Raw genomic sequence first — 288358 nt, 5'->3', positions numbered from 1 at the left:
CGTGAGACGCCTCATGATGCATCGCATAACCGTGACTTATCGTCTCTGCAGCGCAAACCAAACCCAAAACGTAAGCGCGCCAGAACACGCTTAAAGATATATATATATTTTTTTAACCTTAATTAGACAAAATCCACACGTGCACATATCACAAACGTTCAAAAAACACAATATGTCGGACTCCCGTTATGCTGCCGGTTAGCTGCCCGGTTAACGTACCAGGAAGCACCTTTACCGCGAAAAATCGCAATTTTTTTTTTTTCACCCCCTAGGGAACTTTAATAGCCCCCTCATCAATCCTAGGGGTTCAGGAGGGGTCTGCCTTACCCCTTTCATTCATTTACACCTTTTTTTTTCCACCTCTTGTCTCTCGATCCCACAGAGAGACAAGATAGCTTCCCGGTTAGCTGCCCGATTAGCTGCCCAGTTCGCGTACCAAGACGCGTCTCTACGGCGAAAAAATCGGATTTTTTTTGGGGGTTTTTTTTGGCCCCGCGTGGCTTTATAATATCCCCCTCATCAATCCTAGGGGGTCAGAAGGGGTCTACCTTGCCCTCTTTCCTTCATTTCCCCCTTTGTTTTGGCCTCCTCTTGTCTCTCGATCCTACCGAGAGACAAGATGGCGGCCGCTCCGGACTGTTTACAATATTGACAGCCAATCAGCTACTCCTCAGACTCCCGTTACACTGCCGGTTAGCTTCCCGGTTAGCTGCCCGGTTAGCTGCCCGGTTCGCGTACCAAGACGCGTCTCTACGGCGAAAAAAATCGGATTTTTTTTTTTTTTTTTTGGGTTACACTGCCGGTTAGCTTCCCGGTTAGCTGCCTGGTTCGCGTACCAAGACGCGTCTCTACGGCGAAAAAATCGGATTTTTTTTTTTTTTTTTTGGGCCCGGCGTGGCTCTATAATATCCCCCTCATCAATCCTAGGGGGTCAGAAGGGGTCTACCTTGCCCTCTTTCCTTCATTTCCCCCTTTGTTTTGGCCTCCTCTTGTCTCTCGATCCTACCGAGAGACAAGATGGCGGCCGCTCCGGACTGTTTACAATATTGACAGCCAATCAGCTACTCCTCAGACTCCCGTTACACTGCCGGTTAGCTTCCCGGTTAGCTGCCCGGTTAGCTGCCCGGTTCGCGTACCAAGACGCGTCTCTACGGCGAAAAAATCGGATTTTTTTTTTTTTTTTTTGGGTTACACTGCCGGTTAGCTTCCCGGTTAGCTGCCCGGTTAGCTGCCCGGTTCGCGTACCAAGACGCGTCTCTACAGCGAAAAAAATCGGAATTTTTTTTTTTTTTGGGTTACACTGCCGGTTAGCTTCCCGATTAGCTGCCCGGTTAGCTGCCCGGTTCGCGTACCAAGACGCATCTCTACGGCGAAAAAAATCGGAATTTTTTTTTTTTTTTTTTTTTGGGTTACACTGCCGGTTAGCTTCCCGGTTAGCTGCCCGGTTAGCTGCCCGGTTCGCGAACCAAGACGCGTCTCTACGGCGAAAAAATCGGAATTTTTTTTTTTTTTTTTTTTGGCCCGGCGTGGCTCTATAATATCCCCCTCATCAATCCTAGGGGGTCAGAAGGGGTCTACCTTGCCCCCTTTTCTTCATTTCCCCCTTTGTTTTGGCCTCCTCTTGTCTCTCGATCCTACCGAGAGACAAGATGGCGGCCGCTCCGGACTGTTTAGAATGTTGACAGACACCGGAGAGCCAATCAGCTTCGCTTCGCAAAGTTCCGATACGCGAAAAGTTCGCGAACCGGAGCGCTGTTACAGATATATATCTTGTTTTAAACGTTAATTTCTCAAAATCCACTGAAGCACATATATTGAGACCTAGCAAAGGCACATCGGGCTAACAGTCCCTACAATTTTGCCAAGTTTCGTGGAAATCCATTCAGCCGTTCGCGCTAAAAGTGAGGCCAACCGCCCTATGGAAATTAACATGGGAAAAACGTGTTTTGGGACCCCCCTTTTTTCTCGGCCCCCCCTTGACGACCCCCCCCCAAATTTCCAGGAGCTGCTCAGAAACAAAATGTGCCATTTTCCTGAAAATTTCAGCCAATTCCGTCCACAAACGCCAAAGTTATTAGGCATAGAATTTTCAAAAGTTCCATAGAGAAAAAATCCTAACTATATATACCTACTGGCTATCGCCAGTAGGTAATATATATATATATATATATATATTCAATGAAAAAACCATAGGTTATAATCCATATATAGTTAGGAATTTGCATTTACAAAACCTTGAAAATTCAATGAAAAAACCATAGGTTATAGTCCATATATAGTTAGGGATTTGCATTTACAAAACCTTATTTTACTCGCATAAAACCATTGAAATTCCATATGTAGTTAGATGCGCTAACTATATATCGCGCACCCGCAATCCACTGCTGATGATGTCACATATTACATCATTCATGACATGATCAGTGACATCACTGATGACATCACTGATGACATCTCAAATGACATCACTGATGACATCACTGATGTCAACATCCAGTGACTGTATGTTTCTGTAGAGTTAAAATATGTTTTACATATTGAAGAATGAGTGGATGTATAAGTGTCTGGATGAAGGATTTAGTAGGTGCATGACTGACTGTATGAAAGAGTGATTAAATGTGTCTCACTGAGTGCATGGGTTAGTGACTAAACTGTCTTAATTTGTGCATCAGTATGTTTGTTGTTGTGTAAGCTGCTGCATGTGTTGATCAGTAGCTATAAGAGTGGCTATATGGGTTATTTATTGGTTGCCCAAGTATTTGAATGGGAGGCTGAGTGTGTGTGTGGGTGGCTGGGAGGTGTGTGACTCTGTGCATAGATGTGTAAGCAGTTGATTCACTAGGAGTATGAGTTCAAGAGTGCATGTGGAAACAGCTATATGGGCGGTTGACTGTGCATGGGTGTGTTGGTGAGTGAATGGATTTCTCAGTGCTACATGTGCAAGTAAGTACGTATGTAAAACACAATATATGTGAGAGTTGACATATATAAATAATTGTGGATAAGAGCCAGTGAATGTGTGAGTGGCTGTATCGATCACTGTGAGCTTGTATCAGCGATTATATAAGAGAGTAAATATGTGTTAGTATATGTTTGAATAAGTAAGATGTGTATAACTGTATAGTTGAGGAAATGGAGGTGTGATTGATTCTTTGCATGACTGACTAGGTGTGTGAGTAACTCCATGGATGAGTGACAGTCTGTGAGTGTCTGTTTATACTGATTGTATGTAAGGTTATATTAGAGTCTGAAGAGGTTCATTGTATTATCACATGAGTGATGTGATCAGTGATGTCAAATGAGATGTCATCAGTGATGTCATTTGAGTTGTCATCAGTGATGTCATCAGTGATGTCATTTGAGATGTCATCAGTGATGTCATCAGTGATGTCACTGATCATGTCATGAATGATGTAATATGTGACATCATCAGCAGTGGATTGCGGGTGCGCGATATATAGTTAGCGCATCTAACTATATATGGAATTTCAATGGTTTTATGCGAGTAAAATAAGGTTTTGTAAATGCAAATCCCTAACTATATATGGACTATAACCTATGGTTTTTTCATTGAATTTTCAAGGTTTTGTAAATGCAAATTCCTAACTATATATGGATTATAACCTATGGTTTTTTCATTGAATTTCAATGGTTTTTTAAAAGCTAATATCTGTAGCTGTAAAATATATTCTTCTTTAAATCTTGAAATATATTTTTCATGTTCTTTACACAATTTTTTAAAAACATTTTTTTTTGTTTCGCTGCCAGTCCGCGAACCGGTCAGCTTCTGGGTAGCTCAATTTAAAGCCGCGGCTTAGTACGCGAACCGGTAACCGTTCCTTTAGCGTAACTGTTACGTTCGCATGACGTTTTGCGTTATCGCGTAATACGTCATTGGACGCGCCAAGTTAGCGGACCCGGAAGTGGACCGGAAAACGAAGCAAAGCGCGAAACGTAAACACAGCAGGTCATGTGACTCGATAATAACACTTTTCATTGGTTCATTTCACTTTTGGTTTTCTAATGATGTAATAATTGGTCATGTGATAAAAAATTAACACTTTTCATTGGTTTAGAATTTTTCCTTCTCCCAAATGATGAAAACCCCTCCTTCTTTCCTCACTCTGACTTTCATCTTGGTGAGAGAAAGACCCTTTTTGATTCATCAGCAATGGCTTCAATGGTTGCTTCAGCCAGTGTGCCACCACCACCTCCTCCACCTCCTCATGGGAAGAAAGGACCACCTGCTTCAGTAATTATGGAAGAGGTGGAAAATCAAGAAGAGGAAGAAGAGGAAGAACATTCTGAGTTTTTGCCAGAAGAGCCCAGGAGATATAACAGGAAAGAAAATTACATCTGGCAATTTTTTAAATTTCCAGCTGACCAAAAAAAAGTCAATGCAAGATACGTCTTTTGCCGTATTTGCGGCGAACGTCTTTCAAGGGGCACTGACAAAAAGTACAGCTATGGGAATTATACAATGCACAGGCACATGAGTCGGTGGCACCCTAACAATTACAGCAATGCCCAGCTTCGCGACCAACAACAAAATCCCCCAGAAATGGCAAGAAGATCTGTTTTTCAGGAGGTATCGGGACCGGAGGCGAGGGAGGTGATCCCGAACATCCAAATCAACATGGGTGAAGTAAAGCAAGTCTGTGTGTGGTGCAACCAGACACTTTGCTACCGCGAAAGTAGCATTACCCTTATAATGAGAGCCATCAACAATCATGTGTGCCCAAAACGCCCCAAAAAATAAATTCATCTTTTTTTTGTTGCTCCTGTTGAGCCCTCTTCGATGAATCATTTTTGTTTCCCCCCTCCCCCCCAAAAAGTAAAAAAAAATACAAAATGTTCAGAAAAAAACAAAAAAATATAAAAAATGTTCAGAAAAGTAATAAAAAAAATTTAAAACAACAAAAAGAAAAAAAAAGTTCTTTTCAGAACTACCTCCCCATTATTAAAAAAAATTGGTAGAATTCTTTGAACTCTGCCAAGCTCTATTTCTATTAGTTCGCTCCCAGTTCGCACTCCGGTACGCGAACTTTGAGCGCACCAAAAAAATTTTGTTTAAAAAAACGAACAGTAAGTATAAGGAAAGGAAACAGACAGTTATGTTACAAAAAAGACAGCTATAGGGAGTAAAGAAAAGATACTGTGACCCGCAATTCACTTCTGATCATGTCATATATTACATTATTTTTGACATGGTCAGTGACATCATCAGCAGTGGATTGCGAGTAACAGTTTTTTTTGTTTACGTCCTATAGCTGTCTTTTTTGTAACATAACTGTCTTTTTCCTATCCTTAAACTTACTGTTCCTTTTTTTAACGACATAATAGATGTGAAGACCTACCATTGCAGTAAAACATGCCCACTTATTACATCATTCATAACATAGTCAGTGACATCATCAGCAGTGGAATGCAGGTTAAAAAAGTAGAAAACATTTACCTTATAATTCTTGTTAATTTTTAAAGAAAATTTTTCATACATTCAATCTGTAAAAGAGAGAACAAACATTTCCAAAAATATTAAAACATGTATTTAAAAATTAGAAAAAAGAAGGGAAAAGGTTCAAGAAGAAACACTTTTTAAACAACTTTGACACTTATAGAAACCTCTACTTCTCTACGACCCCTACACAATCCTAAATATATTTATTTTCAACAAACAGTATCTTCATGCTGATGAAATGAGGCCTATTTTGAAATATGATGCTTCTTTTGCATTGCTTATGTCTCACAATAGTGATGCAATAACAGCGCAAAAGAGATGTAAAACCATCATAAAATTGTGTCTAACATTTAAAATGATTGTTTTAGGATGCAAATAAGATGTGTGCTTTCAAGAGCTTTCTTTGAGGTGAGGCCTCTTTTCTTTTTTTTTTAAAAAAACAGTACCCAGAAGTACAGCACTGTAAGCATTAAAATTGACACTTACAGAAGACTCAGCTTCTCCATATCTACCTCACATTTCTAAATGTATATCATAAGTACAAAAAGCATAACATTAATTATACATGTTAAATGGTTTATTTTTGCTGTTCTCAGAATGTATCAAATTTCACTTAAATCAGTGACTTGAAGATATTCATCATGTAACAGCGGGGAAAAAATACACAATCAAAATGACTGTGTTTAAAAAACCCATACAACCTAAGAAATCTGATTTCAAAACTCCTTAAAATTAACTTACTTTCAATGACGTCGAAGGATCTCCTATAAACAGCATCCACTCTGTTGTGCTATAAATATTTTCAGCCCGCCACTTTCTGAAAGAAAACCTCCATCGATACGTAAAATATGTTACATAGAAAAAAAGACTTCTCTCATTCTATCACATGTTTCCACTAGGCCAAATCATGTTGCCGCGATTCGCAAGTCTTGTAATTCTTCCAATCAAATCCCGACATTTTCTATTTTCGCAACTTTCAAAAATAAAATATTTGAGATTATTTTCACAATCCTGGACTACTAATATCTTACTCTTCTTTGTCACTCATGTTCTCCTTTTCCTATGACACTGATACTGCTTACTATGAAGCAGACTTACTTGCATCAGGTTTATATAGTTGGATTTTTAATCTAGACAGCATTGCAGACTTACATTCCCTCTACTTAAAATTTTGGTTTTAAAAACACCAGGTAAGAATTTTTAAGGTCAAACGGCAATTTTTTTTTGAAAGTTACAACGGAATCATTACAGAATGACCAGCCGTTTCCAGACTTTAAGTAAGCTGTATAATGTCCTGATGTTGTTGATGGACCATCGTGATAGATAATTGCTACAGTTACAAAAGTCCTCCCTGATATTGACAGCTGAGAAGCCACAAAATTTTTTATTAAAGTTGACAATTTTGATCCATCAGGCCTACATCGTTGGATCATTAAAATGACATACTGGCCATATCTACGTATAAATAATGTTGACATCATATCACATTTACATTGGCTACACTCCATGTTGTGATCCGCTGCATTTACTAGCTTATTAAAGGACACTGATTTACTGTCTGGCAAAGTTAAATATATAAATCTTTCTGAGTCTACACTAGTAGTACTTGATACCATACAGTTCTCGCAGAAATTAACATGGGGAAAACACGTTTTGGGACCCCCATTTTTTCTCGGCCCCTGCTTGACAAATCCCCCCGAAACTTTTAGGGAAGGATCGGAGCAGAGCGAAGCCATTTTAAGGAAAATTACACGCAGATTCCTCAATCGGCGCCAAAGTTATTCCAAATAGAATGTTGGGGATTGCCTATGGTAACTAGGTCCTAACTATATATACCTACTGGCGACCGCCAGTAGGTAATATATATATATATATATATATATATATATATATATATATATATATATATATATATATATATATATATATATAACGACACAATCCCTCGAAAGAAGAACTCAGAGGCCAAAGGGGATTTCAGGGCAAACAGCACGCTTTATTCCGATCGTCTCAGTGGCGGCGTATGCATTTCGGCAATCCAGCCTTTCTCAGCGCCCAACACTGTAGCATGTCCTTTACCTATTGGCTCCATCCTGTGTAAAATACCTGCTGGCACCTAGTGCTCCTCCCCCTAATGCTGTCGGCACACCTATGGTAGTTCATAGTCCATTGTAGAACAGCATGTCCCAGAAAGCACTGTGTCGGCCAAACTGGGAAGGTGGCGTGGGAGAGTGAGGCGAAACAGTGGGTCCATGCTAGCAAATCAGGTAAGTGGTGAGGGGACCCTCAGATCACAAGAAAGTCCACGGCTGCTACCCTTTGTCCCCTCATACTGCTACAGCCAATTTTCACAGAATTTGGTGTAATTCCGTTCAGCAGTTCGGGCTGTAGCTGCGGCTAAAGGTCCAATGGGAAATTGCATGGGGAAAATGCGTTTTGGGACCCCCCTTTTCTCTCGTCCCCCGCTTGATGAATCACTGTGAAACTTTCAAGATAGGAGCAGACCGGAGCTGGCCAAACGTTTTGAACATTTCACGAAGATTCATCAAGCGGCGCCAAAGTTATTCTAAATAGAATGTTGCGGATTTCCTATGGATAATAGGTGCTAACTATAACTACCTACTACCCAGTAGGTAATGTATATATATATATATATATATATATATATATATATATATCCTTTCCCAATTTGTCTAAAAACGAAAGCGCACTCCAACAGAAGAATGATGACACAGCTTTATTGAATGCAGGAGTATGACTGCATTCATTTTCGAATTTCAGATTTTGCCTAATGCATTTCGAGCCTCCTGGTCTTGCATTTTATTTCCCTCCATTGGGATCCCAGTTGACTTCCTTTAGCGCCGTGCACTCTGGTCATTGAAGTGCTGACAATAATGAAACCTTCCAGTAGGTCGATCCGTTTGTCAGAATTATTATTACATCAATGTTTAAGCCCTCCAGTGGGCCTCCAAAAACGCCTGCACAGTCCATTAATTTATATATATATATATATATATATATATATATATATATATATATATATATATATATATATATATATATTCACAGAAAAAACCATAGGTTATAGACCATATATAGTTAGGAATTTGCATTTACAAAACCTTGAAAATTCACTGAAAAAACCATAGGTTATAGACCATATATAGTTAGGGATTAGCATTTAAAAAACCTTATTTTATTTGCACAAAACCTTTGAAATTCCATATATAGTTAGTTGCACTAACTATATATCGCGGACCCGCAATCCACTGCTAATGATGTCACATATTACATCATTCATGACATGGTCAGTGACATCACTGATGACATCACTGATGACATCTCAAATGACATCACTGATGACATCACTGATGACATCTCAAATGACATCACTGATGACATCACTGACATCTCATTTGACATTACTGATTACATCACTGATGATATCATTTATGTGATAATACATCTTCAGACTCTAATATAACCTTAGATACACTCAGTGTAAACAGGCACTCACAGACTGTCACACATCCATGGAGTTACTCACACACCTAGTCAGTCATGCAAAGAATCAATCACATCTCCATTTCCTTAACTATACAGTTATACACACCTTACTTATTCAAACATATACTAACACATATTTACTCTCTTATACAATCCTTGATACAAGTTCACAATGATTCATACAGCCACTCTCACATTCACTGGCTCTTATGTTCAGTTATTTATATATGTCAACTCTCACATGGAGTGTGTTTTACATATGTACTTACTTTGACATGTAGAACTGAGATATCCATTCACTCACCAATATACTCATGCACACAGTCAACTGTCCATACAGCTGTTTCTACATGCACTTTTGAACCCATACACCTAGGGAATCAACTGCTCACACATCTATGCACAGAGTTATACACCTCCCAGCCACCCACACACATACTCAGTCTCCCATACAAATACTTGGGTAACCATTCAATAACCCATATAGTTACTGATATAGCTACTAATTTAAACATGCAGCAGTTTACAGAAGAACATAAATAATGATTGCCAAATTAAGACACTTTAATCACTAACCCATGCACTCAGTGAGACACATTTAATCATTCTCTCATACAGTCAGTCATGCACCTACTAAATCCTTCATCCAGACCCTTATACATCCACTCATTCTTCAATATGTAAGACATATTTTAACTTTACAGAAACATACAGTCACTGGGTGTTGTCATCAGTGATGTCATCAGTGATGTCATTTGAGATGTCATCAGTGATGTCATCAGTGATGTCACTGACCATGTCATGAATGATGTAATATGTGACATCATTAGCAGTGGATTGCGGGTCCGCGATATATAGTTAGTGCAACTAACTATATATGGAATTTCAAAGGTTTTGTGCAAATAAAATAAGGTTTTTTAAATGCTAATCCCTAACTATATATGGTCTATAACCTATGGTTTTTTCAGTGAATTTTCAAGGTTTTGTAAATGCAAATTCCTAACTATATATGGTCTATAACCTATGGTTTTTTCTGTGAATTTCATTGTTTTTTTAAAAGCTAATATCTATAGCTGTAAAATATATTCTTTATTAAGTGACGTATCACGTAGCCCGTGAGACGCCTCATGATGCATCGCATAACCGTGACTTATCGTCTCTGCAGCGCAAACCAAACCCAAAACGTAAGCGCGCCAGAACACGCTTAAAGATATATATATTTTTTTTTAACCTTAATTAGACAAAATCCACACGTGCACATATCACAAACGTTCAAAAAACACAATATGTCGGACTCCCGTTATGCTGCCGGTTAGCTGCCCGGTTAACGTACCAGGAAGCACCTTTACCGCGAAAAATCACAATTTTTTTTTTTCACCCCCCAGGGAACTTTAATAGCCCCCTCATCAATCCTAGGGGTTCAGGAGGGGTCTGCCTTACCCCTTTCATTCATTTACACCTTTTTTTTTCCACCTCTTGTCTCTCGATCCCACAGAGAGACAAGATAGCTTCCCGGTTAGCTGCCCGATTAGCTGCCCAGTTCGCGTACCAAGACGCGTCTCTACGGCGAAAAAATCGGATTTTTTTGGGGTTTTTTTTTGGCCCCGCGTGGCTTTATAATATCCCCCTCATCAATCCTAGGGGGTCAGAAGGGGTCTACCTTGCCCTCTTTCCTTCATTTCCCCCTTTGTTTTGGCCTCCTCTTGTCTCTCGATCCTACCGAGAGACAAGATGGCGGCCGCTCCGGACTGTTTACAATATTGACAGCCAATCAGCTACTCCTCAGACTCCCGTTACACTGCCGGTTAGCTTCCCGGTTAGCTGCCCGGTTAGCTGCCCGGTTCGCGTACCAAGACGCGTCTCTACGGCGAAAAAAATCGGATTTTTTTTTTTTTGGGTTACACTGCCGGTTAGCTTCCCGGTTAGCTGCCCGGTTAGCTGCCTGGTTCGCGTACCAAGACGCGTCTCTACGGCGAAAAAATCGGATTTTTTTTTTTTTTTTTTGGGCCCGGCGTGGCTCTATAATATCCCCCTCATCAATCCTAGGGGGTCAGAAGGGGTCTACCTTGCCCTCTTTCCTTCATTTCCCCCTTTGTTTTGGCCTCCTCTTGTCTCTCGATCCTACCGAGAGACAAGATGGCGGCCGCTCCGGACTGTTTACAATATTGACAGCCAATCAGCTACTCCTCAGACTCCCGTTACACTGCCGGTTAGCTTCCCGGTTAGCTGCCCGGTTAGCTGCCCGGTTCGCGTACCAAGACGCGTCTCTACGGCGAAAAAATCGGATTTTTTTTTTTTTTTTTTTGGGTTACACTGCCGGTTAGCTTCCCGGTTAGCTGCCCGGTTAGCTGCCCGGTTCGCGTACCAAGACGCGTCTCTACAGCGAAAAAAATCGGAATTTTTTTTTTTTTGGGTTACACTGCCGGTTAGCTTCCCGATTAGCTGCCCGGTTAGCTGCCCGGTTCGCGTACCAAGACGCGTCTCTACGGCGAAAAAAATCGGAATTTTTTCTTTTTTTTTTTTTTTGGGTTACACTGCCGGTTAGCTTCCCGGTTAGCTGCCCGGTTAGCTGCCCGGTTCGCGAACCAAGACGCGTCTCTACGGCGAAAAAATCGGAATTTTTTTTTTTTTTTTTTTTTGGCCCGGCGTGGCTCTATAATATCCCCCTCATCAATCCTAGGGGGTCAGAAGGGGTCTACCTTGCCCCCTTTTCTTCATTTCCCCCTTTGTTTTGGCCTCCTCTTGTCTCTCGATCCTACCGAGAGACAAGATGGCGGCCGCTCCGGACTGTTTAGAATGTTGACAGACACCGGAGAGCCAATCAGCTTCGCTTCGCAAAGTTCCGATACGCGAAAAGTTCGCGAACCGGAGCGCTGTTACAGATATATATCTTGTTTTAAACGTTAATTTCTCAAAATCCACTGAAGCACATATATTGAGACCTAGCAAAGGTACATCGGGCTAACAGTCCCTACAATTTTGCCAAGTTTCGTGGAAATCCATTCAGCCGTTCGCGCTAAAAGTGAGGCCAACCGCCCTATGGAAATTAACATGGGAAAAACGTGTTTTGGGACCCCCCTTTTTTCTCGGCCCCCCCTTGACGAACCCCCCCCAAATTTCCAGGAGCTGCTCAGAAACAAAATGTGCCATTTTCCTGAAAATTTCAGCCAATTCCGTCCACAAACGCCAAAGTTATTAGGCATAGAATTTTCAAAAGTTCCATAGAGAAAAAATCCTAACTATATATACCTACTGGCTATCGCCAGTAGGTAATATATATATATATATATATATATATTCAATGAAAAAACCATAGGTTATAATCCATATATAGTTAGGAATTTGCATTTACAAAACCTTGAAAATTCAATGAAAAAACCATAGGTTATAGTCCATATATAGTTAGGGATTTGCATTTACAAAACCTTATTTTACTCGCATAAAACCATTGAAATTCCATATGTAGTTAGATGCGCTAACTATATATCGCGCACCCGCAATCCACTGCTGATGATGTCACATATTACATCATTCATGACATGATCAGTGACATCACTGATGACATCACTGATGACATCTCAAATGACATCACTGATGACATCACTGATGTCAACATCCAGTGACTGTATGTTTCTGTAGAGTTAAAATATGTTTTACATATTGAAGAATGAGTGGATGTATAAGTGTCTGGATGAAGGATTTAGTAGGTGCATGACTGACTGTATGAAAGAGTGATTAAATGTGTCTCACTGAGTGCATGGGTTAGTGACTAAACTGTCTTAATTTGTGCATCAGTATGTTTGTTGTTGTGTAAGCTGCTGCATGTGTTGATCAGTAGCTATAAGAGTGGCTATATGGGTTATTTATTGGTTGCCCAAGTATTTGAATGGGAGGCTGAGTGTGTGTGTGGGTGGCTGGGAGGTGTGTGACTCTGTGCATAGATGTGTAAGCAGTTGATTCACTAGGAGTATGAGTTCAAGAGTGCATGTGGAAACAGCTATATGGGCGGTTGACTGTGCATGGGTGTGTTGGTGAGTGAATGGATTTCTCAGTGCTACATGTGCAAGTAAGTACGTATGTAAAACACAATATATGTGAGAGTTGACATATATAAATAATTGTGGATAAGAGCCAGTGAATGTGTGAGTGGCTGTATCGATCACTGTGAGCTTGTATCAGCGATTATATAAGAGAGTAAATATGTGTTAGTATATGTTTGAATAAGTAAGATGTGTATAACTGTATAGTTGAGGAAATGGAGGTGTGATTGATTCTTTGCATGACTGACTAGGTGTGTGAGTAACTCCATGGATGAGTGACAGTCTGTGAGTGTCTGTTTATACTGATTGTATGTAAGGTTATATTAGAGTCTGAAGAGGTTCATTGTATTATCACATGAGTGATGTGATCAGTGATGTCAAATGAGATGTCATCAGTGATGTCATTTGAGTTGTCATCAGTGATGTCATCAGTGATGTCATTTGAGATGTCATCAGTGATGTCATCAGTGATGTCACTGATCATGTCATGAATGATGTAATATGTGACATCATCAGCAGTGGATTGCGGGTGCGCGATATATAGTTAGCGCATCTAACTATATATGGAATTTCAATGGTTTTATGCGAGTAAAATAAGGTTTTGTAAATGCAAATCCCTAACTATATATGGACTATAACCTATGGTTTTTTCATTGAATTTTCAAGGTTTTGTAAATGCAAATTCCTAACTATATATGGATTATAACCTATGGTTTTTTCATTGAATTTCAATGGTTTTTTAAAAGCTAATATCTGTAGCTGTAAAATATATTCTTCTTTAAATCTTGAAATATATTTTTCATGTTCTTTACACAATTTTTTAAAAACATTTTTTTTTGTTTCGCTGCCAGTCCGCGAACCGGTCAGCTTCTGGGTAGCTCAATTTAAAGCCGCGGCTTAGTACGCGAACCGGTAACCGTTCCTTTAGCGTAACTGTTACGTTCGCATGACGTTTTGCGTTATCGCGTAATACGTCATTGGACGCGCCAAGTTAGCGGACCCGGAAGTGGACCGGAAAACGAAGCAAAGCGCGAAACGTAAACACAGCAGGTCATGTGACTCGATAATAACACTTTTCATTGGTTCATTTCACTTTTGGTTTTCTAATGATGTAATAATTGGTCATGTGATAAAAAATTAACACTTTTCATTGGTTTAGAATTTTTCCTTCTCCCAAATGATGAAAACCCCTCCTTCTTTCCTCACTCTGACTTTCATCTTGGTGAGAGAAAGACCCTTTTTGATTCATCAGCAATGGCTTCAATGGTTGCTTCAGCCAGTGTGCCACCACCACCTCCTCCACCTCCTCATGGGAAGAAAGGACCACCTGCTTCAGTAATTATGGAAGAGGTGGAAAATCAAGAAGAGGAAGAAGAGGAAGAACATTCTGAGTTTTTGCCAGAAGAGCCCAGGAGATATAACAGGAAAGAAAATTACATCTGGCAATTTTTTAAATTTCCAGCTGACCAAAAAAAAGTCAATGCAAGATACGTCTTTTGCCGTATTTGCGGCGAACGTCTTTCAAGGGGCACTGACAAAAAGTACAGCTATGGGAATTATACAATGCACAGGCACATGAGTCGGTGGCACCCTAACAATTACAGCAATGCCCAGCTTCGCGACCAACAACAAAATCCCCCAGAAATGGCAAGAAGATCTGTTTTTCAGGAGGTATCGGGACCGGAGGCGAGGGAGGTGATCCCGAACATCCAAATCAACATGGGTGAAGTAAAGCAAGTCTGTGTGTGGTGCAACCAGACACTTTGCTACCGCGAAAGTAGCATTACCCTTATAATGAGAGCCATCAACAATCATGTGTGCCCAAAACGCCCCAAAAAATAAATTCATCTTTTTTTTGTTGCTCCTGTTGAGCCCTCTTCGATGAATCATTTTTGTTTCCCCCCTCCCCCCCAAAAAGTAAAAAAAAATACAAAATGTTCAGAAAAAAACAAAAAAATATAAAAAATGTTCAGAAAAGTAATAAAAAAAATTTAAAACAACAAAAAGAAAAAAAAAGTTCTTTTCAGAACTACCTCCCCATTATTAAAAAAAATTGGTAGAATTCTTTGAACTCTGCCAAGCTCTATTTCTATTAGTTCGCTCCCAGTTCGCACTCCGGTACGCGAACTTTGAGCGCACCAAAAAAATTTTGTTTAAAAAAACGAACAGTAAGTATAAGGAAAGGAAACAGACAGTTATGTTACAAAAAAGACAGCTATAGGGAGTAAAGAAAAGATACTGTGACCCGCAATTCACTTCTGATCATGTCATATATTACATTATTTTTGACATGGTCAGTGACATCATCAGCAGTGGATTGCGAGTAACAGTTTTTTTTGTTTACGTCCTATAGCTGTCTTTTTTGTAACATAACTGTCTTTTTCCTATCCTTAAACTTACTGTTCCTTTTTTTAACGACATAATAGATGTGAAGACCTACCATTGCAGTAAAACATGCCCACTTATTACATCATTCATAACATAGTCAGTGACATCATCAGCAGTGGAATGCAGGTTAAAAAAGTAGAAAACATTTACCTTATAATTCTTGTTAATTTTTAAAGAAAATTTTTCATACATTCAATCTGTAAAAGAGAGAACAAACATTTCCAAAAATATTAAAACATGTATTTAAAAATTAGAAAAAAGAAGGGAAAAGGTTCAAGAAGAAACACTTTTTAAACAACTTTGACACTTATAGAAACCTCTACTTCTCTACGACCCCTACACAATCCTAAATATATTTATTTTCAACAAACAGTATCTTCATGCTGATGAAATGAGGCCTATTTTGAAATATGATGCTTCTTTTGCATTGCTTATGTCTCACAATAGTGATGCAATAACAACGCAAAAGAGATGTAAAACCATCATAAAATTGTGTCTAACATTTAAAATGATTGTTTTAGGATGCAAATAAGATGTGTGCTTTCAAGAGCTTTCTTTGAGGTGAGGCCTCTTTTCTTTTTTTTAAAAAAAAACAGTACCCAGAAGTACAGCACTGTAAGCATTAAAATTGACACTTACAGAAGACTCAGCTTCTCCATATCTACCTCACATTTCTAAATGTATATCATAAGTACAAAAAGCATAACATTAATTATACATGTTAAATGGTTTATTTTTGCTGTTCTCAGAATGTATCAAATTTCACTTAAATCAGTGACTTGAAGATATTCATCATGTAACAGCGGGGAAAAAATACACAATCAAAATGACTGTGTTTAAAAAACCCATACAACCTAAGAAATCTGATTTCAAAACTCCTTAAAATTAACTTACTTTCAATGACGTCGAAGGATCTCCTATAAACAGCATCCACTCTGTTGTGCTATAAATATTTTCAGCCCGCCACTTTCTGAAAGAAAACCTCCATCGATACGTAAAATATGTTACATAGAAAAAAAGACTTCTCTCATTCTATCACATGTTTCCACTAGGCCAAATCATGTTGCCGCGATTCGCAAGTCTTGTAATTCTTCCAATCAAATCCCGACATTTTCTATTTTCGCAACTTTCAAAAATAAAATATTTGAGATTATTTTCACAATCCTGGACTACTAATATCTTACTCTTCTTTGTCACTCATGTTCTCCTTTTCCTATGACACTGATACTGCTTACTATGAAGCAGACTTACTTGCATCAGGTTTATATAGTTGGATTTTTAATCTAGACAGCATTGCAGACTTACATTCCCTCTACTTAAAATTTTGGTTTTAAAAACACCAGGTAAGAATTTTTAAGGTCAAACGGCAATTTTTTTTTGAAAGTTACAACGGAATCATTACAGAATGACCAGCCGTTTCCAGACTTTAAGTAAGCTGTATAATGTCCTGATGTTGTTGATGGACCATCGTGATAGATAATTGCTACAGTTACAAAAGTCCTCCCTGATATTGACAGCTGAGAAGCCACAAAATTTTTTATTAAAGTTGACAATTTTGATCCATCAGGCCTACATCGTTGGATCATTAAAATGACATACTGGCCATAGCTACGTATAAATAATGTTGACATCATATCACATTTACATTGGCTACACTCCATGTTGTGATCTGCTGCATTTACTAGCTTATTAAAGGACACTGATTTACTGTCTGGCAAAGTTAAATATATAAATCTTTCTGAGTCTACACTAGTAGTACTTGATACCATACAGTTCTCGCAGAAATTAACATGGGGAAAACACGTTTTGGGACCCCCATTTTTTCTCGGCCCCTGCTTGACAAATCCCCCCGAAACTTTTAGGGAAGGATCGGAGCAGAGCGAAGCCATTTTAAGGAAAATTACACGCAGATTCCTCAATCGGCGCCAAAGTTATTCCAAATAGAATGTTGGGGATTGCCTATGGTAACTAGGTCCTAACTATATATACCTACTGGCGACCGCCAGTAGGTAATATATATATATATATATATATATATATATATATATATATATATATATATAACGACACAATCCCTCGAAAGAAGAACTCAGAGGCCAAAGGGGATTTCAGGGCAAACAGCACGCTTTATTCCGATCGTCTCAGTGGCGGCGTATGCATTTCGGCAATCCAGCCTTTCTCAGCGCCCAACACTGTAGCATGTCCTTTACCTATTGGCTCCATCCTGTGTAAAATACCTGCTGGCACCTAGTGCTCCTCCCCCTAATGCTGTCGGCACACCTATGGTAGTTCATAGTCCATTGTAGAACAGCATGTCCCAGAAAGCACTGTGTCGGCCAAACTGGGAAGGTGGCGTGGGAGAGTGAGGCGAAACAGTGGGTCCATGCTAGCAAATCAGGTAAGTGGTGAGGGGACCCTCAGATCACAAGAAAGTCCACGGCTGCTACCCTTTGTCCCCTCATACTGCTACAGCCAATTTTCACAGAATTTGGTGTAATTCCGTTCAGCAGTTCGGGCTGTAGCTGCGGCTAAAGGTCCAATGGGAAATTGCATGGGGAAAATGCGTTTTGGGACCCCCCTTTTCTCTCGTCCCCCGCTTGATGAATCACTGTGAAACTTTCAAGATAGGAGCAGACCGGAGCTGGCCAAACGTTTTGAACATTTCACGAAGATTCATCAAGCGGCGCCAAAGTTATTCTAAATAGAATGTTGCGGATTTCCTATGGATAATAGGTGCTAACTATAACTACCTACTACCCAGTAGGTAATGTATATATATATATATATATATATATATATATATATATATATATCCTTTCCCAATTTGTCTAAAAACGAAAGCGCACTCCAACAGAAGAATGATGACACAGCTTTATTGAATGCAGGAGTATGACTGCATTCATTTTCGAATTTCAGATTTTGCCTAATGCATTTCGAGCCTCCTGGTCTTGCATTTTATTTCCCTCCATTGGGATCCCAGTTGACTTCCTTTAGCGCCGTGCACTCTGGTCATTGAAGTGCTGACAATAATGAAACCTTCCAGTAGGTCGATCCGTTTGTCAGAATTATTATTACATCAATGTTTAAGCCCTCCAGTGGGCCTCCAAAAACGCCTGCACAGTCCATTAATTTTATATATATATATATATATATATATATATATATATATATATATATATATATATATATATATATATTCACAGAAAAAACCATAGGTTATAGACCATATATAGTTAGGAATTTGCATTTACAAAACCTTGAAAATTCGCTGAAAAAACCATAGGTTATAGACCATATATAGTTAGGGATTAGCATTTAAAAAACCTTATTTTATTTGCACAAAACCTTTGAAATTCCATATATAGTTAGTTGCACTAACTATATATCGCGGACCCGCAATCCACTGCTAATGATGTCACATATTACATCATTCATGACATGGTCAGTGACATCACTGATGACATCACTGATGACATCTCAAATGACATCACTGATGACATCACTGATGACATCTCAAATGACATCACTGATGACATCACTGACATCTCATTTGACATTACTGATTACATCACTGATGATATCATTTATGTGATAATACATCTTCAGACTCTAATATAACCTTAGATACACTCAGTGTAAACAGGCACTCACAGACTGTCACACATCCATGGAGTTACTCACACACCTAGTCAGTCATGCAAAGAATCAATCACATCTCCATTTCCTTAACTATACAGTTATACACACCTTACTTATTCAAACATATACTAACACATATTTACTCTCTTATACAATCCTTGATACAAGTTCACAATGATTCATACAGCCACTCTCACATTCACTGGCTCTTATGTTCAGTTATTTATATATGTCAACTCTCACATGGAGTGTGTTTTACATATGTACTTACTTTGACATGTAGAACTGAGATATCCATTCACTCACCAATATACTCATGCACACAGTCAACTGTCCATACAGCTGTTTCTACATGCACTTTTGAACCCATACACCTAGGGAATCAACTGCTCACACATCTATGCACAGAGTTATACACCTCCCAGCCACCCACACACATACTCAGTCTCCCATACAAATACTTGGGTAACCATTCAATAACCCATATAGTTACTGATATAGCTACTAATTTAAACATGCAGCAGTTTACAGAAGAACATAAATAATGATTGCCAAATTAAGACACTTTAATCACTAACCCATGCACTCAGTGAGACACATTTAATCATTCTCTCATACAGTCAGTCATGCACCTACTAAATCCTTCATCCAGACCCTTATACATCCACTCATTCTTCAATATGTAAGACATATTTTAACTTTACAGAAACATACAGTCACTGGGTGTTGTCATCAGTGATGTCATCAGTGATGTCATTTGAGATGTCATCAGTGATGTCATCAGTGATGTCACTGACCATGTCATGAATGATGTAATATGTGACATCATTAGCAGTGGATTGCGGGTCCGCGATATATAGTTAGTGCAACTAACTATATATGGAATTTCAAAGGTTTTGTGCAAATAAAATAAGGTTTTTTAAATGCTAATCCCTAACTATATATGGTCTATAACCTATGGTTTTTTCAGTGAATTTTCAAGGTTTTGTAAATGCAAATTCCTAACTATATATGGTCTATAACCTATGGTTTTTTCTGTGAATTTCATTGTTTTTTTAAAAGCTAATATCTATAGCTGTAAAATATATTCTTTATTAAGTGACGTATCACGTAGCCCGTGAGACGCCTCATGATGCATCGCATAACCGTGACTTATCGTCTCTGCAGCGCAAACCAAACCCAAAACGTAAGCGCGCCAGAACACGCTTAAAGATATATATATATTTTTTTAACCTTAATTAGACAAAATCCACACGTGCACATATCACAAACGTTCAAAAAACACAATATGTCGGACTCCCGTTATGCTGCCGGTTAGCTGCCCGGTTAACGTACCAGGAAGCACCTTTACCGCGAAAAATCGCAATTTTTTTTTTTCACCCCCCAGGGAACTTTAATAGCCCCCTCATCAATCCTAGGGGTTCAGGAGGGGTCTGCCTTACCCCTTTCATTCATTTACACCTTTTTTTTTCCACCTCTTGTCTCTCGATCCCACAGAGAGACAAGATAGCTTCCCGGTTAGCTGCCCGATTAGCTGCCCAGTTCGCGTACCAAGACGCGTCTCTACGGCGAAAAAATCGGATTTTTTTTTGGTTTTTTTTTGGCCCCGCGTGGCTTTATAATATCCCCCTCATCAATCCTAGGGGGTCAGAAGGGGTCTACCTTGCCCTCTTTCCTTCATTTCCCCCTTTGTTTTGGCCTCCTCTTGTCTCTCGATCCTACCGAGAGACAAGATGGCGGCCGCTCCGGACTGTTTACAATATTGACAGCCAATCAGCTACTCCTCAGACTCCCGTTACACTGCCGGTTAGCTTCCCGGTTAGCTGCCCGGTTAGCTGCCCGGTTCGCGTACCAAGACGCGTCTCTACGGCGAAAAAAATCGGATTTTTTTGGTTTTTTTTTTGGGTTACACTGCCGGTTAGCTTCCCGGTTAGCTGCCCGGTTAGCTGCCTGGTTCGCGTACCAAGACGCGTCTCTACGGCGAAAAAATCGGATTTTTTTTTTTTTTTTTTGGGCCCGGCGTGGCTCTATAATATCCCCCTCATCAATCCTAGGGGGTCAGAAGGGGTCTACCTTGCCCTCTTTCCTTCATTTCCCCCTTTGTTTTGGCCTCCTCTTGTCTCTCGATCCTACCGAGAGACAAGATGGCGGCCGCTCCGGACTGTTTACAATATTGACAGCCAATCAGCTACTCCTCAGACTCCCGTTACACTGCCGGTTAGCTTCCCGGTTAGCTGCCCGGTTCGCGTACCAAGACGCGTCTCTACGGCGAAAAAATCGGATTTTTTTTTTTTTTTTTTTGGGTTACACTGCCGGTTAGCTTCCCGGTTAGCTGCCCGGTTAGCTGCCCGGTTCGCGTACCAAGACGCGTCTCTACAGCGAAAAAAATCGGAATTTTTTTTTTTTTTGGGTTACACTGCCGGTTAGCTTCCCGGTTAGCTGCCCGGTTAGCTGCCCGGTTCGCGAACCAAGACGCGTCTCTACGGCGAAAAAATCGGATTTTCTTTTTTTTTTTTTTTTTTGGCCCGGCGTGGCTCTATAATATCCCCCTCATCAATCCTAGGGGGTCAGAAGGGGTCTACCTTGCCCCCTTTTCTTCATTTCCCCCTTTGTTTTGGCCTCCTCTTGTCTCTCGATCCTACCGAGAGACAAGATGGCGGCCGCTCCGGACTGTTTAGAATGTTGACAGACACCGGAGAGCCAATCAGCTTCGCTTCGCAAAGTTCCGATACGCGAAAAGTTCGCGAACCGGAGCGCTGTTACAGATATATATCTTGTTTTAAACGTTAATTTCTCAAAATCCACTGAAGCACATATATTGAGACCTAGCAAAGGCACATCGGGCTAACAGTCCCTACAATTTTGCCAAGTTTCGTGGAAATCCATTCAGCCGTTCGCGCTAAAAGTGAGGCCAACCGCCCTATGGAAATTAACATGGGAAAAACGTGTTTTGGGACCCCCCTTTTTTCTCGGCCCCCCCTTGACGAACCCCCCCCAAATTTCCAGGAGCTGCTCAGAAACAAAATGTGCCATTTTCCTGAAAATTTCAGCCAATTCCGTCCACAAACGCCAAAGTTATTAGGCATAGAATTTTCAAAAGTTCCATAGAGAAAAAATCCTAACTATATATACCTACTGGCTATCGCCAGTAGGTAATATATATATATATATATATATATTCAATGAAAAAACCATAGGTTATAATCCATATATAGTTAGGAATTTGCATTTACAAAACCTTGAAAATTCAATGAAAAAACCATAGGTTATAGTCCATATATAGTTAGGGATTTGCATTTACAAAACCTTATTTTACTCGCATAAAACCATTGAAATTCCATATGTAGTTAGATGCGCTAACTATATATCGCGCACCCGCAATCCACTGCTGATGATGTCACATATTACATCATTCATGACATGATCAGTGACATCACTGATGACATCACTGATGACATCTCAAATGACATCACTGATGACATCACTGATGTCAACATCCAGTGACTGTATGTTTCTGTAGAGTTAAAATATGTTTTACATATTGAAGAATGAGTGGATGTATAAGTGTCTGGATGAAGGATTTAGTAGGTGCATGACTGACTGTATGAAAGAGTGATTAAATGTGTCTCACTGAGTGCATGGGTTAGTGACTAAACTGTCTTAATTTGTGCATCAGTATGTTTGTTGTTGTGTAAGCTGCTGCATGTGTTGATCAGTAGCTATAAGAGTGGCTATATGGGTTATTTATTGGTTGCCCAAGTATTTGAATGGGAGGCTGAGTGTGTGTGTGGGTGGCTGGGAGGTGTGTGACTCTGTGCATAGATGTGTAAGCAGTTGATTCACTAGGAGTATGAGTTCAAGAGTGCATGTGGAAACAGCTATATGGGCGGTTGACTGTGCATGGGTGTGTTGGTGAGTGAATGGATTTCTCAGTGCTACATGTGCAAGTAAGTACGTATGTAAAACACAATATATGTGAGAGTTGACATATATAAATAATTGTGGATAAGAGCCAGTGAATGTGTGAGTGGCTGTATCGATCACTGTGAGCTTGTATCAGCGATTATATAAGAGAGTAAATATGTGTTAGTATATGTTTGAATAAGTAAGATGTGTATAACTGTATAGTTGAGGAAATGGAGGTGTGATTGATTCTTTGCATGACTGACTAGGTGTGTGAGTAACTCCATGGATGAGTGACAGTCTGTGAGTGTCTGTTTATACTGATTGTATGTAAGGTTATATTAGAGTCTGAAGAGGTTCATTGTATTATCACATGAGTGATGTGATCAGTGATGTCAAATGAGATGTCATCAGTGATGTCATTTGAGTTGTCATCAGTGATGTCATCAGTGATGTCATTTGAGATGTCATCAGTGATGTCATCAGTGATGTCACTGATCATGTCATGAATGATGTAATATGTGACATCATCAGCAGTGGATTGCGGGTGCGCGATATATAGTTAGCGCATCTAACTATATATGGAATTTCAATGGTTTTATGCGAGTAAAATAAGGTTTTGTAAATGCAAATCCCTAACTATATATGGACTATAACCTATGGTTTTTTCATTGAATTTTCAAGGTTTTGTAAATGCAAATTCCTAACTATATATGGATTATAACCTATGGTTTTTTCATTGAATTTCAATGGTTTTTTAAAAGCTAATATCTGTAGCTGTAAAATATATTCTTCTTTAAATCTTGAAATATATTTTTCATGTTCTTTACACAATTTTTTAAAAACATTTTTTTTTGTTTCGCTGCCAGTCCGCGAACCGGTCAGCTTCTGGGTAGCTCAATTTAAAGCCGCGGCTTAGTACGCGAACCGGTAACCGTTCCTTTAGCGTAACTGTTACGTTCGCATGACGTTTTGCGTTATCGCGTAATACGTCATTGGACGCGCCAAGTTAGCGGACCCGGAAGTGGACCGGAAAACGAAGCAAAGCGCGAAACGTAAACACAGCAGGTCATGTGACTCGATAATAACACTTTTCATTGGTTCATTTCACTTTTGGTTTTCTAATGATGTAATAATTGGTCATGTGATAAAAAATTAACACTTTTCATTGGTTTAGAATTTTTCCTTCTCCCAAATGATGAAAACCCCTCCTTCTTTCCTCACTCTGACTTTCATCTTGGTGAGAGAAAGACCCTTTTTGATTCATCAGCAATGGCTTCAATGGTTGCTTCAGCCAGTGTGCCACCACCACCTCCTCCACCTCCTCATGGGAAGAAAGGACCACCTGCTTCAGTAATTATGGAAGAGGTGGAAAATCAAGAAGAGGAAGAAGAGGAAGAACATTCTGAGTTTTTGCCAGAAGAGCCCAGGAGATATAACAGGAAAGAAAATTACATCTGGCAATTTTTTAAATTTCCAGCTGACCAAAAAAAAGTCTTTTGCCGTATTTGCGGCGAACGTCTTTCAAGGGGCACTGACAAAAAGTACAGCTATGGGAATTATACAATGCACAGGCACATGAGTCGGTGGCACCCTAACAATTACAGCAATGCCCAGCTTCGCGACCAACAACAAAATCCCCCAGAAATGGCAAGAAGATCTGTTTTTCAGGAGGTATCGGGACCGGAGGCGAGGGAGGTGATCCCGAACATCCAAATCAACATGGGTGAAGTAAAGCAAGTCTGTGTGTGGTGCAACCAGACACTTTGCTACCGCGAAAGTAGCATTACCCTTATAATGAGAGCCATCAACAATCATGTGTGCCCAAAACGCCCCAAAAAATAAATTCATCTTTTTTTTGTTGCTCCTGTTGAGCCCTCTTCGATGAATCATTTTTGTTTCCCCCCTCCCCCCCAAAAAGTAAAAAAAAATACAAAATGTTCAGAAAAAAACAAAAAAATATAAAAAATGTTCAGAAAAGTAATAAAAAAAATTTAAAACAACAAAAAGAAAAAAAAAGTTCTTTTCAGAACTACCTCCCCATTATTAAAAAAAATTGGTAGAATTCTTTGAACTCTGCCAAGCTCTATTTCTATTAGTTCGCTCCCAGTTCGCACTCCGGTACGCGAACTTTGAGCGCACCAAAAAAATGTTGTTTAAAAAAACGAACAGTAAGTATAAGGAAAGGAAACAGACAGTTATGTTACAAAAAAGACAGCTATAGGGAGTAAAGAAAAGATACTGTGACCCGCAATTCACTTCTGATCATGTCATATATTACATTATTTTTGACATGGTCAGTGACATCATCAGCAGTGGATTGCGAGTAACAGTTTTTTTTGTTTACGTCCTATAGCTGTCTTTTTTGTAACATAACTGTCTTTTTCCTATCCTTAAACTTACTGTTCCTTTTTTTAACGACATAATAGATGTGAAGACCTACCATTGCAGTAAAACATGCCCACTTATTACATCATTCATAACATAGTCAGTGACATCATCAGCAGTGGAATGCAGGTTAAAAAAGTAGAAAACATTTACCTTATAATTCTTGTTAATTTTTAAAGAAAATTTTTCATACATTCAATCTGTAAAAGAGAGAACAAACATTTCCAAAAATATTAAAACATGTATTTAAAAATTAGAAAAAAGAAGGGAAAAGGTTCAAGAAGAAACACTTTTTAAACAACTTTGACACTTATAGAAACCTCTACTTCTCTACGACCCCTACACAATCCTAAATATATTTATTTTCAACAAACAGTATCTTCATGCTGATGAAATGAGGCCTATTTTGAAATATGATGCTTCTTTTGCATTGCTTATGTCTCACAATAGTGATGCAATAACAGCGCAAAAGAGATGTAAAACCATCATAAAATTGTGTCTAACATTTAAAATGATTGTTTTAGGATGCAAATAAGATGTGTGCTTTCAAGAGCTTTCTTTGAGGTGAGGCCTCTTTTCTTTTTTTTTAAAAAAAACAGTACCCAGAAGTACAGCACTGTAAGCATTAAAATTGACACTTACAGAAGACTCAGCTTCTCCATATCTACCTCACATTTCTAAATGTATATCATAAGTACAAAAAGCATAACATTAATTATACATGTTAAATGGTTTATTTTTGCTGTTCTCAGAATGTATCAAATTTCACTTAAATCAGTGACTTGAAGATATTCATCATGTAACAGCGGGGAAAAAATACACAATCAAAATGACTGTGTTTAAAAAACCCATACAACCTAAGAAATCTGATTTCAAAACTCCTTAAAATTAACTTACTTTCAATGACGTCGAAGGATCTCCTATAAACAGCATCCACTGTGTTGTGCTATAAATATTTTCAGCCCGCCACTTTCTGAAAGAAAACCTCCATCGATACGTAAAATATGTTACATAGAAAAAAAGACTTCTCTCATTCTATCACATGTTTCCACTAGGCCAAATCATGTTGCCGCGATTCGCAAGTCTTGTAATTCTTCCAATCAAATCCCGACATTTTCTATTTTCGCAACTTTCAAAAATAAAATATTTGAGATTATTTTCACAATCCTGGACTACTAATATCTTACTCTTCTTTGTCACTCATGTTCTCCTTTTCCTATGACACTGATACTGCTTACTATGAAGCAGACTTACTTGCATCAGGTTTATATAGTTGGATTTTTAATCTAGACAGCATTGCAGACTTACATTCCCTCTACTTAAAATGTTGGTTTTAAAAACACCAGGTAAGAATTTTTAAGGTCAAACGGCAATTTTTTTTTTAAAGTTACAACGGAATCATTACAGAATGACCAGCCGTTTCCAGACTTTAAGTAAGCTGTATAATGTCCTGATGTTGTTGATGGACCATCGTGATAGATAATTGCTACAGTTACAAAAGTCCTCCCTGATATTGACAGCTGAGAAGCCACAAAATTTTTTATTAAAGTTGACAATTTTGATCCATCAGGCCTACATCGTTGGATCATTAAAATGACATACTGGCCATATCTACGTATAAATAATGTTGACATCATATCACATTTACATTGGCTACACTCCATGTTGTGATCCGCTGCATTTACTAGCTTATTAAAGGACACTGATTTACTGTCTGGCAAAGTTAAATATATAAATCTTTCTGAGTCTACACTAGTAGTACTTGATACCATACAGTTCTCGCAGTCATGCTGCCATTGATAAGAAAGCCCAAACAGGTGATCTACATCTACACCCTCATCTTGCAATACATCAAGCATATACATTAAAAACTCCTGACAATCTTGCTGATTATTTTCAGAGAAGTCTGTTTGACCTGAACATTCATCTAACAGATAACGAACTTCAGACACACTTTCTACTTTTGTTCGATCAGTGCTACATTTCTCTAACACAGAATTCAACAAGCAGCATAAACTTTGTTCCGAATTGAACACAATCTGTTCTTTTAAACTCTCTAGTGAAAAGAGAACATTAACCACTACATTTGCATAGCAGTTGACACCAGAACTGTTTTCAAATTGAAAACCGACAACATCTTCAACAGAATCCACTTTCTTTCTGCTAACAATTTTCGGTTCATTGACTTTTAGTCTTTTTGCAGCAACCTCCCTACTATTACTGATATTTCTACGTTTCTGGCCTACCACACGTTTCTCAAACAAAGGATATTGAGGCAAATGTGGCGCATACTCTCTTCTTAACCTATTGTATTCCTTAACACAATCTAGATCCGCACAAATGTTTGTGACATCACAGTCAATCAAGTACAATCCCGATAAAGTTATAACTCGTGACAATGCCACATATGCCATACCCTCCTTGAACACAGAACTGCCAATATTCACCAATGCACAGTCTACACTTAAACCTTGCGATTTATGGATTGTCACCGCATATGCCAAGCAAACAGGAAACTGTTTACGGCGAACATATAAGTCTTTAACAAGCAAAAACCTAGCAGAACAACGACCAATTTGCTGTACTTCCTCAATGCCATCAAATTTAATTCTTAAAAATTCTATTCCATCTCTATTTTTGTATTTCTCAAAATCAACAACATTACCCATTGATCCATTTACCAGACCTCTTTCTACATGTAAATTCCTTCTCAAAATGATTCGGCAATTTGAACACACATTCAAAGTCTTTTCAAAACCCGCTGTTTTAGATATAGTCTTCTCTAATGAATCCAATTTTGATTTCAAATTGTCTGACAAAATAATTGTTGATCCCATATGCTCTAATTTGGCGATAGCTTCAAGTTTCACAATCTCTTGCTTTTCTAAATTCAACATTTTGTTGTTGAACATGGCACATTCTGCAAGAGTTGGCATGAGACATATCCCGGATTTCTTCTCAGTAATTTTCTGAAAAATATTCTCAGGCACAATCTCTTGTTTGGGATATAAATTTGACAGTAATCGTGCATTTAAAGCTTCTTTCCCATGCTTGGTCACTTTTCCAATTCTAATATCTTGTAGAATATTCTTGTAATCTTCATCCTTTGCCTGACGCATATTTTCATGCAGTTCAGCATAATTGAAGTTTAACCATATATTGACGTTGCCAATGCTCCCTAGGCACTTCCTGGTATCTTCATGCGTGAGTATTTTGAACACAGGTTGACCTTTTACTGGTGTCAGCTGCAGAAGATCTCCGAAAACAATGATGTGTTTGCCACCAAATAACACATCATATTCAGTTTTAAGTACTTCTTGCATTCTCAAATGCACAAAGGCAAGCATGACATTGGAAACCATGCTTACTTCGTCAATGATAAGTAGTTTCATTTTCCTCAAGACTCTTGAAACTTCACAGCAAGCATCTCCAGATAACTTGTTGTATTGTAATTTGTTGTCATGCTCCACCGGCAGCATCAGTAGACGATGCAAAGTAATACCTTTAATGTTATGTGCTGCCAGTCCAGTAGGAGCGGTGACAACACAAGACAGCGATGACTCAGTCCTTTCCTGCAAATAACAAGAAATTGCTTTAATGAGGAAACTCTTTCCAGTTCCCGCTTCTCCACTCACGTACAGTCGGACAGGCTTCAACGACGTACATGAGCACTCTTTCTTCTCATGACTTAATCCGTGCTCAATTTCCTTGGTAACTTCATCATATATTTTCCTCTGCTCAACGTTGAGTTGTTTTTCCAAGTCTTCTAAGTTAACTGAATCCTCCTGAGCATGTGCCATGGCTCTTTCCACTTCATTCATAGCAGTGGCAGCTTCATTTTCAATAATAGGTCCTCCAAGTGGATCTTGACTCAATGAAACAGAACTCTGACTGTCCTGAGAACTGTCTCTGGCAATCTCGGCTGCAATCGTTGCTTCCTGCTCAATTTCCAAAGTTAGCATTTCTTGATATTTAGGAAAAGCAGGACATTCTATGGACTCCTTGGCTGCATTAAAAGAGTCTTCGTAACAGAGGAAATCTCCAAGCAGTTCCTCTTCTGCACGCCAAGGCTTGAAAAGTTGCAAAAGTGCTAAATAGAAAAACTCCTTTTTTTCTGGAGATTCACCACTCAATTTTCGATGGTTTACTAATTGGCATTTTCTTTGCTTGACCAGCCATCCCTCACTTCCAATTACAGCATACACTCCTTTCTCAATATCTTCTTTGATGTTCCTCTTGAATATATAATTTTGGAGAACCTCATATAGACAAACATTCTCAAGGTGACTGCTTCGATTTGGATAATATGTATCCAACATGTTGGTCTTCAAAATGTCGGTACTGTTTGGCTCCTTTTCCGCCAAATACTCAATTTCCCGGACAGGTTTTAGAACTCGATTTCGCGTTGCAGCAAGACCAAGACTCGCCCAAACGATACTCCTAGATTTGGCATAGAGACTTGCTGAAGACAATCGATCTGAACATTCGTAAGCTCCAATTTCTCGATGCGACAACATCTTCAGACTGAAACTGTACAACTTCTTGCTGAGGCTCTTTTCATGGGAAATGTCCTCCCACATATCCTTCAGTTCTGTCTTTTCTTTTTTGGTGATGTAAGATGTCACATACCGAGCCACAGCCATGCAGTTGTCACCCACAAACTGTATATCCATGTTAGCATTCCACATGGACAAAATCACTGGGTTGTAGTCGTTGATGTACTTGGACTCTTCGTTCCTTTTCAAATTGTATGTATTTTTTGGTGATTTCCTCGTCACATTATGTCGTAGTGAAGACATCAAACTGTTCACTTTTCCTTTAGAAATCACCGGCCGTGGAAAGTTGAAACGACATTTGGTGTAGAACTTGTCCTTGTTTCTGAATTTACGACGACAGTACTTTCCACAACGATGGCTTTGGAAACGTAGAACTTGTTCTCTTAGGCTTATCTTCTCCGTTGCATTTGGAACAGCACACGTAGAATACTGTTCTATGAAATTCATCACTAAGTGATCGGGATCTGTTCCAAATTTAGGTGCATCCTTGATCCACAACAACATATGTATATGAGGAGCACCTCTTGCTTGGTACTCCTTTCTCCAGAAGAAATCCAACACCTCTCCAAGAGGTGGATTCTTCTTATTTGTGATGAAAGACATCATAGCTTCAAATTTATGATTGAAGTACCTGCATACATTCACAGGATCCAAAGAACACAGTTCTCCAGGTGTCTTGAATTCAATGTTTTCAATATTTCCATTTGCTTCTCGTAGAAATTCAAGTAAGTCTTCCCAGCCATACTCGGCACAGCTCAGAGTGAGGAACCATGTCGGAGTTCCTAAGTTCCTCAGCATACATTTTAAATCACCATGACGACGATACCAGTACTCATTAGTACCACGCTGACACGCCATGAGATTAATTAAGTGAGAATCCAAAATACTATCTTGGACATTGACTTTATGCATAAAGTCTCTTGCCGAGATATTTCGCATCTGTATACCACTTTTTAAGATGTGGTTCACTGCATATGACAGTCCAGACAGATCGCTTTCAAACAGGAGATGAAACAAATAGGGAATGCATTGACGAAACCTAGGATCTTCTCCATACAATCGTAAAGTCCGGTATTCAGACGCAGGAATTTGATGAGATCGCTCATCATATCTTCCTCCTCGACCTGTGGGAAATAGCTGTGGGAAACACCGAGCTTCCAAACTTTCCTCCCAAACACTAATGGGACTCCCTTTGGCTTGTTTCATTTGAAACAACTCAATAGCATTCCCCATGACTTCCTTGGAATGCAAAGGATGAACACTATAATGTTCATATATTTCTTCACTTTCAGAGGCCTCTACTTTCTCAATTTGGCCAGCACACAAATCGCTATCCTCTTCATCACTTACTTCCTCTTCTGCAACATACACATTCTTATAATACTTATTATTTTTCTTCAAATACACTGTTGCCTTTTTGACTTTCCTAACATCCACTAAATCTTGCCATATTTTCTTATTCTTTGTCGGAACCCCATTAACCAAGATAACCAGAGGTTCCTCTTCCACTTCTTCTACTCCAATTGTGTTAATGTTTTTATTCAAATCTAAAGGCAAATAAACAACTCTTCCCTTTAATCCTCTCTGTAAATCTGCTGGAGGCAACTTCCCTGTCTTTGGCTCCATTCTTACAATAGCCTGAAAGGGATGGATACTTTGAATCAAAATAGATTCATAAGTATTTAAATCCTTCAATTCAGAAGGAATCTCAACCAATTCAAGATTATTATGAACTGCCCTAGCAGGCATCTGGTTTTGGTTTAATTTATTACAACAATAAGTACACACACGTTGATCCGATCCCAAATCAAAATAATTTTCTACCATCAAGTATGTGGCAAAATCCTTCCATTCACTATTATTTTCCCTTTCACTTTTTGCATATAAATCCACTACCTTAGTCTGATTCTTATAATAAGTGCGTCGACAACAAACACAAGTGAAATTAGGCCTCTCACTTGATTTCATCTGAAACGTGGCAATTTCCTTCTGAAAATTATCTGTACTGTAAACCTGTACATTATCTTCCACATTACTCTCTACTTCAGGGTCAATTTGAACATTCTCATCTTTACTACTAAAGTAACAAAACTCAATTTCTTCACAAATATTCTTCACATCTATTTCAGAACCATGCAAAAGAGCAGCACATAATTGTTTAAGCATAATTGCTGGACTCTTTGCATAATACAACATTCTCACTAATTTTCTCACTTTATTATGATGCACTGCTAGCATCCTGAAATGATGAAAAACACTCTGGCATACTCTCCTGGAAAGACAAGCCAGTGAATGACCACGCAAACCTGTTATTTGTCTCACTCTGCAAGGATCTAAATCTTGCAACAACTTCATTTTCTGCTTCAAACTTTTCTTATTAAATGTCCGTATAAAATCACAAAGCAAATTGATGGAAACCTGTCGCACACTGCAAATAGAACTACACTTCCAAATGTACACAGGAGCCTTAGGACGTCTTCCTAAAACCTCATCACTTAGCGCCTCTTCTGTCTCTGTTGTCACAAGTTTTTCTTTTTCAACTGGACAACCATCCTTCACTTCATAAGCTCGACCACTGATGTCAACTGCATGCACCAAATCATTATCCTGAAAATAACTCTCCTCATTAAAAAATGCCTCAGAACTTGAACTATGCATCCATTCTCCGGAAAAAACTTCACAGAAGTTGCTACGATTTACTACTCTCTTCCATCTACTGTTTTTCTTAAAATCAGAAATTACCTTGCTTAGTTTCCTAATTCTATTGATTACCAAAATAAACAACTTTCGCTTAATTTCAAAAGCATGATCAATAATTTTCTCGACATTTTTCTTCTTCTTATAAAATGCCGCTTTCTGTTTGCATTTCTTAATATTTTTTATTAAATTAACTATTATCCTATTACGGAACATTCGTTGTCGAATGTCCCTAAACTGTTCTTTCCTTCTACTATCATACACAGAGTTATCTCTTCCTCTACCAGTAACATTTTTCATGGGTCTTTCCTTTCCATTTAAATTACTCTTCTTTTTCTGAACTGAAACATTTTGGCGATAAATAATTTTTTACTACAAATATTTTTTAAGAAAGATTTTGTGCTCTTACCCGGAGCTTTCTTGGTGTTTTGATAAGTATTTAGGGAAGAGGACTGCTGCAATAAAACATCACCGTGCTGTCTTTGACGTTTTCGAGCCTTTCTAATTCTATTTTTTGTAGGCATTTTCCAAACTATGAAAGAATCTGCAGTTGAATCTGTTGAAAAATATAATAAAAAATGTTAATAACCACTATTACCAAACAGTAAATGAATAACAGTCATCAAAAACGTAATGCCCTACTTATTATTTAACATAGCAAATCAAGGCATATGACTGTGTATGATGTTATTTTTCTTTTTTAAATGGAAAGCGTTCTTCATGGTGCAAGTTTCTTGTAAATACGCTCCCACCTGCGAAACGGAACTTTGCAATGCGAAGCTGCTTGGGTCCCCGGTGTCTGTCAACATTCTGAACAGTCCGGAGCGGCCGCCATCTTATCTCTCGGTAGGATCGAGAGAGAAGAAGAGGTGAAAAACGAAGGGGAAATTTAATGAAAGGGGGCAAAGTATACCCCTGTTGACCCCCTAGGAATGTTGTTGGAATTTTTAAAGGGTCCCCTGGGGAAAATAAAAAATATATATTTTTCACGATAGAACCGCTTCCCAAACACCGAACTGGGCCGCAAACTGCACGAGAATACGCCATTTTGTGCTTCGTTTTAATTAAATTACTAGGAATAAGGAGGTGCGGGAGACGTATCCTAATCCCTTATATTTTCTGAGAGTGGCTGAGGAGTCTCATATATGTTGATTCATTTATAACAATGTGGTATTTTATCAAGCCTGTGCGCTAAAATTATCGCCGATAAAGCGGCGATAATGGGCTTGATAATATGCTCTGTGGAATTCCAATCGAAGCCCATTTTAGATGTCTTCACATCTAGCATGTGCTTCGATTGGAAATCCATAGAGCATATTATCAAGCCCATTATCGCCGCTTTATCGGTCGTTTTCGGCCGATAAAGCGGCGATAATTGAAGCGCACAGGCTTGATAAAATACCACATTGTTATAAATGAATCCTTATTGAGACACAATGTCTGCGCCAACTTGCCTTTTTTACAATGCCACAATTTTGTCGTGCACGGCAGCCATTTTACATGCCAGGCTGGTCTCAGCCTATCACCTAGCCCTGCGAATGTAGGGAAATATTATCAAACCTGAACACTAAAATTATCGTCGCATTATCGGCCGAAAACGGCTGATAAAGCGGCGATAATGGGCTTCATAATATGCTCTGTGGAAATCCAATCGAAGCCCATGTTGGATAACATGGCTAAAAACTACTCAGCACCATTGTTTGGACATTATTAACATGGCTATGTAACTCCCATAATCAAAATTTAAATTTGCCAAGCACACTTGTGTTACTGCATGCCAGAATGCTACACCGAATATGCAATTACAATTTCGCAAAGTAACAAAATCTATTTCTATATCACTACAGACAAAGCCACAATTTAAAAACACAGCTTTCTTCATCATTTTCTCCTTAGCGATAAAAAGCGGTAGCAATGCATGAATATCACACTGAAAAATCAGCGATATTCATGCATTATCCTGCAAATGCTCTTAGCCATGTTATCCACCTCCCATTGGATAACATGGCTAAGAACTGCTCGCAAATGTGAAAAAAAACGGCCGCAATGCATGAATAACGCTGAAAAGTCAACAATATTCATGCATTATTCAGCAAATGCTCTTAGCCATGTTATCCACCTCCCATTGGATAACATGACTAAGAACTGCTCAGAGCCCCATGAGGAACGCTTTCCATTTAAAAGAGAAAAAATAACATCATAGAAAAGAATCGTTTTTAAACACAGCATATAAATCAATTGTATACCTGCATTCAAGAGGAAATGACTGAAAATGTCCTTGAGACACACGAAAGCGTTTTCTGGAATGCCCTAGCACCATTTTTCCGACATTATTAACATGGCTATGTAACTCCCATAATCAAAATCTAAATTTGCCAAGCGCAGGTGAGAGCGTATTTACAAGACACTTGCCCCATGAGGAATGCTTTCCATTTAAAAATGAAAAAATAACATCAAAGACACTCAAATGCCTTATAAATATGACCCAAAACAACCTATGAAGCTCTAACAGTACATATCCAGAAATGTAATTGATTTCAAAATGGTTTTTAAAAACAACAGATCTGTTTCAGCTTACATAAGAGACCATGGAATGCGCTTCATATACAACAATACCTTGAGTTACTACATGCCAGAATCCTACACCGAATATGCAAATACAATTTCTCAAAATAACAAAATCTATTTCTATATCACTACAGACAAAGCCACAGTTTTAAAACACAGCTTTCTTCATCATTTTCTCCTTAAATCATTCTATTCTATATCTAAAATAAATAAATCTTTTCTCACCTTAGCAAATACTTTTTGGATTTTAAAAACAGTCTCAGAAATACACCAAATTGTCTTCAGCAGAAGAAAAAGGATGCACTCCAGAGGCTGCAGCTATTGAAAGCACAGAAATACAGATATTCATTTCACATATCTCTCATATTAGCCAATCATAACTCTTCCCTCACTTTTTTCAAATCAAAACCCTTCCCCCCTCTGCCCTCTCTGCCTTTTTTCCATAGCAACAACCTCCTGGAAGACCTCTCATGTTTGCAAATTCACACAACAATGTTTCAATTGAACTCTGAACTCTCAGTGCACCTGCGTATCCAGTGCAATCTTTCATTAAAAGTTTCTTCCTTGACCATTGAAATTACATGTTTCAAGAACACATCCATGCACCCTAACTTTCTGTTTTCAGACATGGAAATGCACCAATCACTGCTAATGAATCATTAGCATTGGAAATCCACAGTTTTTTTTCTTTACAAACTCCTACTGTTTCAACTGCCCTTTCATTACCACACTTCATCTGACTGCAGCACAACCTTCTCCCACCATGTTTAACGTCTGGATTGTTGGACATAGTTACATCCACTGGGCTCAAAGGTATGCTGACAACAGAAATTTACACAACCTCAATTTACAAGATGTGGAAATTAAATGGTTGGGCCAAAGAGGATTAAAATGTCACCAATTGATACCATTGGTGAAAACCTTTATGCATTTGCCAAAACCTGACCTGTTAATAGTGCATTGTGGAGGTAATGATTTGGGCACTTTAACAGGAGTAGGTCTGGAAATGCTTTTAAAGGACACCTTTGAGCAATTAATGGCACTTTTTCCTCAAACTGCCTTGGTATATTCCAATATATGCCAAAGACAGAAATGGAGGTGGTCCAACCAATTTGGTCCACAAATTGAGAAAGCGAGGAAGCATGTAAACAAATCTGTTTCAGCTTTCATGAGAGACCATGGAATGGGCTCCCTGTACAATAATAACTTGCGTTACTACATGCAAGATATCTACAGAGGAGATGGAGTTCACTTCTCAGATGAGGGCAACAGAATTTTCATTCTGAATTTAAGACTGTGCATTGGTACCTACTTATAAGTACCTAAATGGACCATAAACCCAAAAGCTCTTCTCAGAGCTACCCTTCATCTGATCACTCACAATTAATACTTTTCTCTAACTTATTTCTGTAATTTTCAACAAACTACGCTCAAAGAGCGCTACCCGGTACGCGAACTGGAAGCTAACCGCCCAAAATTATTTTAAAAATGTTTTTTCTCCGCACATATGGTCCTCTTCAGCCACCCTCAGAAAACCTGGGGGATCAAAATACTTGTACCGTGTCCCCTTCTACCCTTTCTGAACATTATTTAACCTCCATTTTATATGTTAATTCGACCGAAACACAAAATGGTGGACTCCCGTTACGCTTCTAGTTCGCGGACTAAACTGCTTCCCGGGAAGCGGCCCAAAGAAAAGGTGGGAAAGTAATTCACAGAAAAAGGACTGGAGACACTCTCACCAAATATAGATTAGCTCATACTACATAACAATCCCTTTCATTTTCACAAATTTGATTGAAATTCCATTTAGCCATTAAGCCTGTAGACCTCTCTAAATACCTTGAGGTAAATTACTTCACAAAACACATCTGAAGTGTTGGAATTGACAACCAATAAAAATGTTACTTTCATTTTCTACTTTTATTACCTGATATTTGATTGGTTATATACCTGAATATATATAAAGGAAGAGAAGAAAACACAGCCATTTTGACTGCTACTTCTTGTTGTACATCACATTTCAATACTTACCTAAGACTTCAACTTGTTTCTGAAGGTAAGTTGTTATTTTTAAAAATGAAGTATATTGTGCACTATAACTTGATATGGTAGACTTTTTCTGATACATATACACTATCCCTCTGTAGTAGTTATGGATTTAGATAGACTTCTCTGTTATAGTTAGGAATGGAGTTAGGCTTCTCTTCGTTAAATTACATACACTTTTTTATAGTCATATTTCCACTCTGATACTATACACTGCCAAAAGAAAAATTCACTGATAAAAACTGCCTATCTAAAATTAATCCCAACAGTGCCCAATCTCTTCTAATATATATTTTTTTATTCAAAATTTCAGGCAAAATGGAAGGCGAACAACAAGTTACATTTTCAATTGAACTGAAGGAGAGCAGCCAAGACAAAATTGATGACTTTATGGATGACAGTAGAGACCACGAACTTCTACAATGTGTTGAAGCAGTGGACAACCTGCTTCAAAATGAAAAAAAATTACACCCTATAATAAATTATGACATTTCTGACAATGAAATGTTAGAACATTTAATAAAGTATGAAACACAATCATAATAAAAAAAAAATTAAAAATAAAGAAAACAAAAAAAAATCAACAAAAACAACAAATAATTAACATACAGTATTAGAAAAGTCTATCATTCTTTTATCCTTATAGCTTTTATCCTTATAGTACGCTGCCCAGAGCGCTTCCCGGTTCGCGTACTAGGAGCTCACCACGCATAAATAATTTTTTTTTTTTTTTTTTTTTTGCCCTGCAGAAACCTTTTACAACCTCCACATAAAACCTAGGGGGTCAGGGAGGATCTACTATGCCCCCTTATCGAAATTTCCCCCTTTGTTTTGGCCTCCTCTTATCTCTCGATCCTACCGAGAGACAAGATGGCGGCCGCACCGGACTGTTTAGAATGTTGACAGACACCGGAGAGCCAATCAGCTTCGCTTCGCATAGTTCCGATAAGCGAAAAGTACGCGAACCGGATCGCTGCCCGGAGCGCTGTTACAGATATATATCTTGATTTAAATGTTAATTTCTCAAAATCCACTGAAGCACATATATTGAGACCTAGCAAAGGCACATCGGGCTAACAGTCCCTACAATTTTGCCAAGTTTCGTGCAAATCCATTCAGCCGTTCGAGCTAAAAGTGAGTCCAACCGCCCTATGGAAAACTCAATGTTAAAAACGCGTTTTGGGACCCCCCTTTTTTCTCAGCCCCCCCTTGATGAAACCCCCCCCAAATTTCCAGGAGCTGCTCAGAAACAAAATGTGCCATTTTCCTGAAAATTTCAGCCGATTCCGTCCACAAACGCCAAAGACATAGAATTTTCAGAAATCCCATAGGGAAAAAATCCTAACTATATATACCTACTGGCGACCGCCAGTAGGTAATATATATATATATATATATATATATTCCAGAAATCACCTGACATACAGAGCGCCTCAGCCTTTCGGGTCGGACCCATCCAGATGCTTCAGACATCTCTCAATATTCCAGAAAAACAACACACACTCTTTAGTGACATGAGACAGACCACACCAATAGTGCTTCTCAATCCTTTAATCAAAGGCACCAAAGCATAACGCGTTTCAACTCAATGCGAGTCTTCCTCATATGCAAAATGTTCGTAATGCGGATTTGTCAGCTTTTTGAACATAGCTTGAAACATTGAAAAAGGACTAATGCCCATACAATTCTTTAAAGAGGCACTAAGTAATATGTTTTTAGAGTTCTGGATAAATGTACTAAGCAGTGATGCTAAGTAATTAACTCACATATTTATTCAGAAAAATCCTTCGAAAATACAATGTTTTCATTGTTCAATTATAGCTATCACTGCATACTTTAATTTTATCGGTGGTCATCCGGACCACACCAACCATGATGCTCTACTTCTGCCGCTTTAGAAACACTTAGTCATTCAATGTTGGTTAATAAGATTTGGATTTATTTCCACTGTGTGAATGTATTCACTGAAACAACTAACGGTTTCTGGAACGGTCACCACTAGAAAGTTATAGTTAGGTCAGCTGTTCCATTGGAAAAATGTTTTTCGATTTACTAATAACTTTGGCCCTGTTTTTGACTAGTTTGTGCATGGAAAGTTTGGGGGTCCCAAAATGTAAATCCCCATGCATTTTCCATATACTTCTTTATACAAGGCTAGAGAAATACGTGTTTAGCTATGCAACAGTTGATGTTGTTGCACCAAGGATATCGTGTTGGATAGCTAAACACTTATAAGGTCCCAAAGGCGAGACCTATTGGCTGTGCCAATGCTTGTTTCAAGAGTGGTTCAGCTACTTATGTCATTTGAACCTTGCTTCATATCCCTAGAATAGTGCTTTCACTTTTCAGATTAGTTTAAAATCGACACAGATTACAACTCTCATAGGAGTGGGGCCAAGAAATGGGGCATAACTTTTCAGAGCTTGGGTCGTGTTGCTGATTCTTCGCGGTCACCCTTAGCCCTACCTTTGGTTCATTCTTTTTTCCAAATTAGTTTGCTTCCATCATTTAAGGCGAGTGTAATTGTAGATTCAAAATGGCTGGGTCTATGGTATACTTTCAGGCACCCTTGTAGGATAAATTCTAAAGGGACTCATGGTTATTCTGAAAATCTGGTATGGATACTGCCCTCCTTGGCCTGCATTAGATAGACAGCCTTGATCAAAGCAATGATCTGGTTCTTTGACTTGCTAGCTAGATGGAAAAATTATTATCTGCCCTTTACATGCAGTAGCTATGGTTAGGGCCACTGGATTTATGCGATTTTGCGACTGCAGTGTTTTCCAAATAATTATGGATTTTCCACATTTGCCACGTAATCCATCTTCTACATAATCTGCAGATTTTGAAAAAAATAAAATGTTGTTTGCAGCTCAAAAAGGAACAAAAAACATGGTGAAAAGCATTACCTCGCAGTGGAGGCCTTAAGCAAAGGTTGAAAGGTCACTTTTCTGCGGCTTATTGTTACTTTCGAGTTACACTGGTACTAATGAGGCAAAACCTTTGCCCAGAAAGAATTAACATGTGTATAAACAATAAAATTATCAAATGTGCCGCATAATTTGCCTTTTCTTGCTGCATAAATTGGTCCCCTCACCCAATTCCAATGGCCCTGACTAAGGAATGATCATCGGAATATGTAAAAATGTAATTGTGTACACATGCCACTGTATCCCTCCTGTTCGCTTCGTGTAGCTGCACTGTCCAGTTTTAGGCGTAAGTAACACTGTGCCTGATTGCAAGATTAAGACTATTGCTATTCTTTATCCTGGCATTAGTCTTGAACCTCAAACCTGATCTCCTGAGAGCCTTCGTTCGATTAGCTTTATTCGATTTCAATGTAAAATCATAAAAGCAACAGCGACACATATATATACATCAACACATCAAAGACATTTCATTTCGCAAGAAATTAACAAACATTTAAAAGGTGATTAAATCAATAAAATAATTTATAATTCAGCTAATCACTGGACAACAAAAGAAATGAACAAAATTAAAAATAGGGGGAAATGGGGCCATTCAGTACAGGACCACTTCTAGCCGTCCGGAAGTTACTCTGAGTTACTTAACGGTGCGGCGGGACATATAAATATCTAGGGTAAAAATCGCTTAAACTCCAAGTAGATATTGGACCATCATCTATTTGCGGCTGCCAAGATTTGAGGTATGGGACGACATATTTGTTGCTGAATTTTACAAGAACCAAATCGCCCACAGTATTTTTTACAAGGGGTCCTATCCAGCCTACCCTTCTGACGCTTAAAATAGTGCCATCTATATTGGCGGGCAATGGTCTATTCTTAGTTAACCAGAACGCTACCTTGTTCCTTAGATCCTGCTGACTTTCATGTTTCCCCTTTGGGAGTTCTGGTATACCTGCGAGGACAGACACAATGGGAGCTGCCTCTGGTGGCAAATGAAGGTGATTAGTTTTACGTGGGATGGTGTTATGACTAGCCGCTATTCTATTTTGGGATGGCAATTCTTTATTTTGCCCAACCCTGAGGTAAGAACACTGTGGTGTCGTGGCTGCTTTCGAGTTTTTTACAGTGTTCACGGGTGGGGCAGCTATTTGTTTAGAGATAGGTGTGTTTTGTATAATAGAGACAGGTGATTCTATGGGGGGTGGGCACTGTAGTGGTACTGGTCCTCCCAAGGTTTTTGTAGATAGCGAGTTAGCCTTTATTGCTTATTCAAGTCCCGTTAGTCTATCCCCTAGGCTAGTTATTTTTTCGAGCAATGGGGATATAATAGATTTCATGATATTTTCAAGCGCGGATAATAGGGAATCCTGTACAAGTACATTCGAGTTTTTAGTACTAGGGGTATTGTGTACTGGTTGCTGTCGGCCTAATTTTTGTTTCTTAACCTGACTGCATGTTTGGTTAACTTTATCTCTCTTCCTTTTGGCCGAGGGCACCTGGGTAGAGACGATGGGTAGGAAGTTTGATGTTGGGTGAATTGTGTCCTGTAAACTCTGGGTCGGTTGGGAAGAACGACTGGGACCAGGACTAGTCATAGTCATAGCTATTGGGGAGATTGGAACGGGAGTTAGCACATTTTCTATATTCACAGGGACATACGAGGCTTTACACATTAGATTGAGTTCTTCCAATAATGATATAGGTGGAGCTATATCAGCAGTCTGTGAGGGAGAACCCTTAATAAGAGAACTGTCCATGGCAGGAGATCATTCAAGTCTTTCCAAATCGCTAGCAATGGGCGTTAGAGCACTCTTGAAATAATAGTCCATTCTTCCCCTGAGCAAGTCACCCTCCAAGGAGTGTTTTCTACAGACCCCCTTACAAGACATAGTGTAACAGCTTGTAACAATCAGAACAGAAACAATGTCGGGAGTCAAGCTACAGTGACCCTTGGCAAGAACCTGTAGAATAACACAAATATAATCAGTTGGTAAGGTACCTTAAGTCAGTGTTCCTCATAGTACGTAATCAGTCAATTCACATGCAAGGGGGGATGACCCGACCCGGCCTCCTCTGGCCTATGATGGCCTTAGATGGTCCCGCCCTTGTCCCGGGCTTCTCCCGGCGCTACCCGCGACGCGGAGGGCAGTCCTTCTTTTAAAGCACCTTCGGGCGCTCCCTGGTTACTGGAGGCGGCGTCCTGCCGCTAAGGATGTTGGGGGATGTAGTCCCCTATCCCGGCTGCCGCGCATGCGGTGTCCTGGCAGCTGCGGCGATGGCGGGGATGAAGGAGCGCGAATGTCTGGGTCGCGAGTCTGTAGGTAAGGGACAGCAGCTTTGGCCCCACAGGAAATGCGCTAGAGCCCCCCGCTCCCCCGAGGGCAGTCCATCTTTTAAAGCGCCTTCGGGCGCTCCCTGGTTGCTGGAGGCGGGGTCCTGCCGCTAAGGATGTTGGGGGATGTAGTCCCCTATCCCGGCTGCCGCGCTGGGGTGTCCTGGCAGCTGTGGCGATGGCGGGGATGAAGGAGCGCGAATGTCTGGGGCGCGAGTCTGTAGGTAAGGGACAGCAGCTTTGGCCCCACAGGAAATGCGCTAGAGCCCCCCGCTCCCCCGAGGGCAGTCCTTCTTTTAAAGCGCCTTCGGGCGCTCCCTGGTTGCTGGAGGCGGCGTCCTGCCGCTAAGGATGTTGGGGGATATAGTCCCCTATCCCGGCTGCCGCGCTGCGGTGTCCTGGCAGCTGCAGCAATGGCGGGGATGAATGAGCACGAATGTCTGGGGCGCGAGTCTGTAGGTAAGGGACAGCAGCTTTGGCCCCACAGGAAATGCGCTAGAGCCCCCCTGAGAGCCTTAATTATAGTGCTGGAACAATCATTTGTCTGCTGTGGGTCGCCTTGGTGCTTGGAGATGATGGGCTTTGATGTTTATTTCGAGAGCAATTGAGCCAGTCCTATCCGTTACAGTCTGATTGCAAAACACACCGAAATGCACAGTACCGACGAACGCAGGTTTATGTAAAGTGGCGAGGAATTTCCTGGGTGGCTGGTTATGCTGCAGTTCTTGAAAGACGCTGCGCCAGGGCTTAATTGGTGCTGGTGGTTGTAAGTGTTGGGCACCGGCTCTTAGTTTCTGGGCGCGTGATATCTATTTTACCTTCAGCCTGTTTCTTAGAGAAAGATAGAAAGGGCACCAAATGAAAGACAAAGGAGGAAGAAAGGGAAAAAAAGGAACATGCAAGGTGGGACAAACAGACTGAAAGCCGTGACTTGAAGAAACGGTTCACAACCTCTCTTTCCTTCTTTCATTTAGTTGCTTCCCTGTGAAATGGATCCAAAAAAGACAAGCACTGGTGCCTCGCACTGGCAGCAGGCGGAGGGAAGAGAGGAGGGGACCTGCACCTGTTTACCTTGTGGAAGTGAGCAGGAACCATTTGGTTTCAAGGCTCGCTCCCGCAAAGGAGTCGCCAAACGTGCACGTGTTGCCATTGAAAGCAATGCAACGCGTGCACGTTTTTGGGGCCAAAACATAATCGATCACTAAAGGTCTCCTATGCAGCACATGCGTGAAACTGCCAAATTAAATTACAACAAATTTGTCAGGAAACTAGACCTTGGTCCATAAATTGTGCTTTTTGTGATTTAATGTGGACTGCTGTTTTTGCCCGTGCTGCCTTTTGGTGCTGGAGACAGGGACTTCCAGTCCCAGAAAGCTGTGCCCAGGAGGAGGGGCCGCGACCCAAATTTCTGCCCACGAGAACTCCCGAGGTGAGGGATGCATTGCTTGGCAGTGGACTATTATTTTTGTCCATGCTGTCTTTTGCTGCTGGAGATAGGGACTTTCAGTCCAAGAAAGGTGTGCCCAGGAGGAGGGGCCACAACCCGCATTTCTGCCTGCCAGGACTCCTGTGGCACAGGCTGTGCCTGGGTGAATCCTGGGGCCAAAGGGTGGGCCCATCCGTGCCTGTTAGAGCCTGGAGGAGGCTAGGTCCTCCTTTTTGCCCTGCACCTTGAGTGTCTTTCATCCCCCTTCATACCCCTGTTCAGCTCCAAGCAGAGAGAGGAATCTCAGATGCACTTAGAACACTGCTTGTTGTCATTTCTACTTTAGGAACAAGGTAAGTCTGCCGGGGCATTATTACAGCAATACTGTGGACTCTGCATCATGCTGGGTCTAGGGTGTATAAGGGTCTGTGATTTTCCACCCTTTATGTTGCAAGCCGCAGTGCCAGAGTACATAGATCGAAATTGCTTGTTGCTTCAACTTGCTTTGAGTGAAAGTAACTAAGTCACGTTCACTTTATCTTATGGGCCTTCTCTGTGTTATCATGCTGTTTTGCTCCTACAAGACACTTCCTCTACCCAGGCTTAATGGGGAAACGCTAGACGATGCCTTAGTGCATGTGGCACCAGCAATTTCAACTATGAACTGTTTTTTGCAGAGAACAGTGGGGATTCTTGGAAAGGAAATTGAGCTAGTGGCTAGCCGGCCCTCACGTTCCTCGGTTAACCAGATACATCTTCGCTCTCCTCACCCAGCAGGTGGCCAGAACCTCACTTTGTGTACTCCAAAAACGGTGGAGTTAGGGGATTGTTCTGTACCACTGTCTGGTCAGGACCCAGACCATGGCAGACAGGTTGAAAGAAAGATGGTGGGGGGCCAAGTAATGCCCTTCCAACACTTATGTCTGCCTTCGGGCGTGGAGCTATTAGCTCTGCGGCAGAAGTCCAACTGGATGCCGAGACTAGTGGGGGGCCTGGATCAGCGGCCAAGCGCAAGAATGCCACGTTAGGAGCCAAAGCCAAATGACCCAGGGCAGATATTTCATCTCCTAGTAATCGGGCTGCATCACACTCCTCGAAGGACGAACTAACAGCCATACTGGAAGCATGCTTGGGATCCCTCTTGGATCGACTGTATACCAAATTGGATCCCACCAAGCAACATATGGTCGCAATCGAGTGAGAACTGTCCCATTTGGCTGGATATCACAAGAAGACCAGTAATATAGTCAACTCCAACCAAATGACTTTAGCATCTAGTGGGGAAAATCAGGCCAAAGGCAGTCTGTTGTGGTACCTGCAAATGGGGAGATTCATACCTCTAATAGTCACTCAGCGAGTATTCTTCCCCCCTCAGCCCCATGCCTTGGCTTGCCCCTCCCCCACCTCAAAAGGAGGTTGTACAGGACGGGGCTCCAGCAACGGCATTTGTTGGAACAATGGAAAGTCGAGGCAGCAACTATTCCATTAGGAGAGAGCCATGAGGAGGAAGGACTCCTATCTTGGAATCTGGGGTCTTGGGCACCCAGTCCCAGGACCCAACTATCATTACCTTGCCTCCAGAAGCAACACTGTATGTTGTGGCTTTGGACAATGTGCCCGCCTTAAAGCCCGGCTCTACCAAAGATTTTTATCAGTCAAAAACAAAGTGTTGCATTGGCTGAACATTAATACAACTCTGGTATATAGAGTGGAAAGGAACATTATCATGGTTCGGAGGTTGGCCTGAATTGGAGGGTCTAAAAATAGCAATGGTGGGGATTGTGTAATAATTAACTTTACCCGGCCACATCTGGCAGAGGGAATTCTTCATGAGGCCAGCATCTGCTCCTCCACTTCCATGGGCCCAGTCACCTCCATCACAATTCTTCCCCCATGCTTTATTTTATAAACCTTTGTCCCTGATTCCACCCCCCAGCACGGGGAACTGTAGGAGACCTTCCTAAATGGCTTCTAACGACTGGTATCAGGCCCCCCCCACCAGTCCTTGTTTCCAATACTTTTGGACCTTAATATCTGTGAATGACTGGAAGGGCAAGTGTTGAAGAACCCTATGGCCCTTTTGCCGCAGTGGGACCCGACGCATCTGTTGTCCTTGGGCCATGCAGCGACAAACTCCGGGGACATTAACTCTTGCTGTCTTATTTCTTGAAACATAGACAGATTGGCAGGTAAGATGATAATATCTTAGTGGTGATGTTTTGTTTCAAAGGTATTATGTTGTCTATTTGCAGGAGACACGGACTAGTGCCAACTCCTTCCTTTTGCAAGGGTATAAGTCCTTCATTGTGCTAGCTATTCCCTCGAGAGTTCGCCGCCCAAGGGGGGGGGACTCGCGGTTTAGGTTTCTCTTAAGCTAAAAGGGGGTATTGTTGAATTTAATTAAGAAAATTCTTGTCTGCAGGCCTTGCTATTTTTTCAAGGGTCTTGTAGGTTATTGTTCTTGAACTTTTATAACGCTATCTCATCCCTCTCTGAGGTTTGTAATATATTGCAGTTGGGCGCCTACATGACTAGTTTTAACACTTCGTCTCACTATATCCCTAATATTGTCCTAGTGGGGGACTTTAATGTCCACCTTTGTGGGGACCCAAGAATGCATTGTATAGGGGGTCTTTCCTCATGCCCCCGCATATTTGCATGCATTTTGAACATAGCACTCAGGTTAAAAATGTAAATATATTGGTATGTGATTTTGACCTCCAATCAGCAATGGGTAAACTGGACCCAGTCCAGAGAGATCTTGCTCTACTTTTAAAGGTCATGGTAGTGACTATTTTATTAATTTCATTCTAGTCTCTGCACCTCTTTTCCATCTGTTCTCAGATTTTTCCATCCAAGCAAATATTTTTAGTGATCATAATGCCTTATGTCTTAAAGCTAGTTGGCCCTTATTGAGCTTTTAGCAGGGGAACAAGGGTGGATGTGTGTTACAGCCGACTGATTGGGGTAGAAGGCTCAAACGGGTGCAGATTATTCCCATCATGATACTTTCATAGTCAACGTTCAGAAAGAGATCCAGATCTGTCTGGCTACATCAGGGCAGCCTGATGGGGCTATTGTTAAAGCTTTCAAATCTATATCTTGCTCTATTACTGATCTAATAATGGTTCCCTCCCTGATGGTTTGACACTGTTTGCTCTTGTGCAGCTAGAAGGCTTAAGGAAGCATTGCATGCCGTTCCTAGCGATAGAGTCCTCGTTCAAACCCGAAGAATGTATTACAAATTTGCCCTAGAAAGCACAAGGTAACTTTGAAGGAGGATGCTTGGAGCAAGCTCATAGAAGCTAGCACTATGAGAAGTAGCTCCAAGTTCTGGAGGATCGGTAATAGCCCAATTTTGGGAGTAGAAACAAGAAACGCCTTAGACACGCATATCACAGAGCATGACTGGGTCAGCCACGTGGAGAGTATGTTAAGGGGTGTACTAAATCAGAGCGTGTCTGGTGGGAGGGACACTGAAAATCTAGTCCTAACAGCCTCGTTGGGAGAAATGAGACAGGGAATAGCTGGTATGACTTGTAACAAGGCCTCTTGACAAGATGGAATTCCCCTTAACCTTTATATACCCAACATGGAATTCTGGGCCCTGATGCTTACTGCTGCTATTAATGCAGCTGCTAGGTCTGGCCCCCCAGCTTCATGGGCTACCTCCATCTATGTCAAAGTTTTATAAAAAGGGAAACAGAGAGTCCATTGCTATACTGCAATGACTGAATCTTTTTATGATTATGAATAAGTATACAGTTGCTCATTCTGTCACCATACTTATGGCATTAATGGATCTCTCTTCTGCATTTGATTGTGTGAATAGATCCAGGTTGTAGCAGATCTTGCTTTCCCTGGGGGTGGATAGAGACATAGTGCTCTTTCTTCAAGATCTCCATGGAGAAACTAAGGCAGCAGTACGATATGCGGGTGATCAGAAGGTTTCAAGCCAGTTCAGTATTCGTAGTGGGGTCCTCCAGGGATGCATTTTGGCCCCTTTCTTCTTTAATGTATACATTAATGACTTGGAGAGGAGTCTCTTGGAGAGCAAGGTGGATTTTCTCCAGGCGGGACGGCAAGGTCTCCCAGTTCTGCTGTACGCAGATGATGCTGTTCTGATGGCCGGGATTGAATGGGGTCTGCAAATGCTCTTAAACTTATTTGGTCAATATATGGGGGAGAGGGACCTGAAGGTTAATAACTCTAAATCTTTCATCATGCAGGTAGGAGCCCATTCAAGAATGGCCTTACGCCTACAAGATATGGTCCATCCCAAGGGCGAGTGCTTTCTCTTAACTGGGGGTGTTGATAGTTGATAAAATGAAATGTGGGCCTCAACTTACTCAGAAAAAAAATACATAATCAGGGAGTCCACAGCCCTTTTTAACTTTGCTGCTAGATTGAGAAAAAAGCCGGTGGGAGTGTTATTCAAGCTTTATATGTCTAATTGTATTTCAGAGGCACTATTTGGCAGCAAAATCTGGGGGTAGACCATTCTAGATGACCTTCTAATTGAGGAAAACAAGTTTGGGCAACAGCTTCTTTCCGTCCCTCAGGGTGCCCCCTTTTTCACTGTACATGAGGAGCTTAGTATGACATATATCACCAACCTGATAACCTATCACCGTCTGACTCTTTGGTTGAAACTTGAGCTGCCAAGAAGATAACTTTAAATAAGGCGATCTTAAAGGATTATTCAAGTTTGGGGTGAGGAGATAATTTCACCAACCCAGATCAGATAAATAAGAGGGATTTCAATCTTGTAAAGGCAGCCTTTTTTGTGCAACAGACTACAGCAATTGAAGAGAACCCAGTGTACAGCGCTTTATTATGCTAAAAACCACTTTGACAGTTGAGCCGTACTTACTCGGATTCATAAATACATATGATAGATTTTTACTGACGAGGTTTCGGTTTGACCTTTTCCATCTTCTCCTTGCACATCCTAGTGGACAGAGTAAAGGTCAAAGTCTGCAGTCCTATGGCTATGATGGTCAATCTCCTATGGACATGGTCCATTTTATGATGTTTGTAGTTTTTATGTTACCCCGATAAAGTCCTTTTTAGGTCTTGCGCTAGCGTTACAGTGCGCAGCACTGCTCTTGTAGCACGAGACATTTAGTAGGTAAAAATGGGGTTTCAGATGCTGACCTAGGAATGGCAAACGCACGAGTGTGTTCTTTTCCTTTAGGGTCAAGCAATTGGGCTTTGCATGCGTGTTTTTTAGCAAGAGAGCACGCAATAGGCCAAAGGTCGGTGCATTGATCCACTCACAGCCTATTGGTGTCTAGTACGTGCACCGGCTGTCATGTGCTTTCAATTATCATGCCTAGACACAGGTGCGATAATTGAAAGCACTTGTCTCGCTGTGGCGCGCACGTGCGCACTACTCGTGGGCTTCTTTGTTTTTTTTTGCTATGCAAGGCATTAGTTTGTCATGCCGCATCTACTTTAGCGACAGTATCACAATTTTTTTAACCCCTTCGCTGCTGATGACGAGCTCAGCTCGTCATCAGCCACGGTGGTCGTGTGCGGATGACGAACTGAGCTCGTCATGTAACGCGGCTTTTGGAAAAAAGCCGCACAGCGCAAAAATAACCGCTGCGCGCATGTAGTGAAGGAACTTCTTACAGTACAGGGCAGTGCCACTGGCGGGCTTCTTTGTTTTTTTTGTTATACGAGGCATTAGTTTGTCATGCCACATCTACTTTAGCGAGCGCTTCACAACTTTTTTAAGGAACTTCTTACAGTACAGGGTGGCGCTTTTGCTACTAAGTCACGGCGGCGTCCATTATTGTTGTGTGAGTATCATTTCTCATGCCCCATACAATAGACAGCGCCGATTTCGCTTTCTAGGCAACATTGTTTATTTTTGTTACGCGAGGCATTAGTTTGTCATGCGGCAACTTCCCCCAGACACCTGTGTGTGAAGAGTACAGTCCTGTAGTTACAACCTCCCCCAGACTCCTGTGTGTGAAGAGTACAGTCCTGTAGTTACAACCTCCCCCAGACTCCTGTGTGTGAAGAGTACAGTCCTGTAGTTACAAGCTCCCCCAGGCTCCTGTGTGTAAGGATTAAAGTCCTGTAGTTACAAACTCCCCCAGGATCCTGTGTGTGAAGAGTACAGTCCTGTAGTTATAACCTCCCCCAGACTCCTGTGTGTGAAGAGTACAGTCAAGTTTCAAGTTTTCAAGTGTATTTGTTTATGGTAACGGAACTCAAGTCAAATTAAAATATCATCCGCGTACATTAGGCACACTATTGGGGTTCCCCCTAGAACTGGAGCAATACCATTACTAGATGATAATAAAGCCTGAGGGAGGTCAGCTATATATAAAGAGAACAACAGAGGAGCCAATAAGCAGCCCTGTTTAAGAGTACAGTCCTGTAGTTACAATCTCCCCCCAGGCTCCTGTGTGTGAGGAATACAGTCTTGTCAGTCAGTCAGTCAGTCAAGTAATCTTTATTTCGGTCATAGACCATAAAAGATACATAGTAGCCATTCATAACATTGCTAAAAAAACACAAGCAAATACCAATAAATATACATAAAAATATAAATACATAAAAACTGTACAGCATTGGGAATACATGAATTAACAATTCATAATAGGTTTCTACATGCTAAAAACATTTTCTACAAAACGCGTCTTCTCCTGCATCAATAGCATCAATAGAGCGTGAGACGGTGAATACAACAGGGGTGGAAGTATTACTCTTAAATATTCTTAGGGCCTCTTTATGATATCTAAATCCCTAATTTTTGCAAAGTTGGATAAGCCAATGTTGCCGTATATTTTTATATGTAGGACAGAAAAAAAACATGGGACTCAGACTCTTCTTTGGCCCCACACGCTGGACATTCAACTAATTTGTTCGGGGACAATTTGTGGGAGAAGATCCTCAGCGGGAGTGTACCATATCTAAATTGTAAATAGTATTTCCTCGCTGAAGTACAGTCCTGTAGTTACAAGCTCCGCCCGGGGCTCCTGTGTATGAGGAGTACAGTCCTGCAGGTGCAACCTCCCCCCAGGCTCCTGTGTGTGAGGAATACAGTCCTGTAGTTACAAGCTCCGCCCGAGGCTCCTGTGTATGAGGAGTACAGTCCTGCAGGTGCAACCTCCCCCCAGGCTCCTGTGTGTGAGGAATACAGTCCTGTAGTTACAACTTCCCCCCAGTCTCCTGTGTGTGAGGGATACAGTCATGTAGTTACAAACTCACCCGAGATTCCTGTGTGTAAAGAGTACAGTCCTGTAGTTACAACCTCCCCCCAGGCTCCTGTGTGTATGGATTAAAGCCCTGTAGTTACAACCTCCCCAGAGGCTCCTGTGTGTGAGGAATACAGTCCCGTATTTGCAAGCTCCCCCCCAGGCTCCTGTGTGTGAGGAATACAGCCCTGTAGTTACAACCTCCCCCGAGGCTCCTGTGTGTAAGGATTAAAGTCCTGTAGTTCATGATGGCGGATTGACACCGCCAGGAGTGGAAGCGCTGATGTCGGGTCCAGGTTCAAAGCGGTAACCGGCTTGCGTGCTACAACATAGCAGAACAGAACACGGAAGAATCTTACCTGAAGGCTATTGAAGGTTACAGCAATATTGTGAGCAGCGGGGTATGTGGAGATTACGGCAAATCCGGAGCCGTTTTCAAAAACTTTTTTCTTTTACTGCTGCCAAGAAACTTGCCGAAGCAAACCAGATACTACAGCAGCGGCAGCAATTCACAGGAAGGTCTTGGCGAGGCTTGCTCAACCCGGCAACGTGGATCAGGCTGGGATCGACTTCACCCTTAGCGGCGATCCGCTGTTCATGCCTGCGTTCCCCCACAGCACCGGCAGCAGCCCAGCTGGAGAGAGCGAGCGGCAGGATGGCGCCGAAACCACCCACACGGACAACGCGCAACACCACAGCGAGCGCGAGCGGGAGAGGAGGAGCAGCAGCAGCGGTCTCGCTGTCGATTACAGCTATCAACGAGATCCTGGCAATCAAGAAAAACACCATGGACACGGCGCTGAGTTTTGCGCAAGGTACCGGGCAGGAGATACAGAACGGAGCAGGTAGTGGCACAGCAGCAGCAGAAGCCGCAGCAGCAGAAGCGGATGGAAACGGAGAAAGAATACAAGGTAATACAACGGAGAAGGGTCAGAAGGGAGGTAATACTGCAGATGGGGTGGTAAGAGAGCAGAACAATTTAAAAGACCCCGTGAAGTCTTTTCAAAATACTACTAACACAGCTACTGGTGATGAAGCCCCTGCAGCACAGGGTAATACTGGGATTCTGACCTCAGCCACTACGATAACGGAAAATGCTGTTGATTTAGATCCCAACGTTAGTACCACCATTACCTCAACAGAAAATACTAGCAGCACTCCTACCCTTCATAGCGACCCTGCAACAAACCAGGCTTCAAACTGCATTAAAAACTCCACAGCAATTACTAATTCTACTAGTGTATCACTCGATAAAAGCTGTGCTGGGGAGGCTAGTGAAACGGAAGGAACTGTGAATGATGTCAACGCTGAAATAAGTGGGACAGATGAGGAATACGTGGATGTCCATGAATAGGGGAGCAACACACCCTTATGTATGACTAAGGAAAAAAACAAAACGGTGTCCAAAAAGCCCAAAGGGAAAAGTAAGAATAAGGTGGCTAAAATGGCGGGCAAATCAAAGGCAAATGCCCTAAAGGCTATCGCTGAAAATAGCCCTATCAGACAGTGGGTGCAGGCTAAAGGAGGCGTAAAAACCATGGCTTTACGTCTGTCTGGCAACAGTCCCAATGATGTAATCACTGTCCCCACGGATAAAACAAAAGGGGGTACTCCATCTAGTCCTATTCTTACAGAAAAAACAAAGCAAGCTAACACTGGAGCTGGTATTGAAGCTAACACCAAGGATCTGTCACAGCCTGAGTCCTCTGTACCTACCTCAAAGCCTATTGAAGATAATATCACCTCATCTTCAGCTCCCGGGTTAATTGATAGCAATGATATCAGCAATAGCGTTAGCCTAAGTGATGATATGTGCGAAACACCGATGGCCACTACTCCTGAGGTTGCTAGGACCCTGCTAGGTGAACCTATTCTAGCTGTGTGTATGGGCGACAACACTTTAACCTCATCTACCGGGGCTACTGAATGGATACCGCAGGGCGAAGTGACTGCTTCTTTTCAGACAATCCTACACCTCTTAAACGAACAAAAACAAGAGGCTAAAATTCACTACCAGCAGATGAGAGATGATAACAGTAGAACTCAAACTTCTTTACAGGAGATGGCGTGCAAACTGGGAGCGATGTCACAGGACATTGAAGAACTGCAGCAGAGAGTGGCCACTACGGAAGAGAGATCAGAAAATTCTGAAGCAGAGCTGAATAGACATGATTCACAAATAACTCAGATGCAGGCCAAACTTGAGGATTTGGAAAATAGGAATAGGAGGCAGAATCTCCGTGTCTTTGGTATTGCGGAAGGAGCAGAGGGGGCAGACCCGAGGGCATACATCACCCACCTGTTTCAGAAAGCTTTTCCTGACCTATCTGATTGGGACTGGGATTCTCAGATTCAACGGGCACATCGTTTACCCCTATTCCAGAGAGATAAGAGCGGGAAATTTCCAAGACCTATTTTGATTTATATTGGCAATTTTCTGCTTCGACAGGCCATCTCTCTGAAAGCACGGCCTAATACTCCAGTCACTATTGAGTCAGTAACTTTTTTTGTGAGATCGGATTTAAGCAAACTATCATTAGAGAAAAGGTGGAAGCTTAAACAGTTTATAGATCCGATTAAAGAACTTGGTTTTCAAGCTTATTTGCAAGAGCCTGCTAAACTTAAAGTGATTAAAAATGGCCGCTCATACTTTTTCTTTGATACAGCTGAGGTTGAAAAAGCAATTACCTCCTGGAAGATTGGGAAATGATGGTTTGATTGAACATAAGAATATCTAGAAGTAAATAATGTTGTAAAGTCTCCTCCTTCTTTTTTTTTCTTTAGCTTCTCATTATACATACTAATGTTAGGCAGGAATTTAAATGCGTATACGACATTGAAAGAATCTAAAGAGAGGGATTGAGAATACATGTTGGACTGCATGGAACTGTTTTGCACAGATTAATTTTACCTGGACCCGATTAGCGTTTTTTCCACCCACTTACTGCCAAGCGAACGGCAGTCAACAAGAAGGGGGGATCCACAGGTAAACACGGGGTGGGGGGAGGCAATATCAGAGTGTGGGGTGGGGTAAGGGTAACTTTGGTTGGGGGTAAAAACTGCATCAAAGGTCACAAAAATGAAAAAAAAAGAAAAACTAAAATGCTTCACAAGACACTGAGCGTGATTACTTTTTTTTGGTTACATAGGTTACATAGGAAAGGAAATATATAATTTAGGATGCATTTAATAAAGTGTTTAACGTGGAATGTTTCAGGATTAAATAATAAAATTAAGCGCCGGCTTGTCTACGAGGAACTTAGGATGTATAGTCCACAAATAATAGTCCTAACTGAGACACATATCGCCTATAAAGACAGAAATCTTCTTAAACAATTAGGGTTTGATCTAATAGTAAGCACGGAATTCAATGCTTCTATTAGGGGAGTAGCGATTTTAAAGCATAGAGGGCTGAAATGTGAAGTAGTTAAGACTTTAACCGATAAAGCGGGGAGATGGGCGATAGCGCAGATAAAGTTAGAAAGTTTTAAACTTACAATATGTGGAGTTTACGCGTCTAATCAGGACGAACCTTTAGTCTTTGACCAAATTAACATGGAATTACTGGGATGGAGGGGTGAGATAATTGTGCTAGGAGATTTTAACTGTATAATGAATTATAAATTGGATAGTACAAGAAAAAATGCTTTTCAAAGGATGAGGAAAACTAGGGCTGCAATTTTGGAGTTGGCAGCAATTCATCTTTTGAAAGATGTATGGAGATCTTTATATCATGATACAGGTGGATATACTTTTTATTCAGCGGCTCATAAGATGTGTTCACGCATCGACATGATCTGGGCATCAGGTTCGATTTTTGAGAAATGTAAATGTTCAATGGACATATATCCTAGGGTGACATCTGATCACAATCCGATCTCCATAACATTTACATTTATAACTGAGGAAAATTCTATTCGTTCATTCTCCTTCCCACGCTACTTATTTTCTGACACCATGTTTATAAATCAACTTAGGGATCATATAAAAGAATTTATTGACATTAACAGACATTCAAGTTTACCATGGATAGTCTGGGATGCATGTAAAGCTAGTGTACGGGGATTCACCCAACAATACATATGGCGGCAGAACAAAGAACTTCGGACCATTAATGAGCATAGGTTAAATGAAATAAGGGATATCGAACTCCAGATATCTGAGGCCATTTGTAATAATGCTTCAAACCTAGAAGTTTTGAACCTCAAATTAATCGAGCTTAAAGCAGCAATTAAAAACCTCCTGAGAGATAAAAGTATTAATAAACTTAGAAAGTATCATATGGAACAGTATGAAAGTGGAGATAAAAGTGGGAAATTGCTGGCTTACAAAGTTGCGGAAGATCGCTCCATTAATATGGTTAAAGAAATTAAAGGGGACAATAATCATTTATTTTCTGATCCAAAATCAATTCTACAACAGTTTGCTTCATTCTATCAAACTCTCTATACACCGGAGGATGTTATTTTAGACGATTGTATTAAGAATTACATTGGTGTTAATAAAGTTAAGAACTTAGATTTAGACCAATCGGCTCAATTAGAGGCCGAGATCACGTCCTTAGAAGTGAGGGGTGCAATTAAATCTTTGGCAATGGGTAAAGCGGTCGGGGAAGATCTTATCCCTTTGGAAATGTACAAATATTGTATTGACGAACTTTTACCACTATTGGTTGACGTGATCAGCGCTATTGGTAATGGGCAACAAGCACCTAGATCATGGAATTTGACCCAAATTATTTTCTTTCTAAAAAAAGGAAAAGCACCACAAGAGAGGGGATCTTATAGGCCTATATCCCTTATTAATAGCGATGCTAAAATCTTCGCTAAAATACTGGCTACTAGATTAGCTCCATTTATGTCCCAACTTGTCTCTCCCCAACAACATGGATTCATTCCTAAACGCGACACCACAGCACACATTAATATGGCTATATCAGCTTTTGATGCGGCACGGATTAAACACACCCCACTCGGTATGATTTTACTAGACGCTGAAAAAGCATTTGACCGGGTGGGGTGGGGTTTTTTGTGGGCCATACTACAAGCTTTTGGGATTAAAGGAAAATACTTACGGTGGATACAATCTTTATATGATAACTCTATGGGTAAGGTTTCATATATGGGGAAATGCTCCTCTTTGTTTTCCATTAAAAGAGGGACAAGGCAAGGGTGCCCTTTGTCACCATTACTTTTTGCTCTTGCAATAGAACCCTTTTTAATTGCGCTACAACAACAAACTTCAATTTGCCCTTTTTTTAATGGATTAGAGAAACTAGATATCACTGTATATGCTGACGATATAGCTGTCTTCACTCCAGATGTTGCAAAGACTATGAAAGGTATATTAAAAGAAGCTGGCACCTATGGCTCGGTCTCTGGCTACAAACTAAATATTACCAAAACCCAAGTTGTTATGAACTATCAAGCTAATCCCCCAGTCCCTGGAATTAGCAATACAGCCACCTACTTAGGTGTCAAAATTTGTGCAGATATTGACTCCATAATAGGATTGAATTATGAACCCTTATTAAAAGAAACAGCTATGCAACTCAAGAAATGGCATAAACTTCCCATCAACATCATTGGTCGAATAAACTTAATAAAAATGAAAATCTTGCCTAAATTCCTATATCTATTTCGCACTATCCCTCTGCGGGTTAATAATGCCTTTTTTTCTAGATTAGAAGGTATGATTGGCAGCTTTGTATGGGGGTACAAAAAAGCCCGGCGTGCTCTGTCATTACTTAAACTTCCCTTTTGTCAAGGAGGATTGCTATTTCCGGACTTCAAATTATACTATTGGTCATCATTTTTGTCTCGGATCCGCAGCTTAGCTGTTTTGGATAATTGCACATACTTTCACAAGTTTTTATTAGGACTAGATGCCAACATGTTTGTGTATAGGATGAACGACCCCAATTATTTTAAAAGGGTAAAATTTAAGACCATAAAGGATACTATGAGCATTTGGCGATCTATTATGGCTAAATGCAATACCTCTCTTCTTCATAGTCAAACACCTGTTTGGGGCAACCCCGGCTTTCCTATTATTTTTCATGATACAGCTTGTCAAGTGTTTTTAAGCTCTGGTATTAGACTTCTGGGGGACTTATTTGACAACCGTGGTTTTATGGCTTTTGATAAAATGAAACTCTGCTTCAACTTACCAGAGATAGCTAGGTTTAAGTACTATCAGATCAGAGATTACCTTGTGAATAAAATAGAACTTACTATAATCCTAGAATCTGAGATATGGGACTGCATTTATAGGGATGTTGATAAATCCATCATAAGCGTGGGTTATAAACTCTTTTCTGATCTCAAGACTAGTGATGTTACCACTCTAACTGAGAAATGGAATAGGAAACTAGCCATTAATATCTCCTCAGACTTGATTGCTAAAACACTTACAAGTCTAAATACAACAGTGATATCTTCCAGCTTAAAACTGCAGATGTTTAAAACAATATGTCAACTATATTACACGCCTGATAGAATACTTAAATGGTCAACGAATAATACTTATTCAGATAAAACGAAGTGCCCTAAATGCGATTTGAGTGGGGCTGACATTGTTCACATGTTTTTTAACTGCCCTTGCCTCAAGGAATATTGGGAAGGAATAACTAAGGTCATTACCGAGAGGCTGGAGCAACCTTTCTTATTTTCAAATATAGATGTTTGTGTAGGCATTAGTGGGGGGGAAAGGTTTAAAGACTTGTTGAATGTTTTAATTACTTGCGGAAGGTTAATTGTTGCTAGAGCTTGGATTGAAAAAAACCCACCAACAGCTCTAGAATGGTGGAGGTTAGTAAATGAAATCTATAGTATGGAATCGGCTGTTGCAGATGCAAGAGGAGGGCAGGCCAGGCGAAAAATTGATAGAATATGGGGCCTATTTATGTCGTAATAAGTTCCTTTCAAAACATAAAATTGCCGATTTTCAATTGTAAGCCTTGCATTGTACTAGTATTACTACTGTTATTTCTTACGCTAATTTAAGGGTAATTATGGAACATTGCCATCTTCTAATTTCTGCTTTTTGTTTTGTTTAAGTCATGGAAAAATGAATTGTTTATTATTGTATATGTGATTCTTTGATGCAAATAAAAAACATTTAAAAAAAAAAAAAAAAAAAAAGTTTGTCATGCGGCATCTACTTTAGCGAACTGCGTCACAGCGTCCTCCCATGCGACGCTTTCGCTTTACTAAGCCTCGGAGTCCATTCTTGTTTTGCGCATTTCTAGTTTCTCATGCCGCAATCAGTTTAGCACACTGCTGCGCTGCATTTTGCCATATAGGAGTTGGCGCCATGGCTTTAGTTATATGCGGCGTCCATTATTATTATGCGAGTTTTAGGTTCTGCGTTTTCCCATATGGAGGTTGGCGCTTTTGCTTTATTAAGCCGAGGCATCCATTATTGTTATGCGAATTTTAGCTTATGCATTTTCCTATATAGGAGTTTGCACTTTTGCTTTACTAAGCCACGGCATCCATTCATCTTATACAAGTTTCTAGGTTCTCACGGCGCATTCCCTTTAACATACTGCGGCGTTGCATTTTCCCATATGGGAGTTTTTCAAGCGCTCATGTAATATCAAACCATAGAGTCTCCTTGGCGCATTTAGTTTTAGGAACCTCTGCATTTCGTTTTTGGATATGTGCTTTGGAATTCACATGTTGCTTTCAGTTTCACACATCTTAGAATTTTATTCTTTGATGTGTGCCTTCTTTGGTTTTTGTGGCATTTGCATTTTTACCGCATCTCCCCAAATAGCTTTTTAGTAGGTAGCTGTTATATCTTATGCCGCTTTCACTTACCGGGCCTTGGCGCTTCGGTTTGGGTTTTGAGGTTCTAAATCTTTACAGCGTTTTCGTTTGAGCAACACCAAGCATTGTAGCAAGTCGACTCATGTTATGGGCCTGGTTGGTGTTCTCCTGTGTGTGGCTTCATCCGTTTGCACAGCGCCTCCATGTTAACACAGCACTACCTATTAATGTGCTAATGCCCGCGCACACCTATTCCTTGGGTTGCCATGGCAATTTCTACACGCTTGGCGTCTAAGTGCAGCCCGGAAATAAAGTAAAGAGGTGGATGAAAAACAGCACGGACAGTCAGTATATACCAAGCACAACAATGCCAATAATACCACAGCGAGTGTCACCCAGGAGGTGTTATGGGAAATATACTCATACTTGACATCTTGCCAAAGCCTGGTAATAAAGTACAAGTGAGACAAAGAAAGCGCGCACAGTCATGAAATACTGAGCATGCAGTGCCTACTATGAACAGAGCGAGGGTCCCCCACAAGGCTTTTACAGAAACATTGGAATGAATGCAAAAGTTGTGATAGTACACAACGCGTGCAGTGATATGTGGTTTAAGGTTTAAGGTTTGTTTATTGTACAGTTAATTAAAACTCACAATTATGAAACGTACAAATTTTTTCAAAAGTCAGTATCTTCGTTAAAACAAGTAAGGTGCGGTGGTTCAAAATGTAAAAAGTCTCAGCTTTAGTTGCCTAAGAGTCTGTGGAGTTTTTGTGGGCTTAATGCTTAATGCATGATATGTGGTCCACCTAATGGTGACAAGCTAAAATCAGTGCATGTTCGCTCTGTTTATGAGCTTCCCTATTAAATACAATTTTTAAATTACTCTCACGACGCGTAATCACCAACTGGATAAACACATACTAAGCTCTTTTAAACCCGTTTTACATATACAACTTTGTAAACGCGGTTACATTTGCATGGCACCAACGCAACTTTAGCTACAGGTCTGCCTGTTATTTGTTAAACACCTTGGGATGTCCTACAAGCAGGGGTTTGTTTGTTTATCAGCCTATGGACGCAGGGAATAGTTCATATTTACAATAAAGTACGGCATGCGGCTTATACATTAATTGATGTAATATAGGGAAGTGTGTGTTTTTTTGGTGTTTCATATCTAGACTGCATGTATGTGTCAATCCTGGTAGAGCCACTAAATAAAGTGCCGGTCGCACGTTGCTAAATGCTAGAAATACATTGGGGGGGGGAGCAGCTCGCATCCATGGTGGATTCTAACACGGAAGTGCTTACAAAGAAGACAGCTACGGCCACATAGGGAGTGTTTATGAAGCAGTACGCAATTTATAATGTTTACAAAAGTTGTAATCCACCTTTAACGCATCCTCAGGACGTTTGTAATATGAAAGTCATCATTTGTTAAGCGTTTGCCTAACTAGATACTTCCCACGGGGCCGTCACATGCCCTCCAGAACTTTATTTACTATCTGACCAGCAAGTCTTTGAATCTTATATATAACACCATCTATTTTTCCTCGTAAATTAACCACTAAAAAGAAAGTGGTCTGGTTTGTTTGTAGACCACATGTTGCGACATTTTTCATGGCTGTGTTTTTCTGTTTATTGACTTTGGTAGCAATGGCGGCAGGCTGCACTTAGCTATGAGGATGTACTGCTAAAGTGCGGTACGCCACCATTTCTACAAAAGTCAATAAATAAAAAAATAAAGGCAGGCGGAAGTCACATTTCTTTTCCATTTGCAAAGCCAATAGCTCTACGTGTATCTAATGCGAGACCTATTGCTTGGCAAATGATTGTTTAGCTCATTGTTTCAGTGCACTCCTGTCAAGCCTTTTCCTTACTAAGGGGGTAATTAGGATGTCGGGCGGATTGCCTCCGCCAGGCTGGCGATGGCCACCGCCAGCCTAGCGGAGGCAATCCGCCCGACATCCGTCCCTGAGTTTCCCCCGCCATGTTACAATGGCGGGGGGGAACGCAGTGGAGCAAGACACCGCCCGCCATTTTTCCGCCCCGGTCGCCTTGCGTCCGGGGCAGAAAATGAATAATATGGTGGCGGTGTCTATCAGACACCGCCAGCCATATTATGAAAGCCATTTTGGCAAGCCTTTCCGTGGTGGCAATGCTGCCACGGAAAGGCAGGCGGTCTTCACTCTGGGGGCCCCCTGCGGGCCCTCAGAGTGAAGGTGGATAGAGGCATTCACCCGGGGGGTACCTGTGGTAACCCCCTACCTTTGCATAAACAAAGTGGCAGGCACCGTTCGCGGTGCCTGCCGTTTTGTTTATGTTAATGCTGCAAAGCAATTTTTGTATTGTGGCGGGCGGAGCAGAGAGCTCCGCCCACCACAATACTAAAAATACAGGATGTGCCTGCCCTTGTGGCGGGCACATCCAAATGCCCCCACGGGACCCCCGCCCCTATGGAGGCGGTCCCGTTTACCGATGGGATGGTGAGGCCCTAAGTTCGTTGTTTCATTGCTCACCTGTAGAGCCCTTTCCTTACTAAGCTAGTTGTTTCAGTGCTCACCTGTAGAGCCTTTCCCTTCCTTAGCTAGTACACACCTGTAGAGCCCTTTCCTTCCTAAGTTAGTTGACACGACTCTCATCTGCAGAACCCTCTCCTTCCTAAGCTCATTGTTTCAGTGCTCATCTGTGGAGCTCTCTACTTCCTAAACTTGTTGCTGTGGGACTTATCTGTAGGCTACTCCTCTCCTAATGCCGCCCTCGACTGCAGAGCCCTATTTTTCCTAAGCTCGTTTCTTTGGGGCTTATCTGTTTAAGTCCCTCCTAAATTCTTTGTTGCTGGGTCTGATTGAAGCACCTTGTTTCTCTTTAGCTCTTTTTTATTTTATTTACTAGTTTCTGCCTGCACTTCCCAAATTTTATTTTCGTTCTGCTCGATTTTGAAACTTTGTGCTCGCCCTTTAGAGCAGAGCCAATTAATTAGACTTCATTCCTTTTGAATCTTTGACTTCCCTTGAGATTTTATGCTGTAACTAATCCGAATCTTATAGTCAAGGTGACTCTAGTTTAAGAGATGTTGACTGTTTATTTCACTTACAACACCAGAAGGCATGCCAGATGGGCATCATTATTAATTTTGTGCTGATATTTTCTCAGTTTGAATTTAACGTTTAGTTTAGGAATGTGTACTTGCTGCAGAAAAAAACATTTGCAATGCAATAGGTCTCACATTTACGTGACTTTAAGCTATTAGCATTGTAAATGACAATGTCTTTTATTTATGTTTTAAAAACAAAAATAAAAAGGCATTGTTATTTGCAATGTCAATAGCTCAAACTCGCGTAAATGTAAGTACCTATCGCATTGCAAATGCTTGTTTTATTTTTGCACTGGCACAGATGTTAAAACACTGGTAATTCTGTAAAAAAACACAGCCAGGTGGCAACCTAAGCTCGTGTCTGAGGTAACCTGCAGTTGGGCAGTGTGTGATGGGGGAGTAGGCACCGGGGTTTTCCTCCTAATGATGTGGCAGGTGCAGTGGCTCCAGGACTGTGAGAGTCCTTCTGCACCTCAATTATGGCGGTTTCTGTGTGGGGGTTCTGAGAGTGTGATGCATGCAGTTATATATTGTAGAATGGTGCATTCCTTATGCTATTCAGATAGTGGCAGTGCATGCCTCATTGGATGAGCAGCCAAAAGGGAAAAATATATGTCTGCCCATTATCTGAGACTTAATGTGGAATTACAATGCCTACTAGAATATGTTTGTCTGCTCTCTGCCAGATCCTGTGGTGCAGTAAATAACCGTGTTACCTCCTTTAAGATATTGTTCTGGGATAAATGTATTCTTCCCAGTACAGAAGGGTTACAAAGGTGAGGATTTTATATACTGATATCTCGTTACAGTACATTGCACTGTCCCAGGTTATAGTTAGGTCCACTGGAACTATGTCATTTTGTGGCTGTGGTGTTTAAAGAGGGGAGAAAGATCACCTTGTAGGCAGGTGCAATGAGTGACTACACCTGTCTACAGGGGAATGGTCCACTTCCCCCCTCCAGAGGGCAAACTTAAGGAGGCTCACTAACACTGTGCCACCTTTTTGTGGCATACTGTCAACGCACATCCTACGAGCCAGTTTGCGTCTGCACCCGCATACATAATATGGGGTGGCATAGAGGCAAAGTGATTCCCTTATTTGCATAGGGCACCCCCATTCAAAAGGGGGGATGCCCTCTGAAGATAGCGCCGACTCTCCATGTACGCAGCACTTTCAGTATTATCAAAGTGGTTGCAAAGGCACCTGCTGCCCCCTCTGTAAATACACGGTGCCCCGGGTACGCCCAAAGCGAGCGCACATGCCCTGAATCACTCTGCCTAATACAGCCTCAGAAGGTTACCTCTTTGACTGCAGATACCTGTTTTACTGTTGTCAGGCATGAAAACAGGTCTCTGTTGTCAAGAGCATTACTTTCTTTTTTGCAAATATGCTGCTGTTTTTTAATCTTTGTAATCAGTGAAAGTACATCGCAAAAAGAATGGCATAGAAATAAAATGGTATGTGTTCAAAGAATTAAGAGCTATGCAAACTGCAAGGAGTAAATAGCCAGACTTCCTAGCAGTGGTGGTCGGTATTTATAGAAGGGAGGTTGTGGGGGCCACATACACACACATATGCACTCACTCACACCCATACATTCACACATACCCATTCACAATACTCACTCACTAAAATATGCATACATTCATACTACACACACACCAAACAAGGCAGCAGTTCCTCACTATTCACAGAGTGGGAGGGGGTCAGTGAGACTGCTAACCCCACCCCAATCTGTGATGAGGTGTCTTGATCTCTGGATGCAGTGTGTCAGAGGCTTGGACCAGCCAGGCCAAGTTTCACATTTTCTGTGGAGTCGGGGAGGGTGCCATTAATCCAAGTAACATGTTCTTAGTAAGTTGACGGGACTTCTAAGTCCACATATGGTAAACATTCTTCAGGTATCTCATCTTCAATGAAAGTGTGAAATAACTTTGTGTGCGCACCTGAAGGCAGGAATCTGACCCAAGAATAGAATACCTCCGCTCTGAATGCCTCGTGTGTATAAATTATGAAGGTTAAATTCCACCTGTTGCTGGGAGGTTGAATTCCACTAATTTCAAAGTAACTGCATGTCTGCAATTTTCTATAATATTAAGAGCATATTCAAGCTCTTCTTCCACCGCATTCGCAATGCCATCTTGGACAGACATTGTGGAAGGAAGTTGTAAGGAACAGAGATAAAGTTTTGCATAATGTGGAGGACTATCAGCCTGATTCATCATGCAGAATAGCACTCGCAAAGGGCCAGATTCTCAGAATCTGGCCCTTTGCGAGTGCGATTTTTGCATTTGGGATTCATCATCCCAAATGCAAAAATCGGTAATAGCGATTTCGCTATTTTGCGATGAATGACATTTAAGGAATCTCTATTTGAGATTCCTTAAATGCAATTCATCATCCATTTTAAAATTGCGAATTCGCAATTTCGGCCCGCTATTTACCGCGAGGTGAAACCTCGTGGTAAATAGCGAAAACTTAGAAAAATGCTTTTAAAAGCATTTTTCTAAGTTGCATGTTGCACACACACATGTCCTTTGGACATGTGTGTGCGCAACACCTGTTTCAATTTGCATTTAAGGGGTGCTACAGGGTGTCCTTTGGACACCCCTGGCACCCTTTAAATCGCTATCTTATTTGCGATTAGCTAATTGCTAATCGCAAATAAGGAATACTCCCCATTCATTCCTATGGGCCTTTTGGCCCATAGGAATGAATGGGGAGTTATTCCTTATTTGTGATTAGAAATTTGCTAATCGCAAATAAGGATTGTGTAGGAATCGCAATTCTTTTTGCGATTCCTACATGAATCCCGTTTTGCGAGTCTGTAATAGCGATTCCTTATGAATCGCTATTATAGACTCGCAAAACGGGTCTATGATGAATCAGGCTGTATAATCCTTCAAGCTTGTATAACCTTCAGACAATACTCTAGACATCTCTAGTTAAATGGGTGTAGGGGTCTCTCAGAAAGCACCACTGAACTACTCAGATTTAACCGTTAAATAAGAACCAAACCACTGTTGGCATCGCCATGTTGTGTAGTTCCTAAAAATACATGGGGCCTGCACGTTTAGACAACATAAACTAAGGGACTTGGGTCTAGACTGACTTTTATACAGAGTATGTTAATCCTGTTATGTACGTCTTGTGCAGGGAACTTTTCTAAGAATCTTCATGCATAATAAATGAGGCTAGTTTCAAGGAAACTGATACACATTTATTCAGCACATAACTGGAAAAAGGTCAGAGCTAGAACCGTCATGCATAACAAGGTAGTACAAATGTAGGTGAAAGGTCATCTAGCTACTTAGGCCTAGATTGTGGTACATAACACCATCAGTGAACAAACTTGAGAAGCACCTATGAAAAACAGCAAATTTTCATCCATTTAACATTTATAAAGGAAAATGTTTAACACCTCCAGTGACAACAGCTATGTGACACAAAATATGCTTATTATCGATTGAATAATCCAATTATAACATGTAATTTCATATTTGGAAAATAACTTCCAGTTGAATAAACATCCTGGCCAGCCTTTGAGTACAGTTATGCTATGCACAGCACTGCTGTCTCCTGCATGGACCATCCACAACAAAGGAATAAAGAAGTGTGAGGTTTCTATACATGGCTGCCATCAGGCAAACCGAAGCATGTGATCAGGGAAAGACAAAATGTTGGCCTTCACCAAAGGGCCCCCTTTTACTTTGCTCTATTGAGTCTGCAGTCCCTTTCTTCACCCTGCCATCTACCAAAAAGCAGTGCTTCAGAAAAGCTAAAGGAAGCATCTTGCTCAGCAAAAGGCCTAATGGAATTTCTTAGGAGATTTGGTTCCTTTTCACTCACTTCACTGTCTAGCTATCCTCCCTCTAACTTTAGGAATATCAGCAAACCACTTCCACTTTCTGAGAAAACAACCTTACCTCCATCTTGTACAGCATGGCAGGCTTGGGGTGTCCAAAATGGATACTGCATGCCTGAATTAGTCTGTGTCATTTGCATACACCATGCATATTTGTTGTATCTTGATTTCAATGTGTTCATGCTCTGCCATTGAGTTCCTCCCAGAATGATGTAGAATGTTGGGGTCAGAGACTACAGTTGGAGAAGGGCTGAGCAGTGTGCTGGCTGCTCCTGTGGGGCTAGTCCTGGACTGAACATCTGGACTTTAATGGTGACAAGTTGACTCAAGAACCTGGGTCTGCTACCTCTCAAGATCAAGTTCGAGTAGCTGGTAACCTACTGTGAGAGAAGCAACATCTGCATCTACAGCTGCATATCATCAACTAACTGGCACACCTTAGCCCCACCAGTGACCTCTACATCGGTTGCCCTCTACACATCAGTGCCAGCTACTGTCTCAACTGCAGCTCAAGTCTCTGCATGGTGTCCCTACAGCGTCCGTTTCAACTGCAGCTCAAGTTTGGGCGTGCTGGTTCCTGTCACATGTGACTACATCTCCTGGAACTGTGTGTTCAATTAATGTAAGCAATATCAGCTTTGCAACTGTCCACATATATGTTCTGCACCTTCAGTGAGTGGATGCCTGATTTTCTGTTCAACTACCCTGGATTTTACTACTGGATTTGCCTCCTTAGTGAATGTAACTAGGTTAATAAGGGCATGCTTGGTTAGCCCTTGGAGGTGACAGGATAGGTTTAGTACCTCACTCATGTAAAGGAAGAGGGACAGGCCCTCTAATTGTCGAAGGGCAATTCATCAATGGCTAATGAATGCGACAAATGATACAACAATGTATTTCTGAGAGAGGCAGATCTCAGTACCCTTTCCAGTATTGCATCATAGGGGCTCTGTGAGAGTTCTAATGGTGTCCCTGCCGGACATGTTTTTGGAAAAAGCAGCAAAAAAGAAGGGCGCTTTTGTTGGACTGTAATTACTTAAATTGTGCTAAGGACTACAGTTTGCAATAGGTGTCTGTCTAAAGTAGATTTGTCGGGAATTTCTTGTTGTTGTGAAAGAGCAAAACAATAAAGACCATGACACCTGTCTTAACATCGAATTGGTGTGCCTCTTAAAAACACTATAGAGTGCCTAATAAATGCCCTTTGCTTGCTACAACTCTATAGCAAGAGCCATTCAATAATAACTATTCTCCTGAGGGACCAGGCCATCTGATGTTTAATTTTTAATAGCATTTATTTTCTTAAAGTAATTTATCTGTATGTATGGTTTGAGAAGTGACAGTTATCTTATTATGGCACTATGCTTTTGTTGAGCAAAGCCATAGTAAAGAGGAATGTACATTTTTAAGTGACATATTTTTCACAATGGTTCATGTTCCGAGTTTATCCTCAGTGTAGAAAGGGTAAAGTGAGACCAATGACAAATATGTCATTCGTTTCGCAACATAATATATGTATATCATGCCACCAATGCTCAATGAGTGCTTTTCATTCATGGTCCAAAGGTGCTGCTATATGTTGTCTGGAGAGCAGCCCACTTCCCAAAGCCATGAACAGTGCACTTTATTGTTCGCCTACCTAATATAATTCCAAATCACTGCTGTGTGGGAAGAACTGTGTGTGTCTATTGGGGATGACTTACGGTTACTGTTGACTTACAATGCGTCTAAAATGGAAGTGAAGGTCTTTTCACTTAATGTAGGGCATTGTTACCTGCAGACGTCTGGTTAAATACTGACCAATGGATAAGGGTGATGCTATATAGTCTGTTGGCCAGGCTGAATGAGATTACCCTGGGAGTGTCGAAGTGGATTTCTTCTACCTCGCCCAGGTATGCTTTACAAAGGAAGACCAGCAGTCGGAGGTAACTGAAACATAAAAAGATTTATTGCGCTCGAGCGGGTACACCACCTCACAGCTCCATGTGGCTATGAGGGAAGTGGACAACTTACAAAGTCATAGACAGCCTTATATACTTTTGTGCTCCATAAGCGTAGGTGGGGATGGATATGATAAATCAGCAGCTGTCAAGGATGATTAATGATCTCCAAACAATCACGTACTGGTCAGGGCCAGTGACTCTGGAAATATGTATACTTGGCTTGCTGAACACAAATATAAAGGTTACTCACTAAACCCCACCAGTCATCAATAATCTTGTGATAAACAGAAATAAAGCAGAACTATGCATAACTTGTGCCAAGTATAAACATGGGCGAGCTTGTGGTTACAGAGTCAGGCGCCCACTTAATTAGTCATCCGGATACAGAGCAAAGGTTACATCTCTTTGTGTCAACAATGATCCATTACCATCAGCAGTCTTTTGTTAGCTGTAATACATTTGGAATTAGTTGGATAGGAAAGCTGAGCAAATGAGTCATTGACCTTTAAGCAACATACCCTGCTCTACTTGTGCGTCATAAAGTGAAGTACAAACATATGCTCTGGGTTCGACTGGTGTATTAACATTTCCTTGTGCACATGAAGCGGCCACACCATATGTGCTGAGGTGGCAAGCAAAAGAGACTAATACAAAATGGTGTCTGGGAAACACAAAATGGAGGCGCTTTCGTCCATTACAAAAAACTGTATTTCCACAATCGGCCCTTTGGACGCAAAGTCCAACATTTTGTTGAGGCCCTACGGTACATGTTCATAGGTATGGCGGGTGTTACTATAGTGGGCCTCACTGCGCTCATTGACGTAATCAACCAAACTGTCGTCAGGTGGGTTATTATCCGAGATATCAATATCCATCAATTGTTGGGTTACAACATCCCTCATTATAAGAGCATTAGTCACAGTCACTGGGGGCATTGGGGGTGGTTTTAGCAATCGCCCCAAACACTGGCAACACATGGGCAGACAATTAATGAGAACACAGCACCCAATTACCACAAGGAAGATAGCCACTAGGAACATCCCTATCTTCCAGCCCCAAGCAGACAAGGCATTCCAAATGGAACCTACAGGATCCCAGGGGCCAACATCACTATGTGCCTGGGCACCTATATCATATAGCCTTTTGACAGCCTGTCTAACCGATGTTGATGAGTCAGGAATATACGTGCAGCAAGAGGACCCGATCACTCTACAGACTCCACCCCGTTTTGCTAACATCATGTCTAACACAATCCTGTTTTGAAGAGAAACTAATCTGAGAGCCTTAAGATCAACTGTGATGTTCTCAATTATGCCTGCTGTCTCTTCTATAGTAGCTTCTAATAGACGGGACAACCTGCGTATGTTTCTGGAATTTATGGCAGGGCCATACCAAGGAACAAAGGCCTTCAGTACATCACCAGCTATCTCAGCCGCTGTATCTCCTTGATCAACACTCCTCCTACCCCTCAGAGTTCTGGAAGCTTTATTCACTTCTGCAGTACTTTTTACAGACATTGCTGGTGTTACAAGACCTAGGTGACAACAGCCACCCCAATTCACCGGCAGCCATATATAGGCCCTGGAGCCACAAATGAAATAAACTGAGTCACCGATATAGAGTGGAACAGTTATTTCCTGGGAAGACACTTCAAATGTCATATTGCAATTGGTACTATTCCCCATGTTGGCGGTACCGTTGCTCCTAATACATATACTCCCAAGCACACTTCGCTGCCTCATTTTCAAAAAGGGTATCTCTCTGGTGTCCCTATGGAGCGGGGGTGTGCTATCATTTTTTTCCAAAAACAGTGGGGTGAATATGTTAGAAAATGGGAACGTTGCATTTGGAAAAATAACTTCAGAGCAATTCCCTGACTGGAGAATGTCTTTATCATAATGGGTATACAAGGAGGCAGTTGATGTTCTAGTGGTAGAACGGGAATTTACTAAACTGCTGAAGACCCCTATTAGCTCAACTTTCAGCATCGCAATGTGTAATGCATAACAAGACGCTTCAAATGGCAGGGGTACTTGAAGAAGGGGTACACCTTCGTCTACGTAGGCTGGGAATTGCATACAGATCCAACAATTATTTTTATCAATCACTTGATGGTTCTGATGAAGTAAGGTAAGGAAAGAATTATGACGCATCTCCTCTCTGTGGTCCATATCCTCGGGTGGTACTGTAACTGAGGGAACAAAGTCGGAGGGAAGCTCTGATGGGAGCGGGGCTGTTTTTGCAATAGGATGGTAGAGCTCTAGGAGATATAATAATCCAATGACCAAAGACATTATGCAAAATAACATACAAAATATGCATAGTTTGGAGTACCAGCGCCCCTTTTTGTTCACATTAAGAGTGGAATATGTATCCTCCATTTCTAGTAAAGGAAGATGTCTAGTAGTTCTTCCAAACAGAAATACCATTAGTTTTCAGAATTTTGAATTATACAATCTCACAAGTGCGGCAGTTCAACAGTGTTCGTTATAGGCCTCACTGTTACAGACCTTGCAATTGGTAGAATTAACACGAATTCGACCTCACACCCTCTCCTCCTCTGGGTCTCTGGGCTTCGGAGGTATTCCTTTACTCTCTTTTCAGATCAGAGTCGGCAGTGTCCTTATTTTACTAACCTCACTGCACAAGTTAGTCCTTTAAAGTTGGCACTGTTCAGTGCGTGGCAGTTGGTGCTTGCTCCGTCCTAAGCACTCTTCATCTTCCTTGGGCGTAGATTGTATCCTGATGCAGCCTGTTGGTCATCAATGCGTGCAGGAATGCAGTCACCAGTCCTTCGGTCAGAACGGTCCTCTTCCGGGGGCAGTTTTGGCCAGAACGGTGGTGCTCTCTTCACATTTGATAGATGAATCCAATTTTTGTGTCGGTCACATCGAACCGCCGTCTGTGTGACTAATAAAACTTGCGCCGGCCCTTTCCACCTGGGCTGCTTCCTCACAAAGTTTTTGGTCAGGACCCAGTCCCCGGGTTTGATGTTGTCTACTTCTCCTTCCAGAGGCGGGGACCATGTGTCTCTGACCTGTTGGCGAATGGTAGATAGGGCAGAAGTTAGTTCTTTATAATAATCCAACAAAGCAGAATGCGTCAATTCTTGCAACTTTGGTGGAGAGGCAAACCCATAGACATTTGCTGGTTTCCCCATGACCAGCTCATATAGAGAAAGTCTGTTTTTGGATGTAACAGTTGTCCTCATGGAGAACAAGGCTAAGGGCAATGCATCTACCCAGCTGAGAGTGCTTGATGCACATATTTTTTGCAGTTTATTTTTCAATGTAGCGTTACAGCGTTCCACAAGCCCTGCTGCTTTTGGGTGATAAACTGAATGAAAACTTTGCTTTATCCCCAACCCTTGGCAGACTAGGTCCATTATTTTATTCGAAAAATGTACCCCGTTGTCACTCCAGAGACTTCTGGCCAAGCCATAGTGGGAGAAGTACTCTCTCAACAACATTTTAGCTGTGCTCAATGCGGTGTTGTCTTTTAAAGCGAATGCCTCCACCCAGTTACTGAAACTACATATAACGACCAAAACATATCTTTTGCCATTGGCAGGGGGCATTTCTATGTAATCTATCTGTAGGCATTCAAAGGGGTATTCTGGCAATCTGAAATGACCAGGTGGCACTTGTATTCCCTTTCCCACATTGTGGAGAGCACAGGTCATACAGTTCTTGGATAATTTTACAGCTGTCTTCCTAATGTTTTTGTTGACCCATATCTTTTCAATGGTATTTGTCATTCCATCAGCCCCCAAGTGTGCGGGACCGTGAACCATGTGAAGCATGGGTAGGAGAAAACTGTCGGGCAGGACCCACTTTTTCAAATGTCCCAGTGTGTGCATCCAAGCCCCAAAGTGCGTGTCAAAATAATATCCTTCCTTAACCCACTGCTTCCTCTCATCTTCACTTGCAAATTCTTGAATGTCCTTTATCTCTTTGTAGGGATCAATGTTTGTCTCCTCCTCGTCAGTTTTTGACACTACATATGTTAAGGTGTACTCATTCAACGCAGTGTGTTTTGCTGTTTCATCGGCAAAGGCGTTTCCCTGACCTACATGGTCTGTGATTTTCTTGTGTGCGCTACACTTCATGATGGCCAACTTAGTTGGTAATGCAAGGGCGTTCAGTAGTCTTGTGATCAAGGTGCCGTGTTGTATTTTCGCACCTCCAGATGTGATGTACCCCCTTTCGTCCCATAATCGGCCGAAGTTATGTGCCAGCCCCCATGCATACTGACTATCGGTGTAAATGTTTACGGCTAAGTTTTCTGAAAGCTCACATGCTCTAGTTAGGGCAATCAACTCAGCTGCCTGAGCAGACATCTGTTCTATTTTACATATTTCAACAACTGTTTTATTAGTTGTGATTGCATAGGCTGCAGAGGTAGTTCCATCTGGTCTCTTTAGACAAGAGCCATCCACAAATAGTGTTCCATCGACTTTTTGCATTGGTATGTCTGTCAGGTCTACTCGACCTTTCGTTTCAATTTCAGTGACAATCACGCAATCATGTTGTACTTCATCCTGCTCCTAAGGGAGAGGCATCAGAGTAGCTGGGTTTATGGTGTTACACCTCTGCAAGGTCACATTAGTGGCCATTAGTATTAGCTCATACTGAGTCAACCTAGCATTAGTTAAGTGCTGAGTTTTGGTTTTATTTAGCAGTATGTCTACTGAATGAGGTACGTAAACCATAACTGGATGTCCAAGTATAATAGAGTCTGCCTGTCTTACTGCAGCAGCCGCTGCAGCAATATTTTTGAGGCAGTTCGGTAGGCCTCTTGCTACCGGATCCAATGTTGAGGAAAAATAGGCACATGGTCTATTCTTCTCTCCATTTTTCTGGGTTAGTACAGCCATTGCGCATCCCTCTCTCTCATGTACGAACAGTGCAAAGTTCTTAGTGTAATCTGGTGTGCCCAAAGCAGGTGCATTGCATAAAGCCGTTTTCAAAGCCACAAAGCTATCTTGATGTTCTTTATCCCAAGGAACAGGATCTTCCACATCTTTGTGAGTTAAGGACAGTAATGGTTTGGCCAGATAAGAAAAATTTGGTACCCATTGCCTACAAAAGAAGACCATTCCAAGAAATGCAGGCACATCTTTTTGGGTTCTAGGTCTGGGAATGTTCTGCACTGTTTGTGTTCTTTCAGATGATAATCTCCTCCCGCCTTTCGACAGGAGATGACCTAAGTAAGTTACCTCCTGTCGACAATATTGTAACTTAGCTGGCGAAACCTTGTGTCCATGCACAGCAAGAAATGCTAGAACATCATGCGTAGCCTGCTTACAAATGTCCTCTGTCTCAGCTGTGATCAGTAAGTCGTCTACATATTGCAGTAATACTGTACCTGGTGGCAAAGCACAGTCATCTAATTGTCTCTTTAATGCCTGGCTATAGATGCTAGGGCTTTCAGTATACCCCTGGGGAACACAACAGAATTTATATGATCGCCCTTGGAAACTAAAACTGAACAAATACTGGCTGTCTGGGTGTATGGGGATACTGAAGAAGGCATTCTTCAGATCTATTACAGTAAACCACTGGGCTGAAGGTGGTACAGATGAAAACATTGCTGTATTGTCAGGTACAACTGGGTATTGTGGTTCCACTATTTTGTTTATGGCTCTCAAATCAACAATCATCCTATATTTGACCTGTCCCGCTCCATCATCACGTTTAACCACAGGTAAAATTGGACTGTTACATGGACTGCTTGTAACTTCTTGTATTATTTTACGTTGTAATAAGTCTGATATAACTGATCTAATACCCTCCTCACCTTCTTTTGAGATTTTGTACTGGGGAATGCGAGGTAATTTGACATTTGGCTTGACTGTAATATGCACTGGCTCAATATCCATTTCACCTACATCGTTTGGTCCATGTGCCCATAATATTGGATCAATATCCTGCAGTTCGGGTGGTATGTAACTTTTGTCTGAAACCATGTATTGTCTGGACACTCCTTGTTTCTTACAAGATAGATAGACACCATCCGGCGTGCAGTATATAGTGGCAGTATATGTGGGAAGAACTGTGTGTGTCTATTGGGGATGACTTACGGTTACTGTTGACTTACAATGTGTCTAAAATGGAAGTGAAGGTCTTTTCACTTAATGCAGGGCATTGCTACCTGCAGACGTCTGGTTAAATACTGACCAATGGATAAGGGTGATGCTATGTAGTCTGTTGGCCAGGCTGAATGAGATTACCCTGGGAGTGTCTAAATGTTCCCTGTGCACTTAAGAGTTATTTGTCCTTTTTTGCGTTAGGACCCATGACACCACTGCTACACCACTGTGCATACGAGTACTGTGGAAAGGTTTCTTCAAGGGTCACCTGCATTACTCCTAGCTCCACAAGGAATGCCTTAATCTGAGATGTTGCAGATTTCATCAGTATGGCTGCAGGGCACACCTTCATAAGCCTATTCCATTAAGCCTACAAGAGGCAAGAAAAATTAGAAACAATGTTTTACTCAAATGATGAAATGTGTGAATTCGATCTTGAAAACTGCAGTGCACTTACCTTTCCATGAAAGCTGCTGGGAGCTCAACCACAGGGATAGATTTGCCCCCACTTAAAATGCTGTACATAATGGCATAGTGACTTAAACCCTTCTATGCTCATGATGGAATGGTTCCGTCATGAGCATAAGTGGAAGTGTGCTCATGATGGAACCATTCTGTCCTGAGCACACATAAAAAAACACTCTGCTGTAAAGAGCAGAGGGATTCCCCATTTTTTAAAACGAAACTGAAACTAAGTTTCAGTTTCACAGTTTCGGTGCTTGTTGGGCATCTTGGCCCTCCGAGCACCGAAAAACATGGGAGAGGAATCGTTAGAAAAGGGGAGAAACACCCCTTTACAATGATCCCTTTCCTGGTGGATCCCTACTTGGGGCTCGCCCAAGGAGGGTCTTGAAGGATCTACACAAATGACCTCTTGCTGAATTCAGAATTTTGTCTAGTTTGTAGAAATCTATAGCTTTCAACGATCCATCATTGCTTTCATACCCATTATTACCATTAACTGGAAGGAGGTTGAAAGCACAAAAAATAGCATAAATCGGCTATGCCCCAGAAAAATGTCAAAACTGTGTAAAAAATTATTTTGGGTTTCTGACAAAAGACTGCTTGTCCCTGAAAGCTGGGAAGATTGTGAGTTCAGCACCACAACCCTTTTGTAAATACTATTTGCAGGGAAAAAAACAGACACTTTTATCTGTAGCCCTTTTAAAAAAAATAATAATAATTTAGCAGTATTTTGGCTAATTTGTGGGTCCCCTCCAGGTGAATCAACAAACCTTGGGTACCTGTAAAATCCCCATGATGTTGGAAGAAAAGGAAGCACATTTGGTGTGGATACCTTATGTGGTCAAAAAGTTACAGGGGCCTAGACACGAACTACCCCAAACAGCCAAAAAAAGGCTTAGCACGGGGGGGGGGAAGCCTGGCAGCAAAGTAGTTAAAAAATGCTGAAATGTCTGGTATGTGTCACAAACATGATTCTAAAATTATTGGGAAATCTTGACAGTACCCAAAATAAATATGTTCTATTATAGAGACTATAGGATGTGCAAAAACACATAATACCAAACAAGCACTGAAAAAAACAATAGGTCTGGCATTTGGCTTGCAGCCTTTTTCCTTTGTCAATGTATGTTTTGTTTTGGCATTAGTTTTTAGCAGATTTATTTTTTAGGAGCTTCTGGGCCCTCACCAATTTAAAAAATCCAAAAGCTAAATATTTGTTTTTCCTCACAAAGTACACATTGCCAAAGTAGTCCCTGATACTTAAGTGAACCACTGTGTGTGGGAGTGCGCTCATTGTGAAAGGAAAGAATTCCATCACTCACAGTGAAGTTAGCCAGTGGATGAAGTGGATTAACTCACTGACCCATGCTGTCTTCTGAATATGGGGAGGCTATTAGCCCTACAAGTATATTACATGCTGGCAGTGAAATCAAAAGTTCTTGGCTGAGTAGAGAGCGCAGTCCTCGAACTAGAAAGGGACCTGGAGGAGGAGGTGACACAAGAGAGGCTTCACACCCTTAAAATTAAAAGGGATGAGTACAAAGCGATAGCAACAGACAGAGCTGAATCCATGGGGAGGGAGATGGTGGGCAGAGTGTATGACCTCGGGGACAAGGCAGGGAAACTCATAGCATGGCTGGACAGGAAGGAGTTCGCCTCCAGGCTGGTTCCAGAATTAATGGACAAAGATGTCCAATCCATCACTGACCCTCAGCCCATTGCCAATATATTTGCTGCCCACTATAGTGACATCGTCCGCACATAAACATCTTAAACAGAGGAGGATTCCCAGTCCCTTCTTCGAGACATTACCCTTCCTATCCTACAAGCTGAAGACTGGGAACTCCTGGACAGCGACCTCACCAATGACGAAATAGCGACAGCGATCAGAAGTCCCCAGTCTGGCAAGGCACTGGGCCCCAATGGCCTCCTCATTGAACTGTATAAAATGGCACCAGACAAATTAGCCCCACACCTGCGATCTATGTTCGCAGAGAGCAAGAAGCAGGGGACACTCCTGCGAGATCAGAGAGTAGCCACGCTAGTTACCATCCATTAATAGGGTAAACCTAGGGCAGACTGTGCCTCATATAGGCCAATCTCTCTTCTGAATACCAAACCTAAAATCCTTGCTAAGCTCCTGGCTAACTGCCTCGTCAAAGTGATCAGCGGCCTGGTGCGTCCAGACCAGTCGGGGTTCATGCCACAGAGTAACACTGCACTAAACCTTCATAGAGTACACGGAGTGATAGGTCGACTGGGCATGATACAAGAACCGGTGATTATAGTCTCGCTAGACGCATCAATGGCATTCAATACCATAGAGTGGCCCTACCTCTTTGCTGTACTAGCAAAGATGGGATTTGGGACTGAGTTTTTCCACTGGATCACACTCCTCTACACAAAGCCCTTGGCCCAGGTCGTAGCGAACAACCACAAATCTGACGTATTTGCGCTGTGTCGAGGAACCTGCCAGGGCTGTCCGCTTTCCCCCTCCTCTTTGCCCTGGCCCTGGAACCCCTGGCGGCATGGGTCCGTCGTGATCCGGTCATATGTGGACTCTGATGGGCTGACTCATAGGAAGATCGTATCCCACTATATGCAGATGACATCCTGCTGTTCTTAGCTTCTCCTAAAGCATCACTGATAGCGGTGTTTGACATCCTTGGGAACGTTGGTAGGGTCTCTGGGTACTCCATCAACTGGGGTAAATAACTCATTTATGTCCTCCACGGGGACCCACCCACCGTACCTAAGGGCTGTCCTATTCAAATCACCATGGCGGGCTTTAAATACTTGGGGATCTATGTGAGGTCCAATCCCCAGCTTCGCTATGACTGCAACTTGCATCCACCACTGCAAATACTGAAGCAAGATATCACTGCATGGAGGGCACTTCCTCTCTCCCTGCTGAACAGGGCAGCACTATTCAAGATGATATCCCTGCCCCGCTTCCTTTATGTGCTACAGAACTACCCCAACCCAGTGCCTATCTGGTACTTCAGAAACATTGAGGGCTTACAGAGAGACTTGCTGTGGGGTGGGAAACCCCAAATAGCGCTCAACAAGCTCACCATCAACTGGTACGATGGTGGGATCAGCCTTCCGGACCTCAAGAGATATTATTGGGTGGCACACCTCACAGCTGTTAATCACTGCAATTATCGCCGGATAGACGACCCGGGTTATGCCATGGACTGATGGCTCCTTCTGGGTGGAAATTATAACAGAGCCCTGTATTCTAAGCCAAAGGGGTTCTCCCTCACTGGACCGACCAACCACTTTGTCCAGGTCTGGCACAGAGCAACAACAACCTGGGGTGGGAACGACGACTGACTGTAGCAACACCACTCTGGGACTCAGAGAGACTAGGAGACGTATGGCAGTCAAAGGGTTTTGATAAATGGGACCTTATTGAGATCTCAACCATTGGAGGCCTATGGGTAAAGGGTGACATTGCTTTCTGCAACAGAAGTATGAACTCACCACCACAGAATACTTCTGTTACTTTCAAGTCTGACATGCGCTGAAGTCCCAACTAACTAAAGGCTCCTCCGCTCCAGAATCCACGCCGCTCGAGGACAGACTGCTGACAGATATATACCAGAGAAAGCAATCTCCCTCACATTCAAAAAGCTGATAAACAACACGGCGGACCATCTCCAGGGTACTAGGGTAAAGTGGGAAGGGGATGGCCTTGAAATGGATGGCGAGGAATGGCAGAAGGCACTGTCCTCCCCGAGAGAAGTGGCCATTCGGGCCAGACTACGGCTTGTCCAACTCAAAATCTTACACAGGGTTTACATTACTGGACCTTGCATGATTCGATTGGGAAGGGCAAAAGGGGGTGAATGTCGGAGACATGTTGTCATGAGGGAACGTTTATGCATAACCTATGGGAATGTGACCACATTCAGAGATACACGCATTCTAGGCGAAGAGTTGGGTCTGGCCAGCTGCCTTAAAGCGAAAAGGTGCTTACTTAATGTGTGGGAACCCACTGACCTGAACAGGATGGGTAGGACCTGGGTAACACTGGGCCTCATGGTAGCTAAAAGAAATATAGCTCAGCTCTGGGGAGCCACAACCCCACCAACCATAACAGAATGGAAGAAACATATGGACTGGTGTATGTTCCTGGAGAAAACTGTATACACAGCGAGGGGATGCCCTAGGAAGTTGTCCTAAATCTGGAGGGCATGGAACACATGCCAAAGGGAGATTTGTAGTCCCCCACGCAGCCCCATCTCTGACGATTTGTCCTCACCATAAAGAATGTATCCCCTGATATATCATTGCTCAATCTCTATAGTCACAGTGCCTGTAAAAATGTCGTTTAATGACTTCCTCCTGCTTGTGATCTATCTACCTGATTCATGGAACTTATGCCGATTCATGTTGTTTAATAACAAGAATTATATATAAAAAAAGTTCTTGGCTGACGCTATGGCAAAAACACCTTTTTGTTAGGAGCTGCCTGTGCCCTACTAATTAAGCCCACGATTCTTTTAGTCACGCTCGCAGATTGGCATACCCATATCTCGTGGGAGAGACGTCACTCCGAGATCTCTGGTATCGCCTTGTATCCCTGCTCACACCCTTCTAATTACTCTTGCCTTAGAGGAGGAACATTACCAATGCCTTTGAAGTCGTGAGCCTGCTCGGATGATACTTCCACGTAATCAGCCTGATAATCCAGCCACTGAGCAACAACCCTAGTGAAAGAGGGCATAAAAGAAATGTTTTGGACTTTCAGGCAAGGTTCATGTTACCTTCACGGCTGTGACCTCAATCGAAAATAACCCTCCATTAGGCGGGGAAGGGAGGAGAAGTTTTAGCGTGCCTCGACTTCCACGATCCAAGCTGTATTTTTAGGGGTGGCATTTAGTCTTGGCCAGAGTACACACCGATGTAAAATGTGTGGCATTTCCTACTCCTGCTCGACAGTGAGGCCTAATGCACAGTCACCCCAGTCCGTATTTGTGCAGCTCATCTGCAAATAGGATGCCCACTGAAGCCCGGGTAATTGCATACAGGCCGCTCTGCAGGTGCACATCAATTCACAACTATTCTTCTGAAGTCTGTGGGGAGGCTCTTCGAGTGGGTTCCTACTTAGCACCTGTTAAACCAATCAACTCAGGCAGCCCTTGAACTGGCTGCCCTCTCAGCTGCAAATTAGTTACTGCTGTTCTCGGACTTCAAAACAAAACTGGCTGCTCTGCACAATGCCCAGAACAGACAATGCGAGTCAGACTTCCCGGAGGAAAAGGCCCACCTGTCATCTCCTTCCTGTGACATAGGGAAGGCGCCAACACTGCTTTTATGAAATGCTTCACCTACATTCTGTGTTTAATGTGTTCTCTGCGAAGTGTCCTGTGGACTTCGGTTACCTTTAAAAATACGAATTCGGGTTAATTATGACGAATGAAGTGCGAGTGTGCTTACATTTTAGGACTATTTCTTGGTGGAAATAGCAAGTCAAATTCATTGTCTAATTTACCCGTTTTATTTATTCGATTCTGTAGTTATCAGTTAATTTGGTTCACATTTATAGCATGATCCATTTGAACTTCATACGTCCATACATTTAACGAATAATTAGTTTGCTTTTCTTAATTTCATTAAGACTTGGGCTAATACAAAGGATAGCTCAACCTGTGACACTCTATCAGGTTCTGAAAGATTGACTGTGACCTGGCGATTAAAATAAGGGTATCGGCAACTGTATACCGACGTTTAGAATTAAAATAATTTGAGATCAGAGACCTTCACATGTGAAACCATATTAAAGATATCACCTATTGGCTGGACCAGGGCATCGTTGACTAAACAAGCACTGCAAAGGCAATAGGTCTCGTCAATGTGAGAGCCATTAGCTTTGGCCAAGTCTTTCATCAATGTTTTACACCAACGTGTCTGCTGCTAAGCAGAGCTAAAAGTTAGTGTTGTAGAGGTGAGTGACATGTACTAGAATGGAGTGTGGGAGTGGATTGGCTTAGAGTGGCATATATTGTTGCTGAGTGGGGTAGTGTCTCGTAGAGTAGAGGGATGTAGAGTGGCATAGAATTTTATGGTGTAGAGTGGAGTGGTGTTGATTGAAGTACAGTGTCATGGAGTGGCATAAAGTGGAGTATTGTAGAGTAAAGTAGCACATAGCAAAATAGCGTGGAGTATAGTGTCACAGAAAGGAGTGGGGTGGAGTGGAGAGTTGTAGAGTGGAGTGGAAGAATAGAGTGTTGTAGAGTGCAGTTAAGTGGTGCATTATAAAGTTAATTTGTGTAGAGTGGAGTAGAGTGTCATAAAGTGTTGTAGAGTGGAGTGGCATAGAGTGGAGTAGGGTGTCCTGGAGTCGAGTGTCATAGAGTGGAGTCAAGTGGCACAAAATAGTGTATCGTGGAGTAGAGTGGCATGGTGTGGGGTGGAGTAGTGTGGAGTGGAGTGGCGTAGATTTGCGCACAGTGCTGAAGAATAGAGTAGCGTAAAGTGGAGAAGAGTGTCATAGAGTGGAGTGTCGTAGAGTGGAGTAGAGTGGCATGTCATAAAGTGGAATGGCAAAAAGTAAAGTGGTGTGGAGTGTCGTAGAGTGGAGTGGAGTGAATAGTACTAGTACATTCTTGTTTCATGCACAATGTTAACAGTGCTGTGAGCATTAACCCATTAGACGTATGCCCAAGCATGTTCAGTTATCAGTGGTGTAAATATCACTGCAAATAAAAGGATAAAAGGGCTTTGGCATAAATGCAACCCCCCCCATCCACTAGTGCCCGCCAGCTCTGCCCATGCAAGTAATCATTTTCTAAGTGAGAGAGCTAGTGAATTCTGCCGAAGGGACATGTAGGCAGGAAGGGAGCTGAAAGTGAACAAAGCAGGGAGGTCCTGGCAGACAGATATGGGCGAAGGATGGACAGAGTAGACGTGGGGGTGAAAGAGAAAAAGGTTTGGGTGTCATTGAGTTTAGTGGCATAGTAGCGCATAGTAGAGTAGAGAGTAAAGGAGTGGCGTAGAGAAGAGTGGCACTGAGTGGAAAGGAGTGGCAAAGAACAGTGTAGGAGGGAGTGGTGTGGTGTAGAGTGGTGTGGTAAAGAGTGGAGTGGTGTAGATTGACAAAGAGTGGTGTACCGTAGAGTACAGTGGCATGGAGTAGAGTGAAGTGGAGCAGAGTAGAGCGGAGTAGCGTAGAGAGGTGTAAAGTGGAGTGGCATAGAGTGGTGTAGAGTGGAGTGTCATAGAGTGGAGTGTCATTGAGTAGGGTGTTGTATAGTGGATAGTCATAGAGTGTCATAGATTGTAGTGACATACAGTGGAGAGATGTGGATTTGAGTGTCATGGAGTGTCTTAGAGTGCAGTGGCACAGAGTGTAGTGAAGTGTAGTAGAGTGTTGTAGAGTGGAGTGCCATAGCGTGAAGTGGCATAGAGTGGAGTGGCATGGAGTTGAGTAAAGTGGCAAGGAGTGGTTTAGATTGGAGTATAGTGTTGTAGGGTGGAGTGGCGTGGAGTAGAATGGAGTTGATGGAGCAAGTATTCGCCCGTAATGCGACTTGCTTGTATTCAGTCCTCTCGACATAACGTTAATATACCAATCAACATGGTTTGTCCTATTAATATTGCATTACAAGACATCTAAGTGAAGCTTGCATATGTGCTTTTACTAACGATAATCCGCTTGCATTAATATGGCCGCTGCTACGCGGGATTTCTTACTGCGCGTGCATTTGTCACACTCACTTGACATGACATACTCTCTGCTTTTGGAGGGAATCTTTTGCTTCTGCGCACAAGAAATAAGATGGCTGCTCTGTGTTACAGCATGCATGAAGCTTGCACTGCTGCTTTTGCCAAGCTGTTCGTTCTGCTTAACTCTTACGCAATAGTTAAATATACAGTAATGGGAAAAGAGTAGAGATAAGTGGTATACAGTGCATTCATTTATTCTGTGTTCTAAAACTGTTTTTTTTCTACTTTTCATGTATCATAATCTTCGGGCCTGGGAGGTGCTATTACTCCATCTTGAAAACCCATACTGCGCATGTCAAACTCCAGTAGGAGCTTAAGTCATTTGTCAATGAACCACAGCCAAGCTTACAGTACACTAGAAGATGTGCCTGGGAGCGCAAACTTTCAACCCCAGGAGAGGAAGCTGGACTGTACAATACTGAACGGTATTGTTATTGACTGATACATTCATTGCCGAGTGGAATAAAAGTGCATGGGAAAATAAAGTTTTGGGCTGGAACGTTAATTTTATTATCATCAAGAAAAGTGTAATTTTGGAATGGTGTGATGACTTTCCCTCTCTTCTTGTCCAATCAAAATTAGGCATCCTTACTCTTGCAACATTGGAGAGTGGTACACTGACCTGGAAAATAATATAACTAGGGTAGACTTAGTTAATTTGTCCGACTTGTCCGAATAGCTGACCTGTCACTGACCCAACGCACTCAATGGGTGATCGGGAGCAGAGGTGCTGGCGAAGCCCAGTCAGAAGGTTTGAACCCAGATCGGGGTTTGAGAGCTGAAGTGCTGGTGAAGCACTTTGTCGGAGAAATCGATAACTCTTACCGGGTTCTGGCTGTTAGCTGCAGAGAGGGAGTAAGTGAGGCGTTGCAACTTTAACTGCGGGTGCTGGTCTTAGCCCTTGGTGGTCCTGTCCTGATCCAATTTGGCTTTACTTGTCCTGATTCTGATCTGCACCTGCTTGCCTTTATGGTGCCTGCACTTTTGGGGTTCTGTTCTTTAAATGACCCGTGGCCAGGGTTAGTTCTTCACACCATTCTAGGTAAATATTCAATGTGGGTATGTCATTGTATTGTTTCCTTCTCTCTTCCCACCCTAATGTCAAATGCGTAAAGACTGCTTTATAAAAACTTTGCATATTTTCATTCTAATTGTTATTTTCCTAATTGAGAATTTTCTATTGTTCAATGCTTGGATTAAGACTTATAAGAAATTTAGATAAAGAGTTTAAACCTTTCCTGAGTTGTGGTTATTTTATGAGTGCAAATGTTATTATTCTACCTATTATTCTAACCTCCTTTGATCCGTTAGGACTTTAGATACAGATGACGAGGATTGGTAAGTCAATGGTATAGGGCCTAAATGAAATTTTTAAATCACTGATTAGAGTAAGTGCACAGGTTACCTGATTAAATCTCATCATATGTTGTTTATAGGCCCAGGTGAGTATGGTAATCTGAGTGGGGTGACCTGCGCGCTCTATCAGGTGACATAGAGTGGAGTGGCAGAGAGTGGAGTAGAATGGCACAAAGTGTAGTGGCATAGGGTGGAGAGGTGTAGCACAGAATAGTGTAGAGTGGAGTGGTGTGGTGTAGAGTGGTGTGGTAAAGAGTGGAGTGGTGTAGAGTGACAAAGAGTGGTGTACCGTAGAGTACAGTGGCATGGAGTAGAGTGGAGTGGAGCAGAGTAGAGCGGAGTAGCGTAGAGAGGTGTAAAGTGGAGTGGCATAAATTGGTGTAGAGTGGAGGGTCATTGAGTAGGGTGTTGTATAGTGGATAGTCATAGAGTGTCATAGATTGTAGTGACATACAGTGGAGAGATGTGGATTCAAGTGTCATGGAGTGTCTTAGAGTGCAGTGGCACAGAGTGTAGTGAAGGGTAGTAGAGTGTTGTAGAGTGGAGTGCCATAGAGTGAAGTGGCATAGAGTGGAGTGGCATGGAGTTGAGTAAAGTGGCAAGGAGTGGTTTAGATTGGAGTATAGTGTTGTAGGGTGGAGTGGCGTGGAGTAGAATGGAGTTGATGGAGCAAGTATTCGCCTGTAATGCGACTTGCTTGTATTCAGTCCTCTCGACATAACGTTAATATACTATTCAACATGGTTTGTCCTATTAATATTGCATTACATGACATCTAATTGAAGCTTGCATATGTGCATTTACTAACGATAATCCGCTTGCATTAATATGACCGCTGCTACGCGGGATTTCTTACTGCGCGTGCGTCTGTCACACTCACGTGACCTGACATACTCTCTGCTTTTGGAGGGAATCTTTTGCTTCTGTGCACAAGAGATAAGATGGTTGCTCTGTGTTACAGCATGCATGAAGCTTGCACTGCTGCTTTTGCCAAGCTGTTCGTTCTGCTTAACTCTAACGCAATAGTTAAATATAAAGTAATGGGAATAGAGTAGAGATAAGTGGTATACAGTGCATTCATTTATTCTGTGTTCTAAAACTGTTTTTTTTCTACTTTTCATGTATCATAATCTTTGGGCCTGGGAGGTGCTATTACTCCATCTTGAAAACCCATACTGCGCATGTCAAACTCCAGTAGGAGCTTAAGTCATTTGTCATTGAACCACAGCCAAGCTTACAGTACACTAGAAGATGTGCCTGGGAGCGTGAACTTTCAACCCCAGGAGAGGAAGCTGGACTGTACAATACTGAACGCTATTGTTACTGATTGATACATTCATTGCCGAGTGGAATAAAAGTGCATGGGAATGCAATGACAACAATTTTATTTGAATATGGTTTTGGAACTCCGTGGAGATCCACATATTACAATAATACAAAATAAACACAATAAAATAACGCCTCATGTTGTCAACCTATTTAACAGTGATTTGCCATTCGTCTAATACAATTCTAAGAAACATTTAAAAAAGTTAAAAATTCTATTACAGAAAATTTCATTCGGGGGACAGATGATTGCATTAATCAAAGATTTAGCAGTTAAAATACCAAATTGGATACATACGGGCTTTACCCACTGCCGACGCTGCGCCATTAGAGCTGGGCAAACTATCAAGACGTGTAGGGAGTCTTGGACTGAACTGTTACAAAAATTACATATATTGGTAGTGCCGTACCATTTAGCTAGCAGCTTATTCAATGGAAGTATATCATGCCTAAGGAGTAGCCAGAAGCGGCGCAAGCCATGGGGCATATTCCAAGTGACGTAAGGTTGTATTTGTTTTACCATACAAGAATCAACAGCTTGGTTTGTCCCCCTTTTTTGTAAGGTCAGGGTACGGTCCCTTTCATAGCTCAACTTCCAGGTGGCATGCTTTAATGTGAGCTTTAGTTGTTGAGTAGAAAGGGCTAGGAGGGAAACTTCCTCCAGATTCAAGAGTTTGAGGGCCTTCCTATAATTCCTTATAAGCAAAGAGTACTCTTTTAATGGGCCCATCAACTCTTTTTTAATTAGGGATCTTAATGATGCCGGCTTTCCCTTGATCAGACATATTACCCAGCGAATGACTCCTGCCAGAGCCTGTGCCCAGCTGCTTCTTAGCCCGAGTTCCAGACGAAGAGCTGCAGTGCTACAGCTATTATTAGCTGATATTAAGCTTCTCAAGAGGGATCCCTCAACTGTATCTAAGAAGCCCCATTCAGCTAATTCAATAAACTCTATACCATAAAGCAAAGTTGGGGGGATTTTTGCCCGGAATGCCTCCAATAGGTAATCAAAGTGCCTTTTACCAGTCGACTTATATAGTGCTCTTAAGCCATTTCCCTGTGTTTTTGCCTTGTGGGTGCTATTTTCAATATGGGATTTATTGCTTAGATTACTGTTCACAACCTTGCCCAAGAATACGTAGGATGATACTCTTTCTAATTTCTTTCCTCCCAATTCCCAGCTGATGTTTTCTAATCTTAGTTTTTTCATCCCCTCCATGCACATTACCTTACTTTTAGAGATGTTTATTTTCAGGTAATGCTCTTCGGAAAATGCATGTAATAATTGGAGACGATTGTTAAGTCCCTTTGGGGTGAGGTCTAACATCAATATGTCATCCGCATACATTAGGCAAGAGATGTATGAGTCTCCTAAGCGAGGGGCAATACCGTCACCTGCAGATATTATACGGGGAAGATCACTTACATATAGGGAAAATAACAGAGGGGCAAGGAGACAACCCTGTTTGAGGCCATTTGCAGATGGTATGAGCTGGGATAGGCCTCTTTCCCCCCCCAATAATACTCTGCACCATGTGTTGTCGTGTAGGTCTTGAACCAATCCTAAAAGACCATGCGGCATGCCAAGATCGTGTAGCTTTCTCCACAGTAGCTGTCGGTCGACCTTATCGAAAGCCGTGGAGAAATCTATGAATGCCACATAGACTCTCCCCTTTCTGGCTCCGATATATTTATCTGTTATCACCTGGAGGGCTGCCAAGTTATCCAGGGTACCGTGGTTTTTCCTAAAGCCTGTCTGCTCAAGTGGAAGAACAGCCGAGTGCTCAACCCAGATATTTATCCGCTTGAGCAGACACCTTGTGAAGACTTTGCCGACTGCATCCAGTAATGCAATCTGGCGGTAATTCTGGGGGGATAGACGATCACCTTTTTTAAACAACGGTACCAGGATGCTTCCCTTCCAGGAGGGTAACACCTTACCTCTTGATAGACAAATGTTAAAAACTGGACAGAGAAGCTTGCACCATTTAGCCCTGTTCTGTTTCAATACATTGATGGGCACCTCATCCGGGCCCATTGCCCCGGAAAAACGCATTTCACTAATTGCCAAATCTATGTCCTTTTCTGTGAATGGTTCTAATGGTACCCTCGTATCTATTTGCCATGTTTGAGAATTCGCTTCGTTGTTACTAGCGTAGAGGTTGATGACAAACTCCCTCCATATTTGTTCCTCAATGGCAATGGGGGCAGGACTTGTTCTCATTCCGCACCCTTCACCTACGAGGGACCAGAATTGCCTCATTTCCCCGTGGATAGCTGCTTCTCTTAGTTTTACCCATAAGGAATCCTCCTTTTCTTTGCGTAATCTTGTCAATAACCTTCTCCTTTTCCTTTTTAACTTAGTTATTTTTTGTGCTGTATCCAGTAATCTGTTCAGATATTGGGCCCTAACTAGTTTGTTTATTTCTATATTTAAAGATCTCAAAGGGCTGGGGGAAATCCTAATAGTTTTTTTCTTATTGAGTGTTTTTGTCTCTGCTACCACTGAATTCATAAAAACACAGAAGTTTTCGATTTCAAAACCATTCCAGGACGGAAGATCGGAGATTGCTGCGTCCAGCATTACCTCCAAATTTCGATGCGCCTTCGCGTTCCAAAAACACCTTCCTGTTTTGGAATGGAAATTTGTTTGGTCATTGTTCAGTGACCATTGATCACAACTTGGGGGCTTTATATTTAACCAAACTGAGAGAATTTTATGATCACTTAGTGGGGTATTAATTACCTTAAGATCCTTCAGCAGCACGAATGAGTGAAACCCCGTTATTACGTAGTCTAAAATCGATTTCCCTCTATATGATTTGTGTGTGAAATTAGCCGGGGAATCTGATGGGAGTCTCCTATTAACTATGAGCCCGTCTATTTCTACCAACTCCTTTAGAATTATTTTACCCCGTTTATTTGTTTTTATGCTTTCAGGGAATATTGCCCGGGGAATACAAAGTGTTTCCTCTCTTGATTTATCACTGAATAAGTTTAAGCTTAGATTGGAAATCTTACTATTTAGATCCCCAACTAGAATTATGTCTGACATCGGATCTTTCTCCCTGATAGCCTGGACATGCAAGAAAACCTTTTTAAGTATTGCATTAAAGCCTGTTTCTGGAGGAATATAAGCATTAATCAGGACCAGACGGTTGGTAGTTTTAGAATTATCAAGCCCAAGTATAGTTACTGCTTGGAACAGATTACTGGGGTCCAGATAATGTTCATAGTTCCAATTTATTTTATTTGATAAAAGGCAGGCTATCCCCCCACTCGCATGACCTTTTTTGTTCAAGATAGCCCTGCCTTCTAAGACATAGTAGTCCTTCCCTAGTTGGATTTTATCAGGGCACCATGTCTCTTGGAGACATATTATGTTTTGCTCCAGAGATAAAAGAAAAGCCAGTTTCTCTGGACTATTTTTTATGCCCGCTGCATTCCAAGAGATTATGGAAAGTTTTGTGCTAAAGATCCTGATTATTTAAGTGATTGTTTGAGGTTTTTTCTGCCAAGACTCGGGGGAGCCAATTCCATTGGGCACTTTCGATTCCTGAGATTGGTTGGTAAGATAGCGGAGGAGGGGCAAGATAGGACACCATACGGGAGTCCTTAGACTTACATATTTTTAGCTCTGTTAGTTCCCCAGGTTTATTTATACGCCCTGTGGCTGCATGCAACAGGGAGAATGGGGGTTTCTGGGAGGGTTTGGAAGAAACTTTATTTTGACCTGAATAACCCAAAACCGGAATGACGTCTATCCCTCTGCTCTGCAAATCTTCTGAACGTTGTAGAATAAGGTTGGCTACTAACTTAGAGTAGAACCTCACCCTAGTTGTCATCCCCACTTCTGATTGTAATATTTGTACTCTATCTAAGTCAGCCGATTGTATCAATTTCAAGTTGGCCGATTCTTGAAAATATTTGAGTAAGAGGGATCTGTTCAAAATACATTCGGTATCGAACAGGGGAGAGAATTCCACCCATAGAGTATCTATACCTTTTTCTTTAGGCTCAGCCGGTGTAATTCCTTTTGCTACTATTCCCGAGAAAGATGGCGCCAAGGGATTGAGTATTGCGCCTGCTTTGCTCGAGGGTTTATGATCTTGACCCAGAAATGTGGGAGTATTAGACCCTATTACGTCCCTAGCAACGAAAGCTTGTTGGGAGGTTATATTTGAGTCTACTTTTAATAAGAGGGGGGGAGCGGGATTCAGGGATATTGCGGGCATAATCACAGGTAGGGGTGCGAAGTTTCCCATGTTATTCTTGGGTTCAGTATTATTCTCCTTTTCAGCTACCGCCTGAATGTGGGGAACCCCATTATTTGAGGATAAATTAAGGTGTTTTCTAAAGAGGATTTTCCTCCGCCTATTTTTTTCTATCCGTCTCAGCAATTTTCTTTTGTTTTTTCCCTTCTTCTTTAAATCCTGTAACTTCCCTTTGTTGCCGTTTTCTTCTGAAGCCTCACCCACTTCTATATCTCCCTCACCCAATTGCTTCTTAAAGATTGGAAAACGGTCAGTCCCTAGTTTTGGGGGGGGATTTTCAGAGGGTTTTACTTCTATATCGTTGACACTTAAATTTCCTTCTTCAGGTACTTCAATCACAGTTTTATTACTTTTGGACTGCTGATCTTTTATATCTACCCCATTTAGTGCTGGAGGAGAAGAGTACTGCACTTGGACAATATCCTTCTCTTTTTGAGTGGCCAATAAGACCTTTAGAATCTTGGTCACTGTGTCCAAGACACAATCCGATCCCCCCACACATTTTTCCAAAAGATGTAGGATGGATGACAATAAATGTTCTAATGAAAGTAGGGAGTCAGAGATAGGATTGTCTTTTCCCTGACATTGTAGTGCCTCCATCCCAGTCAAATTTAGATTAGGACTAATGGAAAAATTTGAATGCGAGGATTTGGAAGGGGTACTACTGTACAACTTCAAGCCAGTGTGGGTCGATGTTAGCGGAGTTTTTAGATCCATCTCTGCTTTGACCGAGTCGTTTTCTATATATCTTTGACATAGGTCATTATCCAACAACAATGGAGACAGACCATTGTTAAAGGAAACTTTTGTCAAAGAAGTGTTTAAAGTATGGTTGGTGATCACTGGCGGATTTTCCCCTATATGCATATTATCCTCTTCTATACCATCCCTAGTTTTTATAATTACTTCTAGTTCTAATTCAGTGTTATTTTTCGCTGTGGAGAATACGGGAGGAGAGAAAACACTCTCGACAGTCAGGGGAACTACTTTTGATTCTGTTATACTGGTAACCGCAATTTCCTTTCTGTTTTCAAACAATTCTCTTGGTGAGTTGGACAATGTATCCGTGGGAGTAACACCAGATTCTATAAGGACCACTGATTTGTTATCCTCCATTGCAGCTTTAGTCTTGCCCTTTTCCCACAAGTTAAAAATCTGACAAGTACTCTTCAGATTGGAGGCCTGACCAAGCTTGTTTCGGAGGGGGTTCGATCTGGTTTTAGAATTTGATCTTCCTACCAATATTCTCCCAGACCTCAATTTCTTTGTCATCATCCCGCTCCGGTAATATCAGAAAGGGGGCTGGGGAGATATAAGTTGAATTAGTTTACCAGATTATAAGCCTCAAATGATCAATGTAGCTATCTATCATTAGTGAAGGAAATGGATGGTTTGAATCTAAGGCGCACAAAAGAAAAGTACAGATCCTAAATAGCCGAAATAGTTTATGGGGCTAATAAGGGGGTAACTGTTAGGGACAGGGCCTAGCCTAGCCTTCTCGGGCCTCAGAGGGCCCGCCCTTGTCCCGGGCTTCTCCCGGGCGCTACCCGCGTGGTACCGCGCAGCGGTCTGCTACACTCTATATATAAGTTACAAGGTGATAGGGGCGTGGCCTCCAGGGAGAGCGTCACCAGGTGGAGTAGGTGATTGAGGCTGCTGGGACTCTTGGGAGTTTGAGTCCAGCAGTGCCTACGCTCGCAGCCCTGATTAGCCTACAGCCCGGGAAAGGTGATAGCAGTGTCCAGCTGTGAAGCGGGACCCGCGGAGCGGGTCCGGCGAAGAGTAGCGCCTTTCAGAGCGCTTCCAACGGACAGTGCCGCGCTTCCACAGTCCACCGGCACCAAACACAGTCACAGGTCAGCAGGTCTAAAGGATGAGAAATCCGCTGGTTAGGGCAGATCCGGGGCCTTTTCTCCACACAGCAGCAGGGGGCGTGGCCTCCAGGGAGAGCGTCACCAGGTGGAGTAGGTGATTGAGGCTGCTGGGACTCTTGGGAGTTTGAGTCCAGCAGTGCCTACGCTCGCAGCCCTGATTAGCCTACAGCCCGGGAAAGGTGATAGCAGTGTCCAGCTGTGAAGCGGGACCCGCGGAGCGGGTCCGGCGAAGAGTAGCGCCTTTCAGAGCGCTTCCAACGGACAGTGCCGCGCTTCCACAGTCCACCGGCACCAAACACAGTCACAGGTCAGCAGGTCTAAAGGATGAGAAATCCGCTGGTTAGGGCAGATCCGGGGCCTTTTCTCCACACAGCAGCAGGGGGCGTGGCCTCCAGGGAGAGCGTCACCAGGTGGAGTAGGTGATTGAGGCTGCTGGGACTCTTGGGAGTTTGAGTCCAGCAGTGCCTACGCTCGCAGCCCTGATTAGCCTACAGCCCGGGAAAGGTGATAGCAGTGTCCAGCTGTGAAGCGGGACCCGCGGAGCGGGTCCGGCGAAGAGTAGCGCCTTTCAGAGCGCTTCCAACGGACAGTGCCGCGCTTCCACAGTCCACCGGCACCAAACACAGTCACAGGTCAGCAGGTCTAAAGGATGAGAAATCCGCTGGTTAGGGCAGATCCGGGGCCTTTTCTCCACACAGCAGCAGGGGGCGTGGCCTCCAGGGAGAGCGTCACCAGGTGGAGTAGGTGATTGAGGCTGCTGGGACTCTTGGGAGTTTGAGTCCAGCAGTGCCTACGCTCGCAGCCCTGATTAGCCTACAGCCCGGGAAAGGTGATAGCAGTGTCCAGCTGTGAAGCGGGACCCGCGGAGCGGGTCCGGCGAAGAGTAGCGCCTTTCAGAGCGCTTCCAACGGACAGTGCCGCGCTTCCACAGTCCACCGGCACCAAACACAGTCACAGGTCAGCAGGTCTAAAGGATGAGAAATCTTGGAAATGCATGTGAGGTATCTGTTAATGGGCGGTGTGCGGGGGCCCTCTCACTCGTCTGACCCTCAACTGGTCCTGTTTGCAGTACTAATGTTGCTATGTACTTGCGCGAGACGACCAAGAAGCAACTTTGAGCATCCGCGAGATAAGAACTTTAGTGCAGCCTTTTCAGGATTACAGTCGGCAGCATGAGTCAAGGTGCATGGGAAAATAAAGTTATGGGCTGGAACGTTAATTTTATTATCATCAAGAAAAGTTTAATTTTGGAATGGTGTGATGACCTCCCCTCTCTTCTTGTCCAATCAAAATTAGGGATCCTTACTCTTGCAACATTGGAGAGTGGTACACTGACCTGGAAAATAATATAACTAGGGTAGACTTAGTTAATTTGTCTGACTTGTCCGAATAGCTGACCTGTCACTGACCCAACGCACTCAATGGGTGATCGGGAGCAGAGGTGCTGGCGAAGCCCAGTCAGAAGGTTCGAACCCAGATCGGGGTTTGAGAGCTGAAGTGCTGGTGAAGCACTTTGTCGGAGAAATCGATAACTCTTACCGGGTTCTGGCTGTTAGCTGCAGAGAGGGAGTAAGTGAGGCGTTGCAACTTTAACTGCGGGTGCTGGTCTTAGCCCTTGGTGGTCCTGTCCTGATCCAATTTGGCTTTACTTGTCCTGATTCTGATCTGCACCTGCTTGCCTTTATGGTGCCTGCACTTTTGGGGTTCTGTCCTTTAAACTGACCCGTGGCCAGGGTTAGTTCTTCACACCATTCTAGGTAAATATTCAATGTGGGTATGTCATTGTATTGTTTCCTTCTCTCTTCCCACCCTAATGTCAAATGTGTAAAGACTGCTTTATAAAAACTTTGCATATTTTCATTCTAATTGTTATTTTCCTAATTGAGAATTTTCTATTGTTCAATGCTTGGATTAAGACTTATAAGAAATTTAGATAAAGAGTTTAAACCTTTCCTGAGTTGTGGTTATTTTATGAGTGCAAATGTTATTATTCTACCTATTATTCTAACCTCCTTTGATCCGTTAGTACTTTAGGTACAGATGACGAGGATTGGTAAGTCAATGGTATAGGGCCTAAATGAAATTTTTAAATCACTGATTAGAGTAAGTGCACAGGTTACCTGATTAAATCTCATCATATGTTGTTTATAGGCCCAGGTGAGTATGGTAATCTGAGTGGGGTGACCTGCGCGCTCTATCAGGTGACATAGAGTGGAGTGGCAGAGAGTGGAGTAGAATGACACAAAGGGCCCCATTAGGATGGCGGGCGGATTGCCCCCGCCAGGCTGGCGGTAGCCACTGCCAGCCTGGCGGGGGAAATCCGCCCGCCATCCTTCCCTGTATTCCCCCCGCCATATTAGAATGGCGGGGGGGATCACGGCGGTGCAAAACACCGCCCGCCACTTTTCCGCCCGACCGCCTTGCGGCCGGGGCGGAAAACGAGTTACATGCAGGCGGTGTCTGTCAGACACCGCCCGCAGTATTACTATAGGCATTTCACAATGCCTTTCCGTGGCGGCAATGCTGCCACGGAAAGGCATGCGGTGTTCACTCTGGGGGCCTCCTGATGGCCCCCAGAGTGAGGTACAGGTGGGGGTGCACATGGGGGGGTACCTATGGTACCCCCCTTCATTTGCATATACAAAGCGGTGCCTGCCGCTTTGTATATGCAAATGCTGAAAAGCATTTCTAGCATTGTGGTGGGCGGTGCTGAGCGCTCCGCCCGCCACAATGCTAGAAATGCAGGATGTGCCCGCCACAGTGGCGGGCACATCCTAATGCCACCCCCGGGACCCCCGCCCTTATGGCGGGCGGTCCCATTCCCCGCTAGGATGATGGGCGGACAAAGTCCGCCCGTCATCCTAATAGGCCCCAAAGTGTAGTGGCATAGGGCGGAGAGGTGTAGCACAGAATAGTGTAGAGGGGAATGGCGTGCTGTAGAGTGGAGTGGTATAGAGAGGAGTAGAGTAGAGTGGAGTAGAGTAGTGTAGAGTAGAGTGGAGTGGCAATCAGACATAATATCGAAAAAAAAATATCGACAAGACATAATATCGAATTTTATATATTGAAGGTCGATAATATAGGAAAAAAAAATATGGAATACAAAAATATCGTAAATAGTAAGTATGATAAAATATCGAAAGCAAGAATATCGTTAGAAAAAATATCGACTATACAAAATATCGTTTTATAGTGGGGAAAAGAAAGTAAAAGTAGTAAAAAATAGTAATGATATTAGAAAAAAATAATAATAATAAATGTATAAATACTAAAAAACATTAAAATAAAAATAATAAAATAAATTATAAATAAACATATCTAGTTTTAGGAGCGGGTTATTGGGTTTATAGGGGATAAGGGTGGGGAGTGTTTTAAAATATATTTTAAAAATAAAAATAAAAATAAATAAAATATTAAATAATTTAATGTTATTTATTTATGAAAAAAAAATTTAATAAAACATATCTAGTTTTAGGAGCGGGTTATTGGGTTAATAGGGGATAAGGGTGGGGAGTGTCTTAAAAAATAAGTAAAAAATTATTTTAATAAAAAATGAAATTTTATTTTACATATTTTAATATTTAAAATATTAATAAAAAAACATATCTAGTTTTAGGAGTGGGTTATTGGGTTAATAGGGGATAAGGGTGGGGAGTGTTTCAAAATATATTTTAAAAATAAAAATAAAAATAAATAAAATATTAAATAATTTTATTTCATTTATTTATAAAAAAAATTTAATAAAACATATCTAGTTTTAGGAGCGGGTTATTGGGTTAATAGGGGATAAGGGTGGGGAGTGTCTTAAAAAATATGTTTAAAAATGTAAAAAAAATTATAAAATATTAAATTATTATAAATAATTTTTTTTACTAAATTTTTTCAAAATACATATCTAGTTGTAGGAGCGGGTTATTGGGTTAATAGGGGATAATGTAGGGGAGTTTTTAAAATTTTTATTTTACAAATAATAAAAAATGTAATTAAATTTTTTATAATGTTTTTTTATTAATAAAAATGTATTAAAAATACATATCTAGTTGTAGGAGCAGGTTATTGGGTTAATAGGGGATAAGGGTGGGGAGTGTAATAAAATATATAAAAAATGATAAAATAATATAAATTAATAATTTATGTTTTCATATTTATTACTAAAAATATTATTAATAACACTAATCTACTTTTAGGAGTGTGTAATTGGGTTAATAGGGGATAAGGGTGGGGATTGTTTTAAAAAATACCATTAAAAATGTTACAACAAATAAATATTAAATATGATTATTATGTTCGTTAATAACAATAATATGAATTAAATATATCTAGTTTTAGAAGTGGGTTATTAGAGTTAATAGGGGATATGGGTGGTGAGTGTTTTAAAATATATGTAGAAAAATTATAAAAAATGTATTACAATTTATAATATTTTTACAATTTTTAATTACTACATTATAAATTCATATTATGTTATGATGAAAACAAAGTTTGTATATCATTAAATTATTTTTATTAAAATGTAATAATATTATATACAAATCATTAGGAGAGGGTAATAGTGCTTATAGGGGATAAGGGTGGTAGTGTCATATACAACAATAACTATAAATGTTTAACATAAATTATAGTAACTATTATATAATTAGTGTCCAGCACCAAATTCAATTTAATGTAGACTGGAGTAGGAATAGTAATTAATATTTAATTAGTGTCCAGCACCTACTTCAATTTTATGTAGACTGGAGTTGGAATAGTAAATGTTAATTAATTAGTGTCCAGCACCTATTTCAATTTTATATAGATTGGAGTTGGAATAGTAATTAATATTTAATTAGTGTCCAGCACCTACTTCCATTTTATGTCGACTGGAGTTGGAATAGTAATTATTAATTAATTAGTGTCCAGCACCTACTTCAATTTTATGTAGACTGGAGTAGGAATAGTAATTATTAATTAATTAGTGTCCAGCACCTACTTCAATTTTATGTAGACTGGAGTTGGAATAGTAATTATTATTTAATTAGTGTCCAGCACCTACTTCAATTTTATGTAGACTGGAGTTGGAATAGTAATTAATATTTAATTAGTGTCCAGCACCTACTTCAATTTTATGTAGACTGGAGTTGGAATAGTAATTATTTCTTAATTAGTGTCCAGCACCTACTTCAATTTTATGTAGATTGGAGTTGGAATACTAATTATTAATTAATTAGTGTCCAGCACCTACTTTAATTTTATGTAGACTGGAGTTGGAATAGTAATTGTTAATTAATTAGTGTCCAGCACCTATTTCAATTTTATGTAGACAGGAGTTGGAATAGTAATTAATATTTAATTAGTGTCCAGCACCTACTTCAATTTTTTGTACACTGGAGTAGGAATAGTAATTATTAATTAATTAGTGTCCAGCACCTACTTCAATTTTATGTAGACTGGAGTTGGAATAGTAATTATTATTTAATTAGTGTCCAGCACCTACTTCAATTTTATGTAGACTGGAGTTGGAATAGTAATTATTATTTCATTAGTGTCCAGTACCTACTTCAATTTTATGTAGACTGGAGTTGGAATTGTAATTATTAATTAATTAGTGTCCAGCACCTACTTCAATTTTATGTAGACTGGAGTTGGAATAGTAATTATTAATTAATTAGTGCCCAGCACCTATTTCAATTTTATGTAGACTGGAGTTGGAATAGTAAATGTTAATTAATTAGTGTCCAGCACCTATTTCAATTTTATGTAGACTGGAGTTGGAATAGTAATTAATATTTAATTAGTGTCCAGCAGCTACTTCAATTTTATGTAGACTGGAGTTAGAATAGTAATTATTAATTAATTAGTGTCCAGCACCTACTTCAATTTTATGTAGACGGGAGTTGGAATAGTAATTATTAATTAATTAGTGTCCAGCACCTACTTCAATTTTATGTAGACTGGAGTTGGAATAGTAATTATTAATTAATTAGTGTCCAGCACCTACTTTTATTTAATGTAGACTGGAGTGGGAATAGTACGTAATATTTTGTTACTTGTTTAGCATCTATTTCTATATTACGTAGAGTGGAGTTGGAATAATTATTTTTTCTTAAATTAGTGTCCAGCATTGATGTATGTGTAATATAGATTGGAGTAGGAATAGTAAGTTAAATGTAATTAAAATCATGTAGCTGATTAGATTTTTCAAATAATAATATTGTTAGATTATAGTAATAACAAAATAGAAAATCTCCAACATGTTTGTTAAATAATATTTATTATGTTTATTTTTTTTAGCAGACATAACAATTTAAATTACAATAAATTCACTTTTATGAAACATTTATTTTTCTCATAATAATTTCCAAACACAATGACAATCAAATTTACTGAAGAAGAAGATAATTTTTAATGGTTATAATTAATATGTAATATTATTTTGTATAGTATTACATATTATATAGTAAATTATAAAAAAATATTAATAATATTAATTATATTAATAATAGCGTTTTTAACCAATAATTTTTTACAATACAGTGTATTACAAAAAGGGATATTTTTGTACACATAATTTGTACATTTAAACATTGTGTGACATTCTTTTAACATTTCTATACATTGTTTTAATAAATATAATTGTTTTCATAATATTTATTTATAATGTTTTTATACATATTTGTCAATACATTCAAAGTAGTAAAAAAGTAAAAATATTTTTAGCAAATTTTACCCATTTGTTACTGATTTCAGGTAATTGTCAAAATTATTGATATTATATTTCTAACTTTGGACTATTTTATTGCGTTTGGGTTCTTTATTTTGTAACCGGGTTAGGTCGTTTTGGTTCATTTGGATGAAGAGCAGCTCGCGGTTGGGAGACATTTCACGTCGCTTCAGGTAAGGTTTATTTTATATGTTTTATGTGTATTTTAATGATCTTTTGAGAGTAGTGTGCTTCTATTAAGTGTTCTTATATGTGAGGGAGTTGTGTTTTACATTTTGAAAACAATTATTTCCGTGTGGTAGATACACGTAGTTTTACTTTGTTATAGGATTGTTTCAGAGTAACTTTATGTAGGTTTAAACTTTATGTACTACCAAAATTATGTTTTTACTATTGTTAGTACTTATTTATGTGTTGGTTAATCTGGGTGGGAATGTCTGTTTTCTATATTTTTGTTATAGGTGTTTGCTAAAACGGAAGTTCCGGTTTTTTTTTTAAAAGGAAGTGTTTGTTGGTTTTATTCACCACTGCTTTGCAAACACTTCTTTTAACTTTTCGGTTTTCCTGGAGCGTTTCTTAAACTTTTTACAATGTTTCGGGTTTTTTATGGCTATTCGATGGCTCTTCACACCGTGGATTTGGGATTTTGGAAACAGTTGTATTTTTGCATTTTGTTTTGGGTTACATTTGCACTACCTGGATTACTTTGGTGGAGAAGGACGTCATTGGATTTACAACATGATTGGTAAGTTATTTATGTTTTATCTTTTGTGGGTGGGTAATGTGATTATTAATATGGCATTGTTTATTAGTTATTATTTTTTATTAATGTGTGCATATATGTGATTAATATCTCTATATATTGCATACATTAAATATTTTAAAAGATCAAGTTTGAAATGTTATGCATATTTAGGTGATAGTTGTAGGGATTGCTTTGGTGTTGTTAATTATTCAGAGTAGGGTTTTGACAATGATGTTTAAGTATTCAATGCCTTTTGTACTAGGGTATAATTTTACTTGCTCTTCTAGGTATTTGTGCATTTGCTTATTTTTTTTTAGATGTTTTAGGGACTAGTTCAGTTATGGATTGGTCCATTCTGAATTCCTGGTAGCTTTTTTCTTTCTGTAGGCACTTAATAAAATTTTCTAGAGTTGGTTTTGTTCTGCCAGTTGATTGTACAAAGGCATTGTGCCAACCTTCTACTGCGTTGTTAGTTTTAGATTCTTCATTTAAGGTGCTTCTGTAAACGTTCCACCAGGGTATTAGGAATTTGGGGTTTCTTCTATGGCCAGATCTGTGGAGTCTGCCTACCCAGGTGTCTTCAAAGTAGTCCAGAAATGGACTCAACTTTGATTCATTTTGTTTGTAGAAGGGGCTGTCTATAAGAATGTTGTAGTGTTCTGCTACGTCTGTTTCTGGAACATAAGCCAGTGCTATGAGTTTTTTAATTTGGTATGCAAAAGATGAGTTAGTAGCATATTCTACAGTTAAGTTATTGTTTTGTAGATGTCTCCATAAACACTGGTTTAAATGATAGTAGCAACCTTGAATGCAGGTATGGGGGTGGATTTTTAGGATGGTTGAAAGCATTGCTTGCTCAAAATCTAGAATTATTTTTTCAGTAGAATAATCATTAGTTTTTTGTTTAATTATATTTAATAATTCCATATATGTGGAATTATTTTTTTTGGTAATAGTGCATATAGTAGTGGTATGTTGCAGTTTTGGTAGAGGCCATGTACTGTGTATAATTGGAAAAATGGTTTGGGACAGATGTTAAAAGTCCCATCCATCATCCAATATTGGCTTTGCTGAAGTTTTACTAGATTCATATTTGTCCCAAAAATAATAAGTCTTTTGTCATTGTTTTCATTGTCGTAAACTATAAATGCTTGTTTGTTTAAAGTTATAATTTGGTTGGCATTTAAATTGATATCATCATAAGTTCTGGGAGGTGGTTTGGTAGTAGTAGTAGCTTTTTTAGTTTGTGCTATAGTTCTTTTTAGGGAAAGAATATTTGGCATTTGGGTTGTGGCAGTTTTAGGGATTTTAGGAATTGCTTCTTTTAATATGACGTTGGTTTGTTTTTGGGAACCTGTACTTGCCTCTTTTATATTTTCCAATGCTGTTCTAACTTCAATTTCAGTAACATTTGGTGGATGATTGTGTTCCCTAGTATACAGTACAGTAGCTTCTCTAGTTGTTGCTCTTCCATAACACTTGTTAGAATAATATTTACAACATTTCCAATTAACTTTCATGCCATATTGCTTTTCTTGTGTATAAGTGTAACCCATGTAGCACAGTAATAGCTTTCCTTTCTGGCTGGTAACAAATTCTGCTCCTTCTGTCATTTTGTTGTTTACATATCTAGAAAATATATACATAATAGTTAATGTCAATGAAAATGTGTTTATAATTCTTAGTAAGTGAATATTATTAATGTATATACTTACGTGTTTTATAAATCAGTGCAATCTTTTGATCTGCTTTATTCTTTTGTTGGGTATACTGTTTTCTGATGTTGTTAGAGCTGTTAGGAAAAACATAAAAAGAGTATATTATTACCCAATTTTGTGTATATTTACAATGCTACAGCTAATTTCGACTACAAAAGTGGATACTAATAAGTGTAGGTTTTTCGTTTACATTGTCAAGATACTTACTTATTTTTTTTTTAGGTAGGATTTTCCAGTATAGTTGTATGTTCTTTTTGTGGAGAGTAGTTTGTAGTGTTATCTAAAAAAAAAGGTACATATGTGTTAGAACATTCACCATGTGTGTAGGTTTTCAACAGATTAGCAGTTAATTATATTCTTTAATATACTTACTTAGTGAGTTGTATTTGTGGTATTCCGATTTTGGAGATCTGAATATTTTCAATATATTTATCGGTAGTGTTAGCTGTGTTTAAAAAATAGATAATAGCAACTAATTAGAACAAGTGCTAATGTTTGTCTGTTTTTACCACATTGATTTTAGTTTACACATACTTACTTAGCAATATGTAATGTAGAAATAGGAATTATGTTCTTGGTTCATTTGTAGTGTAGTTTGCAGTAATAGAATCTGGAGAAAAAAATCATGTATCTGGGATAAATGTCATAGTTTGTGTGTGTTGAGAATAATTTACAAGTAAATTTAAGCTGACAATTTACTTACTTAGTTATTATAATCTGTACTCTTATGATCTTGTTCACAGTGGTTTTGTGTAGAATATTCTCTAGCTGTAGTATCTATAAAAACATTTGTATATAGAAATTATTAGCATGTTCAGTAGTAGTAATAGAAAAAGAGCACTGGGTATTTAGCAGGTAAGTAATGTAGTAGCAGCTATTTATGTAGTTTTTAATGTATTTACTTACTTGGAAGATGTCATTATATGTTGATAGTCTTGATGTTCTTGTTGGTGTGCTGCAATTCATCCAGAGATGTATCTCCTTCCGTGACTTTTAGCAAGTGGTTTGTGTTTTGGGTTTAATTGTTTATATAGAGGAGTGTCATTAGTAATTAGTTTGCTATTGGTTGTTTTAAAAAATCAGTGTTGTGATTGGTTAGTTAGTATTTTTGAATTTCAGTTGTGAGTATTTTTTAATAGAAGGGAAAAAAATAAAAATATATAATTATAAAAATAGCAGAGAATAGTTTCCTATGTGTAGGTAATATAATAGAAAATATAGATTCGTTTAGAATAATTAATTAAATAAATAACAATGTTAAATTAAGTAGTGTGTTTTTATTTTGGTAAAAAATTATAATATGTTAAATAAATGTGCAAAGATATGTATCTAAACTGTCGATATATCTGAAAATACGATATTTTTGTTCACGATATTTTTGATGTCGATATTTTATTCATTGTGTATGTATTTTTTAGAAATCGATATTTATGTATACCGATATCAAAGTAGTCGATATAAAATAAAACGATGTTTGTGTATGTCGATATTAAGAATTCGATATATTTGTAAATCTTTAGTTAAGTATAGGAAGTCGATAATAGTGTTGTCGATATTTTTGTTCCGATATTAGTGTACTACGATATTCTGTATTTCGATAATTTGTCAGACATTCGAGTGGAGTAGCGTAGAGTGGAGCAGAGTGATGTGAGGTGGAGTGGACTAAAGTGGCATATAGTGGATAACATAGAGTGGGGTAGAGCATTGAAGAGTGGAGTTGCATAGAGTGGAGTGGCATAGATTGTCATACAGTTGAGTGGCATGGAGTTGAGCTGAGTGGCATAGAGAGGAGTTGAGTGAAGTGGATTACAGTGGAATAGATTAGAGTAGAATGGAGTGTTGCAGAGTAGAGTAGAGTTCTGTAGAGTAGAGTAGAGTGGGGTGGACTGGAATAGTGTTGTAGAGTGGAGGAGCCTGCAGTGACATAGAAAAGAGAGGTGTAGAGTGTTGTAGAGTGGTGTGGCATTCCATTGAGTGGTGAGGAGTTGCTTAAAGTGGAGTAGCACAGAGTGGAGCAGTGCCTCGTAGAGTCGAGTGATGTAGAAATGCATAGAGTGTCATGGCATAGAGTGTCGTAGAGTGGAGTGGTGTACATTTGAGTAGTGTGGCGTGGAGTAGTATGGAGTAACGTAGCGCAGAGAAAAATAGCATGGGGTAGAATGGAGGTGCATAGAGTGGAGTGGTGTAGAGGGGAATCGATTGTTGCCGAGTGGGATAGTTTCTGGTAAAGTGGAGTGAAATATAGTGGCATAGAGTGTCATGGCATAGGGTAGCTTAAAGTGTAGTAGAGTGTTATAAAGTGGAGTGCCATGGAGTGAAGTGGCATAGAGTGGAGTGGTGTAGAGTTGAGTAAAGTGGCAAGGAGTGGCATACATTCGAGTGCAGTTTTGTAGCATGAGTGCTGTGGAGTAGAATGGAGTGACTAGACTGAAGTGGCGAAGAGTTTAGTAGAATGGAACAGAGTGTAGTGGCATAGAGTGGAGAGGAGTGGCATAGTATAGTGTAGAGTGGAGTAGAGTGGAGTGGAGTGGTATAGAGAAAAGTAGAGTGGAGTTTAGTAAGGTGGAGTAGCATAGAGTGGTGCAGAGTGTTGTAAAGTGGAGTGGCATGAAGTGGCATAGAGTGGATGGCATAGAGTGGAATAGAGCATTGAAGAGTGGATTAGCATAGAGTGAAGTGGTGGAGATTGTCATACAGTTGAGTGGAGTGAAGTAGAGTCGAGTGGCATAGAGTGGAGTAGAGTGGAGTGACTTAGAGTGGAATAGAGTAGAGCAGTCTGGGGTGTTGTAGAGTAGAGTGGGATGAACTGGAAAAGTGTTGTAGAATGGAGGAGCCTGAAGTGACATAGAAAAGAGAGGTTTAGAGCGTTGTAGAGTGGTGTTGCATTGCATAGAGTGGTGAGGAGTGGCTTTTTTATATTGCTTTTCATTTGCATTTTAATAACATGAGCAACAAGAAAAATAACCGACATTGCAGTGCTGTACTGTAATAATTAGATCAGACATATCAATATTCCTGGTAGTCCAACCCTTCATGCGGGCTTCAATGTAGTTCCTGTAATAGGAAGCGTCAATTAACATACGTTTTTGCAATTGAACATCTCGGCTTGCATTGCGGGGCCAAATTTGCACAGTATAATCTAATGGGTATCTCATCGGGGACGCACAGCATGGAATCAATACATTAATCGTCTTCCGCTCTAGAATTTAACAAAGCTACAAATGGTTCCCAAATGTCCTTAGGTCGGGATTTGCTCGGCTGGAGTTCCCAGTAGATAGACAGCAGTACCCTACAATAAGTGACCTATGTGATCCAGTTTTTAGTCAACGGATGTCTGGCTGCCCCCAGTGTAAGGCTATCTGTCATTTTGCCATCAATAGGAGCATTGCAGGTAGTTTGCCTGATTTAGGGGGTACCGTCTCTAGCACCCCAAGCAGTGACGTAAGTGGTGTGCAGGGGAGGGCCAACCCAGTAATGTCTTTTATGTGTTTGTAGATTGCAAGCCAGAAGTTTGCTATGGGCCTGCAGCTCTAAGCTAAATGTAGAAAGGTTGCGTGTGGGGTACCACATTTCCAGCAACAGTCATCTTCATGGAGCCCCATTTTGTGCAAGTGTATGGGAGTCCGATAAAGGCGATTAAGGTATTTGAAGTGTGTAAGCCGGAGGCTGTAGTTAGGCGATAGGCGCTCCAACTGTTGACAACTCAACCTCCATTGTTCATCTGTGGGTGTGAGGAGTGGCTTACAGTGGAGTAGTGCAGAGTGAGGTAGTGTCTCGTAGAGTGGAGTGATGTAGAATGGCATAGAGTGTCATAACGTACAGTGTCATAACGTAGAGTGTTGTAGAGTGGAGTGTGTAGTTTGGAGTAGAGTTTCAAGGAGTGGAGTGGCTCAGAGTGGAGTAGCATGGAGTAAAGTAGCATAGAGCAAAATAGCATGAAGTAGAATGCCATAGAATGGAGTGGTGTAGAGGTGAATAGATTGTTGCACTGTGGGATAGTGTCTGTTAGAGTGGAGTGACATATAGTGGCATAGAGTGTCATGGAGTAGAGTGGAGTTGTGTAGATTGGAGTAGAGTGACATGGAGTGGACTGGCGAAGAGTGGAGTCACATGGAGCAAAGTAGCGCAGAGCAAAATAGTATGGAGTAGAGTGTCATAGAGTGGAGTGGCATAAAGTGGAGAGTTGTAGAGTGAAGTGGCGATCAGTGGAGTGTTGTAGAGTAGAAAAGAGTGTCGTAGAGTGCAGTAAAGTGGCGTGGAGTGGCATAAAGTTGAATATCGTGTCATAGCATGGAGTGGCAAAGGGTGGAGTGTCACAGAGTATTGTATAGTGAAGTAGTGTACAGTAGAGGAGGTGTCATAAAGTGTTGTAGAGTGGAGTAAGGTGCCTCTGAATAGTGTAGCGTGGAGTCGAGTGTCATGGTGTAGAGTGGAGTGGAGTGGTCTAGAGTGGAGCAGCATAGCGTGGAGTGGCACAGAGTAAAGTGGTGTGGTGTGTCGCAGAGTGGAGTGGCATGAATAGTACTAGTACATTTATTTTTCATGCACAATGTAATACGTGCTGTGAACAATATCCCAGTAGATGTAGGCCCAAGCACGTTCTGTTATCAGTGGTGTAAATAGCACTGTAAATAAAAGGATATATGGGCGTTGCCATAAATTCCCCCCCATCCACTAGTGTAGGCCTGCTCTTAACTCTGCTCATGCAGTTAATCATTTTCTGAGACAGGACTAGGGAATGTTGCTGAAGGGATATGTAGGCTGGAAGGAAGTAGAAAGTGAACAAAGAAGGCAGGACCTGGGAGACAGATATGGGTGAGAGATTGACAAAGTACAGGTGGGAGTGGAGATGAGAGAACAAAAAGGTTCGGTGTCATTGAGTCTAGTAGCGTAGTTGTGCATATTGGAGTAGAGTGTCGTGGACTGGCATAGAGCGGAGTGGTGTAGAGTAGAGTGGCACAGAGTGGAGTGACATAGAGTGAAGTGGCATAAAGTGGAGAGTTGTAGAGTGAAGTGGGGTTCAGTGGAGTGTTGCAGAGTAGAATAGTGTGTCGTAAAGTACAGTAAAGTGGTGTGGAGTGGCATGAAGTTGAATAGTATGTCATAGCGTGGAGTGGCATAGGGTAGAGTGGCATAGAGTATTGTAGAGTGAAGTAGTGTAGAGTGGAGTAGAGTGTCATAAAGTGTTGTAGAGTGGAGTGGCATAGAGTGGAGTGGGGTGGCACAGAATAGTGTAGCATGGAGTAGAGCGGCATATAGTAGTGTGGAGTCGTGTAGAGTGGGACAGCGTGGCATGGAATGGCATAGATTGGAGCAGAGTTCTGAAGAACAGAGCAGCGTAAAGTGGAGTACAGTGTCATAGAGTGGAGTGTCATAGAGTGGCGTGCCATAGAGTGGAGTGGCACAGAGTAAAGTGGTGTGGTGTGTCGTAGATTGGAGTGGTGTGAATAGTACTAGTACATTTCTTTTTCATGCACAATGTAATATGTGCTGTGAAAAATATCCCAGTAGATCTGAAAGCTGCTTTTGATCGGGTGGATCGACCACTCCTATGGGCCAAATTAAGACGTTGGGGTATACAAGAAAAAATGTTAGGAGCAATTGAATCACTATATACAGAAACGGTGCTTCAATTAAGGTAGGGGATGGGACCAAATTATCAAGGAAAATACCAAGCGATAGTGGTCTTAAGCAAGGGTGTGTGTTAGCTCCACATCTGTTTAATTTATTTATGGCAGATTTGACTTCCCAACTGGATCTAGTTAACGTACATGCGCATAGGTTAGGCCCCCTGACAAAATCCCATCTAGCATACGGTGATGACATTGTGTTGTTGAGTCATACAGAGATCGGACTCCAAAGACTGATCAAAGAAACAGCGGCATATACAAAACTTAACAAATTAGAAATAAACATTGCTAAAACAAAATCCATGCTTTTTGGGAATAATCCCTGTGCTTCCTTAAAGATCAAGCTGGATAATCTAACCATAGAAGAAATCAGTACCTACAAGTACTTAGGTTTCAATTTTGATAAAAACTTTAATTTTCATGCCCATCAGCAGTATATGGGTAGGAAGAACAATGCTTTAATACACACATTCAGCTTGCTTGCAAAAAAACTAGACGGTCCCTCCTACCAACCACTGCTCTCTGTAATTAAAGCAAAATTGCTTCCTTCTCTAACTTATGCAAGTATGGCGGTGCATGGTAGGGATTCCAAAATGCTAGGTAGATTACAAATCAAAACATATAAACAGGTATTTCATTTGCCCTGTAATGCCTCCCCAGCCCAAATTCGTCTGGAATTTGGCCTGACACAGCAAACCATAGCAAGAAGGTACCAGTTTATTAAAACCATGCACAAAATACGAAATAATCAATCTAGCCCTCTAGTCAATGCGTTATGGGAAGCCTTGATCAACGATGACAATTCAAGTTACAATAAATATTTGCTTTCATCTTTATAATTAATCAACGCGGGTGATTTATGGGACTTGAACTTGTCGCATTCCACGTTTTGTCCGGTCATGAATAAAAGCGGCAAAAATTCACTCGTTAATCGGTGATAAAAGTATATTTTCCCAAAGAGCCCATGCATGGATGACAATTCAAACGTATGTCGCATCGCAACCCGCAACTTACCTTCAGTTAACTTATCCGGTGCATCTTAAGAAAAAACTATTGGCCTGCGCCTCAGTGATCTACTGTCTCTGTCAGACAAACCACTTTGGCGATATAATGGATCAAAAAAGTGCAGACTATGTGATGCCCCAGACGAGGACTTTGTGCATTTGGTCTGTATATGTCCCAAACTGAACAATGCGCGTTGTGTACTTTTAAAGCACTTATTTGATGAGCGAGGGATTCGTACGTGTAGAACAGCCATCATGAGAAGCCTGGATTCCACAGACCCTCAGCTAAATTGTAAACTTTTGAAGTTTTTAAAATCTCATGATAGAGCAGTAAAACAAGATTGTAAGTACTACTCAACATCAAAATACCCCTCAACAGTTGCAAGTCTATATACCATTGACATGATGATAAAATAATAGCAGACTGAGGATAACCTGAACCACACGGATAATCTGGTGAAAACTCCCAGCAATTATGAACTGAATGTATTTTTATAACATTCTATTTTAACAAATTCATGATATTATTTTGTGTTGCATCAATATTTATCAATGTTTTAATGAAAATGGATTATAATTTTTTAACATGTATCTAATTTGTATTGTGATGGTTTTTATTAACTAATAACAATAAACAATAAACTTCAAACAGTATCCCAATAGACGTTTGCCCAAGCATGTTCTGTTATCAGTGGTGTAAATATCACTGCAAATAAAAGGATAAAAGAGCTTTGCCATTAATGCTCACCTATCCACTGTCGCAGGCCCGCTCTTAACTCTTTTCGAAGAGACAGGGTTAGTGAATGGTGCCGAAGGGACATGTAGGCAGGAAGGGAGCGGAAAGTGAACAAAGCTGGCAGGGTCTGGGACAAGAAAATGGGTGAGTGATGGACAGAGTATACGTGGGGTGGAGATACGAGAGAAAAAGGGTTTGGTGTCATTGAGTCTAGTGGCGTAGTGGCGCATAGTGGAGTAGAGTGTTGTAACATGGTGTTGAGTAGAGTGGCACAGAGTGCAGTGACATAGAGTAGAGTGGCATAAAGTGGAGAGGAGTGGCATAGAACAGTATAAAGAGGAGTATTATGGTGTGGTGTAGAGTGGAGTGGTAAAGAACAGAGTGGCAGTGAGTGGCATAGAGTGGTGTATAGTGGAGTGTCATAGAGTGGAGTAGAGAGGAGTAGCGTGGAGTGGTGTAATGTGAAGTGGCATAGAGTATCATAGAGTGGATGGTGTAATGTGGTGTAGAGCATTGTAGAGTGAAGTGGCGTAGAAAGAAGTGGTGAAGAGTTGAGTAAACTGTCATAGAGTGGAGTGGCGTAAGTTGTCATAGAATTTAGTGGCTTGGAGTAGAGCCATGTGGCATAGAGTGGTGTTGCATAGAGTGGAGTGGGGTTGAGTGGAGTGGTGTAAAGTGGCATAAAGTGGAGTGGCATAGAGTGTAGTAGCATGGAGTGTTGTAAAGTGAAGTAGATTGTCGCACAATGGCATGGAGTGGAATAGAGTGTCATAGAGTGGAGGAGCCTGGAGTGGCATATCAAAGAGTGGTTTAGAGTGGTGTATGGTGAACTGGCATAGAGTTGCGTTGCGTAGAGGGGCTTAGAGTGGAGTAGCATATAGTGGAGTAGTGTCTTGTAGAGTGGAATGGCATAGAGTCTCATGGCTTAGAGTGATGTGGAAGGGACTGGTGTAGATTGGAGTACAGTGTCATGTAGTGGAATGGCATAGAGTGGAGTAGCTTGGAGTGAAGTAGCTTAGAGCCAAGTAGCATGTTGTAGTGTGTCATAGAGTCGAGTGGCATACAGTAGAGTGGCGAGAAGTGAAGTGGCATAGAGTTCAGGGTTGTAGAGTGGAATGGCACTACATTGGAATGTTCTAGTGTCGTAGAGTGTAGTCAAGTCATGGGGAGTGGCATAAAGTTGAGTCGAGTGCTGTATCGTGAAGTGGAGTAGGATAGAGTGAAGTAGAGGGCCATAGAGTTTTGTAGACTGGAGTGGAGTGGCATAGAGTCGAGTAGTATGTCATAAGTAGAGTGCTACAGAGTGGAATATAGGATGTGAAGTAATGATGCATGGAGTAAAGTAGTGTGAAGTAAAGTAGCATGAAGTAGAGTGTCACAGAGTGGAATTTGTTTTGAAAAAATGTTATTGCCATTTTCACGTGGTATAAAGACATTTAACATTTGTCATATCAGCTTTCATATACAATGTCCCTAAACTTCTAAGACATTCCTATTTCTATATCACAACATTTACTGTGTGCTCCCATTATGAAACATATAAATCACATGCTGTTCGTGCCATCCTAATAACACGAAAACATTCTCCCCACCCTTCCTCTTGCCATGCCAATTTGCAGTAATAAGAGAAACATATCCTACTTTCTTTAGTTATGTGGAATTCACCTTGCATTCTCTGTTTACAGATCATCTGTCCATTCCCTCCATGTCTGTCTCTTCCAGTCCTTCCCCGATCAGTTCCTCATCTGTTTTTTTTTTGTATCTGCTATCATGAGAGTCCAGGCCTGAGCATCCTCTTCTATCTCATCATCCCTTCTGACCCTTCTCATTCAAACTAGTTCTGCAGTTGCCCATTCGTTCAGGTTTTTTACCCACCCCTCGATTGTGGGGGGATCCGGGCTAAGCCATCTTATCACTATTCTTCTCTTTGCTAACACTAGCCCTAATAGGACAAACTTTCTGATGAGCTTTTTTAGCTCTAGGTATAGGGACCAGTTCCAGTATGACAACTTTTATAGTGGTTGGTATTTTCCATCATGTGGGAGTTTGTATACAGTATATCACCTTCCCCCAATTTTGCGTCAATGTTGGACAGTCCCATATTATATGAATCAAATGCGCATCTTGTTGTCTACATCTAAGGCATTGGTTTAGGTGGTGCGGATATATTCTGTGTAGTACCCACATGGTTATATATGTCTGTTGTATAACTTTATATTGTATAAGTTTAAACCTCGCATTGGAGCATACCTGTTTAACTCTCTGGTGTATTTTATCCCATTCTTTATCTGTTACAGGTTCATCTATCGTTCCGTCCCATCTTGCCTGGACTGGAAGGAGTTTGTGAGGAATATCATCTTTCAGTGTTTTGTATATATGTGAGACCAATATACGGCCTCCAGCAAAGCTAATTATCACCTGTAAGACCAATGTGGTGGGCGGTTCCTGCGGGAAGGCAGGCGATTTTTCCCAGGCCACTGCAGATATTTTCACATATTGCACATATTGTCCTTTTCCTAATTCAAGTATGTTCTTGGCTTCTTCCCTCATTATATTTTGTTCATTACTGTACGGATCTCCCATTATTTTTCAGCCTCCTTCCACCCAAATGTTAATGGACATTGCTTCTGCTATCTTTCTGAAGAGTTTCACTATCCATAACGGCACATCAGGGGCATAGGGTACTCGTCGAACTACTTCCTGTACTGGTGTTTCCGAAACTGCCACTACATGATGTATGATAAATGGGTAGGATTCGGGCACTCCGGCACCCATCATAAGGAGCTCAGGTAAGGTAGCCCTGCGATATGTGCCTGTCAACAGTTGTTTCTCCCAGTTATTTTGTGCATCCATCCAGTGCACTGCATGCTGGAGCTGGTTGGCCATATAATATAAATCCAGGCGTGGAACCTCCATTCCTCCCTCCTCCCATTTTTGTTGTAGAGTATTGAGTTTTACTCGTTTCCTCTTGTTCACCCACAGCAGTTCTAATTGTGCAACATATTGATGTGGGCTTCTGTACAGGGAGTTCTGAAGGGTATATGAGCACTGTGGTAATATGACCATTTTTATTAGTGCAATTTTATCCATCAGGGAAGGCGATCCATTCGTTCATGTGAGGTGGAGAAGAGTGTATGATTTCCTCTAGCTTCTTCAGCCATTTTTCTTGTGTTTTTATATCCTTTTCTAATTGTGTCTCACACCACATGTGGTCCTCATACATCCCTCAATGACCACCTTCATGGCGTCCCTCTCCGTTGAGCTATTGGCTGTCGAGTCCCAATTTTCCTCCAAGTAGTGATTTAAGTCCTCTGATACCGTCGCTGTGAAGGGTGGATCCGTGAGCGCCACACCTCTGAGCAGCCAGAGAAGGATGGCAGGTCGGCCCTCTACCCACCTGAATATTAGTAATAATGGCTTGTGATCAGATAGGTATCAGCGAGCGGCGGAAGGCTCAAATACCTTTCTGGCACGGAGGCGGCAGGCCGGGGATGATCGATGCGGCTCCCTCGTTGCTCTTCGGCTTCGGCGAGGCTCCCAGTATCTTCTGGCAATGATGACTCGCGTAGACCAATCCGGTCGCGGCTCCTCCGGCGAGCCCCCTTGATGATGCGGCGATCTTCTCCGTGCGGAGCAATCAGCATGCAGCTTCCCAGCCAAGCCTACCACAGCCCGCCAATAACAGTGCGGCGCTCGGGCGAGCCCTGGGTGACGCAGGAACTTCTGCGGGGGGGATTAGCCAATCTGAGCGCGGCGCCTCACGACCAGCCTTCTGAGGCAGCCAATCAGAGCGCGGCCCCTTCTGTGTTCTCTCCGCGGTCTGGAAGCAGAGAACTGAACCTCAAGGTCGATTTCAGGGCCCCGGCCCGCAGCGGTGTTTATACGAACAGGCTAAATCAACGTGCCCCGCACAGGGCAGGCTCACAATCCCTAGGCCACCACAAAACACGTGCCGATGAGCACGTCGATCTTTCAACATGGCAGGCAGTCGGGTCAGAGAGCAGCCAGCGCGCTACACAGGGCAAACGGCAGAAACTCTGTCAAGCAGTCCACGATCTCTGCAGCACACAGCAGCCCACGATCTTTTGTAGCACGCAGCAGTATCAGGAGACACAGCAGAGTCTTTCAGTCTTTGGCAACCTTTCTGTCCCTGGGTTGCAAAACAGGTGGACAGCTCTTCTCAGCCCCTTGGAGATTCAGAGACACAGCACACAGCAAAGTCTTTGTAGGTCAAGCAGGCAGGGTCACAGCACACAGCAAAGTCCCTCTTCTCCTCAGCTTCAGTTCAACAGCAGAACAGGTCAGCCCTTAGAGCACACAGCAAGGCAGTCTTCCTTCAGTTCTTTCAGCGGTCCTTCTTCTGGCAGAGGTTCCTCTTGATTGTATAATCTGAAAATCTGTTGTCAGGGGTCCTTATTTACCCCTAAAAGTCTTTGAAGTCTTTGTGCAAGTGGGCCCTGAGCCTGGTCTAAACCAGTTCTGGGTGTTGCTGGAGCCCTTGGGCTTCCTGGCTTGATACTTCCTTTCAGTGTGAGGGGCAGAGGTGACAGCCGCCCAGCAGGAGGTGGAGCCAGCATTGTGGCAGGCAGGCACAGCCCTAGTCACTCCCAGGTGATATCTCCTCCCACCACTCTAGTTGCCGATGCAGTCATTCAACTATGGGCTGACTCAGACAACCTCCTGGGGGCTCCCCAGCCCCTGTCACCCTCAAACCTGACAGTCAATCCACAAGCAGGTCGAGGCACACAGAAAGGTTAGACAAGAGAACAGCCACTTTCTAAAAGTACTGTTCTCAAACACAGTAGTTAAAAACAACCTTTCCTAAAAGATGTGTTATTAAATTCTGAGTTCAGGGATGTCAATCACTTATGTCCCATCTTGTTCCTGTTGGAAGATAGGCTGGTATCCATTGGGACCAGCCTCCCCCATGTTAGCCTATGGAGCAAGATAACCTTGCAGCAGTGAACACACAAAATGGCCTCTGTTCACTACGAGAGCATGTTGCCTGCACTAGCACATGCTCTACCTTTCACATAAACTGTACCCTGCCCAGGGGGGTACCATAGGCCTTCCATAGGGGTGACTGATGTGCACAGAAAGGGAAGGGTTAGGCCGGCCAGTGGGGACACTGGCTAGGAGGACATGGCAGTCCACTGACTGCATGCAGGCCTGCGGTGGCAGGCCTGAGTCACCATTTTAGGGCTACTCATGTGGGTGGCGCAATCAGCGCTGCAGGCCCACTAGTAGCATCTGTCATCACCAGCCCTGGCACACACAGTGCACTTTACTAGGGACTTCATGGTGATACAAATATTCCAATCAGGTATATCCAATCAATATGATATTTTACACAGGGAGCACTTACACTCTGGCACTGGTTAGCAGTGGCAGAGTGTCCAAAGCATCTAAACCAGCAAAACGAAATCCAGCACAGCATCAAAAATACAGGTAGCAGAGGCAAAACGATATGGGAAAAGCCCACGCCAAGGATGTCAGGTCTAACACGTGTCCCCTCCAGCTGAAAGTGGGGAGAACTACCCACCCTCTTGGGAGTTCTCTTCACTAAGGCGGAAGAATGTGGACAGACCATCAGCATTGGCATGTTCTGTACCAGGGCGGTGTTCCACCGTGAAGTCCATTCCCTGTTGGGAGATGGACCACCTCAACAGTTTTGGGTTCTCACCCCTCATCTGCATTAACCATCTGAGGGGCCTGTGGTCGGTCTGAACACGGAAGTGAGTCCCAAACAGGTAGGGCCTCAGCTTCTTCAGAGCCCAGACCACAGCAAAAGCTTCCCTTTCAATAGCACTCCACCTCTGTTCCCTGGGGAGTAGCCTCCTACTAATGAAAGCTACCGGTTGGTCCCCGCCCTCATCATCCATCTGTGAGAGTACTGCTCCCACACCTTGCTCTGAAGCGTCTGTCTGCACTATGAACTCACTGGAAAAGTCAGGTGCCTTAAGCACCGGTGCTGTGCACATGGCAGTTTTTAGGGAATCAACGCAGTTTGACAGGCCTCTGTCCAATTCACTTTCCTGGGCTGATTTCTATAGGTTAGTTCTGACAGAGGGGCAACAATGGTGCCATATCCTTTGACGAACCGTCTGTAATACCCAGTAAAGCCTAGAAAGGTTCTCACCTCTGTCTGGGTCTTGGGGGGGTTCCCAAGCCAGAATGGTATCAATCTTTGCCTGTAGGGGCGCCACCTGGCCGCTCCCCACCTGGTGTCCCAAGTACACTACTGATCCCTGCCCTATCTGGCACTTGCTGGCCTTGATAGTGAGGCCTGCCCTTTGCAGAGCCTTCAACACTTCACAGAGGTGTTGCAAGTGTCCCTCCCAAGTGGAGCTGAACACAGCAATGTCATCCAGGTATGCGGCGCTGAATTGCTCCAGCCCGGTCAGTACCTGGTTGACCAGTCTCTGGAAGGTGGCAGGGGCATTTTTCAACCCAAAGGGCATGACACGAAACTGGAAGTGCCCCTCTGGTGTTGAAAATGCTGACCTCTCCTTCGCCCCATCAGTTAAGGCAATCTACCAGTACCCTGAGGTCAAATCAAAGGTGCTGATATACCTGGCAGTTCCCAACCGATCCACAAGCTCATCAGCGCTGGGGATGGGGTGTGCGTCAGTCTTGGTGACCGCATTGAGCCCACGGTAGTCCACGCAAAACCGGAGTTCTGGTGGGCACCGGGCGTAGCAGATTTCTTAGGCACTAAGACCACTGGGCTAGCCCAGGGACTGCTGGAGGACTCAATTACCCCTAGAGCCAACATCTTGGAAACCTCTTCCTTGATGCTGGCCCTGACCTTGTCAGCCACTCTGTATAATTTCTGTTTTACAGGTAAACTATCTCCAGTGTCCACATCATGGACGCACCAATTGGTGACACCTGGGGTCAGGGAGAACAGGGAGGCAAACTGACCCAACACCTGGCGACAGTCTCTCTGTTGTTCTGGGGTCAGGGTGGGTGAGAGGACCACACCATCCACTGACCCGTCTTGCTCCTTGGCTGCCAGGAGGTCAGGGAGAGGATCACTGTCCTCTTCCCCTCCATCATCTGTAGCCATGCGCATTGTCACTTCAGACCTCTCAAAGTGGGGCTTGAGGCGGTTCACATGCAAGACTCTCAGGGGCTGCCTAGGAGTCTTCATGTTGATCAGGTAGGTCACCTCACTTTTGCGCTCTACCACCTCATATTGCCCGGCCCACTTGTCACGGAGCGCACAAGGCTTCACCGGTGCCATCACCCACACTTTCTGCCCAGGTTGAAATTCAACCAGAGTGGTATTCTGGTCGTACCATCTTTTCATTTCTTCCTGGCTAGCCTCCAGGTTCTCTTGAGCGAGCTTCCTGAAGCGTTGTGTCTGGTTGCGGATGGCCAGCACATAGCTGAACACATCCTGGGGGTTTTTCCACAGGATTTCTCCCACCCCTCCTTCACCAGTGTGAGAGGTCCTCTAACAGGGTGGCCATACAGCAGTTCAAAGGGACTAAACCCTAAGGACTTCTGGGGCACCTCCCTGTAGGCAAACAACAGGCATGGTAACAAGACGTCCCACTTCCATCTCATGGGCTCTGCAAGGCCCATAATCATATCTTCCAGGGTGCAGTTGAACCTTTCAACCAACCCGTTTCCTTGAGGGTGGTAAGGAGTGATGAACTTATAAGTTACCCCACACTCCTCCCACAGAGACTTCATGTACCTAGAGATGAAGTTGGTACCCCGGTCAGAGACCACCTCTCTGGGGAACCCCACATGGGAAAAGATCCCCATCAATGCACGGCCCACCACGGGGCTGTGATTGTCCTGAGAGGGACTGCTTCCGGGTACCGGGTGGCGTGGTCCACCAAGACCAGGATAAACCTGTTACCTAAGGCTGTCTTGGGGTCCAGGGGCCCTACGATGTCGATGCCCACCCGCTCAAAAGGGGTGCTCACCACAGGAAAGGGTTGGAGGGGTACCACGCACTTCCCTCCGCTCTTGCCACTGGCCTGACATGTTTGGCAAGACTTACAAAAGGCACCGACGTGCTTCTTCATCTGGGGCCAGTAAAAGTGGGTGACAAGCCTGTGGTAGGTCTTGTCTTGCCCCAGGTGTCCTGCGAGAGGCACGTCATGAGCCAGACCCAGTAGGAAGTTCCTGAAGCGTTCAGGTACCACCAGCACACGTGCTGCACCGGGCTCAGCGAACTTAGGCTCACTATAAAGTAATTCATCCTCCCAGTAAATCAAATGTTCCTTGGACCCTAGGCCTGCTGTCTGGTCTGCATCCTGTTGCCGCACACCAATGAGAGAAGGGCACTCCTTCTGAGCCTGGCAGAACTCCTCCCTGGAGGGACCACCCTCTTGCTACCAATGGGTCAGCTCAGGCAATTCCTCCAGTTCGGCCACCTGTTCCCCTGTAGGTTCCAGGGCATCCCCCTCCGGTTCTGCTTCCTCCTGGACCGTGGGAACGGTGGGGGCTAGTTTCCCACGCCCTCTGCCCCTTCCTCTCTTGGCAGGTCCCTGGGCCATTGTTCCAGGCTCCAGTTCTGCTGATTTACCCTTACTGGCTATCATAGCACGTGTGGACACACAGAACCACGCTGGCAGACCCAACATTTCCAAATGAGTTCTATGCTCTACATCCTTCCATGGAGAACTCTCCAGGTCGTTACCTAACAAACAATCTACAGGCAAGGCATCACTGACACAGACCTCCAAGAGACCAGAGACTCCCCCCCATTCAAAGGGAACACGCGCCATCTTGCAGAGGCGCACTGAGCTATCAGCTGCAACTACTGGTCGGAGTACATTGGGAATGACTTGCTCTTTAGACACCCACTGACACCTGACAGATGTCACACTGGCCCCTGTGTCTCTCAGAGCCTCTATCTTCCTCCCATTGACAGTCACCTTCTGCCCGTATTTTTTAGTGTTAGCGGGCAGTAAGGTATCCTGGACCATCTCTTGGTCTCCTAAAGAGACAAGGGTCATTACTGCTAATCCCTCTTCCCCACTGGAAATCAAATCCTCACCCAAAGCTACACTAGTTAACCCCGGGGCTGAAACAGCAGCGGGTGCTGGGGGTTTGTTGGGGCACTTAGGGGCAATGTGACCCACTTCCCTACAGGCATAGCAAGTAGGCTGAGATCTGTTGTCCTGTCTGCCCTTATGGGGCCAGGACTTCTTAGGCTTGGGAGGTTGGGACTCTTTCTCCTGGGAACTATTTTGGGGCCCTTTAGAGAACTCCTTTTGATTACCCTTGTCCCCCCCACTCTTCTGCTGGGGACCCTGTCCACCCTTGGCTGGGGTACTTACCACCCCCTTGTGGACCCTGGTGCTAGTCGAGCGGTCCGCCTCCTTAGCAAGCTCACTGAGATCAGTTAACTTGCTGTCTAAAAGATGCTGGCGCAGTTCTGGAACACATAGACTACTCAAGTGCTCCCAACTAATCAAGTGACACTACTCCACATAATCAGTTACTTTGCTGCCCTTTATCCAACCTTCCAGTGCACGCGTGTACATACTCACACACTCCACCCAGGTACTAGAATCAAGTTTCTTGAAGTTCCTAAACTTCTGGCTGTACTGTTCTGGAGTAAGCCCATACCGGAGGCATAAAGCCTTCTTCATAGCGGGGTAGGTTAAGGTACCTGCTGCTTCTAAGGGTGCCAAGACATCCTCCCAGAGGCCTCAAAATGCTTCCACAAACCTGCCCCCCAACTCTTCTCAGGCATTTCATTCATCTTCAAGGCAAGCTCATAGGATCTAAATCATGCATAGATATCCTCACCCCTCTGATAATTCTGCACCAAAACTTTGGGTATGTATACCTTACCCACCTGCACTGGCTGTGCGCTGCCACTATTAGAACTGGACTCCCCTTGTTTAGCTTTAAGGTCCAGCTCCCTCAGACTCAACTCATGAGCCAACTGGAGTCTCTTCTCCTCCAAAGGGAGAGCATTCCTAAACTCCTCCGCCTTCTTCTCACTGTCAAGGCGTAACTTTCTCTTTTCTGCCTGAGCCTTGAGTTTAAAAAGCTCCATCTCATGGGCCCTAATCCTCTGATTTTCCTCCAGCTCCTCTGGAGAAAGACCCCTACTGGAATGGTTGCTGCCAGCCCTAGAAGCTGGCATATTCACTGGTAAATCACTGGATCTAAAAGCATTCTACTGTGTATCTTCCTCTCCAGTAACATCTTCTGCTTCAACATGTTTGGCCTCCCACCAGGCCCTTAGAGCTTTCTGTAGCTCTTCCTTCTTTGCACTGCCCTTCACTGGGCATCCAAGCTGCTTGCAGAACTGCTTCAGGTGCTGCTTTTTGTATGTGAGCAACTCCTTAACGTCAAATTGCAATTCCACGTCTTGGCCTACTCCATTCTGAGACATGATGCTTCCTACGCTTTCCAAAAATAGGTTTCACCAGAAAAAAAAATAGGTGCAATCTGTGGCTGCTAAACTAGACTAGTGGTGTACAAAAAAAAAATCACTGCAGGTCAAGTGCAAATACTAGTTTTAATTCGCACCGCTGACCACCAATGTTAGATCTGGGGGTCTCTAGTTGGCAGATGTAAGTACCTGAGACCAAATAGGGACCCTTGCCTCTAGTCAGGGCACAGGGACACACTCTGTAGATAACCCCTGCTCACCCTCTAGGTAGCTTGGCACGAGCAGACAGGCTTATCCCCAAGGCAATGTGGTTAATAGTTGCACTCAACACATACAATGATTCCACAGTACTCCACAAAGGTAGACCACACAGGGAAGTATATGTAAAAATATAACTTTATCTAGTTTCAGCAGTAAAAAGCAGTTACAGGATGATTGCACAATATCTTCAGTTTCTCTTGGTATTATCTTGTTACTAGGAAGGTTTCACTCTATAAAAATCAGTCTCAGTAATCAGCAAATATGGCTGTAAGATGTTGTTGCTTGTAACACGATCATATGGCAGTGCCTAGCGCTATTTTACTGAAGCGGTCCTTTCCAGCTGCACTCTCTGATCACATGGACTCCCATTGGCCTCTGCCAAACCCGTTAGCTCCCCGCCCGCTCCTGATACTACAGCGAGCGGCAGAAGGCTCAAATACCTTTCTGGCACGTAAACAGACAGGTTAGGTAACAGGGAAAAGGGGCGCACAGCTAAGAGTATGGCTAAAAAGTAAAGTTCCAATATGTCTCAAGCAATTGCTACTAGGCTGGAAAGGGAGGTTACCTAACTCCCTTAATTATCCTGAACTAAGTCCAAGATATAAACTGTATAAGTATTCCTGCCGAGCAATCTAACATCAGTTGCGGTATTTATTAACATCAAATACGATATTTCTCAAAACTCATATAGCAAGTGTAAGAGCAAGAGTCCAAAATCTCATCCAATAGATAGTCAGACACCCGGGTCTTGTAATGCGATGGTCCGTATTTTTATTCCAAATCTCAAAGTTCAATCCAGATTCATAGATTCAATGTTCAAATCAAGGTTCAATCCAAAGTCATAGGTTCAATGTTCAAATCAAATCCAAACTTCCAAGTTCAAAAAACAATCACTGCAGCCAACACGTGTTTCGTTGGGCATTAATCTCATGCCACACAACTTCCTCAGGGCTGCAAGCCAAAATAATAAAACAAGAGTGAAATATACTAGCAGCAATAAGACTAAAGTTAGTACTATTAATAAAGTCACCACCTAAGTGAGAGGAAAACATAGTACCCTCAATCAAGTGACAAATTATAAATAAAAACAATTTTGTGAAAGTCCCGGTGTCAAATATACAAGAACAACAAAACATTCCGAAATATCGCCAAATTCAAATAGTAATGGTGTATTACCTAAATCACAATAGGGTTTCCATCAGTATCAAATTCCTTCCAGGGGATGTATAACAAGAAAATTAACAGTATCTGGAATGATATAAGGAGGCTCTTAGCTCTGTCACCACAAGCCATCATGTGAAAGTTCTCTCTATTCTAAAAACACTACATTTGCTAGCCTACCAATACTACTAGGTCTAACTAAAGCATGCTTAAATTTATGCTATTCTTTCATATATTGAAAGAGCGTCAATTACAAAAGGCGCGAGCCGTCATCGCGACACATCATAATGCTCTTACACATCCGTCTTTTAATAAAAAGATATCCAGACATAACAGTGGATCATTATTATTGTATTCTCTAGGTCAGACTCTATTACCTTTCCACTTCTTTGCTCCCCGCGTTTTAAAAAAAAATTACAACATCGATTGATGTGTTGCTTGCAGAGTCTATAATAGAGAGCCACATGGTTAAACTCTTACTTGCTTAAAAGTGTATTAGCAAGTATCATTCAATGCTAAATTTCCCTTACCTATATCTCAGCACATTAGTATCATACGATTCACTTCCGTTTTCGTTAATGCCGATTTCTACTCCATATCTTCATTACAGGGTCTAAGATAGAAGAACCAAAGATTCAAGGTTCTTCTGTTAAATTATATACCATAATTTCTGTATATCAAAACGTAAAACCCCCTTACCTGTATCCCGCTTCTAAGGTTCCATGTATCTCGTGTCTGGCTCTCTCGAAAATCGGCGTGTACTATGGCCGCCATTTTACTTAAGTACTGTGTCTCTCAGTAAAGTACTTAAACTACTGGTGCTGCGGCATGTAATTTCGCCGCCATCTTTGAATGGCTAGTTAATATATAAAAGAGGGGAGGCGAAGGATATTATTATTAAAGAGTCTGTTCTCTGACACGAAATCACAGTCGTGTTAGCGATTGTACGCTTCAAATCTGTCATTCGTAATGGTAATAATGAAGTAATCCATATAAATGAAGACGGACGTCTTCTCTCGAATATCGGCGTGTACTATGGTCGCCATTTTACTTAAGTACTGTGTCTTTCAGTAAAGTACTTAAACTACTGGTGCTGCGGCAAAAAAAAATTTTTCGCCGCCATCTTAGAATAGCTAGTTAATGTATAAAAAGAGGAGGCGAAGGATATTATTATTTAGCGATTGTACGCTTCAAACATATAATTCATAATGGTAAAAAAAGGGGATCCAAATAAATAAAGACAGACGTGTGTAAATTATATTTCGCGAATAATCCACACGTGATAGGTTTATCTTATCATCAAAAAAAAAAAAAACGGGCATGTGTAAGCTCCAACATATCTATGCAGGGAAAAGCGCCAACTATTAGTGGACTTACTGGAACGTATCCAAATTCATATATGCTTGTCAAGTCTACTAAACAGACGGTCATTGTTTCTAATTATTGAAGCTATTTCATTAACATGCGGTGACAATGCATCGAGCGTCCCGTATCGCTCCTGTGTACTTAACCACTTCACATAATGATAGAGAGAGTTGTGGCATTGGCATTCGAATTACCCAAGTATCATCTTGAAGATTATCCAACAAGTATAACACAATAATCACATTTTAAAAGGAAAAGCCAAATCACATACAGTTAACTACATCATTAACATGTAAATTTGCGGTGTAACTAATCTCCCAGAAAATACTGTAATTCTGTATCAATATTGAGCCCATCTTCTACAGCCCGAAGAACCATGATCCATCGTGCCTCTCTTCATCTCAATTTCAGTAATCTATCTCCTCCATGTCTATCCCGAACCACTTGTTCAATGCCATGGTAAGAAAATTTATGATTCTCAGAATCATGTCTGTTTTGAATAGCATGTGAGGCTATGGGGTACCTTGTGTCACCATTCTTAAGTGCCCGATAGTGTTCCACCATCCGGTCCTTAAGTCTTCTAACTGTGCTCCCAACATAAATCTTTCCACATAGGCAGGCACTAACATAAATTACAAAGGTGGTTTCACAGTTAATAAAAGAATCAATGTAAAAAGTGCCTGTATCATTGTATTCAAATTTCAAAACCTTTCTTTTTGCCCACCAACATGAACTGCAATTTCCACAGTGGTGGAAGCCTTTGGGGCGGGTTCGCAACCAGTCACTTTGACCCAGATAAGAAGTTGGTTTTGGGTAACTTGGGCTTACAATATTGGCAATAGACAATCCCTTCCTGAAAGTAATACTCGGTCTTTCCGCTAAGAAAGATTTCAAATCTTTGTCAGAATATAACATATGCCAGTATTTCTTCATAATACTGTAAAGTTTGTTACTACCAGTACCAAAGTTCGTAATCATTCTGATCTTCTGATTGTTACCCCTTGTATCATTCTTATTCTTAGGCCTAAGTGTAACATCTCGCTTAAGTTTCTGTACTCTGTTAACAGCCTTGTTAACAGTTGTGTTTTCATAGCCTCTGTTCTTAAATCTCATCATCATATCCTTAATATTTGCATCAAAGTCAGTGTCTTTAGAGCAGTTTCTTCTAGCTCTGATCATTTCCCCATAGGGGATAGAATTGATTTGGCTTTTGGGATGGCAACTGTCAGCTCGTAGTAGTGCATTACAGCTAGTCTCTTTCCGAAACATACGGCTGTATAACTTGTTTCCCTCAACAAATAATTCAATATCAAGAAAAGTCAATTTTTCTTTATCATAATGTGTTGTAAATGACATATTCAGATCATTGGTATTAAGAAAATTAAAAAAAGACTCCAATTCTTCTGTAGTACCTCTCCAAAATAGCAAGCAGTCGTCAATGAATCTACCCCAATAATATATGTGGTCTATCCATTGGCTGCCCCTGGGACCCCAAATCCACTCCGCCTCCAGTCTCCCCATAAAGAGGTTCGCGAAGGACGGAGCAAATTTGGATCCCATCGCAGTCCCAGTCCTTTGTTTATACCAGGTAGATTCAAAAAGAAAGTAATTGTTCTCCAAGACCATTCTTGTCATCTCCAGTAACATAGATGTGTGGTCCAAATATTCAGCTGATCTGTTGTTCAGAAAACTCTCTATAGCTGAGATACCTTTTTCATGATCAATATTTGAATATAATGATACTACATCTAAGGTAGCCAAAATCATATCATTGTCCCACACTACATCATTCATTATATTGAGGACATGTTTAGTGTCCTCAATGTTTGAGGGTAGGTTTTGTACAAACGGTCTCAGATATGAGTCCACAAATTGAGACAACCTTTCTGTAGGCCCTCCAATGCCCGAAATTATCGGTCTACCCGGTGGTCTATCTCTATCCTTATGTACTTTAGGTAAACAGTACATGCAGGCCTTAGGTGATTGGATTTTAACACCTTGGCTGCTAAGGGGTTTTCCCGCTGGGTGCTGCAGATCATTTTTTCCCATTGTTCATGACAAGGTCAACTCGTCATAAGCACAGGGCAGGTAAAACCCATGACGAGTTGACCTTGTCATTAGCAGGGAAGTGGTTAAGAAACAGAAACTCGTCATAGTCCAATAGACACTTGTCATACCACTCTTTTAGTCTCGTGTTGATTTTACCTTTAACCATCTCTAAGGGATTAACAGTTACCTTCTCATAATATTTGCTATTTCCCAGTTGAGATAAAACCTCATTATTATAATCAGTACGATTCATAACAACGATGTTGCCACCCTTATCAGCACTGCGTATTATTAGATCTGGGTGGTCGGTCAATTGTCGGTGTGCCTCCTTTTCTTCTATTCTTAAATTGTCTGGAAAGGTTTTTCTGGCACGGAGGCGGCAGGCCGGGGATGATCGATGCGGCTCCCTCGTTGCTCTTCGGCTTCGGCGAGGCTCCCGGCATCTTCTGGCAATGGTGACTCGCGTAGACCAATCCGTTCGCGGCTCCTCCGGCGAGCCCCCTTGATGATGCGGCAATCTTCTCTGTGCGGAGCAATCAGCATGCAGCTTCCCAGCCGAGCCTACCACAGCCCGCCAATAACAGCGCGGCGCTCGGGCGAGCCCTCGGTGACGCGGGAACTTCTGCGGGGGGGATTAGCCAATCCGAGCGCGGCGCCTCAGGACCAGCCTTCTGCAGCAGCCAATCAGAGCGCGGCCCCTTCTGTGTTCTCTCCGCGGTCTGGAAGCAGAGAACTGAACCTCGAGGTTGATTTCAGGGCCCCGGCCTGCGGCGGTGTTTATACGAACAGGCTAAATCAACGCGCCCCGCACTGGGGAGGCTCACAATCCCTCGGCCACCACAAAGCACATACCGATGAGCACGTCGATCTTTCAACACGGCAGGCAGAGATAAGCGCAGCACTCTCAATCGGGTCAGGGAGCAGCTACACGGGGCAAACGGCAGAAACTCTGTCAAGCAGCCCACGATCTCTGCAGCACACAGCAGCCCATGATCTTTTGCAGCACACAGCAGTCTCAGGAGACACAGCAGAGTATTTCAGTCTTTGGCAACCTTTCTGTCCCTGGGTTGCAAAACAGGTGGCCAGCTCTTCTCAGGCCCTTGGAGATTCAGAGACACAGCACACAGCAAAGTCTTTGTAGGTCAAGCAGGCAGGGTCACAGCACACAGCAAAGTCCCTCTTCTCCTCAGCTTCAGTTCAACAGCAGAACAGGTCAACCCTTAGAGCACACAGCAAGGCAGTCTTCCTTCAGTTCTTTCAGCGGTCCTTCTTCTGGCAGAGGTTCCTCTTGATTGTAGAATCTGAAAATCTGTTGTCAGGGGTCCTTGTCTTATACCCCTAAAAGTCTTTGTGCAAGTGGGCCCTGAGCCCGGTCTAAACCAGTTCTGGGTGTTGCTGGAGCCCTTGGGCTTCCTGGCTTCTTCCTTCCTTTCAGTGTGAGGGGCAGAGGTGACAGCCGCCCAGCAGGAGGTGGAGCCAGCATTGTGGCAGGCAGGCACAGCCCTATTCACTCCCAGGTGCTATCTCCTCCCACCACTCTAGTTGCCGATGCAGTCATAAAACCACGGGCTGACTCAGACAACCTCCTGGGGGCTCCCCAGCCCCTTTCACCCTCAAACCAGACAGTCAATCCACAAGCAGGTCCAGGCACACAGAAAGGTTAGACAAGAGAACAGCCACTTTCTAAAAGTACTGTTCTCAAACACAGAAGCTAAAAACAACCTTTCCTAAAAGATGTGTTATTAAATTCTGAGTTCAGGGATATCAATCACTTATGTCCCATCTTGTTCCTGTGGGAAGATAGGCTGGTATCCATTGGGACCAGCCTCCCCCATGTTAGCCTATGGAGCAAGATAACCTTGCAGCAGTGAACACACAAAATGGCTGTTGTTCACTACCAGAGCATGTTGCCTGCACTAGCACATGCTCTACCTTTCACATACACTACACCCTGCCCAGGGGGGTACCTTAGGCCTTCCATAAGGGTGACTGATGTGCACAGAAAGGGAAGGGTTAGGCCCGGCCAGTGGGGACACTGGCCAGGAGGACATGGCAGTCCACTGACTGCATGCAGGCCTGCGGTGGCAGGCCTGAGTCACCATTTTAGGGCTACTCATGTGGGTGGCGCAATCAGCGCTGCAGGCCCACTAGTAGCATCCGTCATCACCAGCCCTGGCACACACAGTGCACTTTACTAGGGACTTCATGGTGATACAAATATTCCAATCAGGTATATCCAATCAATATGATATTTTAGACAGGGAGCACTTACACTCTGGCACTGGTTAGCAGTGGCAGAGTGTCCAAAGCATCTAAACCAGCAAAACGAAATCCAGCACAGCATCAAAAATACAGGTAGCAGAGGCAAAAAGATAGGGGAAAAACCCACGCCAAAGATGTCAGGTCTAACAGGTGTGTTTAGAACATCCCTTCCAAATACCAAATTGCTGTACTGTGTATTAATGTTTTGCAACCGAATTCCGGCAGCAAAATCAATAATACTTTACCACCAATTCTAAAGTGGTGGAAACCCAGTCACAAATGGGAAGGGGTCCCCAGGGGACCCCTTCTCATTTGAGAATGTTTAAAAACATATTTTTTAAGAGCAGGCAATATGAATTCTAAAAAACACAACAAAAAAAACGTATGTGTAATTTTTTTTTTTTAAATGCATCACATTTTCCTTTTAGGAAAACGGGCTGCATTTAAAAATAAATGCTTTAATAAAAAGCAATCACAGACATGGTGATCTGCAGGACCCAACAGGCCACCATCCCTGTGATGGCAGCGATTCCTAATGGGTTGCGAATTGTGACCTATCTCCTGAGTTAGGTCAATTTGTAACCTACTAGGATTAGCTATTTAGAAAAAAAATAAAATCATATATGCAGAATACTGATTAAATTGGTATTCCTGGTCTCAAGTTGGTATACTAAGATTCATACATGGGAGCAGTCAAAGTGCATCAGACAGAACATAGTACGAATGATGGGTGGCGTCAGTTGAATTTAAAAATACTCCAACATTACCATATAAATTACAATTTAGAATTTGTTATACTTATGAATTGAATAAAATATGTAATTATTTGCATACTTGTTTGATGGAACCCTGTTTACATATTTGTGTTTATTTTTTTGTAGTTCAAAGCATTCAAATTGTTTAGGTCGTGGTCCCCAGCTCCCAGTAATGACCACTTGGGGGTACCTAGATTCCAATAGTGATTCAGTAGGGGTCCCTGTGTTCCAGTAATGATTAATTGAGAGTCCACGGAAATCAAAAAGTTAAGAGCTGCCATTAACTGGTACTACATGCCGCTGTTGAGTCAGCAGCACAAGTATCTAATCCTATAGGCTTGGAGGTAACGAACAGTTGTAGATGGTGTTCCATCACCTCCGTGACTATGATCCTGTTCCCCTGCGGACTGAACTTTGTCTTCCTCTTCTTCTTGTCCTTGCTCTTCCCTGTCCCCTAGGTCCCGGGCTGATCGTCCGGGGTGATTGTGGGGTTGCGCTCGTCATCTGCGCCTGCTCCGGCTGCCTCCATGGTGCTTGGGTGTTGGTCAGTTTGTGTTTGGGTGTTTTTCTACTTTTTTGGTGATTTTTCCCACCTGCCAGGTGTGTGTTTCAGGCCTGGCGCTGCTTATCGCTGGTTTCCTCATCGCACTTGGGCCCATCGCAGGTTTTTTGGTGTGGTGGTTTGTGTTTTTGTCTCCATGAAGGTGGTTGTATCGCAGACATTGTTCACGGTTTCGGCTATCGCATGCTGCCGCCGTGTTGTGAATTCCACGTTGACACTGGGTTATTTTCGCACGATGGGCTGCGATGTTGAAAGTTGCATTACACTACTCTTGCGGTAGTTATCACACGTTCTTGTGAATATACCCCTATATTGATTCCTGACCTTTGTTTAACTCATTGGTCTGTCGCACTTTAAGGTAGCAGGTATTTTGACATTATAAATGAAGAGTCTGGGTCAGAGAAATAGCAACAAACCAGGATACTGGTGACAATTCAGGGAAATGTGTGGTTCATGGTTCATGCCGTGATAAGAGTAGGGGATTCAAAGATTATCGAAAAACTGCTCCATGAAGTTATACTTTGTTAAATAGTATTTGGTCTGCTTTCTTTCCGATATAACTAATCAAGTCTTGGATGATTTAACTGCACCCTTCATACAGATAATCTGTAGCTGATTGAAACTCAATCACAAATGTCTCCAAATGAAAGACTCGCTCATAGAAAGCTATTCTCGGCTCATGGCAAGCAGACCCCGTTTCCCACTCCAGGCAACGTCCTCCATGTGGTAAGTTATGAAAAAGGAATGAGTCACACTGGTATTGTACACAGAAGTAGAAGCAAGTAAACAGTTTACAGCAAGAGGATATTGCGAGGGCTACTTCAAAGAAGGTTGCATTGCATCAGCAGAAAAATATGTCATCACTGCACAGCACAGAACTGATATTATGATAACCATATGCTAGTGACTTTTGAACTGCTTGCTAGATAATTAAGCTAATGTGTAGGTATTTGTTTATTTTAGTGTTGCAGACATAGACCTGACTTCAAGATCGGACAGTGGTTTGGACTGCTGGTGAAATGTCATCAGACATAGCGCCATTAGTGCCAAATGACGGGTCACATATGGAGTGATGAAATCTGTTAAGTACCTCTGGTTGCTCCGAGTGACAGTGCTCCCAGCGCGTTTGTATTGAATACCCACGGGTCTTATAAGCATGACCCCAATCACATACCACGATCTCCATTATTCCAAGTTCACGTCTTTCCTTGTCACTGTAATTGAGCAATTTCTGCAGAATATCCAGGACAAAAACACGATTTACAGCAGAATTGGAGAAAAGAGGTTAGTCAATAAAAATCAATATGTTCAAGAATATTTTGTAGAAAGTGTAGAATTGAAATGGCGTGAAAATTAGATAAATGAGTAGGGCCAAGTCAGGTTCCACACATTCACTATTGCCAAAGGTGGAGAATGAATTGTGCGACAGCTTAACCTTGTACGGGTAGGGCAATGTTCAAACCTGTTGAAATAAAGAAAATATCCTTTCTGTGTGGAAGGCTGGATAAGAAATTGTCCAGGGATCTAAGAATAATGGGCCAGATGTATTATTTACTGGCCTCAAATGCTAGTTATAATTGGTGACAATTATGTTTTCGATCACGAAACAATTTTAAGGTCCGATCTATGTATTACTAGTTCAGTTCTTAAAATTCCAAGGCCCACATGCATCGAAGCAAAAACCGGTCGCTAAAGTGCAGATTCTCAGATTCCCTTTTGCGACCGGTATTTTTGCATTTGGGATGCATCATCCCAAATGCAAAAATCACACTTTAAGTAATCGCTAAATTGCGATTACTTAAATTGTGATTGCATTTAAGGAATCTCAAATTGAGATTCCTTAAATGCAGTGCCTTAAAGTAAAAAATTAGCGATTTCCCTAATAGGGGGAGCAAATTACCATGAAGTTGAACTTCATGGTAATTTGCAAAAACTATGAAAAATGCACTAAAGTGCATTTTTCGAAGTTCCATTTTACACACACACATGCCCTTGGGGCATGTGTGTGTGCAAGATGTACTCATGTGCAGATTTCAAGGGTGCAACAGGGTGTCCTTTTGACACCCTGGCACCCTTGAAATTGCATTCTGAATTTGCGACTCTCTAATTGAGAATCGCAAATTGAGAATGTTTTCCCATTCATTCCAAAGGGCCTCTAGGCCCATAGGAATGAATGGGGAGGTATTCCTTAATTGCGACTCGCAATTTGCAACTCACAATTAAGGAATGTTTAGAAATCGCAATTTCTGCATGCATAGCCTTTTGCTATTCCGTATTAGCGAATCCTTATTTTTCGCTAATAAGGAATCGCAAAAGGCATTGTTGATGTATGTGCCAGTATGTCATCGTGGGTCGCGATCCGACCTACCTCATGGATATTAATGAGGTAGGTCACAAATAGTGTCTCACTACAATTGGAGGCCATTACAAGGATGGTGACCCAGTGAGGTCCCCAGACCACCGTGTCTGTGATTGCCTTTCAATAAAAAAAACAGTTTTTTAAAAATGGGGCCTGTTTTATTATTTTGAAATGGTACAGTGGACCACTATCTACTCCCAAGTAAACATTTTTAACATTCACAAATTGTAAAGGCTCCTCATGGGACCCCTTTATTTTGCTGCTGGGTGCCACCTCAACTTGGAGCTAGGTAACCTTTCAATGGTTATGACCACTATTTCAGTCCTGAGACATTCCTACATATCCATAGGAATTATTATTCGGAGTGGATGCCTACAACATCCCCCTTCCAAATAGCAATTCCTTATCCATTTCTTAACCCATTATGTGAACTGCCGATGCCTAAAATGTGCTTAGGATTTTGCTTAAAGAAGTTTTTTGGTTCCAAACACTGAATCGGAGCATTTTCATTCAAAAGACTGCTTTGTACATCTGGTGCCAGATGCAGAGAGCCCTTTTCTAAAAAACGTATGATATGACCTATCTCCCCGAGGAAACAGACACCCCTGCTACTGGATCGGGAGAAGAGAATGAATTGCGACAACAAGAAATAACTGCCAACCTGAGTAATGAGATTGGGAGGTTTCAGCCCTCCACCCCTCCTCAAAGTAGATTAAAGCAATACTTCCAGTATTCCAACGAAATTTTGAAATGCTTTGTGGCAGTAACATACTTATTGTCTAAAATGAGATTCCCTAAAATTAGTCTGTGTTCATGTGTTTGGTGAAGCACATGCCACAGAAGAAAAAGGGACATTGATGAGTCTTTAACACTCCAACGTCGCCATGCTTATTGCTGTCTCAGTGGTGTCCTATGACTGTGGCTGTCCTTGTCTCCAACTGCCAAATAGTGACTTGGTACGGCATCCCCCTGCTCAGACACAAACTTTGTCACTAGAGTCTGTAGTTCCAATGTAGTATACCAAAGCCTGCTAGTGATTTCACATCCAGAGTTTAGTGGGGAAGTGGGAAGTTTTAAATACTGGCTACAACCTGGCCTCATCCTCTTTCGCGGTTGGGGACCCGGCCTTACAATCTGTCACATGTCTTTCATTCAAATCAGATGGCTGTCAGGATAATTTAGGTCACAAACTGGACCCACGTTTAGCTGGGGCTAGGTTGAAGTATTTATACCTCAAAGCCAGTGTCTTCAGTTAGAAGATTTTATGGTATGAGCATAGATCAGTTAACAGCTTTTAGTCCTCTTAGTCTTGGACATTGATTGACAGGTCGATAAAGTGAATTACAGTAACAAATATGTTGGACTTTATTTGCAAACAAGTAGAGCTGCATCCCTGCAGTTGGTATTTGGTGATGGCACCATGCGCTACCTAGGTATTTGTGATTGTGTGATAGAGTTTTGGTTTGACTGATTAATCTTGGCAGCTACAGGCTGGCCCTTTTGTGACCCTCGTTCCTCCTCTTATTGTCCCTCCCGGGATGGGTGACTTGGCACTGGACTGGTGGATATGAGCCAGCTATGTATGCCTACTTACTTTTATCTCCCAGGCTTTGTGCCATGGGTTGATGTCCTAGGTGGTTGGAATTTGCTGTTACACTCTACCCACTCTTTCTGATAACAGCCTGTAGGTCCTCTCGTTGATGATGTGCTGTACTGATCCTTGCTCTCTTTTCTCACCCATGTTCCCCAAAGGACAACATGTTTGAGGTCACAGGCTGACCCGGGCTACCGAAACATTGCACAGAGTGGAAGTTATCCCCTGGAGAACGTTCATTCTTAGAAAGTTCTTATAGAAGGGCTGGGACTTCTGGCTTCTTTTTAAGATGCAAGGAACAATCTGAGGGATAGAATGCCTGAATTAACATCAGACGCTGGCCATCACTTGGGGGCTCATCACAGTACATCGTGATTTTGTACCCACTATGCCAACTCAGATTTGACCCAGCCATATGCTAAATAGTCTAGATCCTACTCCATTAGGAAGAAGTCATGCCCAAACTACCTAACCAGGTCCTCTCTGATCCAGAACATAAGCAACCCAATACAGTTTTCGCCCTATTGGCTACTGTTAGTTAGTGCAGATTTGTTCCAGTGGCACAGTGAGCACAGGATACAGGTCAGGGCATACCCGCCCTACTTAGGGGGATAAACAGCAATGAACAACAAAGTGATGGAACAGATCAATGAAATAATCTCAGCCACTGGCAATCGTTCGGACTGCATCACAGGCCATAATCTTTTGTCCAACTTGCCACCTCATATTAGACCCACTCATAAACAGATCATTCTCTGTCCTGTTCCAATAGAAACAGTGCAGCTAGAACTGCCAAGCCAGGTCCCCTCTGAATGACCACACAAGCACCCCAAATCAGTTTTTGCCTATTTGGCCTTTTCAGTCAAGCGCAGTTTGTCTTCAGTAGCGCAGTGAGCACAGAACCCATATCTGGCCATACGTGTCGCACTTGACATGTTAACTGCAATGAACATCAAGTTAAAGGATGGAATTCTTGAATTAATCTGAGCCCTTGATGATCAGTTGGGGCTGCATCCCAGTAATTTTTTTTTAATTATTGATGGGTAGAACCATTGCTTTGTGAGCACTAGGGGTACCCTTCTTCTTGCCCGGTGGGCTTTGCTCAGGGCATATATACAATTGAGGTCACTAAAAATTAGATGTTGTGCCTTGTGGACAGGAAATCACTTACCTGACACCAATTTAAGTAGACAATGGGGTCGTGCCTGTGACTCTCTTGCCACAAAGATAAGGGCTACTCCACTTACCGCTTCAGAATTGGGGCAGCAACCTTAGGATTCAAAGCTGGCCTCCCTTCTCAGAAGCTTTAAATGTTGGGTCAGTGGGACTCCGATGTACAATGGGTTTTGGCTTTTTAGAAGCATCCACTCAGTATTGTTGAACCATTGGCTGACTTTGCAGGATGAGTTCTCCTTTGAACTGCATCTATGAATGTGGAATGGGTCTCCATTTAAACTGTGACTATTGAATGTGCAACGGCTATCTTTGGGAAGAAAGATCACTTTTAAACTGTCATTTTCAAAGTATATTGACATTAAATCCTTTGTGTATGATGACATAGTTCAGATTGCTTGATGATCAGAGAATTCTGTGAGGTATAGTGTGCTGTGATATATGTTGGGCAGCATAGTTTGTTCTGTTCAGTAGTCAAAATATCTTGCTATATTAACCAAGTTTGCTGAGCCTGCTGTTGTACTTTATTTCTTGCTATGGGCAAGACAGTCGGTCTTCGACTATTCCTTTGTTGCAAGGGCAGCTGAAAAGGTAAAGTCGAGGGACTGGAACCATGGTTTTTCAATCACTGATAAAACCTGGCTGCAGTTTCAGACATGTGCGGGACAAACCTCATTAATAGACTATCGGCCACATGCATCATTGTTGCCATTTGCGATTTCTTAATTGCAAAAATTAAGGAATCGCAATTAAGAAATCGCAAAAGGCTATGCATCAAGAAATCGCAATTTTTTTTGCGATTTCTAAAAATTCCTTAATTGTGATTCACAATTTGCGAATCGCAATTAGGGAATCCCTTCCCATTGATTCCTATGGGCCAAGAGGCCATAGCAATCAATGGGAAGTCATTCTCAATTCGCGATTAGCAATTTGCGAATCGCAAATTGAGCATGCAATTTCAAGGGTGCAGGGGGGGTCCAAAGGACCCCCCCCTGCACCCCTGAAATATAACTTTAAGTGCATTTTTCACACACACATGCGCCAAGGGCATGTGTGTGTAAAATGAAACTTTCAAAAATGCACTTTTGTGCATTTTTGAAAGTTTTCGCAAATTACCATGAAGGTCAACTTCATGGTAATTTACCTCTCCCTATTTGCGAATTCGCAAATGTAAAATGTTCATGCATTGCATTTAAGAAATCTCAAATTGCGATTTCTTAAATGCAATCGCAATTTTAGAAATCGCAACATGATTGCGATTTCTAAAATTGCGAAAAACATGATGCATCCCAATTTTGTCAATTGCATTCGCAAACGGACGAAAATTGTGATTCGCACTGTTTACGAATGCAATTCACAATGATGCATGTGCCCGTATGCCAGAGGCTGAATAATGAGCGCAGGCAGATTCACATTCTAATTATCCACATGGGGCTAATGACTTAGCTGTTGTAGCTTAATGTCACTTTTCCATGCTAAGAAGGATATAATTGTTGACATTGGTAGATTCATGGGGTCTTGTGGGTTAACACGAACAGAAATCATTCCATGCAGATGTTAGCATGGGCCAGGTCAGAGGCTGGCATTGAGCTTTCTGGGAGAAAGGTGAACAATGTCATGTAGATGTTCACTGCTCAAAGGGGCTTTGGATTCGTAAGGCACAGCCTGGTCATTGCACACAGAAAGGGATATTTCCCTGAAAGTTTGGTATCCCTATCAGCTCTGATATATGCCTTTTGCATCTGCAGGAGACCCTAGAAGCTGCTGGATGTCGGTAGTAGTTGAACATAAAGTAATTCCAATATGTGGGGAACTAAGCTGCTGATTACTGCATCTAAGACTTGTTGGATTTATAGGGCAATCCAGAGGACTGTGGTGCAGAACGCAACCACAGGAACAAACACAAAGGCGGTGTTTCATACCAATGCCCTGGGAAGGACCCTGGAAAGTAAGCAATGACACCCTAACACTCCCACAGGCAGTTCTAAACCTAGGCAGCTGGGGACTTGCCTGATTCCTGGAATATGGGGTCCAAAAGTGGGTTCACACTAGGGGTAAAGTGAACCCACAAAACTTTATAACACCAAACGCAGTCCAGTCCTAGTGGTTCTTGACATTTCAGATGGCCAACCAGAACAGGTCTTAATATCACTGGCCAAAAGTCAGTTGTTACTTTGAGGTAGATTGCAAGATGGTACTTTACATTGCGTTTTTTAACAACATGACATTACAACAAATTGTTATGTACCACTATGTACTCTAACACTACAATGTGCATCATTATATTGCCTGTTTTTTTTTACCATCCGTATATTAACCCCTTCGCAGGTCGGCCTTTTCCCACCTGTGCTAAACCTTATGCTATTTGGGGTAGTTCATGCTTAGGCCCCTGTAACTTTTTGACCACATAAGGTACCACACTAAATGTGTATCCTTTTCTTTCTTGGAACATCATGGTGATTCTAAAGGTACCCAGGGTTTGTGTATCCCTTTCAGGGAACTAATAAATTAGCCCAAAATATAGCTACATTTTGTTTCTATTTGGAAAAAATGGGAAACAAGTGCTGCAAATTAAAGCGTCTGTGTTTTTTCCCTGCAAATGGTTTCAACAAAGGGTTTGTGGGGCTGAAATCACAGTTATCCCAGCTTTCAGGTACTGACAGACTTTTGTCAGAAAAAATAATTTTTTTACACAGTTTTGGCCTTTTACTGGGTCATGTCCTATTTTTGCAATTTTCTGTGCTTTCAATTCTCTTCCAGTTAATGGTAGAAATGGGTATGACAGCAATAATGAATACTAGAATGCCATATATTTTCGGAAAATAGACAGAATTTGTAATTCAGCAAGGGTTCATTTGTGTCTATTCTTCAAGGATTCCCTTTAGAAACTAACAGTTGAATAAAGGAAACATTGAAAATGAGTTGAAAAAAATAGATAACTTTTTCACCTTTAACTTCTTCTAAATTATGACAGATGGTTGAAAGCCATATGCTGTTACATCCACTGGACCCTTCTGGTTGTGGGGATGTACAGGATTTGTAGGTTTACCAAGAAACAGACAAACCCAGAGTCAACCACTGAGCAGCGTCTTGCAATGGTTTTATATTATGTACCGGATAAATAGCTATTAATTTGGGAAAATATATACAGTGAAAAATTGGGATGCAAGACACCTATGTATTTCTGAAATTGGAACAGAATATAGAGTTTAGAAACAGTAGCTACTTGCACATTTCCAAAATTGTGAGTACCCATACTAGCATGAGAATTATTGGCCATTTTTCAAAGTGACTTCCTTTTTTTACACATTGTCTTTTGTTTGGAAGGCAGAAAGGTATCAAAAGTCAATAGGTAATATTGACTTGGTAAAATTTGCAATACAATTCTGTGTTACCCTAAGTCTCCCGATAAAAATGGTACCTCACTTGTGTGGGTAGGCCTAGTGCCTGTGACAGGAAACGGCTCAAAACGCAACGTGGACACACTTTATTTTTACAGTGAAAACCGACCCTTTTCTTGCAAAGTGCCCAGCTGTAGATTTTGAACTCTAGCTCTGCCGGCACCTTGGAAAACCTAGCAAACCTATACATTTCCAAACACTAGACACCCAGGGAAATCCAGGATGGGGTCACTTGACTGGTTTTCACCAGGTTTTGTTGCCCAGAATCTCTTGCAAACCTCAAACTTTATTTTTAAAAAAACAAATTTTCCTCAGATTTCTGTGGTGAAAAGTTCTGGAATCTGCGTGGATCCACAAAATTCCACCCATTCCGCATTTCCCAAAGTCTTCAGAGAAAAATGATACCTTACTTGTGTGGGTAGGCCTAGTGCCCGCGACAGGAAAAGGCCCAAAACGCAACATGCCCACACCACATTTTCACAGTGAAAACTGACCCTTTTTTTCACAATGTGCCTAGCTGTAGCTATTGAACCCTAGCTCTGCCGGCACCTAGGTAAACCTAGCAAACCTATATATTTCTGAAGACTAGACACCCAGGGAAATCCAGGATGGGGTGACTTGTCTGGCTCTCACCAGGTTCTGTTACCCAGAATCCCTTGCAAACCTAAAACTTTGTCAAAAAATCCACATTATCCTCACATTCCTGTGGTGGAAAGTTCTGGAATCTATGTGGATATACACATTTCCAACCCCCCAGATTCCCCAAAGTCTTCAGAGAAAAATGGTACCTCACTTCTTTGGGTAGGCCTAGTGTCCGCGAAAGGAAATGGCCCAAAACGCAACATGGACACACCACATTTTCAAGGGGAAAACTGAATATATTTTTTGCAAAGTGCCTTCCTGTAGATTTTGAACCCTAGCTCTTCCGGCACCTAGGGAAATCTAGCAAACCTATACATTTTTTTAAACTAGGCACCCAGGGGGAATCCAAGCTGGGGTAACCTGTCTGGCTCTCATCAGCTTCTGTTACCCAGAATCCTTGCAAACTTCAAACTTTTTCAAAAAAACAAAATTTCCTCACATTTCTGTGGTGGAAAATACTGGACTCTGCATAGATCCACACATTTCCTACCACCCAGTGTCCCCCCAGTTCTCCCGATAATAATGGTACCTCACTCACGTGGGTGCCCCAAGTACCCGCAACAGGCAAGGGCCCAAAACATGTTGAGGAGACATCAAAATGACCAATCACAAAACAACCTGGTTTTGTAAGGGCAGTCACCTGGGTAATTGGACCCGGGCTCGGCAGCCAACTTGGAAAACTACCAAACCCACACATTTCTGAAATCTAGACAACTGGGAGAGTCCAGCAAGGTATGGCTTGTGTGGATTTCCCAATGTTATCCTACCCAGAATCCCCAGCAAACCTCAAATTTAGCTGAAAGCCCCACATTTTTCACATATTTTGTGTGGAATCACCGTGCCGGCACACATCTCCTACTTCACAGTATTCTCCGTAGTCTCCCAAGTAAAATGATACCTCACTTTTGTGGGTGACCAATGTAAAAATGGCAAAAAACGCATTTAAAAAAAAATATCGCACTTAGAAATCTCAGTGTTATAACCTTAATCCCTATTTTTTTCACTCTTCCCAGTCATAGGCCCTTCCCCCACCCACACAAGTGAGGTATCATTTTACTCGGGAGACTGCGGGGAACGCCGTGGGGTAGGACATCTATCCCCGGACAGTGATTCCACCCAAAAATATGTGGAAAATGTGTTTTTTCAGCTAAATTTGAGGTTTGCAAGAACATGAATTATTTATCTGTCTGCTGCGCAGCAGAGTGATTAGTCTGGGGAATTTTCTTGTAAGAACATCAATGCAAAATCACTCAGCCTCAGCTGCTGAAGCAACGATGAGGGAACATTTTGAATAGATTAAGGCACTCGCCAGCACTTCTAATGAAACCTCTGGTGTAGTATTATGGGAAGTCTATTAGAACATTCCAATGGATATGTCTGTCTAAATGCCTGTCATCCACAATTTAAAAAGAATTATTAGTAGAAAAAGACAGAGGAGGAAAAGTCTTTCTTCCAACCCAAATCTCTTTTGGAAACGGAAATCTCAGAAGAACTAATCTAAACTTTAAACTATGAACTCTTTCTAATCTATGAGAATAACAGCCCTCGTGAGCACATACTAATCTTTGGTACTTACCATAATATTGTAGTACCAGAAAATAGTGAACGTTGGCTGACTTATTATAAATTTAAAACCATACCCCATCGATTCTCCCAAATGTGCACTATACGTGCTAAGATATACAATACTAGCATGCCGCTGATCTGCAGTTTACTACCAGACAATAAATTCTCAACATATACCAAAATTCTTATCAATAGTAAAAATGAAAAAAAAAAAAACACATCGGAAATGAATTATTGACTTCAATTAGAAATGATTTCTGTTAATAAAAAATTGCACCTGGTACCAAAATTTGGGACTTTTTCCATTTTACGAAGGCAATCGTGCAATCAGAAATCCAAAATCAGAAAAAAAAACATGGCCGGAGACTACATGACTGACAGTAAAATACAAATCCAAAAAAAAAAGTGCCTGTATGAACTTTTATTCCTCCTGGGTAGGTAGATGACTATGACACTGCAATAATATAATTAGAATATATTGCACACAATGAAGAAAAAATTGCTTCATTGCTAAAATTATTTTGAGGAGAGATAGACTAGCAAACTTAATAGGTCTGTTTGCAGGAAATTATCACCATTTTGAATTAAATGGTTGAATTGCTACTCAATGTATTTAGAGGGAGAAACAAAAACGAACAAGGACATAGCGGGCTAGAATAACTCTTTCCCTTTATCTATTGTTAAGGCACACCCCTATTTCCACAATTTCCTTGAAATGTTGAAAAAGGAGCAAAGTTTCCAGGAAATGTGCCAAGCACCATCTTTTAACGGAAATCCTCAACCCATAGTTAGTTTTAAAAAAAACGAATTCTGTCTCCTTTATAAGGTTAAACAACTTAAAATGTTTAAGGGAACAGACTACCTGCAAACGTATTCCATACATCTTTCGCTGTTAAAATCAAAGTGCATTTTCCTAACAAATATATCTCTATATTTAATTTTTTATTTACATTTTTGACTACATTCGGTCGTACAACCATTAAAGAGCACAATAATAAATACTGTAAAAATGTGATAGCCATATTAAAACGCCATTAATATCAACAGTAATAAAGTAAGTTTGTCATGAACAATGTTCCCCTAAGAGCCCGTGTGCACAAGGTAGCTTGCTTCTTCACATTTCAGATCTACGCAATCAGAGTGCATCAGAAGTTGACTGGTGCAATGTTATTTGATTTCTTTCAGTTAGTTTACAGCATATATGTCTGTTATAGAATTATCTAAAAAATCTCCCATTGTATACAATCATGGAAACTAAAAAAAAATCCATGGATAAAATTTGTCAGTATAAAATCATCAAACCCTATAATAATAGTCGTCATTCTTTTCTACCAGATGATAGAATAGTAGTAATCAAATTATCTAGCTATAAATGCAGCTCATAACCATAAAGTGCTGTGTGTCTCAGAGCATCAACAGTTCAGTGTAGGAGTTACTAAGTTGGCAGTCATTTAAGTCCTGGCTATACTTCCAATTCAGCTATGGCTTAACCCTCAAAAACAACCTATGACATGAACTTCGGGCACCTGAACCAGACACTCAAGAGAAATCTGCTTATGGCAAATCCAATAAGTGCTGTGGTGTCAGATTTTAGTATTCTCAATACCACCCTATAATGTCTGATTACCAGTCTACAACAGATGGGGCGAATCCATTCTTTGCGATGAAAGTGATATTCTTTGCAGAAAAAAAGATGTGTTCCACTGTCTCCAGTGTGTTAAACAACCAACTCTAAATCTCACATAGAGACTTTTTGCCACAGGAGGTGAGATCTGGTAGTAAAAAAGCTTGAACTTGGGAAGGGGTTTGATACTTTAAAATTCAGTAGTCAGGTGCTCCACTGATTGATTAGTAACATAGCGTTTTAAGAATGCCCAGTACTCGGCTTTCATATTGGCTATATCATTTTAACAAATCCATTTCGGACATTTCCACAAGGGAATCAGCCTCAGCGATTTAAACCAGAATTTAACATGGTGAAGCCAAGGAATCCATTTGGCACACTTAAGTCTAAGACTTCTTTCACAATAATCACCTGCCTCCGGAGTGGACCAGATGCATAGCCAATGGATCAGTGGTTTAATTGCTGTCACGCCGCCAATTCTCTTCAGCCCTAGGTAAAAAAAAAATAGAGTCAGCGGAGTACTGGCTGTGACTGGTATCTGAGACCTAGCAAATGTATTTTCGCTCACCACTAGCTTATGCAAGTCACCATGATCCCATATCTATGTGCCATATAGCGTAGCATTTTGGGCTTTCATCCAGTAAATCTCCAGAGCAGGAGTAATTGAGAGAGACCAAGTATGTTTTTGGAATCACAATATAGATTTGGATTTATAACATAGAGTTTCATGGCTTTTCTCTATTTGGGGATCCCAACTCAGAGTTTCCGTTAACCTCACTCCCAGATAATCAAATGTAGTCACCCTCTCAAGAGGTTTCCCAATTATTTTTACTTATCTACATTTTCTCTTGGCCTTACAAAATACCATATATTTTATTTTCTCCTTATTTAATTTTAGGCCCCTGGTCTCACAGAATACCAAAAATGTATCGATTAACCTCTGGAGTCCCATTGGATCCTGGATAAAGGGTAATTGTCATCAACGAACAGCAGGATCTGTATTTTTTCTCTATTTAACATTGGAGAATTGATGGCACAGTCCTGCAGTTTGTTGACCACCCTATTTACGTAGAGGGAGAAGAATGCGGGTGCAAGGACACAGCCTTGGCCTACCCCTCACCGGATAGGGATATTTGTAGTTAATTTGCCAGCTTTCCCCCATAGGACCTCCGTGCAGTTATCCTCATGCATCCATTCCTTTCAAGTAGATTCACAAGATGTACTCGGGCTCACATTCCTTTTAAAACTAGCAAAAGCATTTCCCGTGGTGCCAGGTCAAAGGCAGCATGGAGGTCAACGAAAATGACATACAATTTTTGCTTTTTTTAATTGCACGTATTTCCAGATATGTACAATAAGCGTGAAAACTTGGTTGCATGTATTAGTTTTGGTGTGGAAGCCTGCTTGATAATGTGACAAGATCTCATTGTCAACCATCCAGATTAATAATTTATCGAAAACCTGTCTGGCGATTTATTTTTGCATGTTGTCTAATAGGCTGATTGGTCTATAGTTTGATGGAGTGGAGGCGTCACCTTTATTAATTTTCCCCCGTCTGCAACTGCATTAGACACAAAATTTAGGTAAGGGGCCCAGACTAGCAGTCCCGACTTGTACAAGTCACCCAGTATCCTATCAGGCCCAGGGGCTTTCGCTGATTTCATCCTCTCAATAGCCCTAAGACTATCATCCAGGCTAAAAAGAGGTCCTTCACTACTGACCCCTCTCCTTGTTTAATTGGGTTCACATTCGAGCAGGTTACGAATATTAAGAGGGAATCAATCCTCCACAGGGAGGATTGATTCCCTCTTAATATATAATAATGTTAAGTGATCGACCCACTTCTTAGGTTGGATAAAGTAATCCGGCGTGCTAACCCCTAATAAACTCCCATGTGATACAATAAGGCAGAATGTTTGTTTTTCATTACACCTTTCAGCGGTCAATAAATCCTGTCAGTTCTTATCAGCCCAATCATGCTCAGGAAACAGCTGTATGATTGTCCTCTTGAATTACAGATTTTAAAGTGAATTTTGCCTGTTTGCAAATGTGATTAAATCATGCACATTTCTTTCCCTCCCTGGGTTTATTCCCAGCCGATTGAGGTAGAAACACACCTTCCAGCGCCCTGAAAACCCCAAATGGGCGGGCATTATTTGGTCAGGTTAATGGGCGGCATCAAGGCTAGAGAGATGGTGTACAACCAGTTTGTATATTTTTACTTGACATCTGCTATCATTCTGGGTTCTGGGCCACAAAATACTTCTGAAAACATTAGATATTAAGGATTCTCGCTGCACTTTGCTGCTGCCTGATAAGGGGAGTATCAACCATGGAGAAAAGAAGGGGATTGTGGTCACTGTCAGACCTAGCTGTAATTATCATATCATTCCCCAGGGCTACAATCTAACATCCACCAAAATATAGTCAATGATACTTGAGCTTCTCTTGAACGTGATCGTTTTTTTCAAATCTAAGCGGGTCCTACCGTTGCATGCCCTTAGACTCCTCCCCGCTACTAGCAAAATGAGCTGGAATATTACCTTGGTATTATGTAAGTCTCCTGCTTTATTCATTAAATTTTGGATTTCCCACAATTCATCCTCATCCTTGGTTAGGGAATCAAGTAACATGGAAGGCTCAAACGTGGTACTGTAATCCCCAGCTACCAGCACCCTAGTCTGTGATTGGCAAGTACCTACTAGTTCGTCTATCATATATAACGTTGGTTAGTCATTCCCTGAAGGTACAGACCTGACATAAACATTAAAGATGGAAATAACTAGCCTTGTCGGGAAAGTAGCCTGGATCCCCATTAGATCCGGTGAGTTGGTTTGCAGCTGTTTGTGAGTGCAAGCAATAGAGTTTTTTACAAACATTGCTAAACCACCGCTTGCCCTCCTTGTGCTCCTTAAGGCTAGTGCCTCAATGCTATATGTGGTATATCTACTAATACATACCCTCTCGGTAGCCCAGGTCTCCAGTAGATCCCTGCAATATTCCATGATATAATTGATGAGCTAGAATTTAGAGGTGAATATTTCTCCTCAGTGCTAGTATGGACCTCACATTCAAAATTATATAGAGGAAAACAGTTGGGATCAGAGGTACATACTCCCCTGTTAGCATTGATTAATGGCCCCATGGAATGCAAATATCCAATATCGGAATAAGTATCTTGATTATTATCATTCAACATAGACTGGGAAATAACAGCATCCTCACCATTATCAGAATGGCAATTAATCCCCACACAGTTACCTGGGTCAGGTGCAACAGCTCAGTCTATTATTGTTTTGTGTACTGGTTGTATATTAGTGGACCCTGGACTAGACCAATCAATTTGACCCTCAGATGTCTCAAGAATCTTAGGTGAAATTATTCTAGTACATGCCTCAAGTCAGTCCACATCTTTCAGAGGAGGTACCAGTCTTTCGTCCCTGTGAACCCCAAGGTGCAGGTCGTGTCCTTGACTTCCTTATTTAAACTGTACAATTGAGTTGTTAGGTGGGCAGCTTCTGGCATCTACTGCAACCAAATTTTCCCCAATCCTCCCATCCCACAAAAACAGTTCAGTAACATCGTAAAGTGGGTTTGCCATAAGACATCTCCGTGCACCAAAGATATCTTCTAGAATCACAGAGCAACATCTTCTGATGTGCCTAATCCAGTGCATTACCTTGTTAATAAGTGAATCTTCCGATTCATACTTCCCATGAGAGGAGTAGGGTTTCGGAACATTTACCATAAAGATTCTATTCCCAGCAGTGTCATGCATCGGTGGATTCTTTCTGTTTTGATTTAAACAAGACCGACGGCTCCACCCCCCTGCACCACCAACAGGTCTCCATGGACCTCTATCATAAGAATGAGGTAGTGGTCCTATATAGCCTTGGTGAATGGGATTCGATTTAAACATGCACCCAGCAGAAATTGAAGGGCTAGTGCCTCTCATTGAAGATTTATGACCTAAATACACAGTATTGGGAGGAGGGTGGTGATTATGAACCTGCAGACATGCAAGTCATTGGGAACGATACAGTTGGTGGTGTTACTAGCATCTGCCCAGTGGCGTGTGTAGGAGTTACCCCTGGATTAGCATTTTTGGGTGACTGAAGTTGTTTAACTGTTGTCATTAACTCGGTAACAATAGCTTTTAGGTCACCCACTTTCGCCTTAAGAATAAGATCAACTATTAGAGGAATACAATCAATTGCTGAAGTGACAGAAGAGTTGGACTTGTAACATAAGAAATAAAAGCAACTGTTGGGTTAGTAGACAGACAGCTGGTGCAAGAATTCTGCAAAGATAGATTATAAGTAAGTGAAGGTAGAAACCACATTTTACATGGAAAAACAACTTTACCATGCAATACATTTGTCAAAGAATTAGGATTTAAGACAAGATTCCTAATTGCATCCACATTTGGTGGTACACCCTCTGGACAATTTTTCGATATCATAAACATAGTTGGAATACGTGGTTGACACCGATGCATGTCCACCAATGTGGGAGATTCCCTCATAAATTCTACTACAGGGGGCTCAATAGTAGCAGGATTCAACAACTGGTTACATTCCCTCAATAGGTCATCAATCTGATCTGTAACCCATTTACCCCGCCCTTTTTTTGCGCGTTTCTTTAGGCCTTTCGTCATTTTTCCAGGGCCATTTGCACCACCCTCTGCCTTCTTTTTGCCCCTTGGAGCTTATCGGAAGCCCCAGCCTTCATAGGGTATTCTAGTATGTCACAGATTAGCCAATGTTGGAGGAACAAAAGGTAAACAAATCTAAAGAAGCCTGTAATGAGCTATTTCTCAGGGCCTTCAGGGCCTCAGACAATACATGTCTTATAAAGAGTCACAGTACATGCCCCACAGTTACACAGTAGTACTGATGACTATGGCTGCACATAGATTCAAGAAAAATCACCGGAGATGCAAGCAATACCTTAAATGTAAGATGTTAGAGAGGCGGCCCAGCCCTGCCTCTTGCTGGTGTTGATGGGCACAGATGTACCCACCCTTGGCCTGGGCTTTGCCTGGGCACAGCGGGACACGTCCCACATTGCAGGAGTGCTTCCGAGACTTTACGGCAGGTCGGGGTCAGCGCTTACCCCTGATCGAGCGTGGTGATGCTGTTGGACCTCCTCCCACCCTAGCAAAAATAGTGGCAGCAGGCCAGATCAGTTGGGCACAGATAGGTGTCCCTCACTACAGGAGTGCTCCGAGCACCTTTATGGCATGTCGGAGTTCAGCTGGGTCCCCTCATGTCGACCGTGGTGATGCTGGGGGACATCGTCCCTCCCTAGCAAAAACAGCAGCAGCAGCCTCGGTCAGTTTGGACCAGAAAGGCGTCCCGCACTGCAGGAGTGCTCCAAAGCCTTCATGGCATGTCGGGGGTCAGCTCTGCCCCCTCGTAACAAGCGTGGTGATGCTGGGAAACCTCGTCCACCCCACCGTAAACAGCAGCAGCAGATAAGGTCAGTTAGTCACAGAAATATTATCTCTTTACTAACTTTACTTACTATCCTGTCCTGCCTGAATTAAAAACTCTTTTGGCACACCACCCCTATTAAAAACAATGATGTCTAACTGCATGATGAAGTCCTGTCAACAATAACATTTTCAAACTATAGTTTTAAAAACATTCTTTCTAGGGTCTGTTTTCTTTCTTCAATTGTACGAGGTATTTCTGTATTCTGTCTATTACCATCTGCATAGACTGACACAGCACTGTGTGGTTCCATCTTGAGGGATCCCCCACTGCTGGCCCTCCAGGCACAGGTGAAGATCCAGCACCTCCATGGCAATTGTGAATAGTATACAGGAAAAAGTGCAACCCTGACAAGTGCAATGGCAGATTAGGAAAGGGGGTGAAATCAAGCAACCAATGTAGTGCCCTACATGACTGGTTTGTGTACAACAGCATTGGTAGGTCAGCAGGCATTGGTCCATGCCTGCTGCCTGTGGAACCTCAAAGACGTACTCCCACGGTAAAGAATCAAAGACCTTCTTGAGGTCCAATATAAGGCATGATGCCTGCAGATATTGCAGCAAGGCCTGATCCATCACATGGAAGAGTAGGCTAATATTATTAGATGTGCTGTGTCCTGTTACGAATTCATTTTGATTGGGTTGGATGCAGAAAGAAAGTACTATCAAATACTGATCCACTAGGACTTTGCCAAGTATTTTCTAATCAGCACCCAAAATGGCCACCAGGCGATAGGAAGAGAGATGAGTGGTCTCCCTATCAGCCTTCATCAGGGATACTAGAAGAAACTCCAGGAGAGAAACTGGGAGCACACCGGTGGTAAGCGCTTCATTGTACTCCTTTACTAAATGTGAGGCCAGACTGACTGATAATCAAACATAATATTCAGTTGGAAACCCATCTAATCCTGGGGTCTGGTTGCACGCTAGCCCATGTATTGCTTTCTTTACTTCAGCCACAGTAATGAGTTTGTCTAACTCCTCCTGTAACAAAGCTCCGATGGGGGGCAGAGGGAAAGGGTTAGGAAATGTCTGCTTGTTCCAGGGGGTGGGTTGGGATATGCTCTATGTAGCTCGACAGATTATGCGCTGAATGCTTGTAATATAGCTGATTGGGATCTCAAAATTGGGTCCTTTGCAGGTGCACTTTCCATAATTGAGGAAGAATGTGTTTCCTGATGGGCCAACCATGCCAGTAGGTGACCAAGTTTGTCGCCCACAGCATGTATGCAGGTTGTGTATTCTGTGAAATTATAACAGTGGAGGCATTCTACTAAAGAGGCTTGTTTCTTGGTGTCTCTCAGGGTGTTGCACATCATGTAATCAAGAAGGGGGTGGTTATCCAATGCAGTCACTGTCTCTTTCGCGTCTTGGAGGGCCCTGGTCAATTCCCTGCAAACCCCACCTATGTTTTCAATGCAGAAGTCCCCAGTGACCTATTTGAAGGAATCCCATTCAACAGCAGGGCTGGGGGCTGTGCCATGATTTTCCTCAAAGTATTGGGCTATGTGGGTTAAATGGGTATCTCAAAATACTGGGCCATCTAGCGTATCTTTGGATAATCTCCAGGTAGGAACGGGTGGATGAGGAGTACCCCACTCGATGTCAACTATATGTGCGGCATGGTCTCATATCACAAGGTCAAGGTATTCCGAGTAGAGAAGACATTGAACTAAGTCCTGAGAACACATAAAGTGGTCTAAACTGATGTAAAGATTGTTTGGCGTCAAGTAATAAGAGTAAAGGTGTAAGTATTGGTTATGGACTCTCCAAGAATTGAGAAGGGACCACTGCTGAGCCCATCCACAGAGAACGTCTTGGTATGTTGGTGAACTGGGGCTGAAGGAGTGGGGGGGTGGGAACAGTTAAGAGAGACATCCAGTACTTTGTTATATTCACCACCTAGTATCCGTGGGATACCTTCCCATTGGACTAAGACTCTTGATAAAGTCGTCCAGAATGTCATTTACTCAGAATTTGTTGCATAGATACAATCTAGACGTACTGGCTGACAATCTAACAGGCCTTCCACAAACACATATGTGCCCTCCTTTTCAATGCTATGTTTTGGTTTTGAAAGAGGGTAACCTGACATATCCATAGCAGTGCACCCCAGGTGTATGCAGAAAATGTTAAGCTGTGGACCATACCTCTCCATTGCCTGCTGAGGCATTGAGTTTATCACTAGTGAGACGTAGTTCCTGTAGAAAACTAATGTGTGCCTGCTGTCTTTTGATGTAAGCATATACTGAGTAACAGGGGTGTGCTGAATGTATTCCCCATACATTTAGTGTGAGAGATCAAATGGTGTGTTTAGTGGCCATAGGGAAATTTCAGATATGTGTGGGGAGGGAAGGGGGAGTTGTAGTCAGGTACCCTTACCATGTATTGGTTACCATCTGCAAGAAGGGAGGTCATGTGCTGCTTGTTCAATGGGGATAAAACAAAAAAACATAAACAAAACCAGAGCCTGCAGCCAGGGGATGCACGCCCAAACCATTGCTCTATGAGCAAGTACATGAAGCAGGGATGATGGTGGTGTACTGCTAACATTTTAGAGGTAGCGCAAATAGAATCTTTAGACCTGCAATCTAAATCATGGTATAGGTAGGACGCCAGGGAGCCCAAGGTGCTCAGGGGCTATATTCAATAACAGTGAGGAGAATGGGAGGGGGACCTTCATAGTAGAGTGTCTGCTAATCCTGGCGTTATTACTGGGTCTGACAATAGCACCTAAATGCTAAAACCAATTCGTACGCTCCCGGTATCTCTGGAGTCAGTATGTTGGGTCCGCAAGGATTATTGTTTGAGGCCAAATTCTGCATGTATTTCTGGTCCTTGTTTCTGGCACAGTGCATGAGATGAGGACACTCTTGCAGTGCCCAATGGCACACTTGGGAAAGGTTGATATTATCTGTGTGAGGGCGATGGCTGCACTTAAAGTAGGTTTCCACCTAGTCCCTGGCTGAGTGCGGCTCAGTGAAGAAGTGGGCTTGTTGGTCATGCATTACATTCAACTTCGCTGGAAACAGCAGAGAGTATTGAACATCCATGTCCCAGATGCTGCTCTTCACTTTGAGAAAGGTGGAGCGTTGCCATTGAGTCAGCACTGTGTAGTCTGGGAATATTGATACGTGACAGTTTCCGTATTCCAGCAAAGCTGCACATCTAGCCACTTGTAGGATAGCATATCTGTCTCTGAAGTGGCGCATCTTTCCCATCACTGTACGGTGGTATCCCAGACTGTAGTCTGTAGGAGGAAACCCGGTGTACTCTTTCCATTCAGAAATGTGGGGGAATGGATTGGGTTGGTGTGAATGTCTTCAGCCTCTTCTCCAGAAATCCAACCACCAATCGGGATCTCTCCTTATCACCTGGGAGGCCCACTACTCGGATGTTGTGTCAGTGGGCCCTCCCCTCAGCCTTCTCTATGCAATATTCCAGTCTTTGCATTAATTTGTGGTGATCCCGGGTGGACTTATCTTTATCTGCCTATCCCTGTGTCATCTCCAAGATGTGATGCTCAGCATCAGTGAACCTAGAGGCCAATTTCCGCTGGACATCATGGAGGAGTCAAAAGTGCACTCGGATTTCCTCTATATGGGACGCGACAAACATGTGTGAGGTCTCAATGGCATGCATTATAGCATCTAGCTTATCTTGGGTTTGTAGAGGTACCAGGTCACCACGTTCCGCATGATCCAATATTCGAGGCTTCGTTGAGGGTTGTCAGAATTGGATTCTGGTGCTCTTTTGTCTGCGCATAGTGGCCATACCCAGAAGGCCTCAGGTAATGTCCCTGAGAGAGCAGCTGGGGTATTAGGCAGTTGGAGGGACTCCATAGATGAAAGAGTCAGGCAGACCTGTCCAGGTGGACAACCTGTTCAGAAGACCTCAGGTAGTATCCCTGAAAGAGCTGCTAGGGTATTAAGCGATTGAAGGGGGGCCTTAAACCATGCCGGTGCCCGTGTCAGACTAAAAGGCAGATGGCAGCAGAGTGGAGGAAAGACAGTGTCCCCAATGATATCTCAATGCAAGAATACCGCACTTCAAGTCACCATGCGCAGTATGAGTTATCATAGTAGCTTAGGGTGACTTTCATCTCCCATGCCCCAGTTGTTTCCTTTTATAAAAGGCAATGGTGAGTATTCTTCAGGCAAAGCAGCCTTGTAAAGCAAGCTGCTTGAGGGCTGGGCAAGTATTATCCCTGCTATGTTAAAGGTGTCCCTGCTAGGTTACAGTGATGTAATTAATGTGGATCTTCCACAATCAGGTTATTTTTTATTTTTATTAATGGCATGGTTTCAGACATGTTAGACCTGGCAAAGTTTACCTCCTGTTTTGCTGATTTACTTATTGTTAGTCTTAGGAGCTGCTCCAACAAGCCACCTGCATAGGGCGCTTGGTGTCACTTTGAGCCACCAGCTTCACATGCAGCACCAGCAATGAGTGCTCTTCATTTGCAACCCAGGGTATTCCTGGTCCAACTAGAACCACAGTGATGCAGAAACAAGGGGCCAAGTGCTTCGCAGATAAGTGCACACTGTGCCGACCACAGGCACCCCAGACGCAGTGTTAACAACTGTTTATAGTGAGCCATTAAGGCTGGCCTCGTGGTCCGGGGCCCATATGATTTAGATTGCTTTTTTAGAGGGTCCCAGCAACCCCTGCCACCTGCTCCGCTTACTGCAGTGGGGACGACTGCCCCCAGCAGCTCGCCTCCTCCCGCGTCCCAGTTTGGTGCACAATTATGGGAAAATGCACTATTCAGTCTCCAGAGCTCCTCTGCTAGGTATCCGTTATTAACAGCTGTGGAGTTAAGAGTTTCTTTTTGTACAACTGTTTAGAAAATTGTCTCACCTTTTACTGGAGTAAGTTGTAACAAGTCTCCAAAAACAATTACATGTTTCCCTCCAATGAGAATGTCATAAGATGTCCTTAGCACCTCTTGCATCTGGAAGTGAACAAAAGTCAACATTAAGTTGGAGACCATGCTGACCTCATCTGTAATCAAAACCTGTAACTTTTTTAGGACTCTCTGGAGTTCTTGACATGTGTCACTATTTAATTTTATGTATACCAATGTATTATCATACTTCACAGGTAGTAACAATAGACAATAGAGTGTAATTACTTGTATGTTATGTGCTGCTAATCCAGTTGGAGCAGTAACTACACATGATACGTTTGCATTGGTAGTTTTATGTACATAAGTATTTATTACTTTTCTAAGGAAGCTTTTGCCAGTTCCAGAATAGCCTGAGATATATTTAAATTATGATTCAAAATGACTACATTGGCATAATTCATATTTATGTGGAAGTCCATGACAGACTGCTGAATTTGTTTGTATATTTTAAGTTGATTTGAATGTAACTTTGATTCTAGGTCTTTAAAAATATCCTTGTCCTTCTGAACTTTAGCAAACACAAAGAGATGATGGGTAGAGTGCTGAAACTTTTCAAACACCCACCCCGTCACAAATCTGGGTTGAATCCATCATCGTCCTTTAGTTCACTTCACCACCCCAGTTCAGACACAGCTATATGCAAATCAGTCTTCACCCTGTGCCCCATGTGAGCAGTCCAGCCCGAACTGCCAAGCCTGGTCTCCCCTTGACCTGAACCAATCATACTGGCACCAGTTTCACCCCTCATCAACCAGGTTAGCTTGAATCCAGTGGCAAAGTGAGCAAGGGGCCCGTGTCTAGGGATACCCAGCCAAATTAGGGCGAACAAAGTAAATGTAAAGAGATGATGGACAGAGTGCTAAAACTTTTGAAACACCCCCAGTCACTGATCTGGGGTGAATCCATAATTGTTCTTGTACTCACTTCACCACCTCAGTTCAGGCACACCTATATGCAAATCAGTCTTGACCCTGTGCCACATGGGAACAGTCCAGCCCCAACTGCCAAACCATCTCTTCCCTGTACCGGAAACAAGCATCCTAGGACTGGTTTTGGTGTAACACACTTCATCAGCCAGGCAAGCTTGAATACAGTGGCGAAGTGAGCAAGGGACCCACGTCTTGCAATACCCTGCCAACTTAGAGTGAACAAAGCAAACACAAAGAGATGAACTGTTCCCATGAGGCACAGGGTCAAGACTGATTTGCATGTAGCTGGGTCTGAACTGAGGTGGCGAAGTGAGCTAAAGAATGATGATGGATTCAAATCAGATCTGTGACTGGGGGTGAGTGTCTGAAAGATTTCAGCAGTCCATCCATCATCTCTTTGTGTTTCCTTCTGAACTTTACCCATTCAATTTCATGTTAATCCATGGCAACAGTAACCTCTTTATCAACTCTTGGTTGTCCAAGTGGGTCTGCAGTTGTAGAAGTGGAAGGGTTATAACATGTTGCAGTATCTTTTTAAAAAAAATCTGAGAAACAATCAACCAGCACAACAATAAGAATCGGTCGCACTGAGGTCAATCATGGTACTTGTTGCTGTACAACGTAATAGATCTACATTAATTTGCTTCTCTTCATGCTTCTCTTGTTCCAATATTTGTAAGTATGTAAGAAATTGTGGTAATGTGATGTTATTTTTATATGCATCAGAAGCAGTTTAATCGGAGTTAAATGGTCCTATAATATTACCTTTTTTGAGCCACGGACTAAACAGCTATAGGAGTGCCAAGAAGTAGAATTTTTTTTTTCTCCATTCTCACAACCAGGTTTGCGGTGATTAATGAGTGTAGGCTTTTATAGGTATAACAAACAATCAGTTGTCACTTGAACTCGAAATCTTTCAGTATTGATATCTTCTGCCACAATATTTTGATAAGTGTAGTACTAAGCAATTTTATACAGAGATACATTTGCTAACATTGGGCTTCTCTTTGGGTAGTTAGTCCAACAAATTAGTTTTTACAATGTTTTTGTTACCTGGATCAAAATTTGCAAAAATATTCAATTTTAGGTAGGCTTTTCAGAAGTTTTCATCATGATGATGACAATCATAAGCTAAGCCAAGTAATTCCTTGTGATTCACCGTATAAACTTTCAGAGCTTAAATGGTCACATGGTTCAAGCAACTGACCTCTCCATGAGAGAGCTTTTAAAGGTTAAATCGGTACAACCTTTTGGCTATAGATTGTTCAGCCTATATTTTTCCCATTCTTCCTTCCTATCAGTTTTTTCTGTCTTGGTAATATAGGAAGTAACTTAACGTGCCACCGCTGTAGAGTCATCTGCAACGAATTGCATATCCATGTTAGCATTCCACATACGTAGTATTAGGGGTTTGTAGTCGTTGATCTGTTGGGATACTTGGTCTCTTTTTCGATTATATTTTCTAACAACATGTCTAAAAGATTAAATAAAATTGTTGACTCTTCCTTTTCGTAAAATTGTTTGGGAAACCAAAACAGCAGTTAGAGTAATGTTTTGATCTGTTTCAAAATGTTCTTATGCTGTATTTCCCACACAGTTATTAATTTTTTTCTTTATTGGGAATCTCACAAGTGACATATTGTTCAATGAACTGTAGAATGGATTCATCTGACTCATATCCAAATTTAGGGTAATTTTTAATCCACAAAATGTTGGGAATATGTGGTGCACCTCTTGCTTGATACTGTTTTCTTCAAAAGAAAATATACATCCCCCTCCGACTCGCCCTTGACCCACCCCTCCCTAATACCAACTCGCATACCGATTTTGCAAGTCGGTAATAGGTTACCGACTTGCAAAATAGGGTTCGTACATGGCAAAAGGGTATTTAGCAGTCACTAACTGCCCAATTCTCTCTCTTTTTGCAACTGCTATAACCTTTTGAACATGTGTGAAGCAAAATAGGTGGTCTGCACACTTCACATAAATGTCCTGATGAAAGCCAGAATATTTCAAGGCTTGGCTGAAACATGTTGACCCCATTGGATGTGGGAGCCCATAGTTATCTCCATACACATCCGCTGCCTTGTTTTTAATACTGCCAAGGGCCCACTATTAAATTCACCCCTGTGATCAATGGGACCCTTAGGACAGTTTTTTAACCTACACTCACAAACTCACCACTGCACACTCACCTAACACAATCCGCTCCACTGTAAACAGACGTCGGAGCACACCCGAGGCCCACTCGGTGCCCTGGGTGGGGCCAGATGATGAAGCATGCCACCAACTAGGTTGGTGGGTGAGGGCCTTCATAAAGAGCAAATGCTTTTCCCTGCGCATACATTTTGATTTTCTAACCAAGAGCTAGCTCTTTTTGATTTCTACATATACCTAGGGGAAGTGAACTAGCTAATTTTCCTCTCTCTCTTATTGATACTAATACATCACATTTTGAATACATCCCAAAGAATGTCCCTGTAAGCTCGACATGTCCCCAAATGGACAACTGTCTACATTTTGCAGAAAATTTATTTTTTGTTTTGGATTTTTGATTGCTCAAATATCCTTGCACAAGGAAGTGTGATTCCACTCACAGGAAAGCGGGTAAAAAAAGAGGCAGACTCACTACTAAAGTGAATGGTATTAGGGAAGAGTCAGGAAGGGGTCTGGGGGACTTCACCCACCCACCCACCAAAGAGTAGGCCAAAAGCTTTACTCTGGGGTAGAGGCATGTAACTTACACTTTTGCAGTAGGTTTACAATCAGAAAGTTGTAAACTTATTACAAAATGTAAACCTACTGGAAAGTGTGGATCAGACACAATATTTTTAACGTATGAAGGCAATTTCAAATGTAATCAAATGTCACACGATGCAGCACAGCAAGCTAATTTGCTTTGGTGTGTTTTATGAAATGGCGAGATAAAAACAGAACCATATCTACGAACATGTGAGACTGTTCTACTTTCTTCCTATGCTGGTTAACTTTGAATGTCAGGCCCCAAAGCATGCATCATTGCTTCATAGTTTATTTTTGCATTTCCCATAATATTTTTGTGTCACTAAAGTACTCTATTCAATTTATCTCAATATTTAAAAAAATCTTTCTTTGCAAGATTGCAGGACAATGCAGGATGCATGCAAAGTATGAAAAAGCCCACTAATAAACATTTTGTCCTTGTCAGCCAACATCTTTCATTAGTTTGATTTAGGCTAAAATACCTGTATGGGAATCTTTGCAGATAAGGTTTGGCCTATAAAAACATGTATGACCTCATGGAAAAGTGCCTGCATCATCTATGAGCATTGCTCAACTTTTATTGCTTTGGTATACTATATAAGGCAAATCAGGAATTAAGTTAAATACTGAATCAAAACATAGAGCTTTTTCTTGGTTTCACATTGCAAAAGGAATGGCAAAACAAGACAAAACATGATTTAATGTTGGGTCGAGTTTTCCAAAATTAGTATTAGACGTATTTTTTGTTTTTAATCATAATTTTATTTATTATTAAAACATATAGACTAGTACATCAAATGTAAAATATTACACAACGGTACCCTAATTCACATGTTGAGCTATAATGAAAACATTATTAAAAAGAAATTTGTTGTTATAGTATTAATATTTTGAAGTTACCAATAGCCCAATAACCTCCATGCCAATATGTGCAGGAGGTATGTCACTCTGGATAACACGTGCGCCCAATGACACACACTCCATTGAATTTTGAGACATCCGTTCTATGCCATATGACCCCCACTTATCTCATCTTGTGCTCCTGTAAAGGTTATCCTGCCACACCAGCAGCCAACATATGTCATATATCAAAGTTTATATACCTACCCTTCCCAGACATAATCAAAATGAATTACCTACCCCAACTAACTATTGATAATTCAAGCAAATAATTAAATCACACACCAACATTAAGACTATCTATACAGTTAACAGACAGACAAACCCTAACAGACAACTTACAAACACACTCAAAGAAATGCAAAGCAAGCAGCAGGACCATAACTCCCAAATCTTCGCACAAATAACACAATCACAGCAACTAAGATTCATTACAATCTACTAAAATGCCACCAAAACTCACCACCATCACCACAAAAATGCATTCACACAATACAGACAGCAAAACCTCCTGAAAAAACTTGCCACACTTTGTTTAATTTCTCCTGTTATGATGTTATGCTGCGTAGTCATGGCTTTTCTGATGCAAAGAAAAGAAAACACTATCCTGTGTGTGCTTTACTTCATTAATGTTGTCCTAAACATTAACAATGCAAGTATATGTAGCTCCCTAAGCCAAAGTGTCAACAAGACAGAGTCTGACCGGAGACAATTCTTTACCAATGCACATGCCACTCTTCTCATATTGTTCCTTCTTTCGTCGTGGACCACAAAGTGATGATATTTTGAATGAATAATTCCTCAGATGTTACGTAAAGATAACGATGCTGCCTACATAATAGAAAGATGTGTTACTAACTGTTACCAAAACGATTTATTATTATGTCTATTCAACATGTTGAAGCCCATATTTGCCAAAAATATAAGCCATGGAGTTATGCATGTCCATATATCACTATGAATTGATGATTAGTCAAAAGATAATAATTGGCTATTTATGAAACGTAATAACTGCCATGTTGTGTAGATAGCAATATGCCACTGCACACAGAAATATAGTAATTAACATTTTTAAATAATATATATTTAAATTTATTTTTGGCATGTTTTTGTCTTGAAACTAATAATTATATTTTAATGAACTGCTAATGTTTAATAGCCAATGAACAAATTGTGCTAATATAAATATATAAAAATTTAGAAATGTCAAAGTGTGTTTTTTTAATGATAATTTTCTAAGATAAGCTTGAAGTAATACTTTTACTTCAAAAAATATGCTTTGATGAAAGTAAAAATATTATATTCATGAATCGTTCAGTAGAACAGTATTTGGATATTATGCGTTGTATGGTTAATGATTAGTTTAGGCTATTGATTGATAGGTGTATATTTTAAAATATCAAAACTAATGCATGATGTCGATGCAGCCGCGGCCCATGGAGGGAGTTGCGGTGGGGCAGAAAGGCGGGGCGGGGGAGGGGCAGGGTGGGGGGTGCTAAAAACCGAAATTTGGATAATTGGAGCGAAGTAAACAATTTAATAAATAAAACGAATTTCGTAGCTCGCCCTGCATCACATTTTGCGAGGCAGGGCACACTACGAAATGCAGTTAATTTATTAAATTGTTTACTTAGCTCCAATTATCCATATTCTGGTTTTTAGCACCACCGACCCTGCCCCTCCCCCGCCCCACCTTTCTGCCCCACCGCAACTCCCTCCACGGGCCGTGGCTGTGTCGATGACTATAAACTTTAGACTATTCTTGATTTTTTTTATGATTCAGTAGATTTAGAGAATTAGCAGGTGAAACATGAACCTAGATCCATTGTATTTTTCTCACGTGTTGCTACATTTATTTATGTTATCGTACATAAAAAACAATTTATTGCTAACACTTTTTTTCAAACACGAAAGAAAAACACTTGAAAACCTAACAAAAACAATGGCACTGCAATCAAAGGTATTACATTATTGATTGATTGATTGATACTTTATTCTATATTGTCATATCATAAAAGTACATTAATCATAAAAACATTAGCTTTGAGATACATTTCATTATAATTGTATAAAAAATTCCTATGTACAGTAAAAACATGAAACAGCTCAAAAGTACATGACACTATTAAGTATCAGACACTTAAAAGTAAGTTATTAATTAACAATCATACCCATACGGCCTAAGTATTGATAAAATTGGACATCCTTATGCGGGTGAGCCAAACACTTGAAAGGTACTTTGCCACACCGCAAACCATGAAGAGTGGGAACGTATTGATTGTAATAATACGGAGAGCAATCCGAAAATTTCTAGTTCCAAGCTCCATGCAAACTGGTTTAAGCCATCTCTGTCTTGCCCCCTTATAGCTTTTACAGGCGAACATGAAATGAGCAAGGGATTCTGTTTTGCACGGACAACAAGGACATGCACTGTTCAGTGACCTTGAGACTTTCCATCCTTTAGTAAATTGATTAAGAGGTAGAGTTCCATATCTCATATTTAAGAAAATCACTCTATCTCTGGGTGTTGTTATCAGGTCAAGAAATGGTTCCAGCTTTCTGGTTGATTTATGTTCTAAGAATTGCATAGTTAGGGTACCCCAACTTGGGTTCCTCTGTTCATGAGCCTCCACCCACTCCCAGTATATTTTCTTTATTACTTGTTTTGGAGGTGGTGTCTGGGTAGTCCAGGATTCAGTCAGACCCAGCTTCATAACCATCTCTTTAAGTTTATTTAACCAGCACTAGGGCATAGTGTGCCAGCTCTGGGGTCCTCCTTAAGCGAACCCAGAACAACAGTGGACGCAAGTGAACTACATCTAAGATGGTACGTTTGCCCATATCCAAGTACAATGGTTTCAATGGGGTAGATACAGGTAAGGCAACCAGCTCCCTAATAAATTTATTCTCTGCCTTTACCAATACCTCGACATTTTCTCCTCCCCATAATTCTGCCCCGTAGGTCACTGAGGGCATCGCCCTTCCTTCATATACAGCTAGAGCAGGGCCAATTGGTCTACTAACTGATAATCGCTGGCTCCCTAATATAGCACCCGAGACTCTCCTGAGGTTTAACTGCATCTTAGCTATATGGGAATCCCACCTCATTTTGCTATTTATCCTTATACCCAGGTAGTCAAATTCTTCCACCACCTCAAGAGGACTATCATTAAGGGTGATCTGGGGATTCTTTCCCCATTTTTGGGGGGTAAAACCATTAACTTAGTTTTGGGCGTGTTAATGGTGAGACCACGCTCATCACATAATAGACTGAATTTGTCCAAAAAGGCCCACCGGGGTTTTGGTCAACAGGAGGGTGTCATTCGCAAACAGGAGAGTTGGTGTTTTCTCTCCTGCCAAGACCGGGGCATCCGCACTGTCCTCCCTCAGCCGCTCCACCACCCCGTTAACAAAGAGAGAGAACAGTGTTGGCGCCATCACACAGCCCTGGCGTACCCCCCTATTCACGGACACCCACTTCGTTAACTGCCCTTGACTCCCCCATCTAATCCTGGCATAGCTATCCTCCTGGAGCTTGACTATCAGTTCCAGAAGATAGCGTGGAAAGCCCATGTCCAATAGCACCCTCCAGAGCTTGTCACAAGGTACCAGGTCAAAGGTGCTTTTTAAATCTACAAAGGCCATGTAGAGTTTTCCCCTTCTAACACTGACTGTTTTCCAGTAGATTGCCCAAAACCTGAAGACCTGGTCCATAGTCCCCACGTTTTTGCGAAAACCTGCTTGAAAATGGGAGAGTATACAACCCTCCTCCACCCATCTGTCTATTCTGTTCACAATCACCCCTCCAACTACTTTTTGCATAGCATCGATTAAACTAATCGCCCTATAGTTGGCGGGGTCCTCCTTGTCACCTTTCTTGTGGATTGTGACCACTTCTGCCCCCTTCCAAGAGTCGGGGACCGGATGACCAGCAAGCAATAGATTTATCAATGGGGCAATTAAAAAGGACAACAGCTTAGGATCATGTAAAAACAGATCACCTGGTATCCCATCCTGGCCGGCCGCTTTCGCAGGAGTTATTTTCCTTATGGCTGCAACTACCTCGTGTGCTGTAAAAAGCTCATCGGTTGATGTCCTATCATTACTGGAATATGGATGATCCAAACCTAATGGGGGTACTTCCTTCCAGCAGTTATACAAGTTAGAAAAATGTGTATGCCATTGTTGTTCGGATATATGGTTGGCTAGGGGATCATTGCCTTTTCTGTCTAACCTGTTTATAATTTTCCAGAATAGAATTGTGTTCTTGGAGGTTGCTGCCACCCTTAATTCCTGCCAATACTCCTCCTCCCAATCCCTCTTGGCCTTTATTATACAGCTTTTATAATCTTTTCTAGCCAACCACACAGCTGCATTGTCCTTCCTCTTGATTGCCCTTCCAATTTCCCTTCTTTTCTCCCTATATTGCTCCCTGTACCAGGGAGTGCTAGCTTGTTGGATACATTTATTTCTAGGCCTCCACCCCCATTTACAGGAAAAAGGGATCCAATGTCCTTTACCAGAGTGTTATAGGAAACTTCGAGGCTAAAGTTAGTATTATCCATATTGGCAGCCATGTTCACATGAACCAGTTCCCTGGTTAGCGATTCAACCATCCCTTTAATAGAGAGCAGACTGTCCTCTTGGTCTAATATTCTATTCCATTTAAGTTTGCGGTTACCATCTGACGGGATGAGTTCTTTTGTGATTAATAACGGAGTTTCTACAAAATTCCTCTCCCTCCCCCATTTTATTCCCATACATAGTGGATTGTGATCTCTGTCTTGAGTCTGCACAACTTCCATATGCATTAAACTGCTCCAGGAGTTAGTATCGAGCATGATATAATCAGTACGGGAGGGACAACTGAGTTTGTTATATGTCATTGCCCCATTTGGGTCAGATGGTGTTCTCCCATTCAGTGCTCGAAGATTATATTCAACTGTTAGGGCATTCAATTGTAGGATTCTCGGGGTCCACTTTTTTATGGGTGACAGGGTTAACAGTGGGATAGACCTTGTGCAATCATCCTCATTCATACACATGAAGTCATCTTTATCCAAGGGTTCATAAGTACAATTAAAGCACCTCCAATGACAATACTGGATAGTGGGCGAATACCTGCCAATGCCCCCTCAAGAAGTGTTATAGTGGGGGACGTTTGGCCTCTTGGAGTCCCACGTGCATAAACATTGAACAACTCAGAGGTTTTGTAACCCTTGACCGAAATATGTAATATATAATTTGATGACCACAAGCGAATAGTAATGGCCAAATTAAGTGATATTTTAGTCCAAATATGTAGGCCCCCAGATGGCCGACCCCGCCCAGTACAAGTAGCCGGTATAAAGTGAGTTGTGTATCCACATTTATGCCTGGGGGATATGCTCCAGGTCTCTTGGAAAAAACAGATGTCGAATTTATCTATGAATTCGTTCCATTCTGGTTTGGACATGTTTTTTGATAGCCCTGCTATATTCCAGGAAATTAACTTGATTATACCTGAGTTGGGGTTTACCTTATTTATGTTTGCTTCTGAGACTTTTTCTCCATTATCCTCAGATTGGGGTTTTTTGAGTATCGGCACAATCCTGGGGCTATCCTCCCTGAGTGTGGGGGTTACCTCATCAATATCCTCCCTGTCGTTTTTCCTCGGACATTCGATGTTATGGTCAGCTATTTTGGTTATAGTGTCACTCAAGGTCCCACCACACAGTCAGTCAATCCCTTCCATCCCTTCGAACATGGAGTAGTGGTTGAATGTGGAGACATTAAAACCATAGGTAGGAAAGTCACGGCCTCGGGTTGGTGGGGGATGTACTGGTCTTTTCAGCAGTGATTGTGGGTAAAAATAGGTCAGATCTCTAGTTGTGATTCCCTCCCTGTCTCTCCCATCATACCATTCCCCAATGTATTTGGAGACTCTATGGTCTCTAACGTTTATGATAATCACATCCCTGTTTTGATCCTTTGGTCTACGACCGAACCACCCGACCCTTCTCACATTCAATATTTCCCCATCAGGTTAGGAGCCAATGGTCTATTGTTTACCAACCAATGTATAACCTTGTTCTTCAGAGTGTGGAAATGTTCTCGTTTACCATCTTCAAGTTCAGGTACACCTGTCATAATTACTACAAAAGGTGCTGCCTGAAGTGGAAGATCTACATTCCTCTTAGATACTCTGGGTGGATTAAAGTGTAAGTTACTCTTATTTTCTTTTGGGGCAACTGTATTGATTTGATTACTATTTGTTTTTTGTTCCGATACAGATCCACCCCCTTTTTCACTTACAACATTTGTTTGTACCTTGGTTGTATTATTAGCTGCCTTGGGTCCCTTTGCTGTTGCTATTTCTGCTTCCTTGCTACTTTTTTTAACTCCCTTAGGGGGCAATGATGGAGCTGGTAAACCTTTATGGTTTTTATAAGTGCTTGTAATTAATTCCCTGGTTTGATCTGCATTCCTTTGTATCGAGGTTTCAATCTCCCCCAGCTTTTCTGCTATAATTTTTACCCTGTGGGTTAGCGGGAGTATTAGGGACCTGACTAAATGCTCTATGTTTCCCAATAGATCTTTTGCAATATCATAAACAGTCAACTGGGAATCACTCCTATTACTATCTAGAGCTGCTCCAGCCACCCCCTCGGTCCTTAATGGGTTATGGACAATACCTAGTGGTTTTGTGGTTCGACCTTGTCGGAAGCCCCCCCCTCGTTTCCTCTTTTTCTGCCGAATTGCAGAAGCCAGAATCATATTTTTAGCTTTATCAACTATGGGGTCAGAGGGGGCCTTTTCCTCAACAGAAGAGATTTCTAAGAATGAGTCTGCATTTAAACTATTAGTGTTACAGTCAGATGATTTGTCTAGCTCCCTCAGCTGGAGCGGAATGCTAACATCACTCCCTTTGTCAGCTTCTTGTGGGCTACTGACATGTTTGATCAGACCCATAGAAGAGAGTTTGGAGTGCATAGGAAAGCAGGGATCTAATACACTAGTTAGGGTCAAAGGCTGTACATCCTGGGTAGTATTATCATTAATAGTGGCTCTGTTAGAATTACCAATAACCTGATGTACAACTGGGAGAGATACAAAAGATGGAACACACAGAGAATCCATAGTGGTATTGTCTATCGTATTGTTCGTAATTACTGAAGTGTCAGCTATTGACAAAAGGGGTAGGGATCCAACGGGTAGTGAAAGTCGTCGCTCAGTATGCTCAATGGCATTTGCCACCACCACTATGGTCTTCTGAAGCATGCGGTCTATCGCTGCTAGACTGGGTAAAGTAGTCTTATTGTCTTTCAGCCTTTTGTTAGGAGGAGCAGGCATTTTAGCGACTAACTAAGGCAAACCCCTTAGTAATACCCGCAGCGTCCAAATACCCAAAACAAATCATACAAGATGTAGCTGAATGGTGGATGATAGATCTTACTTGGGAATACTTGCTGACCCGGAATCGTTCTTGTAGAAGAGCTGGGGGGTGGCACAGCCCAGCCTCCTTCGGCCTCCGAACGGCCCCGCCCTTTTCCCTGGCTACTCTCCCGGGACGCTCCCACGCAGCGGGCTACTGCGCCTGTTATGAAGGAAGGACAATGGTAGGGGGCGTTGCAAGCAGGGAGAGTGGCCCAGGTGCTGGTGATAGAATCCTGCAGGGACTCCTGGTAAACTGAGTCCCTGCGTCACCGCTCGCAGCCCTGCTGTTAGTCCTGCCCCTACCTTCACCTCCGCCAAACTCGATGCCTCTGTCCCAGGTCCGCTGACTACACTTCTGAGCCGCGAAGCGGGACCCGCGCAGCGGGTCCGGCAAGCTGTAATGCTGAACCACTGGAAAATTATCGAAATCTCCTCGTGGAATGTTCAGTTCATTAAGAGCGTCCCACAGTCCGCAAGGTTGCTGGCCTTTTTGATATCCCTATGTCGGAGGCGTGGCAAGCAGGGAGAGCGGGCCAGGTGCTGGTGATAGAATCCTGCAGGGACTCCTGGTAAACTGAGTCCCTGCGTCACCGCTCACAGCCCTGCTGTTAGTCCTGCCCCCACCTTCACCTCCGCCAAACTCGATGCCTCTGTCCTAGGTCCGCTGACTACACTTCTGAGCCGCGAAGCGGGACCCGAGCAGCGGGTCCGGCAAGCTGTAATGCTGAACCACTGGAAAATGATCGAAATCGCCTCGTGGAAAGGTCAGTTCATTAAGAGCGTCCCACAGTCCGCAAGGTCACTGGCCTTTTTGATATACCTATGTCGGGTGGGCATGGCAAGCAGGGAGAGCGGCCAAGGTGCTGGTGATAGAATCCTGCAGAGACTCCTGGTAAACTGAGTCCCTGCGTCACCGCTCGCAGCCCTGCTGTTAGTCCTGCCCCCACCTTCACCTCCGCCAAACTCGATGCCTCTGTCCCAGGTCCGCTGACTACACTTCTGAGCCGCGAAGCGGGACCCGCGCAGCGGGTCCGGCAAGCTGTAATGCTGAACTACTGGAAAATGATCGAAATCTCCTCGTGGAAAGGTGTGTTCATTAAGAACGTCCCCAACATTATATATTTGTGCACATCTGAATTTGGTTTCCATTCAAATTGTAACAAAAAGAAATTAAAATATTTTTTTACAGAGAAGGAAAACTTTAATAATGAAAAATTAAAGTTGTACAAAAAAAAGTGCTCCAAAAAATGGTAGGACCATAAAATTAGAAATTATCATATCTAAGAAGGAAACTTTATGCAAGCATCATATACACAGAAACCGCAAATCCGGACTGCAGATGGAATATTAAAAGATGGAATGACAAAAAGACCACAAGATTACAACTGGTCAATCAATCAAAAAAGCTTTATTCAACCACAATAATAACAATCATTAAAGCACGGAAGTATACAATACCAATGAAATTTAATGATAAAATTCAGAGATTAATACCGCACTAAAATTGCAGGTTCACAAAACATAACAGTTTGACACGTTAAAAGAGTACATACAGAGTTAATATCCCACTTCCCCTCATTAAAAATACCCTACAAAACCTGAAATGTCATACTTTTCCTTTGCTGAAGGACCTTTTTCAGGAACTTTGCTACCCTCCAGGCCACATGGTCATTCTCTAATAGTTGTAGGCGAATAAGGGCTGGGCGGCATTGCCTAAGACCTTGCTGTATTAAAAGTGGAAATAACCATACTTTTCCTAACTCCGAATACAGCTTGCAGAAGAGAGTTAAATGGATAGTAGACTGCTCGGAGTAGGTATCGCAGGGACATGAGGGAAGGGGTCTTGACCAGTCATTACTTTTAGGTATGGTCACTAATCTGTGAATGGTGCCCAATCTAAATCTTATCAGGAGCAGCCTATCATAGCCACTAGGTACAAATTGTAGATATGGCTCCATGCCCAAGCAGGTGAGCCTTATCTGACGTTGCATAACAGTGGATTTAGAGACTTCACATGCTGCTCTTAATGAGCCCAACAGTTCCAGGACCTCTTTCTTCAATGCTTTTCTAGAAATCTGAGACATAGAACTGGGGTTTAAAAAATAGTCTGGGTGTCCAAGGTCATTCATCAAACAGCGGATGAACCTGACCCAAGGGATCTGTAAAGCCCCCTCCAGACTAAGGCTATCACGTAGAATCTCTCTATTTAGGTGAGTCTGTTCATTGGCCCATATCCTGTGCCAAAGAAGAATTGGCTCCAATTTAATGAGGTCCGCTATGTAAGGAAGACCTCATGGCACACAAAGGAGGACGTGCCGCGGGGGACTGAGAGGATGTACCGCAGGAAAGTATTTTCCACATTTTGTGGGGGAGGGTGTTGGTGAAACCCCACACCCCAGCCCCATACATCGCGGCTGTGATACATTGAGGTTTATAGATTTGCAAGAGTTCCCCAGCTGGTCATAAACACATCTCTAATGTTTACTGAACTACCTTACAACACACATACCTTAGTGATTCCTACATCTTCCTCTGTAGAATGATCATGTTCCTCATGTTGAGTTGAAGGGGCAGACAAAGGAGGACATATGTTTATTAATGCTGTAACAGAGGAAGTAACTAGGCCGCATGGTACCTAAAACATCAGTGAGTGCGAAGAAGGCTAAAGTGAAAATCCAGGCAATGGTGTGCAGTGATTGTAAAACAGCTACAATATTACTGTTGAGTACACTCATCACAGAGATGAATGAGTCCATCTTGTGCTCCAGTCCTTGGCGGAAAGATCGAATGGATAAATTGATGATCTGCAGTTAATTTGCTATGGCACCACTATGAGAAAGAGAAGGTTGGTGGTGTTTGCTCATTTCCTTCATGACTTTATCAATGTCAGCTAGAGACAAATCAATTCCCTGTAGTCAGGAATAAGTGTATTTAGTGGCAAGTTCCTATTAGGGTTCATGCACCTTTGAACTCCTTCAAGAGAGTTCGACAGTGTCTTCATCCCTGACTTGGCCTCTTCTAAGAGGTTAGCTATGTCTTGTGAACTTTACTCTCAAAGCTGACTTGAGGATCATCATCGGCATACAGGCATAGCAAACGTTGATTGGGAAGGAGTCTGTTGAAGTTCAATTTGTAATAATAATTGTAACAAAGGAGGGAGGGAGAGAAAAGTGGATTCAGTCTCCCCGAATATGTTTCATAAACAAAGTGGAAGAAACTTGGATGGTGGTGGTGATCCCTACTGTGGTGGGGAGCACTCAGTGTTGTTAAAATACCCCTCACACACCAACAGGTCCCTTGGTGTCATGCTTCATCATCAGGGTCTTCGCACCCCTCTCCGGGATGCGGCGTGCTGCGACCAACGACTTTGTGGGAGCACTATTGTTGGACTATGTGTGGATGTGTGTGGGGCAATGAATGTACGTGAGTGGTAGGCTAAGTGATGGTTAAAAAATACCGGGCTCGTGGGGTGAAAAATAGACTTTTATTAAGCCCCCGGCTGGTATCATTAAAAGGGGTGAAGTGAGAGGTTGTTAGTGTATAATTATGTACATCAACCTCATATGTGCGTCTACATGAACATGTTTCGGAGTGAAAAACTCCTTCTTCAGGACGGGGTTTTCACAAAGATCCCCTCCTTACTCACATGAATATAAATGTAAAAGTGTATTCTACAAAAAGGAAGTGAACTATAGGTGATATGTACCTAGTTTGTAGTTCAGAATTGTAGTCTCTCATCGCCCATTTGGCGTATATTAAAGACCTAGAGGGAGAAAAAGCATATTAGATACTATTCTCATAATAATCTATTACTATCTTGCAGGTTGGGGTGACCTTAGGAAAAAGTGAAGGGTTGCCAATTTCTACATACATATATTATGCCTTAAGTGATCGTGCACCCTGTAAAGCAAAGCGACAAAGGCTGGACAAAACACACATGTAACATTAAAAACACAAGTATTCGTTTTTTGCATTCCTGTGATGTGGGGAGGAAAAAACAGGAAAGCGATTGTCTTACTTTTTGATATTGATTATAATGCTCCATGAGCCTATTACGTGTATTGGGGGGTTTCCATCTGGCCCAATTGTAGCGATCGGAAAATATGAGAAAAGCCTGTTTGAGTTCTCCTACTTACAGAGTCCTTCTGTTGCCCTCCTCTTTCAGGGTTTTAGTTAACTCACGTTATTCAGGATGCGATCTATCCTCTTCCCCTCAACGCGGCTCCGCTGATAATGCCGCTGTGGGGAGAGGTGTGCCCTTATATACTTTCACGATGTATTCTAAATTGCCAATTGGCAGGTAAATTGAAGGCGGATATGTGCCCAAACAAGGGCTGCTCGATACCTTTATGTCTTCGTTTACCGGTAATGCGCGAGCGCTCATTCTTTCAGTTCTGCGCATGCGTAGTACCGATGCCCCGCAAAGTTGACAAGGCGCATATGCCGGACTGTAATGTTATCCCGTGCACGCGCGGTGTCGGAAAACACTGGCTGGGGTATTTTTTAAGCAGTCAGAGCTGTCCATTCCTAGATGCGGTAGGGATGCTCACGATAAGACTGGGACGGTTCCTGCATACTGATGTGGCACCCGCAGGCTGCAAAATGTTTAAAACATTGATATTGATATGATGGTTTACAAAATGAAGGATTTCTTTGTTCCTTTTTTGACTGTGAGTCTGACAATGATTCTGGCCGAATAAAATTATGGCCGAATAAAATTCTCTGATGCCCTCATGAACGTTAATATAGGTTAGTACATAATGGATGTCTACGGGCATGTTAAGATTGTGATACGGATTCAGATTGTTTCTCCTTGCAGTTTGATTTTAGCGTAATTGGCCCCATGGTATGGCATCATTGAGGCCTATTGTGTGTGTCCCTAAACGGAACACCCATCTCTGCCCCTTTTCAGAGAGGACTGCTTCTGATGGTAACTGCTCGATAATGGTCCATTGTAGGTCATTGACGCAGTGTTGCTCCTGTAGGTAATGGGCTGCCATCTTTGTCGTGTTTTTTTTACACCTGACATTGCGCTTGTGTTCGTTAATTCTCACTTTTACAGCCCTCGTGGTCATTCCCACATATTCCAAACTGCATGGGCAGGTAATTAGGTATACTACGTTTTTACTGTTGCAATTCGTAAAATTGCATTGTTCCCACTTACTCCCATTCCTGAAAGTAAGGTCCCAGCTCTTTTTCGTGAGGTGGCAGTTGTTGCAGTTGCCACAGGGATGGTGCCCTTGGATCCCCTGCAACCTTGACTGTTGGCATGGTGTTGTTTTCGGTCTAGTATGCACCAGGATGTCTTTGAAAATCTTTTTTCATCTGTGGGCAAAAAGTGGTTTTTCTAGATCTAGAACACCGCTTGTCAGTATTCTCCAATGTTTATTTATCATCTTTGACTTCTGGTTTGAGTGTGTGCTATACGTGGTAACACACACTGGCCTCTCTCGAATGTTGTCTTTCAGTACCTTGTCTTCCAGGAGGGCCTCACAATTGTTATTTCGTGCCCTCTTCATTGCGGCGTTTATTACTCTGTCGGGATATTGTCTCTGTTGTAATTTTATCTTGAGATCTTGGACTTGTGCCTTGTATTTGCCTATGTCGCTGTAATTACGGTGCAGTCGCAGGAACTGCCCATATGGTAGGTTTTCTCTGAGGTGGCGAGGGTGGAAACTGTCAAAACGTAACAGACAATTCCGTGCCGTTGTTTTAAAGTGTGTCTCTGTTTTTAGGGACCCTGAGTCATGATAGATGTTGAGGTCCAGGAAGACCATTGATTCGTTGGACATAGAATGGGTGAACTTTAGGTACGCATTCTGATTATTCAGCCATGTCAGAAAATCTACGACTGTCTGGCTATCCTCATTCCAGATGACCAATATGTCATCTATATATCTTTTTCATGTTTTTATTCTATCCATGAAGGGTTTTCTGGATGGAGGATCCTGGTGGACTCTAGATGATGGGCAAACAGTCCAGCCAGACTCGGCGCGAAAGTTCTGCCCATGCTGGTCCCGTGGCATTGGAGGTAAAGAGTGCCCTCGTATACAAAAAAGTTCTTGGTCAATGCGGTGGAAATGCATTCCATGACTACCCCTCGCGGAGTTTGGTATCTCCATGTTTTCGAATAAAGTACTTCCTCTATGATGAGGAGAGTCTCGTTGTGGGGCAAGCTGGTATAAAGACTCTCCACATCTAAACTGAGGAGCATTTGAGAGTCTGGATCGAAGGGGTGGTCCCTCAGTAACTGGAGGACAGCTTTGGTATCCTTCAGATACGTATCTGTGGCCTGGACTAGTGGACGCAGAAAAGCGTTGGCAAACCATGACAGGGGTTCGAGGATTGACATAATTCCCGAGGCAATTGGTCTGCCAGGCGGGTTTGCAAGGTTCTTGTGTACTTTTGGTATGCTATTGAAGTAGGGTGTTCTAGGGTCCTTCTGTGTAAGGAATTCGGCCTCCTTTTTAGTGAGCCAATCATGTGCTAAGGCCTCCTCCACCATGGCCCCTATCATGATACGTAGGGGCTCAGTTAGGATCTGATAGTTTCTTCTGTCATACAAGAGTCTCCTGCACTCCTGGTCATACACAGCTGTGGTCTGAATCACCACTGCCCCGCCTTTATCTGCTGGCTTGATTGTCAGTTCCTTGTTTAAGGATAGTTATTTTATCGCCTCATTCTCCTTCTTGCTCATGTTGTGAAAGGTATTGTGATTGGTGGTATCCAGCTTACTGAGTTCCACCATCAAAGCTTTTTCGAACGCCAATACTTCCAATGGGAGTGTATTGTCAGGAGGTGTGAATGTTGACTTGGGTTTTAAACCTGTGTCAGAACTGTCTGGTGTATCTCGATTGCTGAAGTACGCTTTCAATTTGATGCCTCTGATGAAGTTCTGTACTTCTGTATGTAACTTGAAAGTGTCCAATTCATTTGTGGGTACATACCCAAGTCCTTTATTCAGTACTTGGTTATGTATCTCTGTGAGTGGCCATGGAGTGATATTAATCACTAGGTTCCCCTCTTGCTCGTGGAGGCTTAATTGGCCTGGGCCCCTGTCATGCTCCTGGTGTTTACCCTGAAGTCCGTAAAATCTTCTGGTTGCCAGGTCACATTGTTCCCTTTCTTTTTTTTTTAAACTTTATTTTTGGGTTTTACATCGAGAACCTTCATCAAAGAGTGCATTACAGTTACACATTAGGTCATGTTTACATCACAGACATAACTATAGAACACCGGAATATACATCATAGTATGGCGATACAATAGCATTGGTATTACTTTCAATAGTGCAATAAGGTAGGGTATGTGACTCAATAAGGCGGAAACAGTTTAGTCGCATCCTATTAGAGATGAGGTCATAACAACAGCAATGCGCTGTGAGAGCGAATGTTCTTTGTACGCAAGGTCTTATAATGAGGCCAAGTGGTAGGACGGCCTATTAACCGCCCGCAGCATCTCCCTCCACCCTCCCAGGGGTAAGCGCATGGTGACTGTCACAACTTCTCAGGTCACCTTATGATATCTATTAGTTGTTCATTTGGTGGGGAGTATCCAGATGGGACGGTAGAGGGGGGGAGGTCAGGGGTCAGCCAGGAGGTCCCTCACCGGTATCAGCATCATCCTGGGAATAGTAACATCGCAAAGGGGCCCATATATCACTGGGCCGTGAAGTAGTGGGCAACAAGTCAGAATACGTGTTCAACTGTTCCTGGCAATGTGTTAGGTCATGTAGCCATTCCTTGAATTTAGGGGCCCTGCCCCTACCCCAACGACACGCGACTCTTCTTTTCGCGACTAGGAGGGCTAAAGCAACAAATTTGCGGTGTGCCGCTTGTAGAGGTTCTACGTACCCCAATAGAATTAGAACGGGGGAGGGAGTTATAACAGTGTGGATCATTTTGGACAGCGCAGAAAGTACCTGGACCCAGTAGTGTTGGACCATTTCACACGTCCACGCAAGATGCAGGAAGTCAGCCCCTGGAGCATGGCATCTATCACAGTTGTCAATAGTGCAGAGTTGGAGTCTACACATACGGGCTGGAGTATATTGCAAGCAATGTAAGAACTTATAGTGTATGATTCTATGTCGACTGCTAGCAGATATGCGTTCGGTTTGCTGAAGGCAGAACGCCCATTGCTTGTCTGTGAGGGGTCGTCCTAGCTCCAGGTCCCATTTCTGTTTAGCTGCTAAAGGCGGGTAGTCTATTTGTGTATGCACTGTCCTGTATATAGTCGAGACCAGTTTGCCAGGTTTGTCAGTTTGGAGTATAAGCTGCAGAGGAGCTACGGTAACAGGTTCATTAGGAAAGTCAGGTGTCAGTGCTTTAAGTCCTTGACGGAGCCTGATATAAAGAAAGATTTCTAGCGGAGATGGGTGTATGCCCTCGTACAAATGTTCCAAGGAGCGAAACATACCATCGTGGTATAGGTCTCCCCAATTTTCCACATGAATTTTGTGTAGCAACCTGCGAAACCCTGTTTCTTGCAATAGGGGCATATTTGGATGGTAGGCCAGAGGTAACAGTGGTGCATAGAGCATTGTAGCCTCAAGTCTAGTAGCCAGTCGGGTCCATGCTGTGACTGTGCTCAGCACTGTCGTGGGGGTTTTATCCCTGCCAGGCACTACAGAGTAGAGTGCGCCTTCTATAGGGACAGGATGGGCCAGCCAGTGTTCATCGGCAAGCTGAGGCATATATCTAGGCTGATGCACCCAAAAGTAGGCGTAATGAGCTTGAGCTGCCTGATAATATAGTTCGAAATCTGGTACACCAAAGCCGCCCTGAGTATAAGGCCGAATAAGGGTGTCCCACTTCAAACGAGGGGATTTACCACCCCATACGAGTTTAATGAGTTCTGATCGGAGCTGCTGGAAAAAGGCTTGCCTGGGTAAAACGGGATATTTAAGAAAAGGTAGAGAAGTTGCGGAAGGATCACCATTTTGATCAAGGATGTCCTACCTGCCATGGAAAGAGGCAAGGTAAGCTAACGTGCAACGCTATCAATAATGCGATTCATAGTAGTGCTATAATTAGCCCGAAGCAGCTCATCCCTATCCTTTTCTATGTGTATGCCGAGGTATTTAAAATCTCCGTCACTCCAGGAAATAGGATAATCTAAATCAAAGCGTGTTGTGGAAGGTGTGAGCGGGAATATGCAAGATTTACCCCAATTAATTTGGACGCCTGAGAGCCTACCAAATTGTATGAATTCTCTAAGAATGGGTTTTAGATTTTCGATAGGATCCCTTATATACAAAGTGATGTCATCAGCATACATCGATATTAATATTTGCCTTTGGAAACATCGTAGTGCCTTTTTATTATGATGCTGGCGCAGTTTGGCGGCTAAGGGTTCCGTAGCTATCGCAAAAAGAAGAGGTGAGAGGGGACACCCTTGCCTGGTTCCCCTGGTGATGGGGAATTCCTCGGACAGTTTGCCATTAATGAGCACTCTGGCCACTGGGCGTTCATAAAGGAGCCTGATCCAGGAGATGAATATTATTGGAAAGCCCATTCTCTCTAGGACTCGAAATACATAATCCCACTCAAGGGATTCAAACGCCTTAGTGGCATCGAGGAAGACAGCCGCCATCGGTTGGTCTTCGTGCACTGAATTAAGGACTGAAAAACAAAGTACGTAAATTGTGGGAGGTTGCTCTGCCAGGCACAAATCCAGATTGGTCAGGCAGTATCAGGGTAGGGAGGAGGAGACTGATACGGTTAGCGATAAGCTTGGCAAGCACCTTAACATCACAGTTAAGTAATGAGAGTGGGCGATAAGAATCACATTTATTCGCAGGCTTGCCAGGTTTGAGTAGTGAAGTGATGAGTGCAACTCTCGTAGATGGTGGCAGATGGCCTACTTCAAGGGCGTCTTTATAAACCTCACGCAACACTGGGGCCATGAAGTCAATATAAGTTTTATAAAATTCTATTTGGATACCGTCTAATCCTGTGGCTTGAAGTGTCCCAAACGACCAGACCGTCTGGGTCTTCGAGTTCAAGTATGATATTGGGCGTGCGCGCCAGTTTAATCGTGGAGGCCAAGGCCTTCCCTTGTCTCTCCCTCGCCATAACGGCGAGCGGTCCAGTATTTGCCTCTAAATTTCGATTCCCGTGTAGCTTCAGCAGTGTATTCAGAAAATTTGTCTCGCACCTGTAAGAGGGCAGCATCAGTGGGAGCAGAAGCCAATGTCGCTTCAAGGCTCTTAAGGTCCTTTTCCAATGCTCTTATTCGGGCAACAATAGCCTTTAAAGCCCCAGCTCCTTTAGCAATGCAAATTCCCCTTAACGTCACGTTGAATGCATCCCAAATAGTCTCCACATCCCTAACCGAGTCTTTATTCCGTCTGAAGAAATCTAGACATTCCTCTCTCAGTTCTTCTTGAAACGTGATGTCAAGTAACATCGTGGGCTGCATCCGCCAAGCAGTCATGGGGGGGCCTAGGTCCGCTGAGCGCAGTGTAATTTTAACAGGGGAGTGATCTGAATATGTTCTGGGGAGGTGCTGTGATCGAACGAGTGAGGTATAGAGCTGAGGTGTTAGGAAAATATAGTCAAGCCTGGCCCATGAGCGCGTCTGAGCTGTAAAGTGCGTGCCTTCCTTTGTATCAATGTGGAGGCGTCTCCAGGCGTCTACTAGGCTATGGTCCATGACTGTAGCGCGCAGTTCCGTACGTGCCTTAGTGTAGTGTTGTGGGGCTGGGTGCGACCTGTCCAAGGTAGGGTCCAGTGTAGTATTAAAATCTCCTCCCCAAATAAGGTGATGTGGCCCTGTACCCATAATCGCCGCCCACAGCTCAGTGAAGAATCCCGGGTCATCAATGTTGGGACCATAGCAACACACCTACATGACCGCCATGTGCCCTAGTATGCCCCACATTATGCAGTAACGCCCTTGAGAGTCTGTCTTGGCCCGGCCATGGCAAAGGGTGTACCTTTCTTTACCAAGATTGCAGTGCCTCTAGCGTAAGTCGAGAAGGTCAAGAATACAGTATGGATCGCCCATCGGCTGGCAAAGGCGTGAGTTGCCTGCGTCCTGAAGTGAGTCTCTTGGAGAAAGGCTATGTGTATTTCGTGGCGATCCAGGTACGCCAGCACCTGCCTACGTTTCCTGGGATCACCAAGTTCACGTACATTCCATGTCAAAATATTTAGGTCAGTGTCAGCCATGAGTGGTGTAGGGTCTCATCTCGCGAAAGAGCACGTGCCAATGGCAGTGATCAATCATTCTGAAGCTTGGTATGTTATGTATTCCGGTGTCAAAGAATAGCCTGGTGCTTGTGTGTGTAACTTGCACTGTGAAATTGTTGTCTCGCGTACGACCATAAAGTCCTGATGTGGTAAGATTTAGCAACTCTTCGGTAGGTTTCGTGTCCAACATTATTACGCAACTAAGAAACCAAACAATCCCCCCTCCCCCATTGAGTAACAACCCCAAAAGTCCGGCTTCAGAAGCAGGTGAGCAAACAAGTACAGTCAATTCAGAAGTTCGTATCAAGCATTGTGCGGGGTACCACCCTCCAACCTCCCTACATCTTAGAACCCCAATAAACGCAATAAACTGCAGTGCAAAAAGTCCAAGATAACGTCGTGCATGGTAATACCTCTTACCCCCCCAGCATCTCCACATCTCATAGTTTGTATGGACAATCATCCAACTGTAAGACATATCAGCGTTTAAGGTAGAATCATAGTATACAGTGGGTGCAGTGGAGCGAAAGTGCTGAGACGTGCATTCCAAAGAAACAACCGCATGCATCGCTACAAGTAGGCCAAAAAGAGCAAAGAATAGATCATCAAGGTTTCAATTCGCTCCAAAACACATGTTACCACCCCCCTCCCACTGAAGCAGCCCCAACTTGCCAGTAACCCTAACCCTCCTCCCACCCTCAACAATTCCAAAACAATACAACATGTGGATCAACGTCAAGAAGTGCAATGGGGTATTCCCTTCGGGGTGCGATCTAGTAGCGCACATAACCACCCCCCACACCTCGCCCGTCCTCCTGTTCTGCCACATTTGGGCGCAACCACGGTAGTGGGGGGGGATGCCTGGAATACTTTACCACCAATAGTTCAGTGTCCATCCAGTGACCCAGCCAGCCAGCGAAACATCGTTCACATTAGTCCCTCCAGTGGATCTAAGGGGGAGTCTCATGGGATGGAACAGCACGCAGGCAGGAAGTGTCTAGTGTTACTCATCTTCATTTGCCGAGTGGAAATCTTCTTGTCATTCATCACCATTACGCCTGTCCCCAGCACGATCACGTTTAAGTTTCTTCATAAAGTCTTCCACCTGTTGTGGGTTTGTAAAGAAGTGCTGTTTAGCTTGGTGTGTCACTCTCAATTTAGCAGGGTACAATAGAGCATAATCCACTTGTAGCGCTCGGAGCTTTTTCTTCACGTCAAGGAATTTCCGACGCTGTTCCTGTACTACAGGGGTAAAGTCTGGATAAATGGAGAAGTTGACTCCGTCGCATGTAAGGGATCGGTTGGAGCGTGCTGCCCTCAATGCAGTGTCACGATCTCGATAATTTAGGAGTCTTGCAATGATGGGTCGCGGCTGGGCTCCAGGATTAGGCCGCGGCCCCAGTGATCGATGTGCCCTTTCGACAATAAACTGTTTGGAGAAGGCGTCAGGTCCAATCGCCGCAATGAGTATTTTCTCCACATATTCCTCCATACGACCTGTGTTGGTGGACTCCGGCACACCTATTACGCGGATGTTATTTCGGCGACTGCAGGCTTCCAACTCCTCATTCTTAGCCGCTATAACTCTGAGAACATTGTCCATTATCGAAAGCTGCGTCGTGTGGGAGGCTGTGGTGTCGTCATTGTCAGAAATGCGCCTTTCTGTTGCAGCGATGCGCTCTTCGTGAACATCTATTTTCTGTACCATTGCATCCCTTCTAGTGGACATCCTGTCGACTTTATCCACTATAGTGGCGAAGCCTTGCCTCATTTTTTGCATCATCTGTTGCAATTTAGTCGTAACGGAGTTGGCACCATTTTCAGACGCCGAGATGGCCTGGGAATATCCCCCATCTTGTGTGCTTCGTAGTCCTTTCTTGGATGCGATGGAGTCAAACGACAGTTTGGGTTGCCGATTGTCTGGTTTGCCCATGATAGGCCTTTTGTAGGGGCTTGACGCAGATGGCGAAAAACACTTTTCACGGGCATCGCGGAGCGGGCTACAGTCCGTATTCATTAATGGGAGCCACTCGTCATTCAGTTTCTTGTGTTAATACACCGTGGCTCGTGGGGGGGCGAGCAACCCTGCAACAGTGGTGAGCACAGAGTCAATATGTTGAAGTGGTAGAGTGGCGACAGCACTGACAGCTCCAGCCGGGCAGCAGGCAGGTCAAAGATGGTGGATGTAGCAGAACCCTGCAGGAAGGGGGGATGATTTCAATACCAGTCGTTAAAGCAGAAATCCATACCTTCTCACGACGCGGCTTCCTAGGTATGGGGAAGTGGTGAGTTTCCAAAACGTGGCAATGAGTCGCAGTCGCAGGGGAGCGGCAGCCGATCGTATCGAGGCAAGCCGCCGCCTCAACCTTCCAAGGGCCCCTCTCCGTCCCCAAGTGCCTCCGAGGCGCGCCATCGCCGAACCTCACCGCGGATCTGGGAGGAGGGCGACACGGCCTCAAACAACAGTGCACCAATCCGCAAGGCTCGGGCAGGGAGAAGGCCAATGCTGGGAGTTAACAGCCAAAGATCAGGTCAAACTGTGACTTTATTAAAAAGTCCAGTGTTAAAGTTCACAGAATATGGCCGCCATGCTCCGAATCCGCTCATCCATTGTCACACATAGCGTCTTCCCATTGGTAATAGTGTTGTCGAGTCTGGGCAACAAGTCTTCAGCTTATGGAAATAGGATCAGTACTCAATCTTCCCGATATGTCCAGAGTGATCCGCACGGGCTCGGCCGCCCAGAGAAAGCGCCCCGCCAGAGTAGACTGTTTGAGGCCTGTTCACCTCGTGGTGCGCCGCGGTCTAACGTGGGTCGCCGACACCGTCGGCCCCTCCAGACGATCTCGGGCTCAGCTCCGGTCTAAAACTCCGAAAGCTGGAACTTCAAAGTGGCAAGTCGTAGGGTGCTGAAAGTTTCACCAAGGCTGCATAACCGTAGTCTCTTCGTCCGGCAGTGGTCAGGAGGGCAAAGGTGGTGGAAAAGAAGGATAAATGACGGATGTTGTACCCAGGTTGCAGGAGCCTCAGATGAGTGCGACCATTCTGCTTCCGCGATCTCTAGCGCCCCCCCACATTGTTCCCTTTCTTGTTCCTGCCTCGTCGTGATCCTGAAACATATTCGGGGAGACTGAATCCACTTTTCTCTTCCTCCCTCCTTTGTTACAATTATTTCCTAGACAGTGCACAGCTGTGGGAGTTTTTTGGACACACATAACCATACATTAAACACATGTTTTTTCCATCCATCACTCTCATAACTGAACTGACATCGAAATGGAAGACGAACATGGTCTAACTTTTGGGGAAGATGTCATCAATAGGATACTAGCAGCCGTGAACCTGTTAGAAAGGTCTGAATAATAATGACCCAGGTCCGCAGTGGCAGACTGGGATGAACTCAACAACCTAAGAAAGACTCAGATAAGGGCAGCATTGCACGGGCTCCTAATGACGGAGTACTTGAGGAACAAAATAGCCCCTCAGGGTCTTATTGTAAAGAATGAACCTTTCATTTTCCAGAATGACCTTATATTTAAGAAAGCATGGTCCTTGATCTCCTGGCACTGCACAAGGGATTGGCTAGTGTTGATTGTACAAACTGCCACAAGAATAGCACAAGATCTCAAAGTAGACATTCAAAAGATTGAGGTTCATTTAAAAGCATTTATTTCACCTACAGCCCTGAAAAAAAGGCTAGAAGAATTGAACGAGCAAATGTCTGACTTCCAAATAACATTGAAACAAAGTAAGTTTAACAAACTTAAGAAGGACAAAGATAGGTTCACAGCTGAGAGGGCCTACCCTTACATGAAAGCTGACTATGTAGCAAAAAACAACATAAGTGACACAGACAGTGTGGGATCCGGTGGCAGCTCTTCAGGTTCCAGCACAAGCAGTTACCAGCAGAATAGATACCAGAGAGGAGGGTATAGACAGCAAAGACCACAATACCCACGCCAAAGGGGATGGGGAGGTTACCAAGCTACCCCACAATACAACCCATTTCAGGGCCAACCCCAATACCCAAAATACCAGTATGGCCTTCCACCAATGGGCCCAATGTACCATCAATGGGCACCCGATTTCTCTGGAGGAGCCCCTAACAAACAGCCTTTTTTAGGGTGGGGCCCAGGATCACGACGAGGCAGGAACAAGAAAGGGAACAATGTGACCCGGCAACCAGAAGAAGTTACGGACTCCAGGGTAAACACCAGGAGCATGACAGGGGCCCAGGCCAATCAAGCCTCCACGAGCAAGAGGGGAACCTAGTGATTAATATCACTCCATGGCCACTCACAGAGATACAAAACCAAGTACTGAATAAAGGACTCGGGTATGTACCCACAAATAAATTGGACACTTTCAAGTTACATACAGAAGTACAGAACTTCATCAGAGGCATCAAATTGAAAACGTACTTTAGCAATCGAGATACAACACCAGACAGTTCTGACACAGGTTTTAAACCCAAGTCAACATTCACACCTCCCGACAATGCACTCCCAGTGGAAGTATTGGGGTTCGAAAAAGCTTTGATGGTGGAACTCAGTAAGCTGGATACCACCAATCACAATAACTTTCACAACATGAGCAAGAAGGAGAATGAGGCAATAAAAGAACTATCCTTAAAAAAGGAACTGACAATCAAGCCAGCAGATAAAGGCGGGTAAGTGGTGATTCAGACCACAGCTGCGTATGACCAGGAGTGCAGGAGACTCTTGTATGACAGAAGAAACTACCAGATCCTAACGAGCGACCCCACTGAACCCCTATGTATCACGATAGGGGACATGCTGGAGGATTTCCTTAGCACATGATTGGCTCACTAAAAAGGAGGCCGAATTCTTTACACAGAAGGACCCTAGAACACCCTCTTCTATAGCATACCAAAAGTACACAAGAACCTTGCAAACCCACCTGGCAGACCAATTGTCTCGGGAATTATGTCAATCCTCGAACCCCTGTAAAAGTTTGCCGACGCTTTTCTGTGTCCACTAGTCCAGGCCACAGATACGTGTCTGAAGGATACCAAAGCTGTCCTCCAGTTACTGAGGGACCACCCCTTCGATCCAGACTCTCAAATGCTACTCAGTTTAGATGTGGAGAGTCTTTATACCAGCTTGCCCCACGACGAGACTCTCCTCATCATAGAGGAAGTACTTTATTCGAAAACTTGGAGATACCAAACTCCGCGAGGGGTAGTCATGGAATGCATTTCCACCGCATTGACCAAGAACTTTTTTGAATAAGAGGGCACTCTTTACCTCCAATGCCACGGGACCAGCATGGGCAGCACTTTCGTGCTGAGTCTGGCTGGACTGTATGTCCATATTCTAGAGTCCACCAGGATCCTCCATCCAGACAACCCCTTCATGGATAGAATAAAAACATGGAAAAGATATATAGATGACGTCTTTGTCATCTGGAATGGGGATAGCCAGACTGTCGTAGATTTTCTGACATGGCTGAATAATCAGAATGCGTACCTGAAGTTCACCCATTCTATGTCCAACAAATCAATGGTCTTCCTGGACCTCAACATCTATCATGACTCAGGGTCCCTAAAAACAGAGACACACTTTAAACCAACGGCAAGGAATTGTCTGTTACGTTTTGACAGTTTCCACCCTCGCCACCTCAGAGAAAGCCTACCATATGGGCAGTTCCTGCGCCGTAATTGCAGCGACATAGGCAAATACAAGGCACAAGCCCAAGATCTCAAGATAAAATTACAACAGAGACAATATCCCGACAGAGTAATAAACGCCGCAATAAAGAGGGCACAAAATAACAATCGTGAGGCCCTCCTAGAAGACAAGGTACCAAAAGACAACATTCGAGAGAGGCCAGTGTGTGCTACCAAGTATAGCACACACTCAAACCAGGTGTCAAAGGTGATAAATAAACATTGGAGAATACTGACAAGCCGGGCTCTAGATCTAGAGAAACCACATTTTGCCCACAGACGCGGGAAGAATCTCAAAGACATCCTGGTGCATACTAAACCGAAAACAACACCATGCCAACAGTCAAGGTTGCAGGGGATACAAGGGCACCATCCCTGTGGCAACTGCAACAACTGCCACCTCACGAAAAAGAGCCGGGACCTTACTTTCAGGAATGGGAGTAAGTGGGAACAACGCAATTTTACGAATTGCAACAGTTAAACCGTAGTATACCTAATTACCTGCCCATGCAGTTTGGAATATGTGGGCATGACCACGAGGGCTGTAAAAGTGAGAATTAACAAACACAAGAGCACTGTCAGGTGTAAGAAAACCACAACAAAGATGGCAGCCCATTACCTACAGGAGCAACAATGCGTCAATGACCTACAATGGACCATTATCGAGCAGTTACCATCAGAAGCAGGCCTCTTTGAAAAGGAGCAGAGATGGGTGTTCCGTTTAGGGACACACACAATAGGCCTTAATGATGCCATACCATGGGGCCAATTACGCTAAAAATCAAACTGCAAAATGCCCTAAGGAGACGGCAATCTGAATCCATATCACAGTCTTAACCTGCCCATAGACATCCATTATGTACTAACCTATATTAATGTTCATGATGGCATCAGAGAATTTTATTCAGCCATAATTATATTCGGCCAGAATCATTGTCAGACTCACAGTCAAAAAAGGACCACAGAAATCCTTCATTTTGTAAACCATCAAATCAATATCAATGTTTTAAACATTTTTCAGCCTGCGGGTGCCACATCAGTATGCAGGAACCGTCCCAGTCTGATCGTGAGTATCCCTACCGCATCTAGAAATGGACAGCTCTGACTGCTTAAAAAATACCCCAGCCAGTGATTTCCCACGCCGCGCGTGCACGGGATAACATTCCAGTCCGGCACATGCGCTGTGTCAACTTCGCGGGGCATCTGTACTTCGCATGCGCAGAACTGAAAGAATGAGCACTCGCGCATTACCGGTAAACAAAGACATAAAGGTATCGAGCCGCCCTTGTTTGGGCACATATCCGCCTTCAATTTACCTGTCAATTGGCAATTTACAATACATCGTGAAAGTATATTACGGCACACCTCTCCCCACAGCGGCATTATCAGCGGAGCCGCGTTGAGGGGAAGAGGATAGATCGCATCCTGCATAACCGTGAGGTAACTAAAACCCTGAAAGAAGAGGGCAACAGAAGGACTCTGTAAGTAGGGGAACTCAAACAGGCTTTTCTCATATTTTCTGATCGCTACAATTGGGACAGATGGAAACCCCCCAATAGACGTAATAGGCTCATGGAGCATTATAATCAATATCAAAAAGTAAGACAATCGCTTTCCTGTTTTTAATGTTACATGTGTGTTTTGTCCAGTCTTTGTCGCTTTGCTTTACAGGGGGCACGATCACTTAAGGCATAATATATGTATGTAGAAATCGGCAACCCTTCACTTTTTCCTAAGGTCACCGCAACCTGCAAGATAGTAATAGATTATTATGAGAATAGTATCTAATATGCTTTTTCTCCCTCTAGGTCTTTAATATACGCCAATTGGGCAATGAGAGACTGCAATTCTGAACTGCAAACTAGGTACATATCACCTATAGTTCACTTCCTTTTTGTAGAATACACTTTTACATTTACATTCATGTGAGTAAGGTGGGTATCTTTGTGCAAACCCCGTCCTGAAGAAGGAGTTTTTCACTCTGAAACATGTTCATGTAGACGCACATATGAGGTTGATGTACATAATTATACACTAACAACCTCTCACTGCACCCCTTTTAATGATACCAGCCGGGGGCTTAATAAAAGTCTATTCTTCACCCCAGGAGCCAGGTATTTGTTAACCATCACTTAGCCCACCACTCACGTACATTCATTGCCCCACACACATCCACACATAGTCCAACAATAGTGCTCCCACGTAGTCGTCGGTCGCAGCACGCCGCATCCCGGAGAGGGGTGCGAAGACCCCGATGATGAAGCATGACACCAAGAGGCCTGTTGGTGTGTGAGGGGTACTTTAACAACACTGAGTGCTCCCCACCACAGTAGGGATCACTACCACCATCCAAGTGGATTCCACTTTGTTTATGAAGTTCAATTTGTGACACTGCAATATTGTCTTTCATTGCCAAGATGGGAGGAGAATTACACAAAACGTTCATGAGGCCCACAAATGTTTCCTCATTCAAGGGGGAATCAAAGGCATTTCCTTTATGGAAAAAGAAATAAGTAATTGGAAAACATACACAATAACGGAGAAAGAACATAGTCAGAGCTGTGTGTGTTATGCAATGAATGTTATACTATGTTACTTTGGTCAATCATTGAAAGGTTATTAGAAATCAAAAGATGGTAGACCAATGTAGCATAAACACAGTTAAAACTAACAAACACAGCTCAGGCACAATTAAATGAATAAAAAATATTCAGACATTTCCTATATTTCAAAACCATTCTTAGTAATAAAAAAGGGTGGAGGGTAGAACAAAATGTATTGAATTCTTAATAAATATTAGTTTTAAGTGCATCAGTGGAACATCAAATTCATCCTTTACTGACATGATGTTTGTATACATAATTTGAACAGAATAATTTTTAATAGTATTGGCCTGTCATGGGTGTGTTCTTGAGGTATGTACTAAGTTTTGGATATCTTGCACAGGTCACTGTCACTACTACATGAGTCCACACGTCACTGGAACTACTACTTATTCCAGTAACCTGTGTACACCTATTAGGATTAACCCTGGGCGGAGTTGGCGGAGTGGGGCTTTGGGGAGCTACGCGAAGTGGGCGAGAAACTACGCCCACCTCCGCACTCCGCGTAGCCCCACTCCGCAAACACCACTGGCCGCCAGCCCCGCCACCCGCCTCCCTCCCGCCCTCCCTAAATACTTTCAAATAAAGGAATCGATAATTTAAAAAGCACTTACCTTGCCCCCGCTGCCCGCCGCGTCCCCGGGGCTCGCTATCTTCCGTCTTCTTTAGTAATGCGCATGCGCGGGCGGCCGCGCATGCGCATTTTCTCGTGAAAATGCGCATGCGCGGCCACCCGCGCATGCGCATTACTAAAGAAGACGGAAGACGGAAGATAACGAGCCCCGGGGACGCGGCAGACAGCGGCGGGCAAGGTAAGTGCTTTTTAAATTATTTGATTGCTTTATTTGAAAGTATCTAGGGAGGGCGGGAGGGAGGCGGGTGGCGGCCAGCTACGCTCCGTCTGTGGAGCGTGCGTAGTGCCGCCTGGCTCCGACAGCTCCGCAAAATGCGGAGTGGGCGGCACTACGCACACTCCGTGCACGGAGCGTAGCTGGCCGCCCACCCCTAATTAGGATTAGTAAACATACGTAAAAGGCCATTTATTATTTGCAATACCCAACAAAGCAGCACTGCATGTGTGCAGAGTGTGTATTCAGTCTGCAACAACTACTTACACTTAATAAATTGGCTTTTTAGCAGACTGTGGACTACTTCTAGAATACTACATACACAAAATAAAATACATTTTAAAACAATTACCATTTAAGATGGGCTCACAGACCACTAAGGAGAAATAAGCTCATACTAAGGAAGACATTTTAGAATTTTTTTTATGAACAACAGTCGTAGGGATGGTACATAAACAATGAAATACAAAAACAAATTATTACAAGTATTATTATAAATAGACCTAGATTAATATTTAGCAAATATGTAATTCTGTTCACCATCTTTTTGTTGTTATATAGTTGCCCTAAGTGGGATGGATATACCCAGACGTGGGTCCAGTGCTCCCTATGCCATTGGATTTCAAGATAGCCTGGCTGATGAGGGGTGATACTCCAAAATTAGTCCCAGGATGCTTTTTGACAGTCCATGGAGGACCTTGCTGTTCAGGCTGGACTGTTCCCATGAGGAGCAGGGTTCACACTGATTTGCATAGGACTGGATCCAAACTGGTGTGCCGGGGTGAGCAGAAAAATATTGGTTTTAACCAAGATCTCTGACTGGGGGTGAGAGTTTGATAATGTTTAGCATTCCATCCATCATCTTTTTGTGTTGCTATAGTTGCCCTAAGTGAGAGAGGTGTGTGCCCAAACGTGGGTCCCATGGCTGCTATATCACTAGATTCTTGTTAGCCTGAATGATGAGGGCTAATACCCTGAAACCGGTCCCAGGATACTTGTTTCCGGTCCCGGGAAGACCTGGATTGGCAGTTTTGGCTTGACGTTCCCATGATGAGCCAGGTCAAGACTGATTTGCATATAGCTGGTTCTGAACTGAGCTGGTGAAGTGCGCTAAAGAACGATGATGGGTTTCTCCCAGATCAGTGACTGGGGGTGAGTGCCTGAAATGTTTTAGTGCTCTGTCCATCATCTTTATGTGTTTGCTTTGTTCACACTAATTTGACTGGGTATGGCCAGACATGGGTTCCTTGCTCACTTTGCCACTGGATTTAAGCTAACCTGGCTGATGAGGGGTGTTACCCCACAACTGGTCCCAGGATGCATGTTTCTCGTCTAGGAAAGACCTGCTTGGCAGTTCGGGCTGACTGTTCCCATGAGGCAGAGGGTCAAGGCTGATTTGCATATATCTGGGTCTGAACTGGGGTGTCTAAGTGAGCTAAAGAACAATGATGGATTCAACCCAGACCTGTGCCTGGGGGTGAGCATCTCAAAAATGTCAGTGCTCTGTCCATCATCTACTTGTGTTTGCTTAACCCCTTCGCTGCGGGGGCTAATCCCCCGCTGTGCTGGGGGGAGGGGGGCGCACACAGCGCCCGCATGCTCATGACAAGCTGAGCTCATCATGAGCTACAGTGCTCCTGTGCTCATGACGAGCTCGTCAAAGGTGCATTGGCTCCGTGGAATGTTCAGCACAGCGGGGGAATAATCCCCGCGTGTGAGCGTTCCACGGGCCATGACGAGCTCAGCTCGTCATGAGCATTGAAGAGGTTAAGTACATTAGCAGCACAATCTTTCCAATGAAAGAGCACATATAAGGGAGCAGATAAGAGCAGTAAGGAAGGGAAACAAAACCTACCTCATGGCGCAACATTTTGCACGTACACATCAGGTTAACTTAAATGCATGTATGGATTATATAGATTGAAAGAGGGGCATTTGCCACAGAGGCAGGATAGCTTTGTTTGGCTGTAACTACTGCTGCATATGGACAGAAATGAACTTTTGAAAAACACTATGAAGTGGTTCACACGACAATTATGAACAATCAAGTGAACCTGAGAGGAGCCAACCTATGATATACTCACTTGTTAAAGACATCGGGCATATTAGCAAGAACCTCGTTAAAATGTCACTGTTTTAGCGGCAGGAAACTGCTGCTAAAACGGCAATAATGGGCTTGCTAATATGCGTTCTAGAATTCCAATAGAAGCCCAGGTTAGATGTCCGGGGTGAAAATTGCAAAAAACACAGTTGATGGACAGAATGTAGAACAATGTCATACATTCACCCCAGTACAAGGATCTGGGCCTAAATCCATCGTTTTTTTGCACTCCACACCAACCTGGGTTAGACACTGGCTATATGCAAATCAGCTCTGACCCTGTGCCTCATGGGAACAGTCTAGTCCGAACTACCAAGCCATGTCTTTCCCAGACCGGAATCAAGCATCCAAGGACCGGTTTCTGGCTATCAGCCTTCATCAGCCTGGATAGCTTGACTCCAGTGGTGTGGAGAGCCTGGGACTCACGTCTGAGTATACCCAGCACACTGCACATCTAAACTGGGCTTCTATTGGAATTCTAAAACGCATATTAGCAAGCCCATTATAGCAGCAGTTTTTTGCCGCTAAAACGGCGATCATTTTAACGAGGTTCTTGCTAATATGCCCCATAATTTTTAATTATACTTTTCTCGCACCACAAAGGAGGTAGTGGTAGAGGTATCTGGTTTTTAATAGGCAATACATTCTGTGGAAATATGACCTTCTGCTATTGATTTCCTGTTTAAAATTAATCAGCATTTATGAATATTATAGGAAGAGTGGTTTTACACCACTGTTCAAAATGCAAGAACCTATAATGTTAACTGTTATGTTCAAAATGGCCGCTGGAGTGTTTGGTCATTAGACCATGGATCCAGTTCTCTTTTGATATCTGTATAATTATATGAACTAGAAAAGACAATTAAACATAGGTACTTGTAGTGAAATCTGTACCTAGAGCTGGATTGTCTGTTTTTTAGAATGTAAAATAGTTATCTTCCTTTATAATGAAAAAGTGGGGTTATTTATTCCTGAGACAGAAATATGCCATGATACTCACTCAAGAAGTTTGTCTTCACTGGATAGGGTGTACACTTTGTTTATGTGTACTGCTCCAGTACTTTGTTCATGAGTTGTGTACTTTCACCAAAATGTGTTAAAACAATAACTCTACATCAGCAATATATTTGTGGAGTGTGGGTTGTCTTCTTGCAGACTTGAAGATGGTTGTGCATTTACAACAGTTTCAGCACACGCCTTCCTGCACCAGCATTGCTGGAGAAGTTTAGCTTTGTTGATTAAAAAACTGCTTGTTTGAATATATATATACTGTGCAGCTAAACATTCAGCACCTGTAGGGGGTTGGCTGCTGAGCTAGGCTGTAGGGCAGGCCCTGTTCTCAACCCCTTACTGCGTACAGTTTATGGCCGTTCATAACTGGGTGTTGGCAGCCTGCAGAAAGTTGGCCCGAGCTTTGTATCTTTGCGCTGTGTCCAAGTACCTATTTTGCAAAAGGTGTACTAAGTGATGGAATTGGGTAAGTATACCAAAAAACACTAAACAAAATCATTGAGAAAAACAAAGGTTAAAATCATGTCATCATTAGGTAAGGAAATAATAATGTTTCTTTAGTTAAAAAAAAATGAAATTTACTGAAAAAAACAAAGGTTAAAAAGAGGTTATAGTTAGGTCTGGTCATTATATCTAACTTTGCAATTCAGTGTAGTGGCATACAATTGAGTGACGTAGAGTGGAATAGCATAGAGTGGAGTATTACAGAGTGGAGTGCGATAGAGTGGAGTCGCTCACAGTTAAATAGCATACAGTGGAGTGGAAAAAAAATGAAGTGGTATTTAGTGTAGTGTGTTAGAGTGGAATAGCATACAGTGGAGTAGCATAAAAGTGGCACAGAGCTTAGCGGAATAGAGTGGAGGTGGGTACAGTTTAGTGTCATACAGTATAATAGCATAGAGTGGAGTGTCTTATAGCGGAGTGAAGCAGAGTGGAATAGGGTATAGTGGAGTAGCATAGAGTGAATAGCGTATAGTGGAGTGGTGTACAGTGGAGTGGTGTACAGTGGAATAGTGTAGAGCATAGTGGCATGAGTAGAGTTGCATACAGTGGAATAGGAGCAAGTGAAGTAATGTAGTGAGGAATAGCATAGAGTGCAGTGGTTTAGAAAGGATTGGCACAGTGGAGGGTAGCATAAAGTGCAGTTGGGTAGAGTGCAGTGCCATAGAGTGCAGTGGTGTACAGTGGCATGGCATAGAGTGGAATACCTTATATTTGAGTGGTGTAGAGTGGAGTGATGTACAGTGGAGTGGCATAAACTGAAATAGCATAGAGTGGAGACTGTACAGGGGAGTTGTGTGCAGTAGCATAATGTAAAGGGAATTGTCATACAGTATAGTGATGTATAGTGCAGTGGCATACAGTGGAGTGTGTTAGAGCGGATTGAGATACAATGGAATATTGTAGTGGCATACAGTGGAATGTTCTATAGTTGAGTGTCGTACAGTGGAGTGAGGTACAGTGTAGTGGTGTACATTCAAATAGGATAGAGTGGAGTGGCGTGGAGTGGCATACACTGGAGTGGTATACAGTAAAATAGTATACAATGGAGTGGGATAGAGTGGAGTGAAGTAGAGTGGAGAGGCATAGAGTGTACTTTGCATCATCCGTCAATGTAGAAGAAAGAACAGGTCTGCAGAAATTTGTGGAGATTTGTGAAACAAACTCAAAGTTATTAGTAACCAAAAAACTATGAATTCCTATACCTAGAAATTCTAACTATACTACATGGGATTCTGTAATGACTGCATAATGTGAGTCTCTAATTTCTTTATAAACAGCGACTTGTGAGGTACTCAGTTGCTGAATAAAGATGTCAGAACTCAACTTTTATAAGTTATTACAGTCCATTTCTTACGTCACAATGCCTGCTGACAGAGCAAGTAGCCAAGGCAAAAGGTAGGTCAGGCAACAGCATAATTGAAGCAGCTGTTTAAAAGAACAAAAATAGAACATTGCTTTTCTTTCATCTGCTCTATTTGAATAGCATACAGTGACAAACAGAGATAATATGTTCATTTTTTACACTCCGCAGATAAAGAAAATCCAGAATATTTGTCCATGTTTGTACTATTTCTGAGCTACTGCAACTTTTTTAAAAAACAGACTTGTATTGAACTTTTTCTAATATCCGTTTGAAACATATCTAACAGATTTTTTGATGTGTTTAATTTTACATGAGAGATTTTCTTTTTAGACTGCATGTTTCAAACAGGCTTGCTCTATTTTATGATATAAGGGTTGTGCACCAACGTTGAAAGTAATTTGTGGGAAAGGTAATAATTTGACCATGAATTATATGGGATAAATTACCCCCTGGCATACATATTGAGAATATTGCAAGTCACCATGGAAATACATAACCTTTTAAAGGAACCCGGCCTTCAGCCTCATTCCTTTGTATGGATATGGAACTCTTCTGTGATAAGCAAAATCCTTATAATACATGGCAGCGGTAATTTATCCCTTATATATATATATATATATATATATATACAGAGTGACTATCCCAAACATTTCCTCCAAATTACAGTAAAAGAAGACAGGCACTCTAAGCGGAGAGTGATAACCAGTAATTTATTTTGCCAAGCTTGTTACAGACCTTCGTGCTGCATCTCAAAGTTATGGTAGATGTCAGTAATCAAATTTTCTTATCAACCTAACTAGATCCCTCTTGTGTATCCTATATATATTTACATACTTTACACCTCTCCTGCTCCACAAGAATCATTTACTCAGCAATCGTTCATCCTTCCAACCATGCAATGAGACCCGTTTAATGCAAACATATCTGTCCCCTATTACAACAGTACAATTTCTAATATTGAAAAAAAATGATCTCATCAACAATCTAAAAATTATATGAAATGCCATCAAATACAGTTTGCAGTATGTAAATCTTATTTCATATTAAAACAACCCTCTTCTGATCCTGATAACCTTTTCAATATTTTCATGTGTCAAATTGTTTGACTAAATTTCAGTAATAAAAAACATATCATTCATTACAACTTGGAATATTGAATTTTCAAGTTTCTGTACTAGGTTTTTGTATTTTGTATTTATTTGATAATATTTGTCATGCCACACACGTGAAATAATAATGAATGATATGTGTTGTAATAATGAAATTTATTCAAAAACATTGACAAATGAAAATATTGAACATGGTATCAAGAACAGAAGAGGGTTGCTTTTGATCTGAAATTATGATGATTGTTTATATTGCAAAATGTATTTGACGATATTTAATATAATTTTCAAATTGTTGATGTGATATCTTTGTATTTTTTTGATATTAAGTATTGTACTATTTGAATAAAGGACAGATATTTTTTGCATCAAACAGGTCATACTACATGGTTGGAAGGATGAAAAATTGTTGAGTTAACGGTTTTCGTGCAGTAAGAGTGGTGTAAAGTATGTAATTATATATAGGATACACAAGAGGGATCTATTTTTGTTTAAAAGTATCTTAACCCTGTCTCTTTTGCTAGAGGGGTTGCTCTCTTATTGATTTTTGAGTAATTCTATTTTCAGCACTAAAATGTGTTAGTTCGGTTACCTACAAATCTATGCACACCCAAATTTAAGAAAGGATACAAGATGATAAAGGAAACAACACTTTTATATAAAAAAAAGGAATCTAAATCTGTAGTCCTGCTCCATGATTTATCTGTGCAACAATAATGTCTCATGGACTTAGAGAAGTTGCCTGCGTCTTGCATAGTACCTTAGTAATATAGCCTAATCACCGCAATTAGTAGCATGTATTGGAGAGCGTAGTTATGCAATAGTACTAATTGTACCTTCACATATTCTCTAGTTAGGCAACTCTCTACGTGCATTCTGAGGGAAACCCTGCATGCTATGCAGTAAGAGTAAAAGGGGGTTTGCTTATCCTTATTTCTTTGAGGATCCCATGTAGCACACAGATAATAAAAATGGAATCCAGTTGCTTACTGGCGGAACAACTGGATTTTAAGACTGCCTCAAAACTGCTAATTGTTAATTTTTATAATTTCTTTGACAGAGTGGAAAGTACGGAACATGTGTTGCACCTAAGAGGTCTTTTTGGAGGAATATGATGAACGCCAAAATGCCACCTATTTTGTGATAAATATGTGTGATTTTAACATCCATTTGTTTCTCCGAGGGTGTTGTTTCATTATGAAGAGCACTATGAAATAGGAAACAGTGCTCATTTTAAACGCACAGCCCTAGGTGAGCTGTTGGAGGATATCTTTTTTTTTAATTTCATGTCAGCAGATAGTTATGTAGACAATACATTTTTACAAGAAACAGAAGAAACCAGGTGGACAGTCATTATATACATTAATACATATAGCAAGATAAAATAAAATAAACATATAATAAACTTATTGCAGGCATATAAGAGAATCGATCAGTAACCAACAAAAACCATAGCACAGAGAAAAACAAAAAACAAAAAAAAGAAATCAAATCCAGTTTGAGATAGGAGCCCAGATATTTTGCCCAAATGTTTTTTTTTCAAACCCTTTAGTTTATATACCGCAATCTCCAATTGATATGTGGATAATAATCTCGATTGCCAATTATAAAAAGTCGGTGGATCAGAGTCAAGCCATCGAGAAGTGATGCAAGATTGGTATAAAGACATACAAATAAATAAAAAACCCTCTTCCGTCAATGACCTAAATCCAGATTGATCTGACTGAAATCCAAAGATTACTAACTATGCAGACATTTCTACATGTACCCCTATTATTTAAGAAAAATTGAACATCCATGATAAAGTGAGATAGTTTGGGGCAAGTAAAGAACATATGGATAGAGTCTGCAGCAATATAGCCACATCAATTAAACCTATCACCACTTTTAGATTTCCATTTAGCTAGTTTGGCAGGGGTATAATATAAATTAAAAATAGACATAAAATGTTGGCTTTTAAATGAACCATTAACCAGGGTATTGATTGATAATTCAATTGCTCTGGAGATATCTATTATTTCCTTTTCTAATTTTCTTTGCCATTTATCTTCAAATACACATAAATCATCTTGAAGCCTATTTACAATCGCCTGATATATTAGGCCAATTCTGCTTGACCTTCTACTAAGTTCGAGCATATCAATTTTATTCATCACTGGCTGATCTACGAGGCCTTTAGAATCCAAAAAGCTTCGTATTTGAAGATATTTTAAAAAATCTGTTCTAGAGAAATTATATGTTTGCTGCAGATAGGAATAAGAAATGATCTGGTCCCCCTGATATAGATCTCCTAATATGCATACTCCGGCAGAATGCCATCTTAACATCACTTGGTCTCGAAAAATCCCAGGTAAGATCCGGCAATTTAAAAATGGTGTATAATAATTCAGATCAAGACAAAAACTAAACCTTTTTTTAAGTTGTCTGCAAATTTGAAAGGCGGTTATCATAATTTTAAATTTTGTTTTTTTGTAATAGCTGGGCTCGATTTTTCTCACAAGACATTGTCTCGCTTCCTTCCCTAAAACCATTTCATAAATTGAGGGGCTGATCGATTCTACCAAGGTAGCATCTTGAAAAATTAGAAAAACCATGTATTTTAATAACACCGCCCAAGAGTACAATCGGAAATTCGGTATCCCCCAACCTCCTCTGGCTCTTGGAAGAGTACACCATTTCAGAGCTCTTCTCGATCTTCGATAGCCCCAGAGGAACCTGGAAGACATTCTATCTATCTTACCAAAAAAATCAGATGGAAACAGTAATGGGATCGTACAAAATAAATATAAGAATTTCGGGAATATTAACATTTTTAATACGTTAGTATGGCCATGTAGAGAAAGATGTAAATTATTTAATCTCTCCAGAGTTCTATTAGCTGACTTTAATATGGGATCTACATTGAGCTTTACTATATCGTATTTTAGCAGATATTGTTATACCAAGATAAGAAGCTTCAGCAGAAAAAGCCAAATCGCTCGAACGACCCTCTGCTGAGTGCATCAACTGTGTTTTCGAAACATTTAATTTATATCCTGAGAACCCTCCGAACTCTTGAGCCAGTTCAATTATCTTGGGTAAAGCTCTTTTAATATCTGAGGTTACAATGGCGACATCGTCTGCATACGCAAACACCTTATATTCAACCTGATGTATCTTCACGGGGCTAATGCCAGCTTCTTTTTCTAGTCTATTCAAATAAGGCCCAATGTATAACGCAAATAACAAGGGGGAACAAGGACAGCCTTGCCTCGTCCCCCTTGTTATTGGCAAAACATCAGAGACCTCACCAGCTATACGGATTACAGCTTTAGGGCGGTTATATAGTGCCCTTATTGCATTAGAATATTCTGTAGGAAATCCCTTCCATACCAAAATAGACCACAGGAACCTCCAAGCAACCCATTTGAATGCTTTTTCAGCATCCAACAGGGCTACAGCAACCGGAGATCCTGTGGCTTGGGCCCAGTCAAATAAAGAGATGATCCTCTATACATGATCCATTCTGTCCCTATTCTGGATAAACCCATGCTGTCTTTTTGAGACCAATGTTGACATAAAGTCGTTCAATCTGTTAGCCAGGATTTTTGAAAAAATCTTGCTATCTGCTGTGATGAGAGAAATTGGTCTATATGACCCTAACTCAGTGCCCACCTTCCCTTAAAAAAAAAAAACTATAGTAGCCAAGTTCCAGGATTCGGGAGGATAGCCCGAAAAGGCCTGATGAAACACCTTAAGCAGCTCACGTTTTAACAAACTACGAAAGGTACAGTAAAATTCAAGAGGTATATTGTCTGGTCCCATTGCCTTCCCAGAGGCTAAACCTAAAATAGCTATTTCAATCTCTGCCCATGAAATAGGGGCAGCTAATAAAGTTTTTTGTGCTTCCAGGAGTTCTACGTTGTCAAGATTTTCAAGATATTCTAAACCGTTTTTTACTGCATCTGTAACATCATTGAATTCATTATATAATAATTGGTAAAAGTCACAAAACGCATTTAGAACCCCAGATTTAGATTCCTGGACATCCCCATTCAAGTAAATAATTTTTAAAATATCATTAGAAGCTGACTTCTGTCTTAGTCTCTGTGCTAATACTCTTCCCGTTTGCTCGCTCAATTCATAGCACTCTGTTTTATATTGTCTGTGCTTAGAGGCAATCTCATCAGCTATATGGGAATAAACTGCCGCATGTTTAATAGTTAAGTCATATTGAGCAACTTCAATGTCCCGACCTAATTTTATATTTTCAGCCTGCTTTCTCCCAGCCTTCATTACCATATCGGAATTTTCCTTAAACTTCCTTCATCTGAATTGTTTGAATGGAGGGCGTATCGTTATTATGCTTGAAGAACTCCTCGATAATTTTAGCCATATATTGAACATGATCATCCTCCAATAGCAGATTCCTTTGAAACGACCAATTAGTTTTGAGACCTTTTGTTTGAGAGGGTAGTTGAATTTCAAGTATTAAGGGATTGTGGTCTGATATAAGTTTTGGAAGGATATCAATATTGGCTTTCTCTATAAAATCTTGTGAGGTAAAAAAGTAATTCAAATGGACACATTTCTGGTGTGGGGCAGAATAAAACTATAGCCAGGTTCGGTAGGGCAGCATCTATTCCATACATCAATAAGCCCATTTCCTAAAATCAATTCGCGGAGAGCTTTAAAGGTCCGATTTTTCCTACCCGAATACTTCCCGCTTGTTCTGATATTGCAGCCAGCGTCAATATGAATATTTAAATTACCTCAAAGGATTATTGGTTGACACCATGAGGCCAGCTCTAGATTGAATCGAATCCATTAACTCACAATCATCTAAGTTCGGGCCATATAATGACCATATAGTGAACCTGTTTTCATCAATCTTAAGTTCTGCCAGTCCCCATCTCCCCCATTTGTCTGTTGATGTTTTAACACACGCCCCTAAGCCCCGTTTCATAAACATAGCAACCCCTCTTTTAATCCCTGTCTGTTTTTAACATACTAACAAATCTAAGCCCACATTTTTTAATAAATTCCTATTTTCCCATGCAATGTACATCTCTTGTAGACACAAAATATCTATTTGAAGTAATTGGACCATTTTACATAAAATCCCCTTCTTTTTTAAATCGTTAAGGCCATTAATATTCAACGTACAGATCTTCACTTTCCTACCCATTTATATATATCACCTGTAAGATAAGCGTGGCTTGCCTGCTTCAATCAATGATCAATCAATCAATCAATGACACTTGTAAAGCGCGCTACATACCCGTAGGGTCTCAAGGCGCTGGGGGGGTGGGGGGGGTGCCGCTACTGCTCGAACAGCCAGGTCTTCAGCTTCTTCCTGAAGGAGAGGTGGTCTTGGGTCAGGCGCAGGTCGGTCGGGAGGGAGTTCCAGGTCTTGGCAGCCAGGTAAGAGAAGGACCTTCCTCCTGTAGTCGCTCTTCGGATGCGGGGGACGGCGGCGAGGGCGTGGTTGGCTGATCGGAGGTGGCGTTTGGGAGCGTAGAAGTTGACTCGGCTGTTGAGGTAGCTCGGGCCTTGGTCGTGTAGGGCTTTGTGTGCGTGGGTGAGGAGGCGGAAGGTGATTCTTTTGCTGACGGGGAGCCAGTGAAGGTCTCTCAGGTGTCCGGAGATGTGACTGGTTCGTGGGATGTCGAGGATGAGTCTGGCTGAGGCGTTCTGGATCCGCTGGAGTCTCTTCTGGAGCTTGGCGGTGGTACCGGCGTAGAGGGCGTTGCCGTAGTCCAGTCGGCTGGTGACGAGGGCCTGGGTGACGGTCTTCCTGGTCTCGGTGGGGATCCACCAGAAGATCTTCCGTAGCATGCGTAGGATGTTGAAGCACGTCGAGGAGACGTTGTTGACTTGCCTGGTCATGGAAAGGGAGGAGTCCAGGATGAAGCCCAGGTTGCGTGCATGGTCTGTCGGTTTGGGTGCGGTGCCCAGGGCGGGAGGCCACCAGGAGTCGTCCCAGGCGGAGGGTGAGGGGCCCAGGATGAGGACCTCCGTCTTGTCCGAGTTCAGTTTTAGGCGGCTGGTCGTCATCCACTCGGCTACCTCTTTCATCCCTTCGTGCAGGTTGGCTCTGGCGGCAGTGGGGTCGTTGGTCAGGGAGAGGATCAGCTGGGTGTTGTCGGCGTAGGAGATTATGCTGAGGTTGTGTTTGCGTACGATGGCCGCGAGGGGGCTCATGTAGACGTTGAAGAGGGTGGGGCTCAGAGATGATCCTTGAGGGACGCCGCAGATGACTTCGGAGGCCTCTGACTTGTACGGTGGTAGGCGGACTCTCTGTGTTCTTCCGTCGAGGAAGGAGATGATCCATTCCAGCGCCTTGTTCTGGATTCCGATGTTGCTGAGGCGCCGTACTAGGGTGCGGTGGCAGACCGTGTCGAAAGCCGCGGAGAGGTCTAGGAGGATGAGGGCCGCTGTTTCTCCATTGTCCATCAGGGCTCGGATGTCGTCGGTGGCGGCGATGAGGGCGGTCTCGGTGCTGTGATTGGCTCGGAAGCCGGACTGTGAGGGGTCGAGGGATCCGTTTGTCTCGAGGAAAGCGGCCATCTGCTTGTTGACGGTCTTCTCGATGACTTTGGCTGGAAACGGGAGGAGCGAGATGGGGCGGTAGTTCTTGAGGTCGGTGGGGTCCGCTGTTGGTTTCTTGAGTAGGGCGCTGAGTTCGGCGTGTTTCCAGCTGTCAGGGAAGATGGTGGTGTCGAAGGATGTGTTGATGATGTCTCGCAGGTGGGGTGCGATGACAGCGTCGGCCTTGTTGAAGACGTGGTGAGGGCAGGGGTCGGTCGGTGATCCGGAGTGGATGGAGTTCATCGTGCGGATGGTGTCTTCGGTGCTGATCGGGGTCCAGGCGTGGAGGGTGGTGGTGGGGGGTGGTTGTTCGGTCATGGTGTGCGTTGGTTGGTTGTTGAAGCTGTTGTGTATGTCCGCGATCTTGTTGTGGAAGTATGAAGCGAGGGAGTTGCAGAGGTCTTGCGATGGGGTGATGTCGTTGTTTCCTGCGCTGGGGTTGGAAAGCTCTTTCACGATGTTGAAGAGTTCCTTGCAGTTGTGTGCGTTGTTGTCCAACCTGTCCTTGAATGCTGTTTTCTTGGCGGCGCGGATCAGCTGGTGGTGTTTCCGGGTAGCAAGCTTGAAGGAGGTCCTGTTGTCCGGTGTCGGTTCCCTTCTCCAGACTTTCTCGAGGGCTCGGCAGTTCTTCTTGGAGCTCTTGAGTACGTCGGTGAACCATGGGGCCTTCTTGCTGCCGGGTCTGCTAGGCGGGGTCCTCAGTGGGGCGAGTTCGTCCGCGCAGTTGCTGATCCACTTCGTGAGGTTGTTGGCGGCCTGGCTGGGGTCCGATAAGCTAGCAGGAGGGTGCTGGCTCAGGGAGGTGGTGAGCTGGTCTGCTGTGATCTTGTTCCAGCTTCTGCGGGCGGTCTGTTGTTGGTGGTGGTGGGTCGTCGTTCTCTTGAAGGTGAAGTGGATGCAGCTGTGGTCCGTCCATTGAAGCTCTGTGGCGTGGCTGATTTCGATGTCTGTGCTGGAAGAGAAGACTGCGTCGAGTGTGTGTCCGGCGAGGTGGGTGGGGGTGGACACCAGTTGCTTGAGTCCCAGGTTGGCGAGGTTGTCGAGCAGGGTGCTGGTGTTGCGGTCGTTGTTGTTCTCCAGATGCTTTGATTTATACTAACAAAAACACTCTGAACATAACTGCAAAAATATCCACTCCAATACACACTCATTGATAACTACTGCTGATTTACACCCCCCCACCACCACCACCAGCACCCTTCTGCCGTGACCACCCACCACTCCCACCCAACCCACTACATGAGGCACAAGGACCATTAGTCCCTGAGAACACAGACTGTTCCCCTCCACCCCTTTTCTTGGTCAGAAAAGGAAATATCATTATTCAACAAAAACATCTTTAAGCAGTTTATAAAAGCTCGCCAAAAAACAAAAAAACCACGACAAAATCACCATCAAGAAAAAGCATTATACAAGGGGCAAAATTATCAACATGAATTTTCAAAAAGAAAAAAAAAACACATAGCCCCTTCAGCAAAAGGTTTTACTCCTTCACTCGTTTTCACTCGTTTTTCTACCCTTTCTATCTTTCACCTTTCCGCACCTCTGCTCTTTTTTGCCTTATTTCTGCCCATTCTCCCTTTCTCTCCCTCTGCTCCTTCACTCGTTTTCACTCGTTTTTCTACCCTTTCCATCTTTCACCTTTCTGCCCTTTTCTGCATCTCTGCTCTTTTGTGCCTTATTTCTGCTTATTGTCCCTTTTATCTTTATCCCTTCTTTCCTCCCTTTACCTTTCCCCGTCGCTGCTGCCCCTGCGGCCCCTCCCCCCCAGCGCGACCTGCCCAATCCAGCTCCTCTCCCCGCTCCCACCTCCCAGCTGTCCAGCCCTCTCCGACCCCTACTTAATGGCGGCCACTGCGGGGACAGTCGAGCAAGACCACTGACTCATTGTCAGTGAAATTGCTCTCCCACCCTCGCAGCTCCACCATTAAGTGAGGTGCCCCTGCCCCTGCACTCTTGAGTGTTAGTGATCGAGGCCCTACTCCACCTGCCGGTTTTCCTGCGCCTCATCCTTGGTGGTCCAGTGGACCTCTGTCTCCTTTCTCTCACTCTGCTCCTTCACTCGTTTTTCTACCCTTTCTATCTTTCACCCTTCTGAACCTTTCTGCATCTCTGCTCTTTTGTGCCTTATTTCTTCCCATTTTCCCTTTCTCTCCCTCTGCTCCTTCACTCGTTTTCACTCGGTTTTCCTATCTTTCACCTTTCTGCACCTCTGCTCTTTTTTGCCTTATTTCTACCCATTTTCCCTTTCTCTCCCTCTGCTCCCTCACTCGTTTTCACTCGTTTTCACTCGTTTTTCTACCCTTTCCATCTTTCACCTTTCTGCCCTTTTCTGCATCTCTGCTCTTTTGTGCCTTATTTCTGCTTATTTTCCCTTTTTTCTTTATCCCTTCTTTCCTCCCTTTACCTTTCCCCGCCGCTGCTGCCCCCGCGGCCCCTCCCCCCCAGCGCGACCGACCCAATCCAGCTCCTCTCCCCGCTCCAGCCTCCCAGCTGTCAAGCCCTCCCCGACCCCTACTTAATGGCAGCCGCTGTGCGGCCGCGGGCTGCGGGCGCGCCGCTGGTGCACCGAAGGCACGTCAAAGGCAAGCACGTCTGCGCACGTCCGCGACCCGTCCAAGACCAGCACCAGGAACCCTGGACCTCCGCCCCGCCAACGCTATGACCCAGCAGCACTCCACGCACTCAACGCAGGCTGCAACAACAACTGCAAGCTAGCATCACCAGCCGACACCCATGGACCCTTCAGCTGTCACCGCTGGCGGCACACCTGCAGCTCCGCCAAGAACACGGATCCAGCACAACCCACCCACAAGAACACAACCGAACCGAAGACCCTGCAATGCATCCTCCTCAACGTCCGATCCCTCCACAAACACGCCACAGAAATCTGGGACCTCCTCGACAGCACCACCCCGGACGTAGCATTCTTCACCGAAACCTGGACCAACGCCACCTCAGGACCAGACATTGCCATCGCCATCCCCCAAGGATACAAGATCTACAGGAAGGACCGCCCCACCCACCCAGGAGGAGGAATCACCACCGTCCACAAATCCAGCCTCCGCCTGAGCACACTCCCTGACGAGTCCACAGAACTGATGGAACACCTTCACTTCAAGATACTGGCCAGCCCCACTGCCGCCCTCCGAGGAACCCTCATCTACCAACCCCCTGGACCCCGCGGACCCTTCGCCAACTCCATCACGGACATTATCTCCCCGCAGGCCATCGCATCCACCAACCCTGCTGGGAGACCTCAACTTCCACCTCGACAATCAACTGGACCCCAACACCACATGCCTCCTGGACAACCATCACAACATTGGACTCTGCCAGATCGTGACCGAGCCCACGCACTCAGCAGGACACACCCTCGACCCCCTCTTCACTGCAAGAAACTCCATCACCTTCAGCCACACCACCTAACTCCCATGGACCGACCATCGTTGCGTCCACTTCACCTTCAGAACACCCACCATCCACAGACACCAGCAACTGCTTCCACAAAGAAACTGGACCAAAATCACCGACGACCAGCTCAACTCCACCCCAACCATCGCGGAAAACGACGACACGAACACCGCAGCCCGAACCCTGCATAGATGGATCTCGGACAGCACTAACACCATAGCCCCCCTCAAGAAAAACAACAACACTTGTGCCAAGAAAGCCAGATGGTTTACCACCGAACTTCGAGAGTCTAGGCGCACATGCCGCCACCTCGAAAAGGCCTGGAGAAACACCAAATCCACAGAAGCCTATAAACAACTTCAGAGCCGCCACCAACTCTCACCATCAACTCATCAGAGAAACGAGGAAAAAAGCGATTGAAGACAGAATCTCCACCCACGCACACAACAGTAAGGAACTCTTCAGCATCATCAAGGAGTTCGCCCAACCCACCAGCAAGTCTACCGACATCCCTCCCTCACAAGACCTCTGCGACAAACTCAGCACCTTTTTCCACCACAAAATCAAGAGCATCTACGACAACTTTACGAAGACAACCAACACACTGAACCCTCACCAACAACCCCCGACACCCGGAAACCAGCGATTGATGACTGGACAGCCCTCACCACCAAAGACACACTGAAGTCAATCCACTCAGGGGCCCCCACGGACCCCTGCCCCCACCACATCTTCAACAGAGCCGCTGACACCATCGCACCCATGCTCTGCCACACCATCAACCGCTCCCTGGCGACCGCCTCGTTCCCCGACGACTGGAAACACGCCGAGGTCAACCCCCTCCTGAAGAAACCCTCAGCGGACCCCACCGACCTCAAAAACTACAGACCCATCTCCCTGCTCCCTTTCCCAGCGAAAGTCATCGAGAAAGCCATCAACAGCCAACTCGCCACATTCTTTGAAGAACACAACATCCTCGACTCTTCCCAATCCGGCTTCAGAAAAAACCACAGTACGGAAACCGCCCTCCTAGCCGCAACAGACGACATTGATACCCTACTGGACAAAGGAGAAACAGTAGCCCTCATCCTCCTAGACCTATCAGCGGCGTTCAACACAGTCTCCCACCGCACCCTAATACACAGACTCTACGACGCAGGAATCCAGGACAAGACCTTCGACTGGATCTGCTCCTTCCTCTCCGGCAGGACGCAACGGGTCAGACTCCCCCCTTTCCTCTCAGACCCCACACCTACCATCTGCAGAGTCCCCCAGGGCTCCTCCCTCAGCCCGACGCACTTCAACGTCTACATGGCTCCACTTGCCCCCATCGTCAGAACCTACGGACTCAACATCGTGTCATACGCAGACGACACTCAGCTCATCCTCTCCCTATCCAACAAGCCCAACACCGCCAGATGCAACTTTCGAGAATGCATGGAAGCCATCGCCAAATGGATGAAAGACAGCTGCCTATAACTAAACACCAACAAAACAGAAGTACTCATCATGGGCCCAAACCCCGACGCCTGGAGCGACACCTGGTGGCCCACCGCCCTCGGAAACCCGCCAACCCCCACAGACCACGCACGCAACATGGGAATCATCCTGGACTCAGAGCTCAAAATGGACCGCCAGATCAACTCTGTCTCATCTTCCTGCTTCCACACCCTCCGCCTCCTTCGTAAGACCTTCAAATGGATCTCCCTCGAACACCGAAAGACAGTCACTCACGCCCTGGTTACCAGCAGACTCGACTACGGCAACGCACTCTACGCCAGAATAAACAAAAACCTCATCCGCAAGCTACAGAACATCCAGAACGCCGCCGCAAGACTGGTCCTCAACCTGCCAAAACACTGCCACATCTCCCAGCACCTGCGCACACTCCACTGGCTCCCCGTCGAGGCGAGAATCACCTTTAAGATGCTCACCCACGCACACAAGGCCCTCCAGGGCACCGGACCAGCATACCTGAACAGCCGGTTCAAATTCCACGCACCCCAAAGGACCCTACGATCAGCCCAGCTCTCCTACGCCGAGGTCCCCTGCACCAGAAAGACCAGATCGGGAGGCCGCTCCTTCTCCTTCCTCGCGGCCAAAGCATGGAACACCCTTCCGCTCCACCTCAGACAGACAACATCGCTCCCCATCTTCGCAAGAAACCTCAAAACCTGGCTCTTGGACACACCCCCTCCTTGATGGAATGGAACCTGCACCCCCCCACCCCTAGCGCCTTGAGACCCTTACAGATGAGTAGTTGCGCTTTAACAAACTCCTGATTGATTGATTGACTGAAGGGCAAAGTCACTGTCGCTCTGATTCATAATGTCATCAAATATTCTTTTGCCACTATTTCCGAAAAGAAAAACTTAGTTTGCCCCTTGAAAATAACTTTTAACTTGCTGGGTTCTGTAAATACACCACTGCTCCTTTTTCCTGAAATCCCACAATTAATTGACGTAGATGCCATCGTTTGGAGACAGTGGCCTGACAAAAATACGTCCGAACAAAAAAACTACAGCCCTCTGCAAGTCTCTTCTTATCTGGCCTGGCAAGACCGAAGACTGCTTCTCTTGCTAGAAAGGTATTAAATCTGACCAAATTGCTCCAGGCCGTTCCACCTCTGATTGCTTAGCTTTTTTATTCGTAATGGGAAAACGATGTGCCTGTTCAATTACTAATGGCCAGACCCAAGAGGTAAGTTCTGGAAATGCCTCTTGAAAAAGCTTGCACACAAAATTGCGTACATTGGGTCCCCCCATATCTTCCAGAACCCCTAAAATTCGCAAATTATTCCTGTGTGACTGATTTTCTAACTCCGTAAGCTTAAAGCTGATATCATCACGTTGAGCTTTTATAGATCTTAGCTTTAACTTTTGAGCCGCAACCTCATCCTCCAGCACAGATATTCTAGTCTCTGCTTCGGTAACCCTTGATGAAATATCAGTACAAATTTTTGCAACTCGCCTGATGGCATTCTGCACTTTTCGACACGTGGCTTGAGTGCGGGCAATCTCTGTTTTTGTTTCAGCTCCATGAGCCATCATTATCTGATATATCATAGCTAATGTCACCTCTTGGTCAGAGCAGGGTTCATCGGCTCGTTCTTCTTCAAAACAGCCAGGTTGAGGTACAGCCTCAGGAGACGCGCCATTGGGGTCAAGCGATTTGTTCCTGGTGATAATAGACCTTCTAGCTCTTTGTTTTTTAACGGTTGTTGCAGATCCAGGAGAGATCTTGCTTATTCTTGAGTCTTCATCCAAACTACTATCGCCTGGATAATCTGCCCAGTCTTTATCAATACTTTCGTCCGATGAGTGGTCTGACATAGAAAAAAAATTATCAGCATTTTCTTGGAGACCAAGAGAGTCAAGGCACGGAGCTTCATCTAATGCAAATGATATGGTTTCTTTGGCAGGCAAATTCAAGCCAGCAGAGCTCTCAGCAGCAGTTTCTGAGTCCGAGCATACTACATCTCCCACAATGCCACTGGATGGCCCTTTTTCATTAGACTTTTCAATAGGCTTTCCAGAATCAAGTGAAAGCGTTCCTGTCGTTAGATTAGATATTGTTTCTGTGGGATGATTCTCCTCCAGAGCCCTCTGATTAAATAAACCCCCCCCCTGTTTTCCATCACAGGAGTCGAAATGACATCAATCACAGCAGTCGAAATGACATAAATTGAAGAACTTTCGGAGCGCCCGTTTACGGTATTTTTTATTAACTGCTTCTCAAACATCTCTTGTAAAGTTTGAACTACATAGTTCACGTTGCATGTTTTATTCAGTCGCTCCCCACCCCTCTTAAAGCTTGAAATGGGTTCTGACTGAGTTAGCGAATTATCAACACCGTCTGACTCCCCCGACTCACACGCAGCTTCAGCTCCGGCATCATCAGAACGCACAGCATCAGACTGCACAAAAGTCTTTGTTTTAACACTCCTGGTGACCGGGGGCTTTAGGGGGGGTTTTGGCGGCTTTCTCACCCCAACGCCAGCTGCTTCGCAAAAGCAAAGTCTCGAAGAGAGGGGGAAGAGACGCCACATCGGCACTCGGAGGAAGCCGAGGAACAGAAGCGGTGAAACCATAACCTATCAGCACACAGGAACGTCAAGGAAGCTCCTGGTTCGAGTATAAAATCCCAATTGCCCGGTCTCAGAATGCAGCGTCAGGATGCACAGTCATATCTTCATTTTTCTTTTGTAAAAACCGCAGGGCGAGCATTACAACTGGCTCCTTTTCCGATCAGGAGCAGAGGGGTAGACAGCTCACACGGCCGTTGCAGCGGCCGCCAGCTTGCCATCCAGAATTGCCGGAGGATATCTTAGCTGTTGGGAATTTGTGTAGTCTTGAGCAAGATCATGAGGAGGAGGCTATCCCAACAATTTGAGGAGGAGGGTGTCATTCAACCATTGATTTTATCTTGGTATCAGTGCTCGTAACCTATCAAGTGTTACAGATGCGGACAGAGAGGAGTACTTTTAGTGACCATACCCCCTAATGTTGGAAGTAGAATGGGTGAGGAAAGTGGTGGGCTTGCAAGGGACAGGATCCAATAGTAGGGAAATTATTGTAAAGGACCAGGATAAACAACTTAAATGGAGCAGGGTAGTTCCTGAATCTTTCCGGAAAAACTTGTTACTGACAAGCCTTCGGATATCAAAGGTTGTCAAGATGAAAACATGCCAGAGAAGGAAATTCTAAGTGCATTCCAGGGGCTCTGTGAGCAGGTTGTAAGAAAATCTCGCAATCTTGACGACAGAAAATAAAATGGGAGGAGGAAAAGGGTTTGATAGGAAATGTTCCAGGGCCCACAAAAACTTGATGATAGCACTAAAACAGAGTCCAAATGATAGGGTCAAGATTGGTTCATGAAAGAAAGCATATAAAGGGCCGATGAAGGCACCTAAACAGGAAATTTAGGAACAAGCATGGAACAACCTCATACAGATAAGTGTGGTAAATAAAAGCGCAAAGTTCTGGGAGATAGTAAACAGGCCAATTTGTGCAGGGTCCAAGTCCAAAGTTATAGATTGCACCATTTTCCCAGTAGCATGGGTGAGTCATTCAAGCGCATGTATGGCCTGGAAGTGCCAGGGAATTCTAACCCCATCCAAGTCACCCCAAGAGAAAAGTTTACTTTGACTTTCACAGTTTTTTTAGTGCAGGTGAGTAATGCTGCTTGTAACACAGGCCTAGTAGCATCTTGGTCATAATCCCGATATTCAAAAAGGGGTCAAGAGTAGAGTCACATTGTTACCAGCCACTATCATTAATTGACTCGTCTGTGAAAATTTTGGGTAGGGCTATCCTAGCAAGATTAAATGAGTGGGTGGTGCAAAATAATGTTTTATCCAACCTTCAATCTGGATTTAGGCAGGGAAAAGGAATTGCCGACCAATGTTTAAATCTTCAGATTCAGAAGAGGTGTGGCGCAGCGGCCAGGGTAACTGACGCCGGACGCTGGAGATCAAGGTTCGATCCCCGGCACAGGCGGCAGGGGTCTGCCTAGCACCATGTGACTCTGGGTAATAGCTTGCTTAATCTTTCCGACAACCCCCAGTGCCGGGAAAACTACGGGTAGCTGTGCGCTTTACAAATACAGGATTATTGTTATTATTATTATTAGTAAGTACACAGTGGCCAAAAAGAATAAACTCTATTTAGCATTCATGGACCTGACGCCAGTCTTTGACAAAGTAAACTCTGGGGAATATTCATTAAACTGGGCATAGATAAGAACATATTGAATTTCCTTTTAGAACTTCATCTGGATTTAAATGCAGCAGCTAGGTAAAATTCAGATGGAAGTCTTTGTACATGTGAAGGTGCAAAGAAGGGTGAGACAAGGGTGCATCTTGGCTCCATTTAATATTTACCCTCTATATTGACAACTTGGGAACAGTCTTAAGTGCAGCCTGTAAGCACATCCCTCCGGCAGGTTATTTTTTTATTCCAGCACTATTATATGCAGATGACACTGTTTTGATGGCTAGAACATCAATAGGCCTTCATGGGAGATTTAGACCTTAGTACAAATTATTCATAGTCACATACAATGGCGGGGGGCACAAGAAAGAAACCCCAGAAAACATATTTTGCAGGCAATCCTGAATTGACTAGGGTAGCAACTTTTCCTTCTTTGCGGGTTCTCTTTGATGAGAAGAGCTCCTGTATCCCCCCAAAAGAAAGCAAAGATAAATATGTTGACCAGAGTCATGGGAGTAACTTTTGATTTTGAAAAAAGTTTAAGGGCTAAGCCAATACAGTCCTTGCTTAAAGTATACCAAGTCAAATGTATTCCAATGGCAGCCTGTTGATGTGATGTATCGGAATATAAGGATGAAAGTGATCTATAAATAGTAGAACAAAAAAATCCAAAGAAGGGTGTTAGCTATCCAGAAGGGAATCCATGTATGTGAAGAGACAGTATGGCCTATAGTTACTATAGATACTGTAGCTTAAGCCCTTGTGTTGAGATGTCTCAGGATATGGTTGAACCCTGAATTGAAATTCAGTAAATCCGTGATTGATGACCGTCTTTCATCCGAGGGGGTCTGCCGTATTCCTTGGTTTAATTATACAAAGAACGTGATAGGTATGCTGGGAAGGCTATAGTTTTTGAACATTCAAAATATATTGTTGAAGAGGATCTAAAAGGGATAAAAAAAATCAATTCCTAACACACAGTTTGAGGGCGAGAGAATCAATTGAAACTGTGAAACCTTCGATGCGGGCCCATATGCTGATAAGCGATAAGAACATATGGATCTCTATAGCCCAACCTAGTGCAGGTTTCAAATGCACACCACAGATTTAACTTGGTACATTGGTGTTTGTCAGTGTCACACAATTATTTTAGAGTTTAGAAATGGGCTTACATTCATGCAGCAGTTTTTCTCTACAGGATCTTTTACATTTTGTCTTCTTTTGTGAACAAAATTCTATTATAAGCCAACAATACATCATTCCCCTGGTAAAAGGGAAACCTGTGTCCAAGTGAATCCAGCTTTAATGTATCTGCAAATGCTTCCAAGTCCACTGGTATGCTATGGAGTGACAGGTTTTCTGGTGGGTGCACTGAGAATCAGGAAAAAATAGCTGACTGATACTAGATTTTGTGTATATAAGGATAAATGTCCTGTGTTATCTGTTAATACTGTATATATGTTTTATATGAATGCTGAATGCTGCTAGCTGCCGTGAGCATTTCTCTGATCAAACATCTCGCTACTTTAACTTTGCTTTGAACTTTTAAAATTGTTTTAATAATCTGTACTCACCATTGTGACTATCTCCCAGCCCCGGTCCGACGCGGCAAGTGCTGTTTGATCGGAGGGCTCAGGGAGAATCGCGCACCATTTCTGGCCAGGTTAGCCCTCTAGTTGTCTCGCCACCACCACTACTTAGGTGGGCACAAATGCGCATGCGCAGCGTTCGCGGCTGAATGCTGCTAGCTGCAGGGAGCATTTCTCTGAGCAAACATCTCGCTACTTAAACTTTGCTTTGAACTTTTAAAATTGTTTTAATAATCTGTACTCACCATTGTGACTATCTCCCAGCCCCAACCCGATGCGGCAAGTGCCGTTTGATCGGAGGGTTCAGGGAGCATTGCGCACCATTTCCGGCAAGGTTAGCACTCTAGTTGTCCCGCCACCACCACTACTTAGGTGGGCACAAATGCGCTCGTGCAGCGGGCACGCCGGCGGCAGCCCGAAGGTGCGCCAAAAGCAAGCCCGTCTGCACCCGTCCGCACCTGGACCGGGCCCATGGCCTCCCCCCTGGCTCTCTGCCCCCTGACCTCTTGAAAAATAGTTATTCACGACAAGATCTGTTAAAAATGCGACCACCACCTAAAAAAGAATGTGTGTGTTTGGTACTGGACACTCCTTCCAGTGCTTCTCGCAAAGCCTGCCCCCACTGCCATTTTATACCTCATCTATGCCTAACCCTTTCTCTAATGATGCACAACGTCTTTATAATGCAAGATCTATTACAGCAGCCCTAATAAACATTCGATCATTGTGTAAGCACAAATACAAAATAGCAGATTTGTTAGTTGACCACAATATCGATCTGCTTTTTATAACGGAAACATGGACAGACCCTTCCTCAGGACCTGATCTCACAGCAGCCACCCCTGAGGGCTACACAGCCATAAGAAAGGACAGACTAGATAAAAAAGGAGATGGGCTGGCGATAATTCATCTAAGCAAATTTATAACCAAAATTGAGCCAATTCCATCATTAGCTTGTGAAGCAATTTGCTTCACCAATCAACTTACCCATGCCTATACTTTATAAAGGCACACTTCTCTATCGTCCTCCTGGTTATAAAGTAGAGTTTCTCCCTACAGTAAGTAATCTGGTAGAACCCATAGCAGTTGAACAAACCTATACGATTCTAGGTGATTTTAATTTTCCCCTTGAGAATCAGTCTGATATAGACACTAACACACTACTCTCAGATCTGGAAGCGTTGCGCCTATCACAACGAGTTCACAGCGCTACACATAAAGCAGGTCACATTTTGGATGGCCTTTTTTCTAACTCACATGAAATTCATTTAAAAAATATCCTCCCTATGGTCTGGACTGACCATCATGCAATTACTTTTGATATCCTCATTAAAAACAATTCCCCTAAGACTAAACCCAACAACCTTCCGGTGGTATTCAAAGCTTGGAAGAACATCGATAATCAACTTCTCAAAGCTCAACTGTCTTCCACCCAACCAGAAGTTCCTTCGAACTCTAACACAGAATCTGTAATTTATGAAAAATGGCTATATGAGGCTCTTGATAAGCTGGTACCTAATAAATCTTATTTTAAAAACCGTCAATCTCCATCTGCCCAGTGGTTCTCCGAATCTCTCAGGGAACAAAAGAAACTATGTAGAAACAGGAAAAGACAGTGGCACAAATCGTACTCCAAGCCAGAGAAATTCCTTTATAAAGAAGCTCTTGCCAAATACAAAAACCCTGATCGCATTGGAAAAAAGGAATTAATTTGTCGCCGAGATTGACGCTGCAAAAAATGTGAACAAGCAACTTTTTAAAGTAGTCACCTAACTATCTGGCTCTGCATCAACAGCTGCCCCTACACCCTCGCAGTCACTGTGCAACTCTCTAGTGAACTACTTTTTTGAAAAAGTAAACAACATCTATTTAAAGTTCGCATCCCAAACCAACTCCAAAGAACTCCCTCTCACAGAAGAAGCCACTGACCAACCCCTAGCAACATTCCACGATATAACTCCAGACCAGATTATTAATATAATGTCCTCTGTAAAATCAGGTTCAGCCAATGACCCTTGCCCGCCTGCTTTGCTTAACCAATTCCCTCAACAAGTGGCTCCAACCATGGCCAATATTTTCAACGCCATGTTCTCCTCAGGTATCTACCCCACTGCCTGGAAGAAAACCATTGTGAAACCTTTACTAAAAAAATCAAATTTGGACCTGGAAAATACAAATAGTTTCAGTTTCAGTTTCAGTTTATTAAGCTTTATTCGATTTTTAAACAAAATCATTAAAGCACAAACATATGATACATACAATAAAATCAAGTCAATAGCAGCACCATCACGCAATTATGGTAAAAACCCCGAGGTGTACATATTTACATGTTCTTATAAAAAACACAGCATTATTTTAAAATTAGCTGGTGTTACAAAAATAAAAACGGTCCAGTATCACAAATTTTAAGAACAGATGAAATTCATTGTATTTCATAAAAGAGATTTAAAAGAATGAATTGGTTTAAAGGAAAAAAAATATGTTAAAAGAAAACTCACAATACAGGTCATATTAATAGTAAAAATACAAATAACTATAGTCCCATAGCTCGCCTTCCATTTCTGGCAAAAATCGTAGAGAGGATAATGAATGCCCACCTCTCCAAATTCATAGAAGAACATCATCTTCTAGACGATTCCCAATTTGGTTTCCGCAGAGGGCATGGAACTGAAACCGCGCTAATTAAGGCGGCGGAAGAAATTAGAACCATCTTGGACCAAGGCGGGACAGCAGTTCTCATCCTGTTAGACCTTTCCGCCGCTTTTGACATGGTCGATCACTCAATCTTGATCGACTGTGTCACTAAAACGAGCATTCAGCCTAAGGCACAAGACTAAGTCACTAAGGTCAGGAATCTGGGCATCATAATTGACAACAGATTAACCTTTGTACATCATGGCAACTCAGTGATATTGGCTTCCTTCTATAAACTACGAATGATAAAAAAAATCTTGCCCTTCCTCCCCTTGAACACTGGTAAAACTTTGGTCAGTAGACTGGTCTTGTCCTCTTTAGATTACTGCAACAGACTATTTGTAAATGCACAAAACAAAGTCACGCCAAAGCTACAATCTGTCCAGAACGCTGCGGCAAAAATGCTATCCAGAACTCCTAAATTCAAGCCAATCTCTCATATCCTCAGACACTACCACTGGCTCTCTGTGAAAAATCGCATCACATTTAAGCCATTGTGCATTGCTTTTAAAAGCCACCCGCAATTCTGGGCCTCAATTTCTAATAAAGGAGCTAGCTATGTACACCCCCAACAGAGCCCTTCGATCTGCCACGGCGCTACTGATCAAGGTTCCTCGTGTTAGGACTGCCACATGGGACGAAAAACGACTCACCATCTCCACGGCAAGACTTTGGAACTCACTTCCTTTGCAAATCAGATGATGCCAAACTCTGTTAGCATTCAGAAAAATGTCCAAAACCTGGTTATTCAATCAATAACTCACCACGCCAGCACATGCCGTTGTCTGTAGCGCAGAGACACACTTGGGGTTTTTGAGCGCTTTACAAGTCTCAAAAATAAATAAATATATAAATATATTTTATTCACACTGATGAATTTTGTACAAAGAGTCATGCATGGTCCTTTAATTATGAATTTTTAATATTTTTACTCTTTTGTGAATTCATATTGTTTGATTTTATGTTGCTTTTATAGTTTAAATTAGCTGAAAAAAGTATTTGTTGACTTGACTTGACTTGTTATGCACAAAAAAGTGAGTGTTTGTACATGACAGCAATGCCTGGTAATTCAAGGCAAACAGTTATGAATAGTTATGAATGTCAAGAATGTTGACTATGTGAAGTCCCAGTGGACATCCCTCCCCCAATGTGTTTGGAGAAATATCCAATGGAAATCCTGACGAAGAAAATTCTTCCCAGTGGATGTTATACAAAGGGCGTTCCCTTATATTTATAATATTAGTGGGCATGCCCTTATATGTGTCCAAATATATACAGTGTTGGCTATATATAACATATAATATATATTTCCTAAAACATAAAGAAAAAATGTTACATTCTATAATTTATATGCATTGTTAAAAACAAAAAATACAAAATGAATACATACAAATATACAAAAATATTTTACCTTTAAAATAATTAATAGTTGTAAAATACATTTAAAATACTTACCAAACTATTACCCTAAAATTCCAAACAAAAAAGTACACAATATTTAAAAATGTAATGAAAGTATATAATTATTTAATAAACAAATAGATTCAACATGTTATAATTAATTAGAATCCAAGTTACTAAAAATAATTTAATAATTGACATAATCATTCAGTTAAACAATTAACAATAAAAAAAGAAATCAATGACTCAAAACTTGTAGACATTTTCACAAGGGAATTGAGTCACCGGATGATCACTTTTTGTTATGCTCCGGTGGCACTGTGCTCTGCTACGTATTTACAAGGAGGTGTGTGAGAAAGTGGCGTCATTCTTGCATGGTATGCCCCCACTTTTTGCTGAATTGCTGATGTACTTTGACTGAGTGTGCTCTGGGCTCGTGTCAATCAGGTGCCCAGGGACTGTGTTCCTTCGCTAAAACTGTGTTGAAGCTAAAATCCAATTGGCATCTCGGGCCACATGTCAGCCCCTGGTACATGGTTCCCTAGGTACCCAGGGCATTGTGACCAGAGAAGACCCCTAAGGGCTGCAGCACTTACAGTGCCACCTTTAGGGGCCCTGCACCCTGACACACAAACACACTGCCTTTGCAGGCTGAGTGTCCTGGTGCAGAACTAACCAACGAGTCGACATGGCCCACATCCCTGTGTGCCATGCCCACAAACTCACTGCCCTAGCATGCATCAGTCACCCCTCTAGCTGGGTGCCCTATGCCAGTGGTGTGGGCACAGGTGCATGAGCCCTGTGCCCATACAGTACCCAGCGCCATTCCTGGGCACTGAAAGTGCAGTGATGTCATTAAGAGTAAGCATGAGCGGGAAATCCGTTACGCTTGCGGATTTTGCAGATTTTTGGGAAATCCGCGATTTTTGCGGATTTCCCGCAAAATCCGCAAAAAAATCCGCGAGCGTAACGGGTTCAAAAGTTGAACCCCCACTCATGCAACTATTTTACAATGGCGCCAGCAAGCTGCCAGCGCCGTTGTAAAATAGTTACAAAGTTAGCTTGCACAGGAACCACTAGATAAAACGAAGCAGGTGCTGCTTTATTTTATCTAAGTGCTTCCTGTGCAAGCTAACTTTGTAACTATTTTACAACGGCGCTGGCAGCTTGCTGGCGCCATTGTAAAATAGTTACAGGCACAGCCTTACACAGGTCACTCAAGGGACCCCTGCGCCCTTCAGGGCGATTGCATAGTAACACACACATGGTCACTCGAACTAGTTGATGCTCAAATTCAGTGACTCATTCATTAGCCCAAAAACAATCATGAGCGTCTTCGAGGCTGGACAGGTGTGCCTCTTCCCAAATCTACCGTGGAAAATCAGCTGTGATGCTGGGTAGAGGGCGGCCTTTGCATGGTCGCTCGAACTAGTTGATGCTCAAAATCAGTGACTCATTCATTAGCCCAAAAACAATCATGAGCGTCTTCGGGGCTGGACAGGTGTGCCTCTTCCCAAATCTACCGTGGAAAATCAGCTGTGATGCTGGGTAGAGGGCGGCCTTTGCATGGTCGCTCGAACTAGTTGATGCTCAAAATCAGTGACTCATTCATTAGCCCAAAAACAATCATGAGCGTCTTCGAGGCGGGACAGGTGTGCCTCTTACACAACACAAAAAAGAGCAGGCAAGGTCTGACAGTGGTGTGTAACCGCAATGGCGGCCGTGAGGCACTAGTGGTGAGCGCATGAGATAAAGGGTTGCAACAGTAGAGACTCTTTGTCACCAGCAGGACCAAAATGATTCCCATCAGACCACCCATGTGGTGGAGTTGCGTCACACAGGAATCAAATGATCATCCCGAACCGAATCTGACCATGTAGTGTCGATCGGGAGGGGACGTCAAAGAAATGTGGTCCTGTTGTGACCCCAAAAAGTATTGTGAGTGGACAATGTGCAGTGCTCAGGGAAAGTGTAAGATAAAATTAACTACCAGGACACCAAAGAACATTGCAGAAGGGGTCCTAGTGTAAAAGATTTAAACCACGCCAAGTAGTACGACTACTCAGAGGCGCTGTGCAGTATGGTCGACATGTTTCAGCTAATAGAGCAGATAGCTCAGCTTTCTTCAGGACCTTTAAAACAGAAAAACAGCTACTGCAACTACACATGGAATGTATAAGTGAAAAAATGTACTCATCCAGAGTCACATATAAACCAGGAACTAGTCTACTTAAAAGTCCACTGGAGGGAAGGAGAAGTGTCTTCTTCCTAACGAGAGAAAAAGAGAAAACACAAAAGACAGTGTGTCAAACACCACCATATCTCTCACGCACACCCATCGTACACACTCAGCGACCATGCAGACACACCTGCAGGAATAAATTCTATTCTGCATTTTAACAAGCATATTGTCTTGAATCACTCAGAGGCATTTCCTCTTGGTGATACTCACCCAGCTTTGTGTGGGTGATGGCCTCACCTCAACCCGGCAACCGCTTGGGAGTATGAGGCCCCGCTCTGTGGTATAGAAAAGGACAAGGTAAGCACACAAACTTTACGATGTCCTACCCAATAGTTCTATACAAATAACCAAACTGACGTGTGAAAGTACACAAGATGACGCCCTACACCGAACATCACAAAGATACACAAGGGGTATACATATAACAATGATATCATACACACTGTGATCCTTAACAACGCATAGAGTCCTGATATCTGTGTATATCTTAAGAACGTTCCTTTAAAAAAAGGTAAATGTCCTGACCCCAGAAGTGGAGTATTGCATGTTATACACGTGCTATATGCAAGCAGGGATTTGTGGTGGCATTGTCCCTGAGACAGACATAGTTAAGGCTGCTCAACTCACTCCATATATTCAAAAAACAGGGTGCCCAAGACCTCCCATAGGTGAAAGAGGAATAGTTTACACATAGATATGAGGCCATGCCGGGTGTTGCTGAACTACCTCATAAACCGGGGATATGCTGCTCTCAACAGCAGTAAGGGGAAAGATAGGGGGTCTGCCAGGTCTTACTAGACTAGCTACTACACCCGGAAGAGTTTACTCGCTACACTGGAATATGCGCAAACTGACTTACCTCTCCGTCGGTGCTCTCGTTGCAGACCCGAGCGGAAGTGGAGGTGCAGAATGCTAGAGACCTTCCTCCTTTTAAACCCGTATTCCATTAGCCGTAGAGTAAAGATTGCAAGCAACCGCCGAGACTCGCGTTGCGGAAGCTGCTACCTTCTCGCGCATGCGCAAAAGGAGAGGATCTCAATTGTATTGCGCATGCGTTAACCCTTAGACTCGCCGGTTGGATGAAATCACTCTGGGACTGAAGACTTAAAAAGCGAGTGTTAATATATAACGGCAGGTCCATTGTCAAGTATTGTATAACTCAACGGGCGCAGAATTCAAATGGCACCGGTTCGGTGGGTATTACAATCCCGAGCTCCTATCAACCCGTGTCGTCATTGATAGAGCAAAATTAAATAACATCAAAGTCCCCGTAGCGTGTAATTATTTATTTATTTAGTTGCAGTTGTCTGTCTCAGGGACAATGCCACCACAAATCCCTGCTTGCATATAGCACGTGTATAACATGCAATACTCCACTTCTGGGGTCAGGACATTTACCTTTTTTTTTAAAGGAACGTTCTTAAGATATACACAGATATCAGGACTCTATGCGTTGTTAAGGATCACAGTGTGTATGATATCATTGTTATATGTATACCCCTTGTGTATCTTTGTGATGTTCGGTGTAGGGCGTCATCTTGTGTACTTTCACACGTCAGTTTGGTTATTTGTATAGAACTATTGGGTAGGACATCGTAAAGTTTGTGTGCTTACCTTGTCCTTTTCTATACCACAGAGCGGGGCCTCATACTCCCGAGCGGTTGCCGGGTTGAGGTGAGGCCATCACCCACACAAAGCTGGGTGAGTATCACCAAGAGGAAATGCCTCTGAGTGATTCAAGACAATATGCTTGTTAAAATGCAGAATAGAATTTATTCCTGCAGGTGTGTCTGCATGGTCGCTGAGTGTGTACGATGGGTGTGCGTGAGAGATATGGTGGTGTTTGACACACTGTCTTTTGTGTTTTCTCTTTTTCTCTCGTTAGGAAGAAGACACTTCTCCTTCCCTCCAGTGGACTTTTAAGTAGACTAGTTCCTGGTTTATATGTGACTCTGGATGAGTACATTTTTTCACTTATACATTCCATGTGTAGTTGCAGTAGCTGTTTTTCTGTTTTAAAGGTCCTGAAGAAAGCTGAGCTATCTGCTCTATTAGCTGAAACATGTCGACCATACTGCACAGCGCCTCTGAGTAGTCGTACTACTTGGCGTGGTTTTAATCTTTTACACTAGGACCCCTTCTGCAATGTTCTTTGGTGTCCTGGTAGTTAATTTTATCTTACACTTTCCCTGAGCACTGCACATTGTCCACTCACAATACTTTTTGGGGTCACAACAGGACCACATTTCTTTGACGTCCCCTCCCGATCGACACTACATGGTCAGATTCGGTTCGGGATGATCATTTGATTCCTGTGTGACGCAACTCCACCACATGGGTGGTCTGATGGGAATCATTTTGGTCCTGCTGGTGACAAAGAGTCTCTACTGTTGCAACCCTTTATCTCATGCGCTCACCACTAGTGCCTCACGGCCGCCATTGCGGTTACACACCACTGTCAGACCTTGCCTGCTCTTTTTTGTGTTGTGTATCTTGGCATAGGGGAGCGAGCAGGAAGGTCAATAAATATTCCCCCCGACCCTCCACACACCTGTCTTGTTTGTACAGGTGTGCCTCTTCCCAAATCTACTGTGGAAAATCAGCTGTGATGCTGGGTAGAGGCCTTTGCATCCTTGACTTTCATGAGCGCAATCCCCGTGCTGTTCCTGTGACCAGGAGCTTCTTTCTCTTCATATAATTGTGTTCGCACGGGTTGCTGCAAGTTCGCACGCGTTTTGTACAATTTCGCAATTTGCGAAATTGGACAAAACCCTCGCAAACTTGCAGAAACCCGTGCGAACATAAAAAAATAAAAAAATCCGCAAATTCGCGAGAATTTGCGGATTTTGCGGATTGCGAGTTCGCAAATCCGCAAAATCCGCGAACGCGAGATTCGCAAAATTAGCCCATACCTAATTAAGAGTATATGGTGCTGGGAGGTTGTCATTACGAACTCCACAGCACCATAGTGGCTACACTAAAAGACTGACAAGTGTGATATCAAACTTCTCAGCACATTAAACCCACACTGATGCTAGTGTGGGATTTAATGTAAAATTCACTACAGAGGGCATCTAAGAGATGCCCATTGAAACCTAACCTACAATCCACATCTTGTCTGAGAGGCAGCCTAGGTTGCCACACAGCAGACATGTTGCTTGACCCCTGGCTAGAGAGACATCCGCTCTCCTGGGCCTGCAACAAGGCACGTCCTGGGCGAGGTGCTAGGTATCCACCTCCAGGATGGGCTGGGGAAGCTTCATAGGCATGCTGCCTTTGTGAGCTGCTCCAGGCCACTTGCTGTACTCAGCAACTGGCCCCCACTAGTTCTGACCCCCACTCTGGCGGGAAGACTGGCGGAAAACCCTCAGTGAGGAAAGGGAGTGTGCCAGCCTGTGCCAACTCTACCCCTCAGGTGGGAGAGACGAGGTGAAGCACAACTCTGGGCTCTGGCCATCTTGAGGATGGGGAACCCTGCCCAATCAGAGATAGGCTCCTGCCCCCTCCCACAGGAGAGGGGCAGGATAGGGGGTGTACTCACTCCAGGACAGGGACCTATTGGTCCATGCCCTTGCCCTACCTGTAATACCCCCTAAATGTAGCATTTAGGGGCACCCTGAACCTTCCTTCCTGAGATCCTAATTTGAAAACAAGAAAGAAGATCAAGAAGAAGAAGACCCGCCATGCACCTTCTAACAAGAGGATGACGTGACACCAACTGACTTGGCCCCAGCCCTACAGGCCTGTTGATCCTTGAACCTGCTCCTGCTAAATCCCGGCGACTCCTGCGGACAACAACATTGAAAACCCCAGAGGACCTGCCTGCCTTGAACCTCTTAAAGACTGGGACTCCCATGAGCAGTGGTTCTCCTCAAACAGCAATACCCCTGGTCAAGTCAAGTCAAGTCAGGGACATTTGTATAGCACACAAATCACATCCTAGGAGTCTCATGGCGCTTGCAGCAGTCTCTGACAAGGGAATAGGGCTGTTAGTTGACAAAAAGCCAGATCTTTAACCTCTTACGGAAGCAGCCGTGTTCAGGGATGCTCTAGAGATTAATGGGCATTTTGTTCCATGAAGCTGGAGCCAGAAACGAAAATGCACGACCACCATTTCTAGTAGTTCGTATTCTTAAAGGCGTAAGCAGGAGTTTGTTTCTGGATCCGAGTTCTCTTTGAGGCCGGTACCATCGTAGTTTTTGAGACCGATACTTGGGGCCTTTTTCGTACTTTTCTGTCTATGAGATAGGCACAGAGTTTTGAAGTGGATACGCTTTTTTACCGGCAGCCAATGAAGGCTTTTTAGACAGGCAGCAGATGGGGTTCTTTGCGGGAGGTTAAAAACCAACCGAGCTGCGGTGTTCTGAAGAACCTGGAGCCTGCTCAGATGATGTTCATTTATGGAAGTTAGGAGTTCATTTCCGTAGTCCATTCTATTTATTATTAGACCCTCTACTAAGGGTTTTCGGGCCTGAGCGGGGATCCACTTAAAAATCTTCCGCAAACTATGCATTAGTCCGAAACATGTGCCAACAATGTTGTTAATTTGGTTATTCATGGACAGTTTATTGTCCATCTGGAAACCCAGATTGCAGATATTCAAGCAGGACGAGGATAGTTGACTGGTGCTTATCCAGCGCAAGTCTGATATTATTGACAACCTCGACCAATGCAGTCTCCGTGCTGTGTTGTGCCCTAAAACCCGATTGTGAGGGATCCAGAAGTCCATGATCTTTGAGATGGCTCACAAGCTGCTTGTTGGCAATGGATTCGAGCATTTTACCAAAATATGGAAGTAGAGAAATGGGCCGGTAATTCAAAAGAGCGTTTGGGTCGGCCGTGGGCTTTTTCAGAATGGGCCTGACTATTGCTGCTTTCCATATTGTTGGGAAGTCAGCATCCGTAAATGATTTATTAAAGAGGTTGGTAAGATGTTCCACCAATGCCGGCACGAGTAAGGGAAAGAGTTTGGAGGAAATGTGGTCGGAGAGGGACCCTGACTTGATTTTCAGCTTAAGGGACAGGGTTGCATCGCAGTCACATTTAACAAATTCCTTCATACTGTGTGGGGGATCCGATCGTGATAAAACCAAGACTTCTGACAGAGTTTGGTTGGGATAGTAAAGAAAGGAGAGATGAATGGTAGTGATTTTATCCTCAAAGAATTGAGATAGAGCATTTGCCCACTCCAAGGAATCCATGGTGCCAGCCTGGAACCGCAAATCCAGCACACTCTGCACCCGCCATGCCCGGCCTGTGCCTGAGTGGACAAAGACCATTAGGACGTCCCCCCAGTGATTCTGACCTGGAATCCAGTGCCCAAGGACCCTCCTCGATGACCCAGACGATGCCTGCAGCCTCAGAACAAGGACCCCCCCCAACCGCGACCAGCAGAGAGTAAGATTTCCAGATGTCAAAAGACACCCCTGCACACGGCGCCCCCCCTCCCCGGCCCCCTGTGTCCAACTCCGGGGTGCCTAGCTATCCTCCAAGATCCCAACTTACCTCTCGAAGTGTGGGTCGCTCCTGAAGAATCTCCGTCCCCGAGCCTGCAGCCTTTGTTCGCTTTCCAAGATCTCCATTGAATAACATTGAGCGCCTGACGGCTCAAAAGCACCCTGCACCCAGCCGCCCGAGTGCCCCTGGCAGTGCAAACTTGGTCCTAACCTACCTCCCCATTTGCCCTGAGCAAGTGACCAGGAGCCTAGCTCCCACAGTCATGTTGCCTGCTGGCCAGCAGCCACCAACCGATGGCCCTCTGCGTCACATTGGATAACATTGGGCCTAACTACCTCTGCACCCGGCTGCCCCTGTGCCGCTGAGGGTGTACCAACTGTACCTACCTGACCCTGGGAGATCCTTGAGTCTATGCCCAGAACCTTAACTCTGCAAGTCGAGTACTTACCTAAAAGCCGATAACTCACTTTTCTTCTATAGGCTAACATTAACTGGTTTCACTTAAAAAAAATTCAGTGTGGAGTTTTGAAACTTGAAAAGATTCATCTAAAACCTGCTGAAGAACAAATTCCGATTTACTCGGCTGTTATCAGGAGAGAACCCAATGCTTCATCTTGTAGGCCAGCGATGAGCCTGAAAAGTAATCCTAACCGTACTTACCAGTAACTTGAATTTCCAACCAAAGGGATCCATTGTCTGGTTTTCATCAGAAAAGTTTATGTGTCGATTTTTAGAAACTACAAATATCCCTTAAAAAATCGCCTGTATGATTCAAACCCGTTCTTTCAACTGTTTATGGGAGATGCACCAGGGCTGGATCCAGGACCCAACCCTGAGTAAGAAAAAGTATTCATAACACTACTTACCGACTAAGTGAATTTCCTCTCATAGGTTAACATTGGTGATTCTATGCAAAAAAGTTTCTGTCAACTTTTAAAATACAACAATTTTGATTTTCCTTAAAAATCACTACTGTAACCAAATGGCTTTTACTTAACTGTTTACAGGAAATGTCCCTGGACTGAATCTAGGATCCAGTCCTGTGGTTGAGCAAAGTAATCTACAAAGTAACCAAATTGCATTTAACTAGAAATTCCCATTGAGCTCAATGTTGCATTGTGTTTGAAATTGTGTTGCCTATTGCAACAACTGTAACTATTGTAATCAAAAGTCTATTGCCTATTTGAAAAGTATTTGACTACTGAGAGAGTATATTTTGATACCATGCTGGTTCTAAAATAAAACAACTATAAATTTTGATACAAAACAATTGGCCTAGAGTTCAGTTCTTGAGTGTGTAAGACAATTTGCTGACTGAGTTTGTACAACAAACGCTTTACACTGTCCTCTGATACTGCCTTACTGCTCGGCCAAGCTACCACTTTGAAGAGTAAGGTTATATCTAACTTTAGCCTCTGCTAAACCTCTGGGGACTGTGTACTCTGTGCACACTGTACCTTACTTTGGTCCAGTATATACAGAGCCACTTTCTTACAAGGTGCTAAACAACTTTGAATTTTTTAACGCCACCTTGAAAATATGGTTCTCCTTGATGTAGTTTTCTGTGACAAAGGGGCGTGCAATGTCTGTTGTTGTAGGTATTCCACGCAACAACCATTGCTTTTGACACTGCTTCAGATTTACAATTATCTGTAAATCTGAGGCAGTGCAAAAGCATACGTCTCCCCAGGGGAGGCGTAGGAGAGGCGCAAGAAGGAGAAATACTTTTTTCTCCTCGTTTTTGCTCTTTCAATGTGGGCTGCATTCTGAAGCACACTAAGAAGGAGCAATTGCCATTGATGATTAGTTTTTGGGCAGGAAGGTGTCGCTTCCAGTTTAACAACAGTAATCCCTGCAATGGAGGCACCCTTGCTTCGTGGGGAAATGGTGCCTACGCTCGTGCTGGACTGCTTTTTTAGCACAAGGATGAAATAAGAATGCACCGTGTTGTTGTATATATGGCGCATTCCTGTACTCAAAAAATGATGGAGCTCGGCACAGCAAATTTGCTTGTGGCACCGCGCTGCACCATTTTCTTGTAAATATTCCCCTAGATGTCCACTAATTTCCTTCAATTAAATCCAGAGCCAAATGGGTACCTCCTGATCAAATGTCAGAAAGATTAAAAAATAAACCCACAATGGTGTCTCTTGAGAAGTCTTTTCTTCGTATCTGGCCACCTCATCATTATCAAATCTTTATTTGGTTACTCATGTGACCATAAAAGTGCAACAAACATTAAAAACTAATATGAATACAGCACAATTCTCAGTAAGATAAAACATCTTAAAATGACAATAAAAAACAGAATTAGTGCCCGTCATTGGCTAACATTTCAAAGTTTATTTACGAAGTATTCTAGAGCGCTGGCCAGACCCTGGGGTATCGGAGCGCTTTACAGTAGGTACATAACAGATAATCATGATATACAAAATAGAAGAGCGACATATCAACAGAGGAACACAAAAATAAAGAGCAACACATTGTAGTGCAGGACACTTTTGCCTTCTGGGTTCTTCGGAGTCTTAGAGCTGGAGCAGAGCTCGATGTTTGCTATCTGCCCCATGCTATCCACTTCCTAGGGAGCGGTTGAGGAGCTGGGTTTTGAGTTGGCTTTTGATTTGTACAAAGGAGTGAATGGTTCTGATTTGAGGGGGAATGGAGCTCCACATTTTGGGAGTGCTTCCGGAGAAAGATCGATCCGCAGTTTTTTTTCTTCTAGTTTAAGGTGGGATGAATAGGAGGGAGTTTGAGCTTCTCAGGTTCCTGGAATGCCTGGCTTTTATGGTTTTTTTTGCCAGGTACTCAGTTTTGCCGGTGTGAAGGGTTTATGGGTGAGGCAGGCTGTTCTGAAGCTAATTCGCATTCCGACTGGAAGCCACTTAAGTTCCTTGAGTACAGGGGAGATATGGTTGAATTTCTTGATACCTGCGATCATTCTGGCGGCCGCATGTAAGGTTGTTTCGAAGGGAGCCAGATGTGATTTTGGAATTCCTGAGAGGACTGTGTTCCCATAGTCCAGTCTTGATAGTATCAGAGATTGGGTGGCCTGTTTGAGATCATTCGGCAGAATGTAGGGTTTTATTTTGTTCAGTAGTCTGAGGTTAATGAATTCACTGTTGGCCGAATTCTTAATGTGTCTCGTCATGTTCAGTTTTGGGTCTAGAGTGATGCCTAGAGATTTGACAGATCTGCTAGAGTGAGATTCATGTTGAGCGCATCAATGGCCTTTAACCATTTGGCAATTTGGGGGTTATCTTCTTTATGCGAGATGAGGAGTGTCTCAGTCTTATCAGGATTTAGTTTCAGGTGGTTGCTTGTCAATCAGTGTTGGACATCTTTCAGGGCATCATTAAGTCTTTGTATGTCTTTGAGAGATGTAGTTTCCAGATAGATCTGAGTATCGTCAGCGTAGAGATGGAAGTGGATGTTGGCTTTTCTGAGTAGTTTGGAGAGAGGTTCCATGTAGATGTTAAAGAGTTACGGTGAAAGCACCGAGCCTTGAGGGACGCCCTTGTTGAATTGCTGGAGGTCGGAAGTGAAGTTTTGTATTTTTATTTTTTGTGTGTGATTGTGAAGAAAGAAGGAGAACCATTTGAGGACTACCTCACCAAGACCAGCTCTTTCTTGGAGAGCCCTTATTTGGATTTTGTGATCAACAGTATCAAACGCTGCCGAGAGGTCAAGGAGAATGAGGAGGCAGCAGTGGTCAGAGTCTAGTGATCCATGTATATCGTCGATGATGTTGAGGATCGCGGTTTTTGTGAAACAGCCTTTTCTAAAGCCAGACTGGTGGGGGTCCAGGAGGTTGATGTTGTCCAGGTGCTGGATTAGTTGATATAGTACGCATCTTTCTAGTGTTTTTGAGAGAAGGGGAGGTTCGACACAGGTCTAAAATTGTTCAGATATGTCGCATCTAGGCCAGGTTTTTTTCAACAGGGGGGTGACTTGACCCATTTTAAGGCAGTCTGGGACCACTCCGTTTTTCAGGGAGCTATTTATGATCGTGCTCCAAAGAAGAGCTAAGGCGCGCTTCATTTTTTTGGTAAGTAGGGAGGAATGGGGTCGAGGACATGAGCTGAGGGTTTGGAGGTGGAGATCAATGTGATTATCTCAGTTCCTTGAATGGGGAGGAAACTAAGCCAGGAATTGGGAGAGTAACCAGCAGAATGATCAAACGAACCCGCCGCGATGCTCTTCGAGATGTGCGTGTTGTTGATGTCCAGTGAGATTTTGATTTTTGTGATCTTATCGTTGAAGAAATTGGTGAAGTTGTTGCATAGTTCTTTGGACGCCTGGTCAGAGGAGGACACAGGCTTGGAGGTGTGTTGTCTGATGATGCTATAGAGCTCCTTGGGTCTGTTTTTGGCACTGTCCAGTACAGAGCGGAAAAGGCTGGATTTTTTTGTTTTTGATGTGGTTGTTGTACTTCCTACGGGCTGATTTGAGTTGATCGCGGAGGATGGAGATAGGGTTATTTCTCTGCTTTCTTTATTTGGCTCTTAGTTTTCTCCTTTAGGAGTTGAGGTTGGTGTTGAACCAATTTCAGGATCAGATGTCTCTGCTCTTTTTGAGCTTTAGTGAAGCTATTTTGTCAAGCATGGCCACTAGCTTTGCATTGTAACAATCAGTGAGGTCATTAGTGGAGAGGTGGTCATTGGTGTCAGGGAAATGTGAGCTTTTCTGTTCTTTGAGGACCCCCATGGGAACCTGAGAGAAGTTTCTCAACCATTTGGGGGAGTATTGCAGAGGTGCTTGAGAGAGAGTAAGTTGGTTGATATGATATAAGATCATGCGGTGGTCTGACCAGTCGATGGGGAGTATGTGATTGATAGTGATTGTGTTTTTTTGAGCGATGATGGCATCCAAGGTGGCTCCTTTGTAATGCGCACGGGAGGCCAATAAGTGATGGATTTGATTAAAACAAAACTGGGCCAAGAGAAATCTGGCATGTCTACTCGGAATCTGCACCAAATACTGCTCTATTCCATTGAGAGACTTCAGAAGCAAATGGGCAGTTGACATTTCTGCACCTTCTCTGATGAGCGACGCCCACTCTAGGAAAAGTGTCTTTAAACACAGTATATCCAGAGACGCTTCTTCCCTCCCCAAGGCTGTGAGTGCCGATTTAATGTAAGCAATCCAGGGGAGTTTCAAAGCACCATCCAGGGGCAGACCAAATCAATCTTTTTGGCTAACGATACTGTCTAGTCCCGACATTTACCCAACACAATAAAGGGCTGAGGGAGACTAGATCTACAATGAATCTTACTCCAAGTTCAGCATGAACAGACCAAGACGTCGTACACTGTGGGCCCTGTAACAAGCATCTGAGGAATTTGTTTTCTACTGTTTGTATTCGGTCGGACTTCGTGTAACCCCAAACTCACTACCATGCCTGACTCATGAAACATACTTTGCCTCATACATTTTTAACAGGATCTGCGAGGATCAATAGCCCAATCTTTTGTTGAAGTATTTCAATGACTGATGGTCTTAATCATATCCACCCTTTTCTATTCCAAAAGGGTGTGCCAATTGTTCTTAGCATCAAAGTATAAAAAAGCAGTGACTTTACCCGTAATGTGCTGGCCCACCCTGAAGGGCATAGACCTTGTGGATCATGGTCCTACAACCATAAAATAGGATATTGAGACATTGAATGCCAGGCCAAGACTATCTGTAAAGGCATCACATTTTTCAATGTGAATGTATAGCCCCCTGGCCGTCCGAGCCATAAGAGCCATGTTATCAGCATACAATAACACCAGGAGCGCCCTCTGACCCACCTTAAGTCAGTCAACCTGGGTTGCAAGGTTGGCCCCCTCAAGCCTGTTGACATATAAAGTGAACATGAAAGGTGCAGGAATGAACCTCTGTCGCACACCCCTACTGCTGGGAAAGAATCCAGTAAGTACTGCATCAGGGAAGAAACTAAATGAGGCTGAGGTATTCCTGTGTAAATCTTCCAGGAGGAACACGATACTAGACTCCACTCCTATCTCAATCAACACGGTCCAGAGTTTAACTCAACAGACCCTGTTGAACGTGAATGTGAGGTCCATAAAAGCCAGGTGTAAACTCTTTGACCGAGTTGCAGTGTACTTATTAATAATTAAGTACATATTTAAGCATTGGTCTGTCGTAGATCAGCCAGGCCTAAAGCTGTACTGGACGTCTGTCAGGATGCCCTTAGCGTCAGACCATTCCATCAGTACAACCCTCCCCAGAATCTTAAGGAGATGGGATGTAGCGTTGGGGCTTGTCCTTGTCCATCTTTTTAAACACTGAGTCAAGAAAGGGCTCCGTAACTCCAGTCCAGGTGCAGAAGGTCGGGAGATATTCCATCAGGGTCTGGGGCTTTATTTCTAGTTAAGCTGTTAATACCTATAATTACCTCATCAAGTGCATAGACCAAGGGGTCTCTGCCCACCTCTCTAACTGCCACCTCAGCCGACTCACCAAAGTTCTAAACCCCAGTAAAATGGTCTACCCTTAATTGCTCCAAGATGTGGGTAAAAATTGCTGGACCAGCCCAGTCACTTAAAATGGGTTTGTTCAAGACCTTCTAAAACAGAGAGGGGTCTCTGGATTTATTAGCCTGAGTTATCTCCTCCCAGGCTAAAGATTGAATAGTAGCCTTGCAAATCCAAACAGCCAGCTTGTAGACCTGGCTACTGGTAACCACCGGCTTCTATCTCTCTGGACCTGTTTTAAAACTGACTTCAAAAGTTGTAAACATTTAGAGCAGTTCATATCAATCCACCTTGGCTCTTGGGCACTGAACTGAAAAGATGGGAACGTCAATAATTTCTTTACCTAGTGTCGGCAATACCACCAAAGGCTTGCAGGATTTCCCTTTCAAAGGCACTGGCTTCTAAGCAAATGTTTATCTCAAGCTCTGCTCTTGAGAGAAGAGGGTTGTTTTAAAAATGTTTGGCTCAACCTGGTCCCAATGTATGCTCCTGTCTTGGTCCACAGAAACAAGGCCACTACTTACCGGTCCCCAGAGCTCATGGCCGCCCACTAACCTTCTAGTCCAAGACAAGGGGGTTACGGCCACTAAAGGGACTACGGATAAGACTAACATTGGCAACATACAAGAATAGAGTAGCCGAAATAAGGATAAAATCTATAATATAAGAACATACCCCCTTCTTGCACGTTGAAGGAGCACAGGTATTGGGTGCAGTGATCAGTCTTTCAGGTTAAACACCAGGTTCTGAGTGGCTAGGGTCGCACTCAAATCCTTTCCTTCCGGGAGATGAACAAAGTGGAGTCCATCTGTTCCCAGACATCTCTGTCAGTGTTCATCAGTCAACAATGGGGCAAGACAAAGATGACAATTAAAGTCCCCCACTAACACAGTCCTCCCTTTCTTCCCTGATGCAGTCAGGGTATCCTTTAGGATGTGCAGGCTAAAGACTTCACCTCGATAAGCTATATCGTTAGAGAAGTAAACTAACAGGAAAAGAGGGCCACCCGGGAGAAATTACTTCAACCACTGTGCTATCATCAAATTCTTGTCCAGAGTAACAGCCTGCCCACTGAGATCTACTCCCAAAAATATGATCAAGCCCCCCCGGCCCTTCCTGAAACTGAAGGCGTCACGGGCAAGAAATATGTCTCGTACCCTTCCGGGAAGAACCTCTTATTCACTTCCCAGGTTTCCTGCAGACAAATGGTTTGAAAGGAAGTTATAAACTCCACCCAGAGAGCATCAGAAAATGTGCCCTAGAGCCTTGCAATGTTCCATGAGACAATTTTAAGGTCCTTTATATTCCGCACAGGGCAGACCACCAGCTGGATATCAGGTGTGGGAGCACCCACCATGTAGATAAAAACGTATTGCCTATTATTAGGCTTGGACAAGGAAGGAGTTAGAGGGATTGGAGCCAGTCAATCACACATGTGAAGGCTTCTAAAAAGGGGCAAAGCAATTTGTTGTGTTAACCCAGCTAGGCTGCCCTGTCTTCCATTGGCCGTACCCCTGGGAATTCAATATCAGCCATTCTGGGGAACCCTGAGTGGTGCAAACATTACTCATTTTAACCCAATTAGGCTGCCCTATCCTAAGGCATTCCCACCCCTGAGGAGCCTGTGCCTACCGATCTGGAGGACCCTAAGGGCAATAACCTTCTCAGGTCTATACAAAAATCCTAGGGGGAGCATAACAATACCTTAATGAGGTAGGTGCTTGTGAGGAGATAGTGAGGCTCCTGAATGTCCTCCCCACTCCTCAGGTTGAGGCAGGTAGAACTCGGCTAGGTTATGGCAGAAGAGGGAGGATCCACTCCCTTAACCACTAACAGGCTAAAAGCTATCATTGAGTACACCTCCCCCCTCCTGACCCCCTCAGCCAGAATATTAATCTAACGCAGAGTCACCCCAGCAAACGGATGACACGCAGGAAAGTCTGTGGGCTGATCCTCAACAGCAACATCCTTCTTTCTTCTAAATCAGTTTATTTGGCCACTACTGAGACAGCCAGAGTCAAGCACCTTCCATGGTGGTAACTTGCAGGGTCTTTGGGGGAGTAGAGGATCTTACAACTGTGACTTATTTCTTTCCCATGGTGGGATCATCCAGGAAAGAGTCCCCTTTAGGATTACAACCAATGAAAACAAAATGACAGTAGAGTAAGGATTCTTCCCTCCACAGGCCCACAGTTCCATAGTCCATATAGATAATCCCACCCAACATTTACCAGCGCTAACCACCAGGTTTATAAGATGCTTTCTCCCTGGCTGCCTACCCAAGCGCAATATCAGCTGGCTTTCAGTTGAGTCACTCTTGTCTCACTGCTAAGTGCGACCTGAACAAGGCAAGATCCTGTCTGTGAGTCCTCCCGATCCGAAGGTCCCTACGAACCGATGACCAAACACATCCAGTCAAACTCAAAACTCCAAGGATCAGGACCAAGTGGGTGGCAGACCCCACCTCTTCCTTCTGCTGAAGGGCACAGGACGGGCCCACTGTCAGCTCGGATGCGTCCTTTATGAAGTACTGGTGATGCTACTCAGCTGTGCAGCACAGAGGGGATTGTGGGACATTGAGTCCTCAGCGGCAGAGGTAGCACCCGCAGAGGCTCGCCCCATGCTGGGATAGCATTAGTGCTCACAAGACAGGGAAGCAAACTGTGCTGTTGATGTCCCAGGCAGGGTTCCTTAGGGTAGCAGCACACAACAAACAGAAACTCCTCCCACACGGTAATAGCAGCCCTAACACTCCAGGACTCCAGAGCGCCTTATGAAGCGCTGGTCATGCAACTCATCTGTGCAGCACAGAGGGGCTTATAGGACACTGAGTACCCAGTGGCACTGGTAGCGCCGGCAGTGGCTCATCCCAGGCCGGGCTAACGTTGGTGTCAAGGCTGGTGCACACAAGACAGGAACGCAAACTCTGCTGGTAATGTCCAAGGCAGTGGCGTAACACAGGCCACTGCAGCCCCTGCAGTGCAGGGGGGCAAGCTCCAGGGGGCCCTCTCAGCACAGGGCTCTGGCCCAAGAGCTCCTGATTTGGTGTGGGGGGCTCCATGTACCTTGCAGGGGGCTCCCTCAAGTTTCATTATGCCACTGGTCCCAGGCAGGGTTCCATAACGTAGCAGCTTGCGAAAAACTGAAAATCGTCCCACAAGGTAAAAGCAGCCCCCACACTCCAAGACTGCAGCACACCTCATGAAGCCATGATGATGGCACTCAACTGTTCAGCACAGAGGGGATTATGGGACAGTGTTTACCCAGCTGTCACTGTAGCACCCACAGCAGCTCTCCCCAGGCCAGGCTAGTGTGGGTGCTCACAAGACAGGAAAGCAAACTGTGCTGGTGGTGCCCCATCAGGGTTCCTTTAGGTAGCAGCAAGTGGTAAACAGAAACTCATCCCATAAGGCAAAAGCAGCCACCTAGGAAACATTTTTTGGGAATCTGGCTTGATTCAAATATATCCATGGCCTACCATGCTCTGCGAATGCTCTATAAAGCCTGAAATACCGTTTGCAATCAAGAAGCTGAAGCCAACTCTTCAACTCAATGACTTCAGAACCATTATCTTATTGTCTTAGTTTGCCTCAAAACATAGCATGGGACCTGCTATAATTGGCGTTTTTTTAAGTTATCCAGCACTCATTAAAACATTGATTCACTCAGTGGCCGGAGTTTGTGGACCAATAAAAATCAACGACATAACCCCGATAATCAAACACTTCCACTGGCTCTCATCTCAGGTCTGAATTACATTGTAATCAACCTATATTAATTACCAGATGCTATTTCTCAACAAACCTGATTAGTTTCTCCCAGCCATTAAATGCACTGGAAACTGAGAAGTCCACAGAATCACAGTTGAGTACAAGAAATTCAGTACTAAAATGTGGGCCTCACAAGGCTTCTCTATTCCTTTGACAACGATTTGGAACTTGCTGCCAGTGGGGATCACACAATGAGATTCCTTAAATACTTTAAAGAAAAGACAAAGGAGCACATGCATCAAGGTATGATTTTGCGAGTCCTTAAATGCAATTATTAACACCTTGGCTGCTAGGTGTTTTCCCCCCCTGTGCTGGAAATTGCTCTTAGTCATGACGAGCTCAGCTCGTCATCAGCACAGCTCAACTGTGCATCATGACGAGCTGAGCTCGTCATCAGCATCGAAAGGGTTAAGGAATCGCAATTAAGGACTCGCAAAAGCCTATGCATGTAGGAATCGCTACAAAAATTGTGATTCCTAAACATTCCCTAATTGCGACTCGCATTCATTCCTATGGGCCTACAGGCCCATTGGAATGAATGGGAAATTGCTTGAGCAATTTGTGAGTAACAATAGGTACTCGCAAATTGTGCATGCAATTTAAAGGGTGCAAAGGTGCCAAAAGGACACCTTGTTGCATCCCTGGAATTGTGATGTGCACCCATGTTGCACACACACATGCCCTTTGTTGCGCACACACATGCCCCAAGGACATGTGTGTGTGTGCAACATGAAACTTTGAAAAAAGCACTTTAGTGCAGTTCAATTGCTCAGTAATTTGCGGCCCAAATAGACAAATCGCTATTTAAAAGTGGATATTGCATTGCATTTAAGAAATCAAAATAAATTGCCATTTCTTAAATTGCGAGTGCGTTACACGTTCGTGCATTGCAAAAGCCCTTTTTGTTTGCCCAAACTGAAGATTTTTGCGAATCGCACGGTTTGCCCTCGCAAAAAAGGTTGATACATGTGCCTCTAAAAACCTTACTCGTTGACCTTGATCTTAACAATCCAGATTGAACCTCTCCTTTGGTTTGTTTTTTCTTCACACACATGTGCTCTGCAAGCTTATCTCTTTGCTTGACTCCCATTTACCTTTCCCCACCTCACCAATCCTTAATTTACTCCTATTATCTCTTGCTATTTCTCCCCTTCCCTGCCCACCCTGTTGTCGTTCCTGCGGGACACCATGGATTTTATAAACAAAGTGGAAGGACTTGAATTTGATCCAAGCACACAACTCCTAGCCAAAATGGACGTTTCGTCCCTATACACTCAAATCCCCCAGCAAGACGGAGTGGACGTGATTGAAATGTATTTAGACTCCAGACCCCGTCCACACAGGGTTCCGACCGAGTTGATTGTGAACTTAGCGGCCCTTGCCCTCAAAAAGAACTTCTTTGTGTTTGAAGACGAAATGTTCTTGCAAATCAAGGGATCAGCGATGGGCTGTCCCTTCGCACCGGAGATGGCCATACTGTATATGGCCCAGTATGAGGAGAAGTTTGTGTACAATAACAATCCGTACAGAGCCCATATTGGGCAGTGGCTGAGGTACATAGATGATGTGTGGTGTATCTGGAATGGTACACCACAATCTCTGGAAGAATTTCATGACTGGCTTAACAACCGAAGTCCAGATATCAAATTCAGCTTGACGTATGACTGCAAAACCATGCCATTCCTGGACGTCGAGATCAAGTCCACGCCGGAAGGCCTCAAGTCAACTCTGTTTCAGAAAAAAACGGATAAAAACAATTCCCTTCATTATAAAAGTTACCATCCTAAAAGTTTAAGAAACAACCTACCCTACGGCCAGTTCCTCAGGGTTAGAAGGAATTGTTCATCAACAGAAGACTTTGTGATACACGGTGAAGCTCTCACTGACAAGCTGAAGGAGAGAGGGTACCCAGCAAAACTGCTCAAGCACTCGATGAAAAGAGCAAGATGGACTCCTCGAGAACATCTCCTGCAGAAGAGAGACAAACCGAAACTGGAAAGGATGGTGTGCGTTTCCACGTTTGGACCTCATACCAATCCGGTGCAGAAGATCATCCGCAAGAACTGGCACCTCGTCGAGGAAATCATTCCTGAGATCGGCAAACCGCTGTTTGCGTTGAAAGAAAACCGGAGTATTGGACAACAGATCTCCTCGACCAGAGGTACTATCAAAAGAGAAATACAGAGTACACTCTTCAATATGGGCCCAGTGAAAGGACATCACAAATGTGGTACGTGCTCGGTATGCAGCCTCATGATTGAAGGCACTCATTTCACGGATGGCAAAAAACATTGGCGGCACGAAGACTTTACGAACTGTAAGACCAAATACGCAGTATATGCCATCACATGTCCCTGCCGTAAAGTCTACATAGGCAAAACAACCCAGGAAGTGCGCCAACGCATAATCCAACACAGATCCAGGATAAACAACAAAGTACTGACAGCACACCTGGTGTCCCACTTCCTGAAGAAAGCACACTCGGTCAATGACCTTAAATGGACAATTTTAGCAAGTATGAAAAACATCCCTGGAGCCGGCGGAGACCCAGATGTACGATTGGCACAAAAAGAGGCCTATCTCATCTTAAAGTTCAACACTGCCATGGATGGACTGAACGATCTCAATGAATTCAGTAACCTCTAAAACTCTGCACGCCCGCTACGTGCCCTTGCTTCTGCCTGTTGCTGCTCATGTGACGTTGTCATACCAAATCTAAAAGTGGTTCAGTCAAAAGATTCTCCTGCTTCTCCATCAAGTTTGAACAGATCCATATATGCCTCCAGTAAGATTCTTTCTTCATGGCACTTTACATTTTCGCTCTACCCGTGAGAGAAGACATTCCAAACTACGTTTCCCAAGATACACCGCGAACAAGGCGGACTCAAATACAGCTAGACACGCCCCCTCCAGTCACAAGCTGTCTTTTCACAACGAGCTGGGTGCCGGATCCAAGCGCTTCTAAACGCCATAGAGAAGTAAGATTACATATTTTTCAATGGAGTTCACACTAAGAAAGCGAAATACTATGCGTTACTAAAACGCCTGTCTTGTGTCTTAACAGCGCACAATCCCAGGCGGCGGCTGCCGCTTGCACAAGCGTCCACGAAGGGATTTATGTCCGCACAACAAAGGTAGGAACCAATCTTGTTCAAACCTTGCCCAACAACCCCAAAACCCAATGAGGTTTAGTAACAGGTGCCCCCCGCTTTTTTCAGCTTTCCTGACCTGCACATCGAATAACTGATCTGTGCCGGCACCCCTCCCAGTGATCGCCACCTTGGCGCATCTTCGAGGTATGTCCTGGATGTTGTAGTTCATTATTTACACACTATAGGCACTCTGGAGGCATGACTTTAATTTGGATACTTTTTCAATCGCAGGGAGTGATCTGAACCCCCCGCCAAAAGGTACTTTTAAACTTTTAAGTGTGTGAGTCCATGCAAGAAGTTTATACCAATTAGCCCTTCTCTGATATAGATTTTGTAATTACTTCATAGTGACAACGACCCCCCAGTCCATGTCCTGAGGGGAACCCGTCAAACACAGTTGGGTTCGAAACGCGTCGACGTCTTTACCTGCAAGATACCAATTTTCTAAGGCTCAATAGGAATGTAACTAATACATGTGCAAATTTTAGAGCAGTCTCTTTGTAATTCCTATTTTGCAGCACTTGGTGATAAATGCACTGTGTATTCTTTGCAGATGATAACAAGTAGGCTAGTATTCCATTCTGTTAGTCCACTTGTTTATTCCATATCCAGGATTGGTGCCTCATAGATTATTTAACTCGAGGCATAGTACAGTTGTCTATGAAAATTTTGTTGTTTGAATTTCCTTGGTTTAAGTCTTCATGTTCGGTATTGTTGCTTTCAGTTTATTGAATGTATTGTTTGTAAAGTCTGTTAATGTTTCGTTGTGTCTTTTGACGCAAATTTTTTTTTTTTTTTCTAAATCTTTTTATAAAATAAAAAAAGTGATTCAAGACACATGTTTGTCCAACCTAGTAACTAATCGAACTAGGTGGTGAATGATCATTGAAATTCAAGCTGTCCGGCCACTTTGTTTGTTTACTTTATGAAGAGTGGTCCAGGCCGGATAGTGACAGGACCCAAGCCTTTCCCAGTTTCACCCTGTTGTAGAAGCGCCCTCTCTTTTACCTAGTTTCATATTTGACCCCTCATACTATTCGCCACGAATATAGCATGTTACTATGCATGCTATCTAAACAACTCGTAAGAGAGGGTCCGAGGGAAGTGTTTAACGACAAAACAGGCTGATACCCCCTGTAAGACTACCTAAATAACAAAAGAGCCTGCATGCTATTACATCGCGCTCTATTACAATGTGGTTGTGGATACCTTTACATCGCAGGTCATTAGATCGACTTTCTGTAGGGGGCTTGCTGGATTTAGGAATAGTATAATTTACTATTCAAGCTTTAGCATGTGCAACAGTAAGGAATGTGTTGGAATAGTAAATTATACTATTCCTAAGTTTAGATTTGCAATGTATAGGTATTGTGTACTAACAACGCGATCGTTGTATCGACCGCATTGTCAAAGCACCACGATGTAATGGCAGCATTGTAAACACTGTTTCCCTTCTCCAGACTGCATGAACTGTAATGTAACACCCAAAGCACGCCTTCACTTTGTTTCTGCTACCTCCCGCTTGCCATCCATCAATCTTCACATCCGCATTTGCTTCCCAGGGTTTAATCAGAGGCAAGAAAAGGGAAAGGGTTAATGGTGAATGGATCAAAAACAAATGATGCCCAAGAATTACAACGGCATTGGCAGGACTATGTAAACTAGGCCCACCTGCTGTACTCCACTTTCTTCGTTGCTCTCCACTACCTAATAATATTTGTGATTATAATGTACCCTAACTATCTTGCTAACTCAGTCATTGCCAGACTTCTACCTCATCCTTCTCTGGTGTTAAGGGATAGTATATTCACTGCTTACTCTATCTCTTTCCTCTGCATACTAGAGTAAAGAATTAAGAGATTGACACCCTGGTCTCCAAGCAGGAAGTAGAAATACATTCAGCATCACCTATTTACTGTGGTTTACGTAGTACATATAGCCAAGGAGTGTCATTCCAATCAGCAGCTGTCCATAATTGGCACACTAGGTCTAAACTTGTGACTCTGTTGAATGGACCGTTCACTGTATGTCCTCATACCCGTTGTGCCAGTCCACGTGTAAACTCAGTACCCTCACAGTGATTATTAAGGAAGTGAGCAACCCGGAACACCCTTGAGGGCTTGGGTAATGAAGGTAGAGGGGTAAAGGTGCCTACAAGGGACTTTTTTTCAATCTATGTTTGTTAGTTAAAATTATTATGCAAAGAACCAATTAATTGTCCTTATAGTGAATTAATCCAAGCTAATCAATTTGTATTATCAACATATAACATATAAACAAAGACACAAGGTGTATACGAAAAAATGTTTATATCAAATAATTCATTGAAGAAAATCAGTTTCATATACAGATAATTAGGCAAATAAGATTTTAGGACTGTGGGTACACATAAAAATAAATTACTAAGTGACTCAACAGAACCTAAAAAACACCTATCCCAGAACACATTGAATAAAACAAAACGGGGGATGAGGTGTATTGTCGACGTTTCGGTTTCTTAGCAGTTATTTGATGAAACCATCCTCAGGACTGTTATTGGTTCAAATCTGTATAGAAATATTGTAGTCTACTGATTGCAAAATCCGCTCATCAAAATTGAATGTGACGTCAAACCTTTACTTGCATATGGTTCAGGTATTGTCCGGTGTGTCTCAGACGGGGTCTTATCGAGTCTCGAAATTAATCAGGAGACGTGGTACAAAAGGGGTTGGTGATGGACGGAGCATCTGAACCAATCAAACACTCACACCCAGTCAACAAATCTGTTCAGATGCTCCGTCCATCACCACCCCCTTTTTTACCGCTTTGTTCGCCATAGGTTGGCAGGGTATGCTCAGACGTGAGTCCCTGGCTCACTTTGCCACTGGATTCAAGCAAGCCTGGCTGAAGAAGGCTGGAATGCCAGAAACGGGTCCTAGGAAGCTTGTTTCCGGTCCAGGGAAGTAATGGCTTGGCAGTTCGGACTGGACTGTTCCCATGAGGCACAGGGTCAGACTGATTTGCATATGGCCATGTCTGAACTGGGGTGGCAGAGTGGGCTAAAGAACGGTGATGGATTAAACCCAGATCTGTTGACTGGGTGTGAGTGTTTGATTGGTTCAGATGCTCCGTCCATCACCACCCCCTTTTGTACCGATTTGTTCGCAGTAAATTGGCAGGGTATGCTCAGACGAGAGTCCCTTGCTCACTTTGCCACTGGATTCAAGAAAGCCTGGCTGATGACTGCTGGAATGCCAGAAACTGGTCCTAGGATGCTTGTTTCCGGTCCAGGGAAGGCATGGCTTTGCAGCTCGGGCTGAACTGTTCCCATGAGGCACTGGGTCAGACTGATTTGCATATGGCCATGTCTGAACTGGGGTGGCAGAGTGGGCTAAAGAACAGTGATGGATTAAACCCAGATCTGTTGACTGGGTGTGAGTGTTTGACTGGTTCAGATGCTGCGTCCATCACCACCCCCTTTTGTACAGCTTTGTTTGCCATAAGTTGGCAGGGTTTGCTCAGACGTGTGTCCCTTGCTCACTTTGCCACTGGATTCAAGCAAGCCTGGCTGAAGACAGTTGTAATGCCAGAAACCGGTCCTAGGAAGCTTGTTTCCGGTCCAGGGAAGGCATGACTTGGCAGTTCGGGCTGGACTGTTTCCATGAAGCACAGGGTCAGAATGATTTGCATATGGCCATGTCTGAACTGGGGTGGGAGAGTGGGCTAAAGAACGGTGATGGATTAAACCTACATCTGTTGACTGGGTGTGAATGTTTGATTGGTTCAGATGCAACGTCCATCACCACCCCCTTTCGTACCGCTTCCTTCACACTGAGGGATGAAAACGTAATAAACTGCTGCTTTCTACCCATGCAGCGGTACCCACTTAGGATGCTTTTTTTGTCTTTCTTCTGTCTTCCGTCTGTTGTTGGCCTTCTAACAGGGACAAAGAATTATCATGGTGTTTGTGGAAAAATTAAGCAGTGCCCAATTTAATAAGCATAGCATGATGATGATGCATTTCAAAGGTGAGAAAACAGTGTCTTCCGTGAGATTTGTACTCATAGCCAAGGCCGGACTAGAAACACAACCCAGACCTGGCAATTCTTCTGGACCAGCGCTAGTTTTCTTTAAGTGCACTGTTTGTGCTTGGTTTCAATTGTTTAATGTTCCATGCGTTGTGCAAAGCCTAGTTATACTGCTTTGTGTGTGACTTTAAATAATCTGACTTTGCATAGAATCCGAGCGCCTCATTTGTGAGGTCCCTTGCATCCCCGAAACGTGATGCTTTGTGACTTTCCAAGGCCAAGAACCAGCTCCATATTTACGAGTCAGCAATAAGCCACTATTTTGGGCTTAATGCTGCTCGTAAATATTGTTCCCTTTATCACGGTTTTCTGCATAAAAGGAGCGTACAATTTCTGTGCTGGGGTATTCCCAGCAATATCCATTGCTTTTTGAAACTGCCCAAGTTTACGAGAAATCATAAATCTGAGGCAGTACCAAAAATGTACGCCTCTCCAGGAGGGGCGTAAGGGAGGCACAACGAGGAGAAATATCTTTATTTCTCCTAATTTTTCCTTTTTCCATGTGTGCTGTAGAAAAAATCCTCTCGTGATTGTTTTTGCACTGGAAGGTTTCCTTTCCTGCACAAAAATAATCATCCCCGCAACGCAGGCACCCTTGCACCATTTTGCAAAGGTACCTTCAAATTCGCACGGTAGCCCATGGTGTGCCGGCACAGGGGAAAAGGACAGGAATGTACAGGATCTGATAGATAAGGCACATTCCTGCCTTTTTCTTTTGCTGTAGGGCAGCACAGCAGGAAGGCCTACGCACTGCCCTACCGCAAAACCTCATAAATTAGTCCCCCAGGGTTTGTGCAGTTCCTGCAGTTATGCCCCTTTACAGAAACTGTCTTGCGTTTGGATCATGCAATGGAAGGCAATTTAACACTGCCCTTACTTCAACTTTTAAAGTAAAATACTTATGTGTGAGAAAGTTGATCAGCACTGCATTTTTCACTGACTTGTGTATATATGTACGTATGTGTGATTTCTTAAGTGTGAATATAGCCATAAGGCACCGAAGCGCTGTACACAGTCAGAGACAAGCATAACGTCAATGGGGCTTATTTATAAGCCCCTTGTGCCGCCTTTGGGTCACTTTTTGTGATGCTTCAGTGGGGCAAGAGCCTCCTCTATATTTACCAGGCAGCACTAAGCACTTTTTTTGGCGGAATGCTGCCTTGTAAATATTGTTCCCTTTAACCCTGTTTTCTGCGCTAAAGGCGTGTGCAATGGGTGTTGATGGGGCGTTCCAAGCAATATCCATGTTTTTTTTACACTGTCTCAAATTGACGAGAAATCGAAGCTCTAAGGGAGAGCCAAAAGCTTACGCCTCGGCGCATCATGGAGTAATATCTTTATTTCTGCTTGCTTTTCCTTATTCTAAGTGTGCTGCATTTTTCAGCGCACATAGAAAGAGAAAAAAGTCTCTTGTGATTGTTTTTGTGCAGGGAGGTTTCCCTTCCTGCACAAAGTAATCATCCCGCATTGCTGGCACCCTTGTGCCATGGTGCAAAGGTGCCTGCATTGGCGCACAGCAGCCCATGGTGCACCAGCCCAGGGGAAAAGGACAAGAACGCGCTGTATCTGATAGATACAGGACATTCCTGCTCTTTTTTCTTTGCTGTAGGGCAGAGCAGCAGGAAGGCTTGCAGTGTTGATATGGCAAAAACTCAGAAATGAGGCTTTCTTAGTGATAGTAGAGGTAGCTGGCTTATGGACTGATAATGTATTGTGAAGAATGTTTTTTAGGTTACTTGCACTGTTTTTCTCTCTTTTTAACACTTCATAGTTCAGAGTATGATGGCGTAACATGAGCCCCTGCTCAAAAGTGTTGTAAATCCGGGCAAAGTGTTACAACTAAGCAGGTCATTTTAGAGATGTGAGATAGTATCCTAGGGTCAGGAAAGGTAGTAGGCAATTTCCTCTAATTCTACGTGTGTGTGTGTGTGTGTGTGTGAATTTGTGAGTAATCATGGTTGTGCCTGTGTATGATATTAACTCTGAGTGCGCAATCTTGCCTAACCTGAAAGAAAGGTTACATTTAAATATTAAAGTTTGAAGAACAGTGTAAGCAATACAGGATTAAATAGTGTCTGTTCCGGAATTTGATATACTGCTTCTCCATCTGTTAATATTTTTGTCTTACTTGTTACATTTTCAGTAAAATGTAGTATCCTGGAATAAACCTTAATGCGGCAGAAAAAGGGGATCAAAATGCATGGCACCTGCTCTTTAAATTACCCTTTAAGCTTCCCAGAGAAGTTTTTTAATCTCCAAAAGAAATCAAGAAGGGTAAAAACCTTTGAAGTGACACAATAGCACAGAACATGAAGCAACAGTTCAAACAGATCAAACGAGGAAACTAATATTTGAAAGCAGCCGTTGAGCATCAATCATCCAGATATTTCTTTCGAGATAAAGTCTAAGCGGGTCTTTTAAAAAACATTTTCATCGCGCAATGGTTTTAAATATTAATTGCTCTCCTATTCATAGGGGATTGGCTTGCTTTTTCTAATGTTTTGATGCTTTTTTTGGTGCCAAGAGGGACTGGTTCTTGTTTTTTAAGTCGTGTTGTATATATTTAAAGAGCATTTAACTCACAGTTATTGAATGGAATAAGTTCACATGTTTATCATGTTTTTAAGAATACACCTAAACTAAGAAGTATATATAAAATATACTTTTGATGTGCTATCCTGGTGTACATAACATTGCCCAAAGCAGAAGATGTTGCCTCCATTTAGAGGCTACGGAGTCTTTCAGAATTGAATGTGATTAATGATTCTTCAATGCGGAGAAGGGTCAAGAGGTGGACGAAGTTGTAGATGTTTTTTAAAAAGTGAGGGTAAACTCTTGAAGATTTGGGAGAGGCAAACTCGCAAAATCTGCTTTTTGCAAGAAAACGCTCCCGCAGTAAAAGTTTTTTTTTAAAGTTCTCCCACAATAATATTTTTTAATAATGTTTAATATTTTCTCCTCCAGAGACTCCAGACGATTTAGAACGCCGATGCCAGAACCTCCTTCATGCTGATTCTTGACATACATCCTCACAGCCGCATCACCCCCTCCCAGGCAGCTGCACTGGCTCCTGGCTCCAAATTGGTGCCAGTGCAAGCTTGTCACTGTTAGAAATTGGGTTTCTGGTTAGCAGAGGTATGCACCCTGCCCAAGCAGGAACCACAATACTAGACAGTGAAAGTCAGATACACACCCTGCACAGAGCAGTCCGGCTTAAATTTGGAGGCAATGTGTAAAATATTTGTGCAACACTTCAAACAGTAAAGCAATGACAACATAACATAAAAAGATACCAGACCTGGTTAGAAAAATAGAGCTTAATTTATTGAACAAAACCGGACCACAACAAAAAAAAGCAAATTAGTATATCCGGAGTTATACATTTTTAAAGAACAATCTGAAATGTAGTGCTAAAAAGCACCAACCGGAGCTATCTGGTAGTGCTAGACTGGGTCAAATCTAAAAGTTCAGGCCAATCATGATGGAGTGTGGGCCGGATGCAGGGACCAGCCTTGGCCCACCGAAACAGAGCCTTGGTTGTGCCGATGCCGAGGACAAGATGCGAGGAGAAAAGAAGCTGATGCATCAGCGTCGATCCATGGGATGAGTCCGCTCTGACCTGTGCAAAGTAGAAGATAACTTGGGAACAGATGTGATGCCCGTGCCTTTGCAATGCTGTGTCTATGATCCTTGCAGTAGCTATGATGAGTCAGCGGAGATGTACTGCACTTGATCTTCCCAGCAGTGGAGATACATTTTTGGCAGAGCTCGCAGCAGCGCTGATGTGTCGCTGTTGAAGAAGATGTTCCGAGCAGGTAACAACATTCATGCGTGGGTTTGTATTGGATCAGCACTTTATACTCCTTTACAAGGGTCCAGGACTGGATTGGCATCACTAGGCATGGCAAGACTCTCAGATGACAGAGTCCATGTGCCGTAGCAGACGAGTTGAAAGTCTTTTATGTCCCTGTGACTTCAATCAGGAGGCAAGACAGAAAGCCCTTGGATTCACTCTGCTTCTGGGTTGGAGAAATGCAGATCAAGTTCCTCTCACTCCCAGGCAAGGAGGGCAGTAGGTAAGCACAGCAGAGCAGGCGTTCAGCAGAGTGGCAGTCTAGCAGAGATGCATTATCTGCTTGCAGCTCAGCAGTCTTATCTTCCTGGCAGAGAATTCACAGGTCCAGAAGTGTACTGGTGGTTTCAAAGCTCCAGTACTTATATCCAGTTGTGCCCTTGAAGTGGGAAAGATTTCAAAGGCAGGCCTTTGAAGTGCACACATTCCCTGACCTTCCCGCCCAGGCTCTAGATTCACTACACAGGGTTATGCAGTCCTTTGCGTAGAGACAGGACGCAGCCTATTCAAGTGTATGTGTCAGCTCCTCCCTCCCATCCTGCGTAGGATGACCCATCAGAATGTGGATGGGCCATCAGTCACACCTAAACTCAGTTTGTGTGTGGCTGACTAATGTGAATGCACAAAGCCTAGCTGTCACCCACCCCAGACGTGTATTCAGAGACAAGCAAAAGGCACCAAATGGTTAAGGTAAGAAAATGCCAACTTTCTTAATGTGGCATTTTCAGAATTACATTTTAAAATCTAACTTCACCATAAGATTGGATTTTAAATTGTGAATCCAGAGATGTAGGAATCTGGCTCTATATATACTACACCAAAATGAGGTATAGTATGTGTAGAATCCAGGTGACCCCAGAGGTAGGCAGAGATTAACTTTAGATAGAACCTTACTCTCTATTTTTGGTAGAGTGGTCAAGCAATAAGGCAGTATCAGAGGACAGTGTTAAGCATTTGATTTACACACTCAGTCAGCAAATGAATTTACACACTCAAGAATTGAACTCTAGGCCAATTGTTTTTGTGTAAAAAATATACTGTTGTTTTATTTTAGAACCAAGTGAGCCTGGCACAGGTAAGCATAAAATACTTTACAGGAATACGTTACTGATTGTAGAACAGATTGAAAATACAATGGAAATTGTACTTTGTTTCATTTATAGGGAATGCAGTAGGTTGCAACACTTAGCAAATACAGAACATTGGAAGGAATAGGCTTTTTGAGTAAATTGAAGGTAAGTTAGTTTTCTTGTTACTTTTCTAGTGCTGGATACCTAGATTCAGCACTGATACATTTCCTGCACACAGGTAAGTAAATAGGTTTTGGTCTTTCGCAGAATTTTTAAAGAATATCTTTAGATTTAAAACCTCCACCCTTAGTCGTTTTTTCGAAGACAAACAGTACATTGAAATGAGTAGGCTTTTTCAGAAAATTGCAGGTAAGTTACTTTGTACGTTACTTTTCTTACTCAGTGCTGGATGCCTGGATTCAGCACTGGGACATTTCCTGTAAACAGGTGAGTAATTAAGTTTTGGTTATTTGTGCGATTTTTAAAGAATATTTTAAAGAATATTTTTAGATTTCAAAACTCCACACATAGAAACTTTTTAGAAGAAAGTTGTCAATGTTTTGGAAGAAAAACAGGTTATCAGTTCACAGGTAAGTAATCGTCTGTGGGAGTTAAGGTTCTGGGGTTAGACTCAGGGGTCCCCCAGGGTCAGTGATGCACTTTTGCTTCACCCTCAGCGGTACTAGGACAGCCGGGTGCAGAGTGTTTAGGCCCAATGTTATCCTATGGAGAAAAGGGGGGCTCCGGTTGGTGGCTGCTGGCAAGCAGGCTACACGGCTGAGGGAACAAAGGGCCAGATGTAGGTAAAATAGATTTACCGATTCTGAATGAATGAAAATTACCGAATTTTACCGATTCGGTAATTGAGAATTGGTAAATCTGAGGGGTGGATATGTAGGTATTCCAGATGTGCTGGAATAACAAATCGGAAAAATTTGGTATTTACCGATTCGGTAAATACCAAATCGGTAATGCCCATTCATTCCTATGGGCTTTGAAGCCAATAGGAATGAATGGGCATTACCGATTCGGTATTTACCGAATCGGTAAATACCGATTTTCACAAGGGTGCAGGGGGTGTCACTTTGACACCCTCTGGCACCCCCAAAACAGGCTCGGGTGCCATGTGGCAGGCATACATGCCCTAAGGGCAAGTCTGCCTGTCACATGGCATAGGTGTGCATGCACACATGTGCATGCACACCGGAATCGGTATTTTACCATCAAATTGGATTTGATGGTAAAATACCGATTCGGTAAGGCTTCTGGGACTCAGAAGAGTCCCACCTACATCTGGGTGCCTCAAAATCGGTAAATTTACCAAATTTTTATTTTACCGATGCGGTACAATTACCGAATCGGTAAAAAAATACCCCCTACATACCTGTCACCCATTTACCGATCGGTAACGGCCAAAATCGGCCGTTACCGGTCGGTAAATGGCCTGAAACGGCCACCTACATCTGGCCCAAAGCTCCTAGGGTTTAGTTCAGGGCAAACAGGGAACCAAATTAGCACCAAAGGTGCTCCCTCAGCAGCACTAGGGCGGCTGGGTGCAGGGTACGGTTTTAAGGTCGGGAGCCCTGTTGTTTTCAATGGAGAACCTCCAGTTTGCAAAAGCACTTCAGGCAGGGTGATGAAGGACTTCTGGGTGTAACCACCACTTCGAGAGGTAAGTTGGGAAGTTAAGGTTTAGTTAGGCACCGCTGGTTTGGGCACACAAGGCCATGGGACGTCGGGTGCAGGGGTGCCTTTTAAGGTCGGATCTTCTTACCAGCTCCAGGTCGCAGTCAGGGGGTCCTTCTGGATTTAGGCTTCAGGCGTCAGCTGGAGGCTTGAGGCAGGTCAGGGGTTTCCGGATCTCGGGTCAGGATTGCCGGGGGTACCTCCTCGTTGTATTTTTCCACTCGAGTTCAGGCCAGGTTCCGCAGGTGCAGGGTGGGCTGGATTTGTTGTATCTGGCCAGAGCCAGAAGCTGCAGTTTGAACAAATCCTGTGTTCACTTGAGAAGCAGTCTTGGAAGTGAAGGCAGGCAGGTCCCCGGGGTCTTCAAGGTTGCTGGCTGCAGGACACACCAGGATTTCGCAGGAGCAGGTTCGAGGGGAGACAGGCCGGTAGGGCTGGGGCCAAGTCAGTGGGCGTCATCCTCTTGTTAGGTGGCTGGCATAGCTGTTTGTTCCTTCTTCCTCTTTTCTTCTTGGTGCCCACTAAATACTAGATTTAGGGGTGTTACAGGTAGGCAAAGGGCGGGGACCAATGGGTCCCTTCCTTGGGGTGGGTACACCCTCTATCTTACCACCCTCCAGTGAGAGGAGGGCAGGAGCCTGTCCCTGGTTGGTTGGTTCCCCCATCCTCAAGCTGGCAGGGACTCAGAGTTGTGCTTCACCTCACCTCCCCCACCTGAGGGGTGGAGTTGGCATGGGTGGGCACACCTCTTTCCCTCACTTGTTTTTCCTGCCAGCACTCAAGCCCAAAGTGGGAGGTAGAACCAGTGGGGACCAGTTACTGAAAGCAGCAAATGGTCTGGGGAGGCTCACAAAGGCAGCATGCCTTTGAAGCTTCCCCTTCGTGAACCCTGCCCATCCTGGGGAGGAGACTTGGCACCTCCTCCCAGGATGTGCATGGTTTCAGGCCCCAGAGAGCAGCAGGGTCTCAACCCAGGGGTCCAGAAACATGTCTGTTGGTGGCAGCTGAAAGCAGCCACTCAGCCTGGACACTAGTGGTGGGTAAGTTTTCAGGGGGCATCTCTGAGATGTATTTATTTCATGAAGTTGTCCCTCGTCTAGTGCAATGTGTGCTTCGTCAATGCTTACTCAAAAGCGATTACTTTTATTGAATCAGAAATCTTAAATTGCGAATCCGTAATATTTAAAAGTATGGGTATATAGTATTCCAAAGTCCCAAGAGACGAATATTTCCACGGTAGTCACCTAGGGGCATATTATCAAGGGGGTTTATCTCCTCTTTTTTGGCTTTAAAAGCCAAGAAAGCGGAGATAAAACTATCTCCCTATTACCTAGCTGTCGCTATCACCAGTTAGCGACAGCTAGTAGGAGATAGCGACCATCTTGGGCCCCACTTTGCATGTCAGTGATATTTCTCACTAATGACATGCAAAGTGGGCGTGCCAAGATGTTAGCGACTGAAAACAGTCGCTAACATCGCTATCTCCTATTACCAACTTTTGGAGATATTCGCGCTAAGCGCGAATATCTCCAAAAGCTAACACCTGCCCTGAGCAGTTCTTAGCCATGTTATCCAATGGGAGGTGGATAACATGGCTAAAAGCATTAGCTTGGTAATGCATGAATATCGCTGACTTTTCAGCGATATTCATGCATTGCGGCGATTTTTATCGCATTTGCGATAAACCTTGGTAATACCAAGGTTTATTTGCGGTAAAAATCGCCGCAGCTCAGCGGTAAATTTTTCCCGCTAACCAAGCAATAGCGATAATTATCGCTATTGCTTGGTAATATCCCCCCTAGTTTGTTGATCACGATAAACCAACACCGCGACGTTCCACTAGTTCAGAAACCCGCCGCTTCTGCTATCCCCGGCGGGGATAGCAGAAGCCGATAGCTCATTTTTAAAAAAGTGCTCTTAAAATACGCAAATTAATGGTGTTATGAACTTTGATGAATTAATTATTGGAGAGCGGAAAAAGAAAATAATGATTTGTATATGGACATATGATAACAGGTGTATGAACTACCATTATTATTGTACTTTTGAGAAGGTGTGTACCCCTTAAATTGTTTATTCTGGATTGTGATTTTATCTGTACTTTCATGGTTAGTAAGTTTTTAATAGCCGAATAAAGCAATTTTGATTTGAGTCCCTGTATATGGTACCTTAGGTACCCAGGGCATAGGTGCACCAGAGGCATACCAGGGGCTGAAGCATGTATTATGCCACCCCTGTTTAGCCTTCCAAACTGACACCACAGGTCTGCAATTGCAGCCTAGCTAAGGTGGTGTAATCACCCCTTACTTAGATATAATATACATATATCTATATATATTTTTTATATTCCAAAGGTGCCCTGAAGCATCGAGATAGCACTCGACAGTGCCCTGCCATCCAGCCTTACAATGCAGCCTGTCTCCTGCTTTACCTGTTGTTGCTCTGCCAACGCGTTTCGAGGCCATTAGCCTCTTCTTCTTGGGCTGCTTAAGAACGTCACACTGAGGCTCACACATTATTTTCCAGCTTCATTTATTTGTAAAACCGCCCCAGTGGGCGTGTGCATAGTGCCTTTTCATTTAGATGCCTCATGGGTAATGAAGTCCTGGGTGCGAGCATTAGTATTTGCATATAGTATCTTCAATGCACGTTTATTTAAAAGCATCTCTTGTCTCCTATAGTAGGTGGTTAAACAGTTCAGACAGGCTCAATCAGCATTTAGAGCGCTGTGCCGTTACAGTCCTGAATAGTTCAAAGACTACAGCCTCTCCCTGCTGGAAAACAGCTTCCTTTTCCAACCGGTGATGGTGCCTTCTCCACGGCGGGCCGCCGTGTGTCAATTTTGTATTCCAAAGGTGCCCCGAAGCATTGAGATAGCACTCGACAGCTAGTATATGTGAGTATTGATATACATAAGTGAGTATGTGGGAGAGTGTGAGATTGGAAGAGTTCCTATATAAATAAGTATGTGTTTCTATAAGTGATTGTTTAAGAGAATAAGTATGTGTATGTGTCTGTAGAAGTAAGTGTAGTGGTGTGTGTATAGCTATATATGCAAGTAAATGGATGTTTGATAGTTTATTTGCATGTGTGAGTATGTGTGTGAGTAACTCTATGGATGAGTATTGTGTGTAACAGGATGTATAGGTGTATGAGTACATATGATGAGTGAGTACATGTATGTTTGACTATATAGAACTGTTGGTGAATGAGTTGATGTGTATGTAGAAGTTGGAATTACTGAACAGGTTGTTTTAACTGGTATTGGTATCTCCATTGTTTTGAAATTTTTAGTTTCTATTTTCAATGTGTGTATCAAAGGTTATATTACGCTGAGAGGAGGTCTACCACTCTTCCACAAGGATAATGTCATCAGTGATGTCATCAGTGATGTCATTTGAGATGTCATCAGTGATGTCATGAGTGATGTCACTGACCATTTCATGAGTGATGTAATATGTGACGTCATGAGCAGTGCATTGCGGGCGCGCGAGTTATAGTTAGCTGAACTAACTATAACGGAGGAATTTCAATGGTTTTGTATGAGAGAAATGTCCAGCTAACTATAACATGGGTGAAACCTATCATTTTTTCAGTGAATTTCTAAGGTTTTTAAAATGCTAATTCCTAACTATAATGTGCCTGAAACCTATGTTTTTTTTTGTGAATTTCTAAGGTATTGTACATGATCATTTTAAAATATACAAATTATTATATTTCTTTCTTTTTATAGTAATTTCCTACATTTTTATTATAAATACTTATATTTATTTTATTTTTAAAGTTACATTTCATATTTTTAATGTAAAATAATAACAAAAGTAAATTAAAAAAGAATGCACTGCTAGTGAAACTGCCTGGGTGAATTTGTAAGTATTTTTAGAGGCAGATTTACAATACCCTTGCGCCTCTTTTACGCCGCTGTTGCATCACTTTTCTGGTGAAGCGGTGGTGCAAAAGATGCGCCAAGGTATGTGGTATTCAGAATGTGACGTATCTGGGAGGTGTGTCACATTGTAAAACCCTGTACCAGAAGGAGACATTCCTACATGGGGGGGGGGCGTTCCGGTGCAGGAACAGCTCCTAAAAGTGTCTGACTGAAATATACAAGATTTCACTTTGTCACTTTTGGGCTCATGCTGTGTCAAAACCCTGCACTACCTTGAAGGTGTAAGGATTGACAAAGCAGTCTGAGCATAGGGGCCCCCAGAGCATTGCTGGCGATACGTTCCGCTTGCAACATAACTCAAACAAAGCACCACCTTTACAGCACAGATACATCAAAAATATGTACTATTTTTGTCCCATGGTACACCGCATTGTAAATACAGCACTTCCATGGTGGTGGTGTCACGGAGCACAATAACTGACATATTCCTGGGGATATGCCAGTTATTGTATATGTGCCCATTAGTGTTTTAATGTAGTGAATGGTTTACTACATACCGATGAATGAGTCACTACAAGACTAAAACAACAGTGACAGAGTGTTTGGTGGAAGTGTAAGGATACAAACTGGTAAATAGAACGTATAAAAGACACATTTGTAAATACATAGAAGACTGCATACATCGTCTATAAGGGTTTAAAGCAGTCTATGCCCTAAGGCCTATTTTAATGCATGAGTACTTAGGTAGTGACTGGATGATTACAGTTCTGCAAAGAAAGAACCTGATTGAATTTATAACAGCCTCAGTTTTATCACAGTATACAGATAAACACATACTGCTGAATGGCTCACTACAATATTGAAACACTAGTGTGAGAATGTTTGCTGGAAGTATAAGGATACACATTGAGGAATTGAACGTATAAAACATAAGTTTGCTGGTGCATAGAACAATGCATGCACAATCTATAGAGGTTTGAAACAGCCTATGGACTAAGGCCTCTTTTAATCCATGAGAATCTAGATACTGACTGCAAAGAAAGTTCCTCACTAAATTTATTACAGCTTCAGTTTTACCACAGTACAATGGAAAAGAACATACTGCTGACTGCTGAATACTAAAACAGCAGTCTCAGAGTGTTTGGAGGAAGTCTAAGGATACAGCCTGGGGAATTGAAGGCATAAAACACAAGTTTACAGGTGCATTCAAGACTGCATGTATACTCCATATGGATTTTAAGCAATCCATACCCTCAGTCCCACTTTGCATATTTTAAATCAATACAAACATTTAAAGAATATACAACTGAATCTATAAGTGCTTCACTTTCAGCACAATAAATACATTAGTAGATAGTGCTCAAACCTTTATTATTTTTAAACAATACATTTACTCTATTAACATCTCATAATTTAACACACATTCCAATAGAAGTTCATCAGATATGTTATACAGATCAATTCCCTCGTTAGCAGTTTCTGAATTAATTTGTTCTAAACTTTCGACATAATTTAATACTTCCAGAAGTTCTCCAACCAAGCATTCCTCTTCGAAATCACACCTCATGTCTCCAGCACTAATTTCCCCTTCTTCACTCTCATTGCCTGTGACAGATGCGATTAGTTCTTCAATTATATTGAAGGAAATATCCAAAATGTCCTCAGTATGAGGCTGTTCTCTTTCCATAATTTTTCCTTTATGTTCTCGCTCCTTGTATAAAAATATAAACAATTAATGTTATCACTTTTGGTAATATATAATACAAAACTACAGTTTTCACCAATTTTGGCCTCCAAAAAAACTATATAAATACTATTATCTAATAACATTCCATTAGTAGAGTTTTAGTCCTTTGCAAAGTTATATAAATATAATTACTTATAAGGATATCCTGTTCTTAGCTTTTCTTAAATTTTGTCACTCCTTATGACTATAGGAAAAGACTCAGGCTGTTATAGTAAAATACATGACTAAAAAATGTAGACTATGTCTATTCACCTTACCCATTCCAAAACGCTAAATATATTTTACTAAAATGCAAAAGATACTATTCATTGTCCAGAATAACACTGTGTATCTGTGTATATTTAGACATCATTATCACACTGTTTTGTGAATACTTCATGTGTTTACTCTATCTTTATTCCTCATCTATAACTTAGTCTAACCCTACTGATTACCTACCCCTTCGACTTTCGAACTAGCCTCCCCTCTAGTATTTATCTGCAAACTTGTAGCTTGTGGTTCTTTCTTTTTCTCACTGCTTATAACCTATAATTACCTAACATTCATTAACCTAGCCCTCGCAGTTTATTGTCTAATTTTTATACTATTAATTTCCTTGTGTTCTGCTACTAACCTTTCTTTATGCAGTTGCCTGTTATCTATTCTATCAATCCTTGAATATCTTGTGTTTTTCACTAATGTTCCTTCTTAATTCAATAGTCTGTCTAGTATTCCTTACTCAATGTGTTCTTTTCCCTTAAGACCTTGCTTAACACAAATGTTATCGTTTCTTGTTTTAAGTTATAGAAAATACATTGACTGAATACATTCAATATTGTCTATAATGTAAGGTTAGTTTACTTACTCACTAACTTGTCATACAACGTTCTTTAACTCTCTCAGAAATATTTGCACTTTCTCTTCAGGAATGTCTAAGGAGCAATTGAAAACGAATCTAAACTCTGCAAAGTCTTCGGTGAAGTGCGCACTCATTAGTGAGCGCGCGCCTCACCAAGGATTCCCCACAAGTCTGTGGTAAATGACTAGATCGCTACCTCGTCTTTCAGCCGTGGCCCGTGGAGAGAGTTGCGGTGGGGCAGGCAGGCGGGGCAGGGAGGGGCAGTGTGGGGGGTGATAAACAACAGAATCTGGATGATTGTAGGTAAGTAAATAATTAAATTAATAAAACGAATTTCGTTCCGTGCCCTGCATCAAAGGCTCAACAAAGGCCATCAAAGATTTTGACCTTGGGGATCATTGCAAATCCCCCTAAGCAGACCTACGGGATCAGGAAGTCCATAGCAAATAGCAAACCTTTCCGATCAAGCTACACTCTCAATCTACACACATATACAAATAAATAAAAAATCACATTTATTCCCACATTAAATTAAAAAAGAAACACACTTTTATATTGCTTGAACTTTTGCACCCTTTTCAACTGACAACACTTTCAACCCTTCCCCCATTCCACAATCCGCCAGTTACCATAGAAACACTTCAGGGAACACCTAACTCAGCACACAGGTGAAAAGTTCATCATACATTGTTGCAAATGAAAACAGCAAGTATGCTTGACTTGAGAATATACCAGCTTATCTTATGTAACGTTCTGTTCTATCAGTTTTTCCTAACCAATTAAAATAAGGCTTTTAAAAAACAGAATCATGCACCCTAGTTTTCTGTAAAATGTTGTCAAACAACCAATCATTTCTTTTCTTTTTTCAAAACTGCATGTTGTCCACCATTTTAGAAAAATGTTACTTTTCAAACTGCCATTTCATTTACAGAGACAATCAGAGTGCATCCAGACCTCTCTTCAAGTTGCTTACAGTGTGGATTGTGGGACACAGCTATATTTTCTGCAGTCAAAGGTACGCACAATAGAAAAGAATTCACAAAGACCCAAGTTTACCAAATTTAGACATTAAATGGATTGGACAGAGAGGATTAAAGTGGCATCAATTGATGCCATTGGTGAAATCCTTTTTACATCTCCAACACCTGACCTCATAATTGTGCACTGTAGTGGCAATGACCTAGGCACTTTGGCTGGGGTAGGTCTGGAAATGCTTATGAAGGACACCTTTAGAGAATTCATGGCACTTTTCCCCAAACTGCCTTTGTCTACTCTAATATATGCCAAAGGCAGAAATGGAACTGGTCCAACCACTATTGTCCACAGATTGAAAAAGCTAGGAAAATGTGAATAAAACTGTTTCTGCCTTTCTCCGTGACTATCGAATGGGGTCCATCTACCACAACAATTTGCATTTCAATATGCATGACATCTATAGGAGAGATGGTGTACATTTTACAGATGAGGGAAACAGAGTCTTCCTCATAAACTTAAGACTCTGCATAAGTACTTACTTGTAGGTACTAAAATCTCCCAATAAACACAAGGGCGCTTTTTAGAGCCACCCAACATTTAAAACATAAATTTGATAAATATCTAAAATTATTATTTTTTTCTTGCTTACGCACGCTTACTGGACGACTTCCAATATTCCAGCTGCACGTCGTCCATACGTGCTTGGTACGCGTACGATAAATCTACCATATAAAAAAATAGCTTTTATCACTAATTTTCTATAATTCCCGAGGACCCCATCTCCCGGGGCTCAAATCTAACATTGCGGACCGCGGAAACAGCCCCAAGGCCTCCACGATCCCAGCTGGCTCCCCACTTACTGCGGGAGCCGGCATTGCTATTCCTCAGAGAGAGCAGCTTACATGCTTCCATTCTAATTTCAAACATGATTTCAACAGTTTCTTATTTATAAAATAATATAGTACTGCACGCTAAAGCATAAAAGTCAGCACAATTATGATAGAATACAAAATAGAAAAAAATATATATACTTCTACACTCAACAAACTCGTAAGCAGAGTACACAGTTTAATTTAAAAGCACCCTACCACAACTAATTTTTGAAAGGCATTGTACAATAAAATACGTCATAAAATAGGCTACATACATGCTGACTCTATAACATCACATAGAAAAAAGAAGGCCACTCTTACGGTACTAGGAAAACACAACAAAAGTACAAGTCCAAAACTTCCATTGTAGTGATTTCTTAGTTGCAGGTCTAGTTGTCAGATCGACACACGCACTCCCTCATGGCTGGTATACACCCACACCACTCCCATCCAGGGCATTCGTCACTACACACGTGACCCTATCTCTAAAAAAGACGAAGCACACGTGTTGTACTCCATTTTAGAGTTGTTCCCAAAGCACCGAACAAGGGGCCCACTACTACATGCGTGGCCTCTTTGGTCACTGAGTTAGAAGTGCCCGAAGCACTGAGCGGGTCAAGAACCTTCGATGATGATGATGATGGGAGCACTAGTATGTCGTTAGCCATAGAGATATCTCGGCCCCATATATGAGACGTCTTTGTTGGAGATCGTGACTACATCAGGAAGAAACTGTTGTTTCCCCAAAAGGTGAGCAGTGACACTTGAGTACGCATCAGAAGGAGTCAAAGGGTCGTAGCTGACTACATACTAAAATGCGACCTAATATTTTAGACGAACGCACTCCTATATAATGTAATAATTTACATGTATGATTTTTTTTCGCAATAGCACTAACGTTTTTATAATCGCTGAAATGTCTGGAATATATTCACAATACAAACAGGGACATATTATCAAGAACCGGTGTTAAAATTATCGCCGTTTTATCGGCAGGAAACTGCCGATTAAACGGCGATAATCGGCTTGATAATGCGCCCTTGTTAGTTCCCATAGAAGCCCATGTTAACACCAGAACAAGGCTTCTATGGGAATTAACAAGGGCGAATTATCAAGCCCATTATCGCCGTTTTATCAGCAGTTTCCTGCCGATAAAACAGCCATAATTTTATCACCGGTTCTTGATAATATGCCCCCTGGTACGTACAAATATGACAATGAACGTCTATAAAACCGCGATATTATCTAACTCCAAATTAATATAGCAACAATTATCAATCATAACATCTTTCTTTTAATTCCTTTTAGATGTACAACTTCACGATGGATCATGTAACAATAACGCGGCAATAGCACAAGGTGAGCAAAGAAGCTTGATTCTGAAACAACAACTTATCTGTAAAAGGAGACAATCTATAGTATGCAGCAGGAGCATACAACACACATTGGGCTAACAAGGCTTCAGCTAGGATGACATACCTTCCTGCGCCCACACACAGTCGCACCCGAGTACGTCAGAGGTCTTTTAAAGACATTTTGCTTGTTAATGAGTCTTTGATGATCCCTCCGCTTACAGCCCCTGCAGCTCCACTCTTCTTTTGTTAGAACTTAAGCCCCCCCCCCCCCAAATTTTTGACTGTGGTTGCGCCTCTGGCTTCACGTACACCCCCCTGTCGTGTGTGAGTGTCTCCAATGTTTTAAAGTCCTTTTTTCTCTTTCTTACTCTCTCACATTGTTTCTCTTCCTTTTTTAAAGTTTTCGACAATACTATCTCAACTCTGCTGTATACAACCTTATCTGAAATCAAGAAATTAACTATCTTGATTACAGTGAATGCTTCTTCCACACGTACAGCACCATCTTTCAATCACCCCGATGGCACTAGGTGACAAAGAATTGAGGGCCATATTATCAATAAATGGCGATACATTATCACCACTTTTATCGTCAGGAAACTGCCAATAAAGCGGCGATAAGGGGCTTGATATTATGCCCTTGTGAATTAACACAAGAATCTGGGCTGCTATGGGAATTCACAAGGGCATATCACCAAGCCCATTATCACCGCTTTATCAACAGTTTCCTCCCAATAAAAGAGGCGATAATGTATCGCCCTTGCTTGATAATATGGCCCTTTCTTTCCGAAACAACAACAAATTATTTGTGAAAGGAAAGACTCGGTAGTCTGCAGCAGCTTCACAGTGTAGAAATGTATAATTACCTCCAACAAGTGAGAACAGATAGGTTACAACAGTCTGACAAACAGATCTACAAACTTATTACGTCACTTTTCTGTCACTTTTAACATGGAGAAAGTGACGCAAGGAGCTTGTAAATCTTCGTCTGACTTTTCAAGAAAAACTCTCAACTCCAAACTCTGCGACTCAATGGGCTGCAACAGTCTAAGTACAGAATATTAAGAACCCACATTAAAATTCACTCTTGACAGTAGTTTCGCAACTCAGTTTACGATGATAAATCAAAATGTCCTTTTGTTTCCTTCACCAAACATCCTTCAGAATCAATCACAGCCTATCGGGCAGCAGCAATGGAATTCTCTGCAACGTATTGAATATACTTTGGCGTATAGAAGAAGAGTTCAAGTCAAGTAGCGAAGTCCGATGGCCGCACTGTTTATATAAGGTAAGCACAGCAGCCTACATATACAATGCCTTCATAGCAATGCATTAGAAAAAAGTCGCAATATTTACAATCCCGTTGTGCCACTTTTGCGCCAGTAACGCAGTAGGCACTTCCACATAGACACCATTTGAACGCGACACTGTAACAACTGAAATGTACCAGGCACACTGCACTCGTAAAACCGTAGTGTTACCTTTATTTGTGAAGGGAGAGAATGCAGTGTGCAGCAGCTTCTCTCTATAATACCTATAATTACCTCTGAGCAGTGACAACAGATAGGTTACAACAGTCTGACAAACAGATCTACAAGCTTATTACACCACTTTTGAGTCACTTTTAACATGGGTAAAGTGACGCAAGGAGCTTGTAAATCTACCTCTCATTTTTTAAGGAAAAATCTCAACTCCAGACTCTGCGAGACAGTTTTAATGTTCTTTTCTCTCTCTTTCTCTCTCTCACTCTCTGTGACATAATTTCTCTTTCTCTCTTAAACTTATAAACACTGCTGTCTGCTTGGACGTGTAGAAGAATTGTTCAAAAGAAGTTGTGAATTCAACTTGCCGAAGTGTTTGGCAGCAGAGTTTACACAACGGTAAGCACAGAGGCCTAGATCTACAAAGCCTTCCTTGCAATGCATTAGAAATAAGTCTGCATCTTTACAATCCCGCTGTGCCACTTTTCTGTCAGTAATGCAGTAGGCACTTCCATATAGACACCACTCAAAGGCTGCATTATAACAGAAGTGAATTGTACTAGGCACACTGCACAAGTAAAACCGTAGAGTTACCTTGACTTGTAATGCTTCAGCTCATTTACTCACATCTACATAATTCTAAACTCTAATTTTCTTTTTTGTTTTGCAGATTACCAATCGGACATCTTTTTGAATCCATTTCACAATTTGTTTATAATATTTTTTTTTAAAGTTATTTTTCTAGTTGCTTCTAATAGTTATAATTCAGTTTTGTTTACAGGTATTGTTTTAATAAAAGTTAATTAAAAAAATGACATACTTCTTTTATTTTGTGTGGGGGGGATGACGGTCCACAATAAAAATAATGTTGAAATACTATAGTAAAATGTTCAAGACTAGGATTGAAAACTACTGAGTTATATTTCCTCTGGACAGACTACAACTTACAAAAGAAATCAAAATATTACGAAACAACGTGTACCACATTTACAAACCTTATGCCACATTTTCCCGTGCAAAACTTACCCCACTACAAAATTAAATGTGTGGACCTCAATCACGCCCCTCAAACCACGCAAACAAGCACCCTATAAAGATTTCTATATTGTATGAGGAGCTGCGTGGCCCTCCGCCTACTGCCCTGGAGTCCACGATGCCCAGTCCCAGTTGCTGCAGTGTCCTGGGGGAAACAGCCATTACAATGCGGTCATAAGCATGCGTGATCGTCACCATGAAGCCATTAGCACGCATATAGCTTTATAACGCATGCCTTTACCACGCATGATAAACACATAATCTTAATAATATCTTTGTGTTGACGGACATGCATTGTAGTGGCTGTGGCTTACGTCCTTCAAATTAGTTTTTACGTATACCTGTGACCAAGTCTGATAACATCAGAGGCCAAGGACAAACACCGTGGTGTCTGTGGCAGGAAATCTCATCGATCACAGAGAAAATAGGAGGACAGTAAAATGAAAATAACAGATATAATAAAAAGAACGGAGGAAAACTACTAAAATGGTGGACGGAGTACGTAATCAATGTTTGGCTCCTCAGCACTACGTTTCAAATAAATATAGATAAAGTATGATTATTAATATATTACAAAAGTACAGCAGCGGATGACACCCACGACCCGGGAAAAGAAAGCGGCAAATTTAATACCTGAAATAAAGAACGGTTTGCTTGTTGAACTTGAAGAAAAAGAAAAAAACGTGGGCTTCGAAACGAGGCTGCGCATGCGTAGAGTACAACTGCTGCACAAAAAAACAAACAGAAAGTTTTATATACTATCACAGAAATATACCTCTTTTTTTGACCAGTAAACTTAGGTGGATATTATCAAGGACCGGTGTTAAAATTATCGCCCTTTTATCGGCAGGAAACTGCAGAGAAAACTGTGATAATGAGCTTGATAAAACGGCCTTGTTATTTCCCATGGAAGCCCATGTTAACACCAGAACACGAGCTTCTATGGGAATTAACAAGGCCATATTATCAAGCCCATTATCGTCGCATTAGCGGCAGTTTCCTGCCGATAAAAGCGGCGATAATGTATGGCACTTGCTTGATAATATAGCCCTCTTTTTTTTCTTCTTTTAGCCCCAATGCCCCCACGATTCCATACGGCTCCCCACGTCCTACCAATTTACTTTCCTACTTGAAAGAGAGAGCAGATTAACTTGCTCTCTCCTTCAAATAGAAAAACGGTTTGCTGTAGTAAAGTTAGAGCGGCGACGGTACCGCCCTACCAAACCAACAGCAGTGTCCCGGGAGTACGCACCCCGACACACTGCAAGAGCCGGCCCTGAGAAATGGTGCTCCCCAGGACCATCAATGGTTCCACTAAGGGGGCGGTAAAAATATAATGAGAGACACCCTTTTTGAAGAAAAAGGGAAAGAGTTTGTAATCAACAAATGCAAGAAAATCCCTTTTCCTGGTTTTGACTAACAGATAAGACTACGTTAAGTAGTCTCCCTGTTTAACCTTATTCTATGGTGACCTAGTAGTTGAGTCAATTCTTGGAGTCCAAAAACAAATTAACAAATTTACAAATATATCATGAGGATAAAACAATTCACATTTAACTCTTAAATACTGATGATTTTGAACAATATGAGCTATGCATCAGAAATGGACAGAGCAAGATTTATAAAAGGTTTTGCGTTTTTATAATACATTTTATTATAAAAAGATCTGATCCGTTATTCATCATTATTCCATAAAAAACATCATACAATTTATTAAAACATTACAATACATTTTATAAAGAACATTGATAAAAAAGAAACTGTTGATGCGGCGTTTCGGTGAAAACGTTGGTCACCTTCTTCAGGACAATACATTCTTGTATTTAAAACAATCTAATTAAAAAATATATAAACAAAAGTTTCATTACAAAACATTCCTCAAATTGACCAAACCTCTATACATTTTTTCTATATCATCTTGTTGTTAATCATGTTATGACCATATGGTCCTATGTTCTCATATTCTTGTTCATTGCTCGCCATTTTATTAAACAAAAATACTCATTTTATTAGGAAGATTCTTTCTTTTCAAGATTCAAGATATATTGTTCATACATCATATTCTAAATATGCGAAACTAGCAAACATATTAGTGAGCATATACACAGGGCTTTAACATTACATATTCAACTATTTGTTATTTTGTGGACTCGCATTTACTGACAAACTCTGTATAAAGCGTGAGTTGTATAATTCCTTACAAAGGATACTCACTTTAGTATAAATTCACGTCGCAGCCTGTGTTAATTGGCTTTAAATTGTAGTACCGGAAGCCTGTTGGAGTTCCTGCTACTCGGTTATACTGTAACGTAAGAAGGACTTGTTACATTTCTATTATTACGTCTTACTGGCAGTCTCTATTTTATTACGACCTGCAATCTTATGTCGAGAATATGATTACCTATCGGGGGCAATCTCTTATGTGTTCTCTGCTCCTGGCTTCTTATTTTCTTGTTGTCAGTTTGTGTTTATTATTTTGGCCAACTGTTGGGACATAATTCACATTGTGTCTACCTTAGCTGCACAATTCCCAATTTTACTATTGTTTCGTAGTTGTCGTATACTAAATAAAACAATTCCTACCTCAATTAGGGTATAGTAGAGGTATAATTTCCAGTAATAATTACGGTATCCTTTTATTATAAATAGTCCCCCGTCCAAGTGCTCTCTTCCTGTCTCAATGAATTACAAAAATAATTTTTTTAATGAAGGAGTATTGTTTCTACCCTTAGTTTTGAACGATAATATTTATGTTGTGAATGCAGTTCTTACCTCAAGTTCTACTTTATTTTTGGAACTTGAATTCTGGACAGGAAGGTTGTTGCCCCAATTTCATTACTGTGGAGACACAACCTTCCTCATTAGTTTACCTTGCGAGTTCTAATCTTCATCCCTTTTGCTTAAACAAGATTTTAATGTTCTATATATTACCTTAAGGCTTTATTTGTAAGCTGATGTAGACCTTTTTTTTGTGGTTTGTCTGCACCAGTGGCTTCTCTGATTTGTAATTTTCCAGGCAGCTCTGTGTAAAGAATTATTAAATTAGCCTTTAATCTCAAAGGGTCTTGCTTAAAGTTATCCTCTAAGAGCTATCCTCACAGCTGGGAGTGAGCTGGGCTTACTTGTAGTTTTCTGGGCTCTCTTCCAAGACCGCCCTGTGCTCTTCTGTGGCTGCAACTGAGGCTGATTGTCAGTTAACTCTTCTATTTATACTCATCCTAAATACTTAATTGAGTCTTAATTACGATTAATTAGAGCCTTTTACTAATGTGGTCGTACAATCTCATTCTAAAGCGGCGGCTATCTTTGAATGTACCTTTCTATTATTCTTTTGCCTATTGCTGGTATCTATCTAATTTCTCTCCCTATATTTTCTTAACTTTAAGAGGTTGTTTGAAATAATTTGTGACTCATATTTCGCCCATCCCTATTTATAGATGTGCGGAAACATCTTTTTGCTGTTATGATTTGTGAGACACGGCTCAATCGTAGATTATTAATTATAGACAGGGCGTTCGTTTTTATATTTTCCGCTCGCCGTGATGGAAGCGAGAGAGCAATTCCCACTCTTTTGCTAGATTTAATATTACTATAGTTTTATGTTATGTATCTCGCAATATGATGGGGCCATGCTGAATTGGGCTCGCATTTTAATTTTAAACCAGGGATACGTAGCCGCCATCTTAAACTGTGAGCAGCTATGTTGCTGTTTTACCAAAGGGTATTGTTAAAGTCATTAGTCTGCGTTATTATTAATATTATTGTGCTATATTTGGTTTCTTGTCCTGGTGGTATTTATAAAACAGTACCTATCTATATGCTGAATCTTACCTGGGAACTTTGTTGAGCCATTTTCCAGCTGGCAAGGGTCTAATGGTTGGTGCGAGCTTATCTGGCGGCCATCTTATAATGGATCCTTGTTTATTAGCGTGATAGGATCGATCTATATTTATTGATTTGAACCTACCTAAGTCACTCATTATGCTTGGGATTATATTTAATGATACACAAAGTTATTTTAATGGTGCACATTTTATTCAATTCCTTTCGTAAAAAAAAATCCAATTTTTGTTTTGTTACCATATTTCAAACAAATTGCTTTCTCATCATATTTATACTGTTATATCTACCCAGTTTTGCCTCTGCTATATTTTATATTGCATAAATGAACAGAAGGTGCCATATGGTATTTTAACCTAGGGCAAACGTTTCCAATGATTTATTTGTTCATTTACTACTGTTGAAGGGGATGTGTCACATTTCATTTTAAACTAGGGGAAGCGTTCATCTGATTTTTATTATAATGCCCTTTTATCTTGAGGTCTATTGGGTTTTTATTGTCGTTGTAAAATATACCCCTTTCTCTATTTTGACTGAGACAAATTTAAGCTTAATCCAACAGGGGTATTTTGCAGTAAAGTTCATTTAGAGCATCCTTATCAGAAAGTCCTTTCCCATTCTTCTCTACTGTTTAGGCCACTTTTAAACGGGTCAAACTTAGACATATAATTTTGTTCTCTCTTTTTTCGCTTGGTGTTTAAATCTCCTCCTCTATTGTTCAATTTTACTGCTTCTAGGACACACCATTTGACTTTCATCTGCCTTGTGTCTCTCAGTTTCCCAATGATCCACTAAGGGTGCCATGGGCCGTTTGGTTCGGACGGCTGATCTGTGTTCATTTAGCCTCAAACAAATTTCTCTTGAGGTCTCACCAATGTACGCTTTTTCGCAAGGGCATTTGATCATATAGATCATGTTTTGCGTTCTACAATTGACTAGGTTTTGTTGTTTGTGATTTATTCCTTTGTATGACACGCTGGGTCCTTTTATAATCATATCACAATTTTTGCAGGAGCCACATGGATAGTTTCCTACAACACATTTTCCATCCATGGTTCCTATGTACTTTCTGTTCCCCACATTATACATTATGCAAAGGGGGCGTATTGATGCAAGAAAGGGTCGTGGAAGTGACGCAGTGAAATCTATGAGATTTCACTGCGTCACTTTTACGACACCATTGCGTCAAAATCTTGTGCCTGCCTCACAGCAGGTGTAAGACTGACGCAAGCCCTTTCACATGGGGCTGGCCCCATGTGAAAGGATGCATTGCTTGAGTTGCGTCACTTTTGTGACACACTCCAGCAAAGTATCACTTTTGCGATTACAGATACGTCAGAAATATTGACGTATCTGTAACTCTTTTTTAAAAAAAAAATGTTTTTATTGAGTTCTTGACAATCCATTCATAACATATATTACAGAAAATCCATAAAACAGAATGATAAGCTGAAGAACAAATACTATATTATTACACATCTCGAAAAAGAATAAAACCTGAAGGGGGAAATTTCACATTGAAAACATACATAGGCATTTAATCAAAATACGACACCATATTTTATCGAATTTGCGCCGTTGCCCAATCCTTTGTGCATATATAAATTCACTTTTCCTTACTCTCTTCATTTTCTCATACCATTCATCTCTAGATGGAACTACATCTGACTTCCAATACTTAAGAATCAGAGATCTAGCCACCGCAACTATAATATACACCTGTTTTGCCAGTGACTCAGCCAGATTAAGCTCTGGATCAACACCAATTATAATCAGTCTTTCAAAGTTAATAATCGTACAGTACAAATGAAGTGAAAGCAAAGAAAAAATGCCCTTCCAAAAGGCCCCTATTCGGGGGCAGAAGGCTACTATGTGGGACCAATTAGCCTGATCTGGGCTAGAACATCTAAAACAGGAGGACGGTGTATTGCTGAACATTCTAGAAATAACTGCAGGTGTATATTATAGCAGCCATTTACTAAAAAACAGCATTCGCCTCCAGTTAGCGCCTCTCAATACCAAAAAATTAAACTTATTTAAAGTTTTCCACGTATTGACTGTAAGGTCAAGATTTTCATGTTTCTGCCATTTTTTAGTTGCTTTGGTACTCAAGTCCTCCTCTCTACTCTGCGCTAGACTTCTTCTCCATTTGCCTGGTTTCATAGACAGTGAAGACCAAAAGAGATCATTGGATAGATCTGAGGCATGACTAATCTGTGCTATGTCAGTTTGAGCAAAAACTTTATATAGTAAATTATATGAGCCCATTAGAAGAAAAATTCCCCCGGTTAGAGAAAGCATCTCGTTAGGAGTTAACCAGGCTTCATTTTCTACAAAATTCACTAGTGATGAAAACCCTGATCTGACCCAATTTTGTATAATTTCTGGCCCCATTTTTATACCAATGCCTAAAATAACATCACTAAATGGAGTTTTTAAGCTAATGAGAGAAAGAGAGTATCTCTTCAGCATGGTGTCACGTTTATAAAAAAACCAATTCAAAACCTTATATCTGACTAGTTTGGGAGATTTTGATATGGACAATGAAGGAGAGATTTTGGCTTCTTTACATATTATTTCTAAGAAAAAATTTAAAAATAGTACCTTACTCGACATTAAATGTTTAAATCTCGAGAGATACTGTGCAAAGTAAGAAAAATAGTAATCTTTAAGGTTTGGGAGACCCAGACCTCCTTGTTCTTTTTCTTCGTATAATTCTATACCCTCCAAGTGCTTCAATCTCTGCAAAAACAGAAAGAGCCCGTTCTTGCGAATGCATCTCAGGTTTAAGAAGAAGCATTATATCATTTGCATATAATTTGATTTTCTCCATAGAGGCCATAGGTGGTAGAATATCTATGGAATTCCTGATTGCCACTGCCAGAGGCTCTATGAAAAAAGCAAAAAGAACAGGGGACAATGGACATCCCTACCTTGTCCCTCTTTGGACTAAAATTGAGCCCACCATAGATTTGTAAATAAGCACATGGGCTTTTGCTCTTGATACAAATTTTTAACTAAAGTTATAATATTTAAGGAGATTCCAAAATATTGTAAAATAAAGAAAAGTGTATCCCAGACCACCAAATCAAAAGCCTTTTCTGCATCTAACAGAAAAACTAAAGCCGGCACCTTACAAGTTTCAAAATAATCTAAAGCCTCTACCAAATAGTGAGTGATAGTAATGAGTTGCCTACCTGCAATAAAACCATTCTGATCTGAATGGATCAGTAGCAGAGAAATATATTTAAAACGTAATGAGAGTAATTTGGTGATAATTTTATAGTCCGCGTTTAACAAAGTAATGGGTCTATAAGAATTAGGGTCACTCTAAGTTTTGATTGCTGAGCAATCATTGCTTGAGCCCCATGGGCTTTAAACAGATGAAGAATTTAAACAAATTCTTTCCTACGTCTTGCTGCCACTGCAGACATATCAGAGAAAATCCGGCATTTCACTGTGGCATTCACCGGAAACTGGCTCCTTAACTCTAACATCTGCAAAGTTAATGAGGATAGTCCGGGGTAGGTTGGAGTTCGAGGGGAGGTGTGCAGGAACTCGATGAGCTCTGGTGATAGTCAAATCCCCTTTGTGTTCCGGTATCACCCCCTGTTGAAGAAATGATGAGACCCATTGAAGCATATCTGACCCTTCAATTCCTTCAGGAACCCCCACTCTGCGTAGGATGGATCTTCTGTTGTAGCTCTCCAGCTCATCGAGCTTATTCTCAAGGGCCCTAGATGTTTTGGATGCATCTCCAGTTTCTTTCTTAACTGCAACCGTTTGATCCTCAAGAGAGGAAATCCTTTCCTCTGCCTCAGTTAGACGAGCAGGAAAAGAAGACACTAGCTCTTCAATTTTGTCCATTTTGTCTAACCTCTGATGGATTGCTGACAGTTCCACATTTTGTGATCTCTTTATCTCTCTTAGTTCATCTAATATTAAGTTAAGCATGTCTTTTACGGACATCTTCATCTCTCCTTCTGTTTCCGTATCCATCTCTAATAGAGGGGCTGGAGGACCTGCCACCTCCGCAGCCAGATTTTTATCAGATATAGATGGAGATTGGGATACTGTACTAATTGAATTCTATTTTCCTAGAGCATCAGAGTCCAATGAATCAACTGTTATTTGCTTTAAATCAGAAGAGGACGCAAATGCAGATACAGAAGCAGGAGAGAATACTGCTGAATCAAGTTGTGCAGGTAGAGCTGAATTTGGAGAGCTGGTAGCAGCCAAACTAGAATCCTTTGTAGACACTGAATGATTCTGGGTTATTGCCACATTGGTATAGGTTTCGAGGTCACATTGATAGGCATGAGAGGAAGAGTGTTTTTTACACACAGAGGAAATTGTTTGGACGGAGGGGGTGGTTGTATTTGTGGGGGCTGAGGAGAAGCAAAAGTATTGGACTTGTCTCCATTTTGGAGCTCGACAGCTTCGTCCCTCATACTCAACTGAACTAGATCCTCTGTTAATAAATCCTCTGTCTCTGAGCAATCGGATGAATGCGCTGAATCCACCTCCTTTAAATTGCCTCCATCTGTTATCTTAGCCGTAGCCTCAGCCTCTTTTGCCTGCTGTCTGCGTTGCTTAGCTTCGCGCACATTTAGTATTTTACCCATACCAACAGTGACTCAGTCTTTTTCGGGTTAAGATACGTCAAAAATACTGACGTATCTGTAACTCCTTGCGACATAATGCATCATACATTAAATATGATGCATGAGTAGAAGACTGAAGGCCTCATTTATGAAGCCATGCGTCACTTTTACGCCACCGGTGCGTCACTTTTTGTGACGCACCAGTGGTGTAAAAAATGCACCTTTTTGAGTCATATTTACAAAGTGACGCATCTAGGTAGATGCGTCACTTTATAAACCCCTGCGCCACATTATACCTGCGCCAGGTGTAATGTATGCAAAGGGTGTGTATTGACGCAAGAAAGGGTCGTAGAAGTAACATAGTGAAATCTATGAGATTTCACTGCGTCACTTTTAGGACACCGTTGCGTCAAAATCTTGCGCCTGCCTTACAGCAGGCTTAAGACTGACGCAGGCCCTTTCACATGGGGCTGGCGCACCAGTGGTGTAAAAAATGCACCTTGTTGAGTCATATTTACAAAGTGACGCATCTAGGTAAATGAGTCACTTTGTAAACCCCTGCGCCACATTATACCTGCGCCAGGTGTAATTTATGCAAAGAGGGCGTATTGACACAAGAAAGGGTCATAGAAGTAACGCACATGTCCACGATATTACATGTAATCTACCATCTCTGTCTCTGTAAGCAATATGTGTGTCTGTGCACAAATTATTTCTCTGTATCTACAGGCCAAAAACAGGCCACCTATATATAAACAAGATATACCATTAATTACGAAATTATAACTAACATTGCGGAAGCGGCTTTTAGTATGCCAATGAAACCTTTACACTATCTCTGGACCAGCATTAATGTCAATCATTCAGAATTTATGGGAAATGTGTGACACATCTGAATGCCTTCTTGATGGAACCAAAGTAAACAAGCATTGAAAATGCAATAGATTTGGTGTGATGTTAGGTACATGTTCACAATATTACATGTAATCTACCATCTCTGTTTATGCAAGCAGTATGTGTGTCTTTGCACAAATTATTTCTCTGTATCTACAGGCCAAAAACAGGTCACCTATATATAAACAAGATATAACATTAATTAGTAAATTATATCTAACATTGCGGAAGCGGCTTGTAGGTATGCCAATGAATTTGGTGTGATGTTAGGCACATGTTCACGATATTACATGTAATCTATCATCTCTGTTTCTGCAAGCAGTATGTGTGTCTTTGCAAAAATTATTTCTCTGTACCTACAGTCTAAAAACAGGCCACCTATATATAAACAAGACATAACATTAATTTGTAAATTATTTTTAACATTGCGCAAGTGGTTTGTAAGTATGCCAATGAAACCTTTACACTATCTCTGGACCAGCATTAACGTCAAACAATCACAATTTATGGCAAATGTGTGACACATCTGAATGCCTTCTTGATGGAACCAAAGTAAACAAGCATTGAAAATGCAATAGATTTTGTTTTTTTTGTTTTTCACAGATTATAATCATCTATACAAACAAAAAAAAGATGCCTTCTAATACAAGAAGAGAAAAAAATTATAAGAGAAAATTAAGGTCTAAGGTAAAAGAAAATCAAGAACCAACCAAAATAAAATCTTCAGAGAAAAAGAAAAATGCTCCTGGTAAGCAAAGTAAAAATTTTCTCAGGAAGTTATTGAAATGTCAAGCAAAAAAAGTTTTTTAACTAAGAAGAATGAAACACCTGTAATTTCGAAAAAGACAGGATGTCCTTCTGAAAATGTTAGATGTGTAGAAGGAGACGATATCTTGCAAAGCAATAGAAGAAGCAAACAATTTTCTGACATTCGTAGACGAATGTTTTACAACAGAATTGTATTAAATTTATTAAAAAATGTAAAAAGGTATAAAAAAAGTCAGCTTTTTACAAGAAAAAAAAAACATAGTTAAGATCGTGGATGAAGCATTTAAAGTGAAAAATAAATTGTTTTGTTTAGTAATGAATAGAATTCATACACTTGATAAGATAATCAATGTGTTTAAATCAAAATGTAAGTGGAGGAGAGTAATTCATCAAACTAATTTCTGTGATGTTTTTTCTGGAGAATGGAAGCATAGTTCAAGTTCTGAGCCATTTTTTAATGAAGAAAGTTACTGTCAGGATAATGATTTGGTACATGCAGTTGACACCAGTGGTCGAGCATATGAGGTGAAGGACGGCTGTCCGGTTGAAAAAGAAGAGCTTGTGCTTAGAAATACATAAGAGGTGTTAGCTGATGAAGTTTTAGGAGATGTCCTAAGGCTCCAATATATACATGGAATTGTAGTAGTATTTGTAGTGTCCGACAGGAATCAATTGATTTGTTTCGCACTTTCTTACGGACATATACTAAGAAAAGTGTGAAACAAAAAATGAAAATTTTACAAGAGTTACCGCCTGATTCATCATTCTCCCGTTTTGCGAGGCCCTAATAGCGATTCATAGCGAATCGCTATTAAGGACTCGTAAAACGGGATTCATGTAGGAATCGCAATAATTTTTGCGATTCCTACACATTCTTTATTTGCGATTAGCAAATTGCTAATCGCAAATAAGGAAAAACTCCCCATTCATTCCTATGGGCCAAAAGGCCCATAGGAATGAATGGTGAGTATTCCTTATTTGCGATTAGCAATTTGCTAATCGCAAATAAGATAGCGATTTGAAGGGTGCCAGGGGTGTCCAAAGGACACCCTGTAGCACCCCTCAAATGAAATTTTACACAGGTGTTGCACACACACATGTCCAAAGGACATGTGTGTGTGTAACATGCAACTCAGAAAAATGCATTTAAATGCATTTTTCTGAGTTTTCGCAATTTACCACGAGGTCTGACCTCGCGGTAAATTGCGCCTAGAAATTGCGAATTCGCAAATATAAATTGGATGTTGAATTGCATTTAAGGAATCTCAAATAGAGATTCCTTAAATGTCATTCCTCGCAAAATTGCGAGATCGCAATTAGCGATTTTTACATTTGGGATGCTGAATCCCAAATGCAAAAATCGCTCTCGCAAAGGGCCAGATTCTCAGAATCTGGCCCTTTGCGAGCGCAATTTCCTTTGATGAATCGGGCGGTTAGATCCTTGTAGAGTGAGGGAAAAAACAGGTTTGCATGGTCATTCACTGGCTTGTCTTTAGAAAAGTATGTCAGAGTGTTTTTCACCATTTTAGGATGTTAGCAGTGCATCATAATAAAGTGAGGAAATTAGTGAGAAGGTTGTACTATGCAAAAAGTCCAGCACTTAAACTAAAACAGTTAAACAGTGCTCTTTTGCATGGAACTGAATTATATGTCAAAAACATTTGTGATGAAATTGAATTTGGTTACTTTGGTGAAAAAGAGGTCAGTGCAGAAATTGATCCAGTAATGGAAGGTAATGTAGAAGAGAATGTAGAGATTTTAAGTACAGAAAAATTTGAAAATGAAATTATAAAGTTTAAAGTCAATTCAAGTGAAAGGCCTAATTTTTCTTGTGTTTGTTGTCGACTGACTCATTATAAGCATCAGACTTGATTACTTGATTTATATGTAAAAAGCGAAAAGATAAATAATAATGAGTGGAAGGATTTTGCTACTTATTTGTTGGTTGAAAATTGTTTTGATTTGGGCTCTGATCAACGTATTTGTACATATTGCTATAATAAATTAAATGAAAACAAAATGCCTGCTAGAGCAGTTCATAATAATCTGGAGTTGGTAGACATTCCTTCTGATTTGATGGATTTAAATACCTATGAGTCTATTCTGATTCAATGTGTGCATCCTTTTCAGGCTATTGTTCGCATGGAGCCTAAGACAGGGAAATTGCCTCCTTCAGATTTACAGAGTGGATTAAAGGGAAGAGTTGTTTATTTGCCTCTAGATTTTAAGAAACATATTGATACAATTGGTGTTGAAAAAGTAGAAGAGGAACCTCTGGTCATTCTAGTTAATGGTGTTCCGACAAAAAGTAAGAAAATCTGGCAAGAATTAGTGGATGTTAGAAAAGTCAAAAAGGCAACGTTGTATCTGGTAAAAAATATTCAGTACTATAAAAATGTGTATGTGGGAGATGAGGAAACAACTGTACAAGACGACACTGATGTCTTTCCTGGACAAATAGAAAAAGTTGATTTCTCTAGAAGTGAAGAAATGTATGAACATTATAGTGTTCATCCATTGCATTCCAAAGAAATAATGGGGAATGCTATTGACTTGTTTAACAGTTAAACCACCAAAAAAGCGTGAGTTCCCTCAGAGTGAGCTCAGTTGGGACCATTCCTCAGCATTGCCCCTGCAGGGGAGCCCGAAGCGAGGTGCCGCACATATGTCGCTATTAGAGACTATCCACAGCGAGATCCTGGCTCACTGAGAGGAAGCCTGGCAGGACAGTCAAAAATCCCAAGCAGCTGTGAAGAAAATCCAGGGGGCTGTTAGGAAGTTGTCTAAGGCCTTTATTAATCTGGGAGATCGAGCAACTAATCTAGAGGATAGAGTTGTATCTACGGAGGCGGAGGCAGCAGCTGCAGTCAACAAGGTCGAAGCCCAAAATGCACAAGTTTTAGATATCCAATGGAAACTGGAAGACTTGGAAAACAGGATGAGACGGAACAACCTCCGGGTTCTCGGGGTTCCCGAAGGGGTGGAAAGATCTGATGCTAGAGCTTACGTCATCAAAATATTTGAACAAGCATTTCCAGAGCTTTCTAACTGGACTCGGGCAGCAGATCTCCAAAGAGCTCACTGCACTCCGTTTAAGATCAAAAAAGGCACCAAAGAAGGAGACAAACCTAGAGCTATCCTAATCTTCTTGGGTAACTTTGTGCTGAGGCAGGCAATTGCGGAGAAGGCAAGACCGGATGCCAAGAGGAACGTGGATGGGATCTCGTTCTTCGTTCGCCCGGATTTTTGCCATATAACAGTGGAGAGACGCTGGAGACTCAGGCAACTGATTAACCCATTTCAGCAGAAGAAAATGCAGGCCTATCTAATTAATCCAGCCCAACTGAAAGTCATACATGAGCGGAGAACTATGTACTTTACTTCTGAGATTAAAGCTAGAGAGTATCTGGACTCTTATGGGAAATAGAACAGTTCTGGATATATGTGGTGTTCGTCTCTGTCTCTAGCATTATGGAAATATTGGGGAAGGTTCAGGTGAATTGGTAGCCTGGGTGTCTATTTAAAAAAAAAATGTCCCAAGGGGGTAACAGAATGTTGAGTTAGATTATAATATGATATCAAGAGCTTCACTGCTCTCACTGTGTCCATCACGCGCACAGACTTGGTCTGAGCGCCTCACTAGCTAGGGAGCAGGGGCGTAGGGAGAGGGTGGGAGGGAGGTGGGTAAGGGGGGGAGGTGGGTGAGTTGGGTGCTGGGGGCTGCCTGGCAGCCAGGGGGGTGGGAGTGAAAGGGGTTGGGAGAAGAATCTAAAAAAAAGGAGAAAATAAGGTGTACCAAGGTAAAAATTGTTAACATTAAAATTCAGCAGGTAAGCTTAATACAAAAACACGTCAAGCATTAAAATTTGTACAGCTAATGTAGGTGGCTTGAATGATGTGAGAAAACGTCAAAGGGTGAAACATTTTTCTAAGTTTAATAATGTTGATATTTTTTGCATACAGGAGACCCACCTTCCCTGGGCAAAAAGAAATTTGATGAAATTCAGGGGGCTTGAAATCTTAGCCTGTTCATCTCAAACGTCAACAATCAGAGGAGTGGCCATTTTAGCTAAACCTATGGTAGGAGGAGCAAAACGTTACAAGGCTGACAGCGCAGGGAGATGGGTGATAGTTGAACTTAATTTAGACTGTACAATATGTGCAAAATATGGCTCAAATCAGGATGATCCAGAAATCTTTGATTGTTTGGAAGGGGAACTAGATAATTGGCCAACACCCTTAATGGTTTGTGGGGATTTAAATATTTCAGTAGACTGGAACAAAGCAGATGACTACGCTGGGCGGAAACCCAAAGTGTTCTGAGCTCTCGATTCCCTTATGAAGTCACATGGTCTTAAAGATGTGTGGGCGGTAAGGGAACCCTTAGATCCAGGCTACACTTATTTTTCTTGCCCCAACTCGAAATATACTAAATTAGACTACTATTTGATTTCCTCCATGGAGTTGAATAAGGTGCGAATCAAGAAACTCCCAAAATCAATATCAGACCACAATCCTCTAGTATTGTACTATGATATGCCTAAAATGGAAAGGAAACGAACCAGCTGGTCTTTTGAGAGAAAATTATTATTGGATACCATATTTGTTGAACATCTTAAAAAATGGGCTGTGGAGTTTTATGATATTAATAGGTATAGTGCGTCTCGGAATAACGTGTGGGATGCCTTTAAGGCCTCTCTACGAGGAGAGACGATAAGTTGCTCCGCTAGGATTAGGAAAGACGATAAGAGAGAGATCGAGAAGCTTACAGATATGCTAGTGGTAGCGGAAGAACAGCATATTAAGGACATAGGTCAGGGACGAGAGGGACGGGAGAGTCTAAAAAGAATAACTGTTATTAAAGCGGACCTGCAGAAAATAATCACTCAGAAAGAAACTAATGAGTATCAGGTTTCCAAGGCAAGACGCTATGAAACAGGAGAATTGGCGGGTAAGGCACTTGCTCTGCAGATAAGGCAAAAGAGGACTAAGAATTTAATCTCACGTATACAAGACGAAGATAAGGAGTATACGGAGCCTAAAGACATCTTAAGAGTCTTTCAGAATTTTTATCAAAATCTGTATAATGAAGAGGGCTCCATGGGTGAGCATGGTTTAGATTCTGGCTATGCAGATGGTGGGCCATGTCTAGACACTCAAACTAGAGAAGATCTTGATAGAGACCTAGATATGCCAGAATTAACTAAGGCCTTACAGGAATTAGCCTCAGGTAAGGCAGCAGGACCTGACGGAATCCCCCTCGAGGTTTATAAATGTTTAGAAAAGGAGATCGCACCAATTTTATTGGATCTATGCAATGGTATTTTGTGGTCAGGTATAATACCTGAGTCCTGGAAGGAGACTAACATCGTTATCTTCCACAAGGCGGGGAAACCCAAGGAATTGCCGGGGTCTTACCGACCGATATCGCTAATTAATGCCGACACCAAACTATATTATAAGCTCTGGGCTGGCAGGTTGGAAGGGATCATTGGGTGTCTCATTTCCCCGTGGCAGCATGAGTTTATACCTGGGAGAGGCACTACAGAACACACTAGAAGAGCAATTGCGCTATTTGATGCCCATGATGCTACGGGGGGAGATGGCCATGATCCTCCTCGACGCTGAGAAAGCCTTTGACCGAGTGGTTTGGGATTTTCTCTGGGGGATTTTGGTCGGTAGAGGCTTTGGTAATAACTTTCTGAGGGCAATTAAGGCTATGTACATTGATACGGTGGCTCGTGTTATGGTCATGGGGGAAAGGTCTGATAAAATAGTGATTAAGAGAGGGACACGCCAGGGTTGCCCTTGCTCCCCGATCCTATTTTCCCTATATATAGATCCTTTTATTCAAAAAATTTTAGTCTCTCGCCAAATCAGTCCTGTAGTGTTTAATGGCTTCACCACAAAATTGCTTGCCTATGCTGATGACCTGGCGATAACTACTTCTGACCCACATCAAGCAATGCCAGCTTTGGTCCAATTGGCCAACGAATTTGGTCTTCACTCAGGTTATCGGTTAAATGAGGGGAAAACGCAGATATTATGCACGAAAAATATTGTGAAGACTGATTATAGATTTGTAAATTCAGCCGTATATCTTGGGGTCAGAATTAATGCAGCAGTTGAGAAGATGGTTGGAGAGAATTATCTTCCCCTTATTAATGAAATCGAAAAGGACTTGAAAAGAATTGATGTGTTACACTTATCTTTGATTGGTAGAGTGAATGTTTTAAAAATGACGATGTTCCCCAAAGTTTTATATTTGTTTAGGGCTATCCCACTGTTGTTAGAGGAAAGTGTGTTGAGGAAAATCGAATCCACATTTGTTAGCTTTGTTTGGCAGTATGGCAAAGTTAGACGTTCAATTAATTACATGTCACTACCTTGGGACAGGGGAGGTCTGGCTATGCCGAACCTTAGATTATATCATTTGGTGTGCCTCCTTACACAGATGAACATACTAATACAACCGGACCCCCTACCATCTGAAGACCAAACTGAGAGTCAGGTCCCTCCCTCTATCTTTGAGCTGCTATTGGGGAGGAAGGCCTATGGGTTACTGCAATGCGAGTTAGATCGAAGATATTATAGGAAGGCAAGGTATAAGATCATTGAAGGGGTCTGGGGAACTTGGAAAGCGATCAGCAAAATTATGAAGATTCCTAAAATAAACACAAATATAAATCTTTGGAAATCTAACCTATTTCCACATCTGGGCCAAAGCGCGTTTTGTACTGTATGGAGAGAGCATGGAATAAGATCTCTGGGTGATATCATGAAAGGTGGGGCTGTCCTTAGCTTTGAGGAGTTACAGAAGAAGTATGGGATCCCCGGTAGCCACTGGATTTTATATGAACAAATTGCTCAAACATTATTAGCATACAGACCAAAGATTCTGCTACACCCAGATAGCCAATTGATTGAATACCTAAAAAAAGATGGAAAGAAGATAGGTACTGCCTACAATCTTTCTTTGCCTGGCCTCACAGATGACCTGGAAAAAACAGAGGCCACATGGGCACAAAAATTGGGGGATCCGGATGTTGATATAGACCATGCCCTAATATTAATTAAGAAAGTATTTCGAGCATCAAATCTAAGGTCTCAACATTGTAAGACTTTGTTTAACCTATACTATACCCCTGCGAAATTATATGGGTGGGGACTTAGAGAAGATGATCAATGTCCCAAATGCAATTCAGGTCCGGCAGACCTACTGCACATGTTTTATTACTGTCCCAATTTGGTCTTAATACGCAGTGAAATAACTTTATTCTTGGAGGGGCTGCTAGGTATTAACATCAACCTATCCCCTACCCTGATTATTACAGGGACAGACAATAAACATAATGTTGGGAGAGATACCCAAGCGTTATTGTTTATTGCAGTAGCGGTATTACGAATTCTTATTTCGGCTGGATGGAAGGATACTGTTGCTCCTACATTTCAAATGTGGTTGTCCAGATTGTTAGGTATGCATAATTTAGAGGCATGTCTATACGAATTTAAGGGGAGGACAGCGCGAGAATTTGGTAGAAATATTTGGGAGCCTCTGAAGAAATGGAGGAATTAATAGAAGACAAGTTTTATGAATACATTATTTATGAGTGTTTTAAGCTTATTAATGTGTTTATAATAGTAATATGAATTCCCCGTGAGTTATGAATGTATGTATTTATACTACTTTTGTATTATGCTGACTAACTTATTGCACATTTGGAATTTTATATATGTATAATGTATTAACTGAATATGTATTGGATCTTAATGGAATTACACCTTATTTATCAATTAAAAAAAAGAAAAAAGAAAAAAAGAAAATGCAATAGATTTTGTTTTTTTTGTTTTCCACAGATTATAATCATCTACACAAACAAAAACAAAAAAGATGCCTTCTAAAACAAGAAGAGAAAAAAATTATAAGAGAAAATTAAGGTCTAAGGAAAAAGAAAATCAAGAACCAACCAAAATAAAATCTTCAGAGAAAAAGAAAAATGCTCCTGGTAAGCAAAGTAAAAATTTTCTCAGGAAGTTATTGAAATGTCAAGCAAAAAAAAGTTTTTTAACTAAGAAGAATGAAACACCTGTAATTTAAAAAAAGACAGGATGTCCTTCTAAAAATGTTAGACGTGGATGGACTGGTTTGATTTAGAAAATCTTATGTTTATGTGTGGGGTATGTCAGGTTTTGGGTGTCTGTCAATTTCTGCCATTAGGTAACCCTAGGAATACAGCTTGGGTAGTTTTGGTAACGTCGCACTGCGTGAGAACGCGACCTTACCTTTTTTGTCTTGTTCGCGCGCTCAATGTACTGGCTCGGGAACGCGATAACGACGTTTCATTCGATTCGCGCTGCCGAACACGCCGATTTTGCAATCTCGCGAACAATATGTCCCGAGTTGCATAAAAGTTCCTCGAAAATGTTTAATGTGTTCCTTGTGCTACAAAAAGTCCTCATTTATTTGTTATTTGGTTGTAGTTTTGTCTTCCTGGAGCATGGACCACTTCCAGTTCCTTTCTGTCCTCTATGTATTCATTTCTTGTTTATGGTTGGGGTGACCAATTTGGGCGGTGGTGTGTCCATTTTGTGAAGCTAAGCATTGTCCCTTTGGCATAGGCATTTATTGTCTGTCTTCTTTTTCTTTTCATGTAGTGGTGGGGGCCATTTTGTGTGTACTTACTTCCTTTGTGATGATTCTGCCATGTTGTTGTTGGTGGACAGGCCATGTGGTGGCGGCCATTTTGTGTGTGCTTCCTTTGTGACTGATTTTGCCATGTTGTTGGTGGCCATGCCATGTGGTGGAGGCCATTTTGGGTGCATCCTTTTTCCATGTTGTTTTTTGGTTTCCCTGTCCTGGCCCTATGGAGGCGGCCATTTTCTGTGTCCTTCCTTGGTTCTTTTGCCCTAGCCATCCAAGGCTTTTGTAGGTACTACTACTCACAGCCATAGGTGCATTCAAGTTAATCAACTATTTTTGTGGTGTATCTTTAATTACACCGTGTATGGCTTTGGATTGCTTCACATTTTTTTTATGTTGGTACTTTCAGCTTTTGGTTGCTTGTGTGTAACTAATATGGCACTCCCTGCCAGTAGGTAACCTTAGGAATACTGCTCGCGTACTTTTGGTAACGTCGCACTGTGTGAGAACGCGACCTTACCTTTTTTGTCTTGTTCGCGCGCTCAGTGTACTGGCTCGGGAACGCGATAACGACGTTTCATTCGATTCGCGCTGCCGAACACGCCGATTTTGCAATCTCGCGAACAATATGTCCCGAGTTGCATAAAAGTTCCTCGAAAATGTTTAATGTGTTCCTTGTGCTACAAAAAGTCCTCATTTATGTATTATTTGGTTGTAGTTTTGTCTTCCTGGAGCATGGACCACTTCCAGTTCCTTTCTGTCCTCTATGTATTCATTTCTTGTTTATGGTTGGGGTGACCAATTTGGGCGGTGGTGTGTCGATTTTGTGAAGCTAAGCATTGTCCCTTTGGCATAGGCATTTATTGTCTGTCTTCTCTTTCTTTTCATGTAGTGGTGGGGGCCATTTTGTGTGTACTTACTTCCTTTGTGATGATTCTGCCATGTTGTTGTTGGTGGACAGGCCATGTGGTGGCGGCCATTTTGTGTATGCTTCCTTTGTGACTGATTTTGCCATGTTGTTGGTGGCCATGCCATGTGGTGGAGGCTATTTTGGGTGCATCCTTTTTCCATGTTGTTTTTTGGTGTCCCTGTCCTGGCCCTATGGAGGCGGCCATTTTCTGTGTCCTTCCTTGGTTCTTTTGCCCTAGCCATCCAAGGCTTTTGTAGGTACTACTACTCACAGCCATAGGTGCATTCAAGTTAATCAACTATTTTTGTGGTGTATCTTTAATTACACCGTGTATGGCTTTGGATTGCTTCACATGTTTTTTTATGTTGGTACTTTCAGCTTTTGGTTGCTTGTGTGTAACTAATATGGCACTCCCTGCCAGTAGGTAACCTTAGGAATACTGCTCGCGTACTTTTGGTAACGTCACGCTGTGTGAGAACGCGACCTTACCTTTTTTGTCTTGTTCGCGCGCTCAATGTACTGGCTCGGGAACGCGATAACGACGTTTCATTCGATTCGCGCTGCCGAACACGCCGATTTTGCAATCTCGCGAACAATATGTCCCGAGTTGCATAATAGTTCCTGGAAAATGTTTAATGTGTTCCTTGTGCTACAAAAAGTCCTCATTTATGTGTTATTTGGTTGTAGTTTTGTCTTCCTGGAGCATGGACCACTTCCAGTTCCTTTCTGTCCTCTATGTATTCATTTCTTGTTTATGGTTGGGGTGACCAATTTGGGCGGTGGTGTGTCCATTTTGTGAAGCTAAGCATTGTCCCTTTGGCATAGGCATTTATTGTCTGTCTTCTCTTTCTTTTCATGTAGTGGTGGGGGCCATTTTGTGTGTACTTACTTCCTTTGTGATGATTCTGCCATGTTGTTGTTGGTGGACAGGCCATGTGGTGGCGGCCATTTTGTGTATGCTTCCTTTGTGACTGATTTTGCCATGTTGTTGGTGGCCATGCCATGTGGTGGAGGCCATTTTGGGTGCATCCTTTTTCCATGTTGTTTTTTGGTGTCCCTGTCCTGGCCCTATGGAGGCGGCCATTTTCTGTGTCCTTCCTTGGTTCTTTTGCCATAGCCATCCAAGGCTTTTGTAGGTACTACTACTCACAGCCATAGGTGCATTCAAGTTAATCAACTATTTTTGTGGTGTATCTTTAATTACACCATGTATGGCTTTGGATTGCTTCACATTTTTTTTATGTTGGTACTTTCAGCTTTTGGTTGCTTGTGTGTAACTAATATGGCACTCCCTGCCAGTAGGTAACCTTAGGAATACTGCTCGCGTACTTTTGGTAACGTCGCACTGTGTGAGAACGCGACCTTACCTTTTTTGTCTTGTTCGCGCGCTCAATGTACTGGCTCGGGAACGCGATAACGACGTTTCATTCGATTCGAGCTGCCGAACACGCCGATTTTGCAATCTCGCGAACAATATGTCCCGAGTTGCATAAAAGTTCCTCGAAAATGTTTAATTTGTTCCTTGTGCTACAAAAAGTCCTCATTTATGTGTTATTTGGTTGTAGTTTTGTCTTCCTGGACAGGCCATGTGGTGGCGGCCATTTTGTAGGTACTTTCTTTGTGCATTTATCATTGGCCTCCCTGCTTTTGGTCTGATCTGATAGTAGGCCAGAGTCCCAGAGGTGGTAGTTGGCGGGGCTGCTTTATGTAGCTGTTTCTATTTGGTCTATTTAATTACCATCATTAGGGCATGTGTGTATGCCATGGCATTCCCAAGTTTGTTGTCTGGGCAGGGGGGTAGGTAACTTTTTTGTGTGTGTAATAATTTTATGCCTTGTATGTGTTTTTGCAGTGAAGTTTTCCAAACTCTTAGCCATGGGGTATTTTGATTTTCCTTGCATTAACCTGTCATGTGTAGCAGGCATCCTCCTTTTTCTGTCCATATTGGTATATGATAGGCCTGCTTGACTTTATTATTGGTTCTTTCTGGACTTCATGTGGCTGGGAGCTGTGGTGCTGGTAGTATTAGTCTTCTTTTTTGTGTTTTATACATTGGCCTGTGTGTCTTTGAATTGTTCATGTGTTGGCTTACTGCTTGTTTGACTGATGTTGTTCTGTCTTCTTTGCTTGTAGGTGCACAGAAAAAGACTAAGGAGGTGCTGGTTGTTTTCATCCATCGCCCGTTCAACTGTCAGACGGACGTCCTTCAGTTGTACGCCACGTGTGGTGTGTGACTCATCTGACCACACATCTCTGCAATTTGTGCTACTGAGTGCTGCTGTGTGCTGACATCAGAAGAAAATGGGCCCTAAGAAAGCAGGTACCAGGTCCTCCACCACCAAGAAAGTTGCTGAGAAGAAGGTACAGAAGAAGGAAGTGTCAATTAAGGCTGGTATGGACCCCCAAACATTTTTTGGGCCCCCAAAACGTACGCCTGCAGCAGCGGTGTCCGTGGTGCAAGCTGGGGCCAGCACATCCGCATTAGCGGGGGCAAGCCACCAACCCAGGGCCAAGCACATGAGGGTCGAAGAGGTAGCCAGCCTAGTGTTACAAAGCAGTGATACTGAGCCTGAACTTAACTTATCGCTGTCTCAAAGTAGTACACAATCCACGCAAGATGAAAGTGCCGCCAGCAGTAGATGTTCAACAACCACAACCACTTCCCGCAATAGTTGTTGAAAAACCACAACCACCGCCCGCAATAGTTGTTCAACAACAACAACCAAATCCCACAATAGTAGTTGTTGAAGAACCACAGCACGCTATAGTACTTCCTCAAGAACAACAACCACCGTCTCCGCACGCAATAGTAGAAGTTGTTCCTCCCGATGTCGGGGCAGTTCAGGAAGTAGAGCCTCATTCCGACTCCGTGCAAGAAGAAGAGGAAGCCACTTCTGGAGGTGATCTACTGTCTTTAAATTTACAAAAGGAAAGGAGGGTTAGTGGCAGTGCATCGAGTTCTTCGCATAGCATCCCTTCAGATGACCTTGATAAGGAATGGCGTCCACCACGAGTAACTGAGCATTCAAAGGAGAGACATCCTAAGACCAGGCTGGGAAAAAGGAAGGATCCGTCAAGGCTTGAACTTATGGAGTTCGATGTAGGTGAGCAGGATACTGATGGTGATAAAGACGGGTCTGACACTGACAATGTCATCATCACGAGCGTTATTCCTGGTGCAGAGGATGTAGAGACCAGCATTTTCACCCTATCCAGAAGGGCTGCGATTAGTGATGAGCAGGTAGCACGTGTAACTCCTACACACTCAGCACCCAAAGTAACACCAGCTCCCATTTTTTCATCAGCGAAGGCCCGGCAGCGTGCGACACCCAGCGCAAGCGCCACCTCAACAGAAGGAGGTAGTGGCAGTACTAGTACTGAGCTGTCACATGGGGAAATTCAACAAAAATCCTCCAGTTCATCCGGCATTGGAAGTGGGTCCTCCTCTTCCTATGGGCAGGAGACAAAAGTTTAGCTCCCCAGTCTGGGATTTTTTTACGGTTCACCCACATCAGGAGAACATTGCTATATGCACCATTTGTCATACCAATGTTAGTCGTGGTAAGATTGGTACAAACTATGGTACTGGAGGCCCAACGACCCATATGAAAAAAACACACGCAATTCAATGGGAGAACCACCTTGCAAGCTTAAAAAATGTAAGCACTGGTGTTGGTGGGGGTACAGTACTACAAGGTCCACTCATGGAAGAAGAGGGAGACAATGACCTTCTATCTGGGAGTGGTACACAAATGAGCCCTGTCGCCAGCACTGTAGTGGTGCAGTCCAAATCCTCAGCATCAGCAACTTCTCAGTGGCACCAGAGTCAGCCGGAGACACCAAGGAGTGCAAAGTCTGCGTTGAAAGGTGGTCCGTCTAGCAGAACAGAAAGAATTACCAAGCAGCTTACCATTACTGGCATGTTTAGGCAGGAGGGAAAGTACGAGCGGAACCACCCAATAGCATGTTTGTACAATGCGAAACTTGCAAAAATGTTGGCACTCGACCCTCTCCCATTTTCATTTGTTGAGGCAGTGGGATTTCGGGAATTAGTGGCAACACTCGCCCCAAAATGGGACGTTCCCAGTCGCTACTATTTTGCAAGAGTTGCTATTCCAGCACTACACCACGACGTGCTGGAATTGATTGGGAAAGCCTTACAACAGAGTGTTGTCCATTGTATCCACCTGACAACAGACATGTGGAGCAGTCGCGAAGCCACATCAGATTACATGTGCATCACCGCACACTGGATCTCTTTTGCAGGTGTGAAAGACAAGTTAACTTCAGGCCTTCTTGACGTTGCTGGGATTTTCAATGATACTCGCAGACATGCAACTGTAGCCATGTTTGGTATGGAGAAAAATCATACTGCTGAAAACATTTTGTCTGACTTTAACAGCAAGGACTTTGAATGGCTGAAACCAAGAGGCCTTAAGATTGGTTTTGTTGCCACCGACAATGGCAGTAATGTAGTGAAGGCAATGAGAGATGGACAGTATTTCAGGGTACCCTGTTTGGCACACTGCATTAACTTAGTCGTGCAAGACTTTCTGAAAACTGAAGCCAAAGTCAGCAACATACTGACCATCTGCAGAAGAATATGCACACATTTTAACCATTCTTTTAAAGCGCGGAAGCTGCTACGCGTCATTCAGCGGGAGCATAATTTGCCAGTCAAAGCACTGATCCAGGAGGTCCCAACACATTGGAACTCTACTTATTTCATGCTTGAGCGTCTCTTTGAGCAGTACATACCACTGAATGCTTATGTAATGTCAAGAAGATTAGTGGATCCTACTGTTAATCTTAAAACCCTGACCGTTGAGATGTGGCAGTGGGACATCATTAAATGCTTGACAGAGATGCTACAACCTTTTGAGGTCTTCACACGTGCAGTTAGCAGGGAGGACTGTACTATGGGCCAAGCCATCCCATTGTTGTACATGCTCGCGCAACAGCTGAAGGAGGTCTGTGAAACATACGAAGGTGACGAAGAAAAAGTTGATGCATATACCTTGGCCAAGGCCTTAGCCAACCGCTTATCTGGAAATGCAAGGCTTCAAATGATTGTGTCAGATCCAAATTACATAACTGCAACAATCTTGGATCCACGGTACAAATTGTTTGTCAGCAGTAGCGCTGTCATTCCTTTTTCAGATGGGGATGTTGCCAATTACAAAACTTCCATAGCTGTGGAAGCTAATGATTTAGAAACTGAACGGCTGTTACTTAAAGGCCTGCCAGTGCCAGCCCAGGACAGTCAAAGTACTCCAGGCCATCCTCCTGAGGCAAGTTCATCAGAGCATGAGAGCAGTGCGTCCGCTTCCCAGCAGGCACCAACAGTACCAAAAGCAGCACCTACACGATCTGATTCAGCAGACACAACCAAAAGCATAACTGCTTTTTTTCTACAGAAGGGGATGGGTAAGTCCGTTGCTGTTGCTAAGGGGAAAGAGGAGCAGCAAAGCCGAGCACCAATGAACACTGAGCGGATGGTTCAGGCCTATCTGGATGACACAACAGAGGTGTTCATGGAGCAAAGCCCATTGGTCTATTGGTATGAAAGAAGGAGACAGTGGCCAGTGCTGAGCAGGCTGGCGATAAAGTATTTGGCTTGTCCTGTAGCCAGTGTCGCCTCTGAGCGGGTTTTCAGTGCTGCTGGTGCCATTGTGACATCGAAAAGGACCAGTCTCTCCCCCAAAAGCGTCGGGAGGCTGACAATGATAAAAATGAATCAACACTTCATACCACCAGACTATACTGTACGTGAATCAGAGCAGGATGAAGAAAGCGAGCGCGAAGATATCATCACTGCTGGGTTACATGACCTACTGCTGTCCGGACCCACAGAGTTTGAGGACGAGCACCTCTTCCCTGACCAATAGGCTTTTAAATTGTTACTTTCTCCCTTCTTTTATTTGTGTTATTTATTTTCTTATTAAAAATGACTTTCTGGTGCAAAACTGCTAATCTTAAAATAAAAAGCTCAACCAAATCCATCCCCACCACTCATTCTTTTAATGTACCTACTGGAGTTGCACACCTGTGCATTTATTTTCGCTGTATCTTTTTTATTTACCTCCTGGAGTTGCACGCCTGTGCATTTATGTTCCATGTTGACTGCACTCCTCAGAGTCTTGCTCCATCTTCTTGACTCCCACTCAAGTCAATACAATTCCATCTTGGCAGCCATACATTTGATGTTGTAGATGGAGTATAGTACAACAACAATAATGTAGCCTCTAACAGTCCCTCCATAACAAGTGAACCATACATGACTACAGCCATCCTCTATTTCATTTCAAATCTGCAACTCATAACTGCCTTGCTGAGTCTTACTCTTAAGGCTACCACCTCTGTCTGCAGGCATTCATAGACGACTCTTCAGTGTCAAAAGAAACTTGAGCAGGCATCCACAACTGAAGTCAACTTGTTGTGACTCGCATTACAAAGGCTCGGCAGCATCTGTGATCAATCATCTGACAGTGAAAGAGAAGAGCAAAACAGGTATATTAAAAAATGAATGATGCCATGCATTGCATTGGATGTATTTTTTTGCTGACTCTGAGCAAATGTGCATGGAGTTGAAGTATACTAGTAACTTCAGTTCAGACTCACGTGATAGCCAATTGTTCCATGTTATTTAGTAATAATAGAAATTATTTACGCACTTGTGTTCCTACTACTACAGATGCAGTCAGGACTTAATTTATCGTAGTCACTCACTACAGACTGAGTTGCTGATAAGGATGGTGACCACCATATCTTTGCTGTCAGGCAGTTGGATCTGAGCTGATTGATGCACGATGTTTCTTGGAGTGGAATACAAGGTAATAAATAAATACAAATAAGAGGCACAGCACAGTAGACCCAGGCTACTACATGTTTGTGCACTGTGCTGTGGTAGAGTACAATAGTGGTATGATTGATGACTGAGAATGACGCATTGATTTTGTTGATTAATTTTGTAAATGCTAGGTTGCTTTTTCAATTTCATTCACCTTTCTGTGGCTCTGTGAAATTTATAGGGAAATGCAGTTTGTATAACGGGCGACCCTGTGTTGTCGTGGGCCTGTTGTTGTGTGCTGGTTCCTGTCTTTTTTTGTACTTCTAGATTAATAATGATGTGCAACTAGTAGACTTATACATATTGTATCCAAGCCGCCTCAGTCTGAAAGTCCTCTCATACGACTACTCCTCTTGTATTCTTTTTTTTATCTTCACTGTATTACAATTTGTTTAGGTCATTCACATTCTTTTGTATTTGCCTTTTCTTTTTCAGGCTGGACGTTTTTCACCCACTGCTTTATAGTATGAGCATCAACTCTCACCCTTACCACAAATCCTCATCATCAAGCAATTGGATTGCGGGAAACCAAGAATGATATTCAGCGTGTCCTTTTCTTACGTTATTGCTTACATTCATTGGCTAGCGGATCAACATCATAAATCATCGTCTTCATTGTTTTGCTTTTGTTGTCTCCAATCTCCATGCGTACTGTTTTTCTTTCTCAAACCTTTCCCAAAACCCCCGTACCCATCCATTCTACAAACCCTAACCCTCTTCCCCCGGGCTACATGGTTACATTGAGGTGTGATGTTTCTTACATTAAATATACACCAACAATTTGATCACGCGCTTGCTGGGGCAGATGTGGTGAAAGCAACAATAGTGAAATGTCAACAAGGCATGGCCAGGATCTTCTGCGGCTTCCCAACTCAAGCTCTGTGTATAACGCCAAATTATTTACCATTAACATCAAACAACGAATGCATCTAATGAATTGGCGTAATTATTTGGGTTTAAGTTTAAAGCATTATGATTTAGAAAAGTTTGACGTTGCCGTGAGTACTACAACTACAGTTGAACTTCTTATCTTCTCTTGCACTTAGTTTCCAGTCCCCAAAACCATTGTTTTGTTTCAGTTTAGCAGTTGCAATATTGGGTCACCCATGCAATGTACTGTACTTACTTATACTACCCCCACATTGTCTGTCACACAAATGACTGCCTCTTTCTTTTTGTCTCTAAATGCTACTGGCAGGGTCTGTCTACTACTACTATCACAGAAGTTCTGATTCTGAACCACAGATTCTTCGCCATTGTCTTGGGAATCAAATGCAGCCCTTGCAGTGCCACACTTCATCATAAATCATCATCATCTCATCAGCAATCACAGGTAAGATAAGTTTGCAGTGAGGTATAACGCAAGACAGACTGGTCGTTCTTCTAATACTACAAATATAACTCGGTGAGGGTTTACCGCATCTATCTGTTTGCATGTTAAAGATGTGGGCAATATATTTTTTTATTAAAAAGCACTGTCCGCCGACCTGCATGGCCAATTAAACCTTGCGAGGTTGCACAACGTACATTATTTGGTGAAACAGTCCCCCCTCCAACCCCCCAAGAAACGCAAATGAACTTCAAATGTTTTCTTTTGAACATAACTTTGTGTCTCGTTTATTTTTAACATAATATAATATATAAATAAAGATGATACAAAAATAAAATATATATAAATCTTACACCACAGCTGTCCCTACCCGCCTCCCCTAACCCCAACCAAATTCCCACGTTCAATGTAATGTAAAAAAAAAACAACACCCAATTCCCACCCACCAACAAAAGGATTGAAAAAGGGGCAAACAACAAACAGGGTCCATCTCAAAGCCGGCGGGCTTTTAAGTGTTGATCCACCAGGATCTTTACACGCTCCTCTATTTGACTTTTTGTCTGACTAGTTTGAGCCTCCAGCCTGGCTACCCGGAGGAGAATCTTTCTCTGGAACTGGCAGCACCTACATTGGCAGCCATGTTGTTGTGGGGGGGTGGACGATGCTGGGAAAATCTGGGGCCGGGCGGCTACCTGACCACGCTGACGTACTCCTGCAGGCTTGGGGGCCGGGGCATTGGAAGAGGCAGCAGCTGCTGCCGCCGCCTCCTCCTCCTCCTCCTCGGCCTGAGCCACCAGCCGGCGGTAGGCCTCAACGATGGCCTGCAGTTTCCGCTGCCGGGCCCGGACTGCCAACTCCTTCCTCGTTGGTTTTGAAGGAGTAACTATAAAGAAAGAGACAGAATTGTTGTAATCCAAAATCCCAGCAAATCAAGAACTCAAAATGTATCCAACACATAGTGGGCGGCACAGTACAGTAGCAATAGCAAGCAAGCTGAGTACAAAAAATTTTGTTTTATCTATCTTGAACATTCTACGCCTTATATACTTAATTTGTTTGACTTTTTGGCACAGCATTATGCCTGCCCTAGTAACATCATTGAAAACAATGGGGTGAACCCAAGAAATCAATAGGACCTGGGTAACTGTATATATATAAAGAAAGTGGTCCTAGACACCGATTTAAAACACGGCTAGTGATGTGAGTCTTACTTTTTCACAATACACACAACTAAATAGTCAGACTAAATCTGAACATACAAACACATGGAGATGTATTATTAGCTTAATTCAGCTCAAATTGCAACAAAAAAAGGCAAAAAATGCAGAAAACCCAACACAACATTATTATAACAAATTCTACTGCAGTTTATTTACAAATTCATAAAAATTTGAAAAAAAGAGAGGGGAAAGAAAAGGATGGTGCTCGAGTAGAGAAAAGTGTAAGTGTAGATTTACAGTGATTCAGTGCAAAAGGGAATTATTTGTACATTGCACATATGAAGCCTACCCAATCACAATTTATATACAATATTATACAGGGGGACAGGGAGGGGCAGGTGTAGGCTTAAAAAACAACGGGGGGATCGTCGACATTTCGACCCTGGCGCAATAAGGGAAAGTCACGACCTCTGCTGCTGGTCTTCTTCAGGACGGAGGTGGGGACAGGGGGCGGGGACCAGCCGGTCGCGCAAGACAGAAGCTACACTTCGAGTTGATTTATGAACTGTGGTCTGGCCGCCCCACGTCCTGGTATTATTGGGGATATCTCCGTGTTATTAAGGAATTAATTGAACTTAACTTAGTTCCCTCAACTGCCGGTACAATGTCCACCGTGCCACCGGACTAGGCACGATTGAATCGACTGCCCACTGTGTACATATTGGTACTCGACTGAACCCTTATTTTGTGCCAAATTTCTCAGCCAGAGGTGCATCGCCCAACTGATCTGGAATTGCGACACCTTATCATTCTCAATTGGTGCGTCCCCGCCCCCTGTCCCCACCTCCGTCCTGAAGAAGACCCGCAGCAGAGGTCGTGACTTTCCCTTATTGCGCCAGGGTCGAAACGTCGACGATCCCCCCCGTTGTTTTTTAAGCCTACACCTGCCCCTCCCTGTCCCCCTGTATAATATTGTATATAAATTGTGATTGGGTAGGCTTCATATGTGCAATGTACAAATAATTCCCTTTTGCACTGAATCACTGTAAATCTATACTTACACTTTTCTCTACTCGAGCACCATCCTTTTCTTTCCCCTCTCTTTTTTTCAAATTTTTATGAATTTGTAAATAAACTGCAGTAGAATTTGTTATAATAATGTTGTGTTGGGTTTTCTGCATTTTTTGCCTTTTTTTGTTGCAATTTGAGCTGAATTAAGCTAATAATACATCTCCATGTGTTTGTATGTTCAGATTTAGTCTGACTATTTAGTTGTGTGTATTGTGAAAAAGTAAGACTCACATCACTAGCCGTGTTTTAAATCGGTGTCTAGGACCACTTTCTTTATATATATGCCCTAGTAACATAGCATGGGTGTACTTCAACGGTCACATACGAACACCTGTCTTTTTCATATCTCGTTTTTTTATATCATACACTCTGTGCTTCCGGGAAAAGTGACAGTCTCAAACTAACATTAATTAACAGGGGCCAGCTAGTACTAGTAAATGTCTACTATAGAGATTATCATTCTTTATATCGCGCAACAAACGTTAGGTGGTTTGTGTTTCGCCAGCAACGACCCGGAATGCATCCAGTCGTCCCCTCCTTCCCTTGCCTTTGGGTTTAACCAAAACACCGCTGCCGACACTAGTATCCACTATCCACTAACCACCGATATTGGATGTGTCTCCCACCCACGCAGGCAGCTGTGTTTTCCCCTTTCTATGCTTCCACAACAACCCACGCATCCGACTGCTCTCAAACACCTGCATTGCTGATTCCAAAGTATCCTTCTATATTATATGATTGGTGCTTTTTCCTTGCTCCTTTCATCATACTTAAAATCTCCTGTTAATCCATCGCGGTCATGTAATGTTGTGGATAAGACTTTTTTAGTCTGCCACCAAACTTTCACAGCTGAGTTGTAGTCACATAGAAGAGGCCTGTATAACTTATTTTATCAATTCTCGCCGGTGGTAATGCTATTACTAAGCTTGGTAATGACAAAGGTGGCGTCATATATTGTCCAGTAGAACTTCAAGTTCATTATAAATATCAGAGTACAGTGAGGAAGTTTTCCCCACCCACCAAGTAATGCGGATCACTATTGAATGTAACTTACCATCGCCCACCGTTGTTGGCTCCTCCCTCGCTGCTGCCGGTGTTGCTGTAGGTGCCTCTGGTCCTCCATTCCCCTCCGGGATCGCCTCTGCTGACGCCGTCGCAGCGCCGCTGCCCCCGTCGGCACTGGTGGATGGTACCAGTTCTGCACAAATAAAAATAAGTACACCTTTTTAGATGGATGCACAGCCCCCATTGTACTTGTTCACCAAGAATGGAGTTCTGCAAAACAGTTAAGTACAACGTAATCAGTAGTAGTCCACATTGCCTAGTACAGCAGAGTAACTAACACACTACACATATTAGCATTTATTTGGTATGGTATGGTACCCAAGCTCATCTCATCTATACTGCTACTCTAGTCCTTGGAAAGTTAGACTGAACCATGTAACCTAACCAGTTTGTACATCAATGACATGTCTACAGTTTTGCGCATGCTACCTCACAGCTTGATGCGCAGTACGAGAAGACGCCTTTGAGGCCACATGATTGTTCAAAGCATACACCTGAAGAGTTTGGAAAATAGAAAGGCCCGTATTTACTTTTTGAATGCGGATTGTGGAATCGAGTTTGCTTACAGCCTCAGGTTACACCTTTTTTTTAGCATGACAGCTAAAAACTTGCATAAATGTATGTAATGTTTTCATACTGTCTAACGTGCACCACTTTTGTCATTATCTTTCGGCAGATGAGAAGATTTCCTTCTACGAAGCAAAGATTTCCAGAGCTTACCAAAAAGAGGCATATGCAACCAGTATACGTTCAATGGTGAGGGGTCTCCGACATTTCCCACATTTCCCTATCGTGCACTGGTAGCTGTACAAATGTAGATTACTTTTTATTCAGCCTTTTTTAACTCTGGATTTTTTCTGGTGGCCCTTGACGTATTTCACGGAACAACTTAAAAACATTGATGTTACTTACTTAGTTACTTCTAACAAAATAAAGGTTTTGAAGTACCACATTGACTCGGAAGTATATTTTCAGTGTCTGTTGTCTTGTAGACTTACACGAGAGAGTGAGCAAAAGGGGGTTACTTAGGTTATGGATTGTGTAATAAAAGCATTTGGCATCTTCATATTGGGGTTCAGGAAAGGGGTAATTGAATAATTGACCAATGACTGAGCCCATATAGGTTGTCGTTCATTGAATTGTGGGTTCCTCTGAGTTCTGTGACTGAGGTGTAAGACTGTAAGTAAGTAAGGTCCAACCTGCCTATCACCAACAACATCCAATTTTGTGGTGCATACATAGTTATGTATGTGACTGCATAGAAGAATACCCGCAAGAGTAGTAGTGGTATACTAACGCTTACAAAATAGTAGACCAACATCTGGATGCATACTTGGTTGGTGTCAATTGGCAAAGAAGAGACATTACAGAGGAAAAAGCATAAGACAGGAGTGGACCCTGTGCCTTCCGCTATTCTATCACAGATTTTTTTAAAAGATTAATACCTTAACTAAAGAGTGGGCAACAGGGCAAGCTTACCTACAGACAGTCTAGTAGTAGCACAGAGAGTCATAGGAGAGGCTCTTTGAAGGAACAGAAAGGCAGGGACAGATAGTAATACCCAAAATTTTGAAAACATAATCAAAATCAAACAAGCATTTGTCAAAATTTAGTTAGGTGAAATGTCATTAATCGGTTGGAAAAAAAGCTCCGTTAGAAAGTTAGGGAAATATCATTGTTCCAAAAGAAAGCACTGTTGGACTTACTGGGGACAGCAGCAGGATCCTCAGTAGAGGAGCTCTGTGCCTGTGTTTCTTCATGTTCACCCGCCGACTCGGTCCCAGTCTTCTGCTTGCCCCTGGGTTCTGTGGTTCATGTAAGAAATAATAATAAAGAAAGAGGAAAACATTGAGTGCTGTGAAACATAGACAGCATTTCAAAAACCACTGCTACAACATTAAAAGAAACAAACATTGGTCTACCAAATGACTACTGCCTTGCATGATTCACTGACTAGTGTATATATACTTGGATTGCAGATTACTAAGTAACACAGAGGCAGTAACACCTGAACAACACCACCGATTCAAGAATGGGGTAATCAATCAATTATCTGTAAGTAGCCATTTCATTTTAATTTTTTGCCAGCAAAATGCATAGATCACAAGGAGGAGACATGCTTAACTTTGTGCATACTAACACGAAATTGTACGTTCATTGCATCATATTTTGTTTTGCTACTGACTGAATGCTACTGCTGCCCTACCCACTCAATAAACAAACTACATCAGTTCTATGGAGGGCTGAGGCAGGGGCGGCTCTAGGCTCATGGTGGTCCTGGACTCCTGGCCAGGGAGCATAGGTGGGGGGCCCGGAAGAGGAGGTCGGGGCGGAGCACGGAGGCCAGTGAAGAGGGGGGAGTCAGGGTGTTTGGAAGTGGAACAGAGCCGGAGGCACCAAATCCCTGCCAGGGGCCGCCACGCAAATATGTATCCATCCTCTGAGGATTATTAAATTAAGAATATAAATTGGTGGGGTGGCCCCTGGTGTTTGGTGGCCCTGTGCAGTTGCACAGCTTGCACATGCCTAAATCCGGCCCTGGCTGAGGTAAGAAGAACAAAGTAACTTTTGCATTCATTGCCAGAGGAGGATTCATGCAGAAGAGAAGGCCGTGAAAAAAAAATGATACAATATGCAAACACGTACAATTATCCATCAACGGCTATTTCACTGACGGACAAAGGAAGGACAAGACTCTATTAATAGCATTAACTAACTTCAGTTCTCTACAATAAAGAAAATCTCACACCAATAAACAGCAAAAGCTAGCGCCAAATTGAACACGCAAGAGTCAGTGAAGATGAAGAAGCGCAGCACAGACCAGTGTCATACAATTACAGTAGATATAATAACGGAATACATCGGAAATGTAACTAGGAGCACCAGTCATTGCGTTACTTATTCAGCCAAGATTTACAAAGATACAATAACAATACTTATACTACTATAGAGATATATATTATACACACACTTTTTTTTTGGGGTAGCCACTCACCAAGACCCACGACCTCGACGCCAAGCAGGTCCAACAGGTCCTGCTCCCGGTCCAAAATGTCTGCCCAACGGTGGGCCAGCTGATGGTGGGTACGCCGGATACCGGAGCAGCGGAAGACTGCCCGGCGCACCTTCACCCACCGCCGGAGACGCTCTTCAATATGGTGGTAGCCGGAGCCGCGCCTGCCACCTGCTGCCAACATCAAGGGGAGGTAGCGCTGGATAAAAAACACCAGGGCAGCCACCTCCTCCTCCCCAAAAAGTTGGCGGGGCCTCACCCCTAGGGGGCGATTCTGCCGCAAGGCAGCCGGGTTTTTTGGGGCACGGCGCCTTGCCCTTTGAGCCGCCGCTGCTGCTGGCGCCCTTGATCATGGTTCTGGGTGGAGGGGAGAAGAAAAGTTCAAGACAAAAAGGTAGGGGAAAGAAGAAGCAAGGTAAAAGAAGGAAGTAAAATAAAGCAATAGAAAAGTTGTAAAAGTAGAAATAAAATGAAAAATATAAACCTAGGCACAGAGAGAGATAGGTAATAACTAAAGAAAGTTTGAAAAAGTGGGTAAAAAGACAAGGATTGAAGAGATTTCAACAAGATTCAAAAGTAGGCCCAAAACCATAGCCAGAGTGTGTGATCCAAGATGGCTGCGCCCATCGCGACTGCGTGGGTAGGTTCGCGCGATATTTAGCGCGATCACGCACTTTTGTAGTGCGAACGAGAAGATGAGTTCCCAAACATGTCTTGCACAACGCGACCACGTTACTTGTGACCCGGAACAGGAAATAAGGGAACGCAAGCAGGCGGGACAAACCTCTGGGGTAACTTAGCGCGCTAGCCATCCTGAGCATGCAGGCAACGCCCCGAACACGCGCACCGCGCTCCCGAAGACGAAAAACGGCGCGCGAACGGGCCTAGCAAGCAACTCCGCATGGCTGCAGAGCTACACGTAGTTCGCGGAGTGCAACTACGTCTTCGCGTAGCTCCGCGGAGTCCGACTCCGCGAACTACGCCCAGGGCTAGTTATAAACAAACATTTGGAAACCTTAAGCTGTCCGTGTAACCCGATTAAGAAACAAAGTCTCATGCACTTTATGTTCTTTTGTGGTTTTTATAAACTGTTTACTGTCCATTATTTAATGCCATACTGTCGGAAACATGACCTGTTGGATTTTAAGATAGCGTTGAGGAATTTATTAATGTTAGGATCAGATGAAATAATATTTAGAGTGAGTTGTTTCCTTAAAGCCGCCGTTCGCTCGCGAGCTACTTTGCACATTGACTGATAAAATGTGTACATTGCACTTTGCACTTTGCACTTTGTATCGCTTAACAATTTGCACATCTGTAATTTGCACATACATCTGTCTTGATTTTACCTTTGTCTTTGTCCTACATTTTACAGTTGTCGCTATTTTTAAATGACCTAATTTTAAAATTTTTAAATTACATATATTGTCCTCTTTTAATATGTACCTGCATTGTTGTATAATTAGATAGACTAAATTTTAGTTGTTTA

The 288358-nt window shown here is 42.5% G+C and overlaps 1 protein-coding gene across 1 annotated transcript; it reads right to left on the bottom strand.

The window, feature by feature from the left end:
• Positions 1–68528: 68528 nt before the first annotated feature.
• On the bottom strand, positions 68529–70199 carry LOC147711409 (uncharacterized). The gene has a single exon (XM_086919482.1). It carries the CDS (start codon positions 70197–70199, stop codon positions 68529–68531), a length of 1671 nt encoding a protein of 556 aa, XP_086775608.1.
• Between the last annotated feature and the right edge of the window lie 218159 nt (positions 70200–288358).

The sequence above is a fragment of the Lissotriton vulgaris genome, chromosome 5 (genome assembly GCF_964263255.1).
Source record: "Lissotriton vulgaris chromosome 5, aLisVul1.2, whole genome shotgun sequence".
In the NCBI taxonomy this organism is placed as follows: Eukaryota; Metazoa; Chordata; class Amphibia; order Caudata; family Salamandridae; genus Lissotriton; species Lissotriton vulgaris.
This window is presented reverse-complemented; position numbering and strand designations above follow the sequence as displayed.

Coding starts and splice junctions, on each gene's coding strand:
- LOC147711409 (XM_086919482.1), bottom strand. CDS start 70,199: ATGGTATTTCTGTTTGGAAGAACTACTAGACATCTTCCTTTACTAGAA.